Raw genomic sequence first — 280,896 nt, 5'->3', positions numbered from 1 at the left:
ATCGTATAGATAGTAAAGGTCTTTTCCTCCAGTTCATTTTTGTCCATTTCTTTCTTACACAGGGACAAAATGAGACTAACACCTATATAAAGTTTTACTTCTTTTTTATCTTCCAAAGCTATTCCATCCTCCAAAGTGTTTGTTATGTACTTTTGAATGAATCACAATCTACTAATACCAATACATGTTTTCATTATTTATCATATGACTGTGTCTATTTTCATCAAATGCCAAGAAATCTATTTTTCTAAAACACTACAAATGCAACTTATTAGCGGTATTCTGATGGTCCCATCATATTTCCCTTTCATTACTTATTTTCAGTTTACAAGATGAATTTAGTGTCTTTTCCCACGAGGATAGGACCTCTGACCTTGGAAGAAATGATTTATACATTTCAGTTACCTTTCATCAAACCCTCATCTGTGAGAAGTTAAACCACTATGAAATTGAGAGGAAGGATCAGAGAGTATAAGGTACAAGGCCAGGGGTGGCAGAGAATGAGGCTGATGGGATAAGCAGATGCCAGACAATGACAGCTAAAGGGTTGGTATCATATCTCACAGACAAGTGGCAATATTTAACATTTTTTCTTCAGACAAATGATCATATTGTTCATATGCACACTGCCAAAGGAATACAGAGATTGACACAAAATTCCCCTACCGCTAGCTATAAATCCCCTCTTCTATCCCCCATCAAGAAGCAGCTCACCATACAAGTGATTTAGGATAATTTTATTATAGAAATAAAATGCATCCACCATAAAAGTCAAATTATTCACAATCTTTAGGGCTTTAACTCTTGCTAGTAACAAGTTTCTGGCAATACGCAGAGATTTTTGTTTGTTTGTTTACTGGTGTACCCCCAAACACCTACAACAATAACTGACACAGAGTAGGTGTTCAATAAATATTTGTTGAATGGGTGGATGGATGAATCTGCCTTAGAATCGATATGACAAACAAGCGTGTCATGACACCAGAGGCAGAGAACCACTGCGGTTAGAAAGCATATTGACACTGAAGGCTTTTCAGCGAAGGCTTGACAGGATCATATGCATGTTTCTGAAAGATCACTCTGCATGCTGTGTGAAGGATGGAGCAGAGAGGAAGAGCTCAGCAGTGGGCAGACCCGTTAGGGGGCCGACGCAGTGATGCCTGCAGGGGATGATGAGCCCCTGAACCATGACAGTGGTGACGGGGCTGGAAAGAAAGGAAGACATTCAGGAAATATTTAATAGAACTGAACAGAACTTAATCAGAGAATGTCTTTCCTATCAAACCTTTGAACTGGATCAATTATCAGTTCCGAACAGAGCCAAGGACCAGGAATGCTCATCACAGAAATCATAGTGGCAAAGCCCAGCTCCCATTATATGTAGGCAGAATAGAAAGTCACCTCCATATTATTATGTCAGGAGCACATGGAGGAGCCAAAATCCAAAAATATCTATGCCGCCCACTGCCTGAAATTACACCATTAAAGCAGCATTTCTTGGTTTTAATCCTCACCCCTCCAGATGATTTTAAAACATGTTAATATGCTTGAGAAGGGGAAAAAAAGAATGTTTATTGAGTTCAAAAGACACTCTGCATACATTTATTGAATCCTCACAATGACCTTGCAATTTTATTGCTAAGAAAAAATAAACCTCAGGGAGACACACAAGTAATAAGTGGGAAAGCTGGGATCTGAATGCAGGTCATTGTGATTTCTTTTTTTCTGGGTGAATCCTGATGGATACCACCATTATCATTGTTACTACCGCTTATTTCTATTTTGTTCTTTTTATAAATATGAGAGTAGTGGGCCTAAGGGAAGAGGAATTGGTGGAGGTTCTGAGAGTTGTGTACGTTGCAGACAAGATAGAATAAGTTCATAGATAAGACACATGTTCAACTTCATAACTTTACCTAAGATTACGCTTATGCTGCAGAGATTAGGGGGTGGCCAGCAACAATCCGAGCCACAGACTCATGTGATCCATGATTCTGAGCACTCTTACTCTCATGAGCCACAAGTTATCAGATCTCAGCAAACTCTCCCAGTAGAAGGTTCCTGTGGTGTTGGAATAATGACTGAACCCAGACCAGGGAGCTTAAAATGGAGACCAGAAAGAGTAGCTTTCTCCATATTTTCCCAGAGTAATGGAAAGAAACTAGCTGTTCCTGACCCTGAGAGGAAAACTCCCCACCTTTAGAAGTTTACTTCACTTTTGCAGATTTCTCATTGTATTAACTACATCTTGTCCTTCTCTTCAAGAGATTAATGTTCTTCCACATCTGGGCAGTCCTAAGTCCCAAGTCACAGGGGCCAGAATTTGCTTCCCTCCTTTTTTATTTCATGGACACTTATAGCACCCAGTAGAGCTCGGTTAGAATATCACACTTCAGCAGTAGGAGCTACCAATCAGTCCATAATCATGCCAAACCTAAACATAAGTTAATGTCTGTTTATTAATATAAAGATGCGCCCTAGCTTACTGGTTCTTAAGTTTGAAATCTATGCCCTTAGTTTACTATCTCAGGGTATTCCATAGGGAGAAAGGAGATGGTAGAAGTAAAGCTGAGGGGAAAAAGAGCCAAGGTCAGAAGGTAGTTAGGAGGGTAGACAAGACAGAGCTGAGTATCTTAAAGAAGAGGACAATGAGAGCTCTGTCAGAGGCAAACAGTTGGTCAACTACCAGGCTGAGCACCAGTGGGAGACAATGGTACCTCTGACCCTCAGCTGATTCCATTTGTCAGCTTTCTCAAAACTGATTGGGTTCAAGGGCTTTAATTCATGCTAACCAAACTCAGAAGACACTGATTGATACATCAAATGCTGAGCCTTTAATATCCAGAGAAAAATGTAAGTGTTAACTTGTCTGGAACCCAGGTCCTCCCCTGGGCAGTGCTAGAGACAAACTAACCATATCTTTGGCTCTCAATTTCTCTAGGCCCTTTGAAACACTTCTCTTTGTGAGTAAATACCAACAACATACTACATGCCAATATAGCTGGTTAGGTTAAAGCTCTTTCTAGCTGTCAGAGTATGAGGAAACCTTCCTAAGACTACCCCGAATTTTCCCACAGCAGTTACATCCATCTATTCATTCTTTTAATCAATAAATACTTATTGCCTACTATATGCCCAGCAATGTGCTAGCAGTTGGGGAGGTAACTGGCAAATGAGGGAAGTGTGGCCTCAGGTCTTATCAAATTTAGCTAGAGTAGGGAGACAAACTACCAACAAGGAAAGAAACAAAATCACTGCAGAGTGAAGCCTGATCCCATGTGGGTGAAACCTGATTCCATGTGAACGAAGCCTGGTTACCGTGAGTGAAGCCTAATTACCATGTGAGTGAAGCCTGATCCTACAGGGTGTGTGGAGGAGGGTGTGAAGGCATATGACACTGTGAGAAAGGATAGAGGACCTCCTTAGACAGGGTGGAAACATGACATTTAACCTCAGACCCGAAGAAGCCAACCTTACAAAGAGAGACGGACGGTGGGGTCGAGGCAGAGATTCAGGCAGAGGTGAGGCATATGCAGGGCCTATGGGTTGGGAAACAATTCGGCATGAAGATAATCAGTGTTTCTGGAGTACAATGTGCAAGAGGGAGTGTTGTGTGAGATGAAGTTGAAGAGGAGGTAGGGACAGATCATGCAGAGCCTTGTGTACTATCACAAGAAGTTTGGGTTGTATTTGAAGTGAAATGAGAGTCGTGGAAGAATTTTAAGAGGCAGAATTGTATGATATAAGTTGAGTTTTTGGAAGACCACCCTGGCTGCTGTGTGGAGAATGCATTGAGGCTCAGGCATGGAAGGTGTCAGTCTAGATAGAGAGAAGTACCTTGACTTGAGAGACATTTAGGAAGAAGAATTATTTACAGACTTCCTTACTCACAGAATTATTACAGACTTACTGAAGGAATAGACATGGGAGAGAATTTCCTGTAGGTTTTCATCTACGTACTACTAGAGATGCTCTCCAAAGAATCTCTGGATCTGTTAACAACTGAAAAAGGCCAAATATCCGTTCAAACAACAATGTTAAGGACCAACTCTCTGCCATCTTAATGTTCTTCATATGGTTGCACAATGCAGCACATTTTAATTTATCTTCTCAAATCATAATCTTAAGGTCACTCTTTAGACACTCAGGCACAACATTATTAAATCCTATCCACTTATGATTATTATTGTTGCTCTTATTAAAACTTTATAGGTGTCTCTGGAAAGTATTTGAATGAACGGCAAATTTAGAGGAAATTAAATCTTACTTTCATGAAAATAAATTTTGCTGTCCGAGAACTATAATTGGATAAATTGACCATAAAGAACAATTTTCAATTTTTTTTTTACTTAGCTATAATTTGTTGATTACCTAATGTGTGCCAAACACTATTAAATCTTTACAATTACACCGTGAAGTGGGTGTTGCTGTTCTCACTCGAAGCCTGGGAAAATCAAGGCTCACAGAAGACATGGCTGGGCTAAAGTTATGAGCAGTGATTGCCACTGGGGTACACTGGACACATAGTTGCGCTCCTTTTCACTATGCTTTTCTGAATGTGCTTGTATTTATTATTTCCTAGGGGTTATCAGCAACCTCATGCATAAATGATTTCTCTATAGACATCAGGAAAAAAGCAGCTATATCCCAGGAATGGCAAACTCAAGTGCCTACTGGGCCCAGGCAGATTCTGTAAATTAATGTATAGTCCTGACAGAAGAAAATTAGGAGTCATAGTAACTGTGGGAAACTGAAGGGCATAAGCCCCTTTCAAGTAGGTCAGCCCCTACTCAGCCCCACATGACTGCCACTGCTGGGAATGTGGCCCATGTGGCCAGATCTTCTGTTTTATCAAGGAAGCAAGAAATCCAGACAGATTTTCATGTAAGTTTTAAAATCTGCAACAAAACTCAAATATTCTTTAAAATACTGAGTGCCAACACCATGCAAGCTTAGCTAAAGGGGTGTGTGGGCAGAATCCAGCCTACAGGCTGCCAACTGTTGACCTCTACTGTACAGATCATTGAAGCATTATTTATGATTTGGAAGAATTTTAACCAACCTTAATGTCCAGTGATGTGGGTTGGCACTGATATCTGTGCTGCAGCCATCTGATTAAATTTTTAAAGGCTTTAATAGTGAGCAGTATGAATATCATGTAGCACACTAAAAAATTCTTAGGCTACACAGCAGGGTAACATGCTGCTAAGACGACATTACATTTAAAAAGCAAACTACCAAAATGATACCCAGGCAATGTTTTATATCTTGAACTACAGGGTGGTTACAAGAGTGAACAAGTGAAAAATCATCAAGCTGTATAGATTTGGGTATTTCCCAGCATGGAATGTCATACACCAGTAAAAATAATAATAATAATAATGATTCCTGGGCTATGATTATCATTCTGTACACTTTTGAATGAATATGAACAAGAATTTAAAGGAAGCATGGGCAAAGAAAATAATATGATTGTGTTAGTTGTAAGGTAACAGGAGATTTTCCCCCCTTTCCTATATGTTGATTTCTATTACTGTTACTGCATGCAGTACAGTATTTGTGTGGGAGGAAAAAATTCCTCAAAATATATTATCTAAGAAGAGCAAGAGTAAAATTTAAGCTGATTTTTAAAAAAATCAGTAGTAATTACCTTCCCATTTTAATGCAGATTGAAAGCTTAAAAGAAGGATTCACTATTTAATGTTTGTGTCACTTTCTGCCTTTTCCCAACTGAGGCCCCCACCTGCTGCCTCAGCTCCATCCCGAGCAGGTCAGAAGGGAACCTGGGAGCCCCAGTGCCCTACACGGTCACTGAGAAACATGATGCTGCCTGCCCGTGGTCTCTGTGACTGGAGAGCCTCCTACAAGCCAAAGGCACTCCAGTGCCCACTAAACTACCACTGTCCCTCTTACATTAGTCAAGATGATCTCTGCTGCAAGTGATAGAAAATTCAACAAAATGGCTTAAAATACTGGAGAAAGTTCATCTCACATATCCAGAATTCAAGGTATGGGGGATTCTAGAGCCCACTACAACCAGCAACTCAATGATGTCAGCGAAGGCTCAGGTTCTTTCCACATCTCTGTCTTGATGTCCTTTCTGGGGTTGTCCCCCTCCAGCCTTGTGGCAGTAGTCATCAGAGATACAGTAGTCAGAGAGCAACTTCCATATTCACATCCAGCAATGGAGGGATACTGTTTCCCTCCACGGTTCTCTCTGTGAGGGGGATTTTTTTTCCCCCAAAAGCCCCTGTTAGACTTCTTCTCATATCTCAGACTAGAACATAATTGAGTCACATGATCATTTAAAATTAATTCCTAGAAAATAGTATGATGAAATTAACATGAGTAACTTCAACTAATCATCTGGATTGAGACTGACGTGGGATACTAAACCCAATTTCCTTAACATCCTTATCAATTTTAACTCTTAAAAAATATCTTTAAATGTGTCCACCTCACTGGTTTCCAGGTTATCATAATCTCTTACCTGATCCACAGCAAGAACCTCCTAACTAATCTACCGAAAAATTCCTGGCAGTTAGGGGTCATTTTATCACTAGCTCAATCAAACAGCCAGAGAGTTAAGTCAATCCACCAAATAAAATGTTGGGAGTAAGGGGGCAGGATGAGAGAGAAAATAAGCTAAAAATGGAAGGGAACTTTCCTTTGGATGTTGAACTGTGAACTGTGCTTCTTTGCATGTGACATTGCACCAAGACTAGACCATGTGGTACCTGGACTTATATATGGGTTATAATGTGATCCTCAGAACTAAATTAGAGGTCAGCAAGTTTATACTGGAAATGCCAAGTTTAAAAAATCTCAGAAAGAATGATGCTCACTCATCCCATACACTTTTTGAGGACGTATATTCCAGGCAATGTGCTCGACACTGGATGTACAACAATGAAGAAGGCTGATGCAGTCTCTGCTCTCCAGAGCCAACAGTATAGTGGGAAAGGTTGTCATTTTGCAACTAATTACAGACTAATTATTTAATTACAACTTTGACGAATGCTGTTAACCAAAAAATACAGGAGGATGAGCCCAGGTAATGATGCAACGTGGGAGGTGAGAAATCAGAAAATGCTTCCCCAAGGAAGTGACATTTAAACTAAGCGGAGTTTAGCCCAGAGAAAAGGTAAGGTAAGTGTATTCCAGGCGGAAGCAACTGTATATACAAAGACTCTGAGGCAGCAGAAACAAGGAAGGACTAAAGGAAGGTCACTGTGCCTACAATGTAGAGAATGAAGACAAGAACAATACAAGATGAGCTGGAGGAGGGGCATGGTGGAGGCATGGTAGGGGCACGGAGAGCACGTGCAGGCAGGGTTAGTTTCATCAGGACGTTTTGCACTAAAGGGATATAAGTAAGTGATATGATCAAAAGCCAGAAGATGACACCACAAGCAATTTGGAAGTGGCAGTCAGAAACAGAGGAAGAGTAAGCTGCTCCCAGAATTCTCAGAGAAAAGGGGGTACCCTTCCCTGTGAATGGAGCTCTGATTAATCTGGCTTCTTTGTGTCTAATTTACCCTTTCCCCAGTGTTACACTACGGCCACCACAAAGTCACATATCTCAGTGAGTGGCCGTAACCTTCCCTTTCCAGAGCCTGTAGGGCTGATGTGGCCCATGTGCAGACTGGTGATGTTCCCAGATACCTGGGACATGGGCCTCCCCCTTCCTCTGACTCTGTCACCAGCCTCCTTCTTACCTGGAGAGTTTGTATTACATGCAGGAGACCTGTCTATTCCTGCAGCCCAGCTGTGCAGAGGGTTAATTTGCCTGTTAATTTTCCACATGAGGGGATATGCACAATGAAGCACAAATAAGAAGCAGGACATCAACACTGCCTCCAGCTGAGAAATCAATTTATACTTTAAATTACCCTAGGTGACCCGAGTCACCACTGGGCTCCTATTGCCATCTATCCTGATTTGTAGGAAGTTGTCCCCCTGGAGCATGAAGCCCCCAAGAAAGGCCCGCGAGGCTTTGCTGCTGCACCCCAGTGACACACTAATGGCTCGGTGAGGAGCAGCGCCAGGATTGGAGGCAGAGCGTCTCCAGGGCAGGCAGACAGAACTGCACGGGTGGAGAGGCCTGCTGGGCCCATGTTACTGCTCAGTGTCAGTAACTGCATGGGCCAGCCTCAGGGCTGGCAGGCTAATACCCGGGGTTCAGGGTCACTCCCCTCCCCACCGCCACCGATAGTTCAGCTGATTAATTGCTGGGATCATTCATCTATTTCACAACACATGCATGAGTGTCAGATACTCTGCTTGGTTCAGAAAAGAGAAGAAGTTGAAAAAGTTAGAAGTGTTTTAAAACACTGGAGTTTTTTAAAAAATAAAGCAACATGGGCTTACATCCCAGTTCTTTGACTTAATGGATATGTGACCTTAGGCCAGCTCTATGACCCCTCCCTCTGTACTTTAGGTTCCTTGCCTGTGAAATGGCTACAATATCCATTTTCGAAGTGGTCGTCAGGGTTACATGGATATAAATAAAATTAAGTTTCCATGTGCTTGTTTTTGCCTGCATCACACAAAATTGGCTGACTGGATCCTCACCAGATGTGGAGATTATAATTGGGCCAGACTCACATAAAATATAAGCCACGTGAAAAAGCCACACATTGTATGATTCTATTCCTATGAAATATTCAGAATGGGCAAATTCGCAGAGACAAAAAATAGATCTGTGATTGCCAGGGGCTGGGGGAGGGGAGAATGGGTACACGATTTCTTTTTGGGCTGATGAAAATGTTCTGAAATTAGATGGTGGTGATGGTTGCACAACCTTCTCAATATACTAAAAACCATTGAATTGTACACTTTAAAGGGACGAGTTTTATGGTATGTAAATTATATCTCAATAAAGTTATTATCCTAAATATATATGTAAATATACAGATATATCTGTTTGCCTTTGTGTCTATATATACTCCATATGGCATAACGAAATCACTATAAGGGAGTCTCAGGAATAGAGACATGCAATATGAATCAAGATGATGGAGATGGAGAAAACAAATGGGGGATGTAAACATGAGCCTAGAGCAAGAGTTCCCAAAGCAAATAATGAGGCTTGCAGGTGTTCATATGCAAACACGATGCCTGTCACATAGTGTTAATAGCTACGTGTGGCTAATGACTAGCATATTGGACAGCACAGTTCTAGAAGGAAAACCGAAAAAGAAAAAATAAAGGCAGGAAAGGCACACTAGCTAATCAAAACCCTGCGAGTGGGCCATGCTCTCCTATATTACCTTATTTATCCCACCTCACCAATGCTCAGCAAGGTAGTTGACACTGTCCCCATTCTGACATCTGAGCAAACTGAAGCTTGAAGAGGTCAAGCAAGGTAAAGGAAAAGAGTTTTATTCATAAATTGAGAAAGAAGATGCCTGAAGAGAGAGGACAGCTAAAATATAAAAGAGGGAAAAGATGATGGGTGAAAGAGGTCCCAGAGGATGGATATGGAAGGTCATTTAAGAGGGACAACATCCCGCAGGGTAAAAGGTGTCTTTTACATCATAGCTGACGGTGTCAGGTTAGGTTCATCTCGTAGGATTCTCCTCTGCCGGAACCAGAAGGGTATGTAGAAGGCCATTCAATTTTCCAGCTGGGGACAACTTGAACATGACCATCAATAGAAGTGGGTGTCAGTTCAGCAGAAGCTATGATCCCAAGTCCAGGGTTTGTAACCATGACAGAGAGCAGCCTACATCATTCACTTGGCATTTCCCAAGCTGCCTTCTCCCCTGACCTCACCGATGACCCCACCTGTACCCCAGCAGTAACAATAGCCCTTGCCTCTTTCTCTCCTCCCCCTCCCCAATCCCTTTCTCTCTTCTTTCCTTTTGTATCATCAGGTTCCTTTTCTCTACAGGTCTTTATTTGGAAGCTTCTTTCCTCTCCATCTTCATAAATAATCCAAAAGAGGCACTTTCAGCAGCTCCTCTTTCATGCACGTAATTGAAGTGGGCCTCTCTGAGATAAGACCTCTCTCTAAATCATTCATCAGATAAGGAAACACAGAGAGGGGCTCTATTCCTTCTCCTGCAACATTCTGCTGTTAGACACAGTACAAGCTCGTGTGTCCTGCAGACGTGGCAAGACTCCACTCAGGAGCAGGACTCCACTCGGGGGCTCCACTCTGTCCCAGTGACTGACTCAGCCAGATTCCCCAACTTGCAGGGAGGTACTGCCCTCCCCATCTTCTTAAGATGTTTTTGACAGCCTGAGGAATCAGAAGGATGGAATAAAGTTGAATGCTAGTTTAGCTACCAGGTCACAGTACACGCCAACCAGAGCAAGTTTGGCAGCAAGGTCCTGGGTTTCAGATATTCAGGCTTGGGTTTGAGTCCTGGCTCTGCCACTTCTTAGCTGAGTGACCTTAGGGAAGTTTGGGGAAGTTACTTAACACTTTCTTCACCCAACCTCACCAAAGTCTGTTGTCTCATGTTTTAAAGTTAATTGGTTTTGTTTGTTTGTTTGTTTTTTAAAGAATGAGTGGATAAAAGAAACTGCCTGTCCAGTTGCACTAAGGATTAAAAGGCATAGGTGCAAAAACAAGGACCAGCTGTTCAGCTCTTGTGGCTATTACTTTCTTCCATTTCTTTGTCTGGTTATAGTGTCAGGCTAACTCTGCAGGCCAGGACCAACAGGCGGTTACATGTTTGCAGGACTTGCCACCCTGTGCACCACACCATGCATGCCCCATGGGTCGAAGTCTCATTCACTTGTTCAGGGTAACAACCAAGCTGGACCAACGTGACCCCAGCCTTTTCCCTGATCTTGCATCTTCTATCCGCGAGGCCAAAAGGCCAACCTCAATCCTGAGTATGCAGACAGGGTGGCCTCTGTGATTTGCTCTATTAATGAAGTCTTGGTTATTTTTGCAGCTCCAGCTTTAAAACTCTAATTAGTCACACATGAGAATCCTCCTGGGGGCAGCTATGAGGAAGGGGACGGAGAGGAGAAATCAAGGGATGCATTGATTTTGTGGTTCAGCCAACTTGGACACTTAGCTCTCTCTATGATCAGTACTTAGAACAGTGGCCAAAACACAGCTTGCTCTAAAAAAAGGGAAAAAAAAGAGTTAAATAAATAAATGAATTGACATTCTGGACAAAAGAAATTAGATGCGAGATAGTCAAATGCAGAAAGATGTGAAACAATATAGAATGTTCGGGAAGCTAGGCCGGGCGCGGTGGCTCAAGCCTGTAATCCCAGCACTTTGGGAGGCCGAGACGGGCGGATCACTAGGTCAGGAGATCGAGACCATCCTGGCTAACACGGTGAAACCCCGTCTCTACTAAAAAATACAAAAAACTAGCCGGGCAAGGTGGCGGGCGCCTGTAGTCCCAGCTACTCAGGAGGCTGAGACAGGAGAATGGCCCGAACCCGGGAGGCGGAGCTTGCAGTGAGCTGAGATCCGGCCACTGCACTCCAGCCTGGGCGACAGAGCGAGACTCCGTCTCAAAAAAAAAAAAAAAAAAGAATGTTCGGGAAGCTGTACACAATTTAGTTTTGCAGAAATGTAAAGTACAAGAGAGAGAGTGAGGAATGAGGGGATGAGAAAGCAGGATCTGGTTAAGAAGGGTCTTGATTGCCTTGCTGATTTTAAATGTCCTTCTCTAGGCAATAAGGAGCCTGTACACTGATTTTTAAGCAGGGAAGGCAAAGGGTCTGACCGGCATTTTAGAAATACCACTCTGTGAAAAAAATATATATATAAATCCAAGGTATAAAATGTTCAGAGATTGACTTTGATCAGAGGTAATGACAACAGGGATGAAAATAAAAGTAAAAAGACAAGAGAAACCAAACAGGTTGAACCAGCCTATTGTATATGGAGCAGGAGGGAGTGGGGAGGATCTGGGATAACTTTCAGGTCAGCAGTGCTGGAGACAGCATATGGTACCAAGAAGCAGGTTTTAGGAGAAAGATGTTTGGGCCTTCAGAAAGAATAATACTGTCATTGTCACCAAGAGGAAAAACAGGCTCAGAGTCCACGACTGCCATTTCCAACAGCAAGAGCATGTGAAAGTTTGACTATCAAGTGCCCTAGTTGTCATACTGTCTCCAAAGAATTACTCATCTTTCTGTGGTTCATTTTTCTTAGCGCCAAAATGAATGTAAAAATTAAATTTGATGAGCAAAAGATCTGAACAGCCACTTCACAAAAGAAGATACATAAATGGCTGTAATCACATAAAAACATGTTTAACATCATTAGTCATCAGGGAAATACAAATCAAAACCATAACGAGAAACACTTTATATCCACTAGGATGGCTATAATTTTTAAAAACCAGATAATAACAAGATAATAAGAGGATGTGGAGAAATTGGAATCCTCAGACACTAATGATTGGGAAGGTAATGACTGAATGTATTAGAATGAATAAAATGTAAAAGATTGACAAAACTTAGTGTTGACAAGGGTGTGGACCAGCTGGAACTCACACATGTGCTGATGAGAGTGCAAAATGGTACAACCACTTAGAGCATAGTTTGGCAGTTTCTTATAATGCTCAACATACTCTACCATATAAGGCACCAATCCATTCCCAGACATTTATACAACAGAAGTGAAAACACATGTCCTTACAAGATTTGTGCAGCCTTATTACTAATAGTCAAAAGCTGGAAACAACCCAATTGTTCATAAACGGATGAATAGCTACCAAACTACGATACATTCATGCAATGAGATATTACTCAAAAATAAAAAGAATAAACAACTAATATACATAAAAACATAGATGAATCTCAAAAACATTATGCTGAGCAATGGAAATTACAAGATAATGAAATGCTTCGTTAAAGTGCTGAATAAAATAATTGCCAACCTAGATTCTATAAACAGCAAAAATATCTTCTAAAATTATAAGCAAAATTCATACATTTTTAAATTAATAAAAATTGATTAGTCAGAAATCATAATGGAAAGTTTAAACACTTTAAACTAAATGAATGCATCTAACATAACAAAATCAGTGGGGTGTAGCTAAAACTGTAGAGAGAAATTATAGCCTTACAATGTATATGTTAGAAAAATAAATTTGAATAATCTAAACATTCATTTCAAAAGTTGGGGGTTGAGGGGAACAACAACAAAAGAAGTACCAAAAGTAAAGAAGAAGGAAGAAAATTATTTAAAGATGATAACTAAAGAAATAAACATATAACAATGCAGCCATAAAAAAGAATGAGTTCATATCCTTTGCAGAGACATGGATGAAGCTGGAAACCATCATTCTCAGCAAACTATCACAAGAACAGAAAACCAAATACCGCATGTGGGAGCTGAACAGTGAGAACACGTGGACACAGGGAGGGGAACATCACACACTGGGGCCTGTCAGGGATGGGGGCTAGGGGAAGGATAGCATGAGGAGAAATATCTAATGTAGATGATGGGTTGATGGGTGCAGCAAACCACCATGGCACACGTATACCTATGTAACAAACCTGTACGTTCTGAACATGCATCCCAGATCTTAAAGTATAATAAAAATAGGGGGAAAAAAGAAATAAACATAATAGAGAGGATCAACAGAGCCAAAAGTTGGTTCTTTCAAAAGACTAACAAACTTGATAAATCCCTATCAAAGTGATCAAAAAATAAGAAGAGGCCAGGTGCAGTGGCTCATGCCTGTAATCCCAGCACTTTGGGAGGCCGAGGCAGGCAGATTGCTTGAGCCCAGGAGTTTGAGACCAGCCTGGGCAACATGGTGACATCACGTTTCAAAAAATACAAAAATTAGTCAGGCACGGTGGCACATGCCTGTGATCTCAGCTACTCGAGAAGCTGAGGCGGAAGGATCACCTGAGCCCAGGAGGTCAAAGCTGCAGTGAGCTGAGATCAGGCCACTGCACTCCAGCCAGGATGACAGAGTGAGACCCTATCTACAAAACAAAAACAAAGAAGAAAAGGAAACACTAATAACTTGGAGCAGAAATAAATAAGGGAGCATCACTACAAATTATATAGCCATTAAAAACATTAAAACCACCACAACTCACCTAATATGAAATAGACAATTTGAATAACCCTGTAACTATTAAAGAAAATGAATTTGTAGTTTTACAATGCCCTCTAGAGAAACTTACAGGCCCAAATTATTTCACTGGATAATTCTACTGAACATTTGAAGAAAATTTAACACAATTCTACACAATCTTTGTAGAAAACAGAAGAGAAGGGACTACTTCTAAACTCTTTTTAAGAGGCCAGGATTACCCTGATGCCAAAACTAGACAAAAACAATACAAAAAATAAAACAAAAAACCAGTATTCCTCATAAAATAGACATAAACATTATTAACAAAATATTAGGAAATAAAATTCAACATTTTAAAATTATATACCATGATCAAGAAAAATTCATTCCACAGATACAAAACTGGACAATATTCAAAAGAGTCAGAATCCATCAGTGTCATCAATCATGTTGACAGCCAAAGGAAAAAAAATCACATGATCATAGTAAGGGATTCAGAAAAAATCATGTGATAAAATTTAACACCCATGCATGACTTAAAAAAAAAAAACTCTTACATAACTAGGAATAGAAGTGAATTTCCACAAGTTGATTAAAAAACAGCTAAAAAAAACCCAAAAAACCCTGTTGCACTATTTATACTAAATGGTGAAAGACTGAATGCTTTCTCCCTAAAACTGGGAAGAAAGCAAGGATGTCCACTCTTATCATTCTTAACACAGTATGAGAAGTCCTATCCAGAATAATAATGCAAGAAAAGGGGCTAAACAGAAAAATAAATTAAAATATAAAGAATGGAAAGGAAGAAACGTGTCCCTATTTTCAAATAACATGATGGTTTACATAGAAAATCTCAAGAAATCTAAACACAAAGAAAATTCTAGAATGAGTAAGAGTTCAACAAGCTCACAGGATACAAGACCAACATACAAAAGTCAATTGTATTTCTATATACTAGCAGTAAAAATGTAAAAAATGAATTTAAAATAAAATGCCATTTACAATCACTAAAAAGTACAATAAAATACTTAGGTATAAAACATGTAAAGGATTTTTATGCTGAAGACTTAAAACTCTGAAAAGGAGATCTAAATAAATGAGGAGACATACTGTACTCATGGATTAGAAAACTCAATGTAGTAAAGAAGTCAATTCTCCCCAAAATGATACAAAAGATTAATACAGTTTAAAATCCTAGTAAGGATTTTGAGGATATAAACAAGCTCATTCTAAAATTTATATGGAAACTCAAAGGTATTAGAATGGCTAGAAAGATTTTTAAAAAGATGAATAAGGAAGAAATCACTCTACCCAACTTTAATACTTATTATACAGCAACAGTAATCAGGACTGCATGGTATTAGCAAAGGAATAGTCACATAGATCAATAGAACAGAACATAGAACCCAGAAATAGACCCGCAGAAATAAATATAGCCAACTGATTTTGACAAAGATATTTTCAACAAATCATTCTGGAGTAATTGGATATTTATAGGCAAAGGAAGGAAAGAAGGAAGGAAGAAAGGGAGGGACAGAGAGAAGGAGAGAGGAAGAAGGAAGGAAAGAAGGAAGGAAGAAAGGGAGGGACAGTGAGAAGGATGGAGGAAGGGAAGGGGAGGGAAGGAGGAAGGGAAGGAAAGAAGGAAAGGAAGGGAAGGGAAGGGACTCCACCTAAAACCTCACACCTTATGTAAAAAATAACTTAAAATGAATCACAAATTCAAATGTAAAACTCTTAAAACTTAGAAAAAACAGGAGGAAATTTTCAGGACCTTTTGTTTTTTCTAAAACTTTTATAGTTTTACATTTGATTGAATAACTGGGAAAATGTAACTAGAAAAATACTACAAAGTGGCCACTGTCTTCCTTCTCTGCCCCAAGGACTAACAATGTCCTTCGTAGTCCACCAAAATTGGGAGCATACCACAAAGGAAATTCTGGAGAATTATAGTTCAACCAAGCCAAATTCACACATCAAAAGCCATTACAAATACATATGTGGAAAATTTTATGCTGACCACTATCTCACATCATACCCCTCCCAAAACTAATTCTGAATGGATTGTATATCTAAAAGTAAGGGGTAGAGTAATAATTCTTCCAGAAGACAACATAGAGAAATATCTTTATGATCTTGAGGTCACCAGTGAGTTCTTAAACAGGACACAAAAATTACTACTAACAAAGAAAATGATTGACAAATTAGACTACATTAAAATTAGGAGATGTTATTTATGAAAAGTTAGGACACAGTCTTAGAGGATGAAGGCATGAAAGTCTAAGGGCCTTAGACTGATGAAACATGTTTGCAGTATGCACCTATAACCCACAAAGAACTACATCAAGAATATAGACAGAATGTCTAAAACACAGTAATAAGATCGACAATCCAATCAAAAAGGAGAATTTCTAAATCACTAATAAACATATGAAAAGATGTTCTTCAAGGAAATGCCAATTAAAAACTACAGTTAAATACCATTGCTCACCCAACATAATGACTAAAATGAAAAACAAAAACAGTATCAATATTGGCAAGGAGATAGAGCAGCTGGAACTTTCATATCTTGCTGTGGGGAGTGTAAATTTGTACAACCACAGTAGAAAGCTGTTTGGCAGTATCTACTAAAGTTAACTGTAGTACTCATCACTTAGCAATTTTACTCATCATAACTCATCACTTAGCAATGTTATAATTCATCACTTAACAATTTTATCAAAAAAACAGAAACCATCTGAATGTCCTCTGTATTAGCCAGGGTTCTCTACAGGGACAGAACTAATAGGATAGATGTATATATGAAGGGGATTTTATTAAGGAGTATTGACTCACAGATTCACAAGGTGAAGACCCACTGTAGGCTATCTGCAAACTGAGAAATAAGGAAGCCAGTCTGAGTCCCAAAACCACAAAAGTAGGGAAGCTGACAGTTGGCAGCCTTCAGTCTGTGGCCAAAGGCCCAAGAGCCCCTGGCAAATCACTGGTGTAAGTCCAAGAGTCCAAAAGCTGAAGAACTTGAAGTCTGATGTTTGAGGGCAGGAAGCATCCAGCACAGGAGAAAGATGATGGCCAGAAGACTCAGTAAGTCTGCTTTATTCTAGCAGTGCTGGCAGTTGATTAGATGGTTTTTTCCATTAAAAGTAATTGCAAAAACTGCAATTACCTTTGCACCAACCTAATATGGGCAATATCATGGTTGACTCCACAACATAACATTGAGTCAAAGAAGCAAGGCACCAAAAACACTGAGTGATTTTATTTACAGTTATAGAGTTCAAAACAAGTTTTTAAAAATCTGTGATGCTAAGGTTGTGCTTACCTTAGAGAAGGAGAGTGAGGATAATGACTGAGAGGGGGTATTGGGTATCTGCAGGGGTGTTGCTAATGTTCTATTTCTCTACCTGGTTAGTGGTTATATGGGTGTATTCCCTTGATGGAAATACACAGAGCACATTTATGATTTATGTGCTTTTCTATATGAATGTTATCTTCCAACAAAAACTCTATTTAAAAGTTAAATGTGAAAACTGATAATGATCAACAAATACAATACACAAAGGGGGCTGAAAATTTTAGGTATAGATTGCCTTAAGAAGAACACCAGAAAATACCAACCACCCAAGGGGTAAGATGCCTGGAACTGAGGAACTTACTGGGAGTGAGTGCCAGGAACCAAGAGCAGGTAGAGGCAGGGAAGAACGCCAAGATACTAGACCAAGAAGAGATGAAGCCAGAAGGTCCCTAAAATACAGTAGCTGAAATATGAGATCAGAAGTTGAAATGCACTTAAAAATGAAGGAAGTGGGACTCATGTGTTCAAGGATAGGTACATCCAAGACAAGTATTATAGAGCAATGAGATAATCTGAAATAGTGGCTTGTTTTGACCATTTATCCTAGTCATTCTTCAGTTGTGCTGTGCAGCACTTCTTCGTTCCCAACCAACTAGGTCACCTTGCAATCTTAGACTATAGAACTTAACTTCCATTCAAGAATCCCCAAAGGATTTCAGTGGAGGAGGTGGAAGGGAGTTGTCACTATGAATATGCTAAATATTCAAAACCACCCTTTCTCTCTTCTCCAAGAATGTTTATAATACAATAATGAAATAAAAATAAAGTCATTCATCAAGAAGCCTGTATTTATTTTCTTTATGTCTGAAGGTTGTTAAATCCTAATTATCCTGAACTATTTTCATACTGCTGAGCAGCCACCACTTATGAAGTCAGTAATTAATATTCAATTTGCCTAGAGCTTTCAGATTTGCATGTTAATTATTGATTTCTTAATCACCAGGATGGGTGTTTGAGAGCTTTAGAGAACACTGACATTTTGGTAAATGTTACAGAGCAATCATTTCTATAGACTGGAATTTTTAAGAAAATATTTTGCAATCTTTCATTTTCAGATTTCCTCTTCACCTGCAGCTCTGATTCTTTTCCTGAGGCATCTGCTCAGGTTTTGCACTGCTGTTATTGATAGAATTGTGAGTTTGAACATGGAAAGGGGCAATGTCATCCTTTAGGGTCTCAGCCTGGGCATCCCCTCTTCCAGTGTCATTCCTCTGGCAGAGGGAGAGGAGGATGTATAAGGAACACTGGCAACACAAACAGAGTAAAGGCAGAGAATGCTGAGACTAGTTTGGCTAGGCATTGGAGAAAGGACTTGGCTATAGTGGTTGCTCTAGTTGAGATATCTCAATTACCCAAAACACAGAGCTCAAAGGGACACTAGTTGGGGAAATAAAAAAATTTATAGGAGAAAGTTCTGATGGCAGGTGACACTTGAAGCCCAGGTAGGCAACAGCATCAAAATCATGGTCAATCAAGTCTTTCACAAGACTCCAGCCAGTTATGGGAGGGCACAAGGAATGTGGTCTCTCCAATTCCCAGGGAAAAGGAATTGACAAGAACTGAATGTGTTATGAATTTAGCTGACTGTGCTAATGATCAGATGAGAGCCTTCGATTGAGTTAGGAGCCTAAGTATCTTCTAACCACGGTCCTTCTATGGATGGAGTCAGCGAAGCAACACACAGATATGAGCACCCCCCACATACATACACGCACACATGCCTTACCAAGGATTCATTCTCACGGAGCAGTTCATGGAGTGTTTCATGAGTGAGGATCCTAGAACAAAGGCCAAGATGCCAAATTCATCTGAGCTATGCTTAAGTCAATCAGGAGGAGACCAGCTGAGGGCCAGGAGAAACTGGGCATGGCCACACTGGAAGGAATGGACTGGAAGGAAAAGATACTGCAGTGGTGTGAGAGGCTGGAGAACAGGCATGGATATGGAGCGGGGCAGCTTAAAAATAACTTTTGAAAATACAACCACCAAATCCTTTACTTGCTGTTTGACATCACACTGCCAAGCTCATGAACAGAGTCTTGAAATGAAAGCCTCCCACTAGACAAGTATTAAGAGGGCCAGGGTAGGAAATGCTATGGCTCAGGTGCTCCCCGTCAACCTATCACCCTGGAATAGTAGTTCTGCTACAACAGGTTATTAATGAACTCCATCCAGAGTGGGGCCAGTGCACTTCCTGCTATCAGAATTGGCTAAGAAATGCAGTGGGCCTGAGCCCACAGAAAGTAGCAGCTTGGAGGAGTTGGAAATTAGAGGATGAAAAGAATGAGGCTTTACAGAAGGCTACTATGGAATTCCAGGCTCTTAATTTATGCTGACCACCACATTGATTCTACTTAGTGAATTGATCCAAAGCGGACATATCTCAGCAAGAAATATGGCCAGAATATCTAAATATAAATGGCTTATACATCTTTCAGTACCCAAAAGTACCTTAATGTGGCTTTCAATAGATTGGCTGACCATTCTTCTGCCATACAAGATAAATGGATCTGGAAAACTGAATTACAGCTAGTATCTTTTGAATTACCTAGGTTGGTAAACATGAATCCATTATTTAAGCAACTTTATGCAAGACTTTCAAACTTGGGGAATCATGCCAGCAGTTATCCCAAGTTATTAAGAAATTCAAGAGAAAGCCAGATGTGTGGCCATGTGTACATCTGCCATCCCCTTCAAATTCTGCTCCACCCTTTTCCTGAAACATTTCTGCTCCATGCTGAGCTCTAAGCCTGGCATCCAAGTGGTACATCATAGCTTTAACATGGCTCCTGCAATACCCAGTTTTGACCCTCTTCTCATCTGCTGTGCTAGATATTAATAGCTCCAATTCTTCACACTCGCTGGATCCATCCCTTTATTGTGACTTTACTGTTCCTCCTGATGCAGACCTACCCAAAAATTAGGGCTTAGTCCTAGAGGATTCTTGGCTTCACTCAGGAAAGGATTCAAGAGAGAGCCAACGTGAAATAAAGCATGTTTATTAGAGCAAAAGTGTACAGCAAAATGGCTGTTCCATAGACAGAAGAGAGCTATCCCATATGCAGAGTTCCCCAGAGTGGAATTTTTGGATTGCTGGCTGGCTATATTTATACCCAATCTAAATTATATGCTAACAATGGACAGATTATTCATGAACTTTCTGGAAAAGGAATGGGGCATTTCCAGTATCATGTAAGTTAACCTCTAGATGTTGCCATGCCAGCATTTGTAAACAGTGATGGCAGGTATGTCTTACAGCATGCAACTGCAAATGAGCAGTGAGGGTTACTGGAAGTCACTTTCATCACCACCTTTGTCCTAGCTGGTTTCGGCCAGTTTCTTTACTGCATCCTGCTTTGACCAGATCTTGTTTGGGTTCATGAATAGAAAACAAGTCCTGCTGATCTCTTACTTCACTCCTTAAAAAAGCAAAGAATATACCTGTGCGAAGACCTTATTCTGCCCCAACTTGGGTTCATCCATGCGACTTGCTTTGGCAAAATGGATAAGAATAGGCTGGGCACGGTGGCTCATGCCTGTAATACTAGCACTTTGGGAGGCCGAGGTGGACAGATCACAAGGTCAGGAGATCGAGACCATCCTGGCTAACACGGTGAAACCCTGTTTCTACTAAAAATACAAAAAATTAGCCAGGCATGGTGGCGGGTGGCTGTAGTCCCAGCTACTCGGGAGCCTGAGGCAGGAGAATGGTGTGAACCCAGGAGGTGGAGCTTGCAGTGAGCCGAGATCGCGCCACTGCACTCCAGCCTGGGCAACAGAGTGAGACTCCATCTCAAAAAAAAAAAAAAAAAAGGATATAAATGGGCGTGAGTGAACAAAAGTTTGCAAAGAGCTTTTTCTGTCTTAGCTAAGAGGCACCCTCTGGGTCTCTGATACTCTCTCAGCTAACTCCCACTCTAGTCTCAGGACCACAAGTAAACTCAAGTGCTCTCCCATACTTCTTGGGGCAGCAGGAAAGTCAGTAGGTTGTCTAAGGGCCTGTCTGCCCCAGTATTCATACAGTGATTTTCTTTCCCTGCTCCCATATCACACAGCAGGAGAACTGCTACAGAGCTGCTACCTCCCAGGATTCCATTGATGAGCAATCCCCTGTATTTTCCGGAGGATACAGACATTCTGTAGCCAGTTTAGACCTAACACTGGAGAGTCCCTTCTCAGTGACCCTCACCTGCATATACTGTCTTCCTTCACTCTCATCTCTTTTGTGTCTTCAAATTCTCTTTTGGTAGAAATAGGAAGGAGAGAGAACTGGTAAGCTAACTATTCTTCCAAACCAGTTTCTCACATCAGGATAATTACTTTTATCTGATTTTCTTTCCATTCCTGCCATTCCCTGAAATGGTGAAGGTCAAGGTCTACTTTGAATAGTAGGAAGGGCAACAGAACAAACGAGAGAACTGAGGCAGCAACAGCAACAAGAGCTGAGCTGACAGCAATTACTACCCCACTGGATATCGAATGAATAAGTGCCAAATTTTAGCAGGTTCAGGTAAATATACAAGTCACCTGAAGTAGCAAGCCAAAAACAGGAGCTTGGAAGGAGTATTAAGTTATGGACACCAAAGTAGGAGAATGTCATTGGTAGAAACACCAAGCCATAGCGATGTCAAAAAAGCCAAGTGAGAGAAGATACCATAGAAAGATCCATGCTGTGGCCGGTGTGCAGGATACAGGGAAAGGCAAATCAAGATGTGGGTCATTGTGCATGGGCCAGGGCATGGCATGGCTTGCTATTTTGACATGCTTATGCCTCAACTGTGCTGTAACCACACAATCTCTATCTTAATGTAGCCACGCTCAGGAACCACTGCCTAAAGACCCTGAGAAGTCTGAAGAGGATCTGCTTTTCTCTCCCAGATGGAATATGGACCAGTGCTCACTGCTTTTTTGAGTTCTGCCACACTCGCATGTCCTAGGGATGCTTTGGTCATATCATTATAGATACAAACATTGCTACCCCACTACCCTCACCTGCTATAAGTCCCCTCCACAAGGTGACATCAGTCTTTAACACAGCCCAATATTTGAGGGTTCAAACGATTCAAACCGAAACACTTGAGGTGTTCATGTATTGATTAGTCTTCCATCAAGATGGTAAAAGATGGAAGCAAAGCCACATCTGATCTCATAAGGAACAAAACATTGAAGGATAAAATATGATCCCCTGCCCCTTCCAAGTCATCCTTCTATAGGTAGTAGAGATTCCTCCTTCTTTTTCTGCTGTCTCTGGATTTGTCCTTATTCACTATTCCTAACTTGGGCCTAATGACCACCAGTCCACACTCAGGCCAGGCCAGGTGCCCCTTTCCAATGCTCCATGATGCATCAGGCATTTTTCTGTTACTATACTTCCAATTATTTTAAAGCTCCCTGTTTATAAACCTCACTGAATTGAGAACTCCTACAAAAAGGAACTAGTTCTTTAATTCCTTCTGTATCTCATTCATGTCTGTATTCCTGTGATCAACCTAGCACAGGACCTGATATAGAGTGTACATCAGTAAACATATAATGATAGCCAAAGCACACTGGAAAGGAAAGGAAACATCTCTAATTCCAGTCCAAAAATCTAGACCATGACTTTGGGGACCTCCCAAGGCTATACAGTCTATAGTCCCCTGTTAGAATGCTGGTGGTTTCTGGCCAGGTGCGGTGGCTCACGCCTGTAATCCCAGCACTTTGGGAGGCCGAGGCGGGCGGGTCACGAGGTCAGGAGATTGAGACCATCCTGGCTAGCACAGTGGAACCCTGTCTCTACTAAAAATACAAAACATTAGCCAGGCATGGTGGTGGGTGCCTATAGTCCCAGCTACTCAGGAGGCTGAGGCAGGAGAATGGCGTGAACCCAGGAGGCGGAGCTTGCAGTGAGCCAAGATCACGCTATTGCACTCCAGCCTGGGTGACAGAGCGAGACTCCATCTCAAAAAAAAAAAAAAAAAAAAAAAAAAAAAAAAAAAAAGAATCCTGGTAGTTTCCTGCTGTTGGCCTTTACCCATTACCCTGACCATGAACTAAACCACCGCTATACTCAGTTAGTTCTAGTATTGATCTGGACTTGTCTCTACTCAGCCTGGAGTCTCCAATCCTAGAGGAAGTGTGTAAAGAAGAGGCAAAGGGAAGTATTTGAGTAAATACAGCCTGAACACCAATCAGAGAGAGGCTTTCGAAGAAAAAACGTCCTCCCTCTAAAAATGATGTGCAAGTGGTCTATGCTGCCTCAGCGGTGAGGCAAGTGCGAGCTGCTGTCTGGGTCAGGGACAATCATTACTTCTGCTGTCTGGACCACTGGAGACAGGATCCATGACCCCAGTGCCTCTTTTCCATCTTTGACATCTATTATTCCATAAATTTTTGATGTTTCAATCTGTGTACTTTGGGGCAATAGTGGTGATTACAAAAGAGTGCTTCCCGTTCTTTGCTGGGCACGTGGGAAAGAGCCGGTTTCCGAGCATGTCCGCAGCACGGAGAAGCCAGGGAGGCACTGTGCTAGTGGTAGCAGTTCGTACACACACCACTTTTGAAAGGCAGGCAAAATCTTTTCAAGATAGAAAGCAGTGGTTTTGCCTCTTTCCCATTTCAGCAATTATCCTTAGGCTGCTCTGTTTCATACATTTACGGAGTGGTTATTTGGGATTAAAGGGGCAATTGAATCTATATCAAAAATAAGTTCAAGATTCCTCGCCTCCCCGACAAATGTGTTATTGCTGCCTTTGCAAAGGGGCATTTACCTGTCAGAAAGATACTTTGTTTTCATTTTGTGTGAAATCCTCTTTTACCTCCAAAGACACATCTGTGGAATCAAATGAATGCTTCTGACAGACATTTCCCAAGGGAAAGCACGAGCATTTGCCCTGCCCATGGCGGGCCCTGGCCTTGAAGCAGCACCATTTTGCTGATGAAATGCAGTTATGGACCTGTGTGCTCTAAAAATAGAACCCCATGGAGTTGCTTTATTTCCAAGGTCTGCTGCTGCTGCCCTCATTCACATGCTATTAGAGATTCCAATTTTCCTGAACATTCTCCCATTTTTTCCGTAAATAAGTACTTTGCATCTAAAAGTGGACAGGGAACAGACTAGCTCTGTGGCTAAACAGTCCCTACCTAGTTAAGGCCCTGAGACCTGGGTTCCCTCCTGTTTCTTAAATGCATTCAGATTTGGCAGTCCATCACCCTCTAAGGTGAGTCATGTCATTTCCAGGCTATCATTTCTTACACTTGATGAAAACCTTGAAAGTGTGTTGTTAAGAGCCAGCTCTAATATTAGGGGAAATACCTGTCTAGAGCTTTAGATTTGCAGAACACTTCCACATTCACTACCTCTGTTGAGTCTTCTAATAATTCTAAGAGGCAGGTGTTTTCCCACTTAATAGGTAAGAAAACAAAGGCTCAGTGAGGGTGAGAGTCTTGCCAAAGTCAAAGAGCTCTATGGACGACCTGACCCAGCTTTCCTAAGATCTTTCTTCTACTGGCAAATAAAAGCCATCACCGATTAAACCAAAAGTTCTGGACCTGGGTGTACATTGGACATGCCCACAGCTTCCTAGGGGATTGTACTGTGCAGACAGGATGGAGAACAACTGTACTCCCAAGACGGCCCTCCTCCAGAATGCAGACTTGTGTTCTGCAATGACAATGGCAATAAGGACTTTTCACTAGTAAGAGGCCAAGGCAGATGGGTGTGCTTGGGGGAGGAAGTATCTAACCTGCATATGCGCCTCAGGAACTCTGAGATGTCAGGCTAGTCAGGAGCCCACTTCCTTAGATATCTTCTGCTGTCAGGGAGAAATGGTGAAGATGTTTTGGAGAAAGGTGGGCAGACCATAGCCACAGATTTAAACCTAACTTTACATATTATACATTTACTTTATTTTATAGTTTTCAACCTCTACACCATCCACATTTTGGGCCAGATAATTCCTCACTGTGAGGCCATCCTGTGTATTATGGAATGTTTAGCAGCATCCCCAGCTTCAATCCACTAAATGTCGGTAGCAACACCGTCCACACACATACTACCAGTTGTGACAGCCAAAGCCGTCTCCAGACATTTCCAAATGTCTCCAGAGGACAAAACGATCCAACCCCAGTTGAGAAATACTGTTTTATTTTATTGCATTTAATGTGCATTTATCTGTCCTCCCCTTACCTGTCAGTTCCTTAAAGGCAAGGCCGTGTTGTACTCACCTCTATAATCCCCAAGCCTAGCGGCACACTGTAGAAACCTTTCAACTCACAATGGCCACTTAAATTGACCTGGCGTTCTCAGGAGGTTTGTCTTTCATAGCCGTGGTCCTTTGACCACAGTTTGTTGGACAAGAGGTAGATACCTAATTCAAACTCAACCGATCACATTCTCTCTCCTGTTGGAAGTGGGACTGATAGACTCTATGACAGCCAGGCCTGCTCTTTGGAACGGAAGACATTGGCACTGGGAGCAGTCTCTTGTACCTATCACACGAACCAACAGCAAAAAAAACCAGTCTTCCAAGAAATAAGAATGAAACAGATGTTCAAGCAGAGACTAGGGACCAGATGAGAGCATCTCTGGGTTCATGATGGTTTTTCAGAGACTGTCTGGTGGTTTTTCCAGTCCCTTCCTGAGGTTTGGCTCCATTCCTGTCTTTGGATTCTATGAAACACCCCTGCATCCTTATGACAAACTCCCTTATATGTAAAACAGTTTTAATTACATTTTGATAGGTACAATTAAGGAACCTGCACCAATGCAGAGGACCTGGTACTGGGTAGATATTCAATAAATTTTGCTTAATTAATTGATTAATTAATGAGCCACCCGCCACAAACAAGAGGTTGTGAGAGCAGCAAGGCTCTGCGGATGCAGCAGCAGCAGCACTGCCAGCCACCTGGAGTCCAGTGTGAATAAGAAGCAGCTCATCCTCCTAGACAGTGCCTAGCCCTACCTAGAGACAGAGGCAGATTCAGCCACTGGGAGAAAAGGAATTGGGTACTAGAGTGGGATGTGCAGCCATAAAACCCAAGGCAGTGTTGACAAGAATCCAGTCCTCTGGGATTCTCACGAGTCTTTCCAAGCCAGGTCTAGCCTGGGGTAATCAGGCTCTGACCGGCCCGCAGAGAATCTGATTAGTCCCTCAGCCACAGCTGGTGCTCCTAAAAACATCTCAAAGGAACTCCCATTTCTCACCAGCCACAGCATCATGCAATTTTTTTGGGAAGTGGGGGCTAAGAGCTTGTGTGAGGCGACAAAGGCCAGCATGACAGCACTGCAGATAAAACGAGGTGGGAGCTGGCATGGGCAAATCCCCTTGCTTCCTGGCACCCCTGTTCTGGCTCCCTGAGAGCCTCCCAGGGTGAGCTGGATGCCTGCAGATGTGGGTCTGCAGCAGACTGGGCTTTGAGGGAAACCCTCCAAATTCTCCCCTGGGCACACCAGAATGGTGTTCGGTGCTAAAAGGCAAAGGGCTTATAGTGAGGGGACTAAGCTGAGATCCCTGTGGGGTGTCCTGGGTGAGTAGGCACCACCTGTGTGCAGCCAGGTAGAAGAGGCGCAGAGGGTCCTTGGGCTTTGAAGAGATAAGTAGATGAGTCTGGGTGAACAGACTGACTCCAGTTGTAACTAGGAGGCCTCCATATTGTTAAGTAACAGCAGCAACTGACGTGGCATCAAATAAGTGAAATCAAAACCACAATGGCTAAGAGTGGCACCAACATGCAAAAGCTACAGAAAGCAATGACCTTGTGCATTCACAGAGCAGAGAGCTCTGTGTAAACAGCTTGTAGCATCAGGTAAATAACCAACAACTCAGAGTTTCAAGCAAAGGACTTCTCTGCTTGGATAGTTTCTTTTGGATAATATCTCCTATAAAACCTCCAAGGTATTGGCAGAACCTATTACTGGGTCTAATCTTGCTAATCCATTGTACCATCTAGGGCTGTCTGGGGAAGCCATGATGCAAACATAACCCAAAAAGGATATGTAATCCTTTCTGTCAGCTTTGTAGGTGTGAGCTGTCTCTACACACCAGAGGGTCAGTTGGGTTGGGGTTGCAGAGCAGAGAACAGATGGGTAAGAGAACTTGGACACTGTTAGTGCTGGAGACCACTGAGACACAGGGTATAAAGGCAGATGCCACCATTGCTGTATATTGGAGAGAGACATTTTGGTTGTGAAAGCAACCACTGGTGTCTTAAAAGAGTAAGCTGTAAGGAAGTGCATGGTCACTTGGCAAGGTGCATGCCTCCTTGGTAAGGACTCTCATTCAGACCCAAGATGGTGGACAGCCAGGGCATTAAGTCATCACCCACAGCCCCACTGAACACTAAGCAGAAGGCTCCCTCTGCAAATCTGTCAATTCCTCCACTGCTCTGCCTTGCAGGGACACCACCACAAAAGCAAGCCCCTTCTTCCCAGGGATCCCGGCTCTTCCAAATGCTTTCCAAGTTCTACTGCGCCTGGCTCGATCCTCAGGTGGTACTCCGGAGGGCAGCAGCAACAGGCACAAGCTCTGTACAAGTGTGCTGCGGGAACCATCCAGTAAGGAATGCCAGTCCTGACAGCGAGGGACAAGCCATGGGGGTCTCTGTCCCCTTCTCCAGCCGCCACGAAGGAGACTACTCCGATCCAAAGGACTACAATGCAATTTTGAAAAAAGAATTTCTAGTGAGATAAGTGACATATAAAATGTAGCATCTCCAGTACCAGCATTGAAGCCTAGAGAACCAATTGTTAAACCATACCTGGCACAGGAAGTCCTTGCCTTCCAAAAGAACTATGTCCCCAAATCTTTACTCATCAAATGAGGCAGACATTGTACGAGATGCAAGGAAACCGAGTGTTAAAAGGTAGAGATGGTCTTTGATGTCATGAAGCTTACCTTCTAAAGAGGGGAGGAGGGGGAAATGTTCACCTATGGGTACATCAGAACACATTGTTCCACTAATATGTGACTGAATCTGGGACACAGATGCTCACTATCATTACACAGGGGGCTCACAATCCCCTCCATGACTTTGACTAATAAAATGGAACCTGAGCACCATGCCTTTCTGTAAAGAGGGCTATAGCAGGCCCATGTTCGAAGAATCAAGGGCTCCTTGTAAAAACAAGAAGACCCTCCATCCCCTCCCAAGGGTCGATCTTTCCAATACAGCATCCTATGAACCCTCCTGGGGAGAAAAGATGAGTCTCCCATCAGGATCCACAAGGAAGCTGGTCCTCTCATGAAGCCAACCACAACAAGGCCATACGTCACATTGGCTCAAAGCAATGACTTTCAGAGTCAGACAGCTTGATTCCACTATTTACTGACTGTGTGCCTCAGTTTCCCCTTGTACAAAATAAGGATAATAATCTCAATCTCCCTGAGTTTCCGAGTACATTGAAAGAAGTCCTGTATTTAAAGCACTTGCCCCCAGCCTGGCATAAGAGACTCTCACTAAATTTCAGAGCCTTGCCCTTCTTCTCTGGGCTGACTTTCCTTCTCCCTCCGCCGACCCAGTACCCATATATTCTTCTAGAGCACCCGCACAGGGTTTCTTCTCCTACTATGCTAGTACTTTTCTCATCTAAATTCCCATTTCCTAGCTGCTGTCCTCCAGTAACAATCAGGACCCAAAGTTCCCTTCAGATCACAGGTCTGCGAGTCCCCATCACTCACCTGCAGACCCCATATGTAAGGAGGAATCACCTGAGGGAGAAGTCATGTGGTGTGGAACTCTGATAAGAAAATATTCGAGACAAGGAGATAGATACTCAAGGGCCACCCCAACCACCACCACCTCCCTCTCCATCCTCCAGGTGACCTCCAGGACAGTCACCTTTTCTATAAGCACATCAGGACAGCTCTTCTTGCAATTAGGCAACAATTCAATTTTTTTCTGCTCACAGGGAAAAGTGATAAATTTTCCTCGAATTCCCCCCAACACCCTCGCCCCTCTTCCTCCTTCTTCCAAGATAGCACTTGAGGGTGGATGAGTTGCTATTTGTATAGTAGTGCCTCTGGTTTTATTGCAAATTAAACATGCACACATTATAAACAAACAATAGATGTCTCTGGAGAAAATATACAGCTTTCAGACCCCTCATAAATTCTTCAAGAAGAGCTCTTTGCAGTTTATAGCCTTAATACAATTTTGAGTGAGTTACAGTCTTGTGTGTCAAGAAGGAAGCTTCTCACTTAGGGGGCTTCATAACACAACTTTCCACTCTCCCGTTTTTCTGCAACTCGCTCAGGGTTGGAGTCTGACAATGCTCTGGTGTCACAGTGACCTGCCCTCTCCTCCCCCCATGCTTTTTGATCTCTTAAAACATTCCCTTTTTCTAACAAGCTCAGAACTTCCCACTGCTCAATCACAGAATTCTGGGACAAGGGAGATTGTACCCACCCACTCACACTTTCTTCCTTAAAGTTTGATATGAAGAGACTAAGGCCTAGAGATGTTAAGTGTAAGGAATAAGAAACCCAAATCATTTCCTATTCTCACACACTTCCTGTTCTCACACACTCAATGCTCAACATACCACAGAGCACTTCTATGCCCAGATATGTGGGATTTGCTCTACACACACTGAGTCCCAGCAGACACTGGGCGTCCCATAATTCAATTAAATTCTGATGCCATCTACCTGGAGATCACGTCAGATCCCACAGGTTAAGGGCTCAGTCCCACAAGACTGCTATCCATATCAGAGGCCAGTCACAAGTTCCAGGTTTTGACCTCTACTTCTGATCCACCAGCTATAACTCCTGGGTTCCTATGATTCCCCCTCCTCTGGTTTGATTTATTTGCTAAGACAGCTTACAGAACTCAGGGAAGCCTTACATATGTTTACCACTTGTTATATTAATAAAGTATATGATAAAGGAGGTCGATGAACAGACAGATGAAGAGATGCAGAAGGCAAGGTATGTGGGAAGGCCTCGGGGTTTCCATGCCCTCTCTGGGCACCACCTTCTAGCACCTCCACGTGTTGTGATCTGGAAGCTCTCTAAACCCTGTGCTTTAGGGATTTTTATGGAGGCATCATCGCGTAGGCTTGACTGATTATCAGCTCAGTCTCCAGCCCTTCTCCCCTTTCCTGAGTGTAGTGGGGAGGGGGGCTGAAAGTTTTCCAAGCTTCTAATCATATCTTTTCTGATGAGCAGCCACCATCCAGAAGTCCACTGACAGTCACCTCATTAGAACAAAAGACACTCCTATTACCCAGGACTTTCTAAGAGATTAGGAACTCTATGTCAGGATCCAGGGTCAAAGACCAAGTATTAGAACAAAAGATTTCCTTGGCACCTCATCAATCAGGAAATTACACGAACTGTAGGAGCTCTATGCCAGGAACCAGGAGTGGAGACCAAACATATATTTATTATATCACAATGTCACATTAAGAAACTTACCAGAAAGTGCCACAAGAACACAGGTCTTCTAACCTCCAGCCCAGGGTTCTTCCTAACACACTTTGGGCCCAAGGAATGTGACTTAAATTAAAGGGCTTCTAAGTGCTGGGAATACTCCAAACTCTGGGTAATCATGTGCTGTAAAGGGCAGGACATCAGAGAAAGAAGCTAAAGAGTAGTCGAAGTCCAAAACCAAATCAGGCGCCAAATGGAAGGAGCAGAATGATTCTCATTCCTGAGGAAGGACAGAGGAGACACACAGGTATGCAGGACAGGTCACAGCGGGGAGGTGGGCCAGAAGCACGCGGATTTCCAGGACTGAATCTGGGAACAAGTTTGCCTTAGAACATTCCTCTTTTCCATGGGGCAGGTTTAGTGAGTGCCTCTTTAAAAGATCTGCCTCATCCTAACTCTTTGTTCTGTATCTTAGAGCAAGTCAACGGGGTAATATTGAGCAGATTCTGGGCTCTACTGGGTATTGGCATCTCAGGAGACACTAGGAGAACATCCCATCCCACATAGCAAATGTCATCTCGGGGTCTCCTTGCAGGCTCCCTGTGGCCCTGGCAGGAGCTGTCTCCAACAGAAGTATGTGCTTGAATTTTAGCTCCTGCCCTGCCATATTCAGACGAAAAACTGAGGCTCAGAGAGGCTGGCTTCCAAAAATGACATGGGTGGTAACCAGAAGACACTTTATTTAACTCTGGCCTTCACTATCCCACTTCGCTGCTCCTGCCACCACATCAAGATCTCTCCTAAGCTACCTCCTGCCTTTCTAAACATAAGTATTACAGGTGATGATGTTTTGTTTTGTTTTTTTAAATAACTGAGATGGGGTCTTGCTATGTTGCCCAGGCTGGTCTTGAACTCCTGGGCTCAAGCAGTCTTCCCACCTCAGCCTCTTAAAGTACTGGTATTACAGGTGTGAATCACCATGGCCAGCCAGTGATGATTTTTTAAAAAATACTTTCAAAATTCTTATGTTTTTTCATTTTACTTTTTTTATTTTATTGATACAGTTGTACACGTTTGGGGGGTACATGCGATACTTTGATACATGTATATAATGTGTAATGATCAAATCAGGATAATTGAGATGTCAAGGTGATAATGTGTTTTTAATTAATTACACTTTCTTTTTTGTTTTGTTTTGTTTGTTTTGCAAATGCTGTAGATGTCATGATACCCCTTGAGATATTTTCAGAACTCAAAGATCTCAAATCTGGAGTTGAGAATCAGAGTTAATTCAGATGGTCTGGCCCTTGAAGCTTGACTAAATCCTTTCTAGGAAAAAAAAAAACCATATAATAGAAAATCTATTTTTATTTTTAGTTAGTGTAAAAATTTCCAGATGATGGACTATATATGCAATGAACTCTAACCCACTGAAATAAGTTCATCCTTTTTTGATCAAATTTTCACAGCTGGAACATAAATGACTTGCTATCAGGAGAGGAAGAATTCATCCTCCTTGCTTGAAAGGCAGGTGAGGAGGGGCTGTGGGTTCAGTCCGTGACGATCCAGTTGCCAATCTTCACTGCTTCTCCAAATGTGAGAGAACCCAACCAGCACCTGCCGCCACTGGGTATCCAGTCACTGCCCAGGAGAGATGACTAGCTGGTCTGTTCTCCTGCAAGTCCAAGAAAATGGGGTACTCCTGAAATGGCCATGAGCCTTTTCGAGATGAGGACCTCTCCCATCATATCCCCCTCTCTAAGCTTCACACTCAGAGCCTAGGGAGGAGTAAGAGAACGCGGTGATGGTGAACAGCAGCCTGTCAAGATGTGGGAGTGATGTTTCCATGCATGGTGATGGCGGGGCAAAGTCCCTAACCCTGCCCCCACTCCTCACTTGATTATTTCTTGTGGAAAATAGGCAGTATCATGAAGATATCTCCTTTTTCTCTCCTTGTCCCCTTCCTGGGTATCCTCATTTAACTCTAGAAAGCCAAGAGTATCTTTCTTTAAATAAATGATCTGAAATACTGAAAAAAAGCAAGAAAGAAAAAGTTCTAAATGTCCACTGAGAGAGGAAGAGTCAAGAAGATCATGTTCATTCATTAGCTATGATAATATGTAGCAGTAATAAGTGACATTTATAATGTTTCTAAAATGGAGAAATGCAGTCTGCAAGGTCTTCCCTGGAGAATGATCACAATTCTATTAAAACTCTGTATGGAGAAAATGCTTCATAGAAATGTAACTGAATATTAACCACAGATTGTCTGAATAGTAAGACTATTGGTGATAATTTTCTCTACTTTCTATGTTACTTGAGTTTTCAATTTTTTAATAATTAATATAAATTTTCCAAACAGAAAAAGTAAACTTTTTTAAAAAATGTATTCTTCTCCAAACAGTGACAACATTTTAGAGAAAATAGTGTAGGGTAGCAGTGGTTGGGACTCAGGCTCAAATAGACTTGAGTTTGAATCCCAGCTTTGCTGTCTTACCAGCAGTGCAACAGGGTTAATTGTTTTACACCTTTGTGCCTCCATTTCCTCTTTTGTACAGTGTGAGTAATAATATCTACTTCACATTATCATTGTGAGGATTCAGTGGGATAAAGTATAAAAAGTACTTTTTCTGGCTGGGCGTGATGGCTCATGCCTGTAATCCCAGCACTTTGGGAGGCCGAGGCAGGCGGATCACGAAGTCAGGAGATCGAGACCATCCTGGCTAATGCGGTGAAATCATCTCTACTAAAAATACAAAAAACTAGCCAGGCATTGTAGTGGGCACCTGTAGTCCCAGCTACTCGAGAGGCTGAGGCAGGAGAATGGTGTGAACCCGGGAGGCGGAGCTCGCAGTGAGCTGAGATTGCACCACTACACTCCAGCCTGGGCAACAGAGCAAGACTCCATCTCAAAAAAAAAAAAGTACTTTTCCCAACACCTGGCACACAGTGGTGCTTCATCAGTGTTATCTATTTTACTCTTGTCATTGTTGCTGTTGTTAAGTCACCTGAAGTCCACTGCATGAGCTGATGGTTAAGAGTGCATATACATAGAGTAATGACTTAAATGTAAGACTGAAAACTGTAAACTACTAGAAGAAAATATAGGAGGAAAAAATCTTGACATTGGTCTTGGCAAAGATTTTTTGGATATCACTCCCAAAGAACAAACAGCAAAAGCAAAAATGGACAATGGGATTGCCTTGAACTAAAAATCTTCTGCACAACAGAAAACAATCAACAAGTGAAGAGAAAACCTGCAGAATGGAAAAAAAAAAAAAACTTTGCAAACCATATATCTCATAAGAAGCAAAATTCAAAATATATATAAGGAACTTTTACAACTCAACTGCTATAAAACAAATAACCTAATTTTATGTATTTATTTACACATTTATTTTGGCACAGGGTCTTACTTTGTCACCCAGGCTGGAGCGCTGTGGTGTGATCACAGCACACTGCAGCCTCAACCTCCAAGCTCAAGCAGTCCTCTTGCTTCAGTCTCCCAAGTAGCTGGGACTACAGGAGTGAGCCACCAAGCCCAGCTAAATTTTTTTTTTATTTTTTATAGAGACAGAGTCTCACTATGTTGCCCAGGCTGGTCTCTAACCCCTGGGCTCAAGCTATCAATTCTTCTGCCTCGGACTCCCAAAGTGCTGGTATTATAGGTTTGAGCCTCTGTGCCTGGCTGGCTGATTTTAAAACAGGTGAAAGACCTGAATATACATTTATCAAAAGATGATATACAAAAGGCCAACAGGTATGTGAAATGGTGGTCAACATTACTGACCATCAGTAAAACATTACTGACCATTAATACCATAATGGGATATCACCTCATATCAGTAAGAATGGCTTTTATCAAAAAGAGAAAAGATAGCAAGCATTGGCAAGAATATAGAGAAAAGGAAACCCTTGTATACCATTGATGGGAATGTAAATTAGTACAGCCAGTATGGAAAAAGTAAAATCCCTAAAAAACTAAAAATAGAACTACCAAGTGATTCAGCAATCCCACTTCTGGGTACATACCCAAAGGAAGAGAAATCAGTACATCAAAGAGGTATCTGTATATCCACATTCACTGTGGTATTATTCACAATAGCTAAAACATGGAATCAACCTACATGTCCACCAACAGATGAATGGATCAGGAAAATGTGGTATATATACACAATGGAACACTGCTCAGCCTTAAAAAAGAAGGAAATTCTGTCATTTATGACAACATGGATTAACCTATAGAGGACATGATGTTAAGTAAAATAAGCCAGGCACAGAAAGACAAACACCACATGATCTCACTTATATGTGTAATCTAAAAAAGTCAAATTCAGAGAAGCAGAGAGTAGAATGATAGTTACCACCAACTGGGGGGTGGGGGTTTGGGGAGATGTTGGTCAAAAAGTACAAGTTTCTGTTAAGTAAGAGCAATACGTTCTAGAGATCTGTTGTACAGCATGGTGACTATAGTTAATAATTATTTGTTACTTGAAAATTGCTAAGAGAGTAGATTTTAAATATTCTCATTACAACCATCAGGTGATGGATATGGTAATTAGCTTGATTTAGCCATTTCATAATAGATACCTATATTGAAAAATAGCATGTTGTATACCACAAACATATATAATTTTTATTTGTCAATTTTTTTACAGTTGTTTATGTAGATGGAATCAAACAGTCAAAAACAAAAATTCACACGTGCATAGAGAACAGTCAAGGTCCTGCCTCTGGATGGGCTGGTCCATAAGGATACTAAATGAAGATGGCAGTGCTAGAGGGAGCCTTGAGCTTTTCAGTTGCTGAAGAGCTACCGGCTGGTCTGCAGTGAAAGAAGTTCCTATGCAAAAGACCAAAAGAGCACTCAGTTGGATGAGCCACTATTTGGCTTTACTGTGAAATTTCCTGGCTCTAGACCTTCCCGAGTCAGATCTACACTTTCTGGGGGCCTCACCGTGTATAAATTTTCCTGAGGAGAAAGACTCCCTAATCAGCTTCCAGAAGTATATGTATTCTTTTGGTTGGAACCTAAATTCTTACATTAGAAGGAATGTTTCTGCTACCAAAAGCATTTATTAATACATGAGAGGGATTGAACAAGGTAACAATAGAATTCCAAATAGCAATCAAGTTTCCCTGAAAAACATGACTATTTTATGTCCAAGAAGTTCTGTTAGCTCCTTGGCATTGATGTGATTTGGAAAATATCACTAATTTTTCTGAAGTAACAGATTTCCTTAGGCCAAATGAATGGATTCCCTTTATTCAGGTCCTTAGAATCCTATCTGAACAGCTTCCAGTCCACCCCTCTAGCCTGAAAATTGTATTGTTCATTTACAGACAGTCTTGGACTATCAGATGCAGAGAAAATACTCTATACAGAAGCCCCTTACTGCTGTTTACAGACCTTCAATATGAAACTGGTATCCAGAGTGAAAATGAAATCAGAGGACTTCTACCAGTAAAGCACCTTAGCAATGCCTGCGGAGTCCTCTGGGACTGAAAGTTACTGTTTGCAAGCTATGTTGATGATATGCTTTTGGTTTAAAATAACCTTGAGTCCACTGAGCCCAGTGTTTGCTGCCATTTTTTAAGCTTGATGGTGAAAGGATCTGTTCAAATTAGCATGTCTTCCTTCAGAGGTGTCCAGGACACTTTGTGTCTATGTCAGTCAGTGGCATCTCTAACATTTCATTAGCTTGGTCAATCCCTGTGGAGAAACTGAGGGATTTCAGTACAAAGAACAAGAACTGGATATATTAACTCCTTATTTTGTGTCCATGTGGTAGCCTTTCCTGATACATACTCCCCATCACTTTCAGCCATTCCCGGTGCTGGTGGAATAAATGTTTATAAAGAGTAGAATCAGTTTTATGGAGTGCATGTTTCAATGAATACAGGAATGTGTTTACCTCCCAATTTATCTTCTACATTTTGGCCATAAAATTTGGCTGTATCTGAAGGAGAATTTCATAGTTTTATAAAGAAAGGCAGCTTATAGCATGAAAAGCTTATAGCTTTTCCAAGTAAGAGGAAAAATTTAAGCTGGAAGTGGTTTTAAAAATCTTTCTAATATCCCTTACAAGAAACACCATCCTATCCGTGCCCAGGGTCTTTGAGATTTGTAGATGGGAAATACTCCTAGTATTTGATGATTCCATTTCCACAACGACTGGAACATGTCAGAAGCACAATGAATGCCCTTTTTTTTTCTTAACTTTCTTTCCAACTTTATCATTATCATTGTCATCATTGTTAGGTTAGGCACTGGTTTTGCCTAAAGCAACAAACCATCAAAAATTCACAGCCTTCAAGGCCCTCCCTAAGTTATTGGCACACATAGAATGAATCTTATATTAGCATTATTGCATATTTCTACCAGACTATGACTATCCAGTGATCTGACTGACTCCCTCCACCTTTGTAAGCAGAAAAGCATTTTAAGCCTCTATCAATTTCCCCCAGACAAATGGAAATATTACTTGGAGAATTTCAACCCCAGTGTTGCTTCTGCCTGAACTAACAAGAAGATTTCATCCTACATTGCATTCAATCTTGCTTCCAGCTGTGAGAAATTCTGCCATGCTGGAATACGGACTTAGATGTGATACACAGTGGGCCGTGAGTGATGTGTGCCAGCCAGCAGAGGGACATTTTTCTAGGCAATGCTGTGGACTCCTAGAGTTAGGAACTGAGGCATACTTGGCTCTCTGTCCCCTAGCACATAACAGAAGATCCATGAATACTTATTGAATTTCAACTAGCTCAACTGAAGAAGCTGGTTCCAGCAAAGACAACTGGATGGCTCAAGACACAAGGTATGACAGGTACAGTTTGTTCTGCACTGATTTAGGCAAGGCAAGGCTACTGGTAGGGTGCGGTGGGTGGGAGACAGAAGACAGGATGATGGAGTACTGAAAAGGGAAGAGCTCGGGTACTGGAAGAGATGTATATGCATACAGTTAGGTGATGGCAATTCTAGTGAGGCATTCATTCTTAGCAGGACCTCAACCAGTAACTTGGGAGGACTGAGTTCAGGTAGGAGATTTCAGCACTTCTCTACTACCATTCCAGCATGGAAGAAAGAAACTGACCTGAGTGAAAGTCCCAACCACAGAGATAGAGTTCAAGTTGGGACCCATTCATAGAAAGAGAAAGTTTAATGCAAGGCATAATCAGCAGGCCACCACAGGGCAGAGATGGTAGCAAATGCCCAGTCTAGAAAAGTCTCATCCTGAGTCAGGAAGTCCCAGGACTGTGGGGCACTCAAACAGTCAGAGTTCATTCTTGTCATTCGAACATCAAGTCTGGGAGTGTGACTTCACTCCAGGCTGTCCAGGTTATGGGCACCAGGCTGCTGTTGTAAGTTATGTCCTGATCAGGAATGGCTGGAGGCTTTAAGAGGTCCTGGATCTGCAGATAAGAGGAGCTGAGTGAGGCCAAACTAAGTAGCGAAGAGCCTACAGATTTTGCCCAGCCTGTTTCTACAGAGGGTTCAGAAACACAGTTGTTCAGGCTCCAATTGAAGCAAGACAGTGTAGTCTGACAGAATAATTATTAAAACGTGATCTTAGCCTAATTTCATTTCTTTGGTATGATTTGAAGGAAGTAGCACATTATACAATGTATTTTTCTAGGCAGCAAATCTAAGTACTTGGCTCCATAACTGTCTGGCACAAGGTTTCGGAAGGTTGGTGAGTAAGCTAGATGTGTCTTGCTTTGGAGAATTTTGCCCAGTGTCAGCTCTGCTCCCTTGATGTAAACAGGCAACCGGGTGATTTTATCAAGAATGAAAAAGCAGGAAAAGTGCCCAAGTTCCATAAATGAGTGCTCTGGGAAAAGGTACACTGGGGGCTTCTGGAAGAGGGTGAAGACAATATAAAGGAAAGAAACCATTCACAATGACCATAGAACAGAGAGTAAGAGAAAGAGATGACAGAAGTCTGATGGGAATAGGAAAAGAGGCTCATTCCCTCAAGATCCATGGTGTCCAGAGATTAAGAAAGAATGTTCCTCCTAAGGCCAACTAAAGCCTAGAAAAGGACACAAAGAAGCTCTTCCCTTCCTTCTCTTCACCAACATTCAACCCTGAGTTTTTAAAAATTATACCCATTGTATTAGTTAGAGTTTAATCAGAAAAAGAGACCAGACCACTTCCAGGTTTTCCAAACAGGAAAGATTTTAATATAAGGAATTACACACTTATACAACCATAACCATTGGAAAGACTTGGGTAGCAAAGATTAGGGCAAGAGGTGCTGCAAACTTCAGATATTGCAGGAAAGCTACAATCTCAGCTACCTGTAGCATTAAAGCAGATGACTCATAGGAACTAACCTGACAGCTCTGCAAACCTCACCTTTCTCCCGCTTCCCATCTGCCCACAATTGCTGTCAGAGAATAATGGCTTCTACTTCAACTTTCACAAGAGTTTACAGAATCTAACAGGGAACCAACCATCCGGTAAAGGAATTCTGGGAAATGTAATTGCAGATTTCTCTATAATGATGATGTAATGATGAAGATGATGTAGAAGGAGGTAGAGAAAATGCTGAGTTAACAGCAAACAATCTGGCACCATTGAGATTGGAGGGTTTGTGATTTCTTTTATCCTTAATGTGTGATTTTTAGATTTGAAGTTATTGATTCTGTATTGAGTATGTATCTTTTCACAGGCTTGTATGGAGTGTTTACAAAATGGCAAGAGATTGCTAGCTCATTTATTCACGCATTCTCTGAATACTTGCTGAGCTCTTTTTATGTGCCAGGTGCTGTTCTAGGTGCTGGGGACATATTGGTGAACAAGACAGACAAGATCCCTGCCATCATAGGCTTACATTCTAATCAGAATATAAGACAGTAATAAAGAGGAAAATAAACAGGGTAATTTCTTCTTTTAACAGCTTTAGTAAGGTATGTTTTACATATCATAAAATTCACCCATTTTCAGTGTACAATTCAATGACTTCTAGTAAATTTACTGAGTGGTACAACGATCACTATAGATAAGTTTTGAACATTTTCATCCCCCTAGTAAGATCTCTCAGGTCCATTTACAGTTAATCCCTGTTCCCACCCACAGCCCCAGGCCACCACTAATCTACTTTCTGTCTCTATAAATTTGCCTTTTCTGGGCACTTTGTAGAAATGGAGTCATTCCAGTAACTTCAATTTGAGATAAATATGATTTCAGTGAATCAGAGAGATGTGACAGAGCTACTGGAGTAGGAGAAGGACTCCCGCTTATTTGGGACAGTGGAAGAAAACTTTCCAAGAAAGACCAACCTTTGAGTTGAGATATACCTTGTCAGATATATGAGGCATATATTTTCAGGACCACGAGGTAGAGACTGGGTTACTCCATATGAAATACACTAAAATACAACAATACACTAAATCATGGCTTGGAGATGATGGGAGAGTTTCCTTCCTTCTCACCAGTCATTGTGTTATGGCAACAGTCATGCCCAAGGAAGGCGTGCTCAGGAGACCTATGGGCAACTGGAGGAGCACTGTCTTGTGGAGAGAACTCAAGAAGAGATGGGAGACTTGGAAGAAAGGGATAAAGGCCTCTGTCTTCCCTATAAAGAGCATAGTCCTCAGACTCCACTGACAAAGCCCAGTGCCCTACCAGAATACCCAGCACAAGAAGAGATGGTACCAAACAAGAGCATCTACCTCAACCCCTCCCCTGGACCAGAAGCTAGGCCAGAGCACAGCAAACGTTCAGCCTTCAGAGCAGTATCAGGGAGGCAAGGGTTAAGACTTTGAAATCAGACAGTTTTTCAAATCCTGGTTTCTTAACTTCCTTGTTATGACTTGAGTTGCCATTTCTCCATCTGCAAAATGGGAATAAAAACTCTTATCATACAGAACTATTTTGAGTATGAAATATGGTAACATATGGAGGCGATTGATTCTAACACACCATAAGCCCTCAATATGTGACACTATTTGTTACTTTGAAGGAAGGAGCAGCAGACTCAAAAACTAGATGAGTAAAGAACACAAAATTATACCCTATTTGGTAGATCAGTGTTAACTACGCCAGCTGCCGTGTGTATGTAAAAGGAAGGCTATCAGGGCTGCTACCAGGCAAATTGAGTAAAATGACTTGTCTCTCAGAAGCAGACAGGGACAGGTAACACTGAACAAATTCTGCAAATGCAGGAGCTTAGAGTACAAGGTGACTATAAGGTTAAGAACCACCACTCTACCCAGGGAATGCACTAAAATCTTGGGTAGTATATTGGCTATCTACTGAGATGCAATGGGGGCTAGGCCCAACCTTATCTTAAGGAGCAAGAAACTCAACAGAAATCAGAGTTATGGCAGCTATGATTATTATCCCTCACACAGCCCAATTTGACAGATGAGAAAACTATCCATTAAAGAGCTAAGCAGATAAGGAGGATGAAGCTGTGGGCCTTCAAAAGCTAAAAGCATGAAGTGAGGGAGGGGACAAAACCATGACCTGGGGACTCTGTGGTATTCTCATCACTATCTCTCCAAACTCCTTTTCCTGAAACTGAGACAAAACCCCTAAAAGGATTGTCTTTAGCTAGCAAAACTCATTAACAGGATGAAAGTAGCACCTGCAGTGTCTGCATGGGTCATTGCTTGCATAGAGTTTCATTTCAGAATTCAATTCAGTAAATAATTCAAATGAAATACAAGGAAATATTCACCCCTTAGCCCTGGGGCTTTCAAAAGGTGATATTAATTAATACTGATGAAAGTCAGCCAGCAACAAACTATCTTTCTCTTCCATCTTCCAAGGGGACTGTTTTTACTTCTTTTCAAAATCTGGAAAAAAAGACTTTTAAGAGGCCTGCCATGTAAAATTTATTCAACTGAGCCCAGCCCTAAATGAAGATAGCACTGGCCTTCTCTGAGAGAGGAGATAATTGAATAACACTCCATGATTAGAAGACAGAGAGGCGCATGTTACCACTTTCAAGAGCAAAGCCTCAGCAGTCATCAGAGCCAGATTAAAACCTGGCTCTGCCACTTAACCAAGTCATTTAATCTCTTTGTGCCTCAGTTTCTTCCTCTGTAAGAAAATGGGACAAATAATAGTTCCTACTTCATAGGCTTGTTATGAGAATTAAAAGAGATAATTCATGCAATGCATTTTGTATAGTACCTGTCAAGTTATTAGTGCAATAATAGATCATATATTCAGACATAAGTGGTTGCCATGGACCATGCTGGGAGCTGGGGCACAGGCATTCCTGGTGTAAAGGAACAGGTGTGGGACTAGGAGAATGCATGCCTGAGTTTCAGTCCTGGTTCTTCCCTTGACTAGTTGTTCAGACATAGTCGAATCCCCTGACCTCCTTGAGCTTCAGTTTCCTCACCCAGAAAATGCGAGTGACAGGACACAGCCCAGGTTTATGATGAGGAACAAACAAAATCATGTTTCTCATTTGGTCCACTCCTTTTGTGCCTATTTTCTTTTCTTCATGGTACCAAACCAGGAGTGACTGAAGAGAAGGAGGGCAAATTGCACACACCTCAGTCTATTTCATCAGAGATTGTTAAACTGCATTTTTGGTGAGAGAAGAAGTTGAAGATGTGATTGATTCCTGGCAGAGATCCTGAAGAGGTGGTACACGTCCATTGTTCAGGGTAAATTGAGGTTAGCATGAAGAGATCATGTTTGGGAATGAGATCAGTGTTTCAACTTTTAAAAAATTATTATTCCACTCCCTTTCTATCTGTGTGACCACAGGTGAGTTACTTAACTTCTCGGAATCTCAATTTTTTCATCTATAACACTGGTATAAATATACCTAACATGTAGAGTTGTCAGTTTAAAACATAAAGTAGGCAACATACACTGTCTAGACATATTGGGTGTTCATAAGTGGTAGTTATTCTAAATTGAAATCTTTACGTCAAGTCTTTCAAATCCTAACTATGGTAATGATTTTTTAGCACTACTTTATGAAATACAATAAAGTCCCAGCCAGCAGACTCAAGTGCCACTTCTTCATTATCCTCCTTTTCCCTTCAGACCCCTGCTTCTTGCCTCAAACATCACCTTATAATTCATCAAGTCACAAGATTTCACATAGTTCTTTGTGGTATCTCTGGAGCTTCTTCCTTTCAAACTAGTGTCTTTGTCCTTCACAGAGGCAAGAATCTATGGGATTAATCACTCTCCAGAACTAGTGTTCTATCAATAGAGGGATACTGAGTGCTACCATGTGCAAGTAAGTATTCTGCAAAGCCCCAGGGATAGGTAATCATGCAGTGCACAGTCTCTGAGCCTCTAGAGATACAGGCCTGTCCAATCCACAGTGGCAGTGACATAGGGCCAGGACTGTGATGGCACAAACCCAAAGCTCTGAGAGAACCAACACTACTGTTGGACAGTCAGAGATGACAACCCTTAGGCTGGGCCTCAGAGAATGGGCAAGAGTTTGCCAGGTGGTCAATGGAGGGAAAAGACTCCAAGCAGAGGAATCATATGTGCAAAGGCACAGAGACTTGGAAATTCTGAGAAGTTTGGGTTGGCTGGAAGGTGGTAGATTGGGAAAGTGGTAGGAGAAGAGATTGGAAAAGCAGTACAGGAAAAGTTGCTGAGGATATGAACTAGAGCAGTGGTGCTGAAGAGGGAAAAAAGATATAAAAGACATCTCTGAGTTTGCATCATCAGTTCTTGGCAACCAAAGACACTGGCAAAGGAATGAAGAGGAGCATCTAAGATGACTCTCAGGTATGTGACTTGGAGGTGTGTGGAGTAGGTGGTGGTTCCATTGGCTGAGATGGGGTCCTCACAGGAAAAACGGGGGGTGTGCATTTTGAGCTATATCTAGTATCTGTTGAATTTCAGATGCATGTGAGTACCTTCCATGCCAGGTGGGTTCCCAGTCAAAATATGTCCAAAGTGTAACTCTGTTTGAGCTCTGTGGTCTGTGATGGTTGAAGCATATATCCTTCTCCCTAAGTGGCCCTGTCCACTTAAGGCAGTTAGATCTGCAAAAGTGAACTGGGCAAAAGGCTTGAGCAATCATCTTCATTAGTGAGGTCACTGAAGTTATGAGGTAGAAAAGGCGCTTTTTTGTGCCCCAGATTGTAGCTCCTAGAAGAGGGAGGAGCTTGTGAAAGGAGATTGATGAATTACAGCTACCGGGTTGATTCTTTTGACACAGCTCTTCCCCTCCCTACTTCGTCTTTTCTATAGTGTTCACATCTCTCTTCTTTTCATCTCCTCCTGCTTCTCCTTTGCAGCTCCTGGTGAATGCTTGATGAATCCTGGCTTAGTGAATAGGCTAAACCCTCCACTTAGAAAACAAGCCCTAGCTTTTATCTTCCTCTGCGGGTTTGGGTTTGCCAGAATCAAAGTAACATTAGCACAATTTGTTTGGATTAGCATGAAGACTTCTAATCCGCTCCTTTGCAATATTCCATATTTTAATAACTTTAATAATTACTGCTTCCTTTTTCTAATTAAGAGCTTAGAGACAGAGACCTTGGAGAGGGACCAAAACAGTGGCGTTTGGTATGGTGGCAAATAGGAAGAAAAGTTTGCATAGCAGAATCAATATTCGGAGCTGGCTCTGAAGCACTTGGATTTTAATTCTATGAACATTTATTGTGCCCATGCTGTGAACAAGGGCTTGAATGCTAGAGATTACAGATATGCAGAAGGTTCCTCTGCAAACCTGTTTGTTTGGGATCCAATTAAGATGCCTCGGGTTGCATTCTGACAATAGCATAAATTCTATACCAATATTCTCCTGGTGATGTGGCCAGCAGGCCCTAGCATTTAGGGTAAAGTCCAGACCACCTTGACTCTATCTCACTGCTCTGACTTCAGAGATAGGCACCGATGGCTAAGCAGAAGTTCCCACTGGGGAGTTGTCTTCAAACTACAGAAGCTGCATCCTATCCTCTGCTCTAAGAACATCCATCACATTAGGATATGTTGTCTTCACCTGAAGCTAACCTAAAGGGCCCAGCAAACCCTCAGGACCCTCGCTGTAGCTTTTTCCATTGCCCAGCACTGCGTGGATGTGGAGTGAAGACCACATGAAGAAAGAACAGCACTCTGGCATGGGATGAACCCAGAGTCTCAAGAGGCAAAGTATCATTCTTGCTGGCAAAGCTGCCAGCCTGGAGCTCAGAGCAGGAGGCAGACACCTTCTGCTCCTAACTGACAACCCAGCCAGTCTTTATACGGTGTGACTTTCTATTTGAAGCCCAGCTCAGGAATGAACTGTTCTGGGATCAATTCTGGATCTTCCACGTCACAGACTTAGAGTCACCATCCTCTTCCCTCTTGAAGCCTGTCTTCAAGAGCTGAAAAGCTTCTATTTTGAACTCTCACATGATGGATTGTGGATCCCCTTTTTGTGTCAATCATACTACACCTACTCTTTTAACAAAATCTATATTTAGTGCCTTTCGAAGGAAGACCCACCAACGGATTCCCCTTCTATCTTTCTAAGGAATGCCAGTCTTGGATTCAGAGGTAGCTTTCTGCATCTTCTCACTGAAGAGAGAAAAATGCACAAATTCAGTCTCAGGTGGGCCACCCTTCTGGCAGAGACTCTAAATCCCAGAGATAAGTTTGGTGCCACCTCTGCCTCAGAGGAATCAGACAGACATGGGCAATACGCTTTTATAAGGCAGAACTGACTACATGCAAAATACAGGCTCAAAAAAGCCCACATTACTTCTGACATGGTGACGTGGTAAGTTGGGAACAGTTTAACAGAGGAGGTATTCCATCTGGGACCTTGAGGATAAGAAAGATTTAATGGATGAATATTAAGGGAAATGGCATTCTGGGGTCAGGGTACAGAATAAGCCAGTCAGGGGAGCTTGAAAATGCAAGCTCTATTTAGGGAATAATGATGGGTCTGGTATTGATAGAGTAGGATTCATGCAGGGCTGAATGGGACGTGAATCTGAAAATGTCTAATGACACCCAACCAGAAAGCCTTGAGTGCTGTGACAAGAATTGGTTCTCTATGCTGTAGGGGATGGAAAACCACCTGGGCAGGTTTACAAAGAGAGGAGTGGTCCAATCTTTCCTCAGCGAATGAGCTTCAGGAGAACCACTGCTTATCCATGTGAGGGATGAAGAAATAAGCAGCAGGCCAGCAATTTGGAAGCTATTGTTACCAGCCAGAAAATGAGAGACAAAACCAGGGTAAGGGCAGTAGGAAGCAAAAGGAGAGATGGTACAGAGTATTAGTCAGTTTCTGCAATTGACAAGCTGAGGTGTCATTGTCTGGGTAAATGTTTGCTCTGCCTCACTTGAGTATAAGTCCCTAGAAAGCAGAAACCATGTCTTACTCATCTTTGTGCCTTTGGTGCTTTACAGGATAACTGGCAGACTGGTGGCTGTCATTATAACAGAAATTCTAAAATAGTGATCTTAAGTGGGCTTCAAGGGGGCCTGAAAATCCTCCGAAAACTATACACATTATTTTGTGTGTCTGTATATTGGGCACCTTTCTCTTGGAGAGGGTCTGTAACTTTGATCAAGTCCTCAAAAGAGCTCTGTGACCCAAAAAATGGTTGGGAGCAACTGCTCTAGAAATTTGTTGTCTTCATAAATGTTTCTGACTCTAGGTTTCTGTTTTTATCCCTTCTCTAAGTACCAACATCCTACATAAAAAAAGGACAAGGTCAACAACATTAAATGGACATTTTGAGCATTATTCATTTTATTTGTAGTAAAAGCCCAACATATAAATTCAGCTGTGAGTCTAAGTTATGCTGAAACACTGAAAGATATTTTCCCTGTCCATAACTGACCTCATTCTCTGGTAACACGTCTCATTTCAGAACCTACTCTCTAATAGCTGATGCTTCTATGAGAATGTGAATCAATTTTAATTTGGACTTTAACTTCTGCAGCAAGTGCCTTTGAAGAAGCACCTTCCTAAGAATGCCAACTTGCACCTTTTACAGCCTGATAATTGGGATAGAGGCTTGACTGCCACCCATTTCCTTTCTATGAGGATGTGGGGGTTAGCATTTCTGGGAAACTGACACCTTCGCCAAACATTAAGAGATATTATATTGTTCAAACTTAGTCTAAAGAAGGAACTTGTGCCACTTCTGCATGCCAAAGCAGTCTGGGGGATGTGGTTTGGATGCCAAACTATTGGATTTTCTATGATATCCCGATGGTTTAGCGGGACTACGTAAGTGATTGTTGGCTGGGCGCAATGGCTCATGCCTGTAATCCCAGCACTTTGGGAGGCCAAGGCAGGTGGATCGCTAGAGGTCAGGAGTTCAAGACCAGCCTGGCTAACATGCCGAAACCCCGTCTCTACTGAAAATACAAAGATTAGCTGGGCGTGGTGGCAAGTGCCTGCAGTCCCAGCTACTTGGGAGGTTGAGGTGGGAGAATCACTTGAACCTGAGAGGCGGAGGTTGCAGTGAGCCAGGATTGTGCCACTGCATTCCAGCCTGGGTGACAGAGCAAGACTCTGTCTCAAAAAAGAAAAAAAAAAAAAAAAACAACAACAACAGGGAGAGATTGTTTAAAAACGGAACCGCCCTGGAAAACCTGGAACATAGGTGCCCTGGAAGAAGAAAATACCTCCTGACCTCAAGAAAATGTACAGTCTAGTTTGGTTGATAGTATGCACACACAAGAAAACAAAAAAAGAAACCTACTTGACAAAGGAACAAGGCAGTGAGTGTTCAGTGTAAAGTAAATTATTTAGATAAGGGGAAGGAAGGGTGAAGGAATTCGGAGAAAAAAAGCTGCCACTAGGCAGTAAAGCGCTCACAGAAAAATAGGCATAAATAAGGGTAAAGACAAGGAATTAGCATACTATGAACATCGTGCTCTCACATTTAACTTCATTCTTATGTCTCAAACATTTAGAGAGTACCTACTATGTGCCAGACACAACATCAGGTGATTTTACATATATTATCTGTTAATCCTCACAACTATATATGAGGTGGGGATTATTATTCTGCTTTCATGAATGAGAACTGAAGCTCAGAAAGGGTAAATAACTTTCCCAGAACACACAGCTAGTAAATGGCTGAGCCAGAATGAAAACCCAGGTCTATCTAACTCCCAAGACTACATTCTTTCTATACCACATAGTGTCCATAAAAAGCTACTAGGACAAAGTGGATGAACCTCAAAAACATCATGCTAAGAAGAAGCCAGGCACAAAAGGTCATGCATTGTATGATTCTATTTATATGAAATATCCAGAGTAGGTAAATCCATAGAGACAGAAAGCAGACCAGTGTTGGCCAGGGACCTGGGAGAGCAGGGAAAGGCAAATGACTGCTTAATGGGTACAGTTTCCTTTGAGGGTGATAAAAATGACTTGGAACTAGGCAGAGACGATGGTTGCACAACTGCTGAATTACTAAATGCCACTGGATTGTACACTTTAAATGGTTAACTGTTAATTTTATGTTATGTAAATTTTACCTGTATTTTTAAAAGCTATTAGAAAAGAGAGTTTAAGGAGACAAAACCAGGGAAATGGAAGACACTCAGCATATTTGGGGAACAATGAGGAGACTGAGCCAAGTGGAGCAGCATGAAGAGCCAACATTTTCTTCTCAGCTCAGATGAAGAATGTGGGTAAAGGTGTGAGTAACTTTCCTTAGTTTATAGTGAGAGAATTCCCAGGCACAGACAACTGCCTTCCTTAATCACAGAAAGAGCTGCCCTAGCTGGTCCCAAATGCCTCTGGTTGCATTCTGGTGTTAGGAGGGGTGAACGCCACCTTTCCTGTGGGTCTCCTAGATTCAGAAGACACAGTCTTTGCTTCAGCATTCCCAAGTGATTCCTCGGATCTATGAAATGTGGTTATTTCTTGGTTGCTGAGGGGCAACTCTGAATCTCTGTAAACCTGAAATACGTGGAGTCATCTCTTCACTAATGAGGGTGTGCAACCAGCCACCCTGCATCTTATCTCCAGTGGGCTGGCTTTGATCTTGGCACTGAGGGTGCAGCAACTCTCAGGAAGGGTCTCGGGAGCCATTTGAGATATTCCATTGTCTTTACTGCCTCTTATGTGAGACGTAATAGGCACTAAAGCAACCCATGTGAATGGGAACTTCCCCAGGCCAAGGCACACCCCCAGGCAAGGGTCTGCCATCCAAGCTGCAGCAAGCCTGGCACAGACCTACCTCAGAGCTTCACTTTCCTCCCAAGCTCTTGGGGAAATGTTTGCCTTCACTCCACGCACTCCTCTCGGATGTACACGCACCACTGACAGTGGCTTCTATTAACTCAGAGTTTCACTCTGCAAACAAACCTTTTCAAAGCCCTGCAGCCTTTCTGGCAGCAAGAAGGAGGCAGCAGATGTGAGTGGGCTCTACTGCTTTCCCTCCCTTCCCCAGTGCCTGGGATGTGGCTGTCCTGGTGGGCCTGTAGCTCAGTTTCCTCCATAGAATAGGCTCTGCTCCTGGAAGGTGTCCGCTGAGTGGGTCTGGGATACAAGAACTAGCTTCTTCAGTTGCCCGCTCATGCCCATTATTGGGGTAATGGTAGTGCCCAGAAAGGGTGCTTCCTGCGGACCAGTTCAGAGTTTTGTATGGTGTCAACTATGATGCCAAAAGTCACATTCTGTGTAGGATCCAGTAAGAGTTCTACAGGGTGTCCTGTGCAGCAGTGCACATAGGATTCCATCCAGTGCCTAATGCATTACCCACTTAAGTGCTCTATGCAGTGACCACCCTCAGCCCAGTGAGTTATAAGGTACTGCTGCCTGGGCAATGACCAGTGAGATGACCTCAGCCATCCCAAACATACAATCTGGCCAAGAGTTCTATGCCAAGCTCAGCTCAATTCCCCACAGAGTGCTCCAAGCTAAATCCAGTATGAGGTCTGACACTGTGCTGAATATAATACCTAGTGCCCAATGAGTGCCCACTGGATGCCCTTCAAGGTGGCCAATGAATGGACTTCACACCCCAGTGAGTGACACACCTGGGAAGTTCTCTCCTGCCCAAACCCCCCTGGCTAGGGAGAAGTGGGACCACCCTCTGACGTCCTGATAAATCTGAACCTCACTGCCAGCCTCTCCACAGGCTCTTGGTGTTTTTAAAAAGCCACATAATATTATTTTATCTAAACAAGCAGCTTGCTCTAAACCTGAAGCCAACCAAGAAAACATAAAACTCCAATACTAACATAACAAAGTTTTGTTTCATTTTGAGATTCTTTTTTACATCTTTTAAAAGCAAGGTGCAGTACATGCTTACTATAACACAAAACATGACAAGCAAATAGTACAGGAATCTATTACATAAAAAGTGAAATTCCCTGTTTCCTTTCCTCTCCCTCCTATCTCCCATCAATCCGTCTTTCTAGAATTAGCTACCATTTATTTGGTTTGCATCCTTTTGGGTCTGCTCCATGCATTACTCAGTTATATTACATGCATTTAACTCTTTTTTATACATATTAGATGATACTGATGCATTCTTCTGAAACCTGCTTTTTTCATTTAATATGATAATGTGGTCACCTCTCCATATCTATGCGTACGTATTTACTTCCTCATCTTTAGTTTAATGCATATTATTCCATAGTACAAAGGTACTTCCAGTTTTTTAACCAGTCCTCTGTTGATGGCATTTAGACCATTTCTGCTTTTTCACTGCCACAAACAACATTGCAATTACCATCTTTTATGTTTTGATAATACTGCAAAATCACCCTCTGAAAAGATTTTAACAGTTTACACTTCTTCATGATGAGCACAGTAGAAATCCTTCCCTTGCTTCTGGAAAGCCATTAATCGACTCCACTTTAAGAAATGCAGGAGGCAGAAGGTTGCCAATGCAAGCTACAGGTCCCTTCGGTCTATTTAGAGTGGAACTGCCTGTTCTCACTGGGTTTGGGTGTGGTCTCTTTGTCTTGCAATATGTAAGCTGGAGCCCTGTCCTTGGCATGCTCTCTCAGCTCAGGTGCCCCCAACCTCTCCCAGCTGCCAGGTATGAGGACCTGCCCTCAGTACACAGGAGGCGGGCTCAGCTTACATGGTGATAAGGCCTCATTCACAGAGAACCAGGCTTCACTCACATGGGATCAGGCTCCACCCACATGGGACCAGGCTTCACTTACATGGGACCAGGCTCCACCCACATGGGACCAGGCTTCACTTACATGGGACCAGGCTTCACTTACATGGGACCAGGCTTCACCCACATGGGACCAGGCTTCACTCACATGGGACCAGGCTTCACTCACATGGGACCAGGCTTCACCCACATGGGATCAGGCCTCACTCACATGGAATCAGGCTTCATTCTCATGGGACCAGGCTTCACCCACATGGGACCAGGCTTCACTCACATAGGACCAGGCTTCACGCACATGGGACCAGGCTTCACCCACATGGAACCAGGCTTCATTCACATGGGACCAGGCTTCACCCACATGGAAACAGGCTTCACCCACATGGGACCAGGCTTCACCCACATGTGATCAGGCTTCACCCACAGGGAACCAGGCTTCACCCACATGGGATCAGGCCTCAGTTACATGGGAATCACTGTAGGATCAGGTTTCACCCACATAGGGTCAGGTGTGGCTCACATGGCGATCAGAGTTTGCAGTGTTTCTGCTTCTGCTGCCCCATGACTACCTCGAGAGGTCCCTTGAGTGATGCAGGGATTCCTAAATGAGCACAGAGCCATTGGTCATCCCTAACTTCTAGAGAACACTCTGTCTATCTGATAGGCTCTAGGTCCCTGGCTTTCCCTTTAGTTCCCCACTTAGACCGGAGCCCAACTAACCAGGGCTCTGCCCTCTTCTCTTTGCTCCCTCCAGCTCAGCGCCAGCCTTGGCGTCAGCTCCCCCACTGACAATGATGGTGAGATTCTTGAGATTCATGCCACTCTCTCACTCCTCTACCTTCTGTGCTGGACTGGGTCAGAACTACCTTGTCCTCCAGAATTGGGGATTTGGACAACTGAACACTCCTGCTTTTATTATAGCTGCCCAAGCATCTCTCTGCCAGCCTGTGCTTCCCACCTCCTGCAGTGCCAGGAACCAGGATGCCTCATGGCTGGCCTCATCTCACATTGCATTCATTCATTCAACAAATCTTTATTAAACGCCACTGTACACCACGCACATTTTCTACCAAACTGTAAACATCCTAAAATAACTACACACATATCAAGTTCTGTGTTTCTATTGTGATATGGATGGCAAGTTATTGAAATTTTATGAATTTGTTACTATAAACCAGATATAGTTCAGTCCTCTTTCTGGAATAAATGCACTTCTAGGCAGTTACCACTATGGCACTCTATCCCATCCCACTGATTGTATAATAAAAATCAACAAGTATTAAGTACTCTTCAAGTTTGGTCCAAGAGGCATACATGTGTTCATTTAAATCCCCACCAGAACAACCCTATAAGTACCATTGTTATCGCCATTTTATAGGTGATGATCTGAGGTTAAATGAGTCACCTGAGTTCACACAGACTGGAAGGAACAGAGCTAGGATCCAAATCCAGACATCTGACATCAGGGCCTACACTCCTTTTTTTTTTTTTTTTTTTTTTTTTTTTTGAGATGGAGTCTCACTCTGTCGCCAGGCTGGAGTGCAGTGGTGCAATCTCAGCTCACTGCAACCTCTGCCTCCTGGATTCAAGTGATTCTCCTGCCTCAGCCTCCCAAGTAGCTGGGATTACAGGCACCCACCATTACGCCCTGCTAATTTTTGTATTTTTAGTAGAGACTGGGTTTCACCATGTTGGCCAGGATGATCTCAATCTCCTGACCTTGGGTGATCCACCTACCTCGGCCTCCCAAAGTGCTGGGATTACAGGCATGAGCCACTGTGCCTGGCCTCCTACACTCTTAATTGCTATGGCATTCTGCACCTCCATCAGTTCTGTGGGCAGAAACCCAAAAAAACTCATCAGGGGCAGCTTTGGGAAAGCCTGAAAGATAAAGGGACAGAACCTAAAAGGAGAGCAACAGTTCTGAGCTGTGACCAGTGAGACGCCTTGGTGGGCTCAGTGATCTACAGATGGCGGGGTGGGGCGGGGCATTTTGTCTAGCATGTTCCAGTGTTGCAATGTGATAGATCCTCAGAGGACACTGCAGAGGCACTGAGATTTCAGCTTCATCCTGCTGCCAAGAGTCCTACTGATGAGGGGTGGCCATTCAGACTTACTATTCCTTCAACCCCAGTCATCTCTAAGCTTCTTTGCATGGAGGCTACTAAGAGCTCACTGTGACAGTGAAGGTCAAGGACTCTGGGGTCAAAGTGTCTGGACCTGTTCACCTCCTCACTGTACCACTTCATAGATGTGAGATAAGTTACTAAACATATCTGTGCCTCAATTTTCTCAGGTATAAAATGGGGAAAATAATAGTATCTTTCTCAGACAGTTGTTGTGAGGGTTTATCTAATGAAATGTGTATAAAGTACTGAAAATATCAAAAAATACTAGTTTTATGACTTCCCAAAGGTCTGCCGACCACTCTGGAGCAGTTGAGGCAATGAACATAGAGCCATGACCACAGACTTGTCTTCTATAGGTGTTACAAGGCACATTCAGAACAGGGGAAGGTGGCAACAGAATGGCAATTTGATTGAAAATAACCATATTAGTTTTCTAGGGCTGCTATAACAAAGTCCAAAAACTGAGTGGTTTAAACCAGGGGTCTCTGACTCCCAGGCCAGAGACTAGTACCACTGTAGGTTACATGCTCCTTATAAGAATCTAGGCTGGGCGTGGTGGCTCACACCTGTAATCTCAGCACTTTGGGAGGCCGAGGCAGGAGGATCACAAGGTCAGGAGATAGAGACCATCCTGGCCAACATGGTAAAACCCCATCTTTACTAAAAATACAAAAATTAGCTGGGCGTGGTGGCGCATGCCTGTAATCCCAGCTACTCGGGAGACTGAGGCAGGAGAATCTCTTGAACTCGGGAGGCGGAGGTTGCAGTGAGCAGAGATCACGCCACTGCACTCCAGCCTCAGCAACAGAGCAAGACTCTGTCTCAAAAATAAATAAATAAATAAAAAATAAAAAGAATCTGATGCCTGATGATCTGTCCCTGTCTCCCATCACCCTTAGATGGAACCATATCGTTGCAGGAAAACAAGCTCAGGGCTCCCACTGATTCTACATTATGGTTTGTATAATAATATAAATAAAGTGCATAATAAATGTAATGTGCTTGAATCATCTTGAAACCATTCCCCTGCAACCCCTCAACCCTCATGAAAAAATTATCTTCCACAAAGTCAGTCCCTGGTGCCAAAGAGGTTGGGACTGCTGGTTTAAACAACAGAAATTCATTGTCCACAGTTTGGAGGCTGAAAGTCTAACGTTAGGGTATCAGTAGGTGAGTTCCTTCTCAGGGCTGTGGGGATCTGTTCTAGGCCTGTGTCCTTGGCATGGATGGCACCTTCTCCCTACGTCTCTCCACATTGTCTTCCCTTCACTCACGTCTCTGTGTCCAAATTTCTCCTTTTTATAAAAACACCAGTCATATTGGATTAGGCTCCACCAGAATGACCTAATTTTAACTTCATGACCTCTGTAAAGATTCTATCTCCAAATAAAGTCACTCTCCAAGTAGGGTACTGGGGGTGAGGATTTGAACACAGGAATTGTCAGGTGATGCAATTCAACTCACAACAATGACTAATGAAAAGTGTTACCATTCATTCAGCAGCTAACACATGCCAAGGGTACAACTATGACTGTTTTAGCACCCACAGCACATCTTCAGGTTATCTACTAAGAAAGTGGAGGTTCAGAGCATTTAAACGACTTTCAAAGATTATTATACAGCTAGCAACTGGCAGAGCCAGGATTTGGATCAGAACTGTCTTATCAAGCCCATGTTCTCTAGATGTCATTTAACAGTGTCCTTTTAGTTGGTTCCAACTAGCCAGTGACAGGATCGTTCCTGTGAAGGTGCCCATCTCTGGAGCTCCTCTGTTCACATGCAGATCCACTTGGACTCCAGAAAATCACTGACTCTCAAAGCAGGCAGGACCCTTTGATGTCATCCTTTCCACTCCCTACTTTACGGATGAGGAAACAGAGTCCCTAGGAGACTAGTTCCTTGCAGGAGGTCACATAGGAAGTGGGGAGGTTCTAAATCTGCTCTCTACCCAACACTGCCTCTGCTGGAAGAAATTTTGAACTTTGCTGGTGGATCTAATTTATTTGGCCAATGGTTTCACAGATTTAAGCCCTTTACACAAAATCGTGAGATTAATCATTATTAATCAAACACAGTCTGACACCGTATGAAATAGCCAAGGGGTAGGTCTGTTATGCAAGCATCCTGCAGCCTTAATTACTGAATGGCTCAATGATAGTCGGCCCCTCACATTTATCACAAGAAACATTCAACTTCTTAGATAACTCCTTTTCTATGCCAATGCTTTGAACAGTAAGAAATAAAGGAAACAGCAATCTGTCCTTGTCACAGGAATTGTTATCTAGAAAAGGAGGAACACATCAAATGTCCACATCCACTCTTCAGGATGCACATGCAGCATTGCTCCCTAATAGGATCCATCTTCTCTCAGTTACCAGCTCTGGGGCACAGCCACCTTGTTGAGTGTCTGGAGCAAATGTTCCCCGCCATGTGACAGACATATGGCATTCTGCTTTCTCTGTCCCAGAACAGAGACCAAGTTTCTCAGGATCATTAGGCAAATGTTAACAGAACTGAGACAGCAACAGGACCACACGACCACACGACCACAAGGCTTGCAGCATCCGGTGTGAATCCATGAAAAGACCAAGACCTCCTTGCTGATTCAGCTCTGCTTCTTAGAAACTGTACTGCCTGGGGTAGATTCCTTCAACTTCTGGAACTCCATTTCCTCATCTTCACCATGGGGGAAAGGGTTGCCTACATCACAGGTTGTGAGGATTCAATAAGATGATGGCTAAGAAAGTACACAGTGCAGTAGCTGGTACAGAGTAGGGGCTTAAGTATTTTTTAATTAAAAATGTATGGCAAATAATTTTCTTCCCTCTAAAGCTGATCTGCAGTAATCTGTTCTTCCCTTATTCGTATGCAAATAAGGAAGGAAGGAGTTGTAAATATTATGGGCCTAACTTGGCCCATCTATGTTCTAATGCTGCCACCTGCTGGACAGCCAACATCCCACACAGGTATTTCAAGGGGATGCCCTGATACCAATGGGAGACAATCTCAGATACATCTAGGCAAATCCTTCCCTGATACACTCCCCCTGGCCTCCATCCTTCAGATCTAGACCTAGTGCACCCCTGACTTATCAGATCCTGGGGTTGACTCACAACCTAATTTCCTTGGCAGGAGGTATTTTTCAAACAGTGTGACGTCTGCCTAATAGATCACAGCTCCCAGCATTGGGAACATGAGGACAGCTATGGGCTGTTGCCCTGGGAGTCTGAAACGAACATGTGGCCTGAGACATGTTTTGTTCAAACTACATCATGTTGGCCCACACTGTGTTTAATACAATTCAAATTACCCACCAGCACATAAATATTTCACCTAAAAATGTGGATATTTTCAGCATGTTGTAAAATCTAAAGACATAGCAACACATGATCTGCATTCCTTCATGACAGCAGTTAGCCAGAGCAAATGCTCCTTTCAGCCTGAGCATGGCCTCCCCAGTGTGACACACTCCCTACCACTCCCTTTCAGCTATTTCACTTCACCTGCTTCACTTAGGCTACTCTGCCCTGGCCCTGGTGACACAAAAATTGTTGTCTCCCTAAACCAAAGCACAAAGCATTGCATAGACTAGGGTGGCTAAATAGAGTAGCATGAGTGAATAAAAGAATGATTTACATCTTCAAGTAATAATGTTAATAATTAGTAATTACCAAGCACTTACTTAGCTTGTGCCAGGCACAGAGGAAAGCACTTTGACTCTAGCTTTTTGACCCCAAAGATATTTTCATTCCATGGTACATTTAAATCTCAGATTTCTGCTCTTCTCATTTGCTTTGTTCTCTGTGCCAGGAAATATAAAATCCCTAACTCATCCAATTCTTAACAAATATTACTTGCAGAAAGAATCTGTTCAAAGTAAAACTAGCAACGGTAAAAGCTTCAAACGGTAAAATTTGTTATTACCCAAAAAAAAAAAAAAAGACAAAAAGAATCCCAATCCCATCTCTTAGGTAATATTGAAAATAGAAATTTTGAACTAAAATTTTTCATATAAAAGAATAGGATTTTTAATCCCAGCACTTTGGGAGGCCTAGGCAGGTGGGTCACTTGAGCCCAGGAGTTCGAGACTAGCCCGGGGAACATGAGGCAACCCTGTCTCTATTAAAAATACAAAAATTAGCCAGGTGTGGTAGTGCATACCTGTAGTACCAGCTATTTGGGAGGCTGAGGCAGGAGAATCACTTGAGCCCAGGAGGTGGAGGCTGCAGTGAGCCAAGATCATACCACTGCATTCTAGCCTGGGCAACAGAGCAAGACTACGTCTAAAAAAAATAAAATTTTCTTTATAAAATTTTATCTGTCAATTTTACCCAGGAGAACTGTACTTGCTGATAATAATGGCCAAGAAGAAAACTTACAATAGTAAAAGTAATAATTAAACATGATAAGAAAAAATGCTAAGTACTGAGCCTTAAGAAAATGTATATGGAAAAAATTGACCTCAGTAGAAACAACTTCAGTAGAATAAAACTTTAAATTGGGAAAAATAAGAAATCACTTAAACATGTTGTATAGAAAATTGTTCAATAAGTCATATTGGGTCTATAATTCTTCCCTTCCCCCCTATATCACAGAAAATCCATGTCAATAGCCTAGAATGTATCCTTCCATATATTTCTCCATATTTATATAATCTCTCATACTCATATTCATATTGAGGGAAACTTCTCATTGATTGTCTCACAAAAATCTGCTCATACTCTGCACATTTCCTGATATATTGTTTTTCTCACTGAATCTCATAGAAATCTCTTTCAATGAGACAGGGTTTATGTATAGAAAAGAAAGTCTATGAAAGGGATTGCTAGGTGGAAGGAAAGATACATTTTGTTTTTAATAGAAGTTGTCAGATTACTTTCCAAAAGGACTGAAAGAATTTACATTTCCTTGGGCAAAATTATGCAAGGATCTTTTCCCTACATCTCACCAGCAGGCGGCATGACGGCTGCTTCCCACTAGTCTGACAGGGTAATAATTTCTGTATTATTTTACTATGCATTCTCTAACTTCTAATAAATTTGAGCAACGTTTCCTATGTTTGTTGACAACTGAATTTGCTTTTCCACAAAGTGCCTATTTATAATACTTGGCTATTTTTTATTGGGATATTTGTCTTTTGCTTGCAATTTGTAAGAGTTCATGGTATATTTTCTTTTTTTTATTATTGTTATACTTTAAGTAATAGGTTACACGTACACAACCTGCAGGTTTGTTACATATGTATACTTATGCCATGTTGGTGTGCTGAACCCATTAACTTGTCATTTACATTACCTATATCTCCTAATGCTATCCCTCCCCCCCCTCCCTCTCCACAATAGGCCCTGGTGTGTGATGTTCCCCTTCCTGTGTCCAAGTGATCTCATTGTTCAATTCCCACCTATGAGTGAGAACATACAGTGTTTGGTTTTCTGTTCTTGCAATAGTTTGCTCAGAATGACGGTTTCCAGCTGCATCCATGTCCCTACAAAGGACATGAACTCATCCTTTTTTATGGCTGCATAGTATTCCATGGTGTATAGGTGCCATATTTTCTTAATTCAGTCTGTCACTGATGGACATTTGGGTTGATTCCAAGTCTTTGCTATTGCGAATAGTGCCGCAATGAACATACGTGTGCATGTGTCTTTATAGCAGCATGATTTGTAATCCTTTGGGTATATACCCAGTAATGGGATGGCTGGGTCAAATGGTATTTCTACTTCTAGATCCTTGAGGAATCGCCACTGTTTTCCACAATGGTTGAACTAGTTTACAGTCCCACCAACAGTGTAAAAGTGTTCCTATTTCTCCACATCCTCTCCAGCACCTGTTGTTTCCTGATTTTTTAATGATTGCCATTCTAACTGGTGTGAGATGGTATCTCATTGCGGTTTTGATTTGCATTTCTCTGATGGCCAGTGATGATGAGCATATTTTCATGTGTCTGTTGGCTGTATGAATGTCTTCTTTTGAGAAGTGTCTGTTCATATCCTTTGCCCACGTTTTGATGGGGTTGTTTGTTTTTCTCCTGTAAATTTGATTGAGTTCTTTGTAGGTTCTGGATATTAGCCCTTTGTCAGATGAGTAGATTGCAAAAATTTTCTCCCATTCTGTAGGTTCCCTGTTCACTCTGATGGTAGTTTCTTTTGCTGTGCAGAAGCTCTTTAGTTTAATTAGATCCCATTTGTCAATTTTGGCTTTTGTTGCCATTGCTTTTGGTGTTTTAGACATGAAGTCCTTGCCCATGCCTATGTTCTGAATGGTATTATCTAGGTTTTCTTCTATGGTTTTTACAGTTTTAGGTCTAACATTTAAGTTGCCAATCCATCTTGAATTAATTTTCGTATAAGGTGTAAGGAAAAGATCCAGTTTCAGCTTTCTCCTTATGGCTAGCCAATTTTCCCAGCACCATTTATTAAATAGGGAATCCTTTCCCCATTTCTTGTTTTTCTCAGGTTTGTCAAAGATCATATGGCTGTAGATGTGTGGTATTATTTCTGAGGGCTCTGTTCTGTTCCATTGGTCTACATCTCTGTTTTGGTACCAGTACCATGCTGTTTTGGTTACTGTAGCCTTGTAGTATAGTTTGAAGTCAGGTAGCGTGATGCCTCCAACTTTGTTCTTTTGGCTTAGGATTGTCTTGGCAATGCGGGGTCTTTTTTGGTTCCTTAAAGCAGTTTTTTCCAATTCTGTGAAGAAAGTCATTGGTAGCTTAATGGGGATGGCATTGAATCTATAAATTACCTTGGGCAGTTTGGCCATTTTCATAATATTGATTCTTCCTATCCACAAGCATGGTATGTTCTTCCATTTGTTTGTGTCCTCTTTGATTTCACTGAGCAGTGGTTTGTAGTTCTCCTTGAAGAGGTCCTTTACATCCCTTGTAAGTTGAATTCCTAGGTATTTTATTCTCTTTGAAGCTATTGTGAATGGGAGTTCATTCATGATTTGGCTCTCTGTTTGTCTGCTCCTGGTGTATAAGAACGCTTGTGATTTTTGCACATTGATTTTGTATGCTGAGACTTTGCTGAAGATGCCTATCAGCTTAAGGAGATTTTGGGCTAAGATGATGGGGTTTTCTAAATATACAATCATGTCATCTGCACACAGGGAAAAATTGACTTGTTTTCCTAATGGAATACCCTTTATTTCTTTCTCTTGCCTGATTGCCCTAGCCAGAACTTCCAACACTGTGTTGAATAGGAGTGGTGAGAGAGGGCATCCCTGTCTTGTGCCAGTTTTCAAAGGGAACACTTCCAGTTTTTGCCCATTCAGTGCGATACTGGCTGTGGGTTTCTCATAAATACCTCTTATTATTTTGAGATACGTTCCATCAATACCGAACTTATTGAGTTTTTAGCATGAAGGGCTGTTGAATTTTGTCAAAGGCTTTTTCACATCTATTGAGATAATCACTTGGTTTTTGTCTTTGGTTCTGTTTATATGCTGGATTACGTTTATTGATTTGCATATGTTGAATCAGTCTTGCATCCCAGGGATGAAGCCCACTTGATCATGGTGGATAAGCTTTTTGATGTGCTGCTGGATTTGGTTTGCCAGTATTTTATTGAGGATTTTTGCATCGATGTTCATAAGGGATATTGGTCTAAAATTCTCTTTTATTGTTGTGTCTCTGCCAGGCTGTGTGATTTTGTACATGTCACTTAACCACTCAGCCTCAATTTCTCAAATGTTAAACTGGGAAAAGCAAAAAGTATCAACCTCATATAACTTCTGTGAAAATTAAGAAAGGCAGGCAGGATATTTCAGTGTAAATGCTCAGTAAGTGTTGGCTAGGATGGTATTAACAACAAATAGTTCCAGGACTGCAGTCACTGCCAGCAAAATTGCAAGAGCCCCAGTCCTCTATCCCTTCTGTTTGTTCAGGAAGTACCCAAGGAGGCAGATTTAAGTCTCATTGTTTCCCCAAGGAAACACTCCCTAGCTTGAGTCACACACAGCCCAAAGCCCTCCGCCTGGCTTAGGCTGATGCCACCAAAGCATGGAGCCCTCCATTCTGCAGGGGCGTGGATTATGTCAGACACCACCTGGCTGTCTGCAGCATCTAGAATGCAGCCCCAGCACAGCAAGCAGGGCCCGGCGTGGGACCCTCCAGGCCAGGTGTAGGATATAATCTCCTGGTGTGCCATTTGCTACGACCCTTGGTAAAGTGCAGTATTAGGGTGGGAGTTACCTGATTTTCCAAGTGTTGTGTGTCTCAGTTTCCCTTGGCTAGGAAAAGCAATTCCCTTCCCCCTTGCGCTTCCCAGGTGAGGCGATGCCTCACCCTGCTTCAGCTCTCACTGGTCGGGCTGCACCCACTGACCAGCACCAACTGTCCAACACGCCCCAGTGAAATGAACCCGGTACCTCAGTTGAAAATGCATAAATCACTGGTCTTCTGTGCTGCTCACGCTGGGAGCTGGAGGCTGGAGCTGTTCCTATTCAGCCATCTTGGGAGCCCCCCAGATATATTTTCATTACACATATTCTACCTGTCACCTGCAGTATAGTTCTTTTTAAAATCACTTGTTTGTCTATTGTCTGCCTATGATATCTTTGCAATACAGGGGTGTGAATTTTTATATGATTAAATGTGATTAACCTCTTGTTAAAAGAGTTTTCCCCCATCATCTTGCATTCTTAGAAAATCTAGGGAAGTAGTCCCCCAGATTATCCTGCAAGATATTATTGGTTAATATTTTGTATTTAGTTTATATGTCTCTATTTAACCTATTTTTAATATGCATAACATATGAGTCCAAATTTTTCTTCCAAGTAGACAGCCAGTTGTGCCAGTATCATTTCTTATAGAAACATCCTTTCCCACTGAACTTAATACCAAGATGCTTATATATTCCTGAGTCTATTTCCAGAGTCTTTATTTTCTTCTACTGATCTAGTTACTTATTCCTATGCCAATACAATATTTAATTTATTAGTATGCTGTGAAACCTTGTAAACTCTCTCTAGTCTTTTTATCATATTTTGGGGGGCCATCTGTGGGCATTTGTTCTTCTATATAAATTTTAAGATCATTTTATCAAATCCCCCCATACCAAAGCCACTGGGATCCTAATGAGAACTACATAAAACATATATATATATAAATTTTGGAAGATTGACAATTTTTAATAATGCCTTCCTATCCAAAATATAATGTTTCTATTGTTTATATCATGTTTTATGTCCTTCTATAAGACATATAACTTCTAATGAATTATCTGCTTCATGTAAGTCCTATGTCTTTCTTGTTAAATTTCTGTTCTATAATTTTGTTGTTACCAATTGAATACTTGTTAACATTTCCATTTGTAGTTTTTTAAATAATAGATAAAATTAGTGATTTTTATATATTTATTCTGCATCTATACACCTAGCTAATTTTTTTTTTTTACTTCTAGGAGGTTTTTACTATAGTGTCCTGGATTTTCTATATATATAACCACATGGTCAGGAAAAAAAGATTATTTTTCTCCTCTTTATATCAGGATTTTGACCAGTTGGATTATTTATTTATTATATTTGCAAGGACCTCCAAGGTAATGTTAACTAATAACAGCAAGAGCAGGCCTTCCTGTCAAGTTCTTGGTTTAATTTGATTTTACCATTTCACCATTTAGGATATTTGCTATTAATTTTTGGTAAATAATACTTGTTTTATTGAGAGTTTTTATTATGAATAATTGCTATATTTAAGCAAAAATCTTTTTAAATTTATATGTTGACTTTTCTCCTTTAACCTGTTAACCTTGTTGATTAATAAATTATGCTGGTCGAGGCCAGGTGCAGTGGTTCACACCTGTCATCCCAGCATTTTGGGAGGCTGAGGCGGGCGGATCACTTGAGGCCAGGAGTTCGAAACCAACCTGGACAACATGGTGAAACCCTGTCCCTGCTAAAAATACAAAAATTAGCCAGCCGTGGTGGCACGTGCCTGTAATTCCAGCTACTCGGGAGGCTGAGACACAAAAAAGCCTTGAACCTGGAAGGCCAAGGTGGCAGTGGGCTGAGATGATGCCACTGCACTCCAGCCGGGCAATACAGAGAGACTCTGTCTCAAAAACTAAATAAATAAATAAATAACGTTGGTCAATTTCCTAATATGAAACTATATTTGCATTCTTGAAGTAAACTATTCTTGTTTTAATACTTATTAGATACATTACTAGGATCTACTTGGTAACATTTAACTTAGAAATTTTACATTTATAATAACATGTGATCACTGTCTATGATCCAGATAGTGCATAAAACATTTGAATTACCTGTTCTTTAAAAATGAGATGAAATTCACTTGTATATCTGTCTGGTCCTGTTGTTTTCTTCAATCACAGCTTTGTAATGACTTTTCTAACATTTTGTGTGGTAATTAGTAGTCACATTTTTCACTTCAGCTTACTCCTTCTGCAGATGTATTTTTTGCTGCGAAATCAACTATTGTATCTGTTTTCAAATGTATAGCCATAACTATGCATGTAATACTCCTTACAATTATTTTAATCTCTATCATTTCTAATTTTATAGTTTGCTTTTTTTTCTTTAATCATAGAACCAGTGTTGAAGTCTAGTCTTTCTGCTTCCAGCCCTCACACCACTTCCTCACACCACTGCTTCCTCACACCACTGCTCCATACCACAACCCTGGAGGTTAATTAAGCCTGGATCAAAATAATTTTGACTGATTTGATGTAAAAGACTTAGTCAATTGAAGAAATCAGATTTTTACAAAGTTCAAATTATTCTTATTTTTACTTTAAAAAAAAAAAGCTGTCTTGGCATAAGTAGAATCAGCAATAAGACATATCCATGCTTGGCAAAATCTTGGGAAATCTGAGTTTTTATTTAACAAGAAGATTCATTGTTTTCTTGATCCTAAAACTGGTTTTTGCCCAGCGCCAATCATTTCCATGGAGGAAACAAAATCTATCTGAATCTGAATGTTATTTAATTCTTGAAAATGGTATTCAAATTAACATGAGATTTTATTCAGTTTAATAAAATACTACCTAATTAGGAAGAAGCTTTACTACTATCTCTAGGGATATATTAATATCATTAAGAAGAACATATGCTTGAAAATTGTATGTACATTTATAATTTTGTTCCCTTCTGAATATAAAAGAGTATTTAATCAAGATTATTACTATCTTTAAAGCTTTTTCTCAAGGGAAATGGTCTTCATTCTAAGCTATGTATCTTCTATGGAAAAAAAAATTCGTTAAAAAAAACCCTGAAATTCTACAAGTACATATCCTCTGGTTGTACCTTAAGGAGAACTCCCTTCCTCCCTCCCTCATTATATTTCTATTGTACAATATCAACCAGGGTTGCTTGCATGTGCTTGCTTGCTTGCTTGCTCTGTGACGATTTTTAACAATTTTTTAATGAGCAAAGTGGAGAGATAAACCAATTCTTCATATAATTTATACCAAGAAAAAAAAGAAGAAGACAAAAGAATACAGAGCCTAATAGGAGGGTGCAGAAGAGTCCACCTGCTGCAATCCAGACAAGGATACAGATGACTGCTCATCCATCCATTTTGCTTTGTCCTCAGTCTGAATGTCCTCTCTTTCCCTATGGTGAGTGTATCTCCATTTGTCCCATGCTCTTCTATTTCCCTTCTATTTCAGGGTTCCACTTTCTTACTTCCCTTGCCCTGTGTATAATCTGGCCTCTGCTGATACTGTCCTCCCAAAGACCACCTTCCCTGTTATGGAGAGAACTGTGTCACAGTTGCAAAAACATTATATCTGTCTTAACTAATTACATAATTATTATATAATTACTCTAGAACCTGCATTGAATGCTAGTCTTTTCTGCCTCCAGCCCTAGTCCTCATGCCACTGCTCCTATATCACACCCCTGGAGGCTAATTAAGCCTGAATCTATAAATGGAAATCATTTTGACTGATTTGATTTAAAAGACTTAAGTCCTGGAACTTAAAATTAATTTTTTAAAAAAAGGCAAAATGACAGGGGGACTCATATGATATCAATCTTCAGTCTCTTCTAAGTACATTCAAAAGCACTCCAGAAGCATCAGTACACACATATCACAACATTCTTCATTCATTGTTGAGTCCAATTGTTGTTGAATATTTTGTTTTTGCCAAATAGCTATCTTTGAGGAATTTACAACCTAGTAGCCACAAACTACAAATTTCCCTAGTTATAAATCATTCTGGTTATTGGATTTTTAATAATGTCATACCGAGCAGGTACAAAAGAAAGTTTTATGTAAATTATGAAACATAACAATGAAATAAATATCCTATGAATCTACCACCTAGCCTAAGAACTAGAATATTCCCAATGTCCATGAATTAACCTGCAAGCTCCTTTATTATCCCCTTATCTGCCTCTTTCCACATCCCCACCAGAACTAATCAATCTCCTGAAATTTTGTGTTTATCTTTCCTTTGCTTTTCTTATAGTGTTATTCCATATACATGCATTCCTAAACACTAAATTAAGCTTTGCTTTTTTCAAACTTTTTTTAAATGGCATTGTGCTGTATGGAGTCTTTTGTGATCTGCTTTTCTTCATCAGTATTGTTTTAAGATTTGTTCATGCTGTAGCTGTGTTGCTGTGATTTGTTCATCTTCACTATTGTATAATATTTCATTTTATTTATCTAGTTTCATGATGATGGACATTTGGGATGTTGCCATTATTTTTCTATTACAAACAGCACTGCTAGGAACATTTTTGCACATATGTGGTGTTTATAAACAAGAGTTTCTCTAGGATATACCTAGAAAGAGAAATGCTGGGTCCTGGAGTATATTCATTTCCAAAATGGCTGTATCAATTTATAGTTCCCTCAGCAAGGTATAGTTTTCCATTGATCTATATTCACTCCAATAGTTAATATCAGCAGATTTATCTTTTAAATTTTGTGGATTTAGTGAATGTGTAATATCATTGCTATTTTAATTTGCATTTCCTTGATTATCAATAAAATTTAGCACATTGTCCGGAGCCGCGTGGCCCGGCCATAGCGATAATAACTGACGACTGATGCCTGAGCTCTGTACATTTCCACTTTATGCCTCCTCCCTAGATTTACTTTCTTCCCTGTTCTGCTGTCTCATAGGCCACTACAAAATGGCCCTCTTCCGGGTTCTTCACCCCCCATCTTCCCGCGCCCGGGAAGATGATCAACTTAGGGCGCAGGCGCCATCCCGCGCCCGGGAAAAATTACCAGCCGAAGGCGCAGGCGCAACATGACGTCCGACCGAAGAAACCGAAACCTACCTGGCCACGCCCACCGCAGGGCCACCATCATCGCCCTGGCCCAACCTCAGCCCCTGCTGGTCTATATAAGGCATTACGCTGCCACCAATAAACGAGACTTGATCAGGATACTGTCTTGTCTCCATTTCTTGTGTCTCTTGTCCCCCCGAGTTCCCACTCCCTCTTCTAGGGTCCACATTGACGATCCCGCGGGACGGGACAGCACATTATCATAAAAAATAAAAAGACTCAGTCAATTGAAGAAATCAGATTTTTACAAAAATCTGTGTATAATCTGACCACAGATCTGTGTATAATCTGACCCTAGGTATAATTTGACCACAGATTATAATCTGTGTATAATCTGATCTGCAAAGATGCCGGCAAACCACCAGAAGCCTGGTCTGCAAAGATGCTGGCAAACCACCAGAAGCGAGATGAGGGGCATGGAACAGATCCTTCCCACCCAGTTCTTGAAATTATCACCTAATGCTGCAAAACTATAGTGCATTGATCCTCTTCTGCTGTTTCTTCTTATCTTCTCTGACTTCTTTTCCTCCACCCCCCAAAAATGTCAGAGTCCTCAATTTTCTATCTAAAATCATGTTCTATCTAAAATAATAATAATAATATAATTATTATATAATTAGTTAAGACAAGGTCACACTGGAGCAGGGCAGGCTCCTATTCCAATATGATCAGTATCTTTATAAAGAGGGGAAATTTGAACAAAGATATCCACACAGGGAAAATGCCATGTGAACATGAAGACAGAGATTGAGACGATGCATCTATAAGCCAAAGATGCCGGCAAACCACCAGAAGCGAGGTGAGGGGCATGGAACAGATCCTTCCCTCACAGCCCTCACAAGGAACCAACCTTGGGACACCTTGAGCTCAGACTTCCAGCCTTCAGAACTGGAAGACAATAAATTTCTGCTGTTTAACCTGTCTCATTTGTGGTACTTTGTTACAGCAGCCCTAGCAAACTAATATATTCCCATTCCAAATTTGACAGTATTTACTCTATATTCATCCACATTAACTTCTCACCTCAATTGATAACAGTGGCTACCAAGTCCTTGAAATTCTCGCCTAATGCTGCAAAGCTATAGTTCATTGATCATCTTCCACTATTTCTATCTTCTCTGACTTCTTTTCCTCCAGCCCCCAAAAATGTCAGTGCCCTCAATTTTGTATCATTGTACTACTAATCATTTTCATTGTACTATTATCTACTATTAATTATTGTTATTATTAGGGGTAATAATTTTTTAAATGGTAGCTTTTATCAAGCAGTCATATGCTGGGCAACCATCTAAATATTTTGCATATGTCATCTGATTTAATCCTCATAATCCCTTCCAAAGAAAAGGCTATATTCTATCCCATCTTATAGATGAGAAAACTGAGGCTTAAAGAGGTTAAGTAACTTGCCCAAGGTCACACAAAGACTATGTGGCAGAGCTAGGATTCAAACTCAGGTCTGTCTGACTCTGAGAACAAAGCTACTTTCACATTGTCTCTCAATTTTTTCTGCACAGATAAGAGATCTCCCCACCTCCTCTGAAATCTTACCAAATTCCATTCGTTTGTCTTTTTCTCAGTGGAACTGATCTCATATTCTATATCTCCAAGTCATTTCCCTTCTGTACTCCAGGCCTGAATTTCTACCTGAACATTCTACAGACATCTCAAACTCCTCTTGACCAAAATGGAACACCTCCCATTTCCTTTCAAATATGCTTTGCCTCTGTACCTGCTATGGGTTTCACAATCTTCCCAGCCATCAGTGTTTGGAGATGTCATGGCATTTTTAAAATTCATCTCTGTCCATTGCCCCTTCTTACAATCAGTTGCCAAGTCATGTTCACGATGAAACACTTATTTAGGTTGCCCTCTCCTCTCCATTCCACCTGCCTGAACTATCCTAATAGTCACCTACTGTCTCTCCACATTGCATCCTTCCTTTCTCCCATCCATCCTATGTCCTATCACTGAATTCTCCTAAAACACTCATCTCATCAGCTTATGCTCATTGCCTAAGAAATCAAATCCAAACTCCTTGCACAGATGGAGGACCTAGTTGGATGTAGCCTCCATCTATCTTCCATGCACCAAACAAAACTTCTGGCAGGTTCACACACACCCAGGTTTTCCTGCCATGGTTCCATCTGGGATGCCCTCTGCAACTCGAATTCTTTAATTTTAGTTCAAATGCTCCCTGCTATAAAATTTTACTGTTAGATATGTCTCCCTCTTCTGAACTCACTTTACATTTTACTTCTACTTGAATCATTATCACTTTCCTCTCTCTAATTCAATTATTTATCTATGAGTCCTTTTTTGTTTTCTTTTCTTTTTTTAAATTTAATTTTATTATACTTTAAGTTCTAGGGTACATGTGCACAATGTGCAGGTTTGTTACATGTGTATACATGTGCCATGGTGGTGTGCTGCACCCATTAACTCGTCATTTACATTAGGTATTTCTCCTAATGCTATCCCTCTCTCCTCCCCCACCCCACGAGAGGCCCAGTGTGTGATGTTCCCCATTCTGTGTCCAAGTGTTCTCATTGTTCAATTCCTACCTATGAGTGAGAATATGCGGTGTTTGGTTTCCTGTTCCTGCGATAGTTTGCTCAGAATGATGGTTTCCAGCTTCATCCATGTCCCTACAAAAGACATGAACTCATCCTTTTGTGTGGCTGCATAGTATTCCATGGTGTATATGTGCCACATTTTCTTAATCCAATCTATCATTGATGGATATTTGGGTTGGTTCCAAGTCTTTGGTATTGTGAATAGTGCCACAATAAACATACGTGTGCATGTGTCTTTATAGCAGCCTGATTTATAATCCTTTGGGTATATACCCAGTAATGGGATGGCTGGGTCAAATGGTATTTCTAGTTCTAGATCCTTGAGGAATCGCCACGCTGTCTTCCACAATGGTTGAACTAGTTTACAGCCCCATCAACAGTGTAAAAATGTTCCTATTTCTCCACATCCTCTCCAGCACCTGTTGTTTCCTGACTTTTTAATGATCACCTTTCTAACTGGTGTAAGATGGTATCTCATTGTGGTTTTGATTTGCATTTCTCTGATGGCCAGTGAAGCTGAGCATTTTTTCATGTGTCTGTTGGCTGCATAAATGTCTTCTTTTGAGAAGTATCTGTTCATATCCTTTGCCCACGTTTTGATGGGGTTGTTTGATTTTTTCTTGTAAATTTGTTTAAGTTCTTTGTAGATTCTGGATATTAGCCCTTTGTCAGATGGGTAGATTGCAAAAATTTTCTCCCATTCTGTAGGTTGCCTGTTCACTCTGATGGTAGTTTCTTTTGCTGTGCAGAAGCTCTTTAGTTTAATTAGCTCCCATTTGACAATTTTGGCTTTTGTTGCCATTGCTTTTAGTGTTTTAGCCATGAAGTCCTTGCCCATGCTTATGTCCTGAATGGTATTGCCTAGGTTTTCTTCTAGGGTTTTTATGGTTTTAGGTCTAACATTTAAGCCTTTAATCCATCTTGAATTAACTTTTATACAAGGTATAAGGAAGGGATCCAGTTTCAGCTTTCTACATATGGCTAGCCAGTTTTCCCAGCACCATTTATTAAATAGAGAATTCTTTCCCCATTGCTTGTTTTTGTCAGGTTTGTCAAAGATCAGATGGTGTAGGTGTGTAGTGCTATTTCTGAGGCCTCTGTTCTGTTCCATTGGTCTATATCTCTGTTTTGGTACCAATACCATGTTGTTTTGGTTACTGTAACCTTGTAGTATTGTTTGAAGTCAGGTAGTGTGATGCCTCCAACTTTGTTCTTTTTGCTTAGGATTGTCTTGGCAATGTGGGCTCTTTTTTGGTTCCATATGAACTGTAAAGTAGTTTTTTCCAATTCTGTGAAGAAAGTCATTGGTAGCTTGATAGGAATGGCATTGAATCTATAAATTACCTTGGGTAGTATGGCCATTTTCACGATATTGATTCTTCCTATCCATGAGCATGGAATGTTCTTCCGTTCAATTATTTGTCTATGAGTCTTATAATCCCCACCAGATCGTGAGTTTGTGGAAGGTGGGGCCATGATTCATCTCAGAATTTGCCACAGCACTTGCCACAGCACTTAACACCTAGTGTATGGTAAGTATTTACTGGCTTAATTTGTTAAGTCTCTAAGTAAATTAATGTGTTTGCCAAACTGACTATTGGACTACTTGAAATTCACTGAGCTCAGAGCAGCTAAACCTTGAAAGCAGCTAAACCTTGAAAGTAGATTAAAATCACCAGGAGACCTGGCTCACCTGGGTCTCATTCTGATCCAGTCAAAGGTTGTCATTATGTACAGCAACCTTGCTTTTTGTCCCTGGGGAGCACTCCAGGCTAAGCCATCCCATTGGCACCAAAGGCCTTTTCCCATCATTCCCACCACACCCTGGAAGGTTAGAACATGTCATTATCCTCCCTCATATGTCAGTCATTATCCTCCCTCATATGTCAGTCCACAAGATGCCAGGTAGATCCCTAACCCTCCTTGCAGTGATAACAAGATAACATAGTGACAAAGTACTTTGAACTTCACAGGTTCCATTCACCCTGTAGTTATGGCTATTCCCGTGCCCAGAAGCCACCACCAGGGGGCTCCAGCATGTCTCTGAAACCTGGCTGTTCAGTAAGTCTATGGGAAAGACTAGAGGAAAACTCCAAAGTCTTGATTTCTAGTCCCAAGGCACAGAAATACTGGACAATCCCAAATGACCCCCTTACCCGAGAGCACAGCCGGGGAGGGTCCCAGGTCCCAATGAGGATCAAGTGCTTGTCTTGTCCCTGCAGATTTGAGAATCCTTGGGTGAGAATTATGTGGATTTCAAGGTTTCTAGGCAGGGCAGGGAAGGAGGACTGGAAAATCAGAGCTGGTAGTTCAAATTTTTAGTCAGATCTCGTTACTTTCTCCCAAGGCAAGCAACTAGAAATCTTACACTAGCTCCACTATATTATGGCTTAATAGTATTAGTGTCAACATTAACGTTGTAGAAAAATACAAGTGCAATTTATTGAGCACATGCTCTACAACAGGCATTGTACTTTATTCTCTGTACATGATATCAGTTGACCCTCACGTTGCCCCTGTGAAGAATTATGATTATTAGTAAACTAAAATTCAGAAGAATAAGTGATATCCCAAGGTCACATGGCTTCTAAATGTCAGACAGTCCAAGGCAGAGTGGAGCACATGAGCAAAGACACAGAGACAGGGAAAGCAAAGTATTCACAGCATCCTACAAGCAGTTGGGTATTCTTGGAGAACAAAACAAGAAGGACACAGAATATACTGTTAGGCTAATGACAGATCATGCCAATGACTGAAAGGCTTTGAAGAGTTTTAAACAGGAGAGTGACATGCCAGACTTATGTTTTAGGAACTGTGGCAGAGAATAGATTGGGAAAAATAAGACTGAAGGCAGGAAGACCAGATGGAAACTGTTGAAGTCATAAAGAAATGATGACAGCTTTGTGCCTTCTCCATCCCTTTTATATGGAGGGACAGCGCTGGAATAGAAAAATGTTTAGGTGGTAAAATCAGCGGGTCTTGGTGAAGTATTACATAAAGTGTCAGCCTATGACATCTCCAGCCTATTCTCCCATGCCTTGGACTCACATATACAATCATCTTGTAAATGACCCGTGAGTATTACGTCAAATTGTGCAGAGAATACATGAATAAACAAAGCAAAGTTTCTGATGACCTTCTTGTTGGAGCAGACAATACCAAATAAACAAGAAAAATATCCAACAGAGATAAGTGTTATGCAGACAATTAAAATATGGTGATGTGATAGGGGTTGGGCTCCTTTAGAATGAGTGGTCAGGGAAACCTCTCTGAGGAGATGTCATTTAGACTTTCTAAGGCCATGTGAAAATCAGGGAAATAAGTGGTTTATTGGGTTGAAAGAATCCAAAGCAGGCCAGTGAAGCTGGAATAGAATGGGCAAAGGAGAAAAGGGAATAAGGCAAGATCAGAGAGATTGGCCAGTGGCCAGATCACGCAGGACTTTGGAAGTAAGGTTTGGGAACCTAGATTTTATTTGAAGTATCATGGGAAGATGGTGGAAGGTCTTAATCAAGGGAATGACCTTATCTAATGTAAGTTGCTAAGTGATCTCCCTGACTTCTATATGAAAAATGAAGGCAGGGGAATAGTGAAAGCAGGGAGACTTTTGTAGTTGTTCCACTGAGAAATGATGGTGGTCTGGAGCAAAGTAAATGGATTACAGACCTGTTCTGGTAAAGTGGAAGGTGAGAGAGACGAATCAAGGGTGACTCTATATTTTGGCTTGGGCAACAAGGATGGAGAAGCCATGGAGGAGCAATGTGACAGGGAGAAATAAAGAGCTTTGTTTTGGACGTGTGGAGTTTGAGATGTCTACTAGAGACCCAAGGGAATATGCCAAGCAGGCAGTTGGAAATACAAGTCTGGAATTCAGGAGAGAAACTGTGTATAGAAATGCACATTTCAGAATGATCAGCCTATAGTTGGTATTTAAAGTCAGAACACCAGCTGAGATTTCTTACTGAGTAAGAAAGAGCAGAGATGAGGCTGAGAAGTGAGCTCTGAGACATTCAAATATTTGGAAGTCAGAAAAAAAAAGAGGAGCTGGGGAAGAAGATAAGATGGAACAGCCAATGGGGTGAGAAGAAGTCAAAGACTTCTGCAATGTCCCCATAATGAAATGAAGAAAGTGGTCAAGAAAGGGAAAGGAACCAATTGTGTCAAATACCACTAAAAGTTCAAGTTGTAAGAGGACTGAGAACCAACCATCATATTTTACAAGATGGATGCTATTAATGCATATGGAAACAGATCTCAGGGGATTGGCAAGGACAAAGTTCAATAAGAGCAAATCAAAGGGAGAAAGGAGGTAAGGAAATGGCCTCAATGTCCTTAGGAGGAAAAACCACATGCCAGGGATGAGCACTCAGGGGTGGTATAGGGCTGGAGGAAGGTGGTGAAGGCTAAGGCAAGTAATGAGCTCTTGAAGGAGCAGCTAGTCGCAGTGGCACAGTATGTGTAATCTACATTTCTTCTAGCAGCAGCAGCAGCCCAGAAGTAGGAGCTGAGAAGACAGAGGTCTCATAGATACAGAGTTAGTGTTCTGATGGATGAGTCCAGCCATAGGAGAGAAAGTGAGGTAACCCAGAGTTCTGACAAGGAAGTGGCTCAGATAATTAACTATGGGAGTGCACAAAGAAAAATATGCAGGGCAGTACTTGTGGGCTGGGACAAAAAGAGGAGCCAAGGACTAGAAGACTCTTTGCGGAGGAAGAACAGGCAGGGGAGGAATGAGTAATAAGAGAGCTGAATAAGAAGCTGGTCAGAAGGGGAGATTAAGGTAACAGGACCATGAGAAGGTCCTTAGCTAACTGGGAAATCAGTCCTGGAGCCACACTGGCAGCAGCTCCATCTTCGCCAAGAACAGGTCCGTACCAAGACTTGTCCCCAGAGCAGTCCTATTCCATTCATTGCACTTCCAGAGACTGACGATGCCAGGTGAGCTAACCATGCCTTTCACAACAGGTGGGTCCTGGGCTAGCTCTGCAGCAGGGTGTGTGCTCATTGTAGGTAAGACCTGCCTGCAGGGCTGGAGAGGATCTGCACCACACTTCAGAACATCACGTTGTACATTCTTCCAAAGCAATGAACCTTTGTGTTTTCAGTGTTCCTAGAGACGCAAGCTTGGGTCCATGAACAATCTAAGAAAATCCTGGACTCAGAAATGCTTCTTCTTTTACACAGATGAGGTAGTGTTTTTGACCCAAATTATCTCCATTATGATGAACACCTTCCCTCAGACCTTAGTGCAAATAGATAAGCCCACTCCTCCACACATGCCCTGGCATACTTGGCCCCTACATAGAAGGCAGCTTTATTTCAAGGTAAAACCCTACTACACTGATATTTTTTTCTACTGTGTTGTGAGATACTGGGGAGAAACTGGGGATAGGAATAGTGCACCTCTTCCATGGCACATAATAAGCACTCAGGAAATATTTTGTATTGTAATGAATGAATGGATACAATTTAGAAAAGAGGGAAACCGAGAAGCGAAAAGAAAGAGGTACCAAAACTTTTGGAAAAAAAAATTTAAACTTTTTTTTTTTTTTTTTTTTTTTTTTTGAGACAGAGTCTCGCTCTGTCGTCAGGCAGGAGTGCAGTGATGCAATCTCGGCTCACTGCAACCTCCGCCTCCTGGGTTCAAACGATTCTCCTGCCTCAGCCTCCCAAGTAGTGGGGACTACAGGTGCATGCCACCACACTCAGCTATTTTTGTGTGTGTGTGTGTGTTTTTAGTAGAGATGAGGTTTCACCATGTTGGCCAGGATGGTCTCGATATCCTAACCTCATGATCTGCCCGCCTCAGGCTCCTAAAGTGCCAGGATAACAGGCATGGGCCACCATGCCCAGTCAAAACATAGTGATTTTTACATTTGTCAAAAATCCCTCTTTGTAAACTATCAATGAACAATTTTTTACTATTCACTTAACTATTTCCTATAAATAAACACAGCCACACTGAGGATTATTACTTTTTTAAAAAACCTTTTTTTTTTGTTTTTAATTTGAGGCAGAGTCTTGCTTTGTTGCCCATGCCAAAGTGCACTGGTACAATCTCAGCTCACTGCAACCACCGCCTCCCACATTCAAGCAATTCTTGTGACAGCCTCCAAAGAAGCTTGGATTACAGGCATGCGCCACCCACCTGACTAATTTTTGTATTTTTAGTAAAGACAGGGTTTCGCCATGTTGTCCAGGCTGGTCTGAAACTCCTGGCCTCAAGCAATCTGCCCACCTGGACCTCCCAAAGTGCTGGGATTACAGGAGTGAGTCACCATGCCTGGACTTAAAAACTTTTTTCTAGAAAACTGGTCAACTAACATTAGTATTTTCTACTTTTTCTCAAAACGGAGGTCAGCTACCATTGCTTTATCTATATTAGCTGACAATTCAGTGTTAACACCTCGAGTTGATTGGTGCAGCACACCAACATGGCACAAGTATACATATGTAACAAACCTGCACGTTATGCACATGTACCCTAGAACTTAAAGTATAATAAAAATAATAAAAAAAAATAAAACAATATAAATGTTCATCAATGGATACATAAATAAAATGTGGCATATAAATATAAAGGAATACAATTCATCCTGAAAAAAGGCAAACCTGTTATTTGCTGCAACATGGATAGATCTAGAGAACATTATGCTACATGAAATAAGTCAAGTGCAGAAAGACAATCACTTATATGTGGAATCTAAAATAGTCAATCTCATAGAAGCAGGGAGTAGAATGGTGGCTGTCAGGGGCATGGTGGAAAGGGGGAAATGAGGAGGTGATGGCCAAAGGGTACAAAGTTTCAGCTATGCGAGATAAATAAGTTCTGGAGATCTACTACATAGCATAGTGCATATAGTCAATAATACTTTATTATATACTTACAATTTTCTTTTTTCTTTTTTAAAATTTTTAGAGTTGGGGGTAGAAGTGCAGTTTTGTTTCATGGATATATTGTGTTGTTGTGAAGTTTGAGCTTTTAGTGTACCCATCACTCACACAGCGTACATTGTACCTCAAAGGCAATTTTTATCCCTCACCCCCTACATTCCACTCTATGGCCATGTGTACACATTGTTAATTTCCACTTATAAGTGAGAATGCATGGCCTTTACTTTCTGTTTTCATTCATGTTGCTGCAAAAGACATGATTTCATTTTTTTTAAAGATGAGTAATATTCCGTGGTGTGTGTACATGCTATATACACTATGCTATATACATATATTCCACATGTATATAGCATATACACTATGCTATACACATATATTCCATATGTATACAGCATATACACACACACCACATTTTCTTTATCCAATCATCTGTTGGTGGACACTTTATGTTAATTCTATGACTTTCCTATTGTGAATAGTGCTGCAATAAATATACGATTGCTGGTGTCCTTTTCTATAATGATTTCTTTCCTTTGGGTAGATACTCTGTAGTGGAATTGCTAGAGCTAATGATAGTTCTATTTTTAGCTCTTTGCAAAATCTCCATACTGTTTTCCACTGAGGGTATACTAACTTACATTCTCACCAAGAGTGAGTAAGTGTTATATTTTCTCTGCATCCTTGCCAACATCTGTTTTTTGTGGGGTTTTTTTTTGACTTTTTAATAATAGCCATTCTGATTGATGTAAGATGGTATCTCATTGTGGTTTCATTAAAATGACCTTAAAGCAATCTACAAGTATAGTGTGATTCCTATCAAATTACCAATGTCATTTTTTGCAGAATTAGAAAAGACAATTCTAAAATGCATATGGAGCCAAAAAAAGAGCCCAAATAGCCAAAGCAATTCTAAGCAAAAAGAACAAAGCAGAGGCACCATATTACCTGACTTCAAATTATATTACAAGACAATAGTAACCAAAATAACATGGTACTGGTACAAAAACAGACACATAGATCTATGGAACAGAACGAAAAACTCAGAAATGAAGACACATACCTACAACCAACTGATCTTTGACAAAGTCAACAAAAATATCCATGGGGGAAAGGATACCCTATTCAATAAATAGTGCTGAAAAAACTGAATAGCCACATGCAGAATAATGAAACTGGACCCATAACTTTCACCATATAGAAAAATTAACTCAAGATGAATTGGTGACTTAAACATAAGACCTGAAATTATGAAAATCCTAGAAGAAAATGTAGAAAAAAATGCTTCTGGACGTTGGCCTAGGCAAAGAATTTTTGACTAAGACCTCAAAAGTAAATGTAACAAAAACAAAAATAGGCAAATGGGACTTAATTAAACTAAAAAGCTTCTGCACAGCAAAAGAAATAATCAACAGACTAAAGACACAACCTACAGAATGGGAGAAGAAGTAATTATTTCTTCAGCCATAACCACCTCCTTGCTTTTCAGAAAAAGAAGAAAACAAAAATAGGTAAACGGCAAAAACTAAAAATAATAATAATAAAGGCAAATGGGACTTAATGCACAGCAAAAGAAATAATCAACAGAGTAAAGAGACAACCTATAGAATGGGAGAAAAATATTTGCAAACTATGTGTCTGACAAAGGACTAATATCCAAATTGTATATGGAACCCAACCAACTCAACAGGAAGAAAACAACCCCAGCAAAAAATGAGCAAAGGACATGAACAGACAGTTTTCAAAAGAAGACAATCAAATGGACAAAGACACATGAAAAAATGCTCAACATCATTAATTATCAGAGAAATGAAAATATACATATATAATTTTCTAAGAAGGTAGATCTCATGTTGTGCTTTTACCACACACAAAAAATAATAATTACAAACGGCGGGCTGGATAAAACTTTAGGAGGTAGATGAATATGTCTATGGCCTTGAAGGGTAATAGTTTCACAAGTCAATACTTATCTGCAAACTCATGGAGTTATATACCTTAAGTATATATAACTTTTTACATGACAATCATACCTCTACAAAGTGATTTGAAAAAAATAATAAACTGATGTTTCTCCATTTCCTCAGCATATTTTATAAATTTTATAACAAAAATACATGCTAAAATTCAAAGTTATGTATGTATGTGTATGCTTGTGTGTTTACATGGTGCCATTTTCTTTTATTTTCTTAATGCAAAATAATACAACTATAAAAACTGAAAAACTCTGCTTTAAAATTTAGATTAGCTCATATTCCTGGGTAATTTCTATGATTAAACCTTTTCTTTTGTCTTGGTTTTTACTTTCACTGAAGGCTCTTTAAAAATATTAGTATCATGTCCACTTTTTAAGAAAAAGGATGAATTCAATTTTGTCTGAATATATTTTATCTCATTTGTTTTTTGCAATTTGATAAAAACATATTTTTCCTCTAGCTATTATCACAAGAATGGTAGTCACTATACCTGAGTCTTCATTTTTGTCTTCTATAAGGCTCACAGTCTCCAAAACATTTTTAGGAGTCACATGAGTTTCATCACCAGCATTCAGCATGTTACAAAATATACTCTAAGCCCCTTTCAGCCATGACCTACTTCTTCCAGGCAAACTCAAACCCAGAGGCTGTTCATCCAAATCTTCTCTTTCTGAAAAGCAAGGAGGTGGCTACGGCTGAAGAAATAAAGAAATCTTCCGCCTGACTGGCTTCCTCTTGGGTGCCCATATGGCTTCTGATTCTCTGGGAGAATCTGAAGTTGCTCTGAGGAAGATGGCTGTACCGTCAAACTGTTTCTGCACTTAAGATCTCTGCCCAACTTCTGCAGAATCACTGAAATGGTGAATTCCTTCTCCACTTCCACCCCTGACATATTTGGGAGTTGCTAAAGACAAATAACTGCAGTGACTACTGTGACTATTGGGAATAAGCCCTGATTTTAGAGGGGAAAAAAGAGGGGCTTTTGAGTTAGAAAAATCTCTTGACTGTGATCAAAACTGCTGCCCATTTTTTTCAGGGCTTATCATGCCTATTTGAGAAGCCCTCTTATCTTTCAGACTCTCCACCCAAAATTCATCTTCTGAGTTACATGTTTTCAATTCAAGCACAGATGGACTGGATGACAAAGGAGGCTCTATGTTATGAGGACAGCTGTTTATTTCAGGGAGGGCAACTCCTAATACAAGGCCTACAATGATTTCCTTGTGTGCCTTTTTTTGCTTTTGGAATTGCCAGAATCTCATCATCAAAACAGTATGAAGCAGTTTTAAGATCTTCATTGCAATTATCTCTGGAAATGTTGGTTACCTGGTGTTCACTGTCTTTACTGCAGCAGACAAGCATATATAAATACATACACAGCTCTTTCAGCCTCATCTTGGTTTTACTTTTCTTGAGAGAAATGGGATTTCTGCAAAATTTTTTATAAGTTAAGTCTGACAATGAGTCTTAACTTTTTTAATGTACTTTTCTCTTCTTTTCTTTCTTGTCAATAATGGACAAGAATGAACATGAAAGAGAAAAATCTTGATTGTGATGAATGTCTTTTTTGGTAGCTTTGATTTTGCCTAGATCCTTTTTGTCATGTTTAGGATGTTTTTAGAAGTTTTATTATTTTTATAAAACGAGGCATTGGGATGTTTGAGATTTTTTCAAAACATCATGTTTTCTGAATATAGTGTCATGTCTTCATTTTTCTTACATAGCTGAAGCATATTTTGATGATCCATGTGATTTTCTAGCTTTATCTTTTATTTGATGGTAATTTGTTCTTAATTTTTCTTCACAGACATCAGAGTTTTCAAACTGGTGCTTATCTGCTTGCAACTGATGACACTTAAAATAAGACAGACTACAGCAAGCTTAATTCTTCCATATAATAAACATTTAAGGGGTCACTATATGCACACAGTCCTATACTACATGTCATCTATTGTAATATCTTAAGGAATTTAGTTGGGGAAGGAAAGATATAGGTCCTTGGAAGAAAAAATCAAGACAATATGTCAGCAATTACGTAACAGGTGGTCAGATCAAAGATGGCTATAACTAAAAGTAAATCTATATTATTTTAGTAACATTACACATAGTGCAACAATTTGACTGTAATACAAGTAGTATTGGATATGTCTAGTGAAACTGTAAGATGATTCAGCTGTAACTAGGAGTGACAAGATGTACTTTAGTTAGAAATGGTAACTTTCTTATGCATATGCTCCCCAAACAAAGTACAGAATGTGATGTGATTTTTTTTTTCTTTTACAGAGGGTGTCTCACTATATTGCTGGCTGGGCTCAAGCAGTCCACCCACCTCAGCTTCTCAAGTAGCTGGGAAGTATAGGCGTGTACCACGGTCAGATCAAAAACAGCTTACAATTTGACTTTTAAGCAGAATATTTTTTTTAAGTTTCTGTTGCCAAGTTGCCAACTTAGTGAATTTTAAAGAAGAGAATGCTTACGTTTGATGACAGTATCATCTCATCAAAAAGGTATATAATGTTTTGAGTAGCAAAGCAGAGAATCAATTATGAAACTTCATCTAGGGACCATGTCTAGGAGAAAAACCATTTTAAAACTACAGACACAAGTCACAAAAAATTAAGGGAGCCATTTTACAATAACAGCTGTATCTATCTAATAACATATCATAAAACCAACAAAGCCATGTTCTGCTGATAAGGTACAAGTAAATATCTACATAAACTTTTCCCTAAGAACTGCATATTATCCATAATAGCAATTTACATTTGTATAGTGTGTTTCTGCTTTCAAAATGTTTTCACATTCCATAGCAATAAATGAAAAAGAATGTTGTGCAGTGTGCCCGATGCAGCTGTAGTGTAAATTGAGGGAGAAAATGTCTGGACCATTAGGCAGTGGTTGCAGTTCAGGATAGCTCTGTCTTTGGCACGTTGTGCTATGTGAAGATAAACCCCAGACTATGAAGCTGGGTTCCAATCAAAACAAAATCAAACAAGGCTGACAAGACCAATTAAAAGACAAGGCAGGAGAAGCATATCCTGATGTGATCTGAATCACACTTCTAACCACTGACCTACACAATACCAGGGAAAGAATAAAAATAGAACATAAGTCTGGTTCCACCAGTTAATTTAAATTGCTTATAACTTCACCTTTAAATCGGCCACTCCAACTCATCAGGGTTGGCAACAAATAAAGTGTGATTTACAAAAAGAACCTAGTAGAAAGGAGAGAGAAAAAAGCTATGCACCAACATACTAAGCCAGGTGGAATCACTCTATACAAAGGGAAACAGAACTGATCCCAGAAAACAACAACAAAAACCTGTGAAGTGAAGGGGGCTAAGGCGACCTTCCTTTAGGAGTCACTCCTTTCTTAGGCTCTTTCTTACTTGTCTATCCTCCTATTTTCTCTGGTCCTCCCCACCCCAACCCCAGTCATCCACACTCCCCAGGCCTTGGAAACAGGAAAAGATCTTCAGTGTGAATCAATTGAGGTCAGATATTCCTAACAAGAACTTAACACATTGAATCAGATGTCCGGAAATGAACTCAGAAGTCTTTTTCCCCCTAATGTTTCGCCCTCTGCATCAATTCTCTTATAATAATTCCTACACATGGAGCCCAGACTCTGAATAAACACCTTCCCTGACTGTAAATCAAGGCCTCCTGGGGCAGACCATTCCATTTCTGGATTGTTCTAATCATTAAAATCTTCTCAGTCGTGCTAACCAAAATTAGCCCCCTACAGTCTCTCCTCACTTGAGAAACATAAAACAAGTCCTTCTCCTCCTGGCAGCCTTTCACTTTGTTTGCAGGCAGCTGTCCTCCCCACCAAGTGCTATGTCCCTGCAGTTTAAATATGCCCAACTGGCCCTCATAGGACAGGATTTATAGGCTCCTAACCATCTTGGTCATCCTCTCTTGAACATATTGCTGTTCAACAAAGTCGCTGTTCAAAAATGTCACCCAGAATAGAACGCAATATTGCAAGAATGGCCTATATATGGAATGAAAGCCTTTGTCCACTGTTGAAAGAACACAAGGATCACAAAAACAAGAGAAGGGTTTGTGTTGTTGTTGTGTTATCAGAGGGTTTTTTCATATGGGCGTAGGAAGGAGGGCTTCACCATGTTTTTCGTTCTGTGATTCTGGAATTAAATTTTTTTTTTTTTTTTTTTTTTTTTTTTTTTTTTTGAGACGGAGTCTTGCTCTGTCGCCCAGGCTGGAGTGCAGTGGCCGGATCTCAGCTCACTGCAAGCTCCGCCTCCCGGGTTCACGCCATTCTCCTGCCTCAGCCTCCCGAGTAGCTGGGACTACAGGCGTCCGCCACATCGCCCGGCTAGTTTTTTGTTATTTTTTAGTAGAGACGGGGTTTCACCATGTTAGCCAGGATGGTCTCGATCTCCTGACCTCGTGATCCACCCGTCTCGGCCTCCCAAAGTGCTGGGATTACAGGCTTGAGCCACCGCACCCGGCCGGAATTAAATTTTTAAAAAATAAAAATGAGAGTTGGCTTTCAAGGTTCTCCGCTGGGGATTTTTGAAGAAACAAATGAATATGATACAGCCTTGAAAGAGTCCACATACCATTGCCTGCCCATTGTCCTCACCCCGTGTGCATTGCAATCTCATGGGGCTTTTGGATAAGGCAGTCTTATTTGAGCCTTCTTTTAGAGTAACTGGTTGGGCATAAAGTACTCACAGAAGATGAGCTTGACCTGGCTCCAGAATAGTTGTTTATTTCCCGGAACAGCAAAAGTGTTTCCTACCCTGACATTGCCCCCCGCCCTCCAACCACATCAGCCTGGCTCTTGTACACTGGGTGCCCTCTTCCCAGTCCTCCCTGCTCCTCAGAACGACAGACCTCTCTCTGCCCAGATACCCAGTCACTACACATCTAGTATCCAGTCTCTTGGACCCTGAGGGCTTAGAAATAAAGTGTGGGCTTCTCCAGTCTCCCTGCGGACTGGGAGCGCCAGAACACAGAGCAGCTGCCTCCTTTCCCGAGAATCCTGAGTATCTTGCCTTCATTCTCTTTGCCTTAATACCTGTTTGGTGCTGAAGGGCTGGGGAGGTTTGCAGCCACGATCCTGTGATTAAGGATACCGGAGCTGAAGCTGTGCAGCTTCACCAGACTGCCCTTTACAGACTTGCAGAACAGAAGTGTTGGGGAGCATTCCTTTTACGGGTGACAGAATGCAGGAAACCCAGAAAGTAAACTGACTCATTCGAGATCACAGAGGACCGTAGTCATAGAGGAAGGACTATCTCGATTGCCAGATCAGCGCCCCTTTCGCTGGAGGGCGCAATAATAGATGATATTATTAATTAATATCATCTAAATACTTTCTGTGTATTTTAAGAAGTGGTTTTGGCTCTATCTATTCCACTTATTATTTTAACAAAGATGGTCCCTAAAAATGAAACGCCCACCCCACTTAGGTACAGCAGATCTTCCCTTCGATGCCTAACTGCATATGCAAAAACTGGCCTCACCACATCTTCTTCCCGCACAGGGCGAGGACTCGCAGGACAGAACTTGGTTTCCTTCCATTCTCTGCTCCTCCGGAGGGCCTGGGCTCGCTAGGTGTAGAACAAGGAGAAAGGGGTAGAGGGGCAGAGTTGGGTCGAACCCCAGCGAGGGACCCGGCCTTCCCTGGAGGAGAAGATTGCACTCGCGCCATGGGTATGGACTCACGCAGGGCGCGCTTGGGCGGAGAAGCAGCCTCTGCTGCAGGACTTCCGCTGCGGCGCCTAAACAGGCCCTGCGGCCCAGAGGCCCGCAAGCCACGCCCTCCTTACAGGCCCCGCCCCCGTTTTGCCATTATCCGGTGCTGTCCGCTCTTCCACCAGTTCCTGCCCCTACCCACTTCCTCCCATGCATTCGCACCCGAGCAGCCCCACCTGCTAAGCCACGCCGCCTGTCCCATGCTGTCCTGCACTCCCAGGTGCCCCACGCTTTCCCACCCTCCCAGTCAACCGGCGCAGGGAGCCTCATCATTATTAGTGCATGGACAATCACATGTAACAATACGAGCTAACGTGCAGTATCTACCAGGTGCCAGGCTCTGTCCTAAGTGTTCTACACATAAACGTTAAGTTACCAGTATTGTCCTTATTTTACAATTGGGAAACAGACACAGGTTGTTTAAAAAGTTTAAGACTTTTGGCTGGGCGCGGTGGCTCACGCCTGTAATCCCAGCACTTTGGCAGGCCGAGGTGGGCGGATCACGAGGTCAGAAGATGGAGACCATCCTGGCTAACATGGTGAGCCCCCATCTCTACTAAAAATACAGAAAATTAGCTGGGCGTGGTGGCGGGCGCCTGTAGTCCCAACTAGTCGGGAGGCTGAGGCAGGAGAATGGCATGAACCCAGGAGGCGGAGCTTGCAGTGAGCTGAGATCACGCCACTGCACTCTAGCCTGGGCGACAGAGCGAGACTCCGTCTCAAAACAAAACAAAACCAAACAAAGTTTAAGACTTTTTAAAAATGAAATGTGGTATATCCATACAACGGAATATTATTCAACAATAAAAGGGAACTACTGATGCACTCAGTAACATGGATCAATCTCAAAAACACCATGCTACCTGAAAGAAGCCGGACACAAAAGAGAACACACTAATTCCATTTATATGAAAAGCTAAGAAAGGCAAAACTCTAGTGACAGAAAACAGAGTAGAAGTTGCCTAGGGCCAGAGGTGGGGCAGAAAGGAACTTTTTGGAGCAATGGAACTGTTCCAAAACTTGATTATGATGGAGATTGTACACATCCCCAGTGCACATTTACCCAAACTCATTAAGGAGTACACTTAAAATGGGTGATTTCTGTGGTAGGCTGTGTATACCTCAACACACTGCAAATAATAATTATTACAAGAGGGAAGAGAAACAAAAGGGAATCCTGGGAACATCAAGGATGAGTAGACAATGAGACAACAGGAAAGGAGGAGAGGAGGAGTCAGAGAAATGGAAAAAGGAAGACAGCACAGATGCCAAGTGAGACGCCAGCACCTGGTGCATTGTAGATGCAGGATAACGACTTGCTGAATGCATGGTGGAGCCGTGTCCAGAGGAGGGAAGTGGTCAACAGGCCATGCAGAAGTCGTGGAGGATGAGAGCTCTAAAGAGGCCACTGGAGGCCGGGCGTGGTGGCTCACGCCTGTAATCCCAGCAGTTTGGGAGGCCGAAGCAGGTGGATCACCTGAGTTCAGGAGTTCAAGAGCAGCCTAGCCAACATGGTGAAATCCAGTCTCTACTAACAATACAAAAAAATTAGCCGGGCATGGTGGTGCATGGCTGTAATCCCAGCTACTCAGGAGGCTGAGGAAGAAGAATCGCTTGAACCCAGGAGGCAGAGGTTGCAGTGAGTCAAGATCGTGCCACTGCACTCCAGCCTGGCCAGGCGACAAAGTGAGACTCCATCTCAAATAAATAAATAAATAAATAATTTAATAGAGTTCATTTGTATGAAAATATTTTGCAATATTTTTAATAATACTTCACCCATGGCTTCCAAAAGGGAGTTAATAATGATCTGTCCAGTGTTCTCATCTTTTGAGATACAGGCTCATGGCCCTGGAAGGGTGGCAATCATAGAAGATATGTCCTCTGCAGTGTGAAGTTTCTGACACTGCTTTACATGGGTATGATTAGCAGTGTACTGTGGTATTCAGCGAAGCTGGCTGACAGCGTAAGCATTCCGAAGTTCATGCTCTGGCCTGGAGGACCTGAGTCACAATGACTGACGCAAGATGGTATTGCCCGTCAGTTATGGGCTGGTGGGCTGATTAATGGTCTCAGCATGAAGCTTTGGGTCTCTAACCCTGACAGATCATTAGCTCCCAGCAAATGTCCAGCCTCTGAAGGTCACGGTTATTATTACAAACCAATAGATACGTGAATTACATAAAACAAAGCAAATGGCCTTTTTATGTGCTAGGGATATTTAAAAACTAAGCGGTACATTTCCATGAATACAGAGTCTGTTTGTAGCATAAATCTTTGCTGAACGTTCACAAAGCAAAAGCAGAGACTGAAGAACCATACTTCACTGTTAATGTCTCATTAAATTTTAACCACTGAAGTCATGGTTAAGGAGATATTTTTATTATAATCCAGCATTTTCAGGACTTTACAATCTAACTTAGTTCCACATTCTCTTTTGGTGAATTAATTATTTTTATATTGGTCTCTCACTCAAGAAATATTAATGTTTGAAGTTTGATAAAACTTAATCAGTACTTAAGGTAATTTAAATATTAGAAAAGAGAAAATCCTCACATACAGAGTAATATATTATTATATGGGGAAACTATTAAGCACCTATTGGGAAGAAACATTGTTCAGCCTCTGTTTCTTTGTTGAGTACAATATGTTTCAGTGAAAAATACATATAGTACCACCATAAACTGGTGGTATGTAAGGCCAGGTGCTGTGGCTCACACCTGTAATCCCAGCCCCTTGGGAGACCGAGGCAGGCAGATTGAGCTCACGAGTTCAAAACCAACCTGGGTAACATGGTGAGACCTTGTCTCTACCACAAGTACAAAAATTATCCAGGTGTGGTGGCCCATGCCTGTGATCCCAGCTACTCGGGAGGCTGAGGCGGGAGGCGGGAGGATCACTTGAGCCCGGGAGGCAGAGGTTGCAGTGAGCCAAGATCACGCCACTGCGCTCCAGCCAGGGTGACAGAGTGAGACCCCATCTCAAAAACAAAACAAAACAAACAATCAAAAACCTTATAGTATGTGAAAAGGAAACCAAAAGCACTACTGGAATAATTGTCTATTTGTTTATTTCTACTTTACCTGGGGATCAGGGGATTGGACTAACAAAAAGGAACAAATGAAAACAGGGCAGACTGCAATAATTCCACTAATAAGGACCACGTTAGTTACTAGGATGGGACTGGGGATCTGAGCTCTCTGGTACTAAGGCCCAGAGGGAAACTTCATAACCAGAAGTTATGTCATTAGAAAGGGGAAAATGTGGGAGGTCCTTCAGGAAAACAAACTATTGAAGTTTAGAAGCCTGTTAAAGTTTAATCATGTCCCATTCTCTTTGGCCATTAGACTGTGGTACCTTAGTGACACTTTTTACAGACCGAATTGTAGCCCATCAAAATGAGTATGTTAAAGCCCTAACTCACAATGTGACTGTTTCTGGGATAAGGCCTTTAGGAGGGAAATAAAATTAAATGAAGTCACAAGCATGGGGCCCTAAGTTGAAAGGACTGTGGCCTTATAAGATGAGGAAGAGAGATCTCTCTCTTTTCCTCTCCTATCCCGCCCCACAAATGGCCTCCTCTTGTGAACACACAGCCAGAAGGCAGCCATCGGCAAGCCAGGAAGACAGCCCTCACCAGAACTTGACCATGCTGGCACCTTGATCCTATACTTCCAGCCTCCAGAACTGTGAGAAAATAAATTTCTGTTGTCTAAGCCACCCAGTCTGGTATTTTGTTATGACAGCTGAGCAAACTAACGCACGCTTAGACATAACCCACGCAGTCACCCTTAAGACATGTACAGTCAGGTGTCAGGAAAACGGTCTGCTGCTGGCACTCTATATCCTTCCATGGCTTGTCATTGTAGATGACAGCAGGATCTGGTTAGGTGTCTACCTGTCCTATAAACTGCAAGATAATAATAAATACATAAATAAACAAGACTCCTTCTCTATGTCACACAGGAAAGTCATAGGTTCTCTTTAAAAAGCTATACAGTGAGTCTATTAAATCAGTTTGTTTTTAACAAATAAAAAAGATGGGGTGCCTTACACAGATGCACAAGAAAGGGAGGCTGATAAATTATGATGCTTTGACTATATCACTACAAACTTTGCTTTAGGAAATTTTGAAAAATATATGTGATATAATATCAAGTGAAAAGTTAAAGAAGACATTCTCTGATTACCATGACTTAAAAACTATAAAGATAATGTAAAAATGAAAATAATTCTAATACGTGGTTGAAATGCGAATCAATTTTTCCCTACATTTTGATTTTGTGAATATTGCAAGATGTTATTTTTTATTATTTACAATTTTAAAAACTAAATTCAAAAGCACCTGTGGGTATTTTCTGTGGAAAACTATCTTTTACTATCAAATTGACAGTGTCTTTTATTAGTTATTGAAAATTCCAATTGTAATTAAAGTTTCATTTGATTGCTAGTTATGTCATTTTAAATACACAGAGTCAAAAGTGACTAAATCAAGCCAACCAAATGTTTCAATTTTAATGAGATCTGAAAATTCTAAGTTAGCAAAATACCTTCAAAAGACTTGCTCAAGTTGAATATTGTGGTAATTAGATATATTCATCTCACTATAAACATCAAGATTGTCCAATGCAAATGCAAGATAAAAAGGAGATGGTATCCTTTTTTTTTTTTTTAAAGGAAAGTATTCAACCCTCACCAAAACCAGATCTTGATTGCTAAGTATGATTGGATAACAAAGGCCTCTTACCATTGATTCGTTCATTTAGTCAATTCACATTCACTAATCACTTAAAGGACAATGATTTAAGGCACAGGCTGGAGAGCCGGATTGTCTGGGTTTAAATCTCTACTGCATCACTTACTAGAGTTCTGATCCTGTGTATTAGTCAGGATGAGTTAGGTTTGCTATGAAAACATGTCAAAACCCAAATCTCAGTGGCTTAAAACATCGAAGTTTATTTCCTACTCATGCTACATGTTCATGTGGAGAAGAGGGAGCTCTGCTCCACAGAATCACTCAGGAATCTAGGATTATGGAGACTCTATTGTCTTGCAACTATATATGCACTTCAACTCTTTTGAGCACCAGAGGGTCTCATATCAGCAGCTAAATGCTAAGGCAGAAAAGTGGTCCACAGCACAGAAGTGACACATATCAATTCTATTCATAACTTATTGACCATTACTAGTCACAAGGCCTTCTAACTGCAAGAGGGTAGAAAAGTGATCCTCCCACATGTCTGGAAAGAAAGCAGAACCAGGGGAGGGTGAGCACTAAAAGCCTCTATGACATCTCGACCTAATTACTTAATCTCTTTGTGGTTCTATTTCTTCATTTGTGGAGTGAAGATAATAATACTGTCTATCTGATAATGTTATTGTAGGGATTAAGTTATTACACATAGAGCACTCTGAACTAAGTGCTAAGCAGTTGGGACAAAAAGAGGAATTAGATAGGTCTGTCCTCCTTGGAAGTTTACACATTAGTGGAGAACATAAACATACATCATAATTCAACAGGAAATCTGATTATTATCACTTAGGAAACTGCCTTAGTTCTGATTCTCCAGTAACACAGAAAGGCAGAGCAGCATGGGAACGTGGAACATATTAATTTGCAAACAATGGAGTTGGGCAATTGTTGATTTGACTCTTGGCTCTGCCACTTACTGGCTATGACTTAGACAAGTAGCTTAATCTTTCTAAGCCTCAGTATCATTCTCTGTAAAAAAGTGAACTTAAAAACATTCACCTGTGGTTAATTATGAGGATTAAATATGAAACAAGTACAATATGAAACATGTAGTTCAATCAACAGCCGCTACTGTTTTGAATATATTATTAAGCACTCTAGACAGAAACTGTTTCTTCTGTTTTATTTATTTCAAGTCAGTAAATATGCAGAGAGCCCCTCTGTGTCTACCCAGACTTACTGGGGAACATGAATTTAGCTAGCTTTTCTTATTGAGGGCACATCAGTTTAAAACAGGAAAAATAAAAAGAAAATCAAACACAACACACAAAAACCTACATGATCCAGAACAATGTATTTTTTAATCTAACCCTCCCCGTCTTCCTGCTTCTTTTCTCTCCAAAATCCAGCCATACCAAGACTCTTCACAATTATTTTGTAAGTCTCCAAAGAGTACCTCATGGTTTCCTCAAAAACTAGTTCTCTTTGCTTCTCCCTTCATCTTCCTGCACTGAGCCACGCCAGAGGGCTCTTCAGCTCCCAGTAGCTCCTCAGTCCCAAAAGGTAAGGCAGTTGCCACTCACAGAAATGTGTGAGATGGGGTAGGTGTGGTGGCTCACACCTGTAATCCCAGCACTTTGGGAGGCTGAGCCAGGTGGATCACTTGAAGTCAGGAGTTCGAGACCATCCTGGCCAACATGGTGAAAACCCATCTCTACTACAAAAATTAGCCAGGCATGGTGGGGTGTGCTTGTAGTCCCAGCTACGCGGGAGGTTGAGACAGGAGAATTGCCTGAACCCAGGAGGCAGAAGTTGCAGATTGCACCATTGCACTCCAGCCTGGGTGACAGAGCGAGACTCTGTTTCAAAAAAAAAAGAAATGTATGAGATGGTCCTGACGGGAAGATGGGATGCTCTGTTATAAATGTGCTGACATGGACATCTTTTAGTTAACTTTTAATTTATCAGTCTTTTATTTTGCATAATTGTGCAGATGTTAGCACAGTCAGAATGAGTATTCACTGTTAGCCAAAAGCTAACTTCCAAATACCCAACCAGATGACCCCACTTGTATTACAGGTTTAAAAAAAAAAAAAAAAACTCTAAACACCAAAAAAAAGATAAACAGCTGGTATTTTCTCTAATGTGAATTTCTAATAAATAGTTACCCATGTGCTGTTGCGTGACGTAATCCTATTGATGTAATTCAAATATCCTATGGCCAATCATAAACATATAGCGCTCATTTATAACATGGCTATAAATTAACAATAATTAACTTTATTGAAATATTGTCAAGAGAAATAGAATAAAGCTTCATAAGCCGCTATCCTGGGTATGACACTTAAGAAGCCAAGAACACAAGAGGAGCTTGAGCCAAAACGTTCTCCCTCTCTAGTCTATTTAACTTCTCATAACTACTAGGAGCTCAGGGAAGGATATCCTTGCCCTCCCCTCGCTCTATCTCTGGGCACCGAGAGCCACCAGAGGCCCATACGTGGCTTTGTTCTGAAACCCAGAGACACCTCTTCCACAGTACAACACTGCTAGAGGGAAGAGTCATAGGCCTTTGGTTGAAGCTCAGCTGCTTAAGGCACCCTTTCCCTACCCATGTACCTTGCCTCAGGTTTTCTCCCTGCTCCTGCCCCCAGAAGCCTGGAGTGTCTGCTTCTCTGCCTCTCCTGTCTCAATCAAGTCCACAGTCTTTCTCCTTCCTCTCTCCCTGACAGGCAGCATGGAGGACTCCCCAGAGGAGGCGAGCCCCTGTGGACCCCACTAGGTTGAAGCTATGTCTTCTTCAGTTGGGAACCAGGTCCTTCAACCACCCAAGTTACCTGATCTAGGGCATTGCCCGCTTCCTTTCTGCTCTAGCAAGACACGTCTAGTTAGAGCTGCGTATTTTTTCCCTTGACCTCTTTTCTGAGAGGTACAATGTGTGTGTGTGTGTGTGTGTGTGTGTGTGTGTGTGTGTGTGTGTGTGCGCGCGTTTTATTTTAGAGCAATGTGTAGCCTGTTTCTCAATATATATTTATACTATGTTTATCTATATGTTCAATTATTCATTTTCATAATTAAATTTTCCTCGTTGTGACACACAATCTTTCATTTACAAAATTATTTTTGTATTATTTATTCATTCAAACAGATATTTGTTCCTGCCAATGCTGTGACAGTGATAAATAAGGCATTTCTTAAAGACCTTACATTCTATTGGGGTAGACAAACATTGAAAAACCAATAATGTAAGTACTGAATTGCAGTTTTGTTAAGCGCTAAAAATGAGGAAAATAGATTGTTAAGAGAGAATATGACAAGGCCTGACTACATCCAGAGAGAAAGACTTCTTTGAAAAAGTGTGATTGAGCAGAACTCTGAGGGTAAGTAGAAAATAACTGGGCAGGTCAGTGCGGTGGCTCACAACTGTAATTGCAGCACTTGGGGAGGATCACTCAAGGCTAGGAGTTCAACACCAGCCTGGGCAACATAACGAGACCCTATCTTTAAAAAAAAAAAAAAAAAAAGCAAGGTATGATGACATGCACCTGTAGTCCTAGTTACTTGAGAGGCTGAGTGAGGAGGATCACTTGAGCCCAGAAGTTCAAGGCTGCAATGAGCTATAATTGCACCATTACACTCTAGCATAGATAACAGAACGAGATCCTGTCTCAAAAAAAAGATTGTTTTAAAGGAAAATAACTGGGCAAAGAAGGTGTGTGGAATGGGAGAAAGTGCTATAGTAGAGAGCATTCCAGGAAGCTGAAACAGCATGTGCAAGGGCCCGGGGGAAGGGAAAAACCTACTGGCTCACACCTGTAATTCAGCACTTCGGGAGGTCAAGGTGGCAGAATCACTTGAACCCAGGAGTTTGAGGCAAGCCTGGGCAATACAGGGAGACCTCATTTCTAAAAAAAAAAAAAAAAAAAAAAAAAAAAAAAAAAAAAAAAATTAAGTATTCAGGTGTGGTGGTACACACCTGTGGTCCCAACTACTCAGGAGGCTAAGGCAGGAGGATCCCTTAAGCCTGGAAGGTCCAGGCTGCAGTGAGCCTTGATCAGTCCATTGCACCCCAGCTTGGGTGACAGAGCAAGACTTGTCCTAAAACAAAAAGGACAGTGCCCAAAAGAAAGCTAGTGAGCAGGCAGGAGCCATATCATGAGGAGTTTTCTTGGCCATGTTAAAGACTTTGGTCTTTACCTTATGAGCTATGGGAAGTATTCACAGATGTTTAAGCAAAAATGTTACATGAAATGTTTTTTAAAAGATTATTCTAACTGCTGTGTGGGAAAGATATTAAAGAGAGCAGAGGTAAGAAGTTATTTAATTAGCCTTTTACAAAAACTTTTATCTAGAGACAGGGTCTCACTACATTGTCCAAGCTGGAGTGCAGTGACTATTCATACACACAGTGATAGCTCACTGCAGCCTTGAGCTCCCAGGCTCAGGCAATCCTCCCATTTCTGCCTCCCAAGTAGCTGGGACTATAGGCACCCACCTCCCCATTTGACTATTTCATTCATCTTAATGAGAGATGATAGTGAGTTGGTCTAGCTTATGGCAGTGGAGATGGAAAAACTTGGGCAGTTTTGATATATATTTAGGAGCTAGAGTTGCCAAACAGCTAAGTCCTTAAAAGTCAAACAATTAACATATGAATTTGTTTTTAAAAAATAGGAAAAACAACTAAGTAAGAATCATGGAATTCTCTATTTATTGCCCTATTTTAGAAAGGGTGACACAGAAGTATTCTTTGAGATAATGGCATTTGTGTGGGACTAAGGTGTCACATGGCAAGGTCAAATTCATGCCTAAAACCTAAATCAAAAATGCTGAGTTATTGGAGATACACACAGACACACACACACATTATATATTTTACATAAAACATAAGTTTATAGATCGCACAGTCATTTCACATATATTTATATAAAATTTGAATATATGTTCATATAATACTTATGAATAGATGGGTATTCAAATTATGTCCTTAAGAACAATGAAGAACTGTGAAACCTTCAGGTCATATTTCTGTTTAACTTCTTTTACACACATTGGTTAATTATTAGCCTGGTTTATTTGCTTGGAAAATAATTGAAGTAGTTAGAGAATGTGTTTGTATTATGTAATTTAAATTTTACCTACAGATATAATGCTACTTTTTTGTTCTTCATTCTTGAGAGGAAAGGGATTCATCACAATGGAAACTATTGGTTTTAGGTGAAGCCAAATACAGAACACAGTAGCTGGACATAAAAATCTTTAGGTGTCTTAATTTTCTTCAACCTTCTGGAATCATTCATTTCTGGCTCTCAAGAAGGTCTAAATAGCAAAAGATGAGTTGTGGCCATCTGGTACTTTTGGGGAGGTGCCATTGGATTATGAAGAAAAATCATGGGCTAGGAGTTAAGAAATATGAATTCTAACTCCAGTTCTATACCTGGCCTCTTGGATTGCCTTGAGTTGATGTCTTAGACCATTTTTGCTACTATAACAGTACATCTGAGACTAGGTAATTTATAATGAAAAAAATGCATTGGTTCATGGTTGTAAGGCCTGGGAAGTCCAAGATCAAGGAGCTGGTGCTTTGTGAGGGCCTTCTTGCTGCAGCATCCTATGGCAGGTCAAAAAGAGGTGGAGAGAGAGACAAAATGGGATCAAATTCATCCCTTTGTAAGAAACATACTCCTGCAATAACAGCATTCGTTCATTCATGAAGACAGAGCCTTCGTGGCCTAATTGTTTCTGAAAGTTCCCACCTGTTAATATTGTTACAATGGCAATTAATTTCAACATGAGTTGGGAAGAGGACAAACATTCAAACCATAGCAGGTGATTACTTGGCCTCTCTGTGCTTCAGTTTTTCAACTGTGGAATTTGGACTAGATTAAGTCTTGGGTCCCTGTAATATTCATTCTATGATTTAAAGAGAAAATATGAAGCCTCCTCCCCAACATTTCACATACACAGTTATTTAATCATTCACTAATGATATTAACAAATGAGAACCTACTATGTGTTCAGCATTATTTCAGGCATGAGGCACACAGTGGTGAACAAAAACAGACAAAAAACCTCATAGAATTTATATTCTAGTGTCTATAGTGGCTCTCTACAAATCCTGGGTCATTAATGATAGCATCTTTGATAAACAGCTAAAAAAAGATCTTTGTTTACTTAACATTTAATAGGCTGGAAATGGTGGCTCACGCCTGTAATCCTAGCACTTTGGAAGGCCAAAGCAGGTGGATAGCCTGAGCTCAGGAATTTGAGACCAGCCTGGGCAACACGGTGAAACACCGTCTGCACTAAAATACAGAATAAATTAGCCAGGCGTGGCAGCATGCACCTGTAGTCCCAGCTACTCGGGAGGCTGAGGCAGGAGAATTGCTTAAACCCGGGAGGTGGAGGTTGCTGTGAGCTGAGATTGGGCCACTGGACTCTAACCTTGGCGACAGAGCAAGACTCTGTCTTTACACACACACACACACACACACACACACACACACACACACACAATTTAATAAAACAAAGTTTGTTCTTTCAATACTTATCTCAGGCACTACCACTTACTTCCAGGAAATCTTTCCTTTGAAAATTTCTGTTTGTTACAGCATTTTGGGCTATACTATTTATTCATAAATTATGTGTATATTTATATATTAACAGATACAAACAAATTATTCCTTTTGAAGCTGTATGTTGGTGTTAGTCACCTCTATCAAAGACTATAAAATCATGGATTAAGTGACTACATACCTTCAGCACCCTTATCACAGTGCTGAGCCATAGTAGATGCTCAGTTCATACTTGCCCAATGAATATGTCTGAACTGTTGGAATATATTGTATCTGAAAATCCAAGGCCTCACTGACTTGCAAAGGAAGAGCCTTCAGAGCAAGATTATGTCTATAGCTAATCTGATTCCTGGGCTTTTGCCAGGTTTCCTTTGTTCTACCTGCCTTTTCCTGCCCCTACATTTTTCTCCTAGCTAAGGCTCAGTCTTGCTCAAGTCCTGCTTCTATAGCTGTCACTGTCCATGACAGTCTGCAGATCCGTTCTCAGCAGTGAATCCTCTAGCTTGTGGGCTTCCAAAGTGGTGTGTACACATCACAGGGAATACCCTAGAAAGTCTACTGAGGTTCAAGAAGAAAATATTAGAATATATACATCTGCTAATATATATTTCTGCACAGATATATATATGCTATTTGCATATATATATTTCTGCACAGATATATATATGCTATTTGCATATATACACACAAATATATATACACACAAACATATGTATACATGCATGCATGTATGTATACACATACATAAATACACATGCACATGTATATGCACATACCTAGCTGCACATACATATATATGCATGTATATGCACACACATACATATATAGATCATATATACATATAAAACATACATATATATGCTTACATGCATATACATGTATGTATAATATATGCACACATGCACACATATACATGTACAGTCATGCACCACATAACAACATTTCAGTCAACAATGAACTACATGTATGATGGTGGTCCCATAAAATTACAATACCATATTTTTAACATACTTTTCTATGTTTAGACATGTTTAGATACCCAAATGTTTACCATGTGTTACAACTACCTACAATATCCACTACAGTAATATGCTGTACAGGTTTGTAACCTAGGAGCAATGGACTTGTAGTAGTCCATGTTCACACTACTGATAAAAACATACCTGAGACTGGGGAAAAAAAGAAGTTTAATTGGACTTACAGTTCCACATGGCTGGGGAAGCCTCAGAATCATGGCGGGAGGTGAAAGGCACTTCTTACATGGCAGCAGCAAGAGAAAATGAGGAAGATGCAAAAGTGGAAACCCCTGATAAAACCATCAGATCTCATGAAACTTATTTACTACCACAAGAACAGTATGGCAAAAACCACCCCCATGATTCAAATTATCTCCTAATGGGCCCCTCTCACAACACATGGGAATTATGGGAATATAATTCAAGATGAGATTTGGGTGGGGACACAGCCAAACCATATCATTCCACCCCTGGCCCCTCCAAATCTCATGTCCTCACATTTCAGAACCAATCATGTCTCCCTAACAGTCCCTCAAAGTCTTAACTCATTTCCAAAAGTTCACAGTCCAAAGTCTCATCTGAGACAAGGCAAGTCCCTTCCACCTATGAGCCTGTAAAATCAGAAGCAAGCTAGTTACTTCCTAGATACACTGGGAATACAGGTATTGGGTAAATACAGTCATTCCAAATGGAAGAAATTGGCCAAAACAAAGAGGTTACAAGGCCCATGCAAGTCCGAAATCCAGCAGGGCGGTCAAATTTTAAAGCTCCAATGTGATCTCCTTTGACTCCACGTCTCACATCCAGGTCACACTGGTGCAAGAAGTGGGTTCCCATGGTCCTAGGGAGCTCCACCTCTGTGGCTATGCAGGGTACAGTCTCCCAGCTGTTTTCACAGGCTGGCATTGAATGTCTGTGGTTTTTCCAAGCTCATAGTGCAAGCTGTAGGTGGATCTACCACTCTATGGTCTGGAGACAGTGGCCCTCTTCTCACAGGTCCACTAGGCAGTGCCCCAGTAGGGACTCTCTGTGGGGGCTCCGACCCTGCATCCCCCTTCTGCACTGTCCTAGCAGAGATTCTCTATGAGAATCTATGAGATTCCTACCCCTGCAGCAAACTTCTGCCTGGACATCCAGGTGTTTCCATATATCTTCTGAAATCTACGCAGAGGTTCTCAACCCCAATTCTTGATTTCTGTGCACCCATAGGCTCAACACCACATGGAAGCTCCCAAGGCTTGGGGTTTGAACCCTCTGAAGCCATGGCCTAAGCTCTATGTTGGCCCCTTTCAGCCACAGCTAGAGTGGCTGGGACACAGGGCACCAAGTCCCTGTGCTGCACACAGCATGGGGAACTTGGGCCCTGCCCATGAAACCATTTTTTCCTCCTAGACCTCTGGGTCTGTGATGGGAGAGGCTGTCACAAAGGCCTCTAACATGCCCTGGAGACATTTTCCCCATTGTCTTGGGGATTAACATTCAGCTCCTCATTACTTATGCAAATATCTGCAGCAACTTGAATTTCTCCTCAGAAAATAAGATTTTCTTTTCTTTTGCATTGTCAGCCTGTAAATTTTCCCAACTTTTATGCTCTGCTTCCCTTTTAAAACTGAATGCCTTTAACAGTACCTATGTCACCTCTTGAATGCTTTACTGCTTAGAAATTTCCCCCACCAGATACCCTAAATCATCTCTCTCAAGTTCAAGGTTCCACAAATCTCTAGGACAGGGGCAAAATGCCACCAGCCTGTTTGCTAAAACATAACAAGAGTCACCTTTGCTCCCATTCCCAACAAGTTCTTCTTCTCTATCTCAGATCACCTCAGCCTAGATTTCATTGTCCATATCATTATCAATGTTTTTATCAAAGTCATTCAACAAGTCTCTAGGAAGTTCCAAACTTTCCCATATCTTCTTGTCTTCCAAACTTTCCCATATCTTCCTGTCTTCTTCTGAGCCCTCCAAACTCTTCCACCCTCTGCCCGTAATCCAGTTTCAAAGTTGCTTCCACTTTTTTGGGTATCTTTTCAGCAATGCCCTATTCCCAGTACCAATTTACTGTATTAGTCCATTTTCACACTGCTGATAAAAACATACCCGAGACTTGGAAGAAAAAGAGGTTTAATTGGACTTACGGTTCCATATGACTGGGGAGGCCTCAGAATCACGGTGGGAGGCAAAAGGCACTTCATACATGGTGGCAGCAAGAGAAAATGAGGAAGATACAAAAGCAGAAACCCCTGATAAAATCATCAGATCTTATGAGACTTATTCACTACCATGAGAACAGTATGGGCAAAACTGTCCCCATAATTCAAATTTTCTCCCACGTGGTCTCTCCCACAACACATGGGAATTATGAGAGTACAATTCAAGATGAGATTTGGGTGGGGACACAGAGCCAAACCATATCCAGGCTATATCATATAGCCTAGGTGTATAGTAGGTTTACTAGGTGTACATCTAAGCTTTTGTAAGTACACTCCATGATGTTCACATAACGACAAAATTAACTAATCATTTCTCAAAATGTATAGCCATCATTAAACAAGGCACGACTATATATATACAAATATACATGTATACATATATATGTCCATATGCATATATACATACACATATATATTTACTTGTTATCAATAAAAGAAAAAGAAAAATGTACTAACCTTTTATGTGTGGACTAACATCAGCTCCCCCACTTGGCATGCATGTCTCATGATCTCTTGGTGTACACCATACCCAGGTCACCTGAGGGGAAGTGGGGGAGGGGAGCTCTCACAGCAAAGAGGTGGGGCCACTGAGGATTCAGTGAGGCAGAGTTACAGATTACATTATTTGGTTTTAACTAATTTGCCCTCAAAAAATAGAAAAGTAACTTTAAAATATTTTTACAAAAAAAAAACCACTACAGCTTAAATATAATGCCAACAATATAAAATGTAGTCAACACTTGATCAATATGGATTTGAACCCCATGGAACCATATACAGGTGGATTTTCTTCTGCTTTTGCCACTCTGGAAACAGCAAGATCAACCCCACCTCTTCTCTTCCTTGGCCTACTCAAGGTGAAGACGATGAGGATGAAGACCTTAATAATGATCCATTTCTACTTAGTGAACAGTGAATATATTTTCTCTTTGCTATCATTTTCTTAATAACATTTTCTTTTCTGTAGCTCTAGTAATAAAGTAATATAGTATGCATGCAGTAATATAGTATACATTTAACATATATAATAATGTGTTAATATATAATATGTGTTAATCAACTGTTTATGTTATCTGGAAGGCTTCAGTCAACAGTAAGCTATTAGCAGTCAAATTTTGGGGGACTCAAAAGTTATACCCAAATTTTTGACTGGGGAGGGGAAGGGAGCTAAACTTCACCTTGTTCAAGGATCAATTATATTTATGTGGCATTTAGTACCAGCCAGACACTGGCCTAAGTGTTTCATCTCTATTAACTTAGTTAATCCATGCAAAAACCCTGTGAGGAAAGTACTGTTTTAATTCCCATTTTAAACATGAGGAAAGTGGGGCATAGACAGCTTAAAGATGTTGCTAGTCAATGGCAGGGCTGCAATGCAACCCAGGCAGTTTCTCTCTGGGGTCAGTGGCCTTAACCACAACATAATGCTGCTTGTAAACACAAGGAGATGAGAAAATGGCAGAGCAAACATTCCTCTTCCTCTTGGTACCACACCTCAGGGGCCATCTTAGGAAGCTAAATCTGTGACAGTGTTGTCAAGTCTGACAAGTGCATCAGTAAAACAAAGTGTTGCAAAATGATCAAGAAGATATTGAAATATGGATTTGCAATCGCTGTCTTTATTTATTTATTTATTTATTGAGACAGGTTCTTGCTCTGTCACCCAGGCTGGAGTGCAGTGGTGCCATCACTGCTCACTGTAGCGTTGACATCCCGAGTTCAAGCCACCCTCCAACCTCAGCTTCTCAAGTAGTTTGGACTATAGGCACACGCCACCATGCCCAGCTATTTATTTTTATTTTATGTTTTTGTAGAGATGGAAGTCTTCCTATGTTGCCCAGGCTAATCTCGAACACCTGAGCTCAAGCAATCCTCCCACCTCAGCCTCCCAAAGTGCTGGGATTATAGGTGTGAGCCGCTGCATGTGGCCACCACTGTCTTTAATGATGAACTTTGCTCTAAGTTGCTTATTAAGTCTCAGGACATTAGCCAATACTAGTAAGACATGTATTGAGTTTATAAACAAATTAATCAATATATATTAGTGATTTATGAAATAAACATCTGGTCAAAAAAAATTGGAGACCACTGCCCCCAAAATTAACAGCTAAACAACTTTCTGTGATAGTCCAGAAGCTTACATTCCAAAATGTTTATTGCATTTACTTTCTGGAAAATGAAATTGTGTGTTCAAAACAGTTTTAAGATTCAAATTCCACTTGCTACATGTAGACTTAAATAATACTGAATTTTCCCAAACTACTATAAAACATTTTATAAAGACAAAATTTATTTCTAATAGATCTCTCTACTAATAACAAAAAAATGCCTAACTTCTCAGCATGACATTTGTAATTCTCTTCTCCAGGATTCCTACGTTGCTTTTGTCTGCCAGGAATGTCTTTACACTTGTGTGTCTATTGGGACAATCAGCACTCAGTTCAGTCTTGGCCACTGCATGAGGCATATGACCTATACTGGGCCAATCATAGGTAAAAGGGACCTTCTTTCTCTCTGTAAAACATTTGACCAATCATCTTGAGGTTCAATTGTCATGTTCACACAGAACCCATTTCTCTACACTCAGGTTTATATGTGCACATTTATTATTCCATCTTTCCATCATGTTTGTTTGTTGTAGTTATAGCTAGGGCTTCTGTGTGTGATTGTTCAAGTTGTGCAATGTACGCAGATGCCTGGCTAAGGGTGAGTGAAGGTTCAAGTCTAGCCGAAGCTGTTCTCATCCAGCTGTGAGTTCTGGAGTGCCTTCCCCAATTTTCGCATTGGCTAGCGCTGTTGTCATTAAATTGTGAGCTTCCTGAGAGTAGAGAACATTCTTAGTCGTCTGTTTGACATAGTTCCTGGCAACATGCCTTGTCAGAAGACTCTTAATAAATATCTGTTGAATTGAATTTCAGAGTACATTTTCCAACATAAAATTCTGACATGCTCCATCATTTTTAATCTCCTTTATTCAATTATGCACGCAATAAGTCACCAAACTGGCTTTATGCTCTCTTAAGCATCTATCACAATGTCAAACATCTTAGGGATATTTAGCGGAGATTAATTTATTAGGATAAATGACCCTTGCTCATTTTCTGTTCTTTCTATCACATTTTCTGATCTATTTTTACAATCTACCTTCTAAATTTTATTTATTATAGTTTGTCTTCCAAAGAAGCCTGTATAATTGCAGTGCTCACACACATAATAAATTTTAAAGTTTTTGTGGTTAAATCAAATGAGACTTTGAGTCTGGCTAGGAATTTATGATTCTTCATAAACAACAGTGCCATGTAAGCGACAAGAATCCAATAAGTGTTGATTATGGGCAACGATGGTGATGATAATTAGGTTTAAAAGCCTATGCTCTGCCAACACATTACAAAATTAGATAACATTTCTGAAATATTTTTAAATAAAAGATGACCTAGTTAGCTGTGCCGGGAGAAAATTTCATTAACAGCTAGCATCTAAGTATCATTTTCAATTTTTTCTACCAGAGGACTCATGTAAAAAGATAAGATGATATTCCTTTACTAACATGTACTGGTCTGTGAAAGACTTTGACAAGTTTAGGTGGAATTATGCAAAAACACTACCTGATCTATCAGATGAAGACAGAGGAAGAAGAAAGGAATAGCAACTGTTCATTACCTTCTTAAAGAAAATGTTCAGCCAGGTGCGGTGGCTCACGCCTGTAATCCCAGCACTTTGGGAGGCCAAGGTGGGCAGATCACCTGAGGCTGGGAGTTCGAGACCAGTCTTATCAACATGGAGAAACCCTGTCTCTACTAAAAATACAAAAGTAGCCAGGTGTGGTGGCTCATGCCTGTAATCCCAGCTATTTGGGAGGCTGAGGCAGGAGAATCGCTTGAACCCGGGAGGTGGAAGTTGCAGTGAGCTGAGATCATGCCGTTGCACTCCAGTCTGGACAACAAGAGTGAAACTCTGTCTCAAAAGAAAAAAAAAAAAAAAAGTTCATTTTTAGGAAAGGAGATTGTTAGTCTTCCAGAAAAGAAACTACAAGAATTAAACAATTAAATCTCTTAAAAAATGATGAGGAAGTGGGATCATTTAGTTTAGTGAAAATCACCAAACAATTAGACAAGTAGGAACATTTAAAATTTAAAGAATCAAGCTACAAAGCCCATTGGCTAAAATTTTTAAAGAAAGATCCAGAGATTTCAAATCATCCAACTCTGCTAAAGAGTGAAAATGATTAGACATTGCTTTCTTCCACTATTGGTAGATGCAGTTACCACATAACCAACCAGAAGGTTTAAAGACTATCTGTAGAAGCAACTAAGGCTTCACCTATGACAAAAGAGTTTGGAGTCAGACTGCTTAGATTTAAATCCCAGTTCCATCATTTAGCTATTTGCTTTATGTCTTTGGAAGTTACTTAACTTCTCAATTCCTGTTTCCTTGTCTGAAAATTAGGATAATAATTGTTCCCAAGTCATAAAGTTGTTATGGGGAGTAATAAGATAGGGTGTATAAAATACTCAATACAGAGCCTGGATCATAGTAAGAGTAAGTACTCTACAAAAACTTGTGATTGTCATTAGTGATATAATAAAAAGTTATGAACCAAAGTGGCCAGTAAGAAAACATGAAAGTTTTTATATGAGCATCTATGTGAGCATCTATGTCAGTCATTATGCTAACAAGTTTTCATACATTATTTAATTCGTTGTCTTTGAATTATTTTAAAAGAATTAAAAGAATACAGTATGATTTAATGTGAAAATGAAAAAGAGAAGATTCCAGCTGGGCACTGTGGCTCACGCCTGTAATCCCAGCACTTTGGGAGGTCGAGACGGGAGAATTACTTGAGGTCAGGAGTCCAAGACCAGCCTGGCCAACATGGTGAAACCCTGTCTCTACTAAAAATACAAAACTTAGCCAGGCGTGGTGGCACATGCCTGTAATCCCAGCTACTCGGGAGGCTGCAGCAGGAGAATCACTTAAACCTGGGAGGTGGAGGTTGCAGTGAGCCGAGATCACGCCCCTGCACTCCAGCCTGGGTGACAGAGTGAGACTCTGTTTCAAAAAAACAAAAACAAAAACAAAAATGAAAACAAAAAACCAAAAGAAAGAAAAAGAGAAGATTCCAACTAACTCCTTACTTTCACCAACATTGAGAATTTCCATTCCAGTGACTTAGAGATAATCACTACAAACATTTTTGAGGAGAGGAGGAAGGGGAAGGAGCATATTCTTCTAGAGATTTCTATGCTTATACTGGTACACATATTTATAACATCATCTTTTAGTACACAAATGCCATACATAATATCCTGCAAATTTCTTTTTATTATTTATTGTATCTTGAGCTATCTCACCTTTTTAAAATAAATTTTTCATTTTTGCATAATTTTGGATTTACAGTAGAGTTGCATATTAACATTTTACATAATCAAGGTGTGTCCAGAGTTGATTCCTTCCGGTGGATTCTTGCTCTTACTGACTTCACGAATGAAGCTGTGGACCTTCGTGGTGAGTGTTACAGTTCTTAAAGGTGGCACAGTCCTAAAGAGTGAGCAGCAGCAAGATTTATTGTGAAGAGCGAAAGAACAAAGCTTCCACAATGTGGAAGGTGATCCGAGTGGGTTGCCACTTCTGGCTGGGGTGTCCAGCTTTTATTCCCTTATTTGTCCTCACCCACGTCCTGCTGATTGGTCCATTTTACAGAGTGCTGATTGGTGCATTTACAATCCTTTAGCTAGACACAGAGCACTGATTGGTGCATGTACAATCCTGGAGCTAGACAGAAAAGTTCTCCAAGTCCCCACTGGACCCAGGAAGTCCAGCTGGCTTCACCTCTCAAAGGTACTTTTGTCAAAAATAAGAAATTAACATTGGTACATTAATATTAACCAAACTCTGACTTTGAATTTCACTAGTGTTTTCACTAATGTTCTTTTTTGTTCCAGGATCAAGTCTAACACATCATGTTGTATTTAGTCCTTAACAGTTTTTATTTTTCTACCTCATTCTATTTGCATAACTTCATAGTATTATATAGTATGAGTGTGCCACAATTTACATTATCCTACTGACAAATATTTATGCTATTTCTAGTTTTGAGTTATTACAAACAATGCTATAACGAACATCAATATACATATGTCTTTGTACACTTGTGCTGTAGGATGATCTTAGAATTGTTGGGTCAAAGAATAGGCACATTTGAAATTTTTTATACACGTTGACATATTGCCTTTAAAATGCTTTTAATAGCTCATATTCCACCAAATTCAAATGAGAGCTTTTATTTCCCCATAAATTTTGCTAATCTAAGAGTGAAAATATCATTTCATTGTTTTCATTTGCAGTTATTTAATTATAAGTACATTTGAGCATCTTTTCAGATATTTATTGACAGTTTATATTTCATTTTTTAATTTTTTTTTTTTTTTTTTTTGAGATGAAGTCTTGCTCTGTCCCCCAGGCTGGATTGCAGTGGCGCCATCTCAGCTCACTGCAAGCTCTGCCTCCTGAGTCAGCGCCATTCTCCTGCCTCAGCCTCCCGAATAGCTGGGACTACAGGCGCCCGCCACCAGGCCCTGCTAATTTTTTGTACCTGTTAGTAGAGACGGGATTTCACCGTGTTAGCCAGGATGATCTTGATCCCCTGACCTCGTGATCCACCTGCCTCGGCCTCCCAAAGTGCTGGGATTACAGGTGTGAGCCACCGTGACTGGCCTATATTTCATTTTTTATGAGGTGCTAACTTACCTTCTAAGCATTCTTCTCTTGGGTTGTTCATCTTTTCCTTATTGATTTATAAGCACTCTTTTACACTGAAAAAAATAGCCATTTGGCATATTTGTTGCAAATATTTTTCCAGATGATATTTTGTCTTTTGACTTTGTTTATATTAATATTTGCTATACATGAGTTAAAAATTTTAAATTACCATCTTTCCCTTTACACTTCTGGCTTTTGGTTTGTTTCAAATCAATATTATTATAAAATATTCACCTTTGTATACATTATTTCTAATTCTCACAATGCTGCCAAGTAATTATTACAACTCAGCCTTCACATTCTCAAGGAGTGTTGAGATCTCTTCAAATGACAAATTTACAAATATTACTCTATTTCAAAGACATTACGAAATCATTTCAGAAAGTTTAACACTGTGACCCCAACTTTATTTTGCTAGATTCCTTCCTATTCTTGCACCTTAAAATTTGGGCACTTGTTGACCCCAAAGAAAGCTGAGTGAATCATGGTCAGTTTGTCTTTGGTTGCCTTGGGCACTGATATTTGCCTCTCCTCCTTCAATATGTTTACCAAGGCATTTTCTGTTGACAAGAGCCTCTTTTTAATACTGTTGAACACACTGACCTATTAACCTTTTCTTTATGAATTTCTTCAGCTTAGAAAGAGGCAAGAAAGCACTTCTGTGGCGGTGACTTTTATCTTTATAAAATGTCAATAGAAAAATGCTACTTTAGGTCACAGAAACAATCTTTTTTTTTGAGGTCACAATGGGTTAAGAGCCCCACAAATGTCCTCACTTGCTTACCTCATGAAAATATTTATACAAATGTTCCTAGGTTTCTCCCAGATAACATTTTCTTGAGCATCATTTTTTCTATTCTCATCTTCACACCAAAAGTTAGTCATCTTTTCAATATTCAGTGGTTTTTAACTTAATTGATGAGCTTTTTTTCCTTAGTGGATGCACTCATTTAAATAGTTTCCCAAATTACTTTTTCTTGTTCCTTATTGATGGTGTCTTTTCCACCATAAATATAAGTCATTGACTAATTTTACATCCCACTCTTTAACTTAGACAGAAGGCCTATTTTGTGGCTAAGATCCATCACTTTAATAATTTCTTCAATCTCATTACTAATAATTGAATTTCTTTTCAGAGTCATTTTCCACAAAGAAAATTCATGGAAGAACTACGTAAGTGGAGAAGACTAGGTAGAAATGAAACTATATCAAAGTGTAGTTGCCATACAATTAACTAGACTTACTCACTAGCTAAGTGACTAGTTTATTTATTCATTTATTCAACATGAATTTAAAAGCACCTACTATATGCCAGGTTTTGTGAGGGCTGTGCATTCCCTCATGAAACTCAGTCTACTGCTAGGATAATTAGAGTCAGCATATATTGATTGCTTAGTATTTGTCAGACAGTGTGTGTTGAGTGCTTTAAACAGTTTACATGCATTTCCTCACTTGTAAGATGGGGATATTAGAAGTACTTATGCATAAAGTTGTTGAGAGAACTGAATAAAAAATATATGCAAAGGGGCCGGGCGCAGTGGTTCACACCTGTAATCCCAGCACTTTGGGAGGCTGAGGCGGGCAGATCACGAGATCAGGAGCTCTAGACTAGCCTGACCAACATGGTGAAACCCTGTCTCTACTAAAAATACAAAAATTAGCCGGACATGGTGGCGCATGCCTGTAATCCCAGCTACTCAGGAGGCTGAGGCAGGAGAATCGCTTGAACCCAGGAGGCGGAGGTTGAAGTGAGCCGAGATCGTGCCACTGCACTACAGCCTGGGCAAAAGAAGGAGGCGCTGTCTCAGGGGGGAAAAAAAAGAGCAAAGGAAGGATCTAGAGCAGGACTCAATCTACATATTCAACCTTTTTTTTTTTTTGAGACAGGGTCTCTCTCCTCACCCAGGCTGGAGTCCAGTTGTGTGATCTCGGCTCACTTCAGCCTCAACCTCCCAGGCTCAAGGGATCCTCCCACCTCAGCTTCCTGTATAGCTGGGACTACAGGGGTGCGCCACCACAGCTGGCTAATTTTTTATTTTTTGTAGAGATGGGGTCTCCCGATGTTGCCTAGGCTTCTCTTGAACTCCTGGGCTCAAGTGATCCTCTCGCGGCAGCCTCCCAAAGTGCTGGGATTACAGGCGTGAGCCACCATACCTGGTTATTCAACCAATCTTTTTTTTTTTTTTTAATTTTTTTTTTTTCGAGACAGAGTTTTGCTCTTTCTCCCAGGCTGGAGTGCAATGGTGCGGTCTCAGCTCACTGCAACTTCCGCTGCCCTCCGGGTTCAAGCGATTCTCTTATGTCAGCCTCCAGAGTAGCTGGGATTATAGGCGGCTGCCACCATATGTGGCATTTTTTTTTTTTTTTTTTCAGCAGAGACGGGGTTTCACCATGTTGGCCAGGCTGGTCTCGAATTCCTGATCTCAGGTGATCCACCCGCCTTGGTCCCTCAAAGTGCTAGGATTACAGGCGTGAGCCACCGCGCCCTGCCTCAACCAATCTTAAGTGTTGTAGTTTTGTGATTATTACTTTCTTTACTAGTTAATACAACAACCTTGTGAAATGAGGCTGTTATCATCCCCATTTTACAGATAAGAAACTGAAGCTTGGTGGATTTAAGAGATCTACCCAAGGCATGTCATACAGTTAATAATAACAGAGGTAGGATTCAAACTCAAATAATGTATTTTCAGCTTATTCTTTCAAACACTTAGCTCCTTGGTCTTCTGTACTCTGGTTAACGTATAAAGTTCAAATTTCCTTTCTATAACAATTGTGCTACATGTCATGGACTTTTCCAGTCAACACGGCAAATGTTAAACTGATAAATGCCAAGGGTCTACTTTATTGCCCCCATTTAATAGTTGAGAAAATGGAGGTTCTGACAGGTCTTATATGGAGGAAGTGGCAGAGCTTGGATTTCAAAACAGGTAAATCTGGCTCCAAAGCCACATTACACTGACTAAAGATTTTCTCCTTAACCTTATTAAAACATAGTCATGGTGAAATTTTCTTTTCATTTTTATAATACACATTTAACCTTCTATTTTCACTGATTCTTAAATTGCATAGTATGACTTTGACTACATGCTTAGACTTGTGCAATGAAGAGTCTTGAAATATAAAAGAAAGAAAATAAAATCTTAAGTATTGCTATGAACATTAAAATATACCTTTTATTTTGGAATAATTTTATGTTTTCAAGAAAGTTATGAAGACAGGACAGAGAGTCTATATATACCTCCTCCACTTTCCCCCATTGCTAATATCTTACATTACCATGTTACACTTATAAAAACTAAGAAACTATCAGCAATGAACAAGTGGAATTTCAAATATAAAACACATTACCATTTACATTAGAACCCCCCAAAATCATACTTACCTATAAACCTAACCAAATATGTATGAGGTATATATATTCATGGAAAGTGACAAAAGTCTAATGAAAGATATCAAAGAACTAAATAAAGGAAGAGATATTCCATGTTCATGGATAGGAAGACTCAAAATGGTCAAGATGTCAGTTTTTCCCATCTTGATCTACAGATTCAGTGCAATCTCAATCACAATTCTGGCAAATTATTTTGAGGGTATTGACAGACTGATTCCGAAGTTTATATAGAGAGGAAAAAGACCCAGAATAGCCAACTCAATATTCAAGAAGAACAAAGTCAGAGGGCTGACTTCCAGACTTACTTTAAAGCTACAGTAGTCAAGACAGTGTGGCATTGGTGAAAGAATAAACAAATAGATTAACGGAACAGAATAGAGAGCCCAGAAACAGACCCACGTAAATACAGTCAATTAATCTTTGACAAAGGAGCAAAGGAAATATAATGGAGAAAAAAGTCTTTTCAACAAATGGTGCTGGAACAATTTTATGTTCACATGCAAAGAAACAAATCTAGCCACGGACCTTATACCATGCAAAAATGAACTCAAAATGGATCATAGACCTAAATGTAAACTTTAAAACTATAAAACTCCTAGATGATAACAAAGGAGAAAACCTAGATGACTTTGGATTCGGTGATAACTTTTCAGATACACCACCACAGACATGATGGATGAAATAAGTAATTGATAAGCTGGGCTTCGTTAAAATTAAAAATTTCTGCCGTGTGACAGACAATGTCAGGCGAATGAGAAGATGAGGCACAGACAGGGAGAAAATGTTTGCAAATGACACATCTGATAAAGAACTGTTATCCAAAATATACAAAGAACTATTAAAAATCAATAATAAGAAAATGAACAACCCAATTTAAAAAATGGGCAAAAGACCTGAACAGACACCTTACCAAAGAAGATAAACAGATGGCAAGTAAGTATATGAAAAGATGTTCAACATCATATGTTATTAGGGAATTGCAAATTAAAACGACGAGAGATACCACTATATATGTATCAGAATGGTCAAAATCAAAACTCTGATGATGTCAAATACTGGCAAAGACGTGGTGGAGTAATGGGAACTCTCATTCACGGATGGTGGGAATGAAAAATGGCACAACCACTTTGAAATGTTTAGTTTTGTAAAACTATGCAGTTTTTTAAATTTTAATTTTAATTTTTTTTACAAAACTATGTAAAAAAACTATGTAAAGCATGCAGTTTTTTTGTTTTGTTCTGTTTTTTTACAAAACTGAACATACCCTTACTGTGCAATCTATCGGTCATGCTCTTTGGTACTTACCAAAATGAATTGAGAATTCATACCTACACAAAAATGTGCACGTGGATGGTTGTATTTACTTTATTGGTAATTGCCAAAACTTGGAAGCAACTAAGATATCTTTCAGTAGGTGAATGGATAAATGAACTGTGGTACATCCAGATGATGGAATATTATTCAGTGCTAAAACAAAATGAACTATCAAGCCATGAAAAGACATGGAGGAAACTTAAATGCATATTACTAGGCAAAAGAGCCAATTTGAAAAGCCTACATACCATATGATTCCAACAATCTGGAAAAGGTAAAACTATGGAGACAGTAAAAAGATCAGTGAATGCCAGGAGTTAGGAGGGACAGAGGGATTAATAGGCAGAACACAGCAGATTTGAGGGCAGTGAAACTATTCTGTATGATAATGCAATGGTGGATATATATCATTATATATTTATCAAAACACATGGAATGTACAACACCAAGAATGAATCCTAATGTAAACTATGGACTTTGGATGATGATGATGTATCAATGTAGGTTCATCAGTTGTAGCAAATGTACCACTGTGGTGGCAGTTGTCAATAGTGGAGAGGGTGTGTATGTGTAGGGACAGCAAGTGTATGAGAACTCTCTGTACTTTCAGCTCAATTTTGCTGTGAACCTAAAATTGCTCTAAAAAACCAAAGTTTAATTACAATTTCTTCTCATTTACTATTTAAATATAGTCTTTGCTGTTAAGAACAAAAATAAACGCTGGCTGTGGTGGCTCATGCCTGTAATCTCAGCACTTTGGGAGGCTGAGTGGGTGGATCACCTGAGGTCAGGAGTTCGAGACCAGCCTGACCAACATGGTGAAACCCTGTCTCTACTAAAAATAAAAAATTTGCTGGACGTGGTGGTGCACGCCCGTAATCCCAGCTACTCAGGAGGCTGAGGCAGGAGAATAGCTTGAACCCAGGAGATGGAGGTTGCAGTGAGCCAAGATCACGCCGCTGCACTCCAACCTGGACGAGAAGAGCAAAACTCCGTCTAAATAACAATAATAATAATAATAATAACAATAATAATAAAAATGAAGTGTATTAACTTTTTAAAAAAAATTTAAAAACTAAGAAAAGAACACTAGTACATAAATATTAACCAAATACAGATGTTATTTGAATTTTACCATTTTTTTTCATTAATGGCTTCTTCCTGTTTCGGGATCCACTTCAGAGTCCCACATTGCATTTACTTGTCATATTTCCTCAGTTTCCTCTGGTCTACGACAGTGTCTTATTCTTTCATTGTTTTTCATGACCTTAACAGTCTTGAGGAGTACTGACCAGGCATCCTGTAGAATGTCCTCCAAACTGGGTTTGTGTGATTTTTTTTTTTTCATACTTTGACTGGGGTTATACTATGAACTTTTTCATTTGAAAAGGAAAAGGAAAATATTCCCAAAGAAATTAAAAGAAAAATCATCAGCCTCTGACCCACACCAGTCTTGTTTTTTGTTTTTCTGTTTTAAATTCAACAACAATTTATTAATGACCTACTATGTGTCAGGCATTGTTCTAGACATTGAGGATGCATTAAGGACAACCAGTTTAGACAGGATTATCATAAAAGGTCTCTTGGAAGATTTAACATTTGAGAAGCCCAAATGACAAGATTAAACTAGATAAGAGAAAGATCTGGGGGAAAAACATTTCAGGGAAAGGAAATAACTACTACAAAGGCTTTGGGGCAGAGACAAACTTTATGTATTTAGAAACCCCAGTAAAGGCAGAGTGGCTGGGTCATTAAGTGTAAGAGGAAGAGTGGCAGATGACTGGAGCAAGACAGACAGGGGCTTGATTACATTGGGTCTTACAGGCTATGGCAAAGAATATGAATTTTATTCTAAGAGGGATGAGATGTCTTTGGAAGATTTGGGAGGGATATGACATATTTTTGAAAGATCACTCTGGTTGCTCTATGGAATATGGATTGTTGAGGGATAAGATTAGAAACAGGAACCCAGTTAGGAGGTAACTGCAGTAGTTCAGGCAAAAGAATAAAGTAATTCGAGTGGGATGTGCAGTAGTGGATAGAAAGAAAAGTGGATGGATTTGAGATGTGTTTCAGAGGTGGAAGCAACAGCCCATATGAAAGGACTGAATGTAAGATGAAGAATGTAAGTCTCAGCTTTTTGGTTTGATAAACTGAATTGATGATGGTGTAATTTAGCAAGGTTGGGGAGAACTGATAGAGGATATGTTGCAGGAGGTAGAGAAAGCTTGGAAATCAAATGTTCTGTTCAGGTCAAGTTTAAATTTGGGATGTATTGAGCCATTAAAAAGGTAGATGTATGAGTTTACAGCCTATGGGAGAGGTAAGGACTGGAGAAATAAAATTCACATATAAAGTAAATCAACACATATCCATGTAATCTCAGTAACAATATATTAGGAAGAGTAGGCATATATTTGTATTTGTCCATTTATTCATTAATCCATTCATGAATCCACATACTTATTCCACAAATATTCATTGTATACTTACCAACCTATTAGGCTCTCCTGCAACAGTCAAGCCAGTGGCCTATAAAGAAAAGAGTGTGCAATCAGAAAAGGGGGATTGTGGGAAGAAAATGTTAGACTTTCTTTTTCTATTTATTTTAATCTAAAAACACAAAATTAAATTTTACTTATATTGAATATATAAACACTGGCATCTCACTATTCCTGAATGAAAAGTGTGAGTTCTGCAATGTAGAGAATTCAGAGATTCCTTCATTTTCTTTTAGTATGTTGTGACTTATTCCAGTTTATGTGTGCTGAATTAAGTAGATTTATCAATTACCTTCTTATTTCATTATATCAACCTGTACTAAAATGAAAGTGGCTAAAAAGGATTTCTGGAAAGACAACATGAGTTTGAAACAATACTGCAAGCATAAGCAAAAAAGATGATGACAGATGACATTTCTACTTCTAGTGTGAGCACCACAGCAGTGGCCAGCACTACAGAAGACACCTTACTAAGTCATGGGATGACATTTTGTAAATAGAAGTTTGGAAATATTTCCATCATGTGATTTTGATGCAAAAATGATATATGTGAGCCACCCAAGGCTGGAACTATGGTGAAGCAAATGGTTTTCAAGGTGAAAACCATTCACCCTGGGCACAAAATTTAAGGGGTGGTGCCAAAAATTCAATAATCAAGACAACTAATTTTAATGCAATATTTTAAAAAGTCAAAATTCATCTTAATCCATGATAATCAAACTATCAAAACCTTAAAGACAAGATCTATAACCCCTCAAAACTCATACATGAATGCTTAAAACTTGAAGACAGAAATTTTCAACCTCTTAAAAATCTTCTAAGCAATTTATTCCAAAGAGCTTTGAATCATTTGTAAAAATATAAAAATGCAACGTCTTCTGGTTGACATCAGGAAAGATGGAACACTACTAGTTGAATTTCAGGAAAAACCTTTGCATGGTTGGTGGATGGAATGGATAAAAATGAAACTTTTTTTTTTAAATCTTTCTTAACATGCATTAGGAAGAATGCTCAAGGATGTACTTCTTCCTTTAGGATCTACATCTTTGTGAGTTACCTTTTTTCCCAGCTTATGACAGTCATTAAAACCAAATACAGAAGTAACCTGACGTTGAATCAGACATTTTAATAACTATTTCACGAAGTATTATTTTTAAAATTAATGTAACTTAGTCAATCATATTGATTTCCCTAAATATTTTTAGTGGGAATAACAAAGATTTTTATACCATTAATATGGAAAATAACTCATTTATTTTAAATGTTTATTTCATCTTTGTCTTAGCCTTTTTACATTTTACAAATATTTTGTAATTCTGCACACAGAAGGACACGTATAAAACTTATATAAGTATATGGGTTTTTTTTGGTAACGGGATTACAATAAAAAAAAGTTTGGAGAACACAAGTGCAGGCAGTTAATGCTGTGGGTGTTAGGAACATGACAAGATTATATTATCTCAGCACGCTGTAAGATCACCGCATCCATAAAAGTCTTCATGAAGGAGCCCCGCTGAGTCTCCATAATGGAAGTAGGATTTGGAAAAATGACTACAGCAAACTTTGTTTAGTGTAACACAAAGCACCATGCTTACTGCTAGGGAAGATTAAAGTTCTCCAAAAATGTTAACGGAGATCACAGGTTGAAGCATACACAGCTCTACTCTTGGAGGCTAGCTCAGTCTCAGACTTGGCCCTGATGGAGAAGGAAGTTCTGTGGAAGGAAACAGGGGAGCGCCTCTCCAATGTAGTTGCGGGGGGCGGGCGGTGAGGACACCGCTTCATAAGGGAAGGGGTGGCTGCCTCCCCCAGCAGGGGGTGGCCCCTGAGGTCCCTCCAGCTGGGGGCCGTTGAGAAGGAGGGTGGGGAGAGGGGAAAAGAACGTCAGGAGAGTGAACGGGAGCAAGTAAAACGCTGTTCATTCCGACTGGAAGGGCCAGAGCCGTGTCTAAGCGCGGGGGCCGGGAGGTGACCCGCGGTGGTGTCTCTACCAGGACGAGGCCTGGGGTATCTGAAGAGGGGATGACGTCCAGGCGCTTTGCTAACGGGAAGCCAGAAGGGTATGAGTTGCTAGGGTCAGAGAAGGAACTTTCGGCTGGTCTTTCCCTGCTGGGCAGAGTCGGAAGAGCCGCAGAAGGCAGGGAGGACAGTGGGCCTGGTCCTTCCCCGGCCGGCAGAGGGAGTCCCGAGATGGAACGTCCAGCTCTCCTCTAACGAAAAGCGTTTGCATGGCTGTCTTGCCAATTCTGTACTTCCTGGCACTGAGGAAGAGCCAAGGTGACTAGAAGCGAGCGACAAGTGCCGGCCACCTCGGGCGCCAGGCGCCGGGCTTGGAGCCCGACGGGCCGAATTCTCGCGAGAGCGGCCGCCGCCATTTTTCCATTGATTGCAGCGGGCTGGGGGAGGGGCCGACGACGAAGGCGGCGGTGGTAGCGGCGGCGGCGGCGGCGGAGCCCTGGGTAGGTGTCTGCGCGCTGGTGTCTGAGGCCCAGGGTGAGGCCTCCGCGATTGCTGGAGCGCAGGCGGTGGAGAGGATGACTGCCGTTGCCATTCTCTCTTGAACTAGCGAGCCGCCGCCACCCTCCACCCTCCCCCGGCAGGGCGGAGAGAAGCGGCCGGAGTCAGCGATGGTGCCCGGCGAGGAGAACCAACTGGTCCCGAAAGAGGTGAGGGCCCCCACAGGAGGTTAGGCCTGAGGCCTGCGGCCGCTCCCGGCAACACAGGCCCGGGCCGGGGTTCGGCTGCGGGCCCGGCCGGGGTGCAGGCTCTGCCGTGGGGGAAGGAGGAGGCGTGAGGCAGTCGGGGGTGGACGGTGGGTGCGGCGAGCAGTTGGGAGACCCGCTGGCTCTAGGGGTCGGGGAGCGGACCTCCCGCCTCGGGTTTTATGGGCTGGACGAATAAAGGAGCGGACGGGAAGGAATCAGGTTCTACTTTAGGGGAGAAGGTGGCCTTTTAAGTTCTTGTTTAACGTGTCGAGCCGAGAGAGATCATTTCAAAGAAAACATTCTGGAACAGTTGCCTATGGGCACAGCAGGGTGACGGTGCGGCTTCAGGGTTTGACAGTGGCAGCGTATAGCTTTCAGCGCTTGTGAAATCTACACCCAAGTGAGATCTGTGGGAGGGCAGACTTAACTGTTACGACTTTTTTTTCAACTCCTGTTACTTGGTAGTACTATTGGCCTGCTTAAATGAGGCCTACTTAAGATCGTGGAAAAGTAGTACATGGGACATTAATGTAAAGGAAGGAGATAGGAGAACATTACCATATGGAGAGCTGAACTCTTTTTTTCTTTTTGAGGTTGGGTTGTGTATGCCAATTTGAGTGACTTAAGTGATACGAGAAGCCTTGACTAGTTGGGTTCTCTTGAATAGTAGTAGAAGATTAAGGGTAGAATCCAGCACTGGCCAGCGAATTTCAACATATTAATAGTATCTCTGTTGGCTTTATAAATATCTTCGGCGTATTCAAACGTGTATTTTTAACTGGCTGATCATCAGGCTAATGCTTTGGATTTTTATTTCTCATATACCTTAAATAGAGACAAGTGTTGGATTAAATTAGCTATGTGGAATCTTGAAATTTATGAGTGATCATTTACAGATTCTTAAATTTTTTTGTGCCTGTTTTACTTGTTTTGTAGCAATTCTTTGCTACTTAAGCAAGCACTGACACCATGCAAAAGTGATATTATTGGAGGTATGTACCTGTATGATACAGGTATTTTCCCAGCTTTGTCAGATGGACAGTGATAGTTGTTTTGCAAGGACGATTTTTGTAAAAGGCAGAGAGTTATGTGTCAGTGTGTGTTCATCAAGCGTCACCAACTCTGTGCAAAGCAGATAAGCAGATGAGTTAATCAGAATTCTTGCCTTGGGAACTTTCTGAGCTACTAAGAAAGGGAACACTAGTGTTTGTTGAACTCCAATTAGGGACTAGGTACTTTACCACATAAGTAATTATGCAAGGAAGGAAGTGATAGGTGCTATAAGAAAGGTGTAAATATGTGTTTCGTTTTAGAGCTTCATATTGCTGGTTTTCATTTTTATAAAAATATTCTTTCTCAATTTTTTTGATCGTTAGAAAAATATCATATAGGTGGAACTCTGCTTTAAGAAAACTCAACATTAGATTTATTTCCCTATTAACTTGATTTATAGAAAACATGATATAATAATAGATACCGAGCTTTGCAGAAACATCTGTTGTGTAAAAAGTGATAGCAGCAATGAAAGTTTAAAGATTAAATGCCTGTCCTTTAAGATTAAATCCCTTCCCTGAGGCTTTACATTCATCACAACTTTTTTTCCCCCCCTTTCTACTTTTTATGGACCGTATGCCTTTATTGTCTATTCCTTAGTCTCATCTTTAGTCTTCTTTTTCCCTGGTTCATTTCGTGATTCCTGGAAGCATGATCTGTGGTTCTTACCTTTTATAGCTAGCCAACTAGCTTTTTCTTCTTTGATGGCCTCACTCATTCTTTGTTAAAGTGATTGCCTCCACTTCCATGTTTGCTTCTGGATTACTGGAAACTTTCTGAAAGTCACCAGTTATCTCTTAAATGACCAAAATCTTTGGTTTTTTTTTTTTTTTTTTTTTTTTCCTTCTTGCCTCTTCTGCTCTTTGAATTCTCTGCAGGATTTGATAGTTTTTTAAAAACCAATTTCTTTATTTTAGTGATACTCCACTTTTCTGGTCATTTTCCCACCTGTTTGTCCTATCTGCCCACTCATTTGTTCAAGGCCTTTGTCATCTTTTTTGTATTCTTAATTAGCACTTTTGTGTGATCCTTGAAGCTCCCGGACAGGTCTTTTTAAGTAGTAGTAGAATCATACAGTGCTAAAGCTAAGAGAAAGCATAATCATCATCTAAGTTACCCCTCCACTTCACAGTTGAGGGAATTAGGCCCAGAAGATTGAAAGTGACTTGTTCAGGGTCAAATAATGAGTAAATGGCAGACCTAGTGCTAGAACTCACGTCCTCTGCTACTATTCCCTTGATTATACTCTATTTTACAGAGCCCTCCATGTAATTTAGAGGCTCTGTAAGAATAGTTTGTAACTCTAAGTACATATACCATGTGAAAATAAATGGCAAATTAAAAAATTTGTTGCATTTATTTTAATGACTTATCAATCTAAAGATTTTTTTTTTTTTTGAGGACCTTTGTATAGGGAACCTCTGACCCCTACTAGATTTAGATTTTGGTTAGATGTGGGCATGTGTGCATGCATGTGTTGATGTGTATAGTTGTTCAGTGAATAATATATTTTGGTCCCTGAAACTCAAGGACAAATGTACCTTTAGAGGACTCTTGAAGAAGACAGCTTAGTGTAGTACGGGCATTGGCAAACCACGGCCAGTGGTCCAGATCAGTTCATAGCCTGATTTTGTATGGCCCGTGAGTTAAGAATGAGTTTTACATTTTCAAATTGTTGAAGAAAAAAAGTCAAAAGAATTATAATAGTCTGTGACACATGAAAATAATATGCAATTCAAATTTTAGTCTTGGAACAGCTATGCTGTTTATTTAGTATTTTTGTATCGCTGCGACAGCAGAGATGAGTAGTCGCTACAGAGACTCTATGCAGGATAAATTTGAAATTACTTAGGTTGGTATTCAAGGCCCAGTACAATTGATTCTGGCCACAACCTGTCCTTCCAGCTTATCTCTTCTCCCATGAAACAGGTTTTTAATGTAGTCAAACAGGTTTCTCTCTAACTTGCATTTCGCTTCTATTTGTGCTGTCCCCTCCTTCCTGTTCAAAACTTCATACACATTTTTCCATAAGTACCTCATATCTCAGTTATTCTAAATAGCCTTTTCTGACCATTTTAACCTTAGAGATTTCTCACTCTTAGAAGACCTTTATGTGGGAATAGAATTCATTTGGCAATTACAAGATGGTGCTTGGCGACATCTATTATGATCTGAAACTGTAATCTACATTTTATATATTATTTGTTGTGAATTCCTTGACAACAAAGACTGTGTGTGTTTCTCTTTCTTTGTTTTTCGTTTTTGTAGGTTTGTATTATAGGTTTAAGACAGCGTCTTTCCTGGAGCAGATATTCAGTAAATATTCGTTGGTGTGGTGACAGGGTTGTAAGCAAATTTAGCATTCTAACCAATTATCCTGTCCTTGGAGGTTTTCCACAGCATCATTGGCAAGCTGTTTTCCAACTTTTGCTTTAATACATACTTTCATGACTAATCTTTGATAACATCTTTGTCTTAGAAGAGATGTTATTTTTAAGTTTTTGAGTTGAGAGAAGTCTAGATCTCTATAGCTGCCATCTTTTGATAGTTGCCTTACAGAAATGTTAAAGCATTTCCCATTGGATAGTTTTTCTCATCATTGAAGATGGAAGAGGGCAGCAGGAGAACTAACCTCTTCTGTTCCGAGCATCCTCAGTTCTTTAACTGTTTCTTAGTTCCTCTCTTTTGGACATAATCCAGGGTTTTTGGTATTCCTCCTAAATTGTTGTACCCAGAAAGAGCAAAGAGAGTGGTATCTTCATTGTGGTGAAGAACAAAGCTTTTCACCTGTTTCATTCTGCTATATGTCTTTGAATTGTAGTATATTGATTTTGGCTTTGAGGTCTCTTTTAATATCATCCCAATTTTAATTATTGTTTGGTTGCTATTTTGTTATTCTGTTTTCTTATAAGGATGTGTGTCGTTAATATTCATTGAGTACTCACTGTGCATCTTACTGTATTCTGCCAAATAGGAAAAACTGAGAATAGAAAAATTTGTTCTCTCAAGTATCTTATAGAATAATCAAGGATAAGGTACACATTTACTGATGCTTCAAAAATAATACTTAAACTGCAGTACTTAAAGTAGTGCTCATGGACTCTGTAAATCCAGAGAAAATGGAAAAAATGAAGGAAAAAGAGTAGAAATGTAAATTCTTTATCTCTGGATTTTTTTTTCCTGTCTTTCATGCAATCACTACTTCTGTCTGGAACTGGTTTTGGCATCTAATGATGATGATGATAGTAATAACCAGTATTTATTGAGCATTTATTTATATACCAGATACTGTTGGTTGTACTTTGTATTAACTCATTTGAGCTTCACAGCAACCTCAGAGTACATATATAAGACATATTGATAGCAAAAACAACTTGTTTTTATTTCTATTGTCTGACTTCTTATAAAATCCATTCATCAGTATCTTTTATAGAACATATCAAATGCATGTTCTTTTAATTTTATTTTTCCTAATTAAATTACCTGAGGAAATGTGCTGCAATTGTCCTTCTTGATTTTAGTGATTCTTTTAAAATGAGCCTTTTTCTTAAATTTCAGATGTTGACTGTCTCTTACCAGTAAGAGACAAGTTTGTCAAGTTATACCTGCCAGGGTTGTAAACAAATTGGAGTGTTTAATAAAAGTCATTATTTTAGATATCATTGGAAATGCTCATTTAATGAATGAAAGCAAAGCTGAATGCAGAGTTGTGTATGATTCTAATTTTGTCAAGGAAAAAATGAACAATTTAGGGTTATATGCATTGAAAGATTAGAAGGAATACACTAATATTAAGAGTTGCTATTTCTGGATGTCTGGATTATTGGGATACATATTTGGACTTTCATATTTAAAAATGACCATGTACATTATTTTCAAAAACAAATTAAGATGATCTGATTGTAGTTTCGGGGGTATTTACATAGTGTTGTTAATTTTTTGTGCTCACAGTTTTCCTATTTCCTCTCTCCTCTTATTCTGTGTATTTGCCTTGAGTAATCGGATCCACTTGTATAACTTCAACCTTTGATTGTGATTTACACATTTATATCTCTAGCCCTGAGCCCTTCTAGATTCAGATTTCCACTTGCATACTGGATATCTCTACTTGGTTGTACTCTAGGACCCACAAATTAAATATAGGTAATATCAAGCTAATTTCTCCTTTCCTTCTCGCAACCCAATTCTTGGTGTTCTCCTGTTTCAGTTAGTGTTATCGCCATCTATTTATATGCTTAAGTTAGAACCGTTTTTGACTCCTCTCTTTTCCTTTTTCTCACATGTAGTTCACCACTTAGAAAATATCTCTGTGGGCCGGGCGCGGTGGCTCAAGCCTCTAATCCCAGCACTTTGGGAGGCCGAGACGGGCGGATCACGAGGTCAGGAGATCGAGACCATCCTGGCTAACACAGTGAAACCCCGTCTCTACTAAAAAATACAAAAAAAAAAACTAGCCAGGCGAGGTGGCGGGTGCCTGTAGTCCCAGCTACTAGGGAGGCTAAGGCAAGAGAATGGCGTAAACCCGGGATGCGGAGCTTGCAGTGAGCCGAGATTGCGCCACTGCACTGCAGCCTGGGGGACAGAGCGAGACTCCGTCTCAACACACACACACACACAAAAAGAAAATATTTCTGTGTCCTTATCTTTCTATCCATGGCTCTGCCTTTGTCTAATTATTGTATTTTCTCCAATGTAACCTTTCTAATTGGTCACTCTGCTTCCAAGGCCTTTCCTTTCCTAACCATCTTCCCCACAACTGCCAGGGTTACTTACCAAAACAGATGAGATTAAGATTTACCTGTTTTAAAGTTTATAATTATTACCCTCTGATTGCAATTTGAATGATAGGTACTATTTGTAAACAGTATGTGCTAGACACTATGCTAACCAGTTTACATATATTATCTCATTTGACAGTATGATAGTATTAGCTATTATTCTTCATTATCCATTTTACACATGAAGAAACTAGGCTTAAAGATGTTAAGTAACTTGCTCAAAGTTACATAGCTGTTTGATTCTAAATCAAGGTAGCTTTAACCAGTGGGAAAGTCCTTGATAATATGGACTCAGTTGATTTTTTAAATTTATTTTTATCAAAGTTATATTTAATACATGCACATATTTATAAGAGTCAAATAGCTCTGCAGAACTACAGTCACTTGTCACTTAATGACGAGGATCTATTCTGAGAAATGCATCATTAGACATCATCTGAACATGATACAATGTGCTTGCATAAACCTAGATGCTTTAGCCTACTACACACCTAGGATATATGGCATAGCCTATTGCTCCTAGGCTAGAGACCTGTACAGCATGTTACTGTATGGAACACTGTAGGCAGTTGTAATACATCATAAGTCTTTGTGTGTTCAAACATACAGAAGGTACAGTAAAAATACGGTATTTATAATCTTATGGGACCACTGTCATATTTGTGATTCACTGTTGACCAAAATGTCTTGATATGGCACATGACTGTATTTACAAAAACAGTAGGTCTCTGCAAATTTCCCATCATTTCAGGCTTTTGATACTTACTTCCATATTTGAAATGAGCGTTTTGTTGTTGTTGTTGTTTTTTGTTTTTTTGAGACGGAGTCTTGCTCTGTCACCCAGGCTGGAGTGCAGTGGCATGACACCAGCTCATTGCAACCTCTGCCTCCCAGGTTCAAATGATTCTCCTGCCTCAGTCTCCCGAGTAGCTGGGACTACAGGCACGCGCCACCACACCTGGCTATTTTTTTTATTTTTAGTAGAGACAGGGTTTCACAGTGTTAGCTAGGATGGTCTTGATCTCTTGACCTTGTGGTCCACCCGCCTCGGCCTCCCAAAGTGCTGGGATTACAGGTGTGAGCCACCATGCGCAGCCGAAACTAGCGTTTTTATAGTGTTACTTCTTGATTTTTCAGTTTAAGGTATTTTTCAGTCTAAGTAAAAATGAGGGTTTACCACTATCCCCAACAACACACAAACACACTTTTTAACCCTGCCCAGTACTCCCAATATTGTCATACTGCAAGTTGTTTGGATACATCAGTATTTCGTAGAGATGGGGTCTCACTATTATTGCACAAGCTGGTCTTGAACTCCTGGACTTAATCCTCCTGCCTCAGCCTCCCAAAGTCCTAGGGCTACAGGTGTGAGCCACCATGCCCGGCCTGGATACATCAGTATTTCAGAGTTTATAATGACTCCATTTTCACCATGTTAGCCAGGCCAGAGTTAGTAATTTTTAACAATTTTGCTTTGCTTAGTTTTCTGTATACTTATTAAATTAGCCAAGTGGTTATCAGTTGGGGCCCATTTTCACGCCAGAGGACATTTGACAATGTTGGGGGAGTGGAGGAGAGTGTGGGTTTGTGCTACTGACATCTAGTGGGTAGAAGCCAGGTATACTGCCAAGTATTCTTATGCACTGCACAGGACAGCCTCCTGTAACCAAGAATTAAAAGGCCCGCAATGTCAATAGAGCTGTTGTTGAGAAACCCTGATTTAGTCCAAACTATCTCTCAAGTGTATGATGGCTTATCTTCAAACCTACCAATTTTGACTTCATAAGAAGCTCTTTCCCAGGCCCTCTGACCTGCTCCAGTTTGAACTCGTTAAAGCTAGAACTTTTGTGCAGCTGTTGTCTTGGACTTGCTTTACTGTCATCTTAATGATTCTCTCAGTTCTGTCTTGTTTTGGAGCCGCTGTTTCTGTATCTGGTATCTTTGGCTGTCTTTGTTTACGTTCTCATTTTGAAGGGCCACTTTAAATTGTTTTCTGGATGGGATAGAGTTTTTTCAAGACTCTACGTGTCTGTAAATGTTTTTTCTCCCCTCTTGTTTTATGGATAGTTTGACTGGGCAGAGAACTCTGAGTCAGAAATAATTTTTTCTTAGAATTTTGAAGGCATTGCTCTACTCTCTTCTATTTTTCTTGTGTTGATGTTGAGATCAGATGCTTAGAAGATCCTTTTCAACTATTTTGAAACTTTCTTTTTTTCTCTTTGCAAGCTGGAGAGAGAATCTTTGTCCCCAGAGTTCTGAAATAATTGTATTATGTAGTTAGATATGTGTGTTTTTTAAATTCATTCTGCTACTCCTGTTCAATCTGGAATTTATCTCATAAATTCTATAAATTTTCCTTTATTTCTTTGATTTCCTCTCCTTCATTTTATCTCTCCTCTCTCTTTTGAATTCCTATTGTTAGATGTTGGGCCTACTGATGGGTTTCTCTAATTTTCTTGTCTATTTTCATTATGTTTTTTTCTTTGCTTTCTGGGAGATTTTTCTCAACTTTGTCTTCCAGTTCTTCTACTAAGTCCTTATTTCTGCTGTCATATGTATGGTTTCCATTCCTTTTTTTGAAAAAAAAATCCTATATTTGTTTTATGGATGCAGCGTCTTATCTCTCTTAGGAAATATTGGTAGTTTTTTTTTTTTTGTCTGCGTATTCTTTTTCTTCCAAATTTCCTTTTTCTGTTTGTTTACTTTGGTCTTTATCTTTCATATTTGTTGCTTTTCTTAGATGTCTCATGATCCTTGGAAGTCTGTGCTTATTTAAGAGAGAGGCCCTAGGCTGAATGGAAGCTCTGCTTCTGTGTGATTATGGTTTTCTCTGTAGAATGGTAAATCTGGATGATTTCCTTGCAGACTCCCAGTCTTAGTCCATTTGGACTGCAAAAACAAAATATCATAAACTGGGTGGCTTGTAATCCACAGAAATTTATTTTTCACAGTTTCTGTGAATGAGGCTGGGAAGTCCAAGATAAAGGTGCCAGCAGATTTGGTGTCTAGTGAAGGCCTGCTTTCTGGTTCACAGAGTAGCACCGTCTCGCTGTGTCCTCACATGGTGAAAGGAGACAAGGAAGCTCTCTGGAGCCTTTTTTACAAGGGCGCTAATCTCATTTATGAGGGCCCTGCCCTCTTGATCCAGTCACCATCCAAAGATCCCACTTCCTAATATCATCATATTGGTAAGTAGGGTTCAACATGTGAATTTTGGGGTGAAGAGACATAGGCATTTAGACCAGGGCACCCAGTGACACATCTTTTCTCTTGTGCTGGATTGTTTTCCCAGACAAAATTTCTCATCTTTTGCCAGGAGAGAATAAGCTTGAGAGCCGAGTAGGAAAAGGGGACATGGGTCTCATCTTTAAGCATGCAGATTAACCTAATTCCCCAGTTTTCATTATGGCACCCTTCAAATTCAATTGAGCATGTTGTCCTCTAGTCTAGATATGTCCTGTTATATGCTCTCCAGGGATTGTTTAGTCTTTTATCAGAAGGGGTTGAAGAGTAGAAGAGGAGGTCTGGGGGTTTTCACTACTTCTTAGATTTCAGTCAGTTCTAGTTTGGACTCCACTCTCACTCCCAGAGTGTCTGAAACTTCCAGTTCCTGAGCCCCTTAGTTTATTTTTTATTTGTTTGCTTTAATGTATTTACACAAGAATTGCAGAAAGAGTACAAAGTTTCCATATACTCTTCACCCAGCTTCTTTTTATCTTAACATCTTATATAACCGTAGAACGATGATCAGAAGTAAGAAATTAACCTTAGTATAATACTATTAACTACACTGCAGAATTTATTCAGATTTTACCAATTTTCCCACTCATAGTTTTTGTTTGTTTCAAGATCCAAATTTAGGATACCACATGGCATTTACTTATATCTCCTAGTTTCCTTTTATCTGTGATAATTTTTCAGTCTTCATTTTCAAGATCTTGACACTTTTGAAGAATACTGGTCAGTTATTTCGTAGAATGGCTCTCAATTTGGGTTTGTGGGTGTTCTCTCAAGAATAGATTGAGGTTATGAATTGAAAAGAAGGATTATCACAGACGGGATGTGTTCCTTTCAGTGCATTATGTTGTAGGGGTGTGGGCATGATGCTGATATGTACTACTGATGATGTTACCCTTGATCACTTACTTGGGTAAGAGGGTGTCTGCTAGGTTTCTCCACTGTCAATTTACTATTTTCCTCTGTAATAATTATTAAATGCTTTGATTTAAAGTTATTCAACCAGGCGGGTCAAACTTTAAAAATAAAATAGCTTTTAAAAATCAAATTCTTTGAGACCATGCAGATATCCTGTTTCCCCCTAAATTTCTGCCCACTAATTTTATCATCTATCTGTGATCTTGTCTGCAGCAATTATTAGAGGCTTAATAATAGTGATTTTCTATTTCTCTCATTATTTCTACATTTATTAATTGAAATTCTTCTGTGAGGAGAATTTGTCCCTCCCCCCCATTTATTTACTTATTTATTTATATCAGTGTAGACTTATGGATATTTATTTTATTCTTTGGATTATAATCCAGTTTTCTGTCATTTATTTTGTTGATCAAGCTGTTCCAATTTTGGCCAGGGGGCACTTTTTCTGGTGGGCTTCTGTGCTCATCTTTGCTTTTTGAGCACTCACTTCTTTACTTTCCAACACCACATAATGCTTCAGCCCATCTTATGTTTTCCTTTCCCCAACACTTCTCCAAGGAGTTTAGAGGTCTTTTGGTGTACTAAATGTCAATGTGATATAAACTAGGTGTCTTTGGCTTTCCTCTAGGCTAATGTGGAATTCAGCCTTCCCAGGTGTAATTGTCATTGCCACTTATTCTGTTTTCTAGCTTTTAAAATTATGTTTCTGTTTCTTTGGGGTTAATAGTCTTTCAAAAATTTCTTTACTGGGAAGCATCAGAACTAAATCCTTATATTCAATCTATCCTCTTTAACCAGAGATTCTTAATGTTTTTGTCTCATGCCCCAAGCCAGTTTTGTACAAACCACATTCCACTACATTAGTTGCTGTTCCCCAGATGTGCTGTTACATGTTCATGTATCACTTCTGTACCCTTGCCCTGAGTGAATACCATGAAGTATTTCTTTTTGTCCTCCAGTTTTTAAGGAGTTTTAAGTGGGTGGACTTTGATTTTACATGAAAACAACTATTTGAGTAATTAGGATTCTTGCCTATCTTCTATTTTCTCTTTTTTGGATTAGTCATATAAATTTTTTGTCTCTTAGTGCCCAGATACTGTAATTTTTTTGCCAAATGGAAAGGAGGAGTTCCTGCATCTCAAGAATAGTAGGGTATGGTGATAGCCCAAATTAGAAAGAAAAGATTGTATCAAAAACAGGGGTTGCAAAAAACATAGCATTAAATATATATTTAAATACCTATTGTGAATTAAAGTTGCAAAAGACATCTACTTTTGGAACAAATTCCTTGGTGTTAAGGACCTTCTTCAGTTCAGGCAGCATGCTTAGGTGGCATGATATGCAGAGGCGTATTCTGTTACGAGGTTTATGACACAGATTTTCAAATCTAACATACAGACATTCTCCATTGTGACAAAGTACTTGGCAAAATGATTGTGCTTGGCAGTGATGGCAGATGACTGACAAAAAACGATGTGATCTTTCACATCAACATTCTTAAAGAATATGTTTTTTCCTGAGCCTGGTTTTTACTGGTATAGTGTAAGAAGGGACGGATGTAGTTGTAGTGTGAGTAAATAGATATGTCCTCTGTACCTTACTGCATACTTCCATTTACTTTGTCCTTAGGTGTGGAAGTAATAATTGCCCTCTTCTTTCATTTAATGAAACTAAACTGAAACATGCATACATAAAGTGTCCATGTATATGAATGTTTTAATTTATGCAAAACTGTTACTGATATACCCTGCTGTTGAGAGATTACAGTTTTTGTAAAAATTACTGAGCTGTGTCTCAAGTTTTGATGTTCTTTAAAACATGCTCTTAAAATCCTATCCAACCAGCAAAATCCAGCCTGAAAATTCTCCTCTTTCAACCTGATTGCATATTCTTAACTCTAAAATCCTACAGCACCTTTGGCATTTGAAAAATTCTGCGTCTTTATTATAAGTTATTTGTTATTTCAGTTAATACCTTCTATTAGATTGGAGGTTCCTCAGAGTCAGGACACTACAGCTGGAATCCCTAGGTTCAAATACCAGCTGTCTGACATTGGACAAATTCCTTAACTTGTCAGTACCTTAGTTAATTAAGGATAATTCTAACTACCTCCTAGCATTGGTGGGAAGATTAAGTGAGTTAATACATGTAATGTGTCATGCACACAATAAGCTATCAATAGATGTTAGGTATTACCACCTTCTGTTACTACCATCATTTCTGTTATTACCTTCATTTCTATATCCTCCCCCAGGGGCCATCACAATGTGCTGTACGTTGTTGTTATTCAACAAATATTTGTGGATTAAATGAAAATGAAATTATATTTTAGTTATGCAAGTCATTTGAAGTTATAGTTCTGATTACAGCCTGTCAGCTACATATCTTAATGTCTATAGCACTAATCCTAAATTATTGTTAGATTTGACAGGTTCTCTAATATGATCAAGTAAGACCTACTGTTACAGCTTTGAAAATTGGAACACATAACAAAGTGAAAGTATTAAAAGTAAAAGAAATTTTGAGTTAAGCTAATGAGCTTCTGAGAAAAATTAGTTTGGTTTATATAGGTGGTTGTCAAAATAATTCACTAGATTAACACATTTCTTGTTTAGTAGGATTCAGTGCGAAATTTTAAAGCAGGATCCATATTAAGACAAAGTTTCTGAGAGAACTTGATGTGTTTGATAATTCTGATTTTCTGTAGCTCTGGTGTAGAACTAGTTGACATGGATAGAAGAGACTGTCCCTATCAGTGGTACTATGATGATGCTTTAGATTTGATGCTGTGTAGTGGACTGCTTCTATACTAATAATTTTCAAATATTAGTGTAATATGCTTATATTAAATAAAGTGGCTTTCTAGTAGAGAAAAATTAAAGAAAGGCTAAGTGACATAATTCAGAAAAAGGTCTAGAACTTAAATCTTTCTATATAAAGATGTGAATCCGATACCTTTGGTAAGATTATAGGTTTAACTTCAGGAAAATAATGAACCTCATTTACAAACTCTGTGAAAATTTTTAGTACAACCAAAGCATTCTAGTTTACTACAAATACCTTTCTTGTTTTAAATACTTATTTGTATTTAATAATGAATACACTTTCATTATTTTTAGTGTAGATTTCCATGGCTCCTGATTTTATAGAATTCATTCAGTTAAACATTGAGTTAGTAGCTAACAAGAACTACTACAGAGATATTCAAAGATGAATAAGGAATCTGGCCTAGTTCTAGATCCTAGTCTAGGCTAATGGAAGAGACAAACAGGTGACCAGACAAATATATAATGTGGAAATAAAGTGGGACCATAGAGCGGGGAGCAGCTGGCTTTCTCTAGGGGATTCGGTGAGAAAGTAATCACAAAGGCTGACTTGATTATTATGTAGAGAAGGAGGAATAGTGTTCGAAACAAGAAAGTTTGTAGTGCATTTTAGAAAGTGGCAAAAAATTTAGTGTAGACGCATGGGACGCCTCGTTCTGGCAGGTTGTGTCTAAAAATTCCAAAGGCTTTGTGTGTCCAGAGTTTATATTTTTATTGTGTAGACATTAGGGGGCAAAACACATTTTTTCCCCAGAAAAAGTCAACAGATTTGTTTACAATGATTATAAAATTTAGTTGCTGAAACTTGTTCATGTAAACATTTTTTACTTGCTTGAATGTTTTTTGTCCCCAACATTAATACCAAAAATTTGCATACAAATCAAAGTGGGGGAAAGACTTGCTAATACCTTATTCTCTCATCCATTTTTTTCCCCATTTGCAATCTCATAATTAGGTACTTTTTTGTTTTTTAAGAATAAAAATTTCCTTTCATAATACATTTTAGCACATATTCTACATACGAGACTTTTTGGCAGGATGTCCTTAGGCATAATTGTTACATATTTGATATGGATAACACAAAGGTGGGTGTCTTCAAATAGGCTAACCAGGTAGGCCTCATTTGCCTTTAGAAAAGTGTCAGAGGCTGCACTCTGGAAGTGTAGATCTGTTTTGAAGTTCTCACAGCTGATGCTGGAAGGGAAATTTGCAAATGAGAAGTTCAGTGTACATTTGATAACTTCTGATTTTCACTGAGAGCCACAGTACAAGGCTTATAATGATGTGGTTTCTTAACCTTTCTAGTATGCAACATATTCTTGTGAGTGGCTTTTGTAGCTAGTTACTTCCTGTGTGCTTTACCACTGGCTTTTTTGTGGGCATTTGGCTTGGTAGGAACTGTAGCGTAGAGAACTCCCTATTTACTTCTCCTCTTGGCTGAAGCTCTGCAAGCTAAAAGTGACACCGTGCTAGGCAGTGATGACTGTTGGTGGCAGTCACAGTGCAGTAACTGAGAACAACATAAGTAATGTCTTTAATTTGAGAATTAATGGAATCTTACTAAGGATATCCACAGTGCTCCAAATAATATTTAATAAAAATAAAATATTTAATCAAGAGAAGCTCTGGATTATAAACCTAGTTCCAGGTTGCATTAATAAGTAGAATTTTTGTATGACTCATCTCCAGAAAGATGCAGCATGTTGCTTTCGTAAATATAAATAAGCTATCAATGAATTTATATACATTTCCTTCATTTTATAGTGTCTGTCCTTTTATGTGTTTAGATATTTTACTTGTATTGCCTTTAAGTTTACACCAGTTTATATAATCTATTATTTTATGTCTATATATAGTACTTTGTGATAACAAGAGAATTGGTGAAAAATTATGTTTAACAACCACACCTTATTAAAATATATCTGAGAAATATTGCTTTAATTTTGACATTTTAAATTAATATGTCTTGAAATATTTATTTACCTTTAGTTACCATTAACACAACACAAATGTAATTTTAAGAGTTCTAGGAAAAGTAGACAGGATACAAAAATGTTTCTACAGTTGAGTAATATGATTTTAACACTGGAAGGGAGGCAGTAGTTATGAGGCAGGAGAATAGAATCTGGACTCAGGGAACTTAAGGCCATTTCACGCTGACTTCTTAGAACTAAATTGAAAGGAAAACCCTCACTTTCCACGCTTAAGTAACAAAAGAGCCGGAGGCTACTCCCTTTTCGGATCCCTACCTTTTCTGCGTGGCAGAGGGAAAATTGAAAGTACCTCTGGTTGGTTGCAGAAAGCAACCAATCAGACGTTTGCAAAGGCGTGTAACTTTGTAACTTCACTTCAGTCTCTGATTGGTTGTTGGCGCACAGACTGATTGCAGGCCAAATCTTCGTTTGCATAGAAGTGCGACTTTGCAACTTCACTTCAGCCTCTGATTGGTTGCTTTCCACAACCAATCAGATGTTTGCATAGGAGAGTGACCTTTGTAGCTTCACTTCAGCCTCTTATTGGGCACCACTTCATTTACCTGAGGTGAATACCAAGTGACCAATGGGAAACCTTTAGTGGGTATTTGGACCCAAGAAGATTCTGTATCCAGGCCCTTGAGCTGTTGCTGGTGCGGTTCCCACCCTTTGGAGTATACTTTGGTTTTCAGTACATCTCTGCTCTTGTTTCATTCTTTTCCTTGCTTTGTTAGTGCATTTTGTCCAATTATTTGTTCAAAACGCCAAGAACCTGGACATGCTCCACTGGTGACGGTTAAATACTAATGTTATAGCCCCTCCATTTTCTCGGTAAGAAAAACTATAAAGGCCATAGAAACTCAATAAGTTACTTAGGGTCTCAGGTAATGAAAGGGCATAAGTGAGATTTTTTTTTTTTTAATCAGTATTACTGAGGTATTATTTATATATAGAAAAATTCATCCTTTTGAAGTATACAGTTTTATAAGTTTTGAGAAACACAGTTGTACAACCACTACCATAGTCAAAATATAGAATATATCCATCATCTCAGAAAAGTTCTCCGTTGTCTCTTCATCACCTCGAAAAAGTTCTCTGTTGTCTCTTGTAATCAGTTCCCTTCCCTTTCCTCCAGGCTCTGGTAACCACTGATCTGTTTTCTGACCTCATGTTTTACCTTTTCCAGAATGTCGTGTACATGGAATCATATAGTATGGTAGCGTTTTGGGTAGGAATTTTTTCATCTAGCATAAAACATTTGAGATTCATTTATGTTGTTGATTCTATCAGTAGTCTATTCCTTTTTATTGCTGAATGCTACAATTTGTTTATCCATTTACCAGCTGATAAACATTTGGGTTGTTTCCAGTTTTTGTTGATTCTGAATAAAGCTACTATAAATATTTGTATACAAGTTTTTGGGTGGACATATGTCTTCATACGGTAAGTGTATGTTTAACTTTTTAAAACTGCCAAATTTTCTTCTGAAATGGCTGTAACGTTTGTGCATTCTAGACAGCAATGTCTGAGAATTCTGGTTGTTCTGCATCTTTGTTATTACTTGGCAATGTCAGGGTCTTTTTTAAGTTTATTTTTTTTTTAACCATTTTAATAAGTGTGTAGCGGTGGTATCTGTTTGTGCTTTTAGTTTGCATTTTCCTAATGACTGATAATGTAGAGCATCTTTTCATGTGCTTAATACTGGTTTTTATTAAGCTTAATCCAGCGTCCTTTATTTATGTATTACATATTTAAGGTTTTGCTAGGTACTGATAGGAGGGAGAGGAATAAAAAGAGTATCATCAAAGAGTTTGTGATTTATATAGGGAAAACCGATAATAATGTTAGCATGATGCTAGTTATAATTTTGGTAGGTTTTTTGAGAAAGGGATTTACATAGTAACTGACCTGGTGGAAAGGACAGTAGTTTGGGAATCAGAAAACTCAGTGGTTTGGTTTTACCTTAGTTGCTTAACCTTTCTGGTCTTTGTTTTATTCTTTCATTTGTTAAATGAATGAGTAAGACCACATAAGGTATAAATTTTGTCTCTAAATTCTGTATCTACATAGTTTTTCTTTCCATGCAGGTTTTGAAACCTTGTGAGAAGGCCGGTCAGAAAACAAAAGATCTTTGCAGATGTTCCTCAAGGGTAGTAACTGATAGTTCTATAATAATACCTTATTTTTGTATGGTGTTACTATAATTTATAGAGCATTTTCAAGAAGTTCTCCCCTTCGATAGAAAAACTATGTGGATGGCCGGGCGCCGTGGCTCACACCTGTAATCCCAGCACTTTGGGAGGCTGAGGCAGGCGAATCATTTGAGGTCAGAAGTTCGAGACCAGCTTGGCCAACATGGCAAAATCCCATCTCTACTAAAAATACAAAAATTATCTGGGAGTGGTAGCACACGCCTGTAGTTCCAGCTACTTGGGAGGCTGAGACAGAATTGCTTGAACCCGGGAGTTGTAGGCTGCAGTGAGCCAAGATCGCGCCACTGCACTCCAACCTGGTCAACAGAAGGGAAAAAAAAAAAAAAAGGAAAAACTGAGTGGAGGATATATTTTGTTTCTTTTCTTTTCTTATTTTTTTATTTATTTATTTTTGATACGGAGTTTCGCTCTTGTTGCCCAGGCTGGAGTGCAATGGTGCAATCTCCACTCACCACAACCTCTGCTTCCTGGGTTCAAGTGATTCTCCTGCCCAGCCTACCACTGAGCAGAGGATATATTTACTTTTAGGACCCTGAGAGTGAGAGATAAGTTAAATGATTTGTGTAGGATTACACAGCTAGATGAAAAGTAGCCACTTTGACTTAAGGAGTCTAGTCTAGATCTTTTGACTTTGCAGTCCATTGTTCTTGTACCATAGGTCACTCTAATAGGAAATAAACAATCTTTAAAAAGTGTTAAGTAGCATTAACATTTTTTTTAGATGTATAATTTCATGTTTAAAGTATTAAAACAATTTAATATTCTAAGAATTATCCATGCTTTTAAATAAAATGCATGGTAACAGATAATATAAACAAGCTCCCTTGATTTAGTAATAATGAGTAAAATGTTCATAACCTATAAACAAGTCAGTAATTTCACAAGCTGAGTCACTGCTTCTCAACAACAGCCTACTCTCAGAGGAAATCTTAGCTGTAATCAAAAGTAAAGATAACAGAAATAGTAAAGGATGTTTTATTTCGCCTCCTGAGAATAGTTTTGGTTTCTAAGTTTAGATACCTACAGTATATTATTAGTGAGTTACCCATGGCCAATTCTATTATTAAAAGAAGCAAGGCAGAGTGGGAAGAATATTAGGATAAAAGTGAGAGGAAAAGTAATACATCACAATTTTAATGCTGCAAACATGTCAGCATTTTACAGTCATCAGAAGGCCTCTGTTATTTAGAAAGACCCGTGTTCAAATGTGATGTTGGGCAAGTCACTTAAGGTTTCCCAATTTCTTTGTCTTCATCTGTAAAATAAGGAGCCTCATCTGATGTTCAAAGGTCCATCCAACTTTTATTTTATCTTATCTTATCTTATCTTAATCTATTTTTGAGACGAGTCCCGCTCTGTCGCCCAAGCTTTAGTATAGTGACATGATCTCCGCTCGCTGCAGCCTCCGCCTCCCAGATTCAAGCGATTCTCCTGCCCCAGCCTCCTGAGTAGCTGGAATTACAGGCATGTGCTACCACGCCCAGCTAATTTTTGTATTTTTTAGTAGAGATGGGGTTGCACCATGTTGGCTAGGGTGGTCTCGAACTCCTGACCTCAGGTGATTCGGCTGCCTTGGCCTCCCAAAGTGCTGGGATTATAGGTGTGGGCCACCACACTCAGCCCCATCCAACTTTGAATACAGCTATGTTGAGTGTGATGAGCCATCTGGTTGGTTGGTTTTTAATTGTCAAAATAGGTCAATCATAGTTAAATGGATTGTAAACTATTCTTTTTAAGTTCTAAAACTTTGCATTTTTAGTTTCCTGTTAATTGAATGAGTACTTGATGTAATTTGTTGCAACAACTAAAAATAAGTTACATAGGATCAAAAGAGTTGTATTTATTTTCTAATTTTAATACTGTGGGGTTCTGGGAGCTTATTTCATGACTGTTTTAGAATAAAATGGAATGCATTTACCTGAGGGACACCCTAATACTAGAGCACAGTGGGCAGGTATGAAAATAAGTATTTTTACAAAATTTTAAAAGTATACTTTATCCAAGTCAGCCTAGTTATGTTTTATTACTTGAGTGTTTTTATGGTATATAATTTAGAAACAAATGTCATATAGTGACATGTAATTTATAACATGTTTATTAATTTAAATTCAGAAAATTCATACCACGTGCTAAAACAGATTACTTTATCACAGAATTTGTATTTAACTAGAATAATAAAGCAAATCTACTTATAATTTCTTTACTGCTTTAGGCTTTTAGAACAGGTACAAAGTCTTTTTTTTTTTTTTTTTTGAGGAAAACACACATAGGAGGATTTGAATTTAGGAAGCAAATTAAAACAGAGTGTGATTATCATCAAACTTCATTTCAGTAGTAAAAGCCCTTATTGCACTAAAAAATTCACAATTTAAAGTGAGATTACAAAATTTTCTGTTTCAAAATCAGTTTCTAGAAATTAGAATTTTTTAAAGCACACTTTATGCTTCCAAAAGCTTCAGCTATAACACATTATGAAATTATTTTTCTGAGTGAATGTATTTTGCTTACAGAATTCTGTGTAGAACTTAGATTTTCTAATTCTGTGATTTGTTTTTACTAGTAAACATTGTAAAATAGCTGTTTTCATTTCTTAGCTAAGCAGAATTGTGCGTAAGAATCTACTTATCTTCTTATATACATTGTGGGTTTTTTTCATGTTCTTGTTGTGTCTTTATGATTTTCTGAAGTGTTTGTGTATTCCTGACAAGTCTCCTCACATCCTTTGACATGTTTGTTTTCCTTGAGTATATAAGCAAGAGGAAATAAATTACACATTTTTAGAAAAACTGATATAAATCCTAGATAAAGAAAATAAAATTTTTTGAGAAATTTGAACCTACAGCTAGATATTCTGGATATAATTTGACAGTGGTAGAAAAGCTAAGGCTAAGAAGACTTTTCTCTTTTTAATTTGTATAAATGTATGGGCTACAAGTATAATTTTTTTTTCTTTATTAGACATAGGGTCTCGCCATGTTGCCCAGGCTGGTCTCGAACTCTTGGGCTCAAGTGATCCTCCCACCTTGGCCTCCCAGATTATTGAGATTACAGGCATGAGCCACCACACCCAGCCTACAAGTATAATTTTATTACGTGCATAGATTGTGTAGTGGTGAAGGCAGGTATTTTAGGGTATCCATTGCCTGAGTAGCATATATTGTACCCTTTAAGTAATCTCTCATCATCTACCCACCTCCCATCCACTTAGGGCTAAGAAGACTGAGCCATTTAGGGGAAATTGTAGAGGGATACTAGTGGGAATGGAGTTGAAGATAAAGTGGATACTAAGAAACTCTTGAATTTTTATGTTAGTATAGTTTGCATTATTTTCTGATATAGTGATTTCTAGAGATGTTTATTAGAAAGGCTTGATTATTTAGAAATGTTGAGATTTGATTTTTAAATTGATGAGTCATGGGAAATGTGGTATATTTTAATAACGTACTTTAGCTTCAGTTTTCATTCACTTTAAAATGGAAGCATTCAAAACATGAAATCACAAAAATAGAAAAGCAATTTGATGCTCAAAAACTTAGAAATTGAGAAAATGCTAAAAAATTATAACTTGATTAATGTCAAATTTGATGTTTTTACTTTTAGTTCTCTTTTATTTACATTTATTCCTAAATCGAAATACACTGAGTAAAAAGTCAGATTTTTAAAAAATATGATCAGACTTGTCATATTTAATTTAAGAACACAGCTTTCTGCCACTTAGCTTCTATAGCTAACATTTTAGATTTTAAGTAAGCAAAGTGAATTTTAATACTGAAAGTAAATGTTTTGAAGGGATCCTTGAGTAATAAGCCAATTGTAACTGTTCTTTAATCTTTACTGTCCACTGTCAGTATTTTAGTATTATTTAGCAAATAAGACATGTTTATTTAAATTTTCAGAATACCTACAAATACATTCTTTGTTATTTGATTATTTCTTATGCTGTGTAACTATCTTTTTAACGTTAACTTTTACATTGAATAAATCATTTATTTATTTTAATGTTTAAATTTTTCCACATTTGGCCAGTGAGAACCCTTTCACCTGATTTTTTATGACCTCTTAACATACACACGCCATTCTTCGAGTGCTTGTTTTCTGGCAGTACAAGATATCCCAAATTCTTGTAATTTCTCAGCCCTAATTCTAAGATTAGCCATTTCTGCAAAGACCTCTAGGTTCTTTTTCTGAAGAATGATACTTAGAAATTGAGATCTGGGTTCTAATTGTACTACTGTTATAGTGATATCATTGCTTCTAGTCCTTTCAGTGGAAGGAGCTAGAAAATATGCACACAAACACATATATGAGTAAGAGCTGTATTTATTTTATATCTATTTCTCTCTATATATGTATGGATATATCCACTCAAATTATATTAATTTCTTTAATAAACAGTTAAAATTTTTTATTACAAGAAAAATGTAGGAATTTATTTATGCTTCTATATATTTATACATATTTATAATATGCCTATATATAGTATGTGTTTGTAATGTAGACATGTTGGAAACCTAGTCTGCTGGCAGTATTGCTTCTTCCACAAATTTATGGAGTTAAGATATTTATTTTTTAAAAATTTATTTTTAAAAAATTGTAAAATACACATAACATAAAATTTACCATCTTAACCGTCTTTAAGTATGTACAGTTCTGTGGTACTAAGTACATTCTTATTGTTGTACTACCATCACCATCATCTATCCACAGAACTCTTTTCGTCTTACAAAACTGAAGCCATGTACCTATTAAACAACTTGCCATTCCTCCCTGCTCCTAACCTCTGGCAACCACCATTCTACTTTCTATCTCTATGAATTTGACTAGTGTAGGTATCTCATATAGTATTTGTCCTTTTGTGACTGGCTTATTTCACTTAGCATGTCCTTAGGGTTTTTTCGTGTTGTGGAATTGTATCAGGATTTCATTCCTTTTTGAAACTGTGTATGTGTGTATATCATATTTATACATTATCATAGAATATAATAATCGTATTTTATTTTTAATGTAAAGTAGATTTTTAGCATTTTTATTTCTATTTAGATAACTTTCCTTAACCATTTTCTTTTAGGTTAGGTCTGCTGGCATCAAATCTCTTCGTTTTTCTTCATCTGAGAATGTCTTGATTTCTCTGTGATTCCTGAAGGATATTTTCACTGGATGTGTAATTCTGGGTTGACAGCTCTTCTTTCAGCCCTTGAAGTGTTGTGCCACTTCCTTCTGCCTCTGTTGTGATGAGATCAGAGAAATCTGCTGTCATTTGAATTGTTTTACCCTTATAGTTAAGATGGGTTTTTCCCTAAATACTTGAAAAAATCTTTCTCTGCCTTTAGTTCTTAAAGGATTTGATTATGATGCATCTTGAGATGGATTTCTTTAGGTTTACCTTATTTGGGGTTTGGTCAACTTCTTGAGTATGTAGGTTAATGTCTTTTGCCAAATTTGGGAAGTTTTCAGCAGTTGTTTCTTTGAGTACTTTTTAAACTTGCCCTCTTTCTTCTTTTCTTCCCGGATTTGAATGACATGAATGTTAGATCTTTTGTTACAGTCATGCAGGTGCTTGCCACTGATCATTGTTTTAGGGTCTGTTTTTTTTCTTTATTGTTCAAACTGGGTAATTTCCATTATTTTTATCTTCAGTTCACTGATTCTTTTGTCATCTTCATTCTGCTATTGAGCCCACCTAATTAGTTTTCATTTCGGTTTTATCTGTTATTTATTTGCTGAGACTTTCTGTTTTTTTCAGGCGTTTCATGTATGTTAGTAATTGCTTGTTGAAACACTGCTGGATCTTATGGTAATACTATGTTTAATTTTGTGAGTAACCACCAAACTGTTTTCCACAGTGGCTGCGCCATTTTACATTCCTACCAGAGTTCCAGTTTCCCCATATCCTTACCAACACTTGTTATTTATTTTCCTTATCTCTCTCTTTTTCATTTCAGTGGCCATCCTGTAATGAGTGTGAAGTCGTTACTCTTTGTGATTTCTGATTTGCATTTCCCTGATGATTGCTGATGTTAACCATGTGTTTATGTGCTTGTTGTTTGTTTTTACATATTCTTTGGAGAAATGTTTAAGTTCTTTGTCCATTTTTTAATCAGGGTATTTGGGTTTTCCTGTTGTTAGGTTATAAGAATTCATTGTATATTTGGGATATTAATCTCTTATAAGATACATGGTTTGCAAATATTTTCTCCCATTCTGAGTTGTCTTTTTACTCTGATACTGCCCTTTGATGTACAAAAGTTTTAATTTTGATGAAGTCCAAGTTATTTATTTTTCTTTCGCTGCCTGTGTCTTGGTATCATGTCCAAGAAATCATTGCCAAATCCAACGTCATGAAACTTTTCCCATTTGTTTTCTTCTAAGAGTTTTTATAGTTCTAGCTCTTACATATAGGTCTTTATCTATTTTGAGTTAATCTTTGTAGCTATTCATTTCTCTCCTATCTCCTTTGTTAAAGAGAAAATAAAAGCTTCGTGACCAAAGATTGAACAATGAGTAACAATTTTACTATTAAGCTGGGAACTAGATCCAATAACAAAGGGTTGGTGGTCAGGATAAGACTCAAGGCTCAGGAGAGGGAAAGTGATAGGTGTTTTTAGAGCTGAAACCCATGAACAATTTGTTTCATATCAGATAAGCAAAGTCTGTCTGTGCCTGATTAGATGGCATATATGAGCTAATTGTTTAGGCATTGTGTTCCCCTGAGTTGGTGTTGGTTCTTCTAGAAAGTTGTCATGGTGATGAACATGATTATAGTACTAGATGAAGATGGCACTATGGTAATTTAATAGAAATCAGGCATGCTTCACTGTCATCAGGCTGGGTGGCTAGGTCAGGATTCATCACCTTCCTTCTGGGGTCACTTTCTTTTTTCCTGTAATACATTTTTTAAGGAGTTTCTTTAATGATAATCTATTGGTGACAGAAATCTCTGTTTTTACATTCCTGATAGATATTTTTGCTGTTTGTAGCTTTCTGGGATAACAGTTATTTTCTCTCACAACAATGAAAATATCATGCTCCAGTCTTATGACCCACATTTTTTCCTATTGACAAATTAGGCGTTAGTCTAGTTGTTTCTTTTAAGGTAATCTGTTGTTTCTCTCTGACTGCATTTTTTTTTTAATTTTTAATTTTTGCTTTTATTGTTTGCAACGAAGTTTCACTCTGTTGCCCAGGCTGGAGTACCGTGGTGCCATCTTGGCTCACTGCAACCTCTGTCTCTAGGGTTCAAGTGATTCTCCTGCCTCAGCCTCCCAAGTAGTTGGGATTACAGTGTGTGCCACCACACCCAGCTAATTTTGTATTTTTGGTAGAGACGGGATTTCACCATGTTGGCCATGCTGGTCTTGAACTCCTGACCTCAGGTAATCTGCCCACCTGGGCCTTTCAAAGTGCTGGGATTACAGGCCTGAGCCACTGTGCCTGGCCCTCTCTGACTACATATAAATTATTCTTCCTTTATTTACTCTGCTTGAGATGTGTTGAGATTCTTAACTCTAAGTTCTAAGCCATTATTTATTTAAATATTCCCTCTGCTTTCATTCTCTCTCTTCAGGATAGATATTAGGTCTTCTTACTCTATCCTTCATGTCTCTTAATGCTCTAATGTTTTACATCTCTGTGTCACTAGAAGTTTAGAAAATGTCTTTAGTTCTCTTACATAGAGTTCATTAATTCTTTTTTCATATATTTTAAATATGCTGTTAAATTTTGTGTTTTTAATTTCTATTATTTTCTAGGAATTCTGCTCAAGACTCAATTTTGAACCCACTTTTTTATTTCTTGAAGCATGTTAAACATTTATTTTATAATGTAACTGATAGTTTCAGTATTGAAGTTTTTGTGGATGTCATCTACTGTATTTTATTCTTAGCTGACTCTCTTTAAAATGGTATCATGTTTACGTATGCACACAGTGGTTTTTTAAAAATGTGAGCGGTTCATTTTTCTTATGAAAATACTTTTTGTGGAAATTAGTTGCACTTATGTGATTCCTTCCAGGAAGAATTTATGATTGTTTCTGCCAGGTGCCTGGGAATATCTCTATTTTAGAACCATTTTCCAAGCAATTCTTGGCTTGGAGTTTTTTTTTTACCACTAGATGGTGTGAATTGGGGCTGCAAATCAGCATGAAGACCAGCATGTGGTTGCACATTCTCAGGAGTACCCTCCTCTCATCAGCTCCAAGGTTTTAAACAGGCAGTCCTCTTTCAGTCTCCAGGAAGGAGAGGTTGAAAAATAGTGGAATAGACAATGTTTTAACTAACTTTCCATTTGAGATAATTGTACATTTACTTGTAGTTTGGAGAAATAAAACAGAGATATCTCATGTATTCTTCACCCAATCTACGCTAATGGTAACACCTTATGAAACTATAATACAGTATCAGAACCAAGATATTGACAGTGGTAGAGTCAAGATATAGAACATTTTCTTCACCACAAGGATCCCTCATGTTGCCCTTTGTAACTACACTCACTTCCGTTTCACTCCCTATTCCCTCTTTAATACCTGGCAATCACTAATCTCCTCTCCATTTCTATACTTGGTTAAGAGTGTTGTAAAAACGAAATCATAGATTGTAGAGTCTTTTGGGGTTGGTTTTTTAAAATTTAGTATAATTCTCTGGAATTTTATTCAGGTTGTTACATATATCAATAGTTGGTTCCTATTTATTGCTTAGTAGTTTTCCATGGTATGGATGTACTGTAATCTGTTTAACCATTTAGTTGATGAAAAACATCTGGGTTTGCAGTTTTGAGCTATTGTGAGTAAAGCTGCCATAAGCATTCCTGTATTTGTTTTTGTGTGAACATAATTATTTCATCTGTGATAAATGTTGAAAAGTGCAATTTCTAAGTTGTATATATAGTTTTTTTTTTTTTTTTTTAAGTTACCGGACTGTTTTCCAGAGTAGCTGTACCATTTTACAGGAAGGCATGAGAGATTGTTTCTGTGCTTCTTTGCCAGTATTTGATGTTGCCACTATTTTTTTTTTTAACCATTCTGAAAACTATGTGGTAATATTTCATTGTGGTATTAATTTGCATTTATCTAATGGTTAGTATGTTGTACATCTTTTTATGTGCTTATTTGCATCTGTTTACACTCTTCATTGAAATGTCTTTTCATGATTTTTGTCTATGTTCTAATTGGATTGTTTACTTTTTTACTGTAGGTTTTCAGAGTTCTTTATATATTCTACATACTAATCCTTTGTTGATTATGTGGCTTGAAATATTTTCTCCCAGTCTGTAACTTTAATCCTTAAAATAATCTTTGCATAGTAGACATTTTAAGTTTTGATGAAGTCTTATTTATCAATTTTTCCTTTTATGGATTATGATTTTGGTGTCAAGGCTAAGGATTCTGCCTAGCCTGTATTCGGAGAACATTTTCTCCTATGTGTTTTCCTAAAGGTTTTATAGTTTTATGTTTTCCGTTTATGTTTATGGTCCACATTTATGTTAATTTAAATATAAGATGTAGAGTTAGGTTGAGAATTTTTTTTTTTCTTTTGCTTCTGGATGTCTGAATGAAATGTTCTAGCATCATTTTTGGAAAGATTATTTTTCTTCCATTGAGTTGCTTTTGTACCTAGGCAAAAATCAGTTGTGCATATTTGTGTAGGTCTCTATTGTGACATTGATCTGTTTATCTCTCTACCAATACTACACAGTCTTGATTACTGTTGGTGTATATTAAATGTTAAAATCAGGTAAACTGAGACCTCTCACTTTATTCTTTTTCAATATCCTTTTAGTTATTCTGATTCCTTTGCCTTTCCCTGTAAGTTTCAGGATAATCATCAAAATTTTCAAAAAGTCTTGCTGGGATTTTGATAAGATTTACATCAAACTTTACTATGGTTTGAATATTTGTCATCTTCAAAATTCATGTGGAAATCTAGTTTCTATTATGACAGTATTGAGAGATGTCAAATACCTTTAAGAGGTATTTAGATCATGAGAGCTCTGCCCTCATGAATGGACAGGAGTGGGTTCATTATTGTGGGAGTGAGTTTACCCTCTCTTTCACCCTCTTTTTGCTCTTGCACCATGTGATGCCTTTCATCATGTTACCATGTAGCAGGAAAGCCCTTGCCAGATGCTGGCATCTTGATATTGGATTTCCTAGTCTCCAAAACTGTGAGCCAAAACAATTTCTATGCTGGTAATTGGTGTATTTAGATCATTTATATTTGATGTAATGATTATTATATTAGAGCTTAAGTGTGACATTTTATTTTTTTGTTTTCCGTTTCTTTTTTTTTTCTCTGTTGTCTTTTTCTTGTTTTCCTGTGGGTTATTTGAACATTTGTCTAATTCTATTTTGAGTAATTTGTAGTATTTTTCTTGTTTCCCTTAGTATAGCTTTCTTGATGGCTTCTTTAGGTATGACACAACGTATATCAACTTATCACAGTCTACTGGTGTTATTTTACTAGTTCAAGTGAAATGTAGAAACCTCATCTCCCTTTATGTATTTTTACCCTACTCTATTTATAATTGTGTTAAATATTTGCTTGACTTGTAACCACATTAGACAATGTTTTAGTTTTTTCCTCAACTGTCAAGTCTTTAACAAAAACTCAAGAGGAGAAGGAAAATGTATTACATTTAGCTGTATTTTTACTTTCTGTGTTCTTTTTTCCTGATGTTCTAAGGTTTCTTTGATGATTTCTCTTTTGTTTAAAGAACTGTCTTTAGCTGTTCCTTCCTGTAGGGTAGTGCCACTGGATGCAAATTCTTTTGAGTTTTCCTTCATCTGAGAATGTCTTGAGTTCCACTTGATTATTAAAGCAATTCCTGGGTCGTTTTTGAAGGGCATTTCTGCTGGTTATTGGATTCTGGTTTGACGGTTATTTTCTGTAAGCACCTGAAAAATACTGTGCCACTTCCTTCTGGCCTCCATGGTTTCTGGTAAGAAAATTATCCTGCTTTTCTGTTCTTTCTCTTTTCATTCTTTTTCCTCTCTTTGTTTTAATTTTAATAGTTTCTTGTGCTGTGTCTTAAGCATTCATTCATTCATATTCATCAGTGCTTACGTTTGTTAATACCATCCAATGTTATTTGTTATCTTAGATACTGATTTTTTTTCTCTTCATGTGGGTCATAGTTTCTTGCTTCTTTGCATGTTTATTTTTTTCCAATGGGATGCCAGACATTGAGAATTTTACCTTGATGGGTCCTGGATGTTTTTTATTCCTGCAAATATTCTTGAGTTTTGTTCTTAGATGCAGATGGTTTATTTGTAAACAGTTTGATCCTTTTGAGTTTTGCTTTTAAGCTTTCTAAGGTTGGACCAGAGTAGTCTTTAGATTAGGTCTAATTTGGTCCCACTACTAAGACAGTACCCTCTTGAGTACCCTTATCTGATGCCCTGTGTATTACGAGATTTAAAAAATTCTGGTTGGTGGGCGGCTGAGTGCAGTGGCGCATGCATGTAATCTCAGCACTTTGGGAGGCTGAGGCGGAACAGATCATGAGGTCAAGAGATTGAGACCATCCTGGCCAACATGGTGAAACCACATCTCTACTAAAAAATGCAAAAATTAACTGGGCGTGGTGGCACATGCCTGTAGTCCCAGCTACACGGGAGGCTGAGGCAGGAGAATTGCTTGAACCCAGGAGGCAGAGGTTGCAGTGAGCCGAGATCGCACCACTGCACTCCAGCCTGGCAACAGAGCGAGACTCTCTCTCTCTCAAAAAAAAAAATTCTGATTGGTGGGAATTTTTTCCTGTGGTTCTTTTTCCTGTGGAACCAGGGATTCTTTCCTGTGGTTCTTTCCCTTGCCTCAGGCACTCTCTTTACACACATATGCTGATGAGAAATCAGCCGAACACTCTAGGGGGATGCACTGTAGGTCTCTTGGAGCTTGCTGTTTGCACAGAGTCCAGCTTTCTTCTGCCCTGTATCCTGCCCTGCGAATTGTAGCTCTTTCCACCCCCTGAACTCCCAACTCTATCTTGTAACTCAGGGAGATTGCTGGACTCCACCTGCGTTCTCCCTCCCTGCACTGCAGCCTAGAAGGTGGCTCACCATTTTTGTTTCTGCTTTCACAGGGGTCATTACCTGTGTTGCCTCTTGTTCAGTGTTTGAAAATCATTGTTTCATACATTGGGAGATAAGGAGCACCAACAGGATTGGAATGTTAGATAAGATGGTGAGAGAAGGACTTGATTGAGAAATTAACTATTCAGATTATCTTTTGCTATATAACAATCTGCCCCCAGATCTAGTGACTTTTCTCATAGATGTGCAGTTTGGGTAAGGTTAGGCTGAAACAGCTTGTTTCTGCTCTGCTAGACATCAGCTGGGGGCAGCAGAAAGGCTGGGGGCTGGAATCGTCTGAAAGCTTCCTCACTCAACATGTAGGTGGTTGATGCTGGTTGTCTGCTGAGATCTCATTTGGGATGTGGCTGGAACATCTACACAGAGTCTTTCCAGTGGCTACTTGGCTTCCTTCCTCACAGCATGGAGGCTGGGTTCTAATAATAAGGATCTGAGGGCCAGGAGGAAGTTATTACACCTTTTCTAATCCAGCCTTGAAAATCATGCTGTGTATTACAGGGAGTCACTAAGGCTGGTCTGTATTGAAGGGGACTGGAATTAGCCTCCTACTTTTGCTGGAGGCAAGTTAGACTCCTACTTTATGTAGGGAGGCAAGTCAAAGAATTTCTGGACATGTTTTAAAGTCCCAAAGCAGTGATACTTGAGCAAAGGAGGTGAGGACATCCAGGAAAAAGTATTCCAGGTACATGGTACAGATACATAAAGACCCTGAAGGATAGTGGATGCCTGATAGTTTAGATTTGTTTATAGTTTAGTTACCACTGCACAACATCACCTCCTTGAGGGCAGGGTGAACAGTGTTGGGAGAAGAGTGTTGAAAGATAGTTGCAGTTCAACAATTTTTTTTTGAAGGCACCATGTATTAAAAATTCTAAAAATGAGTACATATACTTTGATCTAGTAATTCTTTCTTTAAGAAATTGTCTTAAGGAAAAAGTATACAAACAAGCAATGTATTTGGAGGTGCTTAAATGCCCATTAATAGCAGATTAATTAAATTATGGTTTGTCTATATAATGGAACACTGCAGTTTTTAAACTAAATGTTTTGGCACAGAAAAATAAGTGAGTATTGAGGGACAAGAAGTAGATTTCAAATACTGGTATATAAAATTGTCCTATTTGGTTAAAAGTACTCTCTCTATATAATATGTGCATAGAATGGAGAAGATGAGATGAGAGCAATGGTGGCTATTTTAGAGTTGCTTTTCAGAAAACTGTATGTTGCTATTATAACAGAAATATATTTCTATTGTCAAAGTAAAAGCACCTTTTAAAAGAATATGTTGATTTCTTTTTATTAAGTAAAGAAGGGAGAATAAAACAAAATATGTACAGAAAAAGTGTAGAGTGATGTAAAATCAAAGTTTTTCAAGAGATGATCTCTTGATTATAGGTTACTTTTATTTCCTTTTATATGTTGTTGTATTAATTGTAATTTAATTGTTAAACTCATAAGAAGGAGATATATATTAAAATAAAATAGTTGTGAAGGATATTGTTAAGCAGCCTTGTTTTAAGGTTAGCTATCATGTGAAAAATTTAAATTTAGAGACTAGCAAAATCAAGAGCTCTCTTGGTTTCCTTTAGTGCAGAGAACTACAGAATTTCTTTACTGGACACAAAATATTATGTGACTTACAACATTTGATTTACACACAATTCTTAAGCTATCATTCTTTGTTAAAATGTGGCTATTTTCCATATTTATCTTATTCTTTATCACCTCTTTATCATAGATTTTTAGTAACTTTGCACATTCATGAATAAAATTCTAGATGATGTACTAATACTTTAATTAATATTTTATTGCAAAAATGTTTTTAGGTTAATTGTTCTCATTTCACTGTCTTTTCCCTTTATTTTATATAAATAATTTGTAATTCATTTTGTTCTTATATACCATAGGATGTGTTTTGGAGATGCAGACAAAATATCTTTGATGAAATGAAGAAGAAATTTTTACAGGTAGACTGCTGATGTAATTGCCTTAGTGTGATAATCAGCAGAGCAAGTAACAGCATGTTAGTATTTTTGTTTAATATCAAGGCATGTCTTATGTTTTATGCTTGTTTGGCTATTTTATTTCTACCTAATTTTAATAATAAAAAAGTCACCTTAAATGAATTTGTGTCTGATAGTACCTTGTTTTTAGCTAGTGAATGAGGGAGAAAAAACTGATGGAAAAACTAAAGAACCCTTTGTTATGATGTTGGGTATGATAGTTGCCTATTTTCCCAGATATATTTATTTTCTGAGATATTAATAATGTAGGAAATTAAATCATTTAAAAATTTACAAAGTCAAAATCCAGAAATCCTATTACTACTAAATTTCTGAGAGCCTGTGTGCACTACAGACTTAAACTTCCATGTGATGTAGCATTCTGGTATAATCTTTACTTGATACTTGATTTTTCCTTCAGTCCCTTTGCTCTGTTTTTTTCCCCGGAGTTGCTCATTTAATCTCTCCTATCCTTCCCAAGTGTGGCAAGAGACCAATTAGAAAAAGATCACGTAGATAGCATCAGAGTTGGCTGCGGTTTTGAGGTGGGGTGAAGGGAGGATCTTAAAAATAAAATCTCTTTTTTCAAATGTAAGTTAGGACCTTCATTAATAGCCCTAGAAATGTTACTTGTTAAAATAAAAATGCAGAGTCTAAATGAAGCTGATAGTTTTTTTTTTTTTGAGATGGAGTTTCACTCTTATTGCCCAGGCCGGAGTGCAATGGTGCGATCTCGGCTCATGGCAACCTCTGCCTCGTGGATTCAAGCAATTCTTCTTCCTCAGCCTCCCGAGTAGCTGGGATTACAGGTGTGCACCACCATGCCAGCTAATTTTTTTACTTTTTCTAGAGACAGGTTTTTGCTATGTTGGCCAGGCTGGTCTTGAACTCCTGACCTCAGGTGATCCACCCGCCTTGGCCTCCCAAAGTGCTGAGGTGTGAGCCACCACGCCTGGCAGCTGATACATTTTATAAATTTCAACCAGCAAAAATATTCATACCATCAATTCTCTTTTAAAATCTGTGGCAATACATTAATCTTGAACTCTGGATACCCAGATGGGTAGTGCTCTAAGGCCTTATTACTTAGCTTATGGCAGCTCCTGTACCAAAAGGGAGAGAAAATGGACTTATTGTACGCGCGCGTGTGTGTGTGTGTGTGTGTAAAACTTGTAACCATATTATTCTTCGCAATAACATTGAAAGGAAGAAAGTCTTAGAGAGCATAGGTTGAATTTAGAGGTAAAGAGGTACCTTCATAATTTAAAAATACTTTATCTTAATTTTTTTCTCTTAGAAATATTTAAATCTTGATATTTTTGAATTTTGTTTGATATTAGCTTATATTCTATATGCTGATGCCATTCTGAACATATACCATCAATTTTAAACCTCAGTTTGTATTCTTTAATAAGAAACACATAGGAAGTATTTTTTTGAAACAAAAATTATGATGTTATCAGAGAACTCAGATTTAAACTTAAAACTATTGGGAATGTCAAGAAAAGGAGACAAGATGACTTAAGAGGCGAAGATCCCTTCAGCGGGCTCTAAAATGTCTTAGAACTATGCCAACAACTTCTAGATGTTTCTAGCAGTTAAGTGTATCTTTGGAAGAAAACTGTTTTCAGTGTTTTTTATCCCAATATGTTTTACCTTTTATAAACAAGGCTATGGTTTTATTCTTTCTACTTTTTTTTCTTTGAGACAGAGTCTCACTGTCACCCAGGCTGGAGCGCAGTGGCACAATCTCAGCTCACTGCAACCTCCACCTCCCGGGTTCAAGCGATTCTCCTGCTTCTGCCTTCTGAGTAGCTGAGGTTACAGGCATGTGCCACCATACCCAGCAAATTTTGTATTATTAGTAGAGACAGGGTTTTGCCCTGTTGGCCAGGTTGATCTCGAACTCCTGACCTGAAGTGATCCTCCCACCTCGGCCTCCCAAAGTGATTACAGATGTGATCTACTTCGCCTGGCCCTTTTTACTTTTTTAAAAAGGTTTTTTTTCTTCAGACTTTGCTAGGAAATCTAGCTTTGTTTCTGCAATGAACATAGACACCGAGCATTCTATTAGCCTATAGAGTAACTATAACTGCTGTTGACTTTCCCCCTAGTCTCACAAGTGTAATATTGCTATGAGTTGTCTGTAAAATAAGTAGTTTCAACTTTAGGATTTATACCTTTTTTTTGTACTTGGCTAGATTTTCTGTGTAGAAAACTTTGTGCTCTTCAAATAGCGCATCTAAACTACATTAAATGTTTTTCTAAATGGAACATGTTTTAGGCTTTTCTAGAATTTTGCACTTGTTTTCTCTTACCTCAGGTTCATCAGAGAACTCTTTTAACTAAAAATTTTTGCTCCCTTCCCTCAATCGTGATATATCCTCAGATGCCTTTTCTTAATGTTAGATGTAGTACTTAAATGAAAAGTAGTACCCTTCCCTCCCTACCAGCACCATCATCATACTTTCCCCGCTTGAACTTGGATGTGCTTGAAGGTGTTTAGGTATATTTATTTTTTATCTATTACTATGTAACAGTGGACCCTAAAGTTTAGTGACTTAATAGGGCAATTCGTTTATTTGTTCAGATTTCTGCGGGATGGGATTGGGGCCAGGGCTCACCAACTATTCGGTTCTGCTCCAGGTGGCATCATCTAGAATTACTTGGCTCCATTAAGTTGGTGGCAGTCATTGAATGGAATGTCCAAAAGGCTTTTCTCATACATCAGGCACCTCAGTGTCTCCACCAAGTGGCCGCTTCCTCTCTATGTGGATTGCTAGGGCCTCCTCACAGCATGCTGATCCCAGGGTAACTGGATTTCTTACATGGTGGCTGGGTTATAAGAGGGAATATTCCAAGAAATACAAAAGCAGAAACTACTGGTTTCTTAAGGCCCTGCCTTAAGTTACACAGTGTCACTTCTGTCACATTCTCTTGGTCTTAGATGGTCACGTGGCCAGGTCAGTTTCTTGAGAAAAGGAAAAAGGAAAAAGAATGGCAAAGAATTTTTTGCTATTTTTAATTCATCTCAAGACATAATTGTTTTTACCTTTGGGCATAAGTAGGATCAGTCTTGGTTAGAGCCACAAAGAAATTAAGAAGGTAGCTGCCCTAATTTCCCATTTCCAAAAAAAACTTTTTACATTTAAATGTTTTGGAAATGTTTCTTACATGTTTAATTTATAATGTATAGGGTTTTTTTTTCTCTTGAAAAGCTATTAAAAAAAATCTATTGCCACATCTTATTGGTGCTGTGTTAAAATTGCAACAACAAAAAAATTGTTTTCTTCTCAGTTCCCAAATTGGAGAGGGGAAAGGAGGAGAGAAATTTTACTTTAGTATGATTACTATTAGCAATGGTGATTCTAAAATTCGGATGAAGTCCACATAATAGATTAAAGTTTAGGTGAAATAAGAATGGGCCCAGAAAGTTGAGTGTAAAGTAGAATTTAGCAGTGGCTAGCTTAGAGCTTTAAAGAAGAGCAGAGCTTTTTATCTGTTTAAATCATCCTACAACAGAATTCAAGAGGAAAATGTAACTTGCTGAGAAATTCTATGTATAAGGAGTTTAAGGAAACAAAGTATATGAAGTTTTATGTAGGTGTTCATCACAGAATTATTTGTAAAAGTATAATAAAGTCTGAGTCAATAAAATATTCAGTAAATTATAATTAATCCATGTACTAACAAATACTACTTAGTTGTTAAAATGATGAGTTAGGAAAAGCTTTACAGGGAAAGATTGCATGATACAAGAAAGATGTTAGAAAACAGCATGTGTATTCTAATCCAGTGTTTGTGATTATGTAGCATGCATGCATAGCCTCTCTCTCTCTCTCTGTGTGTGTGTGTGTGTGTGTGTGTGTGTGTGTGTGTATGTGTGTGTTTGCAGATAAGACACTTGGAAGGATATATGCCAGCATGCTAATAGTTATCTGTGGGTTATAGAGTTGCAGATTATTTCCATTTTTTCCTTTATACTCCTACTATTTTTTAAAAAGCAAAATTATGTATATGTACGGAAAAGAAGGGCTATTACTAAAAAGAATATAAGCCACACATGAGATTGAATTTTGTTTTTATATGTATAATACATTTAGTCTTCAGATAGGTTTCCATTGAGGGATAATTTTCCCACATGGAAGGAGAGGCATCTGGAGTGCTTGGACCCTGCATTCATATATTTAGGGAAAGAACCAGGAACTGCTAGTGTCTGGCCATATGATGTTGCCACATCACCATTCTTATGTATGATTACTATCACAGCACTTTTGATTTCTAAATTCTTAGAGTTGTCTTCCTTTGACCATCAACTCCAGCCTATTTGAGGCTTTAAAATCTGGCTACTACAGTATTTTATACCAGGAACACTGAATCATTCAGACCTGAGCTATCCCTGAAGTATACTATTGAATCTATAAAAGTGTACCTTTTATAGTTGAAATTTATTTTGAGTTATTTACTCTTTCATCATAAACCAGCATTTTAAAAAAGATCTATGTTTTTTAGTTTAGAGTTAAAATGTGTAAAATGATCTATTAAATGTGTTAATATAACATCTAAAATGTACAGGTGAAGGCTTTTTTATCTCTTTTGAAATGTATATTGATAATGTTCTTTCGTTTCTTTTATTTTACGGAAATGTATTTTCTTTTTATTTTTTAACTAAGTTACTGGTAATTAAATATTTGGTGTGTCTGAATTGTAGTGCTACACAATTTATTTTAAATATTATACTTTTATATCAACTTACTTTTGTTCTAAACTAATTGGAATAACTTTAAATGATCTCTTGCAAACCCAAAAGTGTGTGTCACAGAAACAGATGATAATTGTATTACTTCAACAAACAAAAAACTTTGTGGCTATCCCATCTTCAGTACTAGCTAGTTATAATTTTTCTTATTTAAAAATGGATAATATAGAAGCAACAAAAGGTTGGGGTTGATAGTGTTGTAAAAACTAAGGAAGAAATAAATTTTTGTGTAAACCACCAGTTTGTAAAGATCATATTTCTGAATAGCCCATTATGGAGATGGTGAGACATCTCCCAGTTTAATGCCACACCTGACTTTCAGGGAAAGCAAGAGATTTACATAATCAGATTTGTGTATCAGAAATACTATTCTGGGTTAAAGGAATATAAGATTGGAAGAAGTTAAACTTCTTAGGAAGCTGTTCCATAATTTTGTTGTAGGATATTCTTATTGCTGCAGGCAGGAATAAAGTGAAGGAGGTAGGTCAAGAGATATTCAAAAGGTAGAATTGACAGGATTTGGAGACTATATGAGGTAAAGAGGGAAGGATGAGGAAGATGCTCAGTTCAGCTGTTTGGTTTCAGCAGCTAGGCAGATGATGGTGCCATTCATTGAGATAGCCATTATAGAAGGAGGGAAAGGAATTTCTTCCAATAAAGTATCTTTGATGTAGTGTTTTACCCCTGTGGAAAGTGGAAACAAAGTGCTGTCCCTTAACAGCTTGAGGGAGGGCATAGCTTATTTGAGAAAGTTTAAGCAGGAAGGAGAATTCGTGACCCTAATTCCTTTCTGTATTGGTAATTGAAACTGTTTCCTTGTTTTCCCCTCCCGCTCCTCCTGGCTCATCTGTTTGGATAAGCTTGTCAGCTCCCAACACATTAATAAATGGAGCTTTTTGGACATCTGGACTTATGGGTACAGCAGCGTAAAGATCAGGAGATGTGGTAGCCTGTATCCCTTAGTTACAGATTTTGTAATCTTTAGACAATCCTTACTGCATTTTTGCACAATTCCCATTGTTTTCTTGGGGGACCCAGAAATACTTGATTTGACTGTGGCTAGCATGGTAATGACACATTTTTAAGGATCAGATTTTATAATTTTTAACTTAAAATTGCTTAAATATTACTATCTTCATGGCTTATTGACCATGGATTTACAGTCTTAAAGGTGAAAGCAAATGTCTCCAAGAATGATTGTTGATTCTGAAATATGCCCCGATGTTTCCAAAACAAACTTACATGGTGCTTATATGTATGACATATCCATTAGAATGTGTTTCAGGCTACAATAAAACAGAGAAAATAGCACAGAGAAAATACTTAATATTTTGTGAGGTCTTTTACATTTAATCATAAAATTTTATGGCTAATTATACTTTTGTTTTGCCTTGAAGATAATATATAAAGTCCTATTTTTCTTAAAATTTCAGATAGAAAATGCTGCTGAAGAACCTAGAGTCTTATGTATAATACAAGATACTACTAATTCAAAGACAGTGAATGAACGGATCACTTTAAATTTACCAGCATCTACTCCAGTCAGAAAGCTCTTTGAAGATGTGGCCAACAAAGTAGGCTACATAAATGGAACCTTTGATTTGGTGTGGGGAAATGGAATCAATACTGCTGATATGGTAAAATCCTAGACTTAAGCTTCTAAAAATGTTATTATAGCCATTGTTGTTGCTACTAATGATAATGTTAAATCCTGGAACTCTTTTTAAATCATAAACAAAAGTATAACAACTACAGTAAGAGCCTATGTGCAGCTCAGTAATTGGATCCTTCGTCTTCCTTTGCCTCCATTCTGGATTTAACATTTGCTTGTCCTAAAGTTTACATAATGTCATTTCGTCAGTTTTTTCATTCATGAAAGGTGACTCTCATAATATTGTCTCAACTAAATATTCAGTAATATTGTCTGTATTTGCTGAGCAGAATGATGATCATCGTATGTTTTTCCATGGTAAAAGATTGTAAAATCATATTTTATGATCTGATTTTTGGAAAAGAAGAAAAAATATTCATAGTAAGAAAAATGGAATTGTATATGCCTCATACATTCCAACATTAACCAAGATTATCTCTTGCTGACTTTTATTTCTTTTTATTTGTGTGTCTATGTGTATTTCTGGGCAACTTTTTTTATATGTTTATTTTTCTTTGTATGGACATGTATAGCTTTTGACTTTTGACTCTCAAGCTTAAAAACATTTTTAACGACTACAGTCTTCTCAGATCTCTTTGAGGGTATACTTTCTAATTTTAGTATTCTGTTCTATTAACTGTTTCTTTAAGTGTTTATCCTTTATCCATTGTATTTAGTTTCTCTCTTTCATGGTGTAGCATTTCTTTAAATATTTAGTGATTCTTACTTTCTACTCATTTTTATATTTGATTTGATATACTTCTCTGTGGATGCTGATTGAACTTACCATATTCAGTTCTTGGTGGTTGTGGAAAAAGGGTGGGACATGCTGCTAGATGTGATGTGTTTATAATTTGTTCTGGGGTTGACTGGTTTCTGACTCTTTAGGGTTAGGAGTTGATCAGTACCTAGTTAGACAGCACTGCACTGCCTCTCTGGTCACAGTGCCCACTCTTTACCCTGACAGGAAATAGGCACTGCTGTCTGCTGCGTAGTCCAAGGAGAAAAAGAGAGGAGATACCAAACTGATCAGAATGCCTTTTCTCACTTGCTCACTTTTAACTGTTTCCTGGCCTCTACGTCTTGACCTTAGTCTGAAGTTCCTTACTACCTTTATCCCCACAGTAGTCTTCTCTTATAGGATCTTGGGGCTATGGGTCCCTTTAGTTTTATTTTTCCTTAGATCTGATCCTGTCTGTTTTCTGTTTTTTAATTTCTCAAAATTTTTGATTTGCTAAGCATGCTTTTTTTTTTTTTTGACATTTTATGGACTTTTGGGGAGGATTATTGGGAGACATGTACTTAGGTCATCATTTGACCTAATTTTGTATTAATGTTTACTACCAAAATAAACAATTGCAATTACTAAAAAAATTTCTAGGAATCCTTGATAGACATCTCTCCTTGGGCCATTTTTATAAGGGCACTGATCCTATTCATGAGGGCTCCACCCTTAAGACCTAATCAGCTCCTAAGGCCCCACCACTTAATATCATTGCATTGGGGGTTAGGTTTCAGCATATGAATTTTGGGGAGACATAAATCTTCAGAACATAGCAGAGGCACTGATCATTTTTGCCTGGGATTGTGGTTAAGGAAGGAGACCACTGAGTTGGATCTCATCTGCATTATTAGAATAATATTCTAGATAGTCTTTTTTGTTTCCTTTCTCTCCATCCATCCTACATAATAGTTAGAATTATTTTCTATCATCCCAAATTGTAGCACTTACATCACCTTCTAGTTCAGTAACCGTCTATCACTGTTCATTGCCCACTGATTAAAAATCTCAGACAAGCTACTATTGGCTCTGTAAGGCTTTGCTTTATACTCTGAAATCCCAGATACTGCATTGATTTATTTTCTTAACATAGATTTCCATATTTTTCTGTCTTAAGTTTTCCAGGAAAATACCTCTAACAGTCAATGAAGTTGAATGTGTATCCCTATGGTATTTGGAGTACATATTTTAAGTTGGTTCCACAGGAGAATCAGAGATGTTTGATGTTGCCTGATTTGCCCTTAAAATCATATTATACTTTTTATTCCATAATATATTTGTTTTTTTTAAAATATAGAACTAATGTTTTAAACTGAAATTAACCAGTAAAATTGGTAGTCAGACAAGACATAGAAAGATAAACAATATTTAATCTGAGACTTTGAATAGTTTCTGGTACATCACCACATAATTTCTAGTGTTGTCCTTTTTCAGTTTAAAGGATAGTTCTGTACTGTCCTAGGTGTCTTCCCAGGTCCTATTCATCTTTTACCCTTAAAAAGCTTTACTCGATGTTTCCTCATGCTGCTTTAAATGTAATTGTTTTCTCTTTGACCTCCTATCCCCTTTGGCTGAGCCACTTATCATAGTTCCTTTTTGTTATAGGTATTATTCATCTATGTCTTTCCATTTCCAATGTAAGCATTTTCATGACAGGAACCTCGTGTAAATTTCGTATCCTCCATAAACATTCCTTCTAGGCATTCAAAAAGCATTTGTTAAATTATCTTCCACAATAGCTTTAAATAGCTGTATGTCAGGATTACCTGTTACTCTTTCTTTAGCTATGACTGTATTCAAGAGCTCTATTTCTGTATTTTTATTTGCCTCCTGTACATTTCTACAAATATGACCACTTTCTCCTGCTTACTGCATAGTGCTGAATGGATACCCTCAGAAAACTAAGCCCATTTAGCTACCCACCACCTTGTATACAGACACTTACTGAGGTAAAACCCCTGTGTATTTCAGCTATATCATCTGATCATGTCCCACCAGTGACTTGAAGGAACCCAGCAATCCCTTTCTTCTTTCCATGTGGCTTCTTTCAGCTTCCGGTTTTCTGTGTCCTGTTTTTCTTGTGGATTGATAGATGTTAGCCAAAATTAATAGGTAGAACATATATTCGCTATTTTATTTACTTAACACGTCTTTTGCACTGTGTTTATAGTATTCTAAGCTCTGTACAAATGTAATCTTTTTTAATCCTTATATTATTAACTACTCTATGAGGTAGGTGCTACCACACCCTCATAGGTGAAGAAACTGAGTCATGGGGAAGTGAAATAACTTTCCAAAGTTAGATAGTAAGTAGCGGAATCTCTTACGGTTAATTTTTTTTGTCCTCAGTACCTGCACTTTTATACAATGTTAATTAGTGTTAATTTCCTAAGAAATAAAGACATTTTCATAAAATGAGTATAAGGAGACTCTGCCCATGTCTTTGAAACATTAAAAACATTTCTTAATGCAACAAAATAGTTTTAAAGATATTTACCTCTGTTCCCTCATTTTTCTCTATAGTGGTCTGGTGTGAGTGAATAGGGCTTGGGGCATAGAGAGTTTCCTCTCTCATCCACCAACTAGAGTATATTAGAATGACAGCTAGAGTTGAAATTGCCCTACCATATAAGTTAGGTGAAGACTTGAATCTTAGATGTTTAATTTTCAAAGGTCTGATCACAATCACTTCCATACCCCCTGGGTCCTCTGAATCCTAGCGGTACATTTGAAATAGGCATCATTTACTAGGAGAGGCTTTTCCTTAAGGAGTCTTTCTAAAGGCTATAATATATACTGCATTAGTTATATTTTTGTTACATTACAGAATTATGTTACATAATTATTTTGGTTGGGTTGCTTAGTATGTTGCTTATCTGGTATTTTTCATCATATTTATATATCAAAACATTTTGGTTTTTAGTTATGTAAAATTATCTTTGGTCAATTTTCATGAAACTCCATTAAATATCATATTGCATATATTGTATAGAACATGGAGAGAAATGTTTATAGATTCTTTTTATGTGTATGTAGTACTTAACACTCTTAACTTTCACCTTTTCTCTTTTTAGTTTTTTAGATGTTGGGGAATGTGAGTCTCTGGGATACCTATCAGTATATGCATTGTTACTGGGCTTAGCTATCCCAGTTAATGAATAAATGAGTTAATTCCAAGCCTACATGAACAGAATTTTACCAGATCATTGCTAAACAAATACTATTTAAATGTAGATATGTGTCCATTTATAGATTACTTATTTTATGTTTCTCATAATCTGAAATATTATGTTTTATGTCCATAGGCGCCACTGGATCATACCAGTGACAAGTCACTTCTTGACGCTAATTTTGAGCCAGGAAAGAAGAACTTTCTGCATTTGACAGATAAAGATGGTGAACAACCTCAAATACTGCTGGTAAGCTACTTAGAAAACCCTGTATTTATAATTTTTATGCACTGTCACCTACTACTTGAGGAGGCAGTTTCCTGAAGGAAATAAGATGTGTTTTGTAGTTTGTGTAATATATTAATATTTTTTAATTTTCTGTTGGTTTGTTATAAGTGTGTAGAATAACATAGTTACACTGGACATCCATAGCAACATTATTTGTGTATACAGACTGTATATAGACCGTAGTCTCTTGCTACGTTGGATTTAACATATACTGCTATCTTCAAGACCACTGGCACACCAGGGATGGTGGTGGGTCTAGGATAAGTCAAAGTGCCACAAGGATCTTCTGTGTTTCAGTAGTGACCCTTCCTTTGTTTAAGCATTTGCTTGGTTGCTGTAAATCTTCGGTGGTTTTCGTCTGGTTTTTCAGTATCTATGAGAAGGTCATTTCCATTCTCACTTCCTCCCCTAACCTGCCACCTTTTTTGGAATGATTGGTGTATACATTACATGTTTCATTTCTATTCTTTTAATACTTATCCCAATTCACATTTCAGTGAATAGACTTTCCTGTTCAGCCCAATTGCCTTAGAGATATCTAATGCAATAACTCCCAATTTGAGGGCTATTCCACCAGAGATTTTTTTTTTTCTCTCAGTCCATTGTAGAGGACATGAGTTAAAAAAGAGTAAGAGGGAGGGATCGAGATGGCTGATTAGAAACAGCTGCGGTCCACAGCCCTTATGGAGAGGAATGAAAGGGGCGAGTGAATACAGCACATTCAACTGAAATATCCAGGTTCTCGCATTGTAACTGATTAGGCAAACAACTGGACTCAAAGAGAATGAAGAAAAGCAGGGTGGGGCGATGGCCCACCCAGGAGAGGCACAAAGCTAAAGGAATCCCCACTCCCAGCCAAGGGAAGTTGTGAATGATTGTATGACTCTGCCCGGGAAACCACGCTACTTCCATGGATCTTTGCAACCCTAAGATCAAGAGATCCCCTCAGGAGCCCACGCCACCAGGGTCTTGGGTCCTATACACAGAGCTGTGTGGAATCTTGGTAGAGCAGCCACTTGGGCACACATAAAGACCCAAGAGTTTTACACACTCCGACCCCAGGATCCCCAACAAGGTGGGAAGTCCATCCATATATATACCCCTAGGAAGGGGGCTGAATCCAGGGATCCAAGCAGCATTGTTCTGCGGGCCCCACTTCCACAGCACCTCACAAGCTAAGACTCACTGGCTTGGAATTCAACAGCAACAGGCTGGAGTCTGCCCAAGATGGGATGGAGTTCCCGGTGGGAGGGGTGGCCACCATCTCTGTGGTTCCATTGACTCAGTCATTCCAGCTGCTGGCTTTGGAGGATTCAGATGGTCTGGACCAGGAAGGATTCCCCCCAGTGCAGCACAGCTGCTTTGCCAGATCGTGGCCAAACTGCCTCTTTAAGCTGGACCCTGATCCATTCACCCTCACTGGCTAGGAGCTCCTTGCAGGGACTTCAGTCACTCTAGCCAGGGTTATACAGACAGAGCTCTAATCTCTCCCTGGGATGGAGCTCTGGGTAGGGGAGAGGGGAGGCCACTGTCTCTGTGGTTTGGTTGACTCAGCCATCCAGCCTGCCAGCTTTGGAGAGTCCAAACAGTTCAAATGAGGAAGGGTCCCCACACAATGCAGCACACCTTCTCTACCAGAAGGCAGCCAGACTGCTTTAAGCATGTCCCTGATCCTGTTCCTCCTGACTGGGTGAGACCTCCCAATGGGGGTTTCCAGCAACTTCCTACAGGTACATTCAGGCCAGCAACAGGTCAGGACCCCCTGTGACAGAGTTTCCAGAGGAAGGAGTAGATGGCCACCTTTGCTGTTTCACAGCCTTCACTGGTGATACCTCCAGGTATGGGAAAAACTGAGGCAACTACAGCCTGGAGTGGACTCCCAGCAAACTGCAGCAGCCCTGCGGAAGAGTGGCCTGACGGTTAAAAGTAAAACAAACAAGCAGAAAACAATAACAATAATATCAACAGAAAAGACCCCACACAATCCCTATTCAAAGGTCAGCATCCTCAAAGATCAAAGGTGGATAAGCCCACAACGATGAGAAAGAGTCAACACAAAAATGTTGAAAACTCAAAAAACTGGAATGCCTCTTCTCCACATGACCTCAGTGCCTCTCCAGCAAGGGCACAGAACTGCTGAGGCTGAGATGGCTGAATTGACAGAAGTAGGTTTTAGAAGGTGGGTAATAACGAACTTTGCTGAGCTAAAGAAGCATGTTGTAACCCAATGCAAAGAAGCTAAGAATTGTGATAATACAGGAGCTGACAGCCAGAAGAGCCAGTTTAAAGAGGAACATTACCAACCTGATGAAGCTGAAAAACACACTAGAAGAACTTCACAGTGCAATCACAAGTATCAATAGCAGAATAGACCAAGTAGAGAAAAGAATCTCAGAGCTTGAAGACTGTCTTTCTGAAATAAGACAGGCAGACGAGAATAGAGAAAAAAGAATGAAAAGGAATGGACAAAACCTCCAAGAAATATGGGATTATGTAAAGAGACCAAACGTACAGCTGATTGGAGTACCTGAAGGAGACAGGAAGAATGGAACAAAGTTGGAAAATATACTTCAGGATATCATCCAGGAGAACTTCCCCAATCTAGCAAGACAGGCCAACATTCACATTCAGGAAATGCAGAGAACCCCAGTAAGATATGCCATGAGAAGATTAACCCCAAGACAATAATCATCAGACTCTCCAAGGTCAAAGTGAAATAAAAAATGTTAAGGGTAACCAGAGAGAAAGGCCAGGTCACCTACAAACAGACAAACAGTAGACCTCTCAGTGGAAACCCTACAAGCCAGAAGAGATTAGGGACCAATATTCAGTATTCGTAAAGAAAGGAATTTCCAACCCAGAATTTCATATCTGGCCAAACTAAGCTTCATGAGCAAAGGAGAAATAAGATCCTTTTCAGACAAGCAAGTGCTGAGAGAATTCATCACCATCAGGCCTGCCTTGCAAGAGCTCCTAAAGAAAGCACTAAATATGGGAAGGAAAAACCATTACCAGCCACTACAAAAATGAAGTACACAGACCAGTGACACTATTAAGCAACCACATAAACAGGCTGGGAAAATAACCAGCTAGCATCATGATGACAGGATCAAATTTGTACATAACATTACTAACCTTAAATGTAAATGGTCTAAATGCCTGAATTAAAAGGCACAGAATGGCAAGCTGAATAAAGAGTCAAGACTCATCAGTATGCTGTCCTCAAGAGACCTATCTCATGTGCAAAGACACACAGGCTCAAAGTAAAGGGATGGAGGAAAATTTACCAAGCGAATGGAAAACAGAAAAAAGCAGGAGTTGCAATCCTATTTTCTGACAAAACAGGGTTTACACCAACAAAGATCAAAAAAGACGAAGAAGGGCATTACATAGTAGTAAAGAGTTCAATCCAACAGGAAGAGCTAACTATCCTAAATATGTATGCACCCAATACAGGAGCATCCAGATTCATAAAGCAAGTTCTTAGAGACCAACAAAGAGACTTAACACTGCCACACAATAACAGTGGGAGACTTTAACACCCCACTGACAGTATTAGACAGATCATTGAAACAGAAAATTAACAAAGATATTCAGTACCTAAACTCAGCTCTGGATCAAGTGGACCTGATAGATATCTACAGAACTCTCCACCCTAAAACAACAGAATATACATTCTTCTCATCACCACACAGCAGTTACTCTGAAACTGGTCACATAATCAGAAGTAAAACACCCCTCAGCAATTGCAAAAGAACTGAAATCACAACAGACTGTCTCTCAGACCACAGCACAAACTAGAACTCAAGATTAAGAAATTCACTCAAAATCACATGACTACAAATTGAACAACCTGCTCCTGAATGACTGTTGAGTAAATAATGACATTAAGGCAGAAATCAAGAAGTTCTTTGAAACTAATGAGAACCAAGAGACAACATACCAGAATTTCTGGGATGCAGCTAAAGCAGGGTTAAGAAAGAAATTTATAGCACTAAACGCCCACATCAAAAAGCTAGGAAGATGTCAAGTTAACAACCTAACACTACAACTAAAAGAACTAGAGAACCGAGAGCAAACAAACCCCAAAGCTAGCAGAAGACAAGAAATAACCAAAATCCGCGCAGAAGTGAAGGAGATAGATAGATACAAAAAACCTTTCAAAAATCAACAAATCCAGAAGTTGGTTTTTTGAAAAAATTAACAAAATAGATAAACTGCTAGCTAGACTAATAAGAAAAGAGAGAATAATCAAATAAACACAATCAGAAATGATAAGGGGGATATCAACACTGACCCCCACAGAAACACAAACAACCATCAGAGAATACTATAAACATTTCTATGCACATAAAGTAGAAAATATGGATAAATTCCTGGACACATATACCCTCCCAAGACAGAACAAGGAAGAAATTGAGTCTCTAAATAGACCAATTACAAATTCTGAAAATGAGGCAGTAATAAATATGACAGACCCACAGCCAATATAATCCTGAATGGGCAAAAGCTGGAAGCATTCCCCTTGAAAACTGGCACAAGACGAGGATGCCCTCTTTTACTACTCCTATTTAACATAGTATTGGAAGTTCTGACCCAGGCAATCAGGCAAGAAAAGAAATAAAAGATATTCACATAGGAAGAGAAGAAGTCAGATTATTATCTTTGTTTGCAGATGACATGATCCTATATCTAGCAAACCCCATTGTCTTATGATGTATTTTCATAAAATCAGCTTAAGCTGGTAAGCAACTTCAGCAAAGTCTCAGGATACAAATTCAGTGGCAGAAATTGCTAGCGTTCCTGTATACCAACAACAGGCAAGCAGAGAGCCAAATCACTAATGAACTCCCATTCACAATTGCTACAGAAAGAAAATACCTAGGAATACAGCTAACAAGGAAAGTGAAGGACACCTTCAAGGAGAACTATAAACCACTGCTCAAATAAATCAGAGAAGACATAAACAAATGGAAAAACATTCCATGCTTATGGATAAGAAGAATCAATATCTTGTTAGTGGCCATACTACGCAAAGTAATTTATAGATTCAGTGCTATTCCCATTAAACTACCGTTGATATTCTTCACATAATTAGAAAAATCTATTTTAAGATTCATATGGAACCAAAAAAGAGCCTAAATAGCCAACACAATCCTAAACAAAAAGAACAAAGCTGAAGGCATCATGCTACCCAACTTCAAACTATACTGCAAATCTACCGTAACCAAAACATCATACTGCTGGTAAAAGAACAGACACATAGACCAGTGGAACAGAATAGAGAACTCAGAAATAAGCCCACGCATCTACAACTGTCTGATCTTCAACAAACCAGACAAAAGCAATGAGGAAAGGATTCTCTATTTAATAAATGGGGCTGAAAGAACTGGCTACCATATGCAGAAAATTGAAACTGGACCCCTTCCTTACACCATAAACAAAAATTAAGACAGATTAAAGACTTGAATGTAAAACCCAAAACTATACACAACCCTAGAAGAAAATCTAGGCAATATTATTTAGGACACAGGTATGGGCACATATTTCATGATGAAAACCCCAAAAGCAATTGCACCAAAAGCGAAAATTGACAAATGGATCTAATTAAACGAAAGGGCTTCCACACAGCAAAAGAAACTATCCTCAGAATGACCAGACAGCCTACAGAATGGGAGAAAATTTTTACAATCTATCCATCTGACAAAGGTCTAATATCCAGAATCTACAAGGAGCTTAAATAAATTTACACGAAAAAAACAGACCCATTAAGAAGTAGGCAAAGGGCATGAACAGACATTTCTCAAAAGAAGATACACATGCAACCAACAAAGATGAAAAAAAGCTTAACATTACTGATCATTAGAGAAATGCAAATCAAAACCACAATGAGATACAATCCCACACCTGTCAGAATGGCAGTTATTAAAAAGTCAAAAAACAAAAGATGCTGGCGAGGTTGTGGAGAAAAAGGAATGCTTTTAAACTATTGGTGGGAGAGTAAATTAGTTCAATCATTGTGGAAGATAACGTCATTCCTCAAAGACCTAGAGGCAGAAATACCCTTTGACCCTGCAATCCCATTACTGGGTATATAGGCAAAGGAGTAGAAATCATTCTGTTGTAAAGATACATGCACGCATATGTTCACTGCCGCACTATTCACAATAGTAAAGACATGGAATCAACCTAAATGCCCATCAATGATAGACTGGATAAAGAAAATGTGGTACATTTACACCACAGAATACTGTGCAGCCATAACAACTAACGAGATCATGTCCTTTGCAGGTAGATGGATGGAGTTGGAAGTCATTATTCTCAGGAAACTAACACAGGAACAGAAAACCACACACTACATGTTCTCACTTGTAAGTGGGAGCTGAATGATGAGAACACATGGACACAGGGAGGGAACAACACACACTGGGGAGGGAGGGAGAGCATCAGGAAGAATAGCTAAGGGATACCGGACTTAATACCTAGGTGATGGCATGATCTGTGCAGCAAACCACCATGGCACACATTACCTGTGTAACAAACCTGCACATCCTGCGCAGGTACACCTGAACTTAAAAGTTGAAAAAAATAAAAATTTAAAAAATTAAAATGCCAAAAAAGATTAAGAAAACCTGGTCTGATTTACCTCACTCTTTTACAGGCTGAGAAATCTAAGGCTTTATGGACTTTTTCGGAATCCTTCTGTTTAATGACACTTTGCTCAGGAAAGATTGTTCTGTTTGATGCTTTTCATTTAGAAGTTTATTGTGAATAACAATGCCTGTCTGGACACTAGACAGTAATTAAACACAGTCCATCTGTACTGAAGCAGTAACAGAACATGCTCTCTGATCTTCATTAATTGCATCATTTATTTTTATGACATCATGAGAAGATTTTGATTAGTCCAAGTGACATTGAAATCTAAAATAACTATTAAATTAGGGAACTCTGGATTCACAATACAGGGATTCATGTTTTTAAATGCATAAAAATTCTTCAATTCTGTCCCAATTGCTTGTGCCGTTTTTATGTCCCTTAATCCTTTTCAGCATCTTCCTTATTAAAATGAAGTTTCTTGTTAGAGACAGTAGGAAGCTATCCATCTCATCCAACAATAATTGTGTGTCCCCTGTGTGCTAGGCCTACCTGGCAAGGATGATATAAAAATGACTGATAGACTGTCATCAGGGAGTACAATGGTACTTTTGACTTATTAGTACCAAAAATCTTCTCTCATGTAAACAGAAAATTTGAAAGAAAATTTAGAAAGTAACACTTTGGAAGGGGACATGAGCAACTTTCCAAAGTGTTTTGTATCAGGCATCATTCAAACCTTCCTACAGGAAATGGTGAGTGCTGTTGTTTCAGCAAGATTTGCTATTTACTAACTATTTGAATATGTTGCATTTTAGGAGGATTCCAGTGCTGGGGAAGACAGTGTTCATGACAGGTTTATAGGTCCGCTTCCAAGAGAAGGTTCTGTGGGTTCTACCAGTGATTATGTCAGCCAAAGCTACTCCTACTCATCTATTTTGAATAAATCAGAAACTGGTAAGATTTGTTGTTGTGTTTTCATAAAATCATAGGGCATTAGCTCCAAAGTAATCTTAGCAATTTCAAGCCTAATCCTCTTACTTTATGGATAAGAAAACTGAGACCAGAGCAGGAGTACTAGCTAGCAGCCACAAAGTTAGGAAAAGTATGTGGTTTACTTTTCCTTCAACCCATTGTTGTTTCTACTATATTGCTGCTGCAACTATTTAATAATAACAGAAACATTATCGAATATTATGTTTTGAAGGAAGACTTTTCTTTTTTTTTTTCTTTTTTCTTTTTTTTTTTCTTTTTTCTTTTTTTTTTTTTGAGACAGAGTCTTGTTCTGTTGCCCAGCCTGGAGCACAGAAGCATGATAATGGCTCACTGCGGTCTTGAACTCCTGGACTCAATCAATTCTCCCACCTCAGTCCCCTAAGTAACTGGGATTATAAGTGTACTGGGCACAGTGGCTCACACCTATAATCCCAGCACTTTGGGAGGCCAAGGCAGGAGGATTGCTTGAGCCTGGGAGTTGGAAACCAGCCTGGGCAACCTAGCCAGACACCATCTGTACAAAAATCAAAATAAAAAAATTAGTGGGGCGTGGTCGCTGTTGCTTGTAGTCCCAGCTCCTCAAGAGGCTTAGGTGGGAGGATTGCTTGAGCCCGGGAGGTCTAGGTTGCAGTGAGCCATGATGATGCCACTGTACTCAACTTGGGTGATTGATTGAGACCCTGTCTCAAAGAAAAAAGAAAAAAGGAAAAAAGTTCAAGACTTCTTTTTAATAATTTTCTATTTTGACTATACTCTTAAATTTTTAAAGTAGACTTCCTCCAGAAAGGAAAGTCTGTGTTGTCTACTTTTAACAGTACTTCCATTTTGAAGCACATGGGCCATGCTCATTTTATGGTTCTGTTGTGTTATCTTTTAGTTTAATTGTGCTTGAAATGAATCATATCATTTTGAAATTTCTGTTTTTTTCTGAATATGATTAAGCCTACATTTTTCAATTTTTTCACTTTATTGAGCAAGTAAAATGGCTTTTTTATGCAAAGGTTTATTTACATATAAGATTGTGTAATCGCTTAATGAATAAATCTTGATAAATTTACATATTATTTCATCTTAAAACACATCTTTGCAATAGATAGTATGCATAAAATAATAGATAGTATGTTTTATGTTGAAGGAAATGGAAACTGGGGTTCAGAGAAGCCTTTGATTGCGTATCTCATTAATGGTGTTTCATGCTAAGTGTGGCTTCAGAAACTTAACTCTTAGAACTTCAAAACAGAGGTGATTTTAAATATTACATTACAAATATCAGTGTAAAAAGAACACTATAGTGTTACATTGCAGATTTCTTATTTTTAATTTTATTATGTTATAGAGATAGGGTCTTGTTTTGTCACCCAGGCTAGAGTGCAGTGGTAAGATCATAGCTTACTGTAGCCTTGAACTCCTAGGCTCAAATGATCCTCCTACCCCAGCCTCCCAAGTAGCTTAGTACTACAGGTGTGCACCACAATGCCTGTCTTTTAAATTTTTGTAGAGATGAGATCTCACCGTGTTGCCCAGGCTAGTCTTGAAGTAATCTTTCTGCGTCAGCGTCCCAAAGCTGGGAATGCAGGTGTGCACCACAATGCCTGGCTTTTAAATTTTTGTAGAGACGAGGTCTCACTATGTTGCCCAGGCTAGTCTCGAAGTGATCTTCCTGCCTCAGCCTCCCAAGTAGCTAGTATTACAGGTAAAAGCCATGGTGCCCAACTCCAGATTTTGTTCTAATGTCATCTGTAATCTTTCATTTACTATATTTTGTAATTAGAATTTAGAATAATTTCCTCATATCTAGTTATTGTGCAGCTTTAATGGTTTATTCTGGAAATAATAGTAAAACCTGATTATGTTTGGTAGTTAGGATCCTTTCTATCAGTAGAACTTTTTGTAGCAAACAACTGCAATAAAAAAGAATACAAAATTATCTTTGATTTCAGATAATAGGAGATAATAAAACTGTTTCCCATTACACTATGTAGAGTAGTGATTCTCAGATTTTAATTTCTTTAAAAATTAATTTTGGGGATACTTGTTAAAAACGTAGATTCCGGCCGGGCGCAGTGGCTCACTGTTGTAATCCCAGCATTTTGGGAGGCCGAGGCGGGCAGATCACCTGAGGTTGGGGTTTGAGACCAGCCTGGCTAACATGGTAAAACCCTATGTCTACTAAAAATACAAAAATTAGCTGGCCATGGTAGCAGGTGCCTGCAATCCCAGCTACTCGGGAGGCTGGGGCAGGAGAATCATTTGAACCCACGAGGTGGTTGCAGTGATCTGAAATTGTGCCACTGCACTCCAGCCTGGGCAACAGAGCAAGACTCCGTCTCAAAAAAATAAAAAAGAAAAAATGTAGGTTCCAAGGCATTACTTCCCAAAATGCTAATACAGCTGCTCTGTAGTAGCCTGGAAGAAATTCCATTTTGTTTTAAATAAGCACCCTAGATTATTCTGAGATAACTGAAACACTGTGAGTTCCAGATTTAACAAATCAAGATTCTTGCGATATTTGCCTTGTCTTCTGACAATTGATTCAGTCATTTTTGCACCAAGTATTTACAGAACTCCTACTTTGTGCTGTGTACTAACTTCAACTTCCTGTGGCTCTCTGAGGCCTGTGAATTCCTTGAGACTAAGACATGCTTTTTAAAAACGCTCTTTCTTTGATTATACAAATATAATACATGTCATTGTCTGACTATAAAATAAAAAAGTGAAGATAATTTACAGTGTTACTAGCATCACTTCTAGCAATTTTGCATATTTTTATCTTATCTTTCCTCTATATGTGTACTTTTCAGAAAAGGGGGAATCATGAGTAGATTTTTAATCAATGTTTTTCACTTAATAGTATATGAGGAGTAATTTTTAATGTTATTAAATAGTATTTTAATATGGGGCTTTAAATGGCTGAAAAATAGTTTCATTGTATAGGTTTAGATATTTAAACTATAGTTATTAATATTACTGATACTATTATGAACATTCTTATACATACATTTTTGTTTTCATCTCTGATTATTTCCTAAAGATAAAAATTCCCAGAAATTATATTAGTAAGTTGAAGTTTACTTTAAAAAATATTTTTAGAAGTCTTTGCTATACATTGCCATGTAATCATAGTCTTTGTTCACATTTACTATTCCTCACACACCTCTGCTTCACTCCCTTTCCCTACCTGTACGTTTTCCTGCAGTGTTCTAGAGGTCCCGCCTTTCTGAGTTACTCTATAAGCTTCCAAAGGGGTTATATTCAGAAATTATTTTATCAAGGGTCGTGTTCAGAAATTATTTTATCAGATAAAATTATTTTATCAAAGTACTGAGTTTGCATTTTCCTTAAGAAATTGTTATAAATTTTGGCACCATGTGTGAAATTTTCCTATTAGACAGTGCTCTCATGATTTTAACTTAGGGCTCTAGAAACACATTTTTCAGTAAAGCAGTGGGTTTGGGTACTCAACATACTCTTTCCTGTCTCTTTCCTACCACGTCCCACTGGCAGCCACTGTTGATAGGAGATGGTGGGTGGGAGAGAAATAAAGAGTAGATGGAAGGCTAATGTGAACTTACAAGTGATTAGAAACTAAATCCATGATACCTGTCTTTGGCCAGTTTCTTTAACAACCTTTTTATCTACTTCAAGAGTTGGCCTATTTGATTCTACTTCACTGGGCCTGTTTGATTTCTCCTTTCCTAGTGATTGGTTCTGTTTAGGATTTCTTTTTGCATGTGCCCTCTACTGGATGGTATATGTTCTTATATTCTTCTCGCTTACTGACTTATACTAAAAATATTAATTCATAACTATGTCAGATGTAGAATCCACTTGTTAATAGCTGCCATTTGAAGTTTGTTGATTTAGACAATGCCTAATGAGAAAGGTTTCTGTTAATTCATTAGCACTTTTAATAGTGTCGCCAAAATCTTCATACTTTTGGAAAATAGTACATTTATGTGACACAGTGTTCATTCTTTTTAAATATGGTGCCAAATGAAGTACAAAAGATCATAGAGTTATATATGATTTTTATAGCTAATGGTAAAATAAAGAGCTATGGCAAAAATTAATTGCCATTACTCTCTTCTTCTCTTCTCAAGCCTACCCGCGAAACATTTTTTTAAGCCCAGTAAAGGGAAACAAGGTCACAAACAAGTGATACATGATTGATGTGTATGTAGACAAAGGATGATAATAGTATTCATTTACCTTGTAAGGCTCCAAGTAGATTGGTTCTACCCCAAACTGTTGAGGAATTGGGAGGAGGAGGATGGAGAAGAAGGGAAATCCCAGGGCAGCCTCAGCTCAGAAGAAGATACAGAACAACCTGGTCTCCTGTCCAAAGTGCTGTTGTTTGTGGGAAAGGATCTGTTTGTATGAACTAATGAAATAGTGTTTTTTATTATTAATAATCAGGTTAGATACCATACAAACTTGGGTTACTTGTAAGTCATACACATTGCCTCCTCATGTGCATCTGCTACTGTGCTAAGTAATAGGAGAGATAGAAATCAGATTCAACCCCTGCTTTCACAGTCTGATGGGGAAGACATATAAGCAAACAGGTCATTACAAAACAGTGAGATAAAGGCTCTAATATGGATTAAATATAGGATCCTATGAGAACAACTCAAGTGGGGAGTAGTCTGGAATAGAAGCATTTTAAAATAATACAATGATGTAGATTAAGATATAAACCACCCACGCATACACGGTTCTTAAAATAAAGATGAAAAAAATAAAAATTTGAACCTTAGTACAAAGTGAAAAGCAGATAGCTACCATACTTGGTCTTTTCTTGGAATCATACAAGTACAGATGGTGTGGGATCCATATTACCCTTTGCACAGCATGCTGATCTATAGAATTTCATTGACAGGCTTGTCGAAACAGACGAAGTCACTCCGCATTACTTAGAGTCTCAGCTTTTGTGAGTTTGCATGTAGTGAATTTATCTTGTATGTTATTCATTCTTACAGAAATTGGTTTATAGGACTTAATGACAGGGATAACTGGTTCTGTGTAGTCTTTCTACATTGGATGTGTGTGATGCTATTTAAAGTGAATATGTTTATACTTTTCCATTATAATCTAGTTTAATATGTTTAAAAGTTTAATATGCTTAAACTTTTAGATTTGGGGGAAAAAGATTATGTCTGTGCCAGTAACACATACTTTACTAAATGTATTACCCTTAAAATGTTATTTAATGTCATATAATCTCCATGTGTATCTCTGGACATATCTATAACAAGGTATCCTGACATTTTTTGCAAAACAAAGCCTACTTAGAGCACATATTAGAAAAGAGATCTTTTCTTAGGTGCTATTGAACAAATTGAAATAATTTCCAAATGAATTGTAACTTTAACCTCTGAATCTTTACTATGAATTAAATTCTTATTATGTTTTTGTTATTTTTAATGTAAATGCTGATTAATGTATATTTGTATTTTCTCTTTAAAGGATATGTGGGACTAGTAAACCAAGCAATGACTTGCTATTTGAATAGCCTTTTGCAAACACTTTTTATGACTCCTGAATTTAGGAATGCATTATATAAGTGAGTATTCCAAAAAATTTTATAAATAAAATTGATTTAAGAATGAAAATATTGCCTTTAACAAAATTTATCTTCTTGCAGTTATTTTAAAATTTGGGGCATTTCTCACACCATAAGATATAACTTCTTTCCTTACATAATAACAAAGATCTTGTGAAAAACAGGTATATGGAAAATGTGTGCAAAGAGAGAATCAGAAGTATATAGAGAGCAAAAGGATAAAATTGATAAGATTTACATATAGGGTAAAAATCTTCCCTCTCTCGTAGCCTTAACACCCTTTATGAAGAAATAAATGACTGCTTTTGAGATAATTTGAATATATAAATCCATACTCTCCTTCCACCTGTCAATTGAAGAATGCAGAGGGTTTTTTTTTTTTTAACTTGCAAGTTTTGTTTCTAATTAAAATATAATATTTACAGCTTGTTTCATGTACCTGTGTGTGCGTGTGCATGTGTGTATGTGTTTCTAAAATATACATCAGATGGTTTAAAATGCTCTATGGAGGAAGTCTATATTTAAGTAAACCCTGAAGTCAGACATTTATTCTTATGAATATCCTATTATGACACATTTAACACACCTTTGCTTTGTATATTTTTTTTTAAGATAAACACATAATTTTTTAGTTTTTAAGGATACTTTTAAGTATAAGTAAACTGATTTTTCCTTTTTTTGTGTTACTTTCCAGTAACATCTTTAAATTACTGTCAATATGTATATAGGTTATTTTTGGAACTTTTAATATTGCTGATTGTATTACTCAACAACATTATATCACCATTAGATTCATCTATCAGCTTGTCATCTGAACTTAACTTGTAAAAGTTGATGTATGTCATTCCGTATGCATGTATCGCCCTGTAGTGTTTAAATGCTAGGCACTTGGTGGATAGAGAGGGAATTAGATATAAGATCTTTGTTCTTGAGTAATTTATAAATCTTTCTACAATAGCAATATGTGTATGTTTGAAATAGTTTAAATAACATTTAAAGACAGCCAAATACCATTAGAGCTTAAAGAGAAGAAAGGTTGGTGAAACTTGGAGAAGAAAGTAAGCTTCAGGTAGGTCATGAAGCTAGGTATAGTTTGGCCAGGTTGAGAAGAAAGAGAATACACTGTGCAGATAGGAGGCTTGTCAAAAGTGAAAGTAAATAATAGTAAGAGCTACCTGAGTGTTAGTTATTGTTTGTATCTGGTAGTGTTCTGAGCACTTTATATATAGACTCACTTAATTCTCATAGTAACTGTATGAATTTTATTCTATTACTATCAGCATCTTCTAAAGAAGGTAACTGAAGGCACAGAGAAATAGCTTTGCCTGAAAGCACACTGCTAGAAGTTGCGCCTAGTAGATGCCAGGATTCACTACCCTATTCTGCCTGTACACTAGCTGATGCCAACAAGCACAGTGTGTTGCATGGGGGTCCAGGAGATCATCACCAGAGTTTTGTCAGAGTACTGGAGGATGAGGTTAATAGATAGAGTTCAGAGCCTGCTCTCAAAACTAGCACAGACCAGATAGTTGGATGATATGCCTGTTTTGGAGAGTATGCATAGGAACGGGGATCATGGGCACTTGTTTAACCATCTGTTTTAATACTCGAAAAGTAGACTGTAAATTTACAGCACTGTAGGGGAAATTAAGAGCATAGCCAGGGTTATTCATCATCTAACATGTATTGGACACTTATTGTGTGCCAGGCATTCTTTTTAGGTATAAGGATTAGAGTGATGAGTAAGACAAAGTACCTCATTTAGAGCTTATATAAAACTATATATAAGCTCATTTCACAGAATCATATATGGTAGGTAGAAAATAAAGCAGAATAATGTGGAAGGAGTAATTGTCAGGAGAAGAGGCGGGGAGGGTCACAGCTTCAGGTAGTAGACAGTAAGGGCCTCCCTGAGGACATTCCAGGAACTTCACAGGAACAAGCCCTCTAAAGGTTTATGGTAAGAGCATACAAGGCATAAGAAGCCAGAAGTGTGAAGGTCTTTGAAGAACAAAAGAAACTAGAAATCCATTGTGACAATCCCAGTGAGTAAGGAAGTGGGAGCTAGACATGAGGTCAAACAGAAAGGAAGGCCTTGAGATTGTGAGAATAGAGTGAAGTTTATAGCAGGTAGGGAAACAAAGCCTGAGAGCACTCATGATGTTTCTTAATGTAGAACTAAGAACCTCATTGAACTATCCACAGAGTAGTGCTAGTGTAAAAGGATAAACTATCCACAGAGTAGTGCTACTGTAAAAGAATAGACTAGCCACAGAGTAGCACTAGCGTAAAAGGATAGACTAGAGAGTAGTGCTAGTGTAAAAGGATAGACTAGAGAGTAGCGCTAGTGTAAAAGAATTGACTATCCAGAGAGTAGCGCTAGCATAAAAGGATAAACTATCCAGAGAGTAGCGCTAGCATAAAAGGATAGGGTTTTATTTTCTTTACTTTTTGTGAAGAAGGCCAATAGATAACCTGCCACTTGATTTGGAGTCATGTATGTGATGTGTTAAATACATTGTTTTAGGGAAATTTATATAGTGCAGTGTGCAGGATTGATTTGAAAGACAGAGAACCCTGGAGGAATCTGTTATTAAACCAGGCATGGATATATTAGAGTCAGAATGATGATGGTGGCAGTGGTTATATTTGAGATTGAAAACTAACATGGCTTAGTAACAAATTATACTTAGGAGTAGAGGAAAGGAAAGAATCACATATGCACCGAAGTTTCTAACTTAGGTGACTAAAGTAACGGCAAGTACCAGCAAGATTTAAAACCTTTTTAGGTATTTGTACCAGGACTAAAGGACAGGTGAGAATTCAGTCTTATTACAGTAATTCCTCCCTATTAGTGAATTTCCCACACAAGAAATTTGAGCATTTTCTGTTTTAACTAATGTTTTCTCACAGTTACCAAGAGAATTTTTGATCTCATAATGCCAGTTATAAGTAACCGCTATTGAAGATAACCAGAAAAAAGGGAGCTGGGGATTGAGAATAGAAGAGTGGAGGATTAAAGCAGAAGTCAGGTATTGAATAGAGATGTTTGCAGGGAAGCCTTAAGAAGAAAAAGGTGAAATGTACTTCATTCACTTCTGTGAGGCAGAAGGGAGTGCCAGTGTGTGAAAAATGGAAGATGAGAACAGAGCTGTGACTTCTCAGTCCTAAAGTAAGAAAAATATTGAACACTCTAATAGAAAGCCATACCCAAAAGAAAAAGAAAAAAGCCTTTTAGTATGTCTGTAAAGTGTGACAGAGAAAAATTAAAGCTCAAACCTCCTTTTGAAACTAAAAAGTGGGGAAACAGCAATCTTAATGCTAACTTAAGATATAAAATAACTTTAATATTGTTGTCACTTAATATTTTGTCTTAGATGTATATTATGAATATAGAATTATTTTAAAGACTTTTGTGGGTACATTACTAACTTTAGTACCTCAATCTTATTTCTTTCCATGAGATCTTAAGTTCTTCAGTTGGGAATTCACTTGTTATTGAGACAGTAGCTGTAGCTAGGGCTAGACTGCTGTTTATCGTAAGTTTGTGAGGGTGAAAATCTTACCTGAATTATTATTTTGTTTACTTTCTTGTATTCCCTTTTAAAATCTTTTTATTACAGAAAATTTTAAACATTCAAAAAAAGGGAAGTAGGCTGAGTGCGGTGGTTCACACTTGTAATCCTAGCAGTTTGAGAGGCAGAGGTGGGTGGATCTCTTGAGGTCAGGAATTTGAGACTAGCCTGGCCAACATGGTGAAACCCAGTCTCTACTAAAAATACAAAAATTAGCCGGGCTTCATGGTGCATGTGTATAATCCCAGCTACTCGGGAGACTGAGACAGAAGAATCGCTTAAACCCAGGAGGCAGAGATTGCAGTGAGCCAAGATTGTCCCACTGCACTCCAGCCTGGGCGACAGAACGAGACTCCTTCTCAAAAAAAAAAAAAATAGTGTAATGAATCCCTCTTCACCAATCATTCAGCTTTGAATGTTATTAATATCAACTCATAATCAATCGTTTTTGTCTATACCCTCCAACTTGATTATTTGGAAGCACACCTCCATCATATCATCTGTAAATTATATCTCAGGTCAGGGCTGTGATTTCCCTGATTGCCTTGTTTAACAGTTTGTTTAAATCAGGATCTATATGAGCTGTATGTTGCAATCGATTAATAAAATTCTTAATCTGTTTAATTTGTTTATAATCCTCTTTTATCTTTTTTCATCCTTGCAATTTATTCCCTACAAAAAATAGAAAGAAAACTGATGTCATCTATCCTGTAGTTTTCCACAGTTTGGGTTTTGGTGGTTGTATGCTGTAGTATCTCATGTAATAGTATTCTTCTGTTTCCTGTATTTTTGTGAATTAATAATTAGGACAGAGGTTATGGTCAGATTCAGGTGCCACAGTTAAATGAGCTTTGCCTTTTTTTCTTGAGAACTTTTGCCTTGTTACGCCTTTTCTTATTAAAATCAAAAGTTCTTCTGAATTTATGAATTAGGGAAACACTAATGTTTCATTAGATATTATTCGTTTCAATTAGCATTCAAACTCTGTATAGCTTCCAGGATTAAAATCTTAAATTATTATGATTTTGATATTAATTATGCTTTTAAATAATAAAATTATTTTATAAATAATTTATTAACATTTTGTTTTAATAGGTGGGAATTTGAAGAATCTGAAGAAGATCCAGTGACAAGTATTCCATACCAACTTCAAAGGCTTTTTGTTTTGTTACAAACCAGCAAAAAGAGAGCAATTGAAACCACAGATGTTACAAGGAGCTTTGGATGGGATAGTAGTGAGGGTACTAATTCTCTTGTAATGATAAGTGTTCTAATATTCAGACAATTCTAGGAGACAATAATATTACAAACACATTACACATAACTTAATTACCTTTATCTTAAACCTTTCATTGCAAATTTGTTGTCCTAGATTTTCTAACACTTTTCATAACTCTACAATGAAAAATAACAAACATGACAAATATTGTAGCACCATAAAGTATATACTATTTGTAGAATGCTGCAATCTCTTTATTTTCTGGTGTATGAATGCCTTTTCGTGACTGTCATATGTATTTTTGTGTTCTTTTTTAAATTTGGCATTATTTAAAGTAGACTTTTCAATATTTCTGCCTATTTGCTTTTAAACAACAGATTGTTTCATTACATTAAGTTTATTGCTATTTCTAATTGAATTTTATCTTAAAATAGCTTGGCAGCAGCATGATGTACAAGAACTATGCAGAGTCATGTTTGATGCTTTGGAACAGAAATGGAAGCAAACAGAACAGGTAATTTACATCTCTCAAATCCAGGGGACTGTTTCCTAATAAATCACTCATTACCTTAAATGACTTTTATTCCATTGGAATGTTTTGGAACTTGGGGATTAGTCTCCTGGTTAAAGTACCCAATGGGGAATTGAAAGTACTGAGCTCTCATTTAGCCATTAACTGAATTATAAATAGCATCATTAAACCACCCTAGACTTCAGTTTTCTCATCTTTAAGGAAATTGGGCTGTATAACCTGGGAGCTGTCTTTTAGCTCTGAAAATTATACATTTAAAAGCTGTATATATGTGTTTTGGGGATGATTTTTGAACAGCATTTTCAGATAATTAGGTAAATTATATGTCCTGTAATCTGTAACACTAGTCATGAAGCATTACTTTTATTTTGACCAATGGAAGTATAGTCTTATGTATTTGACATTTAGGATCCTCATTAATCTGACCCTATTCTTATGTAATGGAAAGAAGAGCAGGTTAGGAGTGGAAAGAACATTAGATATTAGGATGAGGAGTAAGGCTGAATGGGATGGGGCTCAGTACATGGGAGGATTTATACTGGGTATACTAAAAGAAGGTCACAGGGATAAAAGGGGAAGAGTATATAAGGTAGCTAGAAGGGTCTGATATCTGATTGGAACTACTGTGATGGCTTGTACCAGAGTTTTTCAAAATGTAGATTACAATCTATTCACGGCTTATAAAATCAGTTTATTAGACCTACAACAGCATTTTCAAAAAATGGAATAGAATAGAGCACAAGAGAACATCACATTAGAGTAAGTATTATTTTATGAAGCTTTTGTTGAAGTTGCGTGCACTGGGTTGCAGTGTAAATTACTTTCTTATGGTGATTTGCTATTCAGTATTTGAAAAACACTGGTTTGAACCACTTCAAAAGGCTGGCCTAGGTGAAGAAGACCGTCACATATGACTGATGCTGATGAATGAAGAAGGCTTCATTAAATAAGTGGTATTAGTGTAGACAGTGATGGTCAATCCAGTTTAAAGGCTTATAAATCCTATTTGTTTGAAGAAATGTAAATTTATGAAAGAGGCAAAATGTAGTACACTTATCCTCATGCCTATTCTTACTTAGGAGATAATGAAAAAAATTTAAGTTCATTTAATGATCTAGTTTCTCTCCATAGTCTTACGGGGCTGTGTTTTAGTAACTATGTAGATGGTATTGGGGGCTGTTTCTTTTTCATAGGTCTGAAGTTACCCTTCTTCCTTGTTACATCCCTTTCTGTGGGTCAACACTTCCATTAAGATCAGTTGGGGCATTCCTACTGAGTTCCTAAGTTTTGTAACAAGACTCTTTGGTTCTTACTTAGGGAGTTACCTGCTGCCTTTGAGTCAGAAAAGCCCTAGTTAACTAAGTTTGGGGCCTAGGTGAGAGATCCATTCTTTTAGTTGAGGATATTTTGAGAGAAGTGGATTTTAAGATTTTTTTTGAATTTCCATACATTTTTAAAAGATTGTTGTGTAATATTTCTACATAAAATTGTTCTATGTATATTACTGAAAGCTAAAAGGTTTGATTTGCATCTTGAGCTAGAGGATATGATTTATACATCAGAATATATTATTGTGAGAAGTGGTGATAGACATATGTAAGTTATTAAAACTCAACCAGTTGTTTAGCTGTATAATTATTAACATGCCTAAAGTGATAGGTTAGGATTTACTCTCACCTTAATGTAAAGATAATTTGAGGCTTAATGGTATAATAAATTGGTAACTAATTTCATCAAAACTTACATTAATAGGTTTTCTCATGATGAGTATTGAAATCGTTAATTTTTGCACACTGACTCAAGTTAGTGTTAATCTAATTTTATTGATATTTTTAGGTGATTTGTGTTTTTTAATTTTTTCTATAAAATTTTAGATAAATTTAAATATTAAATATATAATAATTATAGATAAATATTAATGTTTTCTAAGATTTTAGCTGTAAATATCAATATCCTTTTGTAAACCATTCTAAAAAGTGTAGATTGTTATATATTTTAAAGATTATTTTTAAGGAACACTTAAAAATGTAAATATTTTATTTTTAGGCTGATCTTATAAATGAACTATATCAAGGCAAGCTGAAGGACTACGTGAGATGTCTGGAATGTGGTTATGAGGGTTGGCGAATCGACACATATCTTGATATTCCGTTGGTCATCCGACCTTATGGGTCCAGCCAAGCATTTGCTAGTGTGGTGTGTACCTTTCACCTGACTGCTTGTGTATCCTTACACAGAATACATAATAGCACAGTGGTATAATCTCTTGTAAGGTAAGTATCATCCTAGATACACCTTCTTGGGTTGTTAGTCATTCCTGCATTTAAATTAGCAAGATCTAGAAGATTTTTGACCCTTCAGTGAGTCCTAATAGTGCATGTATTATAAGAGAAAAAGTGAATGCAAATGTACTGCCTCATGGTTCAGTGTTTTATTCTTTTGGAGAGGTGATTAGATGATTTCACTTTTATCTTTTTTTTCACCTCTAAACAGTCTATGTTATAAATGCTGTTATTATGACCACCTTTTGCATTGGAAAGTACTTTTTTGTTTTGGGGGGATTGTTTTGGTCCACACACTTTTAAAATTGGAAAAAGCACCTCTGGTTTTTATGACCTCTGGTTTTTTCGTATTTTTAAAAGAAGCATCCCTACTCTAAATATTTAGTTTAAAAAACATACACTGTAGTAGCACAGATAATTTGAAGAATCAAAACTGTAATCACCTTAATTATTCACATACGGAGTATCTAATTGGGGGATTAGCTGAGATTTTCTCATTCTGCTTGTCATCCATTTCTTAATTGCTTTTTAATAATTTTTTAATTGTATTTTATCTGTACGTATGTGTATTTACTTATACGACAGGAAAATCATGGAAAGACTTAAGTTGATATTTAAAAGTAAAGTGCTCAAAAACATTTATTTGAACCTACCATGTGCCACGGGAAGCTTTCAAAGCTGAACAAGATATCTTTAAGAAGTAGAATTTCATTATGTTTTATGTTTTGGTCTTATTTATGTTGTTATTAAACTGATGGTGGCTTGTAGCTAAAAATCAGTTTTTTAAAAGCTTTTCTATACTTCTAAGATAGTGCTACAAATATGGTTTAGTCCTCTGGCCTCTAGGACGATTGATTCCGTTTGATTTTTTTCTCCTACCTTTATGTGGCTATTAGGAAATAACCAGCAATAAATTATGGAATCAGTCAATGGGGATCCAAAGCAAACATCTAAGTAAAAGACCTTTTCTGGGTAGTGTAAGATCAAGTCTCCTTTCTGCTACTGTTTTTCATAGTCAGCTTCCTGAGTATATTTGACACATTTTTTAGATGTTTAGTACTACCTTTTTAAATGGCCATCTAGGTGTGTTAAATGAGCTTTCGTTTGGGTGGCTAGTTTTGGTTTTTATTTTTTAAACCTTATTTTACTTTAATTTGGCAGTTCAAAGTAGAAATTATATACTGAAAAAATCATTGAAAAATAAACATTTGTCTTTCAATGACTGATTTCCACTAATTTTTAAATACTCGCATTTTTCTGACATATATACTAGGGAAATATTCGGTAGTCCCAAGTGATATGGACTATTTTTTCTACCTTATTTATTAAAGTATTTTTATGAAAAATTTTCCATATATACATTTAGGTTAGTTTTTAACATATTAATTTGAGTATTCAGCGAATATAATTGCTTAGCTAAATCTTTATGTCATTATGTATTCACCTGCTGATTTGCCACCACTCTCTTAAGTACATTAATAGACAAAGTAATGGAGTGATTTGGAGGATACTTCTGGGGATGTGAACAGTATCACATTTCTAAATGGAATTCTCCAAAGGTAGTATCCTCCACTGATGATACATAGGTGGTAGTAGTGGTGGTGGTTCAGTGGGAATTGGAAGTTGCAGCTATGAAGCAGTATGTGAGCAGGTTTATAACACACATGCGCTAATAGGGCTTGCAGAAGAGAACTTAAAACTTTCTAGACTTTGCTGGAATCTCTTGAGGGAAATTACAGCAGGTGAAACTACCCAAGATAGGGGTTCTAAGGAGGATACTACCTTCGGAGAACTTTAGTTAGAGGTAAGTGATTTCTCATTATTTTCTGAATTCAAATCTATAGCCTAACTCTTCTTAGTCCACAAATATCATCATACAGCATCTAAAATTGGTTATATGTGACTGCTTGCCATTTTGTGTTTTGTGGACTGTATATGTTTTAAAAAGAATTGGAATTATGGAATGCAAAAATCTAGTTAAAAGAGGTATCATAAAAATCACTCATTCAGATTATATAAAATTGGCCTGAATTTTAACTGGACTCTTAAAATTATTATTCTACCTTTTTTAGTGGACTGGTATTTTTGTCTTATTTAATATATTAGATATAGATGTAGGCTGGGCACAGTGGCTCACACCTGTAATCCCAGCACTTTAGATAGCTGAGGCGGGCAGATCACTTGAGGACGGGAGTTCGAGACAAGCCTGACAAACATGGTGAAACCTCATCTCTACTAAAAATTAGCCGGGCATGTTGGTGCATGCCTGTATTCCCAGCTACTCAGGAGGCTGAGGCAGGAGAATTGCTTGAACCCAGGAGGCAGACGCTGCAGGGAGCCAAGATTGCACCACTGCACTCCAGCCTGGGTAACTGAGCAAGACTCCGTCTCAAAAAAAAAAAAAATAAATATAGACATAATACACTAGCACGTGCATGTGCACACACGCATACACATTGATGGTTATATATTCTGTTTATTGTATGTTTCATTTAGTGTGCCACAATATTATGGGTTTAATTTCAGATAATTGAGAGTGAGGTCTTTTAAAAATTGAAGGGTTTTTCTTTTTTCTCTCTCTCTCTTTTTAAAAATTGATTAAATATTTGTTTTATTTTTTAGAGATGGGGTCTTGCTGTGTTGACCAGGCTGGTCTCAAACTCCTGGTCTCTAGCAATCCTCCCGTCTCGGCCTCTCAAAGTGCTGGGATTTCAGGTGTGAGCTACCACACCCAGCCAGGGATTTTCTTTTTTAAACCTTCATCTAAAATGTCCAATTTCTGGAGTTGTTTTATCTTTATGGTCAAATAAATTAACTTGCAAATAACAGGGAGGATTAAAATAGGACTGAAATTAGCACTCATCTAATTTATTATAATATCCACAATCAATTTTCATGGGACTTTTTTAGTATGATAATAGATTATTTTTATAATGAGTGCTGGGAGACTTCTGCAGTTTTAAAAATAAGCTCTGGTAAAGTAGGGAGGCCAAAAAAAAGCCTTTTTTAAATAATATTTTCTTTATTCAATAGATTTTTAGTTATTATAACTGATATTTGTTAGATTTCTGATCTTCATTTTACTCACCCAAGTAGGGAATCAATATCGAAAGGCTATTCTGCCATTCTGTATATCTCAGATTGAGTTCTGTTGAATACTAGTCTGTAAAAGGATTTAGTAAATATTTTGGGGAAGGTATCCTTGATTAAATAGATTTGGGAAACTATAACAATAATCCTCTTTGGAAATACCACAGTGCATATTATATTGTAAATGCCCCAGTGATTCCTGTAGTTGAGAAGTTTGTTTAAATGTGTTTAACCTAGCATTTTCTTTCTCTGTGGGATATCTGTTAATATTTCAAGAGACATTAGGATTCTGAGGAACGTAATATGGGAAGCTCTACATTCTACATTAGATTAAGGTGATTTAAGAATATCACTACTTTGTTTATATTTGTGTCCTTGGGATGTTGAGAGGGAGTGAGAATACTAAAATATGTGTTACAATTTTCTGTTGTTTTACATATTTTTTATTAATCCTGAAAATATCAGCTGAAGAATTACTTGTAGTAATCCTTAAATAATTTTGTTCTTAATGACTTCTTAGACAGAACCTTCTATGTTCACTGACTAGATCAAAGTAACTTTGTGCTTATTGCCAACCCCATGTGAGAATGTATTAAATAAGGAGATAGTTCTAAGTACATTCTAGTAATACATAGAAATTAGATATATTAACTTTTTGTTTGTTAATTATGAAAGCATAATTTATAAATTAAAGAAAAACGATGTAGCCTCATGTTTGACATTATCTAGGGAAGTGCTTTTTTATTTAACAGTAAAATTTTAGACATTGTTTTTTTATTGGTATATTTTGTCATACAACATTTATTTAGTACCTACTCTATGGCAGACAGTGTTCTAGGACATTTTCTTTTAGGATACTTTTATTCTGTTATTCATTATGTACATTTAAATACCTGTTTATTATGACAAAAAATGTGTTCAAAAGTTTGATCAGGGTTTAGCTGCTTAATTTCATATAGTGCCTTTGGAGAAATAAGATTATATAAAAGACTTGTTCCCTAAGTAAACATAGTTTAATGATTGTTTTAAAGTTTTGAATGGAAAATTGTTAAATTAGTAAGTATTTATGAAATCAAAAGCATTTCAACTGTTTACACAAGTTTATATTATAAGTCCTACCCTGACATAACAGGTGGTTTGGACATTCTTATATGGCTGACTCAGCCACAGAACTCATTTGGGTGAAGGAGTGGTCCAGATTTGTCCAAATATGTAAGCATCAGATAAAGAAAAATCTCTTCCACAGACTGTACCCTCATTTTTCCAGGAATGTGTATGGTTGGACATAGTGGGAACAAGTTTAAACAGTGGGGACTTCTGCTTTCAGGAAGATGAGGCAATCCCTATTCCTCCCACTAAAACAGCTGAAAACCTTGAGCATTATATATAAAAAAAACTTAAGAAGACTGAAAGGTGGAGAGAAGGCATACACACTAGGGACCTCAGCACCCAAGGAATAGCACGGTGGTGAGTTCCGTGGGTTTTCTTTTTGCCTAATATATCCCAGACTTGGAACTGAAGAAACTGGCAGCCTGGAAACAACAATGGGCACAGACTGAAAAACTCTGTTCTTTTTAACTGAAGGACCAGGAGGAAAAAGCCTAGCAAGCCAGAAAACTTTTAGACCATAACTGCTGTGCTCTAACCAAACACCACAGAAAAAAATGGCCTTACATCAACTTGTGCCTGCCAGTGCTGAGTGGGGAGCCTAGATTCTCTGTTCCTTCACCACCTCCCAGGGGTAAGGAGGTGAGCCCCTCCTGCTTGTGTCAGTGTTGGGGTGTAGTACTGAGATACTCCTGCCCCTTACAGCCAAGGTTATATCAGCAGAGGCCTACTGAACAGCCAGAATTCCTTTCCCTACCCAGCACTAACAAGGAGCTTCCTCCATTCAGATGTCCACATACGCCAAGTGGGAAACGTGGACTTCTAATGCCATCTAGCACTAATATGGCAGAGCCCTTTCCCCAGATGGTACAGTGTCAAAGGAAGCATTTAAACTAGAAGGTTTAAATATGGTCCAGAATCTCATAACACTCCAAATATCCAGGTTTCAATTAAAAAATCACAAATCTCAGTTTGAGTTAAAAAAGAAAACCAGTAGGCATAAACACTGAAGTGACAAAGATGTTAGGATTATTTGATAAATATTTTAAAGCAGCTATCATAGAAACACTTCAGTGAGCAATCCTAAGCACACTGAAAACAATGGGAATGTAGAACATTTTAGGGAATCAGAGATATAAAGAAATGAAATTTTGAGACTGAAAACTGCAATAAGCAAAATTGAAAACCCAGTGAATAGGCTGAACAGCTGAATGAAAGAGACAGTAGATCGAATCTGTGAACTTGAAGATAGAACGATAGATATTACCCAATCTAAACAGCAGAGAGAGGATAGACTGAAAAAAATATATATATACCCTCAAGGACTTAAGGGACTATAACAAAAGGTTTGACACTGTGTGATGGAATACTGGAAGGAGAGCAAAAGGTATAACACTTGTGTCATTAAAGTCCTGGAAGGAGATTAAAAAGGAAAAAGAAGACAGGTGCAAAGAAATAATGGATGAACATGTTCCAAATGTAGCAAAAGGCATACACCTACAGATCTGAGAAGCTGAGCAAACCCCAAACAAAGTAAGCCAGAAGAAATCAGGAATGGCCGTGTTAGTGTCAGATAAAGAAGACTTTAGAGCAAAGAAAATTACCAGAGACAGAGAGGGGTATTATATTGTAATAAAAGTGTCAAACAACCAAGAAGACAACAATCCTAAATGTGTATTCAGAAAATAACACAGCTGCCAAAATACATGAAGGAAAAACTGTCAGAACTAAAAGGAAAAAGACAAATCTACAATTACAGTTGCAGACTTCAGTATGCCTCCCTGTCTTACTAACTGATAGGTAGAACAACTAGACAGAAATAGCAAAGATGTAGAACTCAGCATCACCATCAACCAACAGATCTAATGAACATTGCTAAAGTGCTTCACCCAACAGCAGCAGAATACATGTCCTTTTCAAGTGTCCATTAAATATATACAAGGATAGACCATATACTCTGGACTATAAGACCTCAAAAAATTTAAAATCATGGAATGTGCGATTTTTTTCAACAACAGTGGAATCAGATTAGCGGACAGGAAAATCACGAAACACTTGGAAAATAACGCTTCTAAATGATCCATGGGCCAAAGAGGAAGTCTCAAGGGAAATTTTAAAAATATTTTGAACTTAATGAAAATTAAAACATAACCAAATTTTTTTGAGGCACAACTAAAGCAATACCGAGAGGGAAACTTACAGTATTAAATGCTTATACTAAAAGACAGGAAAAGGGCCAAATCGGTAATCTAAGCTTCCACCTAACCTGAAAAAAGAAGAGCAAAAGAAACCCAAAGCAAGCAGAAGGAAGGACATAATGAAGAAAAGCAGAGAAATCGGGTAACATTGAAAATGGGAAAACAGTAGAGGAAGTCAACAAAACAAAGGGCTGGCTCCTTGAAAAGACAATAAAATTGACAAATAGCAAGACTGATAGAGAAAAAGGGAAAACAAAAATTTCCAGTATCAGGAGTGAAAAGGATATAACTATAGATCTTGCAGATACCAAAGGGATCACAACAAACAACTCTGCACACGTAAATTTGGCAACTTAGATAAACCAATTCTTTGAAAAGAACTCAGTAGGAATTAGATAATTTGAATAGCCCTGTAACTGTTAAGGTAATTACATTTTCAATTTAAAACCTCTTGAAAAGGAAATCTCTGAGTCTGGAATGTTTCAGTGGATACTTGTATCAAACATTCGAAGAATAGTGAACACCAGGTCTATACAATTTCTTTTCAAAAAAAAGAAAAAAAGAGGAGGAAACCCATAGTTGTGTGACACTATTCTTACCTGATATTAAACCAAGATAGTTCTTTAAAAAAATCAGTATCCCTCATATGTATAGTTGGGAAAGTTCTTTCCAAAATATTAGCAAATGGAATTAAGCAATTTATAAGAAGAATTATACATTGTGACTAAGTGGGGTTGATTTCCAGGATTCAAGACTAGTCAATATTTTAAAAATCAATGAGTATAAACTTCCATATTAACAGGCAAAAAAAGAAAATTCACATGATCATATCGATTTAGAAAAGGCGCTTAATAAAATTCAAAATTCACTTATAATAACTCATTACTAGGAATAGAGGGAAATTTCCTCAACTTGATTAAAAAACATATCTAAAATATCTATAGCTAACATCATACTTCATGGTGAGAGACTGCCTTCTTCCTAGGGAATGGCAAGCTTGTCTAGGCAAGGATGTCAGCTCCTATCACTCCTTTTCAGCATAGTCCTAGAAGTCCTAGCCAACACAGTAAGATAAGAAGAGGAAATGAAAAGCACTACTAGACAGAGTGAGACTCTGTCTCAAAAAAAAAAAAAAAAAAAAAAAAAAAGAAAAAAACACTACTAAAGGAAGAAATAAAATTGTCTGTATTTTTAGGTGACATGATTATCTATGTAGAAAATCCCAAGGCTTCTACCAAAAAAAAAAAAAAAGAAAAAGAAAACCCTGAACCAATACGTGAGTTTAGCAAGATAGCAGGATAAAAATAAACATAAAAAATAAATTGTATTTCAAGATACTAACAATAAACATGTAGAAAGTGAAGTTTAAAGTACGATACCATTTATAATTTTGCAAAAAGAAAAAAGATGGAAATCCAACAAAAAATGTACTGAACCTATGTGTTCAAAACTACGAAACTTTGAAAAGATCTTGTTAAATAAGCTAGGACCAGAAAGACAGATACTACATGTTCTCATTTACATGTGGGAACTAAAAATAAAGCTGATCTCATGAAGGTGGAGAGTAGAATGATGGTTACCAGAGGCTAGGAACTGTGTGTTTGAGAGAGATGGGGACGAAGAGAGGTTGGTTAATAGGTACAAACATACAGTTAGATAGAAGCAGTAAATTCTAGTGTTTGACAGCAGAATAGGGTGACATATCGTGTATTTCAAAATAGCTAGAAGATTTTAAATGTTCCCAATACAAAGAAATGGTAAATGTTCAAGGTGATGGATATCCCAAATACCTTGACTTGATTCTATGCATGTGTCAAGTATCACATGTACTTCATAAATATTTACAGTATTATGTGTCAAAAAAAAAACATTGAAAGGAATATTTAAATGGAGAAACATACTGTACTTATTAATTGGAAGATTCAACATAGTAAAGATAATTACATAGTCTTAATGCAGTTCCTGTCAAAGTCCAGCAAGATTTTTTGAGGACGTATACAAGCTTATTCCAAAATGTATATGGAAGCCTAAGAAACTAGAATAGCTAAGAGTTTTCAAAAATAAAAATGAAGTTATCAATCTACGTGATTTGAAATGGAATACTGCTTAGCCAAAAAGATGGATTATATGGTTCTTGTAATCAAGACTATGTGATATTGGCAGAGGGGTAGACAAATAGATCAGTGGAATAGAATAGAAAACCCAGAAATAGATCCACACAAATATGCCTAACTGATTATTGACTGAGACACAAAGGCAAGTCAATGGAGGAAAAATGGTGTTTCCAGCAAATGGTGATAGAACAACTGGACATCCATATCACAAAAATGAACCTTGACTTAAATAACTTTATACAAAAATTAACTCAAAATGGGTCATAAATGTAAAACGTAAGACTAATATAACTTTTAGAAAAAACATAGGAGAAAATCTTCCAGATCTGGGCTAAGCAAAGAGTTTTTAGATTTTCTATCAAAAGCATAGTCTACAAACAGGGCAATTAGCAAACATTAAAATTAAAAATATTTACTCTCTGAAACCCCATATGATAAAGAGAAGCTCTAGACATTTGCAAGCTGTCTGTCTGACAAAGGACTCATATCTAGAATGTATAAAGTACTCTCAAAACATCAGTTTAGAAAAATTCATCTAGACAATTGGCAAAAGGCATAACATTTCATCAAAGAGGATATACAAATGTCAAATACAGAAAAGACATTCAACATTGCTGGCTGTTAGTGAAATGCAAATTCAAACCATAGTGAATATATTATTCTTTACCTGCCAGATGGCTACAAATAATGATAGCATGGAAAACTGGTGACTATGTGGAGAAACTGTATCACTCATACACTGCTGGTGGGAATGTGAAATGTTATGGGTAGTTTGTTATAAAATGACACATGCAATTACCATAAACTCTAGCAGTTGAACTCTTGGTCATTTATCCCAGAAAAATTGAAATGTATGTTTACATGAAAACCTGTGCACAAATATTTATTCCATCTTTGTTTTTAATATTCAAAACTGGAATCAGCCCATATCTGCTTCAGTAAGTGAGTGGTTTAACAAACTGTGGTTCATACAAACCATGAAATAGTACTCAGAAATAAAAAGGAACAAACTATTAATAAACAGGAAAACTTGAAAGAATATCCAGGGAATTATTCTGAGTGAAAAAAAACCAGTCCCAAAAGGTTATTATATACTTTATGATTTTGATATGACAACATTTTAGAACTGTGGGACAGATTAACCATTACCAGGTCTTATGGATTTGGTGGGAGCAGGGAGAGGAAAAGCAGGTGGTTGTGGCTACAAGTTACCCATGCATAGGAACTGTTCAGTCTCTTGACAGGCATTGGATACATGAACCTCTACAGGTGATAGAATTGTATGGAACTTGATAGACACATATACACAGGCAAATGAGTGCACTAAAGCTGGGAAAATCTGAATTAGATAGGTGTATGAATGTCAGTATCATGGTTATGATATGCTATAGTTTTGCAAAATGTTTCCAGTAAACTGGGGGAAGTATACAAGAAGTCTCTATATTATTTCTTATGATTGCGCATGAATTTACAATTGTCTCAAAAGTTTCAATGAAAAAAAAAATGACAGCTTAGGTAAAAGTATATAGCCCTTTTCCTAGTTAAAAAAGAGTACTATTAAAGTATATATTCTGGGAAAGACAGTTGAATATATTTTTAAGGCAAACATCATGTTCCTGTATATCAGTAGCACAAAAATTGCTTAGTACATCAAAATCAGGAAATAATTCTCAGTGGTGGATCTTTCTTTTTTTTTTTCATATAAAAATTGAAGTGTGGTGTTTTAACACTCATTTCTCTATTCAAAATTAAATAGATTTTAATTGATGAATAATTCATATATACATATAAATGATTAAAAAAGGATTTGTAGGCAATACCATTCCTTGCATATACCTTTTGATTGCACTGTGCCTAGATTATCTGCATTAACTCTAAAATTGGGATAACTCATTTTTTTTTTTGGTTGGAGAACTAAGGATGTAAGAATTCTTTATGTTCTATCCTGAATTCTGAAAATTATAGTGTAAAAGAATGTGCACGCTGGGCGTGGTGGCTCACGCCTGTAATCCTAGCACTTTGGGAGGTCAAGGCAGAGGATTGTCTGAGCCCAGGAGTTTGAGACCAGCCTGGGCAATGTGGTGAGATCCTGTCTCAAATTAAATAAATAAATAAATAAATAAATAGATTTGCAGAATTACATTTTGCATGATATATGGGGAGCAGTAAGATCTAGAATATGAAACTGTTGTCACTCTGGAATTATCAACATGGTACTCTGAATTAAATACTCTCAAATGAGCAAAACAAAAGCTGGTGTCCAAAAACTTAAGCAAAGAAATAGATTGAAAAAACAAAAACAATGCTGGAAGAAATGAAGTGGGAGTTCATCAAATTCAGGAAAGAAACAGAAGAAAAAGACAAAAATATCTTAGAAGTGAAGAATAAATTGCAAAATGCTCAAGAGAAAATAGAAAGAATGAAAATCTAATGAACGACACTGAATGGAAATGAAATTTTTGTAAAAGTAAGCAGGATCTCAGAAAAAAAAAATACTGAAAGAGAAGACCAGCAAAGGATGTCCAACATAATTGGAGTCTGTGAAGAAGAAAAATAAAACAGTGCAACAGAACTAATAGATAAACTATAATTCAGAGAAACTTTCTGGGAAAAAGGGAAATGTTAACTCTACCTTTTGAAGGACCTGGAATGATAAACTCTGAGATGTATTTTAGTAAACTATTAAAGATGAATTAAGGCCAGTCGCAGTGGCTCCCTGTAATTCCAGCACTTTGAGAGGCTGAGGCAGGAGGATCCCTTGAACCCAGGAGTTTGAGACCAGTTTGGGCAACATGTTGAGACGATGTATCTACAAAAAAAAAAAAAAACAAAAAAAACAGTGACCAGTTGTGGTGGCATGTGCCTGTGGTCCTAACTATTCAGGAGGCTACGGTAAGAGAATTACTTGAGCCAGGGAGTTCAAAGCTGCAGTGAGCCAGCACAGCGCTGTACTCCAGCCGTGGTGACATAGCAAGACCTCCTCTGAAAAAATAGATGAATTGGGCTGGTATCACATTTCAGAAGAACAACATGCAAATCCTGCCAACAGAGTAGCAATTTCCAGAAATTCAAGAAAGTACTAGCCAGGGGTTTGATAGCCAGGCAAGTTTTTCTTAATTATGACAGCTATAAAAAGACAAGTTTGAATATTCAAGAACTCATTGGATATTATATCCATGAGCCATTGAGGAGTTCATTAGAGGATGAGCTCAACCCAACCAAGAAATTACTGGGGCAGCTTCAGCAAAAGAACTGTGAGCACTTACTGTATTAAATTAAGGCCTAAATACAAGGGTGGGAACATGGGTAGCAGAATAGTATGAAATGTTACATGTTAGACAAAGTACAAATAATACCACTTTTCAGAAGGGGGAGTGAAAGGGAAAGCAGAATAAGATCACAGACTATTGTGTGGGTGGGAAATAAAGGAGACCATTTAAAACTGGCAGACACTGAAAGCTTAAGAAAGTAAACAGGGTGGGGGTGGGTGGGAAAAAAAGGGGTCCAAGGGCACTAACAAAACTATAAATGCAAAAGTAACTGTAGAATAAAATTACAAACCTTGCTAAATACCAAAAGAAAATTTAAGAAACAGCAAAGGAACACAATAAATATTACCTAATACACACAGTAATTACACAGTAGTGACCGAGATAGAACCAAGCATGTCAGTCATATCAAATATCAGTGGGTTTAAATAGCCTATTAAAAAGATTTTCAAGTTGGTTCAGAAAGCAAACATTAAAATTTGGTTTTGGCAGGAATCTAAGTGGATGTTAAAATCAAGGGTGGAAGATTTAGTAAGGCTCAGGATTTTTACATGGTCTCCAAGTATCTCCTTACAGATTACTTATTAGCCGCAAGGGTAAAAATAATAACTGTATAGTAGAGAGACTGGATGATACCTTGACCAGATAATTAAAGCTAATATCGCTAAAGAGAAAGTTAGGTACATCATGGCCTGTGACTGTGCTACCCTTAGAAGGGCACATCTTTGCTAATATCGTAGTAGCCTAGCAAGGAATGTATGAAATAAATCTAATAATGAAGAACATCAGACAAACCCAAATTGCAGAACATTTTATACAATAAGTGGCCTCTGTTCTTCAAAAAATATCAGTGTTATGAAAGAAAGGCAAACTCTGGAACACCTCCAGATTAAAGGAATCTCAAAAGACCAAACAAAATCTGTGGCCTTGGGATAGATTGTGTACTAAATGGAGAAAAATACATTATTAAGGTAATTGACAGAATTGGAATATGGATGATGAAAGTACTTTATCAGTATTAAAATTTCCAGAGTTTGATTACTGTTTGTTTAAGAATATCTTTATTCTTAAAAAGTTATATCGAAGTTAAGAGGCAAAGCATAAGGTGTAAACCTACTCTCAAATGGCTAAAACAAAGAATAATGTTGGGTTGGACGAGATAAAAGCAAAGTTGGCAAAAATGTTTAAAAGTTGATGAATATGAGTAAAGTATTTGACAGTTCTCTGTTCTTTAAACTTTTTTTTCCAAGTTTTAAATTTTTTTAAAAGATCTCTAGGTATTAACTATAAGCCAGAGACCAATACACACTCACCAAAGTAGAATTTGAGTTACATAATTGTCTCACTCTCCCTCTCCCCCCATCCTTTTTTGAATATTGAGTTTTTACCAGTTCGAATTACCACTATTTGGAAAGCCTGACATTTAGTATCAGTCTGTGTTAAGCTATAGATGTAATTTCTTTTAAAGCTTGTTTTTCTGTTGTGTTTTTATAGAACTTGCCTTTTTTCCCCTAAAATATGCCTGAGAGAAACAAACAACAAAAAAAAAACCATTTTCTAAATGTGTCCTTTGACCACCAATAAAATGCATGGTCATGTGGAAAAAAACCCAGCTGTTTGGTTTCTTCCCCACGTGTTTCCTTGTGTTCTGAGAACAAAATAGGGGATCAGATGGGTTTAGACACCTTTGAATATCTATGTCTTCTTATTTTTATCTTGTTCCACAGTGAGCTCTATCAAACATTATGTGGACAGTAGTTTTCTAAGCTTTGCCAGCTATTTTGCAGCGATGACCATTAAGCTCCTTTATCTTTTGAGGAACAGCTTGTCCTATATCAAAAGGAAAATATTTGAAGATACTTTGTCTTAATGATTCCATTTCTTTTAGTTTATGTGTAATATTTTCAGTAGTTCTGCTTAGCCCATGTGTGAAGAAAAGAGAGAACACATCAGATGAAATTTGAGATTATGCATCCAATCTTATATGCTACATTAACTAGTTTTTAATTGTGAAAAACCAATTATTAAAATAAAAATTAACTTTATGCCACTGATTCTTTAATAATATTTATATGAAGTTTCTTACTTCTGTTGTAATGCTGTATGGAGAAAAGAGAACCACATGGTTCTACCAAATTAACAATCCAGGAGCCTCATTGTACATTTCCAAATGGAGCAATGTCTCACACACACTGAGAAGGTTACACAGTGTTTTTCAACCTGGCAGATTACTGACTGATCCTAACTATGGCAATTAAGGATGCTTACATGATTTTTAAGTGTATGAAAAGTGTGAATTCTTTAGAGAGCATTGATATTTACTGTACAGTTTTAAATGCTTCCTTTTATAAGAAGATTGAAATGATGCATGCAACTGCTTTTCTTAGAAGTGTGGAATTACTTTTTATCTAAGGACTGAGGATTTTTTTAGAGATTATTTAGCCGAACACTGCAATGTAAAGTCAATGAAAATCAGGTTGAAGTGACTGTGATACTGCAATACTAAGAAAGACAAATCTTGTGTAGACTGAAATAATTTTTTTTGCTTAATTTTTATAGTGATTCCTTGGTACATTTTGAGTTTCTAAATTTCTAACCATTCTACTTATAACTGTTTTAGTAATTGCAGTCTTTTTTATTCAGGATTTTGTCATTAATATAATATTTTAAGTAATTATAAAACATTTTTTTCTAACTAGGAAGAAGCATTACATGCATTTATTCAGCCAGAGATTTTGGATGGCCCAAATCAATATTTTTGTGAACGTTGTAAGAAGAAGTGTGATGCACGGAAGGTAAATGCCATGTACAGATTAATACTTAGGAATCTGAGATAATATTCCATATTCTATAGGGTCTCCCCCTTTTTGTTTTTTGTTTTTTAGGGCCTTCGGTTTTTGCATTTTCCTTATCTGCTGACCTTACAGCTGAAAAGATTTGATTTTGATTATACAACCATGCATAGGATTAAACTGAATGATCGAATGACATTTCCCGAGGAACTAGATATGAGTACATTTATTGATGTTGAAGATGAGGTAAATATTTGTTATTTTAAAGTATTTTTCATTAATCCACATTAGTCAGTCATGTTTTTGAAAGAGCTGTTTGAGGTAATAGCACTGATGTCATTTAGACTGTCTTCTTGATGGAAACTTTTTCTTATTTTCTAATGCGGAGTTCAATAAAAGACTTACCTTTGTATAAGCTTTTCCTTACTGCATAAATTATATTTTAAATATTCTTGTTTGATCAGAGTAACTTATGATACTCTTTGAAAAGACAATAAGGAACTCAGCTTTGGAATTATTTCTTGAAGTTGAGTGATAATCTTATGTTTTATAATTTCATCATTGTTGAAACCAGCCTGAAGGTAAGCCATACTCATGTTTCTGATCCATAATAAATGCAGACAATGCCTATGATGGAATGAATGAACCAACTGAATAGCATGGGCTGAATTTCTTGTACCTACTTGCTATTTTGTATTTACTTACTATTTTGTCTGTTTTCCTTTTTTACTTTTTTTAATTTGAAACTTTAAATAATTTAGGCATAGGATTTTGAGTGACATATGATGTAATGCATATCAATTTCTTCCCGCACTTTGGCCTCCCAGAATTCTCTGGTTCCTCTACCCTTATTCAATGAAAGACTTATAATATTCCACTCTATTATTTTGGAAACTCTTCTGATTTTATTATGTGGAATATTTATAATCACTTAGGCTAATTATTTCAAAGTGATAAATCTTTATTATTCTCAGAATTACCCTGAAGCGTTTTTTTTGTTTTTTTTGTTTTTTTACTGAAACTGATTGCTATAGTTATAAAAAATGCCTTTTCCCAGGAGTTCAAAAATAATTTTAAACATTCACCAAGTTTTATTTAGTACTATTAAGTACTGTGAGGCAGTTTGGTATAGAAGAGCACATGTTTTAGGCCTAGCTAGATGTGGATTCAGATTCTTGTCCTGCTACTTGCTAGCCTCTTGACCTTGGATAATTCATATAACCTTTTGAGCCTCATTTCCAGGTGCCTTAGATGAAGTAGCTATTAATTGAATGGTAACTATGACCGATAACATTTTGAAAAGTTTAATTTAAAATAATGTCTCAGATACTTGTGCTTAAGCTAGGAAATCTACCCAAAGTGTGCCAGACTTTCAGAGGAGAGATAATCTTTATAGGATTTCTACTCAAATAGAGATCAGTAGTAGATTGGTCTTCTGCATATGCCTAATACATTTCTCATAAAGGAAAATTTTTTCCAAAGAAAGAAAACCTATATACGAAGCTTAGTACAAACTTTCTAGAGAATTCTAGGTTTAGTTCTTGGGACAAGAAATGTTTTGGCTCAGCTTAAGGAGTTTCAGGAATTACATCTCTCTAGACTTAATTCTATAGCTGGATTTCACCTCCATTTTTCCTTGAACCTAACCTTCTTGAGAGATGAAGACTGTATATTAGATGTAGTACCTACAACAGAGTTCCTGGCAAAAAGTTTGTGCTTATTGTGTATTGCTTGGTTTCACTCAAGAACTTCTATGCAATGCCTTACACATTTCAAAAGCCTGCATCTTAGAAAATTATCAAATTATTTAAATAAAAACATTTTTAGGGATGTATATAAAGTGTGAAAGAGGGGAAAGAATTGTTTGGGGATTTCTAACAAAGAGAATTCTTCAAATTAAATTTGTGTGAATGTGGTTTAAAAACCATAAAGTAGAAAAGCATAATGTGCTATAACCATTATATTTCTGCTTCCTGTAAAAAGACCGTAAAGTTCTTAAGGATAAATGCAATGTCTTGTTTCTCTTTCTAATTATCTATAATACCTAATGCACTGATAAACTGAGTTGAACTTTTTGTTCAAGAAAATAAATGATATTCTTTCATGATTTGAGAACACCAGAAGCTCATTTTGGAGCTCAGCTTCTCTGATTTTTTGGGTTTTGCTAAAAGAAATGATAATTTCAACCATTACATTGTAACAATAAACATAAATGAGGTTTAATAGAATTCTGAATCACTAAATTGTTGTATTAGAATTTTAAGGACATGATAGAAATGCTTTTAAAATATACTTTTGCTTGTTTAATTTTACTTAAGGTCTCACTTTTTAAGAGAAAATAAATATACTTAAAATATTTTTGGTAATATGTTAAATTGTGTGAAAATATTAGCAGTATATAGGTGCAAAGTTTTGTTGAGCATATTTTCTCTGTATTTGGTTTATAACTAAAATAATTATGTCTTATTAAGAAATCTCCTCAGACTGAAAGTTGCACTGACAGTGGAGCAGAAAATGAAGGTAGTTGTCACAGCGATCAGATGAGCAATGATTTCTCCAATGATGATGGTGTTGATGAAGGAATCTGCCTTGAAACCAATAGTGGAACCGAAAAGATCTCAAAATCTGGACTTGAAAAGGTACCTTTTATAGTTTTCATTTTTTAGTTGAAAGTGAGGATAATCTCTGACTTGCTATATAATTCTATAGCTGTTGTTACTGATAAAGTTCTCTTTAAAAGAAACTTAATTTCTGAAAGTTAAGACTTCTCAAGTATAGTTTTTTTTGTGCATATATATGTATATATATGTGACTATAATTAAACTTCAGGAGAAACTGCTTACAGGTAGGAACATTAATTTTTGGGAGACCATACTGTAACTGTCTAAGCAAGCTGGATGGTATAGAAAGGATGCCTAGTAGTTAAGAAACCAAGATTCTATTCTTGGTTTAGAATATTCTTATTCTAAGAATATCTAAACCAAAATTCTACTCTTAAAGGCACCTCTGCCTTTAAGGTTGCAGCAAGTATCTATAAATTTTGCCTGAGTTTTCTTATATAGAAAAGTAAAATGTTGGATTAGTCATTGATTTTTAAAAGTCTGGCCATGGAACACTTTATGAGACAATTAATAATAGATCTAATCTTTCTGAGTAGGGAAATGCCAAAGCCCCCACTCTTTCTCCCCTGTCCTGTAATAGTCCTCAAGACACTTTGAAAAATAATATAGTTCCATGGATTATCATTTGAAAACCACAGAATTGCATAATCTCTGGGATAGGATCTTGCCCCGGTGTCAATAACTTTAAGGGTTATTTTAGACCATTTTTTCCCACATATATTCTGTTTTATTGAGGGAAAGATTGTAGATAAAATGTCTTGAGCATGGTGTGACTAATAAACCACTAATGTGAAGACTGATCACTAACCCAAGTATTACAGAGTCATTAAATATAGGGATTTTTAAGGCAATATTTCAAAATAGAGTTTTACTTTCATAAAGTCTGTTTTTAGACCAAGGCCATTCTTCTAATTATCACCATCACCCTTTACCTTTTAAAATTATCTGTTTCATTCAGGGCAGACAGTTGAGCGGGGATTGCTATGTAATAAGTATATTGTAACTTAGTATAGAAACATGGCATTTTAGCAAGAGTTGGCAAACTATGGCTCAAGAGCCGAACCTGGGCTTTTTACATACACTGTGTTTTTACATACACTATAATTTCATCTGCAAATAAAGACAGTATTCTTCCTTTCCCATCTGCATGCCTTTTTCTTGTCTCACTGCACTGGGTGGGACTTCCAATGCAGTGTTGAATAGAGTGGTGAGGGAGAACATCCTTGCCTTGTTCCCAGTCTTCAGAGGAAAGCTTTCAGTTGCTTACCATTGAATGTAATGTTGACTTCCAGTTTTTTATATTCTTTTCCTACTTGGTTGAAAACTTTTATCATGAATGGGTATTGAATTTTTCCAGATTTTTTTTCTATGTCAGTTGATATGATCATGTATGTAATTTTTCTTCTTCAGCCTGAGTTGCATAGATTGATTTTCAAATGTTGAGCTGTTTTTGCATATGTGGAATGAATCCTGCTTTGTCATGGTGTGTATTTCTTTTCATACATTGTTGTTTTGATTTGCTAATATTTTGCAGAGAATTTTTGCATCTGTGTTCATGAGATGCATTGATCTGTAGTTTTCCTTTCTCATAGTGTCTTTATCTGCTTTTGGTGATGTTGGGCTCATGTGATAAGTTAGGGAATGTTCCCTCTGCCTTTATTTTTGGAAGATATTGTGGAGACTTGGTATTGTTTCTTAAATATTTGGTAGAATTCACCAGGGAAATTATCTGGACCTGGTGCTTTCTTTTTTAGAAAGTGATTAATTATTGATTCAATTTCTGGAATAGATACAGGGCTTTTCAGGTTACCTGTTTCTCCTTTGTGAGTTTTGGTGGTTAATGATTTTTAAGAAGTTGGTCTATTTTATCTGCGTTATCAAACTTGGAGGCATAGAGTTGTACAAAGTATTCCTTTATTGTCCTTTTAATTGTCCTTTAATGTCGGGGTGAACCTTCCTTCATTTCAGATGTTGGCAATTTGTGTCTTCTTTTTAATCTTGGTTAGCCTAATTAGAGATTTACCAATTGTATTGGGGTTTTTTTCTTCCAAAGGACCATCTTTTGGTTTTGTTCACTTTTTCTGTTGTTCTCCTATTTTCAATAATGATAAGGATTGCATTGAACCTATAGATCACTTTGTATAGTTTGGACATTTTAACAGTATTAAGTCTTCCAGTTCATGAACACGGGATGTCTTTCCATTTATTTGTGTCTTTAACTTCTTTCCTTGATTTTTTTTTTTTTTTTTTTTTTTTTTTTTGAGACGGACTCTTGCTCTGTGCCCAGGCTGGAGTGCAGTGGTGTGATCTTGGCTCACTGCAAGTTCTACCTCCCAAGTTCATGCCATTCTCCTGCCTTACCCTCCTGAGTAGCTGGGACTACAGGCGCCGGCCACCACGCCCGGCTAATTTTTTGTATTTTTAGTAGGGATGGGATTTCACTGTGTTAGCCACAATGGTCTTGATCTCCTGACCTCATGATCTGCCCACCTCGGCATCCCAAAGTGCTGGGATTACAGGCGTGAGCCACCACGCCCGGCCTCCTTGATGTTTTAAGGTTTTTCAGTGTATGAGTCTTCTGCCTCCTTGGTTAAGTTTATTCCTAAGAATTTTATTCTCTTTGATACTATTGTAAATGGAATTGTTTTCTTAATTTTCTTTTTGGATTGTTAGTGTTAGTGTAACAATAAATTGTTAGTATTTAGAAATGCAACAGATTTGTGTGTGTGTTGATTTTGTATCCTGCATTTTTTGCTGAATTTACTTGTTAGGGTTTTTTTTTTTTTTTTAATGCAGAATCTTTATTTTCTACATACAAGACTGTCATCTGTGAACAGAAATAATTTTTCTTCTTTGTTTCCTATTTGGATATCTTTTATTTCTTCTTGCCTGATTGCTCTGGCTAGGACTTCAGTACTGTGTTGAATAGAAGTGGTATGAATGGGCATCTTTGCTTTATTCCTGATCTTAGAGGGAAAGCTTTCAGTTTTTCACCATTTAATATGATGGTAGCTGTGGGGTTTTCGTATAAGACTTTCATAATGTTGAGGTAATTTCCTTCTATTCCTAGTTTGTTGAGTGTTTTTATCATGAAAGAATGTTTCATTTTGTCAGATACTTTTTATTTATCATTTGAAGTGATCCTGTGGTTTTGTTTTTAATTCTATTAATGTAGTGTATTACATTGATCACTTAGTCATGATGTATAATCCTTTAATGTGTTATTGAATTTGGCTTGCTAGTGTTTTGTTAAGGATTTATGCATGAATATTCATCAAAGAGATACTGTTCTATAGTTTTTAGTATCTTTGTCTAATTTTGGTATCAAAGTCATGCTGACCTAATAGAATCAGTTTGGAAGTTTTTCTCCTTTTTACTTTTTCAGAAAGTTTGAGAAGGATTCGTGTTAATTCTTTAAATGTTTGATAAAATTTTCTAGCAAAGCAACCTGGTCCTGGGGTTTTCTTTGTTGGGAGGTTTTTGATTACTGATTCAGTCTCCTTACTAGTTATAGATGTGTTCGGATTTTTTATATCTTCTTGAGTCAGCCTTCGTAAGCTGTTATGTTTGTAGAAATTTATCCATTTCTTCTAGGGTATCCAATTTGTTGGTGTATAATTGTTCATAGTAGTCTCTTATGATCCTTTTTATTTTTGTGGCTTCAGTATAATGTCTCCTCTTTCATTTCTGATTTTTGTTATTTGAGTCTTGTCTCTTTCTTAGCCTAGCTAAGGGTTTGTTAACTTTGTTGATCTTTTCAAAAAGCCAGCTCTTAATTTCATTTTTTTTTTTCTATTCTGTATTTCTGCTCTAATCTTTATTTCCTTCCTTCTGCTATCTCTGAGTCTAGTTTTTTCGTCTTTTTTTTTTTTTCATCCCCCCTCCCCAGCTTAGTTTGTTCTTCTATTTCTGGTTCCTTGTGGTATAAAGTTAGGTTGTTGATTTGAGATGTCTTCTTTTTTTTTTTTTTTTTTTTTTTAATGTAGGCATTTACATCTATAAACTTTCCTCTTTTGTTTCATTCCGTAAGTTTTGGTATGTTATGTTTTTGTTTTCATTTGTCTCAAGATATTTTCTAATTTCCTTTGTGGTTTCTTCTTTGACCCATTGGTTGTTTAAGAATGTGTTGTTTAAAACAATTTGCACATATTTGTGAATTTTCCGGTTTTCCTTTTGCTATTTATTTCTAGTTTCTCTTCTTCACTTTTAAAGGATTATTTCTCTGGCTATAGAATTCTAGGTTGGTGGTATTTTTCTTTCAACACAAAATATTTCATTACACTCTTCTTGCTTGCATGGTTTATAATGACAATGTGCTATAATTCTTATCCTTGTTCGTCTATAGGTAAGGTGTTTTTCCCCTCTGCCTCCCCTGAAGATTTTTTGTCTTTGGTTTTGTTCAGTTTGAACATGATATGCCTAAACATGGGAGTTTTTGTATTTTGTTGTTGTTTTGGTTTTTGGTTTATTGGGCAGGGTGGGTATTTATTGTTTGGTGTTGAGCTTCCAGGTCTGTTGCTGAGTGTTACCAGTTTTTGTGAATAAAGATTTATCAGAACACAGTCACTCTGGTTGTTTACATATTGTGTATGTCTGGTTTAGTACTATAATGACAGAGTTGAGTAGTTGCGACAGAAACCGTATGGCCTAGAAAGCCTAAAATATTCACTCTTTGACCCTTGCATTAGTGAGCCAGATGATCTAGATTTTAGTTCTTACTTTGCCATTAATAAACTGTATCACTTTGGGCAAATCATTTAATCTGTGTGCCTTTCAGTTGCTACATTTTGGAGGAATTTGGACTAGATGCTTTCTGTTCTACCCAGATTTAGAAATTTGTAATTCTATTTGCTAGTACTGTGTTTGAAGATGTATCCTCTTTTTATTAAGAGTAATGTATTACTTTGTTAAATAGTAGTTAAAGAGAAGAAAATGTTAGGACACGTTTTTGGGTAATTTTATTTACAAATTACTATGCTAGATTTGGATAAATGTACTTTACTTTCCTTACTACTTTTTAGCAGTGTATTTGATTTGAAACTGTTTTAGTTTACAAAACTAAAAAATTACGTTAGAACCCTTACTCTATCATGACTGTATTATCTTTTGCTTTAAAATAGATATATACAATTCTAATTTGGAAGGTGTTTCAGTCTTCTGAATATATCACCATTACTGTCGTCTAGAAGTTGCTACTATTAGAATTTTCCAGGAAGATAATTATGTTGGCTTTGATCATTGTGATGAAACTTAAAAAATGTATAGCTATTGGTTGGCAGGCTTTTTCTGTGTTTTTTTTTTTCTAAGTGGGGAGACTGCTTATCATAAGATATTGTTCATATCATTCAGTGATATCAAAATTTTGTCTAGTGTATTTACTGCATTCAAAGCATTTTAATTTAATAACATGGAGTTACCACATTTCATAAGGTGTTCAATGCTTTAAACACATTTTGGATTGCAAATAAATTCTGAAACTTCCTATCACCACTGTGATTAATTTTAGTTGTAGAAATAAAATCTGAACCACATAAACAAGTTTTCAGACATTTTCAAAATTTGTTCTAGAAATTTCACTAATTAACAATATATTGTGGTCAGTTTAAAGTTATTTTAAGATAAATTAGAATTTCTTAAAAATTATAGAAGGCTCTAAAATGCTTTTTAGGCAAAGAATAAAGAAGAGAAACCCTAGTATTTGTAGAAAAGTAAATAAAATAAAGCTTGTCCGTCATAAACTGGTAATCTTCTGATGTCAGACTGCCTTTTTAACCTCCTTACCTTCTCTGTTTTTGTCTTCCTACCTGTTCTTTTTTTGTGATAGAGTTACTGGTCTGCAAAGTCTCCAGTATCTCACACTGTCTTAGGAGTTGTGAAGTGCGTGGGCTTCTGAAAGAAAAGATTGTCTTAAATATAAAAACAAGTCATTATAAATGACCTCATTTTTTTAAACAAGTTGCCTCTTTTCTTGATTTTCTTCCACAAATACTTAAGTTTGCCTAAAATAATCTTTAGCTCCAAACTTTAAAGAATTGTTTGCAGTACAGGAAGCTAAAGAAACAATTTTAATTTACTGTAGATATAGTATAATTCAGGATTCATTCTTAATATAAGAGAGAGATAAATCAGTAGATCATGGTATCACAGATAATGCATAAATGCATTAGAAGATGTTCCAAATAATTATATTCCTCAGCTCTTTTGTAAAGGAAATAAAATTTGAATAAGAAACAGTATGTTACATGGGAATTTTTTTATCGACTGTGCATTTTAGAACAGCATTGTAATTAGCATCTGCTTCTGAAATGTTAGACTTACTTAATTTTTACATATGTAAGTTTGTATTTACAGATATATATGGTTTCAAAGGTTATAGCATAATTAAAATGTGAAAGAATGCACTGATGAAACTTGTGTAACTTGTGGTATATACAGTTATTTTATAACTTGCCATTTTTGTTTTGCCTTAGGGGAAAGTTGACCTATAATATATAGGACAACTAACCATGTTACTTCTCTGCATGTTAACAGAGAATAGGAAATACACAAATAAGGGTTGTGTTTTTCTTCTCCTCTGAGTTACTTTTATTTTTTCCCCTTAGAATTCCTTGATCTATGAACTCTTCTCTGTTATGGTTCATTCCGGGAGTGCTGCTGGTGGTCATTATTATGCATGTATAAAGTCATTCAGTGATGAGCAGTGGTACAGCTTCAATGATCAACATGTCAGCAGGGTAAGGAGGTGTCCTTTAAGATTATTACTCTGCAAGATGGGAGTAAGAATGCTTCTAAACAACAGTGAGTTTTATTAAGAATGAGTGAATCTGTCTGGTGGTACATCTTAAGACCCATATCAAATCTGTCTTTAATTTTTGCTTTTAGAAAGTTCTTGCATTTGTTTATTATTTCTTTGTTTTGCTTTGTTTTGTTTGGGGCTTGCTGAATATCTCCAGAGATAGACTACCAATTTTCCTCTGGGCCTGAGCCTTCATAGGTGCTACTTGTGCTTCACGTGTGATCAGGAATGCTAGAACTGACTGGCTGGTAAGCAGCCACTGATTATGATTAAATTTTGTGAATTGGTAGCTGTGTGAGCAATCATGAAGGTCTTTCAAAGCATTTAACTCTGAGGTTAAAGATTGAGTTACATATTGACATTAATGTGATAGTGTTATAGAATTTGCAAAAAAAAAATCATGTAACACATTTTCAGATAACACAAGAGGACATTAAGAAAACACATGGCGGATCTTCAGGAAGCAGAGGATATTATTCCAGTGCTTTCGCAAGGTAAGCAATTTCCTAATTTTCAGTGTTTAAAAGTTAGAATTAATTATAGCTTCTCAGTGTTTTTTATCATCAAAGATTTAACCAAGGGATTGACAAACTACAACCCATGAGCCAAATCCAACCTGCCTCCACATTTTGGAAATGAAGTTTGAACACTGACATAGCCATTTGTTTCTATATTATGTGTTAATGCTTTTACACTATAATAACATAGTTGAGTAGTTGCAGCACAGACCATATGGCCTGCAAAGCCTGTGATTTTTACTGTTTGGTCCTTGCTGGAAAAAACTTGCTGGCCCCTGACTTAACTGTTGTATGTAGACATTCCAGTACACAATTTTGTTAAAGACTTTATTACCAAGAAGAGATACGGAATCTTCTCTAAATGTGATTTTCCTCTTATCTGGAATGTTTTAAATCTGAATGTGTCTGTGAACAGTGGCATGATTTTCTAATTTTTTTTTAAAAAATCACGATTTAAAGTAAATATTTCATGTTTAGAAGTGGAATCTTTATAATCTACTTTTTATCCCTATTAATCTTTTTTATGTTTCTGCTAGTTCCACAAATGCATATATGCTGATCTATAGACTAAAGGATCCAGCCAGAAATGCAAGTATGTTTACCTATAGTTATTTGATTTTAATTTGTGTTATAAACTAATTTCTTTTCTAAGTATGCAAACCCAGATAACTACTTTTAAATGATAAGATAATTAAGTTGTTTTATGCCTGGAAGAATTTTTTACAAAGACTGTTATAAAATAATACCAACTGGTAAAGACCTTAAAAAAATGTTGTTGAATTATTTTTTAATATATGAAGAGACGAAACTACATTAAATAAATTGAATGTTTATTAGTAGTAAGATTATATTATGTGCAGTCTGATGTAGGGATCATAACATATTTGGAATTATTGCTTTTAAAATATTGCAGTGTTTGTTTTTTCTTGCTAATTTTGACTCAGGCTGTATTACAAATGTATGGGGGGGGTGTACAGATATATATACAGGTGATGTGTTTGCTCATAGTCTTTTCATAATTAAAAAAAGTAATCACAATCTTTGATTTCAATATATTTCCTTTGTTTAGAAACTACTGTTGCTGTTAGTAAATCTGTTTCAAGCATTATGTTTTTATTCACATTTTTGTAAACCCTCATTAGATGGTGAATTCAGTTGGTACAAGGCTTAGGACTTTGTCATCTTTTCACATAAAGTATATTTCAGGATCTGTCATATAGTAACATTCAATAATTTACTATGGAATTAATGAAAAAATAATTGGACATTATGTAAGTCATTTCAGAACAGAGATTTAAGAGCAGAAGTAGTCATTTGTACTGTATTATAAAGAAACTACCCCAAAGAGTAAGCTGTCCCAGGTCATAGCTATCTGGAAGTAGAGACAGTATTATAATTCATGTCCCTCATGTGGACCCAGCCTTCCAATAATGCAGTAACTCAGCCTTCCTTTACTCCTCCAACTCTAGTTTTGTTATAAAGCACCAGAGGGCGCTGTATTATATGATATGGAATATTTTTTAAATTAGAGTTCTTTCCTAGAAGCAACAGCTTTTACCTTTTACAGACACATGCTATTTTTGATAAAAATTATTTTCCCTTTTTCATGCCAAATAATCATTGGCTTCATCAAATGATGTCATCATTTCATATTGTCCCTTTGAATACTTTGAGTTACATATGAAGTTGTGATTATTAAGAAAAACTTTTGTAAAAATGATTATATGTGAGTCTATAATAATCATTTTTTTGCATGTAATTCTTTCTTTTAACTAATTGTTTAAAAGTAGCCTCACAAATTATATCAGGTTGTCTTCACATTGCTATAAAGAAATACCCAAAACTGAGTAATTTATAAAGAAAAGAAGTTTAATTGTCTCACGGTTCTGCAGGCTTTGCAGGAAGCATGATGCTAGCATCTGCTCAGCTTCTGATGAAGCCTCAGGGAGCTTTCAGTCATGTCAGACGGCAATACGGGAGCAGGCATTTCACATGGCAAAAGCAGGAGCAAGCAAGTTCTGGGTGTGGGGGAGGGGTGCCACACACTTTTAAATGACCAGAACTCATGAGAACTCAGTATCACAAAGACAGCACCAAGCCATGAGGGATCCACCCTCATGACCCAGACATCTCCCACCAGGCCCCACCTCCAGTATTGGGGATTACAATTCAACATGAGATTTGGGTGAGGACAGATGTCCAAACTATATCACAAATAATCATCACTTTTTGTATTCAAATGAATCTTGACCATATAGAGAGAAATCCAGTAGATGAAGGTGTGAGTTTTATGACTCTGTATTCTTTGGTTAGGAGGCAGGTAAACACTGCTTTGAGAACACGGGAAAGATAATAGTAAACAAATAGGTAGTATTTGGTAGCAGCAACAGCAGCAGCATTTATTAAGTTTTGTTGTATCTCAGGTAGTAACTTTATGGGGTAGATGATATTAATAAGCTGAAGAGACCTTTGTTGGAGAAGTAAACTTGCCCAGGGTTACACAGTTTGATGGGATGGCATGATTTGAAGTCAGAAATTATTCTATTTTCAAGTTGCAGAGAGCTTTTTCATTCTAAAATATTAATCCACGTATTGGAGTTGCTCTGGAGCCAAGAGCCATTTTGAATAAATACATGGCTCTTTAAAATATGAGACCTAACCATGTGTCCCTGTTAACTATCTCTTAACCAACTTTTCTGGACGAAGCTTGTTATCCAAGTTGAGAGAGGGATATAATGGAGATATATCTCCATGAGTGCTATAGTAGAAGTATATACCATGAGAGCATAGTGAAGCAGGATGAATAAAGGGAGCTCAGTTTCAGTGACACTGTTTTATCCTGTTTTTATTACTAATAGAATTTCTAGAAGTGGATGAATACCCAGAACATATTAAAAACTTGGTGCAGAAAGAGAGAGAGTTGGAAGAACAAGAAAAGAGACAACGAGAAATTGAGCGCAATACATGCAAGGTTGAATTCCATCATTTTATTTTTAATTGAAAGTGCTATCTTTAAGCTTAGTTAACTGCAATTCTAATGACTGACTCACTGGGTTGATTCTGTAGACAGTTATGCTATCATGATCATTGAACAGTGTAACCAACTATACTATAAAGGTAAAATTTGATTTGATTTGATTTGATGTGTAAAAACCCAGAAACACGTAGTGACGGTGCTCAGTGCTGGTGAAGCCACAGTTGAGGTAGACACATTCTCTTATCCTACTAAAAGAAAATAAATCAGTAAAAATTGGATAGAAATTGAGTAGTATTTATCAAGAACCTTAAGCAAAATCATATTTTAAAATATAATTTCTCTTATGGAATTATTATCTAATGAAATAATCATAATTACTGTAATACTTTGATTACAGGGATATTCATTATAGCATTTTCCAAATTAGGGAAAAATTGGAAACAACCCAAATGTATATCAGTAGGGGAATGATTACATAAACATGATACATGCCTATAAGGAAACATACAGTTGTTAAAAGTAATGTTTTTGAATTTTTGTATGGTGTGAGACATAATCAGTGTCAAGTACTAAGTGAGAAAGGATAGAAGAAAGAATGATCTCAATTATGTTCTTTTAAAAAATTAGAGTACTTTGACAATTGGGAAAAAATGCTGTCTACAGAAGAATTGAACTTTGACTCTTGAACTGCAGAGTTGATGATGATATTTTACATTTTCTAGATAAAATTATTCTGTTTGCATCCTACAAAACAAGTAATGATGGAAAATAAATTGGAGGTTCATAAGGATAAGACATTAAAGGAAGCAGTAGAAATGGCTTATAAGGTATGTTTAACTGCATCATTGGCATTTACTTACTAATACAACAGTATTAACATAATTTCCCAATTTTTTATTATGGATAGTAGTTATATAAACACTGGCAGTAACCTTGGTAACCAGTTAATTTATCTCTTACTGAGTATATTTATACCTCTCCTTTGGAGCATAGTCAGTTGATTTTGAAAATTTTCTCTCTCTGGAAGCCATTTAAACTTTCTAGATCCCAGAATTAAAATTAGAAACAGAATGTTTATTTGCTCTTTCTGTTCATTTAACATACATTTCTTGAGTGTTTACTGTATGAAACATTAGCGATATTAGAGTGAATAAGACAACATGAGGTGTTAGAGATACGAAAGTGAACAAGGCGTGGTCACTGCCTTCATGGAGTTTACAATCCATTGGAAAGAACAGACAAAACATATGTAAACATCACAATTTGCAATTATTTTATTATTTAGATGCTGTAAATACATTAGTATTAAATTGAGAAAATTTATTTTGAGACTTTAACCATGAGAAAGGGAAGCAGTGATGCAAAAAGTTGAGGAGGAATATACTGGTCCATAGTCAGATGCATTACCCACTCGGTCACTGGCCCGTGCTCAAGGAAGAATATTCTAAGTAGAGTGAACAGCATATGCAAAAGTGCTGAGGTGAGGAGATGCTTGGCACGTTTAAGAAACTGAAGAAAGGAGCCATACGTTTAGATTGTTTTAAGTGAGCACAGAGTACCATAAAATGAGATTAGAGGTTTTGTGAAATAGAAGTTTGCATTTTGTTCTCTAAGAGTAGTGGAAAGTTATTAATGAGGTTTGAAAGGCAAATGGGGTCACGCTGTTTCACCAGATCATTCTAAATGTCATTTATGATACTTAACAAATTAAAGTTTTCCCCTTTCCATATAAGCATTAACAGAATGACTGAAATTAAACCATCATTACCTAGAGAAAAAAATTGCATACTACATCATTTTGTGTGTAGTTATAATGGAACCAATAAAATAACTAAAAATAACACACAAGATAGCTGACATTGTTTCTCAAAGTGTGATCCAGCACAATCTGCACCAGAGTCACATTCTTATTAAAAATGCTAATTGCTGCAGATGAATCAGAATTTCTCTGTTGGAGCCCGGGAATAGGCATTTTAACACATATATCAGGTGATTCTTAGACATAGTCAAGTTTGAGAATCATTTATATTATACATCTGGTCCTGCATAGCACTTATCAGTATTGAAATTTTACATTTAATTGTTTGACTATTTTAATTAATATTACTGTCCCTCACTAGACTATAAGCACATACAAGTGCAAAAACCATTCTGGTTTTGCTCATAATTTTATTTTTAGTATTCTTCCCTGGTATATAGAAAAGCCAAAAATGGTTGGGTATGTTGAATGGATAAATGAATGAACAAACATTAAGATGTATGGATGGCTCTGGATTTGCCTCATTTTGGTAAAAATTCTTTAAATATAATGGTGGACTGCAAGCATTAGTCTTGAAAATAGGAAGTGTGAAAGTTTGCAAATAAAAAGAAACAAACAGAAGAGAGAAATAAGTCAATCTTATATGCCAAAACTAGAGCTTCATTGTTGGGGGTGGGAGTTGGGGAGGAGTAGAGATCAATGGGGATACACTGAGCCTTACAAGTCCTTCTTGAAAATCGTAATCACAACCTTAAATGAACATTGAATACTTCTAAGCAATCCTACTATGTTTCTCTAGGAGGCTTATTTCCTATCAAGAGAGTTGTTGCAACCAGGGTATGTCATCTATTAGTGACATAAGCTAGAAGGAAATTTTATGATAGAAATTCCTATACCATGAGCTGTAAGTATTCTGGAGGCTAATATTGAAAGGGGATATCTGGAGAGGAATGAGGTGGCACCTGAGAGACAGAAGCCATACCCTTTGTGATGGCTTTATGAGACATGCTGTCCTCCTGTACTTAGATTGTTACTAGATACATGAATTATCAATTCTACTCCAGATTGGATTAAGAAAACAAAAGATGCATATTCTAGTTGGCTGTTCGGTTGTTTTCTTCTGTGTTTCCAGCTTAGTTGATTACGAACAATTGTTATAATACATTGATTTTGTTTCTACATCTAAAGTTTATGAAGTTTACTTTTTAAAAACAAAAATGTATTTAGTACATGCTTTATATGATTTGAGGGATAATGAAACATAATTATTTAAAAATAACATTTAAGTTGTGCCTGTAACTTTGATGTCTTTGATGCAAATCATAAATGTGTGGATTTTGTTAGGGCCTATTGTAGTGTTATTACCCAACAGACTAGAACACTGTGTATTTATATATGTATATATATTTTTTCTTTCTGGGGGATTATTTTCTTTTAGATGATGGATTTAGAAGAGGTAATACCCCTGGATTGCTGTCGCCTTGTTAAATATGATGAGTTTCATGATTATCTAGAACGGTCATATGAAGGAGAAGAAGATACACCAATGGGGCTTCTACTAGGTGGCGTCAAGTCAACATATATGTTTGATTTGCTGCTGGAGACGAGAAAGCCTGATCAGGTTTTCCAGTCTTATAAACCTGGAGGTGAGCAGTTTTACACTATTTTTAGTTTTACTGTACTTAAAATGTTCATGAGAAAGTTTTTTTTTTTTTTATTGTAGAAATGAACATAATTTAAATTTTTCATATGGTCTTAAAATGTAGAATAATTTTGACAGGTTGAGAAGTACTCAGCAACAGCTTGAAATTAAGTTCTAGATTACTTGCAAAGAGTTGTATGCATAATTTTAAAAACAACAAAAAAACAGCAAAACTTCTAGCTTATGGTCTTCAGTGGGTTTTTTCTTCTCCAGTGTGCAGTACAGAATCATTCTGGATGCTGTCAATCCCTAAAGTTATCAATTGCTCTCTTAGGAAGATCTCTCTTTCTCTTTCTTTCTCTTTATAGAGAAGACCTTCGTCCAAAAAAAGTATATTCCCATAAAGTCTTAGAAGTCGAGGCTGTTTTTCAGGATTTCTTTGGAAGGATGGATTCATTATCCCATCATTGTCAGCATTTAAAATTTTTCTTCATCCTCTCTATTTCTACAGGTCCCAGGGACTTCAGCTTTTCTTTCTTCATTAAATCTATCACATTTACTCAGCACATTGAGTTTTTTGTTTGTTTGTTTGTTTGTTTGTTTGTTTTTCCTTTGAGACTGTTTAGGAAAACTAGAATATCATGCCCCTAGTTTTCCCAGAGACAGTTTCCCTGTAGACAGTTACATGGTCTGTTCATGTCCAGAGTTTTCTATAATTACCATATGTAAATTGTAACAAATAGAAGAAAAGCAAAATGTTTATATAATTTTACAAAATCCTTACTGTTGTGTCTTGACCCTAACTCCTTTGCATCAGTGGTTAGTCAGAATTCAGACTTAGGTTTTCTGTGTTTTTTTCCTAAAAGTTGAACTTACAAAACCTTATTCTGCCCTTTTACAATAATATTCATCTGTGGATCCTGTATATCTCCTTTTTAAATGAAGGCCTCTCTTTACAGAGTAGGTTAGATATAGTATTCTTTCAAGGAGTCTACCTCTCTTAAGTGGGAAAATTTTATTTCTGAAAACCTTATGATGCCTACTTCAACTTCTAAGACTCTACCCTATCTATAAAGAGTCCCATAAGGACATTTCCTTGCTTTTTTTTTTTTTTTTTTTCTTTTTGCTAGACAGGGAGAAGAATGATTAAGATATAACATGAGTCAGCAGTAATACCTCTTATTTGAAAGAGAACTCTAAATGCTAGTGTGGATTGTAAGACTTATAAAGTAGTCTTTATTCATTAATAATTAAGATCTTAGTGGAATATTTTGTCAAATTTAGATTAACAACGTAGGAAAAAAACTGAGGGTTGACATAAAACAGGTTAAAACAGATACAGAATAACTATGTATGAAATACAGTGTTTGAAGATCATTTATTTTTCAAGTGATTAAGAGTTTAGTTATAAACATAACCTCCTGAAAACAGAAGAGAAGAATTTGGGATTAAATTTCAATATAAAGGATTTAAGTGAGAAAACAAAGGCATAATCAGAACAGTTTTTGTGTGGAATTTTCCTTGGGATATAGAAAATATTATTTTGAGGATAGGAAGTCTTTGATGATGAACAAGGTCTTGAGTGACTTAATAAGGGGTTTGTTCAAAAGCAAGCAGGAGTGCTATGTTGCCTTTAGTATTTGTTTTGCAGTATCTGGTGATTTATATTTATTCAGTGTTGTTGTTTTCATCTGTACTTGGAAGTTTGGATTTTTCATCTATTAGAAACACTTTAAGAATGCATTACTCATGTGAAATACATTAAAAAATAACCTCCAATTATGTGTTTATGTCTTCAAATGTGACAGAAGTGATGGTGAAAGTTCATGTTGTTGACCTAAAGGCAGAATCTGTAGCTGCTCCTATAACTGTTCGTGCTTACTTAAATCAGACAGTTACAGAGTTCAAACAACTGATTTCAAAGGTAAGTTTTAAAAGAGGTCTGTAAATACATTTTTGAGTGCCTGCTGTGTACAAGACACTGTGTGATAGTTATGAATAAGATACATGCTCTACCTCTAGGAACTAATATTTGTAGTTAGGAGACAACTATAGTTAAAAGAAACAGATTGAGTAAAGTGTAGAGGTAAGAAAGTGTGAGGCAAGTACATATAACAACTTACATGTGTTGGCTAGATTATCATAAAATACGGGACTGGAAATATAAATACAGTTTATTTCATGAAGAGCTTTAAACAGTAAACACGAAAGTTTGGGTTCCTTTTTGGTGTAGGCAATAAGAAGTCGAGTTTTTGTTTTCGTTGTTTTTAAGCACGGCAATGCTGCATTTAGTGTCTGGTGACACTAGATTAGTGTTCCACATGCCTTGAGGGGAGTCAGGAATGGAGAGGAAGAAACTGTTGAAATAATTCAAGTGCAGGTGTATGACTGGAAATGAGAGAAGGCATAGATTCCAAGAGAGAGAGAATCTGTAGGACTTGTAATTGTTAAATGTTGGGGTAAAGTAGATGCACCAATGACCTGAGCCAGGGGTTTCAAACTTGGGTAACCAGAAAAGTAGGGATACATTTAATAGAAATAGAGGAGGAAGGTGAGGGTGTAGACTTGACAGGGAAGGTGATGAATTAAATACTGGCACCGTTATATGAGCTAGTGATAAAGAAAATAGGCTCATTCAGATATTTTGAGCTGGAAAAATATAACAATGAAAACATTCAAATTTTGGAGGGCAAAAGGATTAGTCCACACCAGACAAATGATTATCATCCTTTCAAGGGTCCTATACTCTGCAGAACTTTGAGCATACAAACCAGCAAATTTTGCAGGGTTCTCGAACCATAGGTTAATATCCCCTGGTGTAGTGGAAGTTGTTCCATAATTACAAGTCGAGTCCAGTTTTCAGTCATTCATCTTATGGTAGTCTTGTCTTTCATCTCATTATCTGGGGTTGTAAATACCTGTTTAACAGAGTTGTAGTGAACATTAATGAAAAATAAATAAATGCTCTGTGGAAAAAAATTGTAAGGTATCATGTAAGAGTTGGTGGTTATTATGTTTTAAAAAAGTCTGTATTTTGACTTCTATATATGACTTCTAACAATTTTGCTAAAGTAGTAACCAGGAAACAAATCATTTTTTGAAATTTTGTGATGAAATTGCTTGTAAATGCATACTATATTGTGATAATATACTGTATATTACATTTTAAAAATATGAATGCCAAATGTAAAAAAATTTAGTTTAATGAGCACTCACACATAATACAAAAGAAAGAGATACAATAGTTTCTTCCCCAAGAAGTTAATAATCTTATTGAGAAAAATATGTCTATAGAGAATAAAGGCAGTCACAAAACATCATGTGAACAAATACAGTATTTTTAACCAGCCTGCTTAAGAATTAGGTATTTATAACTGATGACCTTTGTTGCATTGAAAATAGTGTTCTTTTAAATGATGTAGTTTTGTCTGCTGCTTTCATGTAAAATTTATAAAATGACTCCAAAAATTAAAGATGTGGACTTTCAGAATAACTTAAAATTTTACCTACTAATCTTCTCATTTTACACAAAGGAAAATTGCTTATTGCTTTGATAAAAGTATTGACAACTATTCACAGACTACAGAAGGGCCCGTCAAAAGCCAAGAAGTTCAACGTTTTGATACCAGCAGTCAAAAAGTCAGTTATACAGTTTCTTTGGAATCATATCACTCATTTACTTGGCAAGTTTGAGAGGAATAGAGTTTCTAGGAGAAAATCCTTACCTTTCAAATAGTTTCAGAGCATATATTTATCAGTGGTACTTTGTTCTCCTGATTTGCGGCATAATTTATGGCTATAACTAATTTTTCCCTTCAATTGTTCAAAAATTTTAAAACCTCTACTAAAATTATTTTTCTCTCTGCTGCTTTTGAGAAGAACTCAGCAGTGTCTTGCTTTCCCATATTTTTAAGTCAAGCAGAATTATTTTTGAAAGAGTACTTTTTATTAAATTGCTTTCATTATAGGCCATCCATTTACCTGCTGAAACAATGAGAATAGTGCTCGAACGCTGCTATAATGATTTGCGTCTTCTCAGTGTCTCCAGTAAAACCCTGAAAGCTGAAGGATTTTTTAGAAGTAACAAGGTATGTCATTTATTTTTTAATTACTATTTTCATTATAAGCCTGGCCTCCACAGCTATTCAACATCTGTCTGGAACTTAATTTAAAATTCTCAACCCAATAATTACCTTCCTTTGTAGTCAGGTCAGGTTAGCCTCCTTTCTGTCCTGTGAATCAGTCCTACTGGTTCTCCTCTTCTTTGCCTTTGTTCATATGCACTCCTACCTGGAGTGTTCTTCCTCCTCTCCCTGTATTTTTTTGTTTTTTTGTTTTTTGTTTTTTGTTTTCAGTCTCCAGTTTAGTCCTACCTCTTTGGTGAAGCCTTCATAACCATTTCTGTCCACAGTGATTATGTCCCCTGGATTTTGTTTATTCTTGAGCTTGTCCCATAAAGCAGTGCTTCGTTGTGAGGGTAAGAGGCATACCTGGTATAGAGAAAATTATAATCTTGAGTTCACCCAACATTATTCCCTTTGCCTACTCATTTTTCTCTGTTGGAAATGAGAAAGTTCATGTTAGTCCTCTTCTTTTGTCTTGCTATTATTATGTGTTTCATCATTTATCATTTTTCATATATGTTTTTATCACTTTCTAGTCTCATTCATCTTAGTACAGTCTAGTCTTTTATCTCATTTAACTTTTTAATATTATTTTATTAATAATATGTAATTTTTATTCACCTACACTTCTGAAACTTTTGTGTGGTGGGGGAGGGGGGATGTATGTGTATGTGTATGTGTGTGTGTATATGTAAAACTTTAAAATCTCTAATCCCCTCCAATACTACTTTAGGGTAAGAAGTGCCGTAGGGATCTAACTTTTCTTGTTTCTTAAATGGTTAGCGTACTGGTTTCAATTTGTAACATTTACTGAATAGGATAATTATAGTGTTATCCTTTTATGCAACACCCAACATGCTCTTTATAATTGCCAAATTTATGCCAAATACGAATTTCATTTTAAAAAAAGATGTATTATGGAAAATTTCAAACATAAACAAAAATAGAGAAAATAGGGAAAATAGAGTGACCCCCCACACATCCCCATCACTCAGCTTCTACAGTGATCATCTCTTGTTTCATCTATAATTTAACCACCTACTTCCCCTAGATTATTTGATAAACTTCTCCAAGATCATTTCATCATTTCATCTATAGATAATATGAACATATATCTAAATGAAGAGAACTTTAAAAAAAATGACAATTACGTTATATACCTAAGAAATACCTTAATATCAGCCAATATCTAGTCAGTGTTCAGATTTCTCTGATCATCTTAGAAAATTTTTTTTCTGTAAATTTTCCTGTGTCTTTTTTGTTTGCTTCCTTGCAGTTTATTTATTACAAAGCCAGGTCATTTGCCTATTAAATTTTTCCATGATCTGGATTTTGGTATTATATTCACAGGGTGTCTTTACACATGTTCCTGTGTCTGTAATTCAGGCTAAACTTGGATTTCCTAAAGGTGAAAGATTTATACAATCTAAAGAAAAACCAGAGCATTAATTTCCTAAAGAGAAGGATATATAATACAACTTTCTGAAATTGGACAACCCAATAAACAAGTTGTTTATGTGTATGTGTATGTCCATGCCCTCTATCTTAATGTAGTCTTCTGGCTAGTTACAAAGACATATGAGCCTAATATTTATTTTATTCAGTCTGCAAAACAATACAGTGTCCTTCAGAAACTTTATCATCACACGTTTTGTAACATAACTGTGTATTGTCTTGTCTTAATGCAATATAACGATGATGAATGAGCATGTCACTAAAATTAATATATAATAAAACTGTGACTTACCATGTAGGTGTTTGTTGAGAGTTCCGAGACTTTGGATTACCAGATGGCCTTTGCAGAGTCTCATTTATGGAAACTCCTGGATCGGCATGCAAATACAATCAGATTATTTGTTTTGCTACCTGAACAATCCCCAGGATCTTATTCCAAAAGGACAGCATACCAGAAAGCTGGAGGCGATTCTGGTAATGTGGATGATGATTGTGAAAGAGTCAAAGGACCTGTAGGAAGCCTAAAGTCTGTGGAAGCTATTCTAGAAGAAAGCACTGAAAAACTCAAAAGCTTGTCACTGCAGCAACAGCAGGATGGAGATAATGGGGACAGCAGCAAAAGTACTGAGACAAGTGACTTTGAAAACATCGAATCACCTCTCAATGAGAGGGACTCTTCAGCATCAGTAGATAATAGAGAACTTGAACAACATATTCAGACTTCTGATCCAGAAAATTTTCAGTCCGAAGAACGATCAGACTCAGATGTGAATAATGACAGGAGTACAAGTTCAGTGGACAGTGATATTCTTAGCTCCAGTCATAGCAGTGATACTTTGTGCAATGCAGACAATGCTCAGATCCCTTTGGCTAATGGACTTGACTCTCACAGTATCACAAGTAGTAGAAGAACTAAAGCAAATGAAGGGAAAAAAGAAACATGGGATACAGCAGAAGAAGACTCTGGAACTGATAGTGAATATGATGAGAGTGGCAAGAGTAGGGGAGAAATGCAGTACATGTATTTCAAAGCTGAACCCTATGCTGCAGATGAAGGTTCTGGGGAAGGACATAAATGTATGTACTTCAAAAGAAAAACGGTCCTTGTAACAGCATCAGTTTTTCTGTCAGTTTATTTAAATTTTCAGTTAAGCGTTAGGTACTTAGTTCTAAGATCATTTGTAACTTTCTGGATTATAAGATAATTGACTTTGATTTTCAATGCAGTTATAATGAACACTGTTCTTAGACCTGTGCAATAAATTAGATGGTAATTATATCAGAACTCTGAGATAAGAAGTAAAAAAAAAATAGTATTCAATATTAGGAAGGAATTATTATATAATTACTAAGTAAAAAATTAGGGAATATATTAAAAAGTAAATAATATTTTTTAAAAGCTGAGACACTTTAGAAAATTTGATATTCAATGCCCAGGAAAATGTTTTATTTCTACATGCTCTTCCCTCTCTCCATTTCCAATGCAAACAACAATTCCCTTGCTATATACCCTTAAAAAGTCCATAATTAACTGGGAAAGTCAGAGAAAGAAAAAGTACTCTTAAAATTTTTTTTGTTACTTTGAAGTAACTCCAAAGCAAGAAGTTACTAGAAATTCCAATGCATAATCTCAGAAAGATGGAAGAGATCTGAGAGTTTGGGCATTTGGCATAAGCAGTAACAACAAAAACCTTACAGCATTGTATGAGACTTAAAATAAAAGAACCTTTATAAAACCTTAGACTAAGACCAGCCAAATAATTAGCAAGACAACCAGGTTTAAGATATAAAATCTTTCTTCGAGTGTAAAAGAGAAGTAGCTGAAAATGTAAATACTTTGCATTAGTTCTAACAAAGAAAATATTAATATTACCTCCTTATACTTTTATATTTTAGTTTTCAAAATACTTATTCGTTCTCACTTAAAGCTTCTCCAAACTTCATAAAGCAAACATTAGTATCCTGATATGACAGATAAGAAAACTGAAGCTCATAGAGGATGAATGACTTGCCCAAAAGTGTATATATAACTAGTTAAGTGGGACCATTACTAGAATTGAAGGCATCTAATTGTTCCTTTTACCTTTGGAAGAGAGTACCACTCTTTATCCATCCAGTCATCCATCCATCCAAGTAACATTTTCTAAATCCATACTAGATGCCAGGCCCTATGTAACTGTTAGCAGTAGAGATGACTGAGATGCAGCCTTATGCTTCATCTTATGGGGAGGAGGTGCACAGTCACCCACTCTAAAAGTTAAGTGCTGTGATGCTTGTAGTCTCAAAATTCTATCTGCTAAAAGGAAGTAGTAGAAATTATGAAATAATACAAGTATTTAAATTTGTGTTTTTAACTAGTTGGGTTAAATAACACTGGAATCATATGACTTTCATACATATATCTTGCAGAAACTCAAGTGTGAAAATGTGGATTAGCAGAACCAAATAGAGGGAAATCATATTATAATAATGCTTTAAATTTCTATGGAGCATTTACCTCATAAGGCTCACTAGCTTACATTATTTCATTAGTTCTCTTAACAGCAGTGTGAAATTGATATTGTTAGACCATTTTCAGTGATGACAAAATTGGTCAAACAGATTAAGTAATTTGCCTGCAGTCACATAGCTAGTCGCTCACACTGCTAGAGTGAGACTCAGATATCATAAGCCACCACCCCATAGCTGCTACCACTGTTCTTTCCTTGCCATCTTAGTAAAGGAAAAATAGTAGTAACTACTCTGCTTTTTTACCATACTCAACCCATCAAGGACATTAGAAAAATTAAAAGTAGTTCCTCTTTAGTAAAAAAGGTTGGAAATTTCTCCTAATTGCTTTGTTTTAGAATGGTGTGCTAAAAATTTGACTGGGTGATAGTCTCAACCGTAGGAAGAATTCAATGGGAATACTTAGAATTATAGTTTGAAAAGTCTCATTTCCATCCTAGAACAGTTAATAAAATCTTTTAAATGGAGAATATTGGCCATATTTGTAAATTCATACTAAGCTAATTTACTAGTGTTGATTGAAATAGTAAACATGGTGAAGAAGAGAAACCATTCACTACAACTTATGTATTTGGGCTTTTAGAAGCCATAGAAAAGGTCTTGTTTGAAAAGAAAATGTGACCCTGGAAAATGCCTTCTCATGTGTAGAAAACTGGTTTGGAGATAGGGCAGTAGGGATAGCAACTAGCAACCGGGTTTTTCTTGAGTCTGTACTAAGACTGATTCATTGCAGCTCCTCAGTCATCTGGAAGTAGGTCCCTGGGAAAACATGTGGATGATGAGTAATAATACACATTCTTCAGAGTGATAAAATGGCAAGGAAGAACATGTAGACAATGAATTTGATATTTGAAGAATGATGCGCTGTGCACAGTATAGGCAGTTCACTCAGGCAGTAATCAAACTGTATTTAAAATGATGGTCCTTAAGATAGCAGTTATAATCCAGGAGTGTTACAGTGCCTCACACCTGTAGTCCCTGCAGTTTGGCAAACTGTGAGAGGACTACTTGAACCCAGGAGTTAGAGACCAGCCTGAGCAACATAGTAAGGCCCCGTCTCTACAAAAAAAAAAATTTTTTTAATTAGCCTGTAGTTCCAGCTACTTAGTAGGCTGAGGTGGAAGGATCACTTGAGCCCAGAGGGGAGAGGCTGCAGTGAGCTATGATCGTACCACTGCACTCCAGCCTGGGCAACAGAGCAAGACCCTGTCTCAAAAAAAAAAAAAAAAAAAAAAAGAAAGGAAAAAGAATAAAAGAAGAAATACGTAAGAGAAAGGACAGAAAAAGGAAAATCATAAATATATTTTAAGGTTGTTCTGTGAAGACAGACTCTTCAGTGTGAAGAGGTAGATAGGAAAACTGGTGCAATGGTAATCTAAAACTACAAAGTAATTATAGCCAATAAATTAACACTCTTTGCCAAAGCTATGCTAAACATTTTACATGTATTGACCCCAGAACACAATTTTGAGATTTAAATACTGTTATCTCCATTTTATAATAAAGGTAATTTAAGTACAGAAAAGTTGAGAAGTCAGAGTCACAAATCTAATATATGAAGAGGAGCCAGGAATTCATTCAGGCTAGGCCATCAAATTCCAGAACCAGTTGGTCGTAATCACCATATTAAGCTATACCAATAACCAACAAACATTTTTGTCTTCCTATGACACGACACTACTAGAGGTTAGGAAAGAAACCAAAATGGCAATAAAAGCTTGTATTTGAGTAATGCTTTAGAAAAGACTTTTACTACATTTGTCACAACAATGTTATATGTTATGATCACATGGGAAAACTGAGGCTGAGGGAGATTGGATGACCTGCCTACAGCCATTTATCGGAGTAAAGTGACAAAACTGAAATCTAGACATAGGCTTTCCATTTCTAATCAAGTAATTTTTGCATTACACCCTTCTATTAAGAAATTTAGTACCTTGTTGGATAGCATAGACAAGCTTGTTTGCCATAAGCTGGATTATTGACATAGAGAGAGGGGCACTCCTTAAAGCTTAAAAAGTGACATTTTAAACAAATTAAGAGAAAAACTGTCTCAAAACTCAAAAGGTAGATAGTCAATAAAGTTCATCACCCTCTTCATATTTTCTTCTAATTTGTACTTGTCACATTTTCTATTAATGAGCCTATATTTTATAGCTAGGAAAACAATCAACATTAATTTATTCAAAAAGTCATCTGAGAAAAATTCAACCCAAGTGTTGCTATGACATGGGAATGTAAACCAGGAGTATTTTAAGGTCTCATCCTTTACCTTCCATGTAGCTTTAGCAGAAAAACCAGACCTAACATGGAGGGAACCTTAGAGCCAGGGAGGTCCAGTGGCCGGAGGCAGCAAGGCAGCCCTGCCTTATTAACTGAGAGTCCGGTTTCTGCTTTCTGCTACAATATGAAGACCACAGTCAATAGAAGCATTCCAGATGTGTCCTCATGAGTGGCTTATAAAATTAGAGACAAAAGATTAAAATAATAAGCATTAGAGAAAAACAAAGCTCATCAAAGATAATCCTATTACAATACCAAGAGAGCTTAAATTTAAGCCGGGAAGAGGTAAGAGTTTCTGATCCATTTAAATACAGTTCCTGTTACAGCCCAACCACATGATAAATCAGACATCTTAGTATGCCAGTTGTGACATTTTTTTCTAATGAAAATCTGAAAATTAAATAATATTACTAACAGTTGTTGAGGCAATCATGCTGTATTTGGCACTGTGCTGAAAGCATGATAAATGAATTACCTCACTGAATTCACATTGCAACACTCAGGTGGGCACTATTATCATCTCCATTTTTCTAGTGAAGAAATGGAGGTACAGAGGCTGGTGTCCCATATAATAAGTAAGCAGAAGAAGTGGGATTGGAACCACCAGTGCTTACACTATTACTGTGTAGAGCTAGAAGTGTATGTATTTTAAAAGAATTCCTAGAAGCTTGTTTTTGAGTTTGGCAACCTAAACAAACAAGCACTTAAATAGCTCAGAACATTTTAAGCTATCAAATAATACCTATCAGAAACTCTGTGTCCATGTTTTTTGTCCATTCAGTGTGGTATATTAGCTAAAGTCTAACTGAAAAGGGGTACTTTTTCCTGCATACAGTATAGTAAAAAGTATATGATCTGTTTTATTTATACTCAGAGGTTTCTTTCACATTTTTGTTCCTGTTTTGTTTTTTTTTATGCTTAGGGTTGATGGTGCATGTTGATAAAAGAATTACTCTGGCAGCTTTCAAACAACATTTAGAGCCCTTTGTTGGAGTTTTGTCCTCTCACTTCAAGGTCTTTCGAGTATATGCCAGCAATCAGGAGTTTGAGAGCGTCCGGCTGAATGAGACACTTTCATCATTTTCTGATGACAATAAGGTTGATTAAAATAATCTTTGAGTAGTTAGAGTCCATTTTAAATGATAGATTGGAGAACAGCTTTTACTACTTCCAAGTAAGGTGAAGTAGATACACTGGAAGGATTTTTTTTTTTAAATGATTAATGGTAATTTGGGGGGTTTTTTGTTGTTATTTTTCTTCCCTCATCTAACAAACATTTGTGAAATGTTAACTGTGTGTCAGTTACTATTCTAGGTGCTGGGGATTCAGAGGTAAAATATGTGCCTTTTCTCAGAGAGCCTATAATCTAGAGAATTTTGGAAAGTTTAAAAATGGGATGAGAATGGGTTATTTATTCTGTTGAGGCAGCATGTCTAAAAAAATGTTTTTAACTTATAGATTACAATTAGACTGGGGAGAGCACTTAAAAAAGGAGAATACAGAGTTAAAGTGTACCAGCTTTTGGTCAATGAACAAGAGGTAAGTAACACATTTAAGAACAATATAAGGTTACTTTTTACAGTTACTAAAAACATACAGTGTAGAGATTTTATTCATAGTCATTTTATTTCTCTGAAGCAAAGGTCAGCAAATTTTTTCTGGGCCTTGTAGTTTAGCAGGCCATACTGCCTCTGCTGCAGTTACTCACTTCTGCTATTTTAGCACAAGGAGCCATAGACAATAATAAACCAATGAGGTGGCTATGTCTCAACATTTTATTTACAAAAGTAGGCAGCAGTGAACTTGGCCCTCAGGCCACTATTTGTCATCCCTGTGCTCTAAAGTATTGCTGCAAATGCTGAAATGAGACAAAATTTTCCTGCTTTTAAAAGGAAAAATTTTTTTTTCTTTGTGCTTGCTTTCTGGAAACAATCATAATGCTACAGGTGAATAGCAGTTGAAAGTCATTTTAGTATGTAACAAGCATTTATATAGCGTCTACTGTGTGCTTTAGGTGCTTGCAAATATTAACTCATTTAATCCTCATCAATTAACTAAGATACAAGCAGTATTTCTTATTCTCATTCTATAGATGAAGAAAGTGAAAGTGAGGCACAAAGAAGTATTTCTTGGTCAAAGTCACCACTTGTAAACGGTGTGGGTTAATGATCTAAACAGGCTGTGTTTTTTAAGGAATAATAAAATATTTTAGTCCCTGTGGTATACTAGCCTTACCACAAATACCCAAAAGAATAAGGCAAAGATCATATTTTCAGAAGGTTATAACATCCTACTATTACAACATTCTGTTATAACATGTTATATCATCCTATTGAACAACTAAACAAATGTGAAAACCATAAATTTATCATAAAATGCCTTTATTCATACAAGATATTTTAGCTGGCACCTGTTATTTCTCTTAATGTGACCCATTACAGTCATTTTGACTTACATATTTCATCTGAGTCTGTGGAAACTGTGTCTCTTTTGAGACAATTGGTTAATGTATTTGGAGAATTAGTATACATTTCCCTCATTTTAGTCTATAAAAGTGGTTTGTTTTGCTTTCAAAATTATAACTATTATAAGAAGGAAAATACAAATGTGTTATCCTATTTAACCTTTACAATGACTCAGTGAGAAAGATACTGTTCCCAATTTGCAGAACTGAGACAGATTTTAAGTAAACTTGCTGAAGATAGCTGAGCTCATAAATAGTGGAGCTAAGGTTTCAGAAAAGGGAGATAGACTCTGAAACTCAGGCCCTTAATTGCAAATAAAATGTTTTGGTAATTTTTATTTTAATGTGTTAATATTAATGTATTTAATTAATGTGTAATTCACGCTCTGATTGTTTGTGTTTACATTTCTAGCCATGCAAGTTTCTGCTAGATGCTGTGTTTGCTAAAGGAATGACTGTGCGGCAATCAAAAGAGGAATTAATTCCTCAGCTCAGGGAGCAATGTGGTTTAGAGCTCAGTATTGACAGGTAAAGTAAAATTAATGTCATCAGTGATTTGAAGAAAGACTGTGTGGTCAGTTGAAATGAACTGGTATGATTTTCTAAAACTGGGAGAATTAAAATTTCCTGTACTATTCGGAATTTTAGTACGACAGATTAGTTTACAAGGACTAAGCAAGAGTATTAAAATTTTGTTTGGGTTTCCTATAGAGGATTCTAAATTTGAATTACTAGGAACATTTCTTTATTTCCCCAAATTTTAACAACTCATTATTTGACTTTTATATTTGAACATAGTTCATTTTTCTTTGGTGTCAGTTTAGTGTCAATCTTTAAATTGAGAGTTTCAAATTATAGTCATTTTAAATGTCTTGTCACGTTTGTAGGTTTCGTCTGAGGAAAAAAACGTGGAAGAATCCTGGCACTGTCTTTTTGGATTATCATATTTATGAAGAAGATATTAATATTTCCAGCAACTGGGAGGTTTTCCTTGAAGCTCTTGATGGTATTTTCAATATTTTTGGGGGGAAGTATCAGTTAGAAATACTCTAGAGCTAATAGAAGCCTATAGTTTTTAATCAAATAATGAGTTACGAGGAATCTAATATACGTTACAGTGTTTTGTGTTATATTAAGCATAACGATATCCTTATTGTGGATTGATGTGATTCCTACCTACGTCTTATCCCTGGAAGTTTTATTTTCTTCCCCTGTGTCCTTGTGTAACTGCTTAAGTTGTTTGTGAAAGAATAATCGGTGTCTTTCAGCCTTCTATCTTTCTCCTATCAAATGCTGCCATTTGCCTTTTAAGTATTCTTTTTTTGAATGTTGAGAATATTAATTCCCCCTTATGAGGAAATTACAAAGTTAGGTTTTTAATACATTTTAAGAAAACTCTGCTATTATTTTTTTAGCCACGTTTGTTCTTTAGTTTCTTTTTTATTATTATGGCTTATTTTGTATTGAGGACATGGTACTGATAATTTATCAGAGACTCAAGAACAATGACTATTTGTGTCCTAAGCCAGGTGGCTTAAAGAATAGAAGTGTATTGTCTCACAGTCTGAGATCAGGCTGTCAACAGGGTTGGTTCCTTCTGAGTGCTGTGGGGGAGAATCTGTTCCATACTCTCTCCTAGCTTCTGTGGTTTTGGGCTATCATTGGCAACCTTGGCTTGTAGATGCATCACCCCAGTCTCTGCCTTCATCTTCATATGGTGTTCTTTCTGTGGGCTTGTCTGTCTGTATTGTTTTCCCCTTTTTCATAAACCACTAGTCCTATTGGATTAGGGCCCACCCTGAAGACCTTATTTTACCTTGAGTATCACTGTAAAGACCCTATTTCCAAATAAGGTCACATTCGGAGGTACTAGGGATTAGGATTTCAACATGTCTTTTTGTGGGGGGCACAGTTCAACCCATAATAGTGACCTTGAGGAGGTCCAAGTAGCAGACCTGTTTGTCGCACCTCCCAGTTTTCATTATCAACATTGGTACATTGAAAGTATTGGTTTTTGGAGGGAGGCTCTGGGAGGAAAGTTGGCTTTTAGAAGATCACATCAAGGTAAACAGCTAGTTCTATATTCTTTTTTTGCTGTTGCTTAGGAAAATTTTAATTTTCCTTTTCTTCTATAGAAAGTAAAATGTCAATTCTGGATATTTTGTTACAAGATTATACTAGTTTTTAGAGGGCTCAATAATACTAACACCTCATGTATTTCAGGCTGCTTCAGGTCTAATTCAACCATAAATTTAAATGGTTGAAATTCTGATTGACAAGTTAAGTTGGGAGGTAAGGAACAACTAGGATACCATCTACTATGGTGTGTAGGCAAGTGCTCCAGATTGTGATTTCTTTGAGTATCTGGAGTCTTAGGGAATAATCACTGTGCCTGGGTAAGTCGGGAAGAGATCATAAATGACAAAGAAGTCACCCTTGTAAGGATTAAGTATATTAGCAGAGATGGATTCATCTGAAAATGGTACTAGATGGTGGGTGCCTGCATCAGTATTATTTCAGTATATTTTCACATCAAGATAGTTGAGTAAGAAATGTCATGTGATTAAATCCAAGATATATTTATTGACCTGTAAATTGCCAGACACTGCAATCCCTTGTGCTACAAAAATGAGTAAGAACCACTTATTGCCCTCCAGGTACACACAATCTGTGGAAGAAACAGAACTGCAAACCTGTCATTCTAAAATAATAGGTACTAAGGGACTGAATCAGTAGAAGTTGTTCTTGTGTACACCAGAGAGAAAAGTGACAATTGAGTTGATGCTTGAAAAGTGACATAATGTAAAAGTGACAATTTTGAAGAATCACTAAATTGGGGATTAACTGGAAAGAGAAGAATTAATAATAGCTTGAGTGAAAAAAAGAGGATAGAGTGAAGTCGATTTGATTATGATTTTAGATACGGGTAGTAGCCAATAGAGAAACGACGATTGGAGATCCAGAGAAGAGAGTAACTGGTAATGTAGCGTTCAACAGGAGTCAGGGGGGAGTGCAATTAGGAGTACTGGTTGAACAATAGTTTGAAGAAGAGAGGAATTATCTTTTGAGACCAGAGAGAAGAGAGTAAATATTTGATTCTCAAAAACTCCTTGGGATAATTGGGCTTTTTCTTGTGCCCACTTTTTAAGAGTAACACTTGAAGTAAATCTTTTTGTTTAGTCAGGCACTAAGGGAAAAGTCGATTTATGAACCTTCAGAGGAAATAGAATGATGGCCTAATCTTGCATATTCTTAGGGGTAGAGAAGATGAAGTCCATGTCACAGCTTGCAGTTTTGTCAAGACGGTGGAAGCCTTCAGAGATGAAGTTGGATCCCTTCCAGGAGGTTGTATTGGAAAGCAGTAGTGTTGACGAATTGCGAGAGAAGGTAAGTTCATTTTAAACAAAACATGTATCTTATGTTGAATATATATATATATCATAATATTTATAAAATATATAAACAATACATTTTTCCTGTGTTGCCTAAGAGAAAACCCTAGGAAGCAGTACCAAACACTGATGCAGCAACTTTTCTTTTCGGTTTCTGTCACACCTTGTGGCACACTGTGGTTGTTTAGGCTCTTGATTCTTTGAAAAATTACTTTGGCTCCTGGCCATTCAGAAGTGGATCCTCACTTTCTGTTGCTTGGACCAATTTTGTCCTAAGAAGTTAGAATTAGTTAGAAGTTACTAGATTGAATTGCTCTATGTCTCAAAAAAACAAATGAAGTAGAATTGTGTAGAGAATCCAGATAAAGGTCTGTTTTGCATTTTAAGATGGAATATCTAAGGATCTCTGGGGAAAGGGTGAATTAGTCAATCCGTGGTACCAGCACAAAGAGGATTTTGAAAAAGATTTATTTCCATACTTCATACTAAACACAAAAATAAATTCTAAATATATTAAGTTTATATATTAAAAAAGTAAATGTACTAGGTGAAAATATGTAAAATATTAAATACTAAAAATATTTTCATATTCCTGGAGAAAGATATTTGTAAGCATAATACCAGAAGCCAAAAAAAGAAACTATAGACCACATACAAACCTATCCTCAGCACAGCCAAAGAAAAAGGTATTTAAAAAGCAACTCATAAAGCTAAAAGACAGTAAACTAGGAGGAAATTATTTGAAACATGTATTAAACATGCTATCCATAATTTATAAGGAGCTACTACCTTAAGAAAAAGATGGAACAAATCTAATTTTAAGAAAGACAGCATGAATAGGCAATTTATAGAAAAAGAAACACAAATTGAAAGAATAACGTTATTTTTCACTTCTTAAATTGGTGAAGATTTAGAAAATCGAAAAATACCTAGAGTTCTCAAGGTTTAGGGGATACAGACAATATATACCTTTGATAAGTGTGTAAATTGATGTGACTTTTTTCAAGTTCAGTTGGCATCATTTGTCAGTATTTCAGATTTGCAATTAAACATCTGGGAATTTGACCTATAGAAGTATTTGCAGGTCAGGTGCCATGGCTTACTCCTGTAATCCCAGCATTTTGGGAGGTCAAGGCAGGCAGAACACTTGAGTTCAGGAGTTCGAAACCAGCCTGGCCAACATGGTGAAACCCTGTGTCTACTAAAAACACAAAAATTAGCCAACTGTGATGGTGCATGCCTGTAATTTTAGCTACTCAGGAGGCTGAAGCTGGAGAACTGCTTGGACCCAGGAGGTAGAGGTTGCAGTGAGCCAAGATTGCACCACTGCATTCCAGTCTGGGTGACAGAGTGAGACTCTGTCTCAAGAAAAAATTATTTATTTATTTATTTATTTATTTATTTTTGAGATGGAGTTTCACTCTTGTTGCCCTGGCTGGAATGCAATGGCGCGATCTTGGCTCACTGCAACCTCTGCCTCCTGGGTTCAAGTGATTCTCCTGGCTCAGCCTCCCAAGTAGCTGGGACTACAAGCACGTGCCACCACACCCGGCTAATTCTTTGTATTTTTAGTAGAGAGGGAGTTTCACCATGTGCAAGGATATATTCATGGAAGTATACGGTAGAGCTTTGTAACTGGGAAAAACTGAAAACAGTTTCAGTGTCCATCCACAGAAGATAAAATGTATATTGTTCAGTTATTGAAGAGCATGTGGTCACTTTGTATCCTATTCTTCTAGGAACAGAATTATTATATAGAGATATTAATCTAATTTTACATGTTTTTGGAACATGTGGGTGTAGTTTGTGTATGTATAGGAAAAAGTCTGGAAGGAATATACTAACTTGGTATTTCTGGGACATAGTATTTGCAGGGTGGCCGCTTCCAGCTTTTTCTTCTAATTTTTTTATATCAAACAGTTTTTAAACTGAGCTATTTCTATTGGTGGGGTAAAAGGAAAATAACTTTTCTAGGCAAGTTTATTTTTTAAGTGAACTCAAAATGTTTTATTTTACAGCTTAGTGAAATCAGTGGGATTCCTTTGGAAGATATTGAATTTGCTAAGGTAAAGCCCTAAGAATGTTTGCATCTGTGTATTGTGCATGATAAACACAGCTAGTGGCATGATTTATTCATTCACTCTTTTTCTTTTTAGGGTAGAGGAACATTTCCCTGTGATATTTCTGTCCTTGATATTCATCAAGATTTAGACTGGAATCCCAAAGTTTCTACCCTGAATGTCTGGCCTCTTTATATCTGTGATGATGGTGCAGTCATATTTTATAGGTAACATTCACAATGTTTTTGTTGCTGTTAGTAATACAGTTTTGGTGTGCATAAATATCTTATTTTCCATAAATATCTGTACTGTTTTTATGATATGGAGCAGCACTAATGAGTAGAAATACAGTGACAGCCAAGCATGATTATAATTTGAAGTTTTCTAGTAGCCACATTAAAAACAATAAAAAGAAACAGGTAAAATTAATTTTTAAAATATTTTAAATCCAGTATATCCAAAATATGATCATTACAAGTCATCAGTATAAAAAATCATTTATAAGATATTTTGCATTTTTGTATTGTACTGAGTCTTAGAAATATTGTATGTCTGTTATACTTCCAGCACATCTCAATATGAACCAGGCATATTTCACAAGCTCAATAGCCACATGTGGCTAATGGCTGTTGTATTGGACAGCACAGATGTAGAGGAAAAAGAATGCTCATTGGAGCCTCAGAGATCTGGGTTCAAAACTAGCTTTCTGATTTACCTAGCTCCTCATCTATAAAATTGCAACAGTGATGTCTACCTTGCAGGATTTTATGAGAATTAGAGCTATTGCATGTAAAATAACTGACACAGTGCCTGTTATAAATAGATGTTCAGTAATGATAGCTGTTACTACTGCTAATAACATGGAGATTATTCTCTGCCATTTTTAGAAGTAAGCAGTGCGTTCCTGTGATAAACACCTTAGAAATCTGGGACATCCCAATATATAAAATAATATTAGTTCACCTGTAACAGATTTCATTATCTTGCTGAGGAGCATCATAGCATTCAACATACATTAATAGAGGTGGCAGGCTCTACTGGCCTAATATGTGATTAATATTTTATATGTAGGGATAAAACAGAAGAATTAATGGAATTGACAGATGAGCAAAGAAATGAACTGATGAAAAAAGAAAGCAGTCGACTCCAGAAGACTGGACATCGTGTAACATACTCACCTCGTAAAGAGAAAGCACTAAAAATATATCTGGATGGAGCACCAAATAAAGATCTGACTCAAGACTGACTCTGATAGTGTAGCATTTTCCCTGGGGGAGTTTTGGTTTTAATTAGATGGTTTACTACCACTGGGTAGTGCCATTTTGGCCGGACATGGTTGGGGTAACCCGGTGACACCAGCACTGATTGGACTGCCCTACACCAATCAGAAGCTCAGTGCCCAATGGGCCACTGTTTTGACTCGGAATCATGTTGTGCACTATAGTCAAATGTACTGTAAAGTGAAAAGGGATGTGCAAAAAAAAAAAAAAAAAGCAAACCTTCTGTTAGAAAAGGGGACAGGGGAATGAGTAAACTTCTTCTATTGCGGACAAATGTGCACATAGCCGCTAGTAAAACTAGCCTCAAACAGGATGCTCATAGCTTAATAATAAAAGCTGTGCAAAGGCCATGAATGAATGAATTTTCTGTTTATTTCACTGATACACACATTACCTCATTGACAATTCAGAAGTAAATCCAACATGTGTTGACTCTTGGAAAGCAGCAAAAACAGGAGCTGAAGAAAGGAAATTCTTAGAACCAGCCGTAACCCAGTAAGGAATTGTGAAGTTGTGTTTTTATTTTGTTTCATTTTTTGCAGAGTATTAAGAACATTATTCTGGAACATCAAAACGTTTCCCTTAGACCGCTCCCAGCAGGTGGCAGCTCAGATTGCTGCAGTGTTGTAATTATAACTGATTGTACTTAAGTTATGGATGTAGAGAATATGTTTCATTCATTTATTCAGCATGTAAATAAAATTGATCCTGTTGAGTTATCATAATTGCAGTTCAACTATCTCCCATGGTTATTCTTTTCACGTATCATTCATTCTGTACATTTGTGTACATTGAGAAGTATAGCAATCTGTGTAAATGTAATCCTCAGTGAGGTTCCTTCAGTGCTAGGTCCCATAGGATTGTTGTTGCCCTTGTTAATGAGGTTTCTCTGTTCAGCGGCTTCAAAGTTTTTCTCTTTGTACATCTAGTTTTGAAGATTTACTTCAAGTTTGAATCTTCTAGAATGCTTGTAAGTCCAGTTTTAATTTTTAGAGTCAATTTGTAGTTACATGTAGTTTAACTTTTGGGAAACGTCTTAACATTGTTTTGAATAAACTTGCTAGTGAGGTCAGGTCATGGTACAGACTGATGCAGTCAACATGATTTCATTGCAGAGTCTATTAGTATCAGCAAGTTTTTGCTTTGCTAAATAAAAGTATTCAATGAACACAATTCTACATAAATTTTGAAATACCATCTAATTTATAAAAATCAGTAAAAAAAGGTTTTGGTAAAACTTTTTCATGCCAGATGCTGTTTACAACAATGAACATGCCAATAAAACATTTGTTCATTCTGTTGTGTTATTTTAGTCATTAAACTTCTGTGGATGAAGAATCTGGGTTAAGAATAGATTTGTCATCTTTAAATATAACATTTTGTAATGTGTATTGGATATCTCATTTCTACGATAAAGGTATATTTACCGTAAAGTTCTCATAAGAGAAATGAAAAGATGTGTTATTATCTAACTTTGGGGAATCCTGTATTTCAGATCCGATTTTTACCCTTTTTTTCTTATAAGAAAGATAAAATTAGAAAATACTGTCAGCAAATGTGACTCTGCCATTTGAATATAATCACTGAGAATTCCATAATGTCTTAAAAGTCTCCTGGAATCCACAATGAAAAAAAAAATCTTTTCTAGGTATTTTTCTGGCCAATTTTTATTTCAAAGAAGCTATAGCATTTAGCTAAACTTGACTGAAGTAATGTTCTGAGTTTGCATTAGTGGGATTGGTGATGGTCTCGGAAGAAAATTGGAAACACTTGTGATGAATTGTCTTTCAGATCACTTAGATTTTCTGATGTAAGAGGACGGCTATTTGGTTCTAATACAGGCCTGCTTACTTGGGATATAGGATTAGTAAATGGGGTTTCTGCTTTAAAGGACTGACTTGCTATCGCACAGAAGAGGCAGATTTGTAAACAAAATGGGCTTTGGAGTTTGGTCTGATTGGGTTTGGTTTAGTATTCCTGAGCGTAAATGGTAAAATTCTTCTGATACCCACTCTTTAGACTGTGCCTTCTGCTCTGTTCTTTGTTTGTTTTATGTTTAACTGCTGCTTATAATTGCAGGTGTATTACAGATACAAATAAGAGTAAAGAAAATATATTTCATTATAGAAAAGAAGACATTAAAAGCTTCTTGCTTTTCAGTGCCTGATAGAGTGAAAACACAATGTTGCACTTTAACAATTTCAATAAAAGCTAATCTGTGTCAGCCTCCCTCTGCTTCAGAGAGTCAGGTGAGCACCCATAACCTAACAGGCAGAGCCCTAGCAATGTGGATCAAGTTCCCTGAGCCCAGGGGCAGTGGAGGCTCATGATCTCTTATCTTTTGAGGCTGAGGTAGGTCACATGCAACAAATTGTGACCCTGCTCCCCACAAGTCATTCAAAGGTTTTGAAGAGCTTTTACCATGGGGCAGATGAACTTGTGTCAACCATGCACGAGAACCAAGTACCTGCGTTTCTAAGGCGGGCACTGAAGGTGAGGGGTGCATTCTGGCCAAAGAAACAAAAGCTGTGGTCTCAGGACCATGCCGTATGTAGCTGGTCTGTACAGGACGTGTATGTAAGGAAGAGCAGTCATGATAGTGATAGATAAAAACTGTGTGTGAAGCAGCCCTCACACTAAAGTGTTTGGTTATCTCTTATAATGTAAGGGAAGGTACTTTAAAATTCTTCCCAGAATTAAAGCGATGAACCCAGGCTCCAGTCAGAAAATAATCCAATGAAATAGACATTGGTTGCCACAGTTAGTAGTTGTATTGTGATACATCTAGAGGCCAAGAGAGCAGGAGAGAGCTACCAACTTACACTGTGGTTTGAGCATCATAGCATTGCAGTGTTGTTACTAAATCTGGAAGTGATCTGTGAATGTATGGAATACAATAAAATATTTTATTCTGGTTCATTTGCTAGTACTTCCTTTTTGATTGGATACTGTAGTTCTTCCTCTGGATTTTATTTTGTTCAGCGTCAAGGCCCTAATTTTGCAAATGTAGTCTAAACCACAGTACGTGGACTAGAGGATACTCTGAATTAGCAAGTTTTTTGTTTGCTAAATAAAACTATTCCATCTTAATCCTGTGTAATTTTTGAAAAACACCGACATTTTGGTCACTAGTAGTCAAAATCTTATAAGGCCATATGTCCTGAAAGGCAAAACTGTGTGTATGTGTGATTTACCAGGGAGATAGTAGGACAGTTTTTATGAGGGTTTCAAAGGAGTTTGTGGCCCAAATGAATCTTGTGGCCGCCTAGGTTTAGTGTACATGAAATTGGAAGATTCTCCTTGATTGTAGTTCCCATGGGGAAGAGGGAGGCTGTGATCATTTGGTTAGATACAGCATTAATTGTCACAACTTGACTTTCAGAAACAAGAATACTGCACAAACTCAAGCATGCATTGGAGCATGTGTTACTATTTAGGAAAGAGTGCAGCCATCAGTAGGTCAAGCTAGGAAGGCAAAAGAGAGTTGAGAGGAATGCTCTGCCCCTTCCCCAGGACAGCACTGCTGCTTTCCACCTCCTCACCAGCTCACCTGCACAAGAGAATTGGTCTCAACTGTGAGTGTCCGCTCACCAGGTCGGGAATTGTTACTGGACCCTAAAACCTTGCCTCACAGGTGGGCACCAAGCTCCCCTTCCCTCTGCTCTCCATGTTTCCCAGCTGCCCTCTCCCCACCTGTTTTCAGCCTCTTTTATACTGCTTAAGTCACCTGCTTGAAGAGTATGATTTATGGAGATAGAAATACCCAATGCTTACATTTTTTTCATAACTCTGCCAATTGTTTTGTCAAATGCATTTGTATACATGCACTGGGCAGTATAGTGCTGTATACTGTATAGGCACTCAAGCGCTGAGTGCAATCCTGTAACTTTTAAGTCATTTTGCATTATTAAGACAATCTGATTTTAAAGTTCAGTGGTTTCATTCAAAGCTCCCCTGAACCTCCATAGTGCCTCCGAGATGTGCTGTCCCTGGCAGCTCCTGCACTAGCTTGACTGGTGGTGGACGAGGCCAGGAAGAGCTGGGGAAAGACATGTGCTTACCACCTCTTGGCAGTGGGGCTGGTGAGGTTACTGTCCCCTTCTGCCTGGTCACTAGTAACTTTTTTGTAGACATGAAGGTAGATGCCCTGCGGGTCCTATCAGCAAAGAACCCAACTCCTAACAGCATTGGGTGTCCCTTACGAAATCTGACTGCATCTTTTGTAAACCTTCTGCTGGCAGACACTCCTCTGCAGTGCATATCACTATCCCATGCTGCACTAGTCCCTACCAAGTCTTCAACCCTCAATTTGATCTTCCATAAGTGTCTCAAAGTTCCCCTCAGAGATTTCAGCCAAGGGAATAAAATCTAATCTCTCCTTCCTCAATGGAGTGTCAGGGAGGGGAAGAATCTGTTTTCCAAACACCACAGTCTCCCAAAAGGGGATTTCATCCTCCCTTGGTCATCTTTACGCAGGGCAATTGTGCTGCTGCTGCTGAGGTGGCCACTTTCAGCAAACCCTGTGTGCAGGGGCCTAGCTCCGTGGCTGTTTGTCCTGATTTTAGAAACCAAGCATAGCTATCAAAAAGTAATCTCCAGATAGTTGAATTGCATTTCTTATCTGGTGAAGATGCGCAGACCACAGGAATACCTAATGCCTTTTATCTCATCCTGTCCTCATCCCTCACACTACAGCAGGCCCCTCCCTTCCCTCTTCAACCTCATCCTCCCTCCCCACAGGCCCAGAGAACCAGCTGGGCTTTGTTCCCCTGCAGGCTATGGTTCATCATGCAAATAGCTCCGGTGTCAGAAATGCTTTTGGCTTCAGATAACAGAAAAGCTAACACCAGCTTTATCAATAATAATATCGGTGGTTTACTTAAGGTGTCCAGAGATGGTGGAGACCAGGATTGATTTCCTCCTCAATGTCGAGGACTCAGACTCTTCTTGTGGTAGGGCCATGTCCTAAACCCTGTATCCTGTGATTATTTACCTGACAGGGCAAAAGAGATTTTGCAGATGCAATTAAGGTTACGGATCTTGACATGGGAAGATTATTCTGGATTATCCAGGTGGGCGCAATTTGATCACATGAGTCCCCAGAAGTGGAGAACCTTTCCCAGCTGTAGAAAGCCTGAGAGCTGGCACCTGAGGACAGAACTGTCATTGCAGGATTTGAAGATGAAGGGGGCCATGAGCCAAGCAATGCCAGTGACCTAAGGAGTGCAACCCTGTTGATCACATGATCACCAGATGGCTGCCCCAGAGCCAAATGTCACCTCCTGAGCACCATACTCAAAGGCAGGGGAAGTGGATGGAGGGCAGGGGCTCCCTTCTTGTTTGCCACTCCTTTTGTCAATTGGGAAAAAATTCCAGAAACTCTGGTAGCCCTCCCCTTACATTTCCGTGACCATGGGGCCAGCCCTAGCTGCTGGAGGGACTGGGAACAGCTGTTGAGCAGTTTACCTGATAGCATTTGCCATGGCTTGGCAGGAACTCTGGCTCTGGGAGAGAGCAGCAGCAAGATAATTCAAGCACCACCTCCACCCAGCCCCTCCCACATTTCACTGAAGATTGAGTAAAGGAGACACTCCAACTACTCAGATGCTGGCTTCAGCTAAGCATTTTGAAAAGCCTCTCATGTTCTTAAAAGTTTGTGGCTATCATGACAAAATGGAGCAGCCTACTATACCTGCATATACAACTATGGAGGAACCTAGTTTTATCTCATTTACCACAATGTTTTCATTTTTTGGGTGACATAATGTTTAGCCTCTTCTCCAAACACTTCCTCAAGCTTTCCTTGCCGTCCAGCCACTGCAAATGACTTGCAGTTTCCCCTACATGGCACCTGACCCTTGTGCCTCCCTCCCTCTGCCCACAGTCCAGAAAGCCCTTTCCTGTGCCCTCTGGCTTCCTGATAAACTCCTATCATCTTCAAGAGCCAGTTCCCATGCCAGCTCTCCCCATGTGCTCCACTGAGGCTCCCGTAACACCTTTGTTCCCACATCAGGTTGACTGTCTTTGTTTTGTCGTTGCTTGCTCTGGCTGTGTCTCCCTCATTAGACTGGGATGCTTTCAAGGTAGGGACGCTATCTGGGTCAGCTTGGCACCGCAGAGCGTACCACAGCACCTGGTTCTGAGGAGGCTCTCAGTAGATATCTGTTAAGTAATAAGAATGTAGGGTAGTCCTGATGGTTTTTGACATTGAATAGGAAACAGCTCCCTGTTTGATCTTAATCACTATAACCTGGACATACTGTACTACATGCTGTTTTCATCTGACTTCTATTCTGTCCATCTCTTTGCAACTCCATTTGTTCATCCATGAAATGAAGAAAATGCTCATGGAATTCAGTGAAGATTAAATGAATGAATATAGGTAATCTGGCACTTGCCACACAGCTAACTTCAATATAGTAGCTCTAATATTATGGTCCTTGAGGATCTTACTGTGTTATGGCCCAAAACTGCATTTGATTAAAGAAGGCTCCCCTAAAAAAAAGTCATACGTATTCCATTTGTCCTTTCAGAAGGCAGTGAAGCATTTCCAGTCTTTAAGACAAATTCCCATCCAAAAATAGTTAAGATTTCTAAAATATTTTGATGCTGAAAGAGGTGTGCTTCGGTTGTGTGGAAAATTTGCTTCTATGGAAGAATTTTTAATACAGGTCATTTCTATTTTACTTTTTCTGGCTGAAATGATTTTACATTTATTCAAAGTCAAGAGGGAAAAGAAATCCAAGAACTACAGAAGAGCAGTTGAAGTGATTTATGCTTGATTTCTAAATGCAACATGTGTTTATACATAATTTAGAACTCAAAGAAAGCATGCTTATACAATCATGTGCAACTTTAAACTTTAATAACTCTGGATGAATACATGGTGGCAACAGTCCATGACACCTGAAAACATCATTTGTGGAGTGGCGTAGAGTTCAGTGTTCGCAGTCTGCATATTACAACGATATTTCACACAGCCCTGCTCAGTTTGATTTTCTCCACGTGGTTGATAATGGTCTTCAGTTGCTGCTAAGTGATTTTGCACATTTCATTTATAATCCTCACCCTACAATTACCTACGTACTGTTTCTGCAAGTTAACCTATATGCTATGCTCAGTCATGTACCTTTCAAAGTTACTAATGCAACTACCAAAGAGGGACAGTGTCAAAACCATTGTTTCCATCAGAAGGATGGCTGCCCCACACTGTGAGAACACTGCTGTTCCTAACAGAAGTTTAATTTCAGAGGAATGTGAGAATTCGTTTGACCTTAATTCCAGATGTGCATGCCTCAAAAGAAAAGTCCCATTCTCCTTCCTTTTGGGGAGTGCTTTTGGTGGCACCAAAGCTGGTATGGGGTAGTGGAGAGAATACTGAGCTTGGAGTCACAACCAGGTGAAACTGCCCTGGTCTTCACTAGCTGTGTGACTTGGGCAAGCAGCTTGCAGTCTCTGAGCCTCTGAGATCCCCGATGGATGAGAACAATGACCCCCTCCCCAGGCTGTGCTGAGAGAGGGAATTGATCGTGGATATGAAAACGCTGCCCCGGCACAGAGGCAGGAGCTGAGCAACACTGCTGGATGAAGAAACACATGTAACGCAGGGTGAACAGAACATTTCATCTGCAACAGCTGAAGGCACAGCTTACCTATGCCCATGGAAAGAACTGCGTGGAAAATTGCTTTGTTGCATTTTTGCCAGGTTGATGTTTGCAAAGCAGGGCACTCTTCTCCACATTTCCCCAAAACCCATCATAGGGAGACTCTACATTCTTTCCATCTCCTCCCCTCAAACAATTATCAAAGCCATGTAGAACAAACTGCTGTCTGCCAACCGGTAGAGGCAAAGCAGTCAATAATCTGGACAGGGGTGGCAGCCTGGTCCTGTCTTTAACCCTGCCTGACTTTCCCAAGCACCAGACTGTGACGTCCGGAGAACAGCCTGGGGGAGCTGAATAAATGCACAGCACCTCATGCTGTCAAGCCAGAGGGGAAATTTACTGGGAAGAAGATGTAGGAAGAAGCCTGGTCAGCCCACGCCTAAAGCACACACCTGGGGAAATAAATTAGCTATTTCTATTGCACATCTACCCACAGCCTGGTCCAGATCTAAATCTCTTCCCCTCTCAGCAGTGCGGCAGCGGCAGCCGCAGGCTCCCCCAGCGCCATCTCTTCAGTCAGGCTCCTCTCCAGGTCCTCCAGCTCCTGGCGCACCTCCTCCATGAAGCTGCCAACTTCATACTCATCGGGAGCCTCTCTGGGCAGCAGGATCTCCCCATCTTGGTCACGGCTCCCCACGAAGGTCGGCTTGCACACGTACACCAGGCTGTGGCTGGGGAGAGATGGGACAAAGCCAGGCTGTAAACATGGGAGCCTGCCCAGGCCCAAAGCTAAGGTGCCCTGACTCTGTGGGGCTCCCAGCCTCACCTTTACACCCCCTCCTCTCCTGTCTCTTCAACAGAGACACTTCACTTCCCATCAACATCTGTCTTAAAATGATGGCTGAGGGAGGCTCACTTTGGGAGAATGTGCTGGTGGGGGGCAGCTTCCCTCCTCCAGCGCAGGCCTGACCTCCTGTGACTCTCAGGCCTCACAGCCCAGGGGCAGGACCCGAGGGCTGTATAGCAGCACCATAGTTCCTCAAAGACCCTGGCCCATTCGGGCCTCCAGGCAGGAGTTAGCCTGACCCTGGGGTGTAGTCTAGCCACATGCAGGGAGCCACGGACCTCTGTGGGAGTGGGGAGGAAGAAGTCCTTTTTTTTAAAAAAATTAATGTATTTGGTAGAGATGGGATCTATGTTGCCCAGGCTGGTCTTGAACTCTTGGCCTCAAGCAATCCTGTGTTGGCCTCCCAAAGCTCTGGGATTACAGGCGTGAGCCACTGCACACAGCCATGGGGAATGGGAGTTCTGCCTGTCTGCCCAGCAGCCCTGGATTCTGTTGGGAGAGAAGATTGAGTAGAGGCTGCAGGGAGGACAGGGAGATGTGCCCTGAGAAGCTGGCCAGGCCTGAGCCTGATGCCTCATGGAGTCTCAGCAGCCTCAGACACTGTGGGCTGTGCCCTCCACCTTGGTGGCCACTCCTGGCCTCCCTGTGGCCTCTCTGCCAGCTCCTTTTTCTCTGTGTATCTGTCATTGCAATGGGTCTGGGGAGGGAGCCCAGGCTTTTCTCCCTCCATGCCCTCTCCCTGAGCCATCCACTCATGAAGCTTCAGCCACCAGCTGGATGAGCCCCAGATCTGTGCCTCCTGGACAGCCTGGGCTCCAGAGCCCCAGAACTGACTGCCGATTGGACCCTTCCATCTGCATGACCCAACGACCTCAAACCAATCCTAAAGGGAATCTACATCTCTCCCGGGGCAAACCTGCTCCTGCTTCTGCTCCTGTGCCCCTGCTGGATGGTACCTTTTCAGCCCTTGGCTCCCTGAGGGGGAGGGAAAGGGGGCCTCACCTGTGGGGCTGGCAGAGGAGGCCACTGGCACAAGGGCATCGGTCCAAGGCTCCATCAGGCTCCAGCTCCCAAGTGATGAGGTCCAGAAGCCGGCTGGCGGGGTCATGGCAAAGCTCGCCCTCCACAGGCAGGGGTGTGCACACAGGGAACAGCAGGCCTGGAACCAGCCCAGAGTCACCCCTGTGTGCCCAGTGTAGGCAGAAGGGCTCCGAGGGGAGGGGCAAAGAAATGGAGCACAACCTCCTACCTCCCACCGTCAACCCCAAAGTGCAGGTTTGAAGACATGGAATGATAGGAAACAAGAATGGCAGCCTGGGCTCAGGAGGGAATGATTGGTAGGGCTGAAGCAGGGAGGACTGCCTGGAAGAAGTGGACTTCTGCTAGAGCCTGAGGGCCAGAAAGTCTGGAGAAATTAAGAGTGGGGCAAAGGCATTCAGGCCCAGGCACAGCACCAGCAAAGGCCTGGGGTTGAGCTCAGTGGAAAATGTCAGGGCCGGTGAAATTCCCAAATAGGCCAAGGAGTAGTGGAGAGAAAAGGAGGACAAGTAAGTTGGAGCTGCATGAGGCCTCGCAAGACAGCCTAAGGGGTCGGAACAACGTGGGAGACAACAGGAGCTGCTGCAGGTCCCAGGGGAGCAACACCCAAAAAGCAGCCCTTTAGGAAGATCACGCAGGCGGCAGGTATGGGGAGGACTAGAGGGCTGGGGATGCAGAGCTGGGGTGGTGGCAAATGAGAATTTTTCAAAAGCCCTATGGGGGCAGAGAGAGCCTGAGCAGACCTCACCTGGGAGAGGCAGTGAGGATGGAAGATGGGAGTGGAAGTGGGTGATTCACAGGAAAAGGAACCTGGGAAATAAGGAGTGGTGGGAGGGAGGGGGCTGCTAGTCCCACCCATCTGGGGGTTCCTTCCAGACTGGGCTTCTGCATCTTGAAGTCATTTAACTTTTCTGGGGGAAAAAAAGGAGGTGGTCTTTCCACTCTGGGCAGAGGCTGTGGGAGTGCAGCACACACTGATGAGCATTTGGGAGCCTACCCAATATGTGGGACATGAACCCATGTGGTTGGCATGGACGTGGCCCCAGGAGGCCCAGTCTGGTTGAGCTTGGGACAGGGTTTTTCCTGCATCTGAGGGGAAGCCACTCACCTCTCTGGAAGGCACAACACAGTCCAGGCTGGCAGTCCCTCTGGTTGTCGCAGATGGTCCCATTGCTGCCCCTGGTGGCCATTTTGGTGCAGTGACCCCAGACACACAGCTGGTCTCCACAGCACTCACTGTCCCGGGTGCAGAGCTGCAGACAGGTGGGAAGAGCCTAGAGCCGGTGGCTCAGGGACTGGGGGCCTGCTGAGAGCCCAGCCTAAAGATACCACAGATGGGCCAACCTGCATCCTCCCTCGTAGAGACAGGTAGACCAGGCTGAGATTTCAGTGAAAGTCAACGGGACAGAGGTGGGAGCTTGGCTGGAGAGACATGGGGTCAGAACACTGGAAAAATGATACCAGGAGGACTCATGGAGCTTAAGATTTTGCAAAGAACAGCAGGGGGTCTTTGTGGTCCCCACAGACTTGTGCCCTTCTGTCTTTTCCTTAGGTCCCTAGGTCCAGGCCCAAAGAGGCAAGGCCCAATGATGAGCCGATTAAACTAAGGCCCAAGCCAGCCCAAGATGAGGATGGCCGGTGGGTGCCAGGGTCCTGCAGCCACACAGGGCATGGCAGTTAGAGAGCAAAGTGAGGTCCCCACGGCTGTGCCCACTGATGGCACTGAGTGAGGTTGGCTGGGAGATGCAACAGCAGTGGCCTCACCACAGACAGCCGGGTAAGGTAATAAGAACTGCTTGACTTTCCAAACTTATTAGCATGCTGTGTTATTGTCTGAATAAGGAAAAATGATGAGGAAAAGTCTGCGAGCCCATGTGGCTTCGTCCAAAATGCCTGTTGGGTGGAGGAAGAGTCTCCTTTGCCCTGGCTTCACGTTTCCCAGTGTAACCTACACTGGAGCAGTGCCCTGGCCTCTTCCTGCCCCGTCCCTCTGCCCTCTCTTATTGGCAGATTGGGAGAAAGATCTGGCGGGTGGGGTGCAGGCCCAGAAGGAGAGCAGCTGCCGCTCTCCCTGCTTGGGGGCTGCAGGAATGTCTCTGTTTGTCTACTAGGATGGGTCATCCCCAGGGGAAGGAACAGGTGTAGGGACACCTCCTCTCCCTTCCCTCCCCTTCTTGAACTCCTGGCCTCAAGCAATCCTTCTGCCTTGGTCTCCCCAAAGTGCTGGGATTATGGGTGTAGCCACGGTGCCTGGCCGTCCCTCCTCTTCTCTGCCATCAGTGACACAAACAACATGACCGGAGGACATGGGGTGGGATGGGAGTGGCCCTGGGTCTGCAGATGGCTTCCTGTCATCCCAGACTGGAACGATTTCCTGTTCACTCCAGGAGTCAGTCCTTTGGGGAGCCCTCTTAGGTCCTCCCCATCATGGTGAGGCTCTTCTGGGAAGCCCAGCTGGGAACCCTGGGGCCCCTGGCCTTCTCCCCCAGGTGCCCGAGACCCAGGTGCCACAGTCCCAGAGGCCCTGGCATACTCACTGTCCGCTGGTCCCGGCACGGCTGGCAGGTGTACTGGAAGCTGGCAAACTGGCAGTACTTGCTGGGCCCGCAGTCCTCATCGATGATGCACTCCTGGGGAAGGGTACAGGGAGCAGATGTGTCAATGGGGAGCACAGCAGCAGGCCCACAGTGCCCAGGAAGGGCCAGGCCGCTTCCATTCCCCACTCTTGACCCCATAGGCTCAGGAGGGTCAGGAAAGGCCTCCAGACTCCAGGTGCTCCTGAGCCCTGCGTGGCCACACTGCCCTTCAGCATCTCCATGCCTAGCAGGCTTGGCGGCCCAGAGCCTGGAGGATCCCACACCAAATTCACACAATCGCCATCTGTGCACGGTTCTCCCCCTACCCACACCCAGGGCGGGAGCACAGGGACTCAAGGCTGGTCTTCCACACAGAACAGATGGATTTAATAAAAAGTGCTAATGAGGTCCAGGCCCGCCCGACTGCACAGGAAAGGCTGGAAGCCAGGCGCCAAGGGCTCTGCTGACTGTGAAGACTGGGAGGCAGCAGAGGGGCATCACCAGGGACCCTGCCACAAAGCCACAGCCCTGCCCACAGGGAGCGCCCTCAGGGTCCTGGGTCTAGGGTCCCCACAAGAGGCAAAGGCAGCTGCCAGCTTGGAAATGAATTAGAAGAGGCTGGACTCCAGCCCTCCCAGCCCAGGTGCTGTCTCCTCGTGGCTGCCAGCCCTGCCTGGCTGGAGAAATAGGGAGAGAGGGAGTGGGGGGAATCTGTCCACTCCAAGGCCTGAGTCACAGAGCAGGGAGGCATGGCTGAAGGCACTGTGGCCTGCCATGGTCACCGGTCACTGGCAGGAGCAGGGCTACTTCAGCTCCTGGACCTGCTGTCAGGCTCAGGCCTAGGAACCGGCAGCTTTAAAGCAGGGGAAGGAGGGCAGGGGAGGAGGGAACGTGATGACAGGAATGGCCATTGATCACCCTTTTGAAGTATCAGGCTTGACAGCCCTGATCTCCCTCAGTGACTCTTCCCCGCGGGCAGCAGGTAGGGACTGCCTTCTGTATATTGCCAGCCGGGAAATGGAGGCAGAGAAGTCCCTCCAAGATAATGTGACTAGTTCAGGTTGGACAGTCTCTTTCCACCACCAGCCCTTGAGCCAAGGGGGTTCAGGGCTCCACATGCAGCAGCCAGAGGTGAGAACGACCCTCCTGAGGCCTGGTATTCTGGGGCCCAGCAGACCTTCTGAAAGGGTCAAGGAAGGGAAGGACCAGCTGCCCCCTCTAACACAGAGCATCCTCCCGTCCTGAATGCCGGTGTGGAGCCCCACCTGGAAGAGCCTGGCTGGGCAGGCCTGGACCTCCGGCAGCTGCCTCCAGTCCCCTTCCAGGGACTCTGCTGCTCTGATCAACACTGCAAGTGCTGGCAGCCCAGCAACTAGGGCGCTCCCTTGCAAAGCACTGATACTTTTGTTTCAGTTACTTTCCCAGCACCCCTCAAATGTCAGGCACGACACCATCGCTGTTTTTACGGATAAGAAAACCGAGGCTCTGAGTAGGGTGAACGGCTGCCCAAGTGAAGGGACTGAGTCTGAGCCAGAACCCCAATGGCCAGAGAAGTCCCAGGGCTAACAGCAAATCACAGATGCGCTTTGTCTCAGCCCAGCACACGCTCCTGTGAACAGACACAACTCAGGCTGTTCAGCCGGAAGCCTCCTGACATTCTTTCCAAAGCAGAATGGCAAGATGGAGTGGGAGGGATTACATTTGGGAGAAAGGAAGGGCCAAGAGGCACAGAATCCCTTCTCTGAACCAGCTATATTTTGAGGGACTGGGGACACAAAGGTGAATGTGAGGAGGCCTCTGCCCTTAAGAAATTCATAATTCAATTGGAAAAAGAAAGAGAGAAAGAGCAACCCAGTAGTAAAGGAGACAAAGGGTATGAACAGACAACTTAGAATAACAGAAATTTGCCTCTTCAAATAGAAAGACATTCAACCTCACCAATGAAATCAATCAAGAAATGCAACTTAAAAGAGCAGAATATCATTTTTTTTCCACTTAGAATGGAAAAATTAGAAAGGCTGAATGTCTCCATGGTGGGAGGAATAATGGCACCCCCAAAGATGTTCCCATCCTATTCCCTGGAACCTGTGGGTATGTTATGTTACATAGGAAGGGGAAATTAGAGGCAGAGGGAATGCAGGCTGCTAATCAGCTGACCTGAAGGTTCGGGAGTGCACGCTGGATTTTCCAGGAGCACCTGATGGAATCACAAGGGACTTTAAAAATGGAAAAGGGAATAGAGGAAGAGTCAGTGTCACAGTGATATCATGCAAGATGTCACAAACACTCCACTGGCCATCGCTGGCTGTGAATATGGAAGGGGGCCACGCATCAAGAAGAGAATCTCTCTTAGAGCCTCCAGAGAGGAATGCAGCCCTGCCCACACTTTGGTTTTAGCCCAGTGGGACTTGTGTTGAACTTCTGACCTCCAGAACCGGAAAATAATAAATTTGTGTTGTTTTAATTCAGTAAATGTGTGGTAATTTGTTACAGCATCAATAGGAAACTAATAAAATATTCAGTGTTAGTTTCAGGAAACAGATATTGCCAAATGCTTTGGGGTAATTAAAATTGAAGGTTTTTTTTTTTTGTTTTTTTTGCAGGCAATCCATCAGCATCTATGAAATAGTTAAATGTATATGTCCTTTGACCCAATAATTTCCCTTCCTGGTGACTACCCTCAGAAACACTTGTCCATATATGTAAATATCTGAGAACAAGGGTATTTAAGGCTATATTGTTATATTATTTATAATCCAGAAATAACAGAAATGTCCAACAAGAGGGAACTTATTATTGTACAGTCATTTCACAGAAAAATCCCTCCGCGCAGACATTAAAAAGAATGCAGTTGTTCTTTGCATAATGATTTCTAAAACAAGCAAGGGTTAGAACCATAAACAAAAGCAGGAAAAAGATGAAACCATATGCTTTTGTAAAGCCCTTCTGTAAAGCAGAATAACACCACACTCAGGCCTATGCCCAGCACTGTGCCTGGAACATCATGGGCACACAATAAATCCGTGCTGAGTGGGTGAAAGCACTTGGATCTTACTGTGGCAAACAGGCTAACAAAATGCTGATCGTCAACAATGATTTGAGAACTAGTGCAAAAAACACATTCCATTAACTTGGCTTCTCATTACCCCAAAAGGCCTTCGTAGACTTGGGATTTTCACTATACATTTCCTCTCCTAGATCTTTAAAAATATGAGCTAAGACTCTTCCAACATCAATTCCTGTAAGACCCTGAGATTTACAATTATCCATCAAGACAAGTGCATTTTCATCCTTAGGAATATCTTCCTTTCCCTGAGCAGGCTCCTGTGCATGACAAATCATTCCCTTCAAACTTAATTGTTTTTCTAGGTAAGGAAAAAAATTTTGGCATGGAACTTTGCCAAAGACCTTTGAAAAATCTAAATATGCCAAAGCTCCTGGTTTCCTTTGGGGTATCAGCAAGGAGCACTGGTAGGTTAGTTCCGCATGATTCCCCTCAAGAAAGCTTGAGGCTTTTGTTATCATCAAGCCCACCAGCTTGTCTGGTTGGATGTGCAACTGCCATTCCCAGCAGGAACACACTCTTTAAGAATTATGGTCATACTAGAAACTTCGGGACTCGAAGGCGCACAAACTCAATCCTAGTTTTGCCACTTAACAGCTGTGAAACCTTGGGCTGCTGATTCTACCTCTATTAAAAACAAAGATGAAGGCAGGAGCTGTTTTGCAGGGCTGTTGCATGGAGTTCATGCTCAGTGAACGGTGGCCATAGCAACAGATAGCGATGCATCTGCTCCTCCACATATCCAATGCCTGATCCCGCCATGGTGCACCCCTGCCAGGGGACCAGCTTGTGAGCAGAAAGGAAGGTCTAAATCAACAGGGCCCTAAGGCATCCACCAAAACTTGACATCTCTGTCCTGGTCAGCACTTGGGGATCAGACATCTAGTTCCGACTTACCTACATCCTGAGGGTGTCAAACAGGTGGGCAGCGGCCTGTATGTCCACCCCAGGCAAGTCCCAGGGCAGAGTGACCTTTTACTGTACAAAGGCCAGGATCTCCATCCAGTAAAGCTGTTTGCATTGAGTCTCTCCTGAGGACCGCTAGCAGTAGGGGCTGGCCCCACCTTTCCCGGTGTTTGTTAGACCTGAGGAGGAGGTCAGGCCCTCTACCCTTAGCAGAACTGAGTGGGTGGGTGGAGAGGACACGTGTCAGTGCCCTCCAAGCACAGCCACGCCCACAGCTGAGAAATCCAGATTTTATTCTTTTCAATAATTATAATTGCTCTTAGCTGTGCTCAAGGGTTCTGTCCACATTTGAGCCAAGGTGTTAAAGGGGCCTCAGCATCCAACTGGGCTCTGGATGGCTGAGAAGCTGAGATCAGAAATAAGAGGCCTGGGAGGGAAGGCAGGGGCTCTGGGCTTGGGGTCTTGTTTTAGTAAGGAATGAGTACCTTGCAGGGCCTCTACGTCTTAGCTCTGGGACTGGAAGAGGGACTCCATTCTGCACCGGGCTAAAGTGAAAGGCGCACCAAAAAGCACTTCAGAGGCTACGCCTGCAACCCATCACATGCACGCAGAGCCCTGGCCAGATAGGACCACTAGTGCCTGCCACCTGGCACAATTTCTCTCTAGTCTCCTTGACATAGTCCTTATCCCCACTTCACAGATGTAGAAACTGAGACTGAAGGAAAGAATCTGCCAAGAGGTCACCCAGCTTGACGGGAGTGGAGCAACAGACTCTTTTCATTTCCTGCTGGGGAGATCACCATTTCTCTCTCCTCGTGTTCAGTCACAACTTAGTAGCACCTGCCCAGGACAGGGCCCTGGGCCTCATGCATCCCCAGAGGCAGAAGGCAGGAACTCACGGTCAAGGTCATAGCCACCGGGCGTCTGGGCCCAAATGTCATATGGCTGGAAGACAGCACCCTGCTGCATGGACTTCAGCAGCTCCTCTCCAGTCCTGGCCACTCCTGTTTGCCCCCACTCCTCCCTCCCATCCTGCTGGGGAAATCTGACAGACAGCCCAGAAGCTGGCTGTGGGGAATGCAGTCATTCAGAGGATGGCTTCTTTGTTGTCCCGAGGAGGGAACTATATTTAGAAAGCGCAGAAGCCGGTGGGAGAGAGGGCTGACCGGGAACACGGCATAGATTTGGCAGGAACATTGGGCTGGAAGCAGCCCCGGTGCTTTGACACTATCATGAAATAGTGGAAAATGGCAAAGGAGTCATTCTGAGTCTTCGATTTTCCAGTTTAGAGTTGATCAGAGGAGAGAGGCTCTGAGAGAGCAGAAGTCAAAACTTGGAGGAGGGAGCAGACAACAAGCGAGTCCCTAGAGGCTTTCCCAGGGTCTGTGTGGGGCCCTCAGAGGCACCGCTTCTTGGGGACGCTTCTGCTACTGCACCTCACTCCTCATAGTGGCCGGGCACTTGGATTTCCCACACTTCTCTGGAATCCCAGACATTCTTGTTCACTGGAGGCCCAAAGGAAGAGGCTGCCGGGGATAGATGCCTCCAGGGCCAGGGCCTTCCCCTAGCTCCTCTCAAGCTCATGGCTCTGGAGAGAACATCTTCAGGGCAAGAAGTGAGGGTCAACTGCACGCAGAGTGGAGGTTCAGGTCCTCCACCAATAGGATGCACTTGTCCTCAGAGCTCTGCACACTGTGCAGGAGGGGAGGACAAGAGTGGAGGTTTAGAGAGTGCCAACCATTTGCATGCACCTGCTTCAGGCTTTAAGTACAGTACGCCTCTCAGATCCTCACAGCCACCCTGTGAGGTTAGTCACCATCTTAGTCCATTTTTACTGCTATAGCAGAATACCCGAGACTGGGTAATTTATAATGAACAGAAATTTATTGGCTCATGGTTCTGCAGGCTGGGAAGTCCAAGATTGAGGAGCCAGCATCCGGTGAGGGCCTTCTTGCTACCTCATCTCCTGGCAGAAGGTGAAAGGGCCACAAGAAAGGGCAAAAGAAAAGGGGACCAAACTTGCCCTTTTATAAGAAACCAACTCCCACAATAATGGCATTAATCCATGTCTGAGGGCGGAGCCCTCAGGATCTAAATAACCCTTAAGGGTCTCACCTCTTAATACTGTTAAAAAGGCAATTGAATTTCAACATGAGTTCTGGAGCAGTCTCTGACTCTAATTCCCCCAGCATGTGCTTGACTCACAGCTGCCATTCACGAAAAGAATAACAGAAAGTTAGCTGGGCATGGTGACATGCATCTGTGATTCCAGCCACATGGGAGGCTGAGGTGGGAGGATCGCTTGAGCCTGGGAGGTGGAGGTTGCAGTGAGCCAAGATCGCACCACTGCACTCCAATCTGGGTGAGACAGTAAGACCCCATCTTGGAAAAAAAAAATAACAGAAATAATGAACTGATGAGTAGATGAACCACTGGTCATAGAGCCTTAGAGCCCAACGGTGTTGATGGAAGAAATGCTCAAATTTACACACACATCTATAAGAGCACACATCCTTCCCTCATAGCTCTCAGAAGGAAACAATCCTGTTGACATCTTGATTTCAGACTTCCAGCCTCCAGAACCGTGACAGAACAGATTTCTGTTAAGTCATCCTGGTTGGGGTACTTTGTGATGGTAGCCCTAGCAAACTAGTACATGTGGCTTCCCTCCATACAAGCCAGCAGCCCCAATCTCCTCTGTTTTAGATTTTCCATGCACAGTCAGCTCTGCTCCTAAGCCTTCAGCATCTTATTGCTAGAAGGTGACAGAGGGGTTGTCAGTGGGGAGGTACTGGTGCATTCCAAAGGATGTTGAGCCACAGGGACCAGAACAGGGTCTCTTGGCTGAGCCAGGCTCTGGCGCCCCAGCCCCGTACACATTCTGGTCACTGAAGGTTTGGGTGGGGCATGTTATCTGTGGATTACCATTTCCTGGCACCCTGGGGGTGGCATGGTCATGCCAGGCTCTGAGCGCTCCCAGGATGAACAGATGGTATAATTTGTGAGATAAACAAATATCCTCTTCTGGATGTGGGACTGTTCCCAGAACCCATGGGTGGGAAGCAGCTTGGCCCAGGCACCCTCCTGAGCAGAGGTGGTCCTCCGGTAAAGAGCCAGCAGTGTGGGTGAAGTGGCCAAGGTCCTGGTTCACCCAGGGCTAGGGGCATCCTGGGATGCCAGACTTGCAGTGCCAACACTGGGAGAGTCCAGGCACAGTTCCCCACTCCCCACTGGGCCCCCATACTCCCCTCTACAGGCTCTCGCTGCACTTGCCATACTGCTCAGTCACAAGTCAAGACCATATGGCACAAGTGTATCTGGGGCCATGTAGGGCTGAGACAGGCTTTTGCACACACGCCTGGGTTCTAATACATGTTCACTTACAAGCTAGGTGATCTTGGCCTAATTACTGAGTCTCTCTGGGTCTTATCTGTAAAGCAGGGAACCTCGTGAGGTTACTGGATAGATTAAGGAGATAACAGCTGCATAGTGCTTAGTGGCCTCCACTCACTCTACCCCTAGAGTGGATCTCTATTTGCAGTGCTTAACTCACGGCAGGAGCTCAAAGGATGGCCTCTCCTGAGCTTAAGTGTGGGCCAATGGGTCCATTTGTTAATGAATACATTTCTACTGAAAAGGCCCAGAACATCAGGCTTGAGCCAGTGCCCTGCCCATTACCAACAGTACAACTTCCTGCTTCATCCTAGAGCCCTCTGCTCTGGAGGGGAAGACAAGAAGAAGGAGGACAGTTGTAATGGAACCAACAGAGGGCCCAGGATGGGCCAACTACCAACAAGGACAAGGAGACTGCAAGGGACAAAAAAAAAATAGACACAATTCAATCACCCCTGGGGGCTAGGCCCCCGGGCATCCATCGCCTCAGCTCATCCTCACACTATCCTGTCTTCCAAAGTAAGCAAGAGAAGCCCCATTTGACAGATGAGGAAACTGAGACAGTACAATGAAGTCACTTGCCAAAATCAGAAGAAGTGGCAGAGCTGCACTCAAGCCAACTTCTGCTCAACTGCAACCCAGTGCTCTATGGTGCTCTCTCTGGGAGTGGGTGGGCTGGGTCAGGGCCCCAGCCAGGGGGCAGGAGGTGGTAGCGTGAGGCAGGAGGTGGCAGTGTGAGGCAGGAGGGAGCTCTGGAACTCTCAGGGAGGTGGAGCACTGCCAGTTGTGCCTGCTGCAGGAGGGCAGGGTCCACAAGGCTGGCCCTGGCACAAGGTGACTGCAGGATTAGGAACAGTGCCCTGAGGAAGAGCAGCAGGCAGCCTCCCTTTTATCCTACAGGATTCCCAAGTCAGGCTTTCCCCATTCCTGAGAGTCCTTTTTTGACCTTAAAACCAGGCCAGTCACAGAAGCCTGTAAGATGCACATTTGTCTGGAACACAACAGGGCGCCTCCAGTCTTTCCTGGATGCTACACTGGAAACTCTCAGCCAGCCCAGGAGGTGGGGGCTGCAAACCTCACTGAGGGGCTCTAGCCTGACCCACTGCAGAGACTGCCCTGTGGAAAAACCCAGGCAGGAGCCAGGAGCCCCTCGGTGCCAGCTATTATTATTCTGAAGTGCTAATGTCTGCAAAGGCCTGGCTCGCCTGGGGCTGCTCCCACTAATTTTCTTCCCTAAGTCACACAGCCTAGGAAAGAGGAAAATGCACCCCGAGCAGAGCTTGGCACCCCAGTGGAGAACACTGCTCCTAACCGTTTAGTGCCTGTCATGCCTTGCTCATTCAGGAAATAGTCCTGGAGTTCTCTCTCTCCTCCTATCCTCCCTCTTCCCCTTCCAATATATACAGCTCCCACCTCTGGGGCTCCTCTGGGAGCCTCCACTCTTTGCTGGTCCCTGGAAAAGCTTGTTCCCTCCTCCAGGATTCTTGTCCTGCTGCCAGGCCACCGAGAGCCAGCCCTCCACACACAGAGCCTCCCAACATTCTTTCAGTCTGAGTGGCATTTCCTCTGGAAAAGTCAGATGCATATTCAACTCCAAAGGAAGCGGCTTGTCTCTACTCATCCAAGTGCCGGTCATCCCTCCTGGGTTGGCAGCTGTGGGGAGAGCCCTCTCTACCCACTCCCCTCAACACTTCTCCAGGGACTTAGGGTCTGCACAGCCCCCACCACCTATCCAAAGACACGCTGTGTGGGTGGAGCGACTGAGCCTGACCTGGGTCTATCCTTCCCCAGACACACCGAGTCCACAGTTGGCACTCCACATGCAGAAGATCAGGAGGCTGACGGGCATTTCAGGCCCAAATGCACTGACAAGTCCAGCAGCACTTCCAGGTCTCCCAGACCCGCTGCCTCCTCAGTGGCTCCTTATTCCACTTGCATGGGACCTCTTCATTTAGGGGCCTCAAAGTGGGGAACCTCATGAGGTTATTGGACAGATTAAAGGAGATTTAGTCAAATTTAGCTAAGTAAATTTTATTTAGCTAAATTTTATTTGCCAGATTTAGCAAATAAAATTACAAGATGCCCAGCCATAGCTGAATCTCAGATAAACAATGAATAGTATTTTCATATAGTATGCCCCAATTATTACACGGGACAGACTCATACCAAAAATTATTTTGGTATTCTATAGAGTGTCTTGTATTTTATGTGCCAATCCAATCAATGTGAAGATTCAACAGGTGCATTTCTTAGAAGAGAGAGAGTGGGGGCCTTAAGCAGGAGAAGGTTGAGAAAGAGCAGCTGGTGGCCACAGAAAGAGAGGTGGCCTCAAAGACATCCATGAAGATAAGAAAACAAGGACATCGGGGTGCCTGCTCCTGACCTCAGACAGGAGCAGATGACACAGCACTCCAGGGAGGAGGCCAGGAAGCCTTCCTCCCCCTACCCACTCACCAACCCAGATTCTGGCCTGTGCTTCAGCGGTTCTGTGAGCATGTGCAGCTTTTCTTCTTCTTCCTTTCTTCTTCTTCTTCTTTCTTCTTCTTCCTTCTTTCTTCTTTCTTTTCTTCTTTCTTCTTTCTTCTTCTGCTCTTTTCTTTTCTCTTCCTCTTCCTCCTCCTCCTCCTTCTTCTTTCCTCCTCCTCCTTCTTCTTTCCTCCTCCTCCTCCTCCTCCTCCTCCTTCTTCTTCTTTCCTCCTCCTCCTTCTTCTTTCCTCCTCCTCCTCCTCCTCCTCCTCCTCCTCCTCCTCCTTCTTCTTCTTCTTCTTCTTCTTTTTTTTTTTTTTTAACATTTTGTTGGGTTTTGCTTTTATTTTTATTTTTTGTAGAGATGGGGTCTCTATGTTGCCCAAGCTGGCCTTGAACTCCTGGCTTCAAGGGATCCTCCCACCTTGGCCTCCCAGAGTGATGGGATTACAGGTATGAGCAACCATGCTCAGGTGCAGTTTCTGTACTTGGAGAAAAGGCCTCTGGATTCTGTGTGATGATAGGGGTTGTCATGAAACAATCATAGCCATAATGGCCAACATTTATATTGCTTCTTAGATATTATTCCCAGAGCTGTCCTGCATCCTAAGCATTAACTCATGTGATCTCCAAACAATCCACTGAGAGAGGACTGTTATTATTCCTGTTTTACAGACGAGGAAACTGAGGGACAGAAGGGCTGAGTAACTTGCCAAAGTCACACAGCTAGTGAGTGCTGGAGCCAGGATGTGAAGCAGCAGCTGGCTCTCCTGCTAGGTCAGGCAGCACATGGGGGCTGGGAACCAAAAATATGGCCAGGTTGAGTATCCCAAGGTAACAAGAGCAGCTACAGAGGTGGGGAACAGGTTCACTGACACAAGGAAAGGCACAAATCATGACAGTGAACGCCTCAGACTCTCCCCAGCCTAACTTTTCCCATCCACTCAGCCTAACTTTTCCCATCCACTCTGTTCCCCAACCCACAGGGAGCTCCAACTGTCTGACCCTTGTGTCAGGAAATGGAGGCTGGGCGGGGAAGCCTTGGCAGGAGCAGCCCCTCGCAGCTGCTGCTGTATATGCTCAGGGCCCACAGGCCTTTCAGCTGCTGCAAACTCCAGGCTGCAAACCCCACAGGGCCTACAGTGTCTGGATGCAGCACAGGAGAGCCAGCCCAGGTCCGTGTGAAGTCCCCCACGTGACTCGGAGAGAAATGCTTCCGGTCACAGGCGGGTAGCCAAGTTCTCACCAGGTTCTCAGGAACTGAATCTGGATGTGGATCCCAGGAGATGAGTGCCAGAGAGAAAGGAAGCTGGTTTCACTCCTAACTCTACCCTCCTGAGAAGTCTCTATTCCTGCCCAGCTCCTGCTAAGGCCAGGAAATTGGTGGAAAGGAGCTCTGGTGGTTTGGGGCTCACTGTCCTGGGGTTTCCTCCCAGGCAGGGAAGGGCCTTGGCTACCCTCACAGATGCTCCCACCAGTCCTACCTCATCCTCTGCACAATGTGGCAGCAAGGAGGCCAGCGTCCAGCCACCAGCCTGCCTCCCTCTCCATCAGACTCCTTTCTGCAGCCCCAGTTATCTGCCTAAAACACAAACTTGATTATGCACATCATTGATCATAATTGTTCAGAAAGCTGCTCCAGCCGAGGGGCCCTGCAGAAGACTAAGGGTTGCACAAATTCAACCAACACATAATCAGAGGAGACAGCCCGCCTTGCAGGCCCTGGGAATAGTCAGCCCGCATCTGTGATTCCGGCATCATAAAAGAATGTGACAAGGAGAGAGGGAGTGAACAAAAGGTGTGTCCCCAGTGACCCGGGGAGAGGGAGGCCTGGAGCTCCGTGGCAGCTCTCTGCTCTGATTGCACCAGGCACCCTGGAACCCATGACGTCCCTTTAGCGATCTCAAGCTCCCTTGGCTTTAATTCTCTCACCCAGCAACCTACAGAAAACCAAACTTGTCCCCCAGGATGCTGACACCACATAAGGGGCATCCTGGGTGGGAGTCCCCACCTTCCTGCCACTGGAATGAGATGTTCCTCACCCCTGCCAATTAATAACCTGTGCTTTTGGTTTACACATTAGTGAGGTCGGAATTAAGTGAGCAAGATTGCTGAGCAGGTCTGGTCTCTGAATCTGCAGGGCTTATGGGTTCTGGACTGTAGCAAATTGATGAGTTCCCATAAGACTGTCACCCTGAGCACATTCTACCTCACAACTGATTGTCTCTCTACCTTCTCCGGCAACCATGACCTGGAGTCCAAACTGCAAGGTATACAAAGTTAGCTCCCAACCTGTTTTCCAGTCTGGTTTTTCTGACCTCCCTAGGACCCAGATTTTTGGCCCATGCTTTTAGAATGCCCTTGCCTCCCTTATCTGTCAATTAATCTTTAGGGAGCAGCACAGATGTCTCCTTCTCAAGGAAGCCTTCCCTGACTCTCCCACCGGGCAGCTAGCGCCTCTCTCCTGGGTGCTCCTCAGCCCTGAGTACCCACCCCAGTTGGGTACTGAGGGCTGGGGTGACAAGGGGAGGAATAGTTCAGGGTTCAAGGACCAACAGGTGGTTATAAGACATGCCAAGACTCATGCTGGGAAAGCCAAGATTCAGATGGGAGGGCTGTAAGTGCCCACAGTTGGTTTTTCTCTCTGAGGGGTGGCCCTGTCCAGGCGACCCACGGCTGGTTGATCACTGGTGTCTCCAGGCAACCCAAGGAGGGAAATGCCTCAGTCCCTAAAGCCCCCAAGACCTGCACTGAAATCACTGGTCTCTTCTCCACCTAGAACACTCATAGCTTCTTTGATTAAGGGATTGCTTCTAGAAACAGAAAATAGTAGGGGGTTGGAAGGCAGCATACCAGCCCCTCAATCATACCGTCCTTATCCTAGCAGAGCACTTGGCTCTAACGACTCACTTCTAATGAACTGACTATGGAGGAAGTCATGCTGCATAACTTCAAGGCTGGGTTCTAAGAGGCAACACAGCTTCCACTTGGCTCTTTCCCTCGTCAGGTGCCTGCCCTTTGAACCAAGCCACCATGTTGTGAGGAAGTCCAGGCTACATGGCGGGGCCAACAGCACAGGCAACAGCCAGGAGCTTGGGTGAAAAGAGCCTCTGGATGTCTCCAGCGCTGGTCATTGAGTCTCCCCGGCTTCAAGTCAGAGGTCTCAGGCATTACGGAGCAGAGACAAACATCCCCATGGTACTTGTCCAAGTTCCTAACCCACAGAATCCAGGAACATAATAAATGGTGGTTTTTTTACCGCTAAGTTTGGGTAACAGACGCCCAGAACACGGTGCATTCAAATTCACCCTCTGCCTTGCCAGCCTTCCTGCTGGGCACTTTGAAGGTGATGATCTCAGGGCTCGGCAGGTGTCACCGATGCCCATGGGGCTGGGTGGGGGTGCTGCTCCCCTGCAGCAAGGCTAACCAGAAGCAAAATCATGGTGGGGTTTGTGCCCTCAGCAATCACACAGTCATCTACAGAAAAGAGGCCTGTCTCATATCCCTCTGTCTTATCTTTCTCTCTGTCCCTCCACTTTACAGCTCCGTAGCTGATGTCAGCAACTTTTCCATCTCCACTTTGCCCCTGCCTGGCCTTGGCTAGGACCCCTGGGCCTTCTTGGTTGCTCTCCAGGCCAAACAGGTTTGATATTATCATCCATGGCTAGCAGCTCCCCGCCCCCAGCAGAGCTTGCATTCCTATGAACCCGAGGACTTTTTATAAGATATCTGTCCGTGTGGATGTCCTGGTCTCTGGATCAGCTGCTGCAGGTGCTCCCCAGGGTCCTAGCTGGTCTCTGAGGAAAGGACCACCCCCATCCCCAGCCTTGCCCCCCGTGATGCTGGAAGTTCATGGTGAGGGCCTCTTTTTTAAAATAAATGTTCAGGGCAATGAACAGCAAGACATCTGGAGCTGCCTCTGGGGAGTGCTGTGGGTGCTCCAGGGTCATTGGAGGAGTCATGGGGGCCTCAACCATGATGTGTCAGAGGCGTGAGGATAGCCCTCCCGGAAGAAATGCTGGAGGAGAGAGATCTGGGGAATCGTAACAAGCCCTCCTAGGGGAGATGACAGGCCCTGCTGGGTAAAGGGTCTGGGTGACATGCCAGGTCTCCTGGGAGTTGGCAAGTTAGCAGAAACATGTCCCACCAGCTTCCACATGGCGCTGTCTGAAGGGTGGCACCTGCTCTACCCCAGCCTCTCCACACACTCAGCTACCTCCACAAATCTCCATCACCTTTTCCTCCTTTTCTGGCTTCGGGGTGCAAACAGCACTCTGGCTCACAGCTTCATCCATAGCCTGCATCTCCTTGTCTCCAGTCTCAGCCACTTTTTGGGACATACCAGAATTGGCGGACCCCTCAGAGCTGACATCTGCCCCAGGCTAATAATGTTGAGCCATGGCGGGGAGCAGCGCCCTGTCGTGGCCACAGGGCTCTGGGCCTTCTCACTTCCATGGGCCAGGGAGACCATGGCCAGTCCTCAGGCCACAATCGAGGATGATGTCCTGACACAACCGTGGTGGGCAGGGTCCAGGCAGGGCCTCCTGGGTGGCCAGAGTTTGTGTCTCTTTCCTCAGAAAACTCCTCTGGAGGCCCTAATGAAATCCCCTTTCTCTCAAACACGGCAATTAATAAGATTAAGTTTAGAGTGAGTCGCATGATTTACCTGCACCCAGTTAAGCCTGGGAGTGTTCACAGGATTGGTTGTGCTATTCCTTCATTCATGCAAGGGAAGGAATGATGCAGGGGATGAGGGCTAGGAATTGAACAGGATTCAGGGACAGGGTGGGAGTACATGCTTCCGCTTTTCGGTAATTACAGAAAGCCAAGCAGGCTCTGAGAGTGTCCTCACTGCCCAGCCTCATTTTGATCACATTCAGGACACTCCCCCTGCCTTTGGGGATGGATAGAGTTTCTCCAGACTGACTCAGTTGGTTTCTTGTTTGCTCTTTTTAGATGAGTCAGTGAGCTGACTTGGCCTAGCTCAGTCTCTTAAATTTGGTTTTCCTTTGCCTTGGGAAGGAAGTAATAAATGTGCCAAGTTCCTCCACACTCTCAGCACTTGGAGATAGTGCCTATGCAAGAGCTGGCTCCTTAGGAGACAGTGCTTCTGAGACACAGTCCCTAGGCACGTGTCCTTGAGAGAACTGGGAGGTGATGAAAACTGCATCATCTTTTGTATTTTCTCTGTCCATCCCAAAGGCCTAGGGCTGGAGCCTTCCATGGGGCAGGTGAAATCTCTCAGGAAGAACACAGTTCCGGGGGCTGTGGCCTGTAATCCCTCCTGACATCACAAATCTCCACTGGATGTCATGTCTGCATCCTCCAGCTACGCCATGGGTAAGACAGGCCGCAGAGGGAGAAGGGAGTCAGAGGAGGCTTCACGCAGCAGTTGAGGCTGCCAAGCTGAGGCCACGGGCCAGGGGCCTTCTCCACCGAAGATCAGCCTTGGCTGCAGCTGTGAGCAGCAGGAGTCAGTGCAGGCCCCTATCTGGGCTACCCTGGTGTCAAACGGTCCATCTGGGAGATCCCCAGGATGAGTTGGGCACTCCTACATCTGAGACGGAGCCCAGGCCCAGCATTTTCAAGACCCGCCCCCCCCACCCACCCAACAACGCTGGTAATCAGAATCTTCTCAATCTTCAGTTTCTTGAAAATGGCTCTTCGTAGTCTTTAGGATTCAAACCAACTGAATGGGGAGGCTGGCGTGACTCGAGGAACCTCAGGGTTAAGTCTTATCTACGATGGTGGGGATGTCACTTCAATGAAGGCAACAGACAGATCCTTCTACAGCTTCCCTGCTGCCCACTAGGCCATATCTATATCTGTGACTAGGAGTGACTAGGAGGCCCCAGTGTGGCCACTGGCCTTTTAAAAATAAGGGGTCTTAACTTTTTTTTGTCCTAGGAACCCCTTTAACACCTAGATGAAGCCTGTTCTCCTGTTCTCAGAATAACAGAGTTAGATGAATAAAGGTAAACATACAGGATTACAAAGAAAAATGGTTGCATTGAAATCGAGTTATCAGAATATTTTGAGAGACAGTATTTTATGGGCTTCTTATGAACACACTGGATTGCAAGACCTATCGGCAACTCTGACAACTCTCTTCATCTCTAAGTGCTGAGCATAAATGCTATTTTAAGATATGTATAACAACAGTAAGAGAAAATAAAAATATTTGTGATTGCTACTGGTACGAAGTACTGCTAATAATACTGTGGTTTGTTGTCCACACTTCAGATTAAAGGAAGTGCTCAATTTAATTTAAAAGTAAGTGAAAATAAAAACGCATTACTTTTCCCGTGAGTTGTATCCAGATTAAGAAAATAATTCTGCCATATGCCCAAGTTGAAGAACCACTGCTTCAGTGCCCCTAATCCATTGCCCTCTTTATAAATACAACTCAAAGAATTCGCTCAATTCCCTTAAAAAAAAAAAAAAAAGGAAAAGGTGAAGAAAATCTAAAGCAGAACAAAAACAGAACCAGTTTGTTTTCCCTGGGCAGAAAAAAGGTCACTTCCCCAGCCCCCTGGCAGGGCTGCTGGGTGGGGGACCGCACCTGGCATTCCCTGCCGAGCCTCTAAGGAGCGTCCAACCTTCTGCCTTCCAGCCTCTTCCCTGCCCTGAGGAATTATTCTTTCTTTCGCCTACAACACTACCCACAAAGTTCTTCCACAGTGAGGATGGAAAGGGGTCTCCCAGAATTTTTTAACTTTCAAGTTAAACCATTTATGCTAATGAGCCTGGGAAAAACTTTAATTTATTTCAGTGGTGGAAAAACATATGCTTTGACCTCATTTTGCTCACAAAAGGCCATGTCAAATTTTGCTTCACTTTTGTGGGATGGCAAGAAACATGGAAAGCTTCAGCTCCAAGGAGGAGGCTATGTGCAGATGGTCTAGGGAGGGAGGTCTGGGCACACCCAAGCTTCCTATTCCAGACACCCTGGAGCCACCCATCCTCATAATGGCCTTGGTGCTTCTTCTGGCTGGAGCTAGGAGATTCCTTTGTGCTCCAGCACCAAGGAGCCCAGCCACACCACCAGGGCTGCCCCGTCTCTCCAAACCAAGACTCAGACAAAAGGCTCTAAAATGACCAACTCCCTCTACAGTGAGCTCCCAAAGCCTGCTGTCTTCCTCAGTTCTTGCTGGGCAAGCCTGGGTAAGTCATTTAACTTCACTGGGTTGCAGTTTCCTCATCTGTAAAATGGGCATGATAAAACCTCACAAGCTATGTTGTCAGAAAGATTAAGGGTGATAAGTAGGACCACATTTCATGGCATGTACCAGACATTCTGTTACTATTAGTGACCTTCCCACCATCTGATCATTTTGCAAGGCAGTGCTCAATGTACTAGAAGGAGTCGAGGCTTTGGAGTAAGACAGATTATTTGGAAATAATTATAAATCCCAACTCTGCCACTGACTAGCTGGGTGGCCTTGGCAAGTCACTCTGAGTTTTTCACTCCTTATCTTTAACTCAGGGCTAGTACATCGTGCTGTAGGTGGGTTTGGTAAGAGTGAAGGAAAATAGCTCATATGAAATGATCACACAGCATCTTAATGTATGTGCTTAATGAATATTTTGTTCTCTTTCCTTCCTCTCACCTTCCAAATCCCAGCAAAACCATAGGGGTGCAGGGAGAGGAGAGCAGCTCTGCACAAAGCAGGCACTGAGTATGACTTCTGGCCTTTGATTTGAACTTTCTGCTATAGGATGTGTGTTCTCTCTGGGGAAGGAGGTCCCCACAGATTTAATCAAAAAAGGAGGACCCTGGAAACAATGGAAAAAGCAAAGGCTGCTAGGAATCTCATGTACGTGGGGCTGAGCCTAAGTTCTTCTGCTTGCCAGGCATGAGAAGGATAGAATCTGCTGGCCTCTGCCCATCCCAGCCACCCGGGGACCCCTGGCCTAGTGGGCAGGCCCCTCCGCCATCTTCAAGCCGGGGTGTTTTTCTATCCTAGCCACTACTCTTTTGTTCCTGCCTCCTTTCTGGGAGGGCTTGAATTATGAGACTATGGAAAATTCAGGCTGTTTTCCCTGTGGCTGTATTTTCCACATCGCATCACTGAAATGTGTCAATGGCCAACCTCTTCAGACACGGAAGCATGCCACCCACTTAAAATGCCCCTCTCCTGGTTTAGAATGTTCCTTTTCAGCAGCAGCAAGTCTGACATCCCATCAGTGGTGAGAACAAAAGGAAGTGGGTGTGAGATTCCACAGTTTCCTAATCATCTTCCACTGATATCTTCTCCCCTGAGCCCAAGGGGCTCTGCCATCCCTGGGAGGGGAAAACCATACAGTTGTCCTTTGTGATGTTGGTTTTCCATCTGAGGCCTTTGGAAGGGGGAGAGGCTCAATGACTCTTGAGCTCAATGACTCAATGACACAAGCTGTAACTCGGGAATGGAAAGTTGGGGATCAAAACAACCCAACATTATGGCTGCAAACCATCATGACTTTATCAGAAATATATCTTTTTATTGAAATGGCCAAAATTTACATCTGGGTTCATACTCCAGTTCTACCATTTTACCATCTGCCATGACTTTTGGAATTTAACTTCTTTAAACTCCAGTGTCCTCATCTATAAAATAATATTATATCTACTTCATAGTGTTTTAAGAATTAGAAAATAAAACATGTAAAACACTGGGTATACAGCCCAACAAACAGTAGGTATCCAATAATGTAGATGAGTGAACAAAGGCAAGAAAAACAGAGGTTCATTTTTTTAAACAAATCAAACTCATTTACATACTTACAGCTCTTTACAGAATCTTATCTTCAAGGACTTTTACTTCTGTTTCTATTCCCCAATTTGCACCAAGGTCACACAGCTTTCATCTACTAACTATGTATTCAACTACTGAATGCCTATCCATGTCCAGCACAGACATAGGGATACAGAGATGACACATGACAGGTGAAGTCCCTGCCTTCCCAAGCTCAGTCTTTAGACAATTCTTTATGAACCTCTACATTTTTTCCCTGGGCCTGAGAACACCCTTTCCCAGCTGGTCTTCACCATCTTTCTCAGCATTAGGTGGCCCATTCTCTCAATTATTAATTTGTTGAGATATGACAAAAACAAGGGCACCAAGACCCTGCTTCCTGAAAAAGGAAATTCCAGGTCCACCATGCACTAAAAGCTGAACTGAACTGGAAATAAGGTTCCAGATCTGATGGCTGCATGATTTGGAGAAAATTATATCCCCATCTCTGTTTTCTCATCTGCAAAATGGGAGGTTTGGTCTGAAGCAGGGGTGGAAAATAGGTTTCAAGGATAGTCCTTTTCCAACTGTCAGTTGCTGCTTGAGGTGCTGTGCCGCCTCAAGTGCTGAGATTATCTGGGCTCATAAGGAAACAACTCTGCGATTGATTAGCAATGTCTGCCATGTGCCTGGCAGTGCGGTATGGCAGTGGATGGCCACATGTGTTCCCTCCTGGTTTAGAGGAGTTAGGGGGACCCTGTGAATTCTACCATTTACAATTGCGTGACTCAGTGAAATACTGTTTTACTTTATCTTTGGCATGAGGCCTGTCTTTACACAAATAGCTTTTTCATCTGTTTGGTCTAGCACCTTAGCCACCATCACCTTTCAGAAGCCTCCTCAGTTACTGTTTCAAAGCAACAGCAACCTTACAATAAAATAAACATATTTACTGATTTATCACACTCATATTCAGTAAACTACTGCTTCCTGCCACAAGGGGTCCAGGAAATTAGGTCAGAAAGGAGAATTCACACTTATTCAGCATCTATTAAACACTGTTTTCCAGACATTGCCTCCTACTTGTAAAACACCCTCCTCAAGCAGTCATTAAATCCTCCTTTCACAGAGCAGGAACCAATGCTCACAGCCATGAGGGAAGTTGCCCCAGAAGCAGGGATTTCAACTTGCAGCCGTTTGGATTCCAAATTCTACCACACTACGTTCCCCTAAAACGTACCCAAATATCTTGTTTATTCTTTCTCTTCCAGGAGGTAGAGGTGAAAAATGAAACTGACAGTAGACCAAGCAATGAGATCTGAGCAAACATTTAGATGACTCAATCTCCATCCGTCATTTTTCCCACAGTCTGCTGGGGATGTGACCAAGAGTAGAGGTTTCCTGCCTGATTTGAGAGACCAGTTCATTTATTAGATTTGGGGGCATGACTGTGAATTCCCTGGGAGCATTAAACATGTCCTTTTGCATTCCCCACTTCCCATCCTGACCCAGTTCCCTTCCACTGCTCCTGGCACTGACCCTGAAAGAGGAGATGGCATGACCGGGGCCTCTGTTGGCACTGTCCCCTGGCCTACCTCCCGGGAAGCCCTCACTACCACCGGTGGGAATTAATAAACAACCATCATCACCACAAAACCTCCTTGGAGGCCTGAGTCCCCCATAGGACCTCTTGGGAGTCTGGAGCCCCTTTACAGGGAAGTGGGAGGCCCCTCATGCCTCTGGGGAGTCTTTGAGGACAACATGGAGAAGATGAGGGTGGGGCTCATAAAGGAGGGTGTGGAGTGGGTGTTAATTCCTGAATGGTCAAGGAAATCACATCTCTGGATCCCCACAATCTCCAAGATGCAGCCTGAGCCTGCATACGCCCAGGCCTAGGGGAAGTTTTCAGCATGTTGGCTATATACCAGGGTGAGGGGTGAGAAACTCAGGTCAGTGGCATCAGTTAAGCTTTAAAAACACTCCCTGAGACTATGGCTGCCACACTACAGCGGCAACTGCTGGAAGCAGAGTTGGGGAAGGCACTGCCTTATCCAAGGGCAGCAGGGGCCAGGAATTTTGAGACAGTCCTTCAGCTCACATTGGGCACTTATGTCCTCTAGTGCCTATAGTCATGAAGACTGAAAGGTTGAAAAAAACTTTTACCTTGTGCCCTGCTGCTGAGAATGCAAAATGGCGCAGTCACTATGGAAAACAGTATGCTGGTTCCTCAGAACATTAAAAATAGAATAACCGTATGATCTAGCAATTCCACTTCTGGGTATATATCCAAAAGAATTGAAAGCATTTGATATGAAAGAATATCAAAGAGATATTTGCATACCTGTGTTCATAGCAGCATTATTCACAATAGCCAAAAGGTGGAAGCAACCCAAAGGTGCATTGACAAATGAATGGAGAGACAAAACATGGTGTGCTACGTATATACACACACAATGTACTATCATTCAGCCTTAAAAAGGAATGAGATTTTGATACTTGCTACAACATGGATGAACCCTGACGACATTATACTAAGTTAAATTCACCAGTCACAAAAATACAAATACAGTATGATTCCACTCATATGAGGTACCTTGAGTGGTCAGAATCATAGAGACAGAAAGAAGAATGGAGGTTGCCAGGGGATTGGAGGAGGCGGGCATTGTTTAATGGGTATAGCATCTCATTAACACTGCTGAATTATATGCATAAACATTGTTAAGATGGTAATTTTATCTTATATACATTTCATCACAATTTTTATATGTTCCATTAAGAACACGAGTCTTGGAAGTTTTGGAATCAACAAGACCTAAGTGTTTCATTTTATTTCTCTTTTTTAGTACTGTCTCAGCCACCTACGAGTTCTGTTTTATAATTTTCTCTGAGCCTCAGTTACTTCATCTGTAAAATGGGGTCAACTGGGTGTCTGCCTTGTATCATTGTCATGTGGATCATGTGAAGGAATGCAAATCAGATCCCTGGCACAGTGCCTGACTAAATAAGGGAGTACTGGGAAATGTTGTAGCCCTTGATGTTATTTTAAAAACAAAACAAAATGGACTCAATGAGTTTTTTGGAATGATGCCAACAGGTAAAGAAGGACAGGGCCACATATTTGGCAGTCAGGATACAAAGACTCTATGGTGAAGGTTATCCAGGACGGTCTGGAAGGATCCCCAGGTCCTGAGAGCAGTGGACAGCCACACACCTGCAGGGAGGAGCTGTTGGGCCCGACATGCCCAGGCTACTCAGAGACCACAGAAATCAGCTTGTTCTGCAGCCAACACCATCAACCTAATGAGATTTCAAGTTCAATCACTGTCACTTATCTGGCCTGTCTACTGGCACCAAGCAAAAGCAGAGTGCTCCATTTCTAAGTAACAGTTTCCAGATTTCAAGGCCGGAAGCCAGGTTTTTTGCAGGGTACAGGCTTTGGAGCCCAAAGGGGCTCAAGCCTTCAGCTTCAGCAGGATTAAGCAAAGCTCCATCCCCACTAATGTCTGTCTTCCAAACCATGTCTTCCTGGCTCTTTCCTCTAGGGACTGCATGAAGGCTCATTACAGTATACAGCACAGGGCATGGTAAAGTACTGCAGATGCAGGATATGTTCCTAACTCAGCATGTATTCCTAACTCCTTGGCATGGCTCTTGAAGGCCTGCCTGATCTCATCCCTGCCTCTCCCCAGCTTCATCTTCTGCTCCCCCAAGCACATCTCCAGCTCTGGCATTCTAAATTGTTTAGTGTTCCTGCAACATATTCTTATTTCCACATGTCTCCTTGACTTTGAAGAAGAAATACTTCTTCAAGGAATATCCTTCTTCCCCACAACTAAGAATTCCTAGACATCATTCAAAATACAACTCAACTGCCACCTCTTCCAGGGAGCCTGTCAAGAAGTGTGAAGGGTCTAAGATTCTATTCTATTTGCAAGATGATACATGTGCCTGCCACAGTTTCATGGCTTCTAGCAGAAGACATGAGACTTCCGGGTCAGAGACAAAGGGCTTTATTTCAGCAACACAAAAACAGCATAAGCCTCTTGTCTATATCAGTTCTCCTTGTCTGTAGGTTCCACACTGCCACATGGAGGAGTCCAGGTGGATGCTGCATGTGCATAGGGTTTACATCACACCTAAGGAATCTCAAGCTCAGAGAACCCAAACCTTTGATAATGGACTGCAAGAAAACCTTCCCTCTGCCATGAAGGGAGAGCTACCTCTGTTTTTCAAGGCCACTGCCTATAAAACATCCTTGAAAAGAGGGTCTGGAACAAGAGGTCAATTAGTGTCAGATATAGTGTGGATATTTGTCCTCTTTAAATCTCATGTTGAAATTCAATCCCTAGCATTGGAGGTGGGACCTAGTAGAAGATAGCTAGGTCATGGGGGCAGCTCCCTTATGGGTGGCTTGACACTGTTCTCACTCTATTGGTTCCCATGTGTTCTGATTGTTAAAAAGAGGCTGGGCATAGTGACTCATGCCTACAGTCCCAGCACTTTGGGAGGCCGAGGTGGGAGGATCTCTTGAGGCCAGGAGTTCAAAACCAGCTTGGGCAATATAGTGAGGCACTGTCTCTACAAAAACAAAAAACAAAAAAGAGCCTAGCATCTCTCTCTCTCTCTCTCTCTCTCTCTCTCTCTCTCTCCCCCCTCCCTCCCCCAGCTTCCTCTCACAATGTGACGCCTGCTCACCTTCATCTTCTGCCATGAGTGGGGGCTTCCCGAAGCCATCACCAGGTGCAGATACTGGTGCCATGCTTGTACAGCCTGCAGAACTGTAAGCCAAATAAACCTCTTTTCTTTGTAAATTACCCAGGCTTGTGTACTACTTTCTAGCAATGCAAATGGACTAAGAAGTGCCTTTGCTTATAAAATGAGCAGAAACAAGAGACCCATAAAGAACTCTCTCCCAAGCAAGTCTTCCGTGGCTACCTGGTTTTGCCCCTGCACCATGCCCCCACAATGCCCTGTGCAACCTTTGCCTTTCAAAGTTGTGCATCTGTATTGTAAGGACTTGTTTATTTTTTTTTTTGTCCACTACTAGCCTGGATGGTCTCTGATGTTAGAGACTGTCTTTTACATTTCTCTGCCAAAAACGTAGCAAGTATTCAAAGAATGTGCAAATAAATGAATGAATTAATACTGATAATTTTGACAGCCATGGATTGGGCTACCAAAATAATCAAAACATAACAAATGCCTGCTATTTACTGACTTCTTATTCTTTATGTTCCAGGTATTGTATAATATATTGACCTGGGTTATTTTATTTTATCTTCATGACAATACTATATGGAAGGTACTTTTATTAAGCCCATTTTACATACAGGAAAACTAAGGCTTAGAGCAGTTCAGGAACTTAACCAAAGGCACACAGCTAAGAAGTAATAGAATTGCCATTTGAACTGGATCTGCCTGTGCCCGAGCTGTTAACTACTCTGAAGTGCTGCTTCTATCAGCAGTCATCTAAATCTTGTTTGTATTCACAGGGGTGGAGGCAGTAGCCTGCATGTCCCCACCACCCACCCCCTGTGACTCAGCCCATCAGCCGCCTCACATAGACACTGAGCACTCAAATGTTCCTGCTAGGACTTCCCACCTCCCTAATCACCTCACACTGGAATAGATGGTATTTGGTCTTGGGCACGGCCTGGAATGCAAAACTGACCTTTCTCCCTGACAAAGAAAAGAAGGGATAAGATAAATTTGCAGACTCTACATTTGATACAACTTAGAGTTCTCAAACAGCCATCCCCCTTGCTTATAGTTCTTTGACCTAATAATCAAAGAAATATGAACAAAAAGAAGATATCTTTTTTCTTTGCCTGTCATATGCTCATGCACTGTTAACACCCACTGTAGGTGAGGGCTGGTGAAACACAGCTTCAGAAATTGATGCTAAAAATAAAATGGGTGTAGTCTTCCTAGAGGAAAATTTGTCAGTATCTCTCAAAATTTTAGATATGCATACCCTTTGACTTAGCAATTTAATTTCTAGCATTTACACTGAAAATATTTGCAAAACCATTCAAAAATATAGAGAGATGTTTACACCAAAACTGTAAATTCACAAATTCTTTTTAAAGAAATAAATCTATAAAGGAAAAGTCTCTGCAAGCTTAAAATCCTCTGGAAAGACCTACTAATGATTTAATATACATTTTACCAGGATTTTTTATGCATACTTTTTTCTAAAAATATTTCATACACCTTATATGTATATTTTGTATACTTTAAATATTATATATACTGTTCTGCAATTTTTTTTCACTTAATGTTTGATTGAAAACAACCTTTTATACCATCTCCACAGTATTAACTCCACAGTATTTTGATTTTAGATGTGAAATCACTTCTATTTAATGAATTCCTTCTTGGAAGATACTGAGGTTGAGGAAAGTGCAACTTAATATACCAGGTAACAGCACAAAAAGAAATGCCTACCCCATAAAAATTGCTCACCCACATCAACTTTATTTATTTGGGAATTATTTATCCATTTCTGAGAATGATACAGAACTCTTCAATTTTCCTTATATACATTTTCCTACTGAATAAGGCATGAGGGCCTTATATTTAGCCATAAATCACAAAGTCAACACAAAATATAAATCTCGAAACACAAATGCACCCAAACTTTGTGTGGTTCTCAGACTATGGAACCAAACATTCACACAAGCCTATGCTGTCAATCTCAGGACAATAAGTCTGTTTCTTTCTGCAGAAACCAGTATCACCCCTTGCCAACTTGGGGCCCCAACTTGGAACTTGTCAGTACCCAACCATCGCCTATTCTCCTGGTCATTCATTATGACCTATCCTTCCCTTTGTCTGTATCACCTATCCCCAACCTAGACATATACGACAGGCACCGTTAGGAACAGCAGCGGGATGAGTCAGCCTCATGGCCAGGAGCACAGAGCTTCTGGCAGAGCACATCACTCAGAGAGCGAGGCAGGCTGCTGCAGAATGAAAGGAGCTGGAGGCTACAAACGTCAGAAGAAAGATGCCTGTGCCTGTAGAGGCCTTCCGCGTTTCCCCCCAGTCTCATGCCATTCCTTTTTCTGTAAAGTTGCTGGGAACCAGCCAATTAGAACCCAGCTTTAATTACTCTTCAGTAATAATGAACCTCACACAAAGAGCTTTTATAAACTTTGCCACACTGGATTCTCACTCAGTCTTGTAAAAGAGGGATCATTAGCCCCATTTGATAGTTGAAGAAACCGAGTCACAGAGAGCAGAGCTTGCAAAAGTCAATGCAGGGCTCGAACCGAGGTCTGCATCTCGCCTTCTTCAAACTTCTTCATTCTGCCTCAAAATGGACAGAAGGGAAGGGCTGCATTTCCTGGGACCCAGCCACCACCCCAGCCTCCCTGGACCTTGCAGGTCTCCCCCGGAGGCAGATCCTCTGGGAACTGATTGAGTCCCTCTAGAGGTGCCCCACCCTCCCCTGGTGCAATTCCGTTAAAATAATAAGCCCCCAGGGATTCCTCATCATGGTACCCTCTGACACTCTATTAAATGAATGGAGTTCAGCATCAAAACCCAGGGCGCAGGGAGAAAACAAAGCCAGCACCCCACTGTCCACTCTGGAATGAATGAACAAGTTGGGGTCAGGGAAGAACTTGAGGCCTGAGGGAGAAAGGCTTGTTCCACACACTTTCCTCTCCCACTTTCTCGCTTGGTCTCTCTGGGCTTGGAGGTGATGGGTGCTCACTACTCCATGGGAAAAGATGGCCACGGTTTAACATCCCACTCTCCCCAGGCTCCAACACATTTAACAGGCAAAGTATCCTCACAACAAGCGGTCTCACACTTGTCGAGAACTCCATGGTCACTGTCCTCAGTCTGCTGTCCCAGTCAAAAAGCCACCACCAGCACTGGAACAAGGAAGTCCCTGAGTCACTCAAATCTCTACAAGCTGGGTGCTTTGGGCAGGAAATGCATCCACCTGTGGCCTCAGAAGTCTGTTGTTTGTTTGTCTCTAGAGACAGGGTATCACTGTCACCCAAGCTGGAATGCAGTGATGCAATCATAGCTCACTGCAGCCTCGACCTCCTGGGCTCAAGCGATCCTCCTGCCTCAGCCTCCTGAGTAGCTGGAACCACAGGCACGTGTCACCAGGCCCACCTATTTTTTTAATTTTTTTATTTTTTGTAGAGGGGTCTCAATTTCTTACCCCGGCTGGTCTTGAATTCCTGTCTTCAAGTGATCCTCCCACCTCAGCCTTCCAAAGTGCTGGGACTACAGTTATGTGCCACTGTACTCAGCCTCTCAGAAGTCTTGGCCAGTATCTTGGAGTTGCTTGTATATGATTGAACCTATAGCTTCAAACGAGGTGCGTTCACCTAGATACAACCCAGCTCACTTTTTAACATTATATTCTAATGTGAAACTAGAAGGACAAAACATGCAGGATGTGCTAAGCCTTGTAGCTGTGAGTTGGATTTTAAAGAGGTTGCATCCCACAAAAAGGGTGCCTTGGCTAATTGGGCCAGACTCTTCCTATGTGGGGACACAGTTCCATAAATAAAAGTGTCCTATTAATGCACAATGGCTTGCCCATGCTCTAGCTTCCACATGCTGCGCAAAAGCAGCGCAGCATCAGGGCGTCTGCCACTGACCTGTGAAGTGGGGCAGGTGGCAAGTGCAGCACAAAAGCCTCACAACAAAGACATCAGACCACATCTCCATCAGCCGAGGTGCTCAGGTGAAATAACAAGCTGCAGCGTCCTTTTCCCCTTTCACATTTGAGTGTAAAAACAGACCAGGGCCTTGCACATACTGCGTGCAATTTCTAGACAGGCATATAGTGTTACTCTCTGTAACTTTCTGTGAGTCTCCTCGGGTTACCATACACATTAATACACATTCCAGCATTTGAAGAAAGGAAAGTAGAGGGTGCGTGGTGATTACTTTTAATTGAATTCATCTGGAAATTTTAAATCCTGAAAATTCAGCTCCTGTGTGTAGTATTTTAAGGTTTACACAGCATATGATTTGTCCTTTGCCATGGCAAATCTCCCTTTTCCCTCTGAGAGAAAGTTTCTGTAGTGTGTAATGCATTTCAGAGTCAACTGTAAAAATCATTAAATTGCAAAATGATAGAATAGGACAGTGGTGAGAATGCAGAGCCCCCTGCATTCCTTTGATAGTAAACTAGTCTTTATCGCTTTCTATTCAGAGAAAGGAGCTCCGTGTCTCTGTAAAGACGTTGCTGAAGCCCTAGATCAATTGTGTTAGGACGACGGTGAGCCCAGGAATAGGAAGGCGGTTGAATGAAAGAATTCTGTGGACACGGGAAACGAGATCTCACTTCCCTGACTCTGGGCAAGCCACTCCCACAATGAGTGCAGCTCTGTAGTGAGGCACACATGCCACCTTTTCTGCCATATGACATCCTTCTCACAGGTGGCTTGAAAAGTCTCCAATCTGTTCTCCAAAGCCCTGCGGGATCTTCCAGATGCTGGCCAGTCAAGCATCAAATGCCCCAGGTCTCCCTTCTAGTTAATCAAATGGGAATTTATTCTCATATAGAAACCCAATACACTCACATCCCGTGGGTCTGAGCAGGCATCAGCACAACCTTGGTGAGCCTCCAGCATGTGGGGTTCTTAGATCTACTGCTCTCCCCTCAACCTCCTGCATTCTCAGAACTGTCATATATGGGGGTTCAGATTCTGCCCTGCACAAGGGGGCCAAGGTGTGTTCTCCATCACACGATGGCCAGAGGAGACTGCATGGGCAGCTGTGGAGATTCTGGGCCTCCCAGATGAGATCTGAAGCAGAGTACACAGGGGCACACAAGGCCATGCATGCTTGGGAAAAGTGACACACAGCACAAAAGTGTAGGCAACCAGTTTCTGCCCCAAGCATGCCCTTGGCATGTTCAAGATCTTGTCTCTTCCCCAGCCCACTCTCAGAGTCTCAGTTCCCCTGACTAAAAGGCACCAACTGGACACAGCTGCCTTGTTGAAGGGGTGGAGGGGGCAGCAAGGGATGCAGGCGTGGCAGCCTCATGTGCACCTGGTCCTCCAGCAGGTGCAGGTGTGCTCACAGGCATGGCTGCTGCCCTCCCCAGAGCACAGCTGTACCATTGTGCAATGATAGATTAAGTTTTTTTTTTACTTGAGAACAAAAGATTTTTTCCTAATTCACAGCCCTGTGAGTTCTGTTTCCCCTTCCCTTTTCATTCCACAACTCTGCTCGGGCCTCAATGCTTCATCAAACCCCCAACACAGCCTGAGATCTGGAACACTCTAAACCGCTTCCCTCTAGAACCATGATCATATCCTATGGCTGGCTGGTTTTTGTTTTGCTTTCTTCTCTCTCTCCCATCTTTGGAAGCTGGCCTTCCTTCCATCCCTGCCTTAGTTAACCTTGTCTTTGTTTCTCTCTCTCTTTTTTTTTTGAGACGGAGTTTCGCTCTTGTTGCCCAGGCTGGAGTGCAATGACACGATCTCGGCTCACCGCAACCTCCTCCTCCCAGGTTCAAGTGATTCTCCTGCCTCAGCCTCCCGAGTAGCTGGGATTACAGGCATGTGCTACCACGCCCAGCCTATTTTTATACTGTTAGTAGAGGCAGGATTTCATCATGTTGGCCAGGCTGGTCTCGAATTCCTGACCTCATGGTCTGCCTGCCTCAGCCTCCCAAAGTGCTGGAATGACAGGCGTGAGCCACAGCGCCCGGCCAACCTTGTCTTTGTTTCAGAGGCTTCTGTGCTGCCATGGCTGGGAGAGATGATGGACATTGTTACCTCACTTGAAGATGGGGAAACCGAGGTGTCCTGACTGGTAGGACAAAGTGAGGCTTCTAGACCCCACAGCCAGTGCCCTTTCCATTTCACTGCACAGTTCCTCACCCCCGCCCCCAGGCTCCCTTGGATGGTGGGTCCACTACCATTGCACACAGCCAGCTGGACCCCCAGCCTGCTGTAAATGTTGGCCAGCTCCCGACATTTGAGCACTGTGCCAAAAACAAAGAAAAAAATCCATCAGCCACTAACCAAGACAACACCACCTTCCTAACTGTCATCAGTACACTGGTTCTCTTCCAGCCATAGGACCAAAAGAGGTGGGGAAAATCATCAGTGCCCTGGGAAGGCTGAGGATGCATAAGCCATCTGGATACAGAGGGGCTGGCTTGCAGTCTCCATGAACAAGGCACACTTTCCCTGCTGGCCACTCCTCAGCAGACGTGTGCATCCGAAGCCAGCATCTCTTTGAGAAGATGAAGTGCAGTTGAGCCACCTCTGGTCTGGGAGTTAGCAGACCAATGACTCCAACCGGGTCATCCCCTGACCTATGCCCAGGTCTTCCTTCTGTGAAATCACACCCCTTCCAAATTTAGGACTCTATAATTCTGTGAAATCCATCCTGCCTCTGGATTAAGCAACAGGCAACTGACAGAAGCAATCACGGGGGACCAGAGCCTAGCCCTGGAATGGACCAACAGTCTTTTTCCCTTTAGGCCATTGGGCTCCACATAAGGTGTTCTTGTTCTCAAACTGCCTGACCAGAGGTGGGATTACAAAAGGGGTGGCCATCCCAGACTCTTTGGGGATTTCACCACCTGATACACCAGGTCTGTTACCAAAGTCCCAGTCAACATGTCTGGTACTCGCTTGTCCCCCTTTCAAAGCTGACATGGGCCATGCAAATGACCACTCAATTTAATTTCTCTGTTGTTTCTGATGCCAAGTGCATGAAGGCGTAACCTATTACTGGACTGCATCAGTCTGGTCAGAAATGTCGGCATTGAGGGATCTTGGTAGAAATGAGTCAGGAGACTCCACTCCCTCCTGCCCATGGTCTGCATCTGAGTCACCGTTGGCAAACTGAATGAAAGTGAGTGTACTGGGGTGCAAGTACAGGGGAAATTACAACTTACGTGGCTCCTTCTGCCTTCTTCATCTCCCACAGACGTGATAACTGTCTCTGAAAAGACCGTTTGGCCAGTCTGGTTGTTGGTTATCTGTAGTAAAACAGGTACAGTGAAAGTAAAATAGAAGGAATTCTGGACAAATTCCACAAGTTGTTTTTGTGTTTTGTTTTCCAATTTCTGAAGCAGCGGCATCCAGTATAGGAGTCGAAATGCCCACCCCGCTTTCTTTCTGAGTTCCCTCGGCAGCTGTGAGATGGGCAGCTTCCCCTGGGCACAGTGATAAAAGATGTTAAGAGTCAGCCTCATAGGGTTGCTATGAGGAGGAAATGAGGGGATCCGGAGAAATCACTCCACACAGCGCCTGACAACCAGCAAAATGCTCAAAGATGTCAGCTCTTTCTATCATTCTTGGGGCTCATCACTTGAAACTCAATGTCAACTTTATTTTTGACAAATTACAAGTCTGGGTGTTTAGTTGAACATCTTTCATGAAAAGCAAGCAGGTTTTAGCTCTAGCAGCCCTACCTGATTTGAGTGAATGGTTTCATTTCATCAAGAAAGTGCTTAAGTACAATGAGAGACTTGTTCCAACATTGCTGTATCTATTGTCTGCCTCTGATTCTGTAACCAGGTGCAGGCATCTCAAAGCTAAGTCTAACAGAGAACCCAGGCTGTTCTTGCCCCATGAAAGGTCATGTCTAATGTTTGGTTTGGTGATGAAGGATAGAAGAGATGTTTGGTCACCTGACCAAGATGGTGAAACCCCATCTCTACTAAAAATACAAAAATTAGCCACAGTGGCAGGTGCCTATAATCCCAGCTACGTGGGAGGTTGAGGCAGGAGAATTGCTTGAACCTGGGCTGCAGAGGGTGCAGTGAGCTGAAATCGTGCCACTGCACTACTCCAGCCTGGGCGATCGAGTGAAACTCTATCTCAAAAACAAACAAACAACAACAACGAAAACAGAAAGAAAGAAAAGAAAAGATGCTGGCTCAGGAGCTAGGAGATGTGTATTCTTTGAGCTCTGGCTCAGTCGCCAATAACCATCTAGTATGTCACCTGGAACAAATCATATCTTTTCTCTGATTCAAGATGTCCTCACTTCTACATCATCTTTAAGGTCTCTGCCAGCTCTAATATCACAGGAATCTGCAGCCAGGACAAAGTGGAAACTATTGTACTAATTTGCAGAAGGGAATCAAATTCTAGTTCTGAGAAGGTAAGGACCACATCTTAATTACCATGCTTTTACATTTTTACCTAAATAATTCCTCTCCCCAAAATAAATGATCTCTTCCTTTATGCCAGCTTTTTATAGAATTAACCAATGTCATATTTTTAAAAATTCTACAAGCCTGTATGTATGGGTTGCATGACTTATCAGAACCTTTATTATAACAATTTATATTTTTCTTTATATATATATCTCCAGAAGAAGAATATATAAGATGATTTCCAAATATGTATCACTACTACTGAGTCCTTCTTTTATGAAGCATTGCATAAGGCTAGTGTTTTTTGTTTGTTTGTTTGTTTTTTGATACAGAGTCTCGCTCTATCATCTAGGCTGGAGTGCAGTCGTGCGATGATCTCGGTTCACTGCAACCTCCACCTCCTGGGTTCAAGTGATTCTCCTGCGTCAGCTTCCCCGAGTAGCTGGGACTATAGGTGTGTGCCACCACGCCCAGCTAATTTTTGTATTTTTAGTAGAGACAGGGTTTCGCCATGTTGGCCAGGCTGGTCTCAAACTCCTGACCTCAGGTGATCCGCCCGCCTTGGCCTCCCAAAGTGCTGGGAATACAGGCATAAGCCACCGTGCCTGGCCTTTTTTTTTTTTTTTTTTTTTTTTTGACAGTTTCGCTGTGTCACTCAGGCTGGAATGCAGTGGTGTGATCTCGGCTCACTGCAACCTCTGCCTCCAGGTTCAAGTGATTCTCCTGCCTCAGTTTCCCGAGTCGCTGGGATTACAGGTACGTGACACCATGCCCGGCTAAGGCTAATTTTTTTTTTTTTTTTGGTATTTTTATTAGAAATGGGGTTTCACCATGTTGGCCAGGCTGGTCTGGAACTCCTGACCTCAAGTGATCCTCCCACCTCAGCCTCCCAAAGTGCCGGGATTACAGGCATGAGCCATCACACCCGGCTGAAGATTAGTGTTCTATAAAACCCATTTGAGAACTACTGCACTGTGTTGATAAAATAACTTTATTATAATAACAGTAATAATAAGAATACTGGTTTTTGCATTGCACTTTACAGTTTACAATGAACTTTCATATACTTTAGGTCATTTGACCTGAACAATACTGTAATGTAGATGTTGATCTCCTTATTTCATAAATGCAATTAGTGAGAATCAAGACATTTAAGTAATTTTTCAAAAATCACACTAGAGACTGGTAGGACTCACACTCAGGTATTCTGACATTTACAAGAAGCAACTTTAAGAAGCAACCAAACCTGTTGGTTAATTACTGTCAGAAAGGATGGCTTGATATTGGGTTTGACAAGAATAAAACAATCACCTTGAAAACATTCTCCAGTCACAGATGAGCAATGCCAAAGGATTGTGTTCTGCAGGTAAACTCATTCATTTACCTGCAGGATACACTCTGTAGCTGATTCATCTAACTGAACCCATTACTATGCAGTGGCAGAAGTGCCACACAAAAGCTACTTTATAGTCAAGGCAATGGCACGTGAAAATTGATCCCCTATGCTCTGTGGCACAGAAACACTGTTGTTTCAACCAAGTAATTATCTGGGCACTTGAACAAAAGTGAGGCTCTTTTGTGAAAGCCACTGTGGCCTTGCATACAGGAGTTGCGATGAGCTGAGGGGGCAAACTCCTTGATATTCACAATGGGATGCTAACAATGATCCTGAATATCTGCACAGCACACAGTCTTAGGCAGTTTGCTCTCAGAGTCCTGCCAAATCATGTCAGAGACATTGCACACCAGGGGCAAGCTAGTGCTATGTTCCTTGAGATTTGCAGAGCTTTTTTCATCAGGTCAGAATGGGAATGAACCTGGTTGCTCTTCATGCATGATGTTAGACCAAGAGGCACTCAGACAGGTGGTAGTTTGGGGAAAAATCTGCTATAGAATTCTGAACGCACAACCAGCAAATGGATGAGAGTTTAATTTTGTGGCAATAGAGGGTTTCTCTTTTGGAAATGGGGTATATAATATTTACATGCCTCCTAAAAAAAAGCATGGGTCAATTCACCGTAACATGATCTCTAGTTCAATCCCCACTGAGACATACATAAAAACCTATGAGATAGATCAATTCCACAAATGTAATGCTAGGAAAGGGTGCTTTTTAGACATTCATTTGCTTCTTTTTTCAAATGATAATCCCTGGACATTCCTTTGCAACTGGACTGGCAGGAAGCCTAGGGTTAAATATATTGCATAAATGTAAAAGCAATTTAGGATCCTGATACATTGTCTCTCCACTTTAAACAGTAACATTACTGCTTCTGGTTTTCAATCTGTATTTTATGATTCTCAATTGTATTTTGGGCTTGTGTGTCACATATAAAAAAGAAAAAAAAAAGCTTAGTTCTCTGATGGGACTGGACGCTATAGAAAGGAGGAAGTGCTGGCCACGACTTACCTTGTGAATTTCTCGGTGCACATGGATGGTATTATTTCCAACTTTGGTGTCTGTGTTGGTCTCATTGTGATAGCTGGGAGGTAAGTTTGCCAGGTTCACTTCTGATGACGCTTTGGCAGCAGCTTCTTCTGCCTCCATCTATTAAATCGATGAATTTAATGAGCAAAATTATTTTCTCTTGTTACAAATGAGAGTCTATTAGAAAAAAAAATCTCTTTTCCTCTTCTGCAATTACAAAGAATCATGATGATGATAGGTGCTATTAATTGAGTACTCACTATGATAAGATATTATACTAAATGTTTTATATATATTACAGCACTGAAATTTCACAACCCCTCTGGGAGGTGGGTGTTAATGTCCTCGTATTACAAATAGGGAAACTGAGGCTCAGGAAGACTAGATAAATTCCCCAGGTTCCCAGAAAACGGTGGAGCTGGATTTTGAACATGTTTCCATTAGATAGTCTTGCTCCCTATATAAATGCTGTTGATGCCCTGCCCATCTCCTGGTGGCCTAATCTGGAGGTCACCTGCCTCCAGTTCCCACACATGCCAACAACCAACTCTGTCTCTCTCCGAGGGCATTCTCTGGTCACCAAAGTATGCTCAGTCTGCACAGGCCCCAAGTGCTAGGGAGTTAACATCCTAGCAGTGACAGACAGGCTATGAAGGTAAGCACTCCAGCTTCTCCCTTCGCTAGACAATTCTAAAGCATATAGAATCTACGTAGTCTCCCTCTGAGGCCCCCAGTGGGATGGAGCTCTAGATGCCCGGAGCAGTAACCTGCTTGTGGGCATACCGTTGATTGTCTTTCTTTTCTTTCATCTCACTTCCCCACTTCCTGCTAGTGTCTTCTGGGAACACATCCCAAATACACTATTTGCTCTTAAATCCTTATGGCAGGGCCTGCTGGTGGTGGTGGTAGGGGCAGGGGATGGAGGGAACCTAAACTTACTCCCTGTAGGTAGGGCCACAGCTGTGTCTCCTTCCCCACCCTACCTCTTGGGTACCCTTGTAGGAAATCCTTGGAAAGGGACCTTTGTAGAGGGTCAGTTAACCAGTTCCCGGGGTCCACACCCCTTCTGGTCTTCTTGAACGTATGTTCTTCTCTGGTGTCAGGTTTCTGTGGCCACTGTCCTCAAATCCTCCAGTCTCATGATCCTCCATAACATCTATACCAGATACGTCAGTGACTTCATGTCTGCACTCAACTTCCCCTTCCAGATTATGACCCTGTCCTAGCCCTGATGAGCGGGCAGTTGACAATGTCACCTGTTCACAGCTGATGGGACCCAAAGGGAGGCCACATCATAGACTAATTGAGCCAATCAGATACTCTCTCTAGGAATTTAAAATGAGAGACACAAAGAGAAGTTCTACTTGATATATGGCAATTTTTCTACACTGCTAGTTTTGACTGTGGGCTATTTTTATTTTAAAAAAGAATGCTAAAAAAATATTTTCCTCTTTAAAAAAATCACTGTCCTCTATCCCCTCAAGTACTAGATGAGCCCCTGCTTTAATCACCAGGTTTGCTGAGTTGAGGAGGATAGAAGGAAAGAATCCTCATGTCTCAACGCAACACGAAAACACTAAACTCGAAGTGTGAAGAAAACCTGGTAGGCAGAAAGGCTCAACAAGGACTTAGTCAGTGGCCACCATGTACACAGTGCCGTGCTGGATTCTGAGATGGCTGCTGAGATGTTTGAAACTTGATCACTGGCTTCATAACAACAATAATTCTAAGAATAGCCCCCATGTTTGGGGCACTGACAATATCTGAGCCGTTGCACCAGATGCCCTGAATATTCACAGCAATCTTAATGGGAAAGCTGTGATTACAGAGTCACGTCCAAAAGTTAAAAAAATAGACATATCTGGATCCCTTCATGGACCTGCTGAATTGGGATTTCCAGAGATGAGACCCCCGATGTTACTGAGCTTCTCAGATGATTCTGAGGATTTCCCTCCCCTGCCTCTGACCCCCCAGTTAAGAATCTCTGTTCCGGGCAATAGGGAGCTACAGCAAGTTCCAGAAGGCTAGAGGGAAAATAATATAACGAGTAGACCAGAAAGAGAGGGGAGTCAGGGAACTGGCTAGAATTAGGTGTAGGAGATGGGAGCTACATCTGGGTAGGGGCCTTCTAGGTGGGAAAGACTCTAAGTAAGTCTAGAAGGATCAAGCCATTGAGAGATGGCCACTGGATGAGTCAAGTCGTTGCCTGCAGCATCCTCAGAGAGGAACACAGTGGAAAGTACCAGGATTCTGGAGTCAGACAAGGTGGGTTCAAGTCCTGGCTCTGCCACAAAGTAGCTGTATGACTTTGGACAAGATACCAAATCCCACTAAACCTCAGCTTGCTCATTTGTAAAATAGGGATGTACTACTTTGTTGAGTAGATATAAGAATTAAGGACCATGACATAGATACAAGAATTAAGGCATGAAAGACACTACCTGCCACACAGCAAAGATGAAATTCATAGCTGTTTTCATCATATTGCCCTTTAAGAAGGCAGTTTCAAAAGAAGCCAGTTTGTTTTGCCAGAGTTCTGAAGGGAATGGATAGCTAGAAGCAGGAAGAGCAGACAGTTGATATCACGTGTTTGAAGAGCTTGCCAACAAAGGGCAGAAGAAACGGTGCTGAGAGAGAAGACAGAATGGGCAAGAAAATGACTTTTTTTTTTTTTTTTTTAAAGCAAAGGACCTTGCCCTCAGTTACCACTCTGGTTAGTGACAGAAAAGATACAGCTGGGAAGAGAAGACTGAAGGTGCTGGAGAGGATCCACCCAGAAGAAAAGAATGTTTTAGTGTTTTTTAAATTCCCATAGGGATCAGTTTGGCTTTCAAATAATTGACAAGTTGCCAAACCTAGAGTTTCCTCTAGGCTGAGCAGATAGTCTTTTTATAAAACTTTTCCCCCCAGCTCAGCCACTGGTTATTTCAACAGAATGAGCTAACGGTTCTTAAATGGCACCATGAACTAAAAGTATAGTTTACAATGGAAATTTCAACCGCAACTATTATTGCCACTAGCAAGAGAAACTTAAGTCTGAAGCAAAAGGAGCTGTTTCATAGAGGAGGAATGTGAATGCTGTTAAAAATGGCATTTATAGTGAGTTAAATCTGTGTGTCTGCAAAAGGGGTATAGTAGGAAAAATTAAAGAGATGAATCCAGGCTTGGTATTGGAGTTCTTGCTAAGAATAGGTGAGGCAGTAAGAACATTCTAAAACTAGTGAGTTACAGAGCTAGCAATAAGGGGAGGAGAAACAGAGTGGTTATATCTTCAGAATACATTGGTAGCATACAGAACAGTAATGTAGGAAGTAGTAATATCCCTGATTGAAGCCATTTGAAGATTTGCTTTTCCCAATAATGGCTGTACAACTAGACCTGCTTTGTCCTTCCCCTTAAGAAACTTCAACAGCTTGAGCCAGCTGGAACATTGATAATGCCAGGAAGTTTCTTGAAAGCAGATTCATGATGCAACTATGTAAACAAATAATGCATCTGGCCCAGGTCTTTTTTTATTTTTCCCCTGAACAATGACTAAATGCCAATTATCCTGTGTCTATGAGATTTAAGGGGCATTCTGGTAGTCTCTTTACAAAAAATTAATACTAATAACCACAGTCTATTAACAATCTATTGTATTCTATTTTTGAAGATATCTAAAAGATACTTTTAACATTTTAAGATTAATTTTTAATGCTTTAAGATATTTTAAAAGATAGATTCTATTGAGAACCACAGGCATCACAAGCTCAATTTAATTTGAAGCTGCAGAGTTAAGAGACATTGGGGCCTATCTGACTCCCTTCACCCTTTAATTGTTCCATGTCATGATTGTTTCGCAATCACAGGAAACAAAGATCATGGATCTTGGGCTCTGGACCTGACCAGTGGATATTCAAGGACGGCTGCCCAACTCACTGATTTGCTTTATTTGCATCATCTCATTGAATTCTCACCTTACCCTAAGAGGTGGACATTTCTCCACTTCAGACTCAGGATGCCATTGCCAGTAAGTGGCAGAGCAGGGACTGGATGAGGGAAGGTCAGTCCCCACTGCCTGTTCTCCTGCCATGGTATTCAACCTCTCTCATCCTGTACCCACGGCCAGCGAGGACACTTCTGGGAAACAGTGGGATAGAAGAGACAGCATCTCCTCTGGTGGCAAACTTCAACCCCCAACCTACACAGAGCCACATCTGGAGGGAGGAAAGCTGGGGTCTTGGCAAAGCCCAGTGTGGATAACGCCCATGGAGAAGACCCCGTCACTAGGTCCCGCAGAGCCCCACACCGCTCTGCTAAAGAAGAGACTGAAGAGGCCCTTGCTGCTCCCTCTCCTGCCTCACCAGAAGCTAACGTCAGAGGACCAGGCTGCAGACTTTCTGAACAGTGGTGGGCACAAAAACATAGAGGTGACTTACTCAGTCTTACTAGGAATCTGTGTGCAGGAGGGAAAGTTCTAGAACCTGTATAAGGAAAGCAGACGGCCTGCCCTAGAACCAGAGGCATCACGAACCCCATTTAATTTGAAGCTTCAGAGTTAAGAGACATGGGGGCCTATCTGAATCCCTTCAGCCTTTAATTGTTCCATGTCATGATCGTTTTGCAATCACAGGAAACAGAAAGATCATGGGTCTCGGGATCTGGGCCTGTCCAGTGGATATTCAAGGACAGCTGCCCAAGTCACTGCCTCCAAAGCCAGTGTCCCCTTCACTGCAAACTCCACAGGCTAACTGTTGTGGAGTGGAAGGGGAAATAGCCCCAAACTACAAAGGGCTGCGAGGAGAAAGCAACTTCTCCCTGGAGACGAGGGCCAGCAGTTAAGGCTTTGTCCAAGGGGGCTACCAAGCTGGAGAGAGCAGGGATGTGAAACCAGACCAGGGGTTAACCAGCCTGGACATTAGTTTCCTGCTGGCTCCTTCACTGGGATGGCTGGCTCCTCTCTAGACACAGGCTACAGACAGAGCCCGGCCCAACAGCGCCCACGCCTACCCACCTCAGGCACCAGGGACAGCTCCCCGCACCTGGATGGAGAGGGCAGGGTCAGTGACATCTTCTTCCCAGGCAGCCCTTGGCATGCGTGGGTGCCCATCACAGAGGACAGAACAAGACGACACCCACAGTGTTTAGACCTGGAGGTGATGGAGGGCAGAAGCTAGGCAAAACTTTGCCAAGGTACATGGTATCTGATAATAATAGTTGCTAAATACTGTGCACCTATTACTTGCCAGATGCCCACACTTACGACATTTAGCTCTCACAGGGAACTGAGGTGCAGGATATAAATGATTTGCCCAATGTCACCCTGTTACTGAGTGGCAGAGGAGGACGTGAGCCCAGGACAACTGCAAAGCACTGTTGGGTGGAAGGGGGATTGCCTCTCACATCCTCATCCGCCACTCATACAGTGCTGAGATTTGGGATTTCCATCTTCCCTCTCTGCCCCCACATTGCATGAGAAGCAAGACAGCCCAGACAGACTGCCAGCAAAGCTCAAGGCTCTTTGCCTCTTTGTCCCTGCGTGGCATCCTAACAAGCTCAAAGCATAACAGACAAGCTAGAACTTGGCGATGCCTGGAGCTTGCCCCGGGTCTCTGTGAAACCACAGTACTGGAATACCAGGGGCCCTGCAAACCTTCGCTTACAATAGGGAAGGCCAACGGCATGCCTGACGCCAACTGCAGGCAGGTGGCCCCAGCTACCTCGGGAGGGTCCAGCTGCAGAGCCTCTCGGTGCACAGGCTCAGATCCAGACTTTTTGGCAAGGAGGCAAAACGAGGCGGGAGTAGGGATCACCCTGCGCTGCCTCCAGGCCACTCTGCATCGGCTGTGGGCCCTTCCCAGCCCCTGCTCGGGACCCCAGGTCCCTGGCCAGCGCTCTTCCACGCCTTCCCAGCCTTCGCTGCCCCCAGCCTGCCTCTTCCCAGAGCCCCGCGCCGCCATCGCGCACCCACCTCCTCCACCGCGCTGCGCAATTTGTGCTGCGTGTCCTCCATCAGTTCCTCAACCTCGCGGAACATCTCGTTGAGCGTGGCCTCCTCCTGTGGGTAGCTGAAAGCCGGGCCGGGCTCGACGGGAGCCGAGGTCGCCGTCGGAGCGGGCGCGGGGGCCGTGGGGACTGCCGCCGCCAGCAGCAGGCACAGCAGGGTGGCCCCTAGCCGCTGCATCTCCGCTCTGCGCCCGCAGCCGCCGCCTGTGTGTCCCGGAACGCGATCAGAGGCGCACGGACCACCCCCCTTGCCTGGCCCGCCGCCCCGCCCCGCTCCGCCCAGCCGCCCGCCCCTGGCGCCCCTCTTTCCCGCACCCGCCCGGAGACAGGAGGAAACTGAGGCCACTGAAAACGCAGCTCCTCTACACCCGAAAAGATGCGACCCCACCCGCTCCAGCCCGAGCCCGGATCGCCCCAGGACCCCTCACCCCCATCCTCCAGCACAAGCTGAGCTCTGCCTCTCACCTGCGATGCTGGAGCCCTCGCCAGAGCAACCGAACCCGGATCCTCTACGCTAATAGCTCCCAAGCCCCAGCTCACCTCGACTTAGTCCCCGGTTCAAACCCTAACCCCTCCTCCACCAAGTCAGAGTGCCCGACCCCTACTTCCACTCCAATCCTCTCTCAACCCCTACCTGGGGTGGGCAGAGCACAGGTCAGCCCCCTCCCCTTGGCGTCGGGTTCTACTCGAGTGCCCCGCCCCACACCCACCCAAGGGAGGCTGAGCTCAGCCAAGTCGTCCCCTCCTCCACCGCCGCCCCTCACCCACCCCGACTGGACCGAGCTGCGCTGCGGGCTGGACTGGATCTGCTCGCTCCGGCCGGGAGGCCGCCGGGCTGCGGGCGCGGCTGCGGGAGCGAGAACGGCGCGGTGGGCGGGTCGCGGGTGCGGGAGCGCGGCAGGGTGCGGCAGCGCTGGTACCCGAGAGAGCCCGCAGCCCGCGCCCTGACCGCCCACCAGGCCCCCCCCCCCCCGAGCCCCGCCCGCCCACCAGGCCCACCCCGCCCTGAGGAGGGGCCGCAGCCCGGCCATTGGCCAGCCGGGGCGCAGTCCACCTCACGCCCCACACCCTCCTCTTCTGCCTCCGCGACTAGCTCTACGGAAGGCAGCCATCTCCTTCACTGCCTCCCCCTGCCCCCGAGGCATCCCAGGCCCCTGTGTTCTCTGGCCTCCAGGCTTGCAACAGCCCATCGAGGTTGTGTGTGGGAGGACTGTTCCTCAGTCCCACCATGGTCTTTCCAAGCCAACCTCCGTCCTGTGCAATCTTCAGGAAAATTCCCAGCCCCCCAGCCTGGCGTTCAAGCCATCACTGCTGGCCTTAGTCTGCCATG

General features: G+C 39.9%; 2 protein-coding genes across 17 annotated transcripts; one reads left to right on the top strand and one right to left on the bottom strand.

Moving 5' to 3' along the window:
• Positions 1–114,201: 114,201 nt before the first annotated feature.
• Positions 114,202–230,359, top strand: USP47 (ubiquitin specific peptidase 47). 14 transcript variants are annotated; one of them, XM_045371495.3, is made up of 30 exons: positions 114,202–114,454; positions 142,326–142,422; positions 145,483–145,542; positions 151,771–151,974; positions 156,075–156,188; positions 163,643–163,781; positions 169,287–169,383; positions 174,054–174,199; positions 174,612–174,691; positions 176,756–176,905; positions 191,469–191,564; positions 191,655–191,807; positions 194,033–194,200; positions 200,785–200,916; positions 201,396–201,472; positions 202,033–202,088; positions 204,355–204,467; positions 205,196–205,300; positions 207,671–207,878; positions 209,683–209,798; positions 211,843–211,962; positions 213,753–214,530; positions 219,167–219,342; positions 219,703–219,783; positions 221,121–221,236; positions 221,596–221,714; positions 223,965–224,095; positions 226,119–226,166; positions 226,257–226,387; positions 227,232–230,359. In XM_045371495.3, exons 3-30 carry the CDS (start codon positions 145,522–145,524, stop codon positions 227,404–227,406), a joined length of 4,050 nt encoding a protein of 1,349 aa, XP_045227430.1. In that variant the 5' UTR covers positions 114,202–114,454; positions 142,326–142,422; positions 145,483–145,521; the 3' UTR covers positions 227,407–230,359. The 14 variants fall into 14 exon arrangements, with proteins under 14 accessions (XP_045227430.1, XP_045227432.1, XP_065384614.1 ...); XM_045371497.3 differs by having other exon boundaries at positions 145,483–145,598; XM_065528542.2 differs by lacking the exon at positions 142,326–142,422 and having other exon boundaries at positions 114,202–114,247.
• Positions 230,360–234,197: 3,838 nt separating this feature from the next.
• DKK3 (dickkopf WNT signaling pathway inhibitor 3) lies at positions 234,198–280,488 on the bottom strand. Of its 3 annotated transcripts, none has more exons than XM_065528546.2 (8): positions 280,032–280,488; positions 279,532–279,770; positions 273,564–273,701; positions 269,945–270,028; positions 239,467–239,559; positions 238,038–238,182; positions 236,894–237,050; positions 234,198–235,775 (listed from the first exon to the last, which is right to left on the bottom strand). In XM_065528546.2, exons 2-8 carry the CDS (start codon positions 279,742–279,744, stop codon positions 235,553–235,555), a joined length of 1,053 nt encoding a protein of 350 aa, XP_065384618.1. In that variant the 5' UTR covers positions 279,745–279,770; positions 280,032–280,488; the 3' UTR covers positions 234,198–235,552. The 3 variants fall into 3 exon arrangements, with proteins under 3 accessions (XP_065384618.1, XP_045227433.1, XP_015289605.1); XM_045371498.3 differs by having other exon boundaries at positions 280,201–280,488; XM_015434119.4 differs by having other exon boundaries at positions 280,335–280,488.
• Between the last annotated feature and the right edge of the window lie 408 nt (positions 280,489–280,896).

This window comes from Macaca fascicularis, chromosome 14 (assembly GCF_037993035.2).
Source record: "Macaca fascicularis isolate 582-1 chromosome 14, T2T-MFA8v1.1".
Taxonomy (NCBI): domain Eukaryota; kingdom Metazoa; phylum Chordata; class Mammalia; order Primates; family Cercopithecidae; genus Macaca; species Macaca fascicularis.
Note: the sequence above shows the minus strand (reverse complement) of the source record. Positions and strands in the feature narration are given on the sequence as shown.

Coding starts and splice junctions, on each gene's coding strand:
- USP47 (XM_005578605.5), top strand. CDS start 114,416: ATGGTGCCCGGCGAGGAGAACCAACTGGTCCCGAAAGAG. Junction 176,906..191,468: donor GCCAAGCATTTGCTAGTGTG/GTGTGTACCTTT, acceptor TTTTCTAACTAG/GAAGAAGCATTACATGCATT. Junction 194,201..200,784: donor CAAAATCTGGACTTGAAAAG/GTACCTTTTATA, acceptor TTTTCCCCTTAG/AATTCCTTGATCTATGAACT.
- DKK3 (XM_065528546.2), bottom strand. CDS start 279,744: ATGCAGCGGCTAGGGGCCACCCTGCTGTGCCTGCTGCTGGCGGCGGCA. Junction 273,702..279,531: donor TGCGCAGCGCGGTGGAGGAG/GTGGGTGCGCGA, acceptor TCGATTTAATAG/ATGGAGGCAGAAGAAGCTGC. Junction 237,051..238,037: donor GTGTTGTGCCTTCCAGAGAG/GTGAGTGGCTTC, acceptor GGCTGGTTCCAG/GCCTGCTGTTCCCTGTGTGC.